This window comes from Caloenas nicobarica, chromosome 2, assembly GCF_036013445.1.
Source record: "Caloenas nicobarica isolate bCalNic1 chromosome 2, bCalNic1.hap1, whole genome shotgun sequence".
Lineage (NCBI taxonomy): Eukaryota > Metazoa > Chordata > Aves > Columbiformes > Columbidae > Caloenas > Caloenas nicobarica.
In genome coordinates, this window is record NC_088246.1 from 31,714,079 (window position 1) to 32,002,436 (window position 288,358).

At 38.8% G+C, this 288,358-nt stretch overlaps 5 protein-coding genes across 10 annotated transcripts in view; 2 read left to right on the plus strand and 3 right to left on the minus strand.

The window, feature by feature from the left end:
- Positions 1-14,632: 14,632 nt before the first annotated feature.
- On the minus strand, positions 14,633-138,458 carry CRPPA (CDP-L-ribitol pyrophosphorylase A). Of its 4 annotated transcripts, none has more exons than XM_065628542.1 (10): positions 138,037-138,458; positions 130,662-130,941; positions 113,704-113,853; positions 98,918-99,022; positions 93,492-93,537; positions 81,143-81,240; positions 76,386-76,475; positions 75,512-75,604; positions 70,932-71,060; positions 14,633-14,702 (listed from the first exon to the last, which is right to left on the minus strand). In XM_065628542.1, exons 1-10 carry the CDS (start codon positions 138,201-138,203, stop codon positions 14,667-14,669), a joined length of 1,194 nt encoding a protein of 397 aa, XP_065484614.1. In that variant the 5' UTR covers positions 138,204-138,458; the 3' UTR covers positions 14,633-14,666. The 4 variants fall into 4 exon arrangements, with proteins under 4 accessions (XP_065484614.1, XP_065484613.1, XP_065484616.1 ...); XM_065628541.1 differs by lacking the exon at positions 14,633-14,702 and adding an exon at positions 21,058-23,656; XM_065628544.1 differs by lacking the exons at positions 14,633-14,702; positions 138,037-138,458 and adding exons at positions 21,058-23,656; positions 137,829-137,955.
- A 13,704-nt stretch (positions 138,459-152,162) lies between these two features.
- Positions 152,163-155,318, minus strand: SOSTDC1 (sclerostin domain containing 1). Its single transcript, XM_065629775.1, has 2 exons — positions 155,054-155,318; positions 152,163-152,838 (listed from the first exon to the last, which is right to left on the minus strand). Exons 1-2 carry the CDS (start codon positions 155,256-155,258, stop codon positions 152,423-152,425), a joined length of 621 nt encoding a protein of 206 aa, XP_065485847.1. The 5' UTR covers positions 155,259-155,318; the 3' UTR covers positions 152,163-152,422.
- A 31,424-nt stretch (positions 155,319-186,742) lies between these two features.
- LRRC72 (leucine rich repeat containing 72) lies at positions 186,743-205,878 on the plus strand. 2 transcript variants are annotated; one of them, XM_065629703.1, is made up of 9 exons: positions 186,743-187,003; positions 188,932-189,005; positions 192,216-192,285; positions 194,340-194,421; positions 195,906-196,019; positions 200,284-200,373; positions 202,506-202,673; positions 203,976-204,003; positions 205,543-205,878. In XM_065629703.1, exons 1-9 carry the CDS (start codon positions 186,974-186,976, stop codon positions 205,706-205,708), a joined length of 822 nt encoding a protein of 273 aa, XP_065485775.1. In that variant the 5' UTR covers positions 186,743-186,973; the 3' UTR covers positions 205,709-205,878. The 2 variants fall into 2 exon arrangements, with proteins under 2 accessions (XP_065485775.1, XP_065485776.1); XM_065629704.1 differs by lacking the exon at positions 195,906-196,019.
- A 1,487-nt stretch (positions 205,879-207,365) lies between these two features.
- On the minus strand, positions 207,366-231,893 carry ANKMY2 (ankyrin repeat and MYND domain containing 2). 2 transcript variants are annotated; one of them, XR_010605777.1, is made up of 11 exons: positions 231,699-231,893; positions 228,586-228,650; positions 219,869-220,007; positions 218,038-218,136; positions 216,180-216,340; positions 214,719-214,933; positions 213,457-213,592; positions 211,643-211,771; positions 211,071-211,212; positions 209,740-210,123; positions 208,748-208,827 (listed from the first exon to the last, which is right to left on the minus strand). XR_010605777.1 is itself a non-coding variant. In XM_065628581.1 (10 exons), exons 1-10 carry the CDS (start codon positions 231,763-231,765, stop codon positions 208,604-208,606), a joined length of 1,377 nt encoding a protein of 458 aa, XP_065484653.1. In that variant the 5' UTR covers positions 231,766-231,893; the 3' UTR covers positions 207,366-208,603. The 2 variants fall into 2 exon arrangements, 1 of the variants encoding a protein (XP_065484653.1); XM_065628581.1 differs by lacking the exon at positions 209,740-210,123 and having other exon boundaries at positions 207,366-208,827.
- A 305-nt stretch (positions 231,894-232,198) lies between these two features.
- Positions 232,199-288,358, plus strand: part of BZW2 (basic leucine zipper and W2 domains 2) — a 57,173-nt gene continuing 1,013 nt past the window's right edge. Inside the window, exons 1-11 of the mRNA XM_065628409.1 lie at positions 232,199-232,318; positions 252,477-252,541; positions 258,582-258,758; positions 259,906-260,009; positions 262,700-262,765; positions 270,292-270,427; positions 273,908-274,017; positions 275,893-276,063; positions 276,534-276,680; positions 280,898-281,036; positions 287,161-287,283. Coding sequence (XP_065484481.1) covers positions 252,484-252,541; positions 258,582-258,758; positions 259,906-260,009; positions 262,700-262,765; positions 270,292-270,427; positions 273,908-274,017; positions 275,893-276,063; positions 276,534-276,680; positions 280,898-281,036; positions 287,161-287,283 — 1,231 coding nt within the window. The 5' untranslated portion in view covers positions 232,199-232,318; positions 252,477-252,483. The remainder of the gene's footprint in view (positions 232,319-252,476; positions 252,542-258,581; positions 258,759-259,905; positions 260,010-262,699; positions 262,766-270,291; positions 270,428-273,907; positions 274,018-275,892; positions 276,064-276,533; positions 276,681-280,897; positions 281,037-287,160; positions 287,284-288,358) is intronic.

A 288,358-nucleotide genomic window follows, 5' to 3' on the forward strand; every position in this document is an offset into this window, starting at 1 on the left:
TGAATTTAAAGACAGACATATTTTAAGAAAAGACCCAGGAATACTAAAGCCAGAGGTTGCGCTGGGAGAGACACATGTGCATACGAGCTCTGGTTTCCCACAGGAGCACCGTAGCACCCACCGTGCATCTCCTCGCGTCCCAGTAAGCAGCCAAGCCATACGGAACCGCTCCCGTTGGGCCAGGCCCCAGCTCACAGCTTCTTCCAGGTGTGAAATGTTTCGGTCATCACTGGGATAGCACACCCTCCTGGGCTTCAGAGGCTTTGGCCACAGAAAGAAAAGGAACCATTTGTCCGCTACCTTAAAATCTCATATTTTATGACTTAGTTCATGGCAAGTCACTTCCTATGACCATAAAGCAAAGCCTAAGTGGAACAAGGAGGAGGAGAAATAGAGGGATATTCTTATTCTAATGAAAAAATGAGTAGGCACATACGCGTAAAGTGACACATGGGAAGATGTCATAAGCATTTCTTTGCTCTGGCAAGCTGCTTTAGCAGTGAGAGCATCAGAGAAGAGGCTGTCGGTTGCTGAAAAGGAAAATCCTCAAAGTGGCCACAGCATTCAAGGACGTGTTCAGGCCTGAGTCAGCTGTTAATTAGGTAGCTTCAAATGGGAGAAGCCATTTATAGGAAGCCTTGATCCTGAAAAAAAAATCTCATGTACTCCATCTGGCATTATGACAGGTCAGTGAAGATTAGATAGAAGAGAGAAAAAGAAATGAGGCTAAACAGCGGCCAGGAAAAGTCTTTAACTCCTTATCACCTTCTCATTAACATCTGTCTTCTCCATCAGATTTCAGCTCATCTAGATACACTAGACTGGCTAGTGGGATGACTCAGTCATTGAGGTAAATAAACTCTTTCCAACAAAAAAACAGAAGCTGACAAAGTGTGGCCATGATAATCCTTCCCCCAGTGTTGCAGGGACAGGGCAGAGAATCAGATGCCATGATGGGCAGTTTTGTGGTGTTAATATCATTTGAAACAAAAGTAACCAGGGAGAACAATTCTGCAGCCTTCTGATTTCAAATTTAATGCTGCTGGTGTGATCTCGTCACTCCAAATTACTGGATTAGGTAAATAAACTTCCCTAAAAATACAGCTGCTTCAATGGGTGCTTGCATTCTGTTGGCTTGTATCTAATTTATTTTATTCCCATTCAATTTGTAGAACAGACTCTTGCAAGTATTTCCCAATAACTTTCAAATTTCTACAATTGCTGAGATAGTGTCTCAGACAAAGACCTATAGGGCTGAAATAAAAATAGTGAAGGGTTCAAGATGACATCATGTTTTATGAACACAAGACGTGACCACAAATAACCTACAATAACCTTTAAAATTAGTTTTTTCCTGACTTCATAAAACAATATTTTATTTGGCAGGCCTTTATTGGCAAGCACTTTGAACAGTTCTATTTGTTTTCTGTAACCAGGAAGACACAACCAGTGTTTTCACATAGGTTTCCTCAGTACTGTGGTTTTGCCATTTTCTGCCTCTTTATTACTGCCTGCTGCTGTTGAATATTTTTCTTTGGGATGTTTATTAAGAACAAGGATATGAATTAAAAAAAAATAAAACCCCTTTCTTTATAACAGCACTGGTGAGTTTCTCCCACTGTAATATTACTGTATCAAAAACACAGAAATAGATCATGGTATCTGGAATGATCTGGTTGCTTTAAGTTTAAAGTTATGTAATAACATACATCTGGCTACATGTATATTATGAGAAACTGAAGGAAATCAGCCCATATGTCCTTTGATGCATTAAGCAAGACCAAGGTTTAGAAATCCACCGTAACTTGTAACATCATACAAAATGGAGGAAGAGGCTTAGCCAGTTACTGAACTAAATAACAAAACAAAAGCTAAGTGTTCCAGTTAAAGTAAATTAGAAACTAATATCACAGAGTGCAAAAAATGCTCAAGGTTTCTTAGGGGATTTTACCTGGGATTAGTTGCTATTTTGTTTCAGCATCGCAATTTATCCTAGTTGTGAGAGCCACAACTTCAGAGGAGTGTTTTTCATAGTGCCGCCTGTAATTGAACGGGACTGCTCGCTGTATTTGACACTGCTCAGGCTTTTGTTGTTTTGGGTTGTGCTGCTGTGGAAAAATGTACCATTTTCCCACCACATCAGTAGGGGTAGTTACTCTACTCCCAGTGCCTTACATATGCAATTTTGGGGTTTGATTTTGGTTTTTTGTGTGGGTTTTTGTTGGTTGGTTGGTTGGTTTGGGGTTTTCTTTAATATTCTTTAAAATCATTTCTACAATATTCTTATTCAGTATATTTTACACTAAGAAAGAAATTTAGTCTGCAGTCCAAAATGCATCATTCAGCAAAGCCCATCGCTCCCAAGTATTTTGTATGTTTGAGCAGGGGCCATGCAACTCAGATGAGTTTTTCAGCTTCTGTACAGGGTTTGGACTTCCTAGTAATCCCTGTCTCTTCTCTACAGCATGAAGCTTGAGTGAATAAGGAAAGTTCCAATAATTAAACTTGCTCTATTGACCCAACCAAAATTAACTGGCTATGCAACAATGTAGCTGTCCATGTAAAAACAGGAAGTCAGATTTCCCCAAGTAACCCTTATTCACCATGAGAAAAACAGCTGGTGCTCTCCCTTTACATGCAAGTGTGTGGGGCATGGATAAAAGATGTATACTTCTGATATCCTCTCTTTTAAAAGGCTGTGTTTTTTTTTCCAGTGGAAGTTTTCCAGTACTCAGTTCCTGAGAGGTAGGGCCCCAAGATAGTCTGGTCAAAATAGTTAGAATCATATCTTTGTAAGGAGAAGTCTGTGAAAATGAACAAAGAAGCCACATTAGTATAACATGAATAATCCTCCCTGACCTCCAAAGAGAAAAATAATAAAGGATTTATTACGCTTTTTTTCCTCCCTAAGAAAGAGTAATAAGAAAAATCCTCCTTACAACAACAATAACCACTGTTTCAGAATCAGAGCTTTTGTGTCACTGTTTTTCAGTAGTTACGCTACATTTCTCCCAGTACACTGCTGGGATTTTTTATTTTTTATTTTGCTACGCATGCTTGCACATCTGCTCCACATGTGTGATCAGCAACTGGATTTTCTGAGCTGAACGTCCTGTTAAATGGACAGAGTGGGCAGATCATTCCTTGGAGAGCAGAGAATCTGCCTCTGGTGGATTGCCGCCAAATGCAATGGTGTAATAAAGAAAAGAAAACTGCTCATTCGGATTGCTCTGAAATGAACTGTGTCCTCTCCTAAAATACCATCTGGTTAGGATCCCCGGAGGTGCAGCCCAACACACCTAGGTCTGGCAGTCTGTGTGTTTGATGGCTGTAAATGTCTCTGCGTAGGTCGACTGGGGGAAGGCAGGATCATTAAGAATGAGAAGAGGTGAAACAATTGTACTCTCATTCCCTTTCCCCCACCCAGACAAAATAACACATGAGGGTTGTGGAGGTGATTGTACTTTCTGTTGCTGAAGCTGACAGCTAATCTTTAAAATAGCTGTCTTAGGTTTCGACTTTCTCTGTATTGTCTAAACGCTTTGTTTTCAGCTGGTGTAGACCAGCAGCAGTCTGGACTGATCATATCTCTTCAGATTTGGCCCTCAATGCATTAATCAAGGGTTTTATAGTAAACTGTATGAAGGAGATTGAAGTGAGCCTTATGGTGTGTGTGCAAGGAAATCCAGCTTCCAAAAATCAAATCACACCAGGGACTGATAACAGATGTACAAAGTAAGAGGAGAAATTAACAGATGCTTCCCAGTTTGGGCCATTATCACCAATGAAACCCAACTCATATGGTCTATAGGTCACATTAAAGAGCGCTGCAGATGAATTTGGTTCTTCCCTGATGCTGGCAAAATTAAGATTGTGACTGCACAGTGCTGGATCTATCCTGAATACAAGTTGATTTTCTGAAGCGCTATCAGTGCTGCTAAAAGTCCCCCTGTGACTTCAGCAGTTAGTTCTGCAACCCAATAAATAGCATCACACTGGTTTAATCTCTCTCCGTAATGGATGTCCCGTAAAGCAGGAAATGTGGCAGTTCCATTCTCAATTAAGCAAATACTTAATTTTAATTTTCTTCTCAGTCTCCATCTATTCTGGAGAATTAAACAGGGCCTGGAAACATTCTTGGGCACTGGATTGTGATCATTTACAGTGTTAAACAGCCAGGCAAGTCCCTGGCACCCTCAAGGCTGCTGCCAACTACCCTTCAAACTGCTCCCAGGCACAAATCCGAAGCAGGGGATTTCCAGAACCATTCCCAATAAGCAATTTGCAAGCAACCACCCACTTTTGAAGGCTAAAAGTGTTTACTAGAGCTGAGCTGGCTGCCCTGTGCTTGTTGGCCTCAGTTCCTGGGAACACTCTGGGAATGTCTCAGCCGCCCATCCATAGCCCTGGACAACTCTCACCAGTGAGACTTTATTTTAAGCGGGGGCAGAGTCTACCACTTTCTGAGGCAGAGGGTTTTTTCTGCCTGGGGAAACCATTTTCTTTGTAAACAAGCCCAAATTATAAAACTCTGGACTTATTTTCAGGGCTTCCCACTGCAGCTACCGCTTGACAGGATTTTGGCTCTGTGATTGCCCTGGAAGCTGTTTGGTGATCAAGCCCCTGCAGTAGTGTCATTGATGGGGTGGATCTCAGCCTCTAGCTAATCCAATCACTCTGCCCCATTGAAACCAAACTAAAAATGTTCTGGTTTGGTTTTCTTTTTTTTCCAGAGGTGTTTTAAAATAGCTAGCTATTGGTTATATTGTGAGTTCCTATTGTCCTTGTTTATCCATCTGCTTGTAATTGTGTTAGGTTCAGTTCAAAATGATTTTTAACTGATTTGAAATCATTAATTTGATTATTGCTTACCACCCAGCAAAGAAATGACCAAAAAGCAGGATTCTGCCTTTTCAGGACTTTTCAAGAACTTGGATTCAGCTCAAATACAAATGAATTATTATTGCTAGTTTTCAAATGTCTCTTGAGCCAGACATTATAAAAAATTGCATTAGAAACAATGACAGAGAGTGTATCATAAAGAAATTACTCCTTTGGCTAAAACTGTTATTTTAGCAACTAGGGAACTGAGAAAAACATCACTTTCACTAACAGCTGTGCTGGCTCAGTGGGTCTCAGACCAGGTATTCCAGGGAAAGTATCTTGTTTAACTGGTTCTTTCTGGGCTTCCTTGCCTGAAGCTGAAGCCTGGCAGGAATTTCTGAACCAACCAGCTTCCAGTCCCATGGAGGCCTTTGTCTGAGCCCAGCGCTTCCAGGCTCCAAATACCAGCCACAGGGACTATGGGTGCAAAGAGCAGGACTAAAGGCCAGGACTCAGAAGGCTTCCAGCCAGCTGGGAAGTAAGCCCTGGTGCACAATCCTGGGAAGCCAGCAGCTTTCAGCCTTGACTTTCTGCTGCTCAGGGTTTGGGAAATGCAAGGCCTTTGGTATCCAGCATTTTGGAGTCAGTGAACCAGCTTTATTCAATGGGCAGTTTCTGACAGACCATTCCATTAGCTAATTCCTGATAAAAATTAGTGGGACAGACATTGGGTAGAAAAGAAAGCAGTGAATGAAGCTGTTTATTAACTAATCACTATGATTAATTAGTGGTATATAAAAAAATTGAACTCCTAAACGCAGGTAAAGGTCTTTCAATTTGGCAGTTGGACATGGCTGGGGAGGGAGGTTAAATGTTTTCAGCCAGACTGGGTTCAGAATAAGGCAGGATGCATCTAAGGAAATAATACTTACAAAATAAGACTATTAAGTAATATAAAGAGCTCTCCCATTGTTTCAAATGCAGATCCTATCTTGATCATTGTGTACAAAAATACGATTTAGAAAATAGCTGGTTGAAATTAGACAGGAGCATTAAGACAAACGCTAAAAAAAAAAAGCTTTCATTCATTATCTAAATCGTGGTGACAGGGTAATAACTAACTAAGAAGTGAAGCCATTTTTGTGATGAACTAGATGACTCAGAGCCCACCATTTGAAATGAACCTGTTTTGAAGTCTGGTTAAGTTCATTTAGAGGTTTTCAGTATTTTCTGGTCTTCTTCCTGCCTTTCTGGGTCCCCACTGATACTCAGCATTCTCCTCTGTTCCCCATAAGCTCAAATATCCCAGGAATGCGGTTCCCTTCTCGGTGACCGCAGCATCATATGGCAGCGACGTGGCTCCTGCCGCAGCGAAGCCGGGCAGATCCACTCACACTGCCCGTGCCAGCAGGGATCTGCAAAACCTTCTGCAAACCAGGCTTGTGGAGCAGAATGGGTGCAAAAAATCACTTGGAAGTGTACATGAGAAATAGGGAGCTGGTTTGAACAGAAAGGGTTCCTTCTTTGAAACTTTATCAGCTGCGCAAGGCACTTTGTCCTCCATGACTGTACTTTTCCTCATTGTGAGACAGGAGAACTGAAAAGCAGTGATTGCCTACATAAAATCACTGAATTTGAGTCTAATCATCTCACCCACCTTGGGAACTGATCTGCTGCCCTTTGAAAAGGCTTCCTGCTGGCTCAGATAGGTTTTTTAATTTGGTCCCCATGTAAGTATAGTAGAAAGCCCTTAACCAGGCAAATAAAGCTTTGTGAAATCAAACTATTCCATCCTTTGTAGTTGTGTTATAATGCATTCAATAATTCAAATCTTAGCTATTTTAGGGGGTCACATAAATGGAAAAGGATATTGAGGAAGACACAGTGTGGGGCATAACATCCTGCATGATGAACAAGCTATTTTAGCACATATGGTGGCACAAAGGCAGAGCTCTTCAGACCCACGCAATAAGCCAGGGCACCTGTCTTCTACTCTGCCTGGCACATGGCTTTCTAGATCTCACAAAGCTTAAGAAAAGGACTCAGTAATAAAGTACTGTGCCATACCACACCACACACCTCCTCATTTCACAAACACCGTTATGGATCGGTGAGAGAAAAACAAACAAAAAAGGCAAAAAACACCTACTACTGGGGAAAAATGTTTGCTGATTTTGTCTGTTCGGTGTTGTCAATACGGTTTTTAGTTACCTCAGCAAGTTGTAGTTAGGTGAAAGATAACAGCCTGCCAAGTCTAGAGAGTAAACATTTTGTGTTGGTCCACCCACAAAGCATTCAAATTAGAAACTGGAGCTTGTTCAGCGTAACTCAGGTTTAACTATCTCATTGTCAAGATAGTTCACTCTTCATGGCCTTTCACATCCTGGTCTCTTCATGTTTGTTCTCAGCCTCCTGAACCTTCCAGCCTGCTTTTTTATGTTTGACATCTGGCTTAATCAGAGTTAGGTTATCATTATATTTGTGAACATGTCTGATAAAGGTGCCTTTTTTATTACTCACCTGCAGTCTGGTTTTAAACATTAACATCTTAAATGTTGATAGATTTTATTCTCATTCCCCAAACTGCATATTGTTTACACGTGTTTCTCCTAGGCATATAATATAGATACTAAATGCAAGCAAATATATATGTGCATAAATGTTGCATCCACACAACATACATTTTATATATAGATATATATATATGTGCATACTATAGATAATGTATGCAATCTTTGTGCATATTACTTTCGACTAGGACTTGGCTTAAAATTCAAATATTTCTTTAATTATAATAGCTCTTAGTGATGCATCTCTAAGTTTACTTAACAATCAGAATGGACTTGTGTTGACAGTAAAGCAGTCCAGAGGCTCAGGGCACCGTGTAATTGAGGGCTCTTTCCCCATGAGGTTGGTAAGTAAGTTGCACCGGGTGGACGAAGATAATACAAAAACAAGAAAAAGGAAAAAAAAAGAAAAAAGAAAGAAAGAGAAGGAGAAAGACAATGAGAGAAAAAGAAAGAAGAAAGAAGAAAGAAGAAAGAAGAAAGAAGAAAGAAGAAAGAAGAAAGAAGAAAGAAGAAAGAAGAAAAAAAATAAAAAGGAAAAGGAAAAGGAAAAAGAAAAAAAAGAAAAAAGAAAAAGAAAGAAAAGGAAAAGCTTACCCTTCACATTATAGAGCAGGAAAGGAAAAAAAATAAGGGTGTATTTTTCTAGGAAACAGAAGAAGGAGTTTCCAGAGGAGGCTTCTGTTCTCTTGTGGAAACTGAGGTCAATGAGATTTTTCAATTCAAAGAAGATCAGGAAAAAGTAATAACGGGAAAAAAAGTAATCAGGGAAAGAGTCCTTGCACAGGAAAGGTACACCTGAAGCTCATGAAAGTATGGGCCTGGAGAGGATGGATTTGAGGCTGACAACAGCTGCTTATGAAGGGAAAAGGAGCTCTGCAGCTGATGCGGCAGAAAGGAGTTAGGCCAGCGGGACACACAGCTGAGGCTGAGATACAATCTGGAAAGGGGCGCAGCTGACCAGGAGCATCAGAGGCTCTCACCGTTGTCAGAAGTGTGTGCGGTGCTGAGCTCTGGCAGTGGGTTTGCCGTTCTCTCCCTCCCTGATACATACCCCTGAAGCTACTTGTTTTATCACTTAACAGTGCACAGATCTCTAAAGTATGGAAATCCCTACAGTGTGGTGCGTCAACCAAAGTAACCCATTTGCCTTTATCTGAACACTTTTGTTCTTCCTACTGTAATCTGCTTGGAGATTACCCAAGTTTGTGCATGAGACTTCAATCCTGTTCCACCTCAGAAAGCAAGAGTGCAATGTTTTTATCAGCCACTGCTGAGCTATATAGTTTCTTGGTCTCCATCCCTCAGGAGAAATCTGATAATGTATCTTAGAATGTTTGTCAAAATTTCTGCTCTTGTTATCCTTTTGAACTTGAGACACTGGCCAAAATTCAAGAGGTTCGAAGTGTTCCAAAGAGGAGAAACTGGTACAAGAATCAATATTTCTCTCAAACAACTTTGTACATTTACAAGGACCTTCTTTTTTCTTAGGAGAAAAACCACAGTTATTCACCACATCAATGTCCTCCTAAGTTACCTCCCCATGAGGACTCTCTCCAGGCTTTTCAGCATTGTGCAACCAGCTGTTTGTTGGTTTCTGCTCCTTTTCCCTATATACTATGGAAAGGAAAACATTGCAGAGGGATCACAACAGAAGCCAGGCTAATAGAAGAATCAAATTAATACAGTTGTGTCAGATCTGTATTGCACTTAAGCTAATGAGATATGCTGAAGGTAGTGCTCGTAAGTGCAAACCCCGTACAACATGCAGGAAACTGATTTGTTTGGAGAATATTGTTTACCATCTCCACAAGACAACACCTGGGTTAGTATGGCTGGACCCCTGGGTTACTGTGGGGGATATCTAGGCAGGTCTTTTTTATTCCATTCCTTTCTCTCATATATGCAACTATTAATTTGAACGATACCCTTTCCAGCCCTCCAGCCAGAGAGCTGATATTCTTCAGTTGCTGTCAGTGTGTCTCTGTGTCAGTGTGGAGACCAGTGGCGCTCCGTGAACTGTTTACTTGACTCCAGGTGGTCAAACTGCCCACTTCAAGGGAGCTTCACTAGACTGTCAGTGATTGAAAGCACTGGAAGAAGCCACAACTTCAGCAGCTGTTTTTCTATGAATAGTATATACAAAGAGACAGGTATATCATGTGCTGCTTTACCAGTTCTATCTGGAGTAACCTTCTGATCTTTAATGTGGACACTGTGGATTTTAGTTTGAGTACCTGGGATCCAAACTTAGTAATGTGGGTTCGTTTTGTTGTTGTTTTGTTGTTGTTGTTGTTTTGGTTTTTAATGCAGCACCTTGCCAAATCCTTCAAACTGGTTAGACTGTCACAGTCCTGTATAGAAAATAGCCAATGAGCTATTATGGAGAGAGGGGTCACAGGAGCAAATTATTGTAAGAAAAGGTGGGGGCAGAGGCAGTAGCAATTCCTGGGTCTGTGCTTCTGTCCTGCAGAAGAGGTGTAATCACGTTATTTCGCTGTCGAGGCCGTGGGTAAATGGAGACTAAGAAATGATGTCTCTCAGTAAAGTGGGAACAGCTCTCCCTAGCTATTCCATGTTGCTTGCCGTCACCTTTAATGAATCTTTATAAAGTACTTGGGATCTTCCCATGCAAAGTGTTACAAAGGAGCCAGTGATAACTAAGTATTTTATTATGTACTTGTTTAAGCCAATGCTAACAGTAACTAGTGGAAAACTTAAATCTCCATGTCTAAAAAAGGTCAGAATAATAGGAAAAAGCTGACTGTCTGGGTAAAATGTGTGAAATCTGAAAAAAAGCCTGTGCGAAGAGTGTGATGTGTTCTCACAAATGGGTGGAGAAAGGGAGTCTTTTTTATTTGTCAGCACTAGTATTTAATCTAATGTGAGAGATTAAGACAGTGAGCGGATACAACCAGAATATTTTCTGTGCATGTTGCACTGATAGCAGTCAGGACTTAAACTGGATAATATATCCAAAAGGATCTGGTATCTATATGATGTTCAAACATACTACATGTAAGTGGTCATTAGACAGCTTCAGCAAAGGAGCACAATCAACTTATTAAGAGCTATGAATCTTCTCTGAACTGGGGCGAGACACTTGTTATCCACAGCTCTGAATACTAATGCTTAAAACAAGTAGATGCAACAAACAGTGCAAAAGAATTAAGAGGTTGGTGACAACTGAGAACGACACTGACTGGCCCTGGCTTAAACGCAGGACCTATAAATTAACACGTGTGCAGGTGCAATTCTGAACGTGCCTTTGTGCACGTGCACACAGGTTCGGTGCCTGCCAGACAGAGATCACAGGGAGCTGCTGCAGCTCCCTCAGCCCCTGCTTGGCCCTGGCAGCAGTTGAGGAGCTGGTGAGTGTTTCCCTAAGCTATGCACCAGGTGCAGCTCCCTTGGCTCCGGGCTGTCGTCCACAACCCTACACTGCACCCCTTTGGGCAGAGCCCACACCGTCTTACAAAAAGAAGACAAGTGAGAACCAGAGAGTAAGTACTTTAGTATTGAATGAATATTATATGTATCAGTTGCCCTTGCTGGCTCTATCCCTAGCCATTACTATGTGATTGTATTACTTTAAGATAATGTAAATTTTAAAATGTAACTGTAGGATTGGCTGAACTATATACTCCCTTGTTTCACCACACTTGCAAGCTTCGTGCACCTACCTGTGAGCCTGGGACTCACCAACTACATCAGCGGGCAGAGATTTTAGGCTCACGCTCCTCAGTCTGAACCACGCGTCCTGAACCTTGGCACCTGGCAGGAGACCTTACCCACCCACCCCCTCCCCGCCACGCACATTCACTTCATAATATCATTAGCTAAACCCATTAACTAACCTTTATAGTACACAGCACACATGTCATACCTAACAGGGTTAAGTTGCTAAACGGCTCGACAGATGAAAACGCGTGCTTGCCACAGGGCAGCACCCGCTGCGGGGTCACCGGCTGCCGAGCGCCCGCAGGCGCCCCCGCCGCTCCGCCCGCCATCGCTGGTGTTCGACTCCCCCTGCAGGCACCGGCCCGCCCGCCGCCCCTCGGCTTTCCGCCTTCTCCCGGGCACGTCCGCTCCCCGCCCCCTGCGGTCGCCTACCGTTCACCGGCGCGTTAATCGCGGGAGCGTTCCGCAGAAAGGGCTGTTAAGGAGCAACACCGCGTGTTGATCACAGGAAGAACCTTGATATTGTCATCACTCACTCTCCCTCCTCTCGCTCAGCGTTTTAGAGTTTCACACCCTTTTCTACAGATCTCGGGTGCTTCCAGGGATCCCGTTTTCTCCTTGAGGCAGAGCCCTCTCCTGCTCCTGTGCTGCTGCCCCCCAGCACAGGTCTCCGTCAGGCCCTCTCGCCACCGCTCTGTGGTGACGGGTGGGGGACACGGAGGGTCTTTTTCAGTCCCTCCATGAATTCTGACACTTGAATATTTTTCAATCCTAATCAAAGAGACATTTGCGCTTTTTTTTCCTCCCCCGCCTTGGTATGAATAGTGAGAGAAAAAGGGAAATTTTGAAACATCTCTTTGAGTACTTTCAATCAAAGTAAAACATAGTTCATCCTCTAAAAGCAGATGGTTTCAAATGCTTTGTACTAAACTGGTATTAGACTGCATTTCCCTATAAGAGCATACTGCCTCGTGGCAGGAATATTTGCCACGTCCTTCCTATGGAGTCCTCTCCCCAGCTGACTGTCTTTCACAAAGACTCCGGAGATGTGCGACTCCCACCCTCGCTCGCGGCTTGCTCAGAGGAAAGCCGTGGAGGATGGTGTCCCTCAGGGGCCTGGCCAGAGAACAGCAACAAGAACGGGCACGAGCGCCTGAGCCGCTCTCCTCTGAGACCTGCGTAGCGATAAAGAAATGCAAGGCAGTGGCTTTGGTGAATTACTTGAAGCCCATGTGTTTTAAGTCAGCTAAAAAAAAAAAAAAAAACCCTAAAGTATTCCAGTTTGGTTCCATGGATCGTTTCAACTTTGTACACACTGTGTTTTCTCCCCAAAAATTCACTCAGCTGGAAGATTTCCGAAGGTCTTCTCCTCACCCATCTTAACAAACATTGACCGGGGGTGGAAGGCAGGCAGCGGTGAAGAGGGGTGTGGGGACTGTTCCCTGCTGAGGGTCCCTCGGGGAAGGATGATCCTGAGCTCAGCTGCCACCCCAGGCAGCGGTCTGCTAGGCTGGGCCATTACACCTCCCCGCGGACGTGCCGAACCGCTGTCAGGACAGGACTGTGGATGTGATGTACATGCAGCATAGCCCATGTGAGGATCAAGGAGGCTCGGCCTGGAAATGGCTGCCAGGCAGAACAGGGAGGAGCCGGTCCTCCAGGCCTTTCCTCGGACAGGGAGTGAGTTGTCCTCCAGCAGGCCTGAGCCTCCATTTTGGGGGAGCCTGTTCTGAGCCTGGTGGGGTTACATACACCCTGACCAGCCCTGCTCCCCTCACACTGAACACACACGCTGGAAGTCTGGTTTCCTCTATTAAATGCTTTCAAGAAACCACAGTTCTTTACAGTGTAGTCATCAGTGTGAGTGACAATCCCGGGTCTGTCCAAGAGAGATATCAGCGCAATTCATGTTGCTGATGCGGAACATGATTAGGAATGAGCATTCATATATCTATTGCACAAAATGAAATCAGTCAAATGAGAAACATGGCTGGATAATTTTAATACACTGATAAATTCTGCAATCCAGGGTCCTTGCCTATATTTCAGGTACATGAGTAATACCACCTGTTATCTCTAGAGCCACTGAAAAATGAATGCAGCGAAAGAGAGATTTCCATGGTTCGACTGGTTAATCAAGAGTTCCCTGATACACAGAGTTGTTTTCAGCACTAAAGTATTGTCTCAGCAGTAATAAATTTTACAAGACAGCACTTTAAAGCTTTTACAGTTTTCAATTTATAAAAGACTTCATAAATATGAATACAATCACAGTAACAAACACTACCGTGAAATAGCCATTATTCATGCACCACAGAGAGAGAGAGACGCTAAAGCATAGAGATGTTTACTAACCTGATGGCGCTCGTCTTTCCCTGAGCAGGACTAAGGCCCAGCTCTCCTCACTCTCCAGTCTGTACTTTAAACCTGGGACCATGTGCACAATACATGCTTTGCTCTTTAATGGGGAGAAAACAGAGCAGTGAGATACAGTAGGGACCTGAGGGGTCTCTGCAACCTAGCACTGGCCTCACCATCCTGGTACCTTGTCTTTCGTGAAGTTACTGTTTTCCTGGCTTTTTCCAATGTTTTTCAGGTGCCTGTATCCAGCCTCACTCCTTGTGTTGTTTATTTAGGCTATGATTTCCTCAGAGCAGACACACCGTCTCAGCCGAGATCAGAAACCCCAAACAATGCATTCAATTTATAGTGATGTGTTAGTTACTTCAGAAGATACATTCATGAAAGCAGCATCTCACTTCAGGTGTTGTACTTACCAATGAACACACATGACAGTTACAGCCGTAGGCCCAGGGAGCTAACATGAGGTGTTATTGTTCCACTTACACGTATATATGCAGTGAACCTGAGGGCATAGGCAAGGAGTAACCTGTTTTAGTCCGTGCTGGAAGTACCTGCCAGAAATGGTAACCAGCAGTCGCTCTTCAAAATTATCATTGGTAGGCAAAATAACACATCTTTGATGTTTTCAACAGCAGATCACCCCCTCAGCACTGCTGACTTTTTTGCTTGCTCGAATTATTTTTACTATGATGATTATTATTACTGCTGGTGTTATTGTTATTAATTCTTTGGCTTAATTAGATCGTACTTGTTCTTTCCTTCCCAAGAACGCTTTTCTTTGGTACTTCAGAACTGATCTTTTTCTTCAGTACTTCAGGACTGACCTTCTCCAGCACTGTAGAAATAAGGAGGAACATATTTCTCAGACTGCCTTCCAATATAACTTTTATTTTCATGCACATGAGTCGTCTCCATCGATAATGAATATCACCCGCTTTTTTACATATATGCTAAAATGCTTTGCCAGAGTAGGATCTACAAGAAAGCTATTTACAGCCTTTATTTTCATTTGAGTGACTATTTTTTGTGTCATCCAATTAAATTTTTTATACACCCCTGCACCTTTATCTCCAAATGTAAACAGGACTATTATTCCCTATATAGAATTTTACATGTCCAAAAGTTAGACATCTATTTGAAATTAGCTGAATGGAATTGAGGTACAATCAACTGGAGTAAGACACATTTTCTCACCTGTCTTTGTAACTGTTTTGAGTAGGGTGAATCATTTCATATGTTTCTGCGCGTAAATGGGATAAGCATTCTCTGAAAGTGATGCAAAAAAAAGTTACCTGTAATTATGAAACTCACTGTTGTTTTAAAGTAGTTCATTGGGTCATCTGTACACAATTTCTACTTGATAGCAAAAAAATGCAAGAAAATCCAAACCTGCGTGGAGGTGTTTGCATGCACGTAGTGAAACCAAGTGCACATCAGCAAAGATCTCGTACAGGAGTGCTCCTCTGCTTCTTCTGGGCTCTCAACTCTTGCTATAAGCCGTACCGCAGTAAAAGCACAGGATCGTCTGATTTACCATAACGCTTGCTAGATGTGAGTAATAAAAGCCACAGCCTAGCCTACAGGCAACCCAAAAAAGCTTCCAACAGTATTTACTGCTCTACAGTTTTTCATTAACCTGAGGTACTACATTCCATAACCAGGAAAAACACAATTTGAGTGCACAGACACAAAACAACATTTTAACTGCAGAGGGCAGGAAAGAGCTACCGAACAGCACCGTGTTTTACTTCCAAGGCTCATTACTTGCAACATAATTTTCTACGAGTTTGATTTCTTCCACACTGACTATTTATAATATCACATTTTAGTTCTGAAGCATCCTCTGATGATCCATCTGATTGATTTCTTGGGGAAAAATACAAACCTAAAGAACATAAATTATCAGATTAATTCTAGAGGATATTTCTTAATTATAATAATGGACCAGAAATCATTCTGTCATCCTTGCTGAATGTAATGGATGTCACTTCTCACTGAGATTTTATTTCCCATTTTACTTTATACTGAAAATCACTTTGTTTTGGGGTTTTTTTTCGTACAAAACTGCTAATGTAGGATGAGCTGATGTTTACCTGTTACCCACTTAATGCCACTTCGAAAACCCCAGCCGTTCATTAATGCTCACTGGAGTCAATGACCACATCCAGAATAGTGCGATGCAGCTATTTTCTAACACTGTCCTCATGCTTACAAAGCTTTCACCAAATTGGGCTTCAGATTAAAAAAAAAAAAAAAAAGAGTTGATATTTTCACTGAAGTATAAATTATCATTGAAAAAAAAGCAGTTGAAGATTTGTAATTAGAGCACAGAATTTTCTGGAACTTGCCCATTTGGGCTGTATTTTAAGGTTTTCTGGAAATCTGAAACAGATCTTATTCAGGGTGTGTTTCCAGAGGAATGAGAAAGGTCTGCAGAAACCGCTACCAAGAATCCAGCCTGAGGCAGGTACGTGTTGGCAGGAGCAGTCCCAGCCAATAACATACGCTTTGCCATCCTCCACCCACACACCCTGATTAGCGTGAATCCCCATTTTTCCATTAACCCCCATGCTAAGCATCTTTCCCAGCCTCCTCTTTAAGATATTCTTATCTTCATTATTCACTTCGCAGTTGTCAGGGCTGATGCGGGGCTGTAGAACCCACCATGCTCAGTATATTTCAGCCCGTTTCAGTACCCCAGGTTGTCACTGCTGGGAATCAGTGAAGGTGGAGAGGAAAATACTGGCTATTCCTCTCCTATAGGCAGTGTTTGTCCTTAGTTAGGGAAGATTTTCGATAAAATATTGATGAACACCACCAGAGGGTGCATTGCTGCCACTGTAGTGCTGCTCTTACACTGTAAGCAACCATGCTCTGCTGTTGCAAAGCTTTGGACAAATACTGTAACTTTGATTTCTGTGGAACTGCCTACACAAAGGTGCATAATGGAAAGCTGGATTAAATACCCAAGTCAGTGAAGCCAATTGCTTTAAAAGAACTGAAAATGAAACCAAACCAAAAAAAACCCCAACCAACCACCACCACAACCAAGGAGAAGTAATATAGTAATACGCCTTTTGTGCTGTGCACTCCAGGCATTTTGCAGGTTTTCTTGAAATATCCATCATAAGAGTACTTCTTTGATCTGCTGCTAGCAGCCACTCCCAGAAGGGGTGAGAAACATCTCGTTTCCTTCCTTCCTTCCTTTCCTTATCCTGACCTACAGGTCTGGAATGCAGTTCACCTCTGAGCATTTTCAGGTGTATCATTTTCAGAGAGGTTTGCATGTCACAACACACAACCGGGGCTTACTTCACTGCTTACAAAGCCTGCACTTGACAGCCAAACAGAGGAGCCACATACTGTGTCTGACCCTCCCCTGCTTCACCTACGTACAGCAAATATTCACCTCACCCTCGACATAGGCAGGACCCAAGACTGCAAAGTTGAAAAACTAGCACCTCGAGGGTGCAGTTAAGCAGCAGTTTAGGCTGGTCTACGCCTGTATTGCTGCAGCCCTACATGCCCCCAGCACATCCCTTCGCAACAGGAATCATGACATACCTCCCCCCACAAAGTCATCCCACCTGGTGACTCTGGTGGAAGCCAATCACTTCTCACTGGTTTAGCTTCCAGCCTGATAACAGTTTGGTTTTCAGCTTCCCTGGCTGACTTGCTACGCAGCAGCACAACTCTCAGTAGTAGTGTACAGGAGAGAGCGACAAACACAGTGTCTAGAAGAGGCCAAGCTACTTAAACACTAGCTTAAACAAAGCACAAAATCATCCCTTTAGGCTTCCTGTGCTGTCACTGGATTCAGAATGAGTCTTCAAAGAGAGATTTTAGACTCTGAATTGCCCTTTAGAAATGCCCCTATCACCCCTCCATACAGTAGGACTGTGGATGCTTAAGCTGGAGAATTCCAGAATTCCAAAAACATACTTGGCATTAATTAAGACCATAATGTTCCCCCACCAAATGGCAAGGGAGTTGAGCACAGCATAAATACACACGTAAAACTGCAGCACAATAAAAATAATAATAATAAATTCCCAGCACAACCAGCATGGTTATGTGTGAGTTAGCTGAAGATGGCTGGAGGGAGGAGATGCCAAACATTCCTGAGTGCACTGCAAGGAACTTTCAGTCCCATTGATTTCAATGGGGTTTCAATCAGGCTGTGTCTCTGCTGTGGAGAGGAACTGCTTCACACAGCATCGTGGGGTTCCTCGGGTTTTGTCTCTGAGCAACTCCTGGCAAAGCCACTGGTTTGTAAGTGAAAACACACTTTTTCCAGTCACCAAGACTGCAAGCTGTACCTGGATTTGGCTTCTTTTCTTCTCTTCCACTTTTTGTTGCTGCTGAGACTCTGATAGATTTGCAACTCTGGCTCCTTGACTAGGTGTTGACTTTACAAACCCAAGTTTGGCTACTGAAGGGGGGACAGGGAGGTGACCTTGGAGCAGATTATTTCCCCTTCAGTGGGCCGGCTCCGCTTGCAGCTGGACTCCAGCTAACAGGCGGCATTCAGCGTCAGCCCAGCAGCTGCCATGCAGGAGGTCCCTCCCTTGGGCAGCTGCTGCTCGTTTGCCTGCAGCTGGCAGCGGAAGTGACATCTGTTCTCGGTCCCAGCTGTGAGCAGCGCCGAGGTGCCAAAGCCCAAACGCCTCAGTTCTCGATCCAGGAGTGAGGAAGGGCTTCTGATGCCAGACCATGGCCTGGCTTGAAGGGGAAGGGAGGGCTGGAGGGGGTGGGATTGTCTCCTTCAACGATGGTGGGCTGGGAGGAATGGAAAGAGAGGGACAAATAGGGAGAGAAAGAACAAGTAACAGAAGTAGGGGAAAGAATGGGAGAAGACAGGAATGGCTGAAACAGAAAGGAAACATGAAATTTCAAGTGACGGGGCAGTCTGAGGTGAGGAAACAAAGGGAAGGAGGCAGAGTAATGAAAGAGATGCAGTAGTAGCAACAAGTAACTATCTAAGGGAGGCAATTATCTAAAAAGGCCACTAAACAGGGAGGCGCCTTAATCAAGCTGCCATCTCAGGCACTACTGAGCCTGGAAGGCTTTCCTGCCTGCAGCCCTCAGCCCGTCGTGCCATTCGAGGGGTCTGCCCTGCAGATTTTGCTGTCTGCTGGAGCTCTGGTATAATCTCTCTTGCCTCCCTGCTTCTCTATCTTATTTAAATTCACATCACTTTTTGCTTGCCCAAGTCTCTGGCTCTCTCATTTATCTCTGTAACTGTGTTATAATTCAGTGTTGTGGCATCCTAACTGAATTATAACTTAAGTTTCTGAGACAGGAATATGTGCAGCATGAAGGACAAGATCCGTTTCAGTCTAAAGATTGAAAAGCAAACTTAAATTAACCTGGGAATAAATATATTAAGGAATGCCACTTTGATCCCCAGGTTGGTGTGTGCAAGCTGAGTATATATAAAGGTATTTTCACAGTTGGTACTGTTTGCTCAGCACAGGCACTGAAACTGTGTTTTTCAGATCTCAAAACTAACTGAGCACTCCTGGAAGAAATAACCAAGGAAAATGTATATCCCACAAGTGCTTTATAGCCCTGTCAATCAAAATCAACTCACACTGGGGAAAAATACGATGGCAGTGCCTGCTTCTTTCCCTTGGTGCTTGCCAGAAGCACAAGACAAACTGAATTGTGGCAAACAACCGGGCTGAGGAATGGGCTGAGGACAGACGTCATAAAAACTTACCAGTCTGACGTTGGAAGGGCGGGCACTGGGGGCACACAGATTTGAACCCCTTCTGATACTTTGCCTTGGTATGTTACTGGAGGCACCCAGAGCAGGGCAGTAGCCATCGAACTGGGTGCCATTACAAATTATTTGAAACCAGGTGCAAAAGATTGGATTGAGTTGGGAGGGAATAATGAAAGCAGTTTCTTAGTTTCTCAGAATTCAGCTCTTCAAGATTGGCTTTAAATAATGTAGTTATCATTGAACTTTTTATATCACAATTGTATATAAGATATAGATAAGATATATTTTTATATCTTAATATTTCATAACAGATTTTCCTAATGAGAGCCCTTAAAGATATTCTTTTTACAAGTCTCAGCAGCTCTCCCTGTTTCAGTGAGAATTAGTTGTGGTTTTAGTAAATGATCTTTGAAACAAACAAGAGGAAATTCTTCTGAATACTATTCTTTCACTACCTACACGAAGAGAAAAAAGTCTACCATCTAGTAAACTATGCATCTGGATTAACCAATCTAAATAACTAAATAATTTTTTTTCCAGGCAGATAGGAATAGGACTAGCGCATCTATCATACAGACCAGAGAGAATAATCAGAAATCTTAAATAACATAAGGTCAAGGCACTACTAATACTCCGAAGGGTGCAATTCATCCCATAATTCAGAGTTTTTACAGCTACCAGCCATTTATATGGCCCAGGCACACTCAGCCAGGTCAAAGGTAGCTCTCGCCCAGAATTCTGGCTCCTGTGTTAACATTTGTTAACGTGAGCCTGAACCCCAAAACCTTCCTCAAGAGGGACAAAAGGAAGGACACATCGTCTGCACGTCTTGGTGGATGCTTGATAAGATGAACTAGAATTTTTCAGATGAAAGTTACAGATGAGGAGGAAGGAGATATGAGATAAAAAAGCTTTTGCTTATCTGTAAGTAAATGTGCTTTTCTTCAGAAATAAAGCCTGAACACAAAGCAGTGAACAGCAGCCAAGTGTCTGAGACAGGGAGAACAGAGCAAACCAACTATGACTCTTCTCTGCTGGAGTGACCTACAGACAGGAGAAGTTGCTGTATTATCGGAAAGGGCTAAAGCAGTAACTGGGAACCTTACGTATCTGCTTGGCTGGCACCTAGAGCAGATTGTGGGGATGATGAGGCTCTGGTGTCACACAGAAACACAAATCTGAGTGCACCAAAAGCTTCAAGGCATCCAGACCCACCTTTTGTTCTGCTACCTACATTAGTTATCGACATGAGCAAAAAGCCTCATTGTGATATTTTAATGTCAAGTAGATTTGTGCCACTGATGACAACAGGGTCACATCTCACTTTGCTTCCCTTTGCTTTTTGGTTTGGTTTTGGGGTTTTTGTTTTTAATTCCATTGTCTTCTATCTTTTTAGAGGCCTTTTTTTAGAGGACCATCAAACCATCCTTTTCAAGCTAGGTAGCCTGGAAAGCTAAAGAAAAAAGGACTGTAACTAGCAATTCTGCCAACTGATCTAAGACGAATGAAGTAGTTTCATTTTCAGATTTTGCATGAATTGAGTTTTCAACATAGAAATCTAATTCACTCACACTTTGCAGTTATGAAAAGCCATATTCTGTATTCTCTCTTCTGATGAACACTACCCAAGGAATACTAATTAGAGTGCTTGAGGAGTAAGGTAAGCAAGGCTGGCAGAGTCTGAGCTTTTATTTACTCTGTTATCTCTGTCCAAATGTTCAAAGCAATATGGGTGGTGACTGATGCACTAGATAAATTCCTAACAGCATGTGTGTACAAAAGGCTGCCAAGTTTCTCATGTACATAGCTATTTGTGAGATGCTATGCATAGACAAAAAACAATCAACGAGTTTCTTAATTACATTTTATATCTTTATTCCCATTTTAAGTATTGACAGTCATCCAAAAGACCATTTAAATTTGGTTTGGATACACAATAGCATTAATCACAGTCCAGTTTATTTTTTTCTTTTTTCTTTTTTTTTTTTTTTACTGCAGTTCTACTATTTCATGATCTCTTTCAGTAGTACTGTTGTTGGTGTATTTTTCAGTGTTTATAGATTACTTAAAGAGAATGTTAATGGTAAAAAAATCCACAATGCAAAGATTAACAGTATATTAATAAAGCTTATTATATTCCATTTAAGATTAGTACCAAGTATGTCTGATGACCCAAAACTTACTTTTTTGTGCATTGTCTGTTCTCTTTTCAAAATAAGTTCATGAACAACCACAATACATTTTTTTCATTACACCAGTTCATTGCAGTAACATTTTAAAATGGATTTAAATCCTTTTAAGAGAATGAGGTGAATAAAACAACCCTAAAAAGTAAAAGGTTCTGTTTAAGCAAGTGACAATTAAACACAATCCAATGCTAAGGAAGTATCACAATGTATAAATTAGAGTGGATGTAGAACATAAAGGACTTTCTGAATTCACTTCCGTATTATCATGTAGGGAAAACACATCACAGATTGTATTTTAGTCTCCAAGCAAAGAAGAATCACAAAATACAGTGAAAGAGACATCTTTCATCACGTCTTTTAGAAGTCTGTGAGATGAATTCCTTCATCAAATTCATTAATGTAAAAGCAAATTCAGAAAACTTATTTGTGAAAGCTGTCTTGTTAAATTATGAATATCAATAAATTCTTTAGTTCCACATTTATTTGCATAGTCTACATATTAACAGGCATGAATATATATATTAATAAAATATGCCTATTGTATAGCCATACACAGAGCTAATATGAATGCTTGTGTTGTACAATGTCAGAAAAGGACAAATTATTAATCAAAGCAGAGAGGACAGAAAAGCAAAGAAGAAAGCAGATGATGCACGAGAACTTTGTTAGTTGTCTTAGGATGACTTCTTTGTGGAAGAAAATGTGCACTTTGGATATAGAACAGTCAGCTAACAACTCTCTATTTTATCATGTAAGGAAGGATGGTTGGGATCAACACCAGCTTCTTGCAGGGATTTAAAACAGAGATATAGATAGTCAGGTGAAGGGGAAGAGGAAGGGGAAGAGGAAGGGGAAGAGGCCGAGTGCGGATCACACTCTCCTAGGTTTTGTTTGAGCACCAGAGGGAGTGGGACATGGTGGAAGTAAGGGGAGGAACACTGGTTTCAGAGGGAAATGTGCTGAACTGACAGTGCTCTTGCTCAGGACAGACCAAGTATCGGGCTCACTGGACACTTCTGGTGGGGTTATTTCCCCAGGACACTGCTCCAACGGTGACAGGTATATAAGACATTAACCTACCCCCTTCTCAAATTGCAGGAAGGCTAGAATTCCTGAGTCTGATGCATAAGGAGGGACACACTTTTTCAGGGACCATCCTCTTCTTGTATTGCTCTTAGTGGTTGAGATACTCCACATAATAACCACTCACCATTTTACATTCCTGCCCCAACATTCCACACTTGAATATCAATGTAGCATCTATTTGAACTCATAACACTCAGTTCTCTTCACTGCTAATTAACACACATATATGCTAACCAGCAAGAGTCAAAAACTGTATGCTTGTAGATGAGCTAACAGAATCTTCCTACTTCTTCATTACCTACAGATTGGGTTACAAAACATTTTTTTCAGTCTTAACTCTTCCTTTAAGCATGCAAACGCAAATACATGCATATACGTACCCACAGAGGTGCACACACACAGAGTATGTGTGCCACAGGACTCAGAGGAGCAATTGGAGCTACTTGGGAATGCTGGCGCAGGGGCACTGGCACCAGTGCCGCACTGGGGCACCCCCCACAGCCTAAGCAGAAAATGGGGGTTTGGCACCTCATTGCCCCCAGGAACATCTTTGTTTCAAGGTCACCTTCATTACAGAGAGGACAGGGACCTGACCCTTCAAACACACCTTGCAGTGTGCATTTCTATTGATGTCAGGAAGGCTACGCTGTATCATGAACTCTATATTCTCTAATAGGTGTAACAGCCATTTTTAAATAATTTCATGTAAAGAACAAGAGCTGTGCTTCAGGATGATTTTACCTTAAATCAAATTTCATTCATGCAGTCCTAGAGTACAATACACATACATGGTTAAAGACAATTTTGTACAAAGACTGAATGCTTTAGTGTCCTCTGTGCACCTTTTCAAATGATCAGTACCTCACAATAATGTTTCAGTATCATTCCTCACAGTACGTACCCAGTATATCTCAGAATGAGTTGTATTTCATTTTACACTTTATACATAATATCATACCTGCATTTTAAGTATCAAAAATATGCTGTTAAAAGATCTTAATAGCAAATGTCATAAATCCAGAGTTTTCATCAAAGGGTAAAATGATTCAAGACCTTTGGTGAATGGATGATGAAAAAGAAACATTTCCAAAAGCTACACATGATTTATGGTCTTACGCTACCAACAGCTGCCCAATCAGCTCTGGGTTTCTGTCCTTTATTAATGCCAGGATAAGAGCAGCAGCAGAATTTACTGTGTCCTGAAGCAGCAAATGGTCCTGGGGGGTGGGGGCAGGGGAAAAAGGAGTGGGGGAAACATGTTAACAAAAGTTGAAAAAGTAAACATTTAAAATCAATTTTCAAGCATGCAAAATTACCATATGATTGTCGGAAAAAAAAAAAGAATATTTATTTGCACTTATTAGAAGAACAACTTGTAAAATATATTTTAAGGAAACACAGTTTCATAGTAATATACATTTTCTAATGTCTATGATGGTTTAAAAAGCAAAACTATTTTTCAAAAAGGAATCTATTTTAATTGCTAGAATTAATGCCATCTCTCCAGAGACCACCAAAACAGATGCTTGATTCTGTCACTTGCTTCCTAACTGATTTTTGAAATCTAAAAGGCAGTCAGAATTTGGGATTTGAAAACATTGGAACAAAACTGAGGATTTAATTGAGTAGCATAGTTAAAGACCTATAACTTTAAGCACCTACTGAATCCCACGTGTAGTCTACAAACTACTTAAACTCATGACAGCATTTAAGCACTGGGACTTCAGTAGTTTGGGTTGATCTTTGTATCAAATAACATTAAAAGTAGTCTGGTTTTGACAGGCAAATATAGAGACCAACACAGGATGAAGTAATAAAATGAGGCTTTGATTTTGTGCTTCTAACTGAGCACTCCAGCTCACATTTGAAAGAGCCCTTTGTCTAATTGCCAAGTTTTCTTAATTGTATTGACTATAAAGGTTGGCCTCCTGCTACCAGTAACATTTTCATTTGCGCACTGGGAAAATATCAATAGGTGCGGCCAGACACAGACACATCTCTGCAGAGAGAAATAGGCGGGAACAATTTCTGTGAAGCAACAGAGAAAAAGAAAGGTCTACAAAACTCTAGGGAGAATCTGGAAGAGTTTCAAATACAGAGAGGGAGCTACAAAGAGAAAGCAAGAGCTGTTCTCCATGTCCACAGTGGACAAAACTGGAAGCAATAGGCTTAAGGGAACTTAAACTGGGACACGAGAAGTTAGGAAAGTGTTTTAACATAAGGACTGGAATACAATGGAACAGATTATTGGGCAGATCACAGAAACTTCATCATGAGGATCCTGTGACATGAGACCTGCACACACGTAAATGGGGATGCAGGTCCACCTTCCCGCCTCAGGCAGGAGGATGGAGCAGTATCTTTTTACTACAACTTTCCTAAGACGCTGCATCAAGGAATAATTTGTAGATGACGTTTGAGACACTTGGATTAACAGAGAAAGAAGAAACGGTTTCAACAACTTATTTAAAACATGTTAATCACTGCTTTTTTAGGAATAAGGCTACTGCTAAGCGGACCTACCTGTTCAACTAGTACAGAGGGGAGCTGGAGACTTAGAAGTTTGGGCTGAAGGAAAAATTGTCAGGGGAAAAGTATCCCTGGAACATTCTAAAACATAGCATTATATTTTATAATGTTCTTATTAGCTTTGTGCTTTATATAAATGACAGGAAAATGCTAGAGAGGTAAATTGATAGAATTAGAAATATCTAGTTTATACCTGATTCTTTTATCATTCCTGGAAACTGATACTTGCATGTGACTAGATTTTTATCCTAAAAATGATCAAATAAGTAAGCTGTTTGTTACGATTTGTAAACTCCCAGAAGATGACAATTCTCACAAATTTATTTTATATGTTCCAATGTGTAGTAAAACTATTTATTAGTACTCTAAAAAATGTCTTAGAGTAAAAATGTTCAGCACAGCCGTGTCTTGCAGTTTACTGAGTGACACCTCCCATTCAGTGAAGCAAGGGTTGCACGAGTTGGCTCAGAGGTCCTGCTCCTCCAGTACCTTTTGTCATGGACTGAGGGTACAACAAGGAACTCGGAATCCACCACTCCAATTTGGGAGGGGTTTCACTCCCTCGTTTCCCACAGGTATAAATGGCTGTATAACGTACAAGGAGAGCAGAACTCGCGCACACACCCCTCAGACGGCAAACACTGCAATCCCTTTCAAGATCTAGCAATACATTTCTCGATATTCAGCAGTGCCAACCTCTTTGTGTCCCTCATCGCTTTTTGTTCCGCTTGTCTCGAGAAGCACTTCACAATTACAGACACTGTGTTTTCCAAACCGGCCTCCAGCCATGTCTAAAGTTGGCTGGAGGCGTATATTTTTTTTCTCCATTTCACAAGAAAAAAAAAAAGAAAAAAATACACCTGGCCAGGAATGCTCTTAATGTTTCTCCCAATAAATCTTTCCACATCCTCTGTTGGTTACTGGATTCAGTACACATTCCTTTGCAGTAATAAATTATTTCAGTTTTTGAAGATAAAAGGAAGTAAGAGAAAGAAATCTAACTTTCACAGGAGAGACTGAAAATGACACCACAAGATTCCTTTAGACTGAAAAAAGCTTTTTCTAAAGCTAAACCTAAGGCTTTAGTGCTAATTTCCATGTTCTGAAGACATGCAAAAAATTGTGAGTAGTATTTGCAACGTAGGCAATGTGGCACAGTAATGTGTAAAGAAACCTGCATGCAGAAGTGGTTTATAAACCACACTGAAATCACCGTGTGAATTGCAATTCACTCAAAAAGAGAAACACAAAAAGTAGGCAGCACAAATTGAAATGCATTTGCAAGTTTTACAGTTACTTCACTTCTAATTATCTGATTATTAATACTATTATTATAAAGGGATTGGTTCCCGTAAGTCATTATTTAGGAAATAACCAGAAGTGTATTCTTTAAGTGAATACACACTATCTTATTAAGATTACAAAGGTAATCTAAAATATATGCTTAATTTTATATGAGTTACAGTTGATGGTTAAGTGACACCATGAAGCACGTACTGAAGCTTTCAACAGCGCAGTCCTTTAAAGTATTTATCATGGGGGTTACTAATTTTTAGACTTAGAGATTCTGCTCCTTCCTGGTAACACTGTGCCAGTCTGATCTCAGGGTCACCTACCCATTGAACAGTGTCCAGCACCTGGGCCTGCGAGCCAGCCTCTGAGTGCAGGAGAAATCAGTGCCACAAAGGTCAAGTATGTGCCAATTTTAACTTGCTTTATTCTCACACCCACAGTCTTACTGGAAAGAGGCAATAAATAATGCAAAAAAAACCCTGGACTCTTCCAGGAATTTCAAAATCATTGTATATCCTGTATCATTCTGAGAGTCAAAACTCGCCCTTATAAGGCTAGAAATTATTGTACTATCTGATAGTCATAGCCTACGCATAATTTATAACTTTTGTTGATCATTTCTACTCTTTATTATCACAAAGAACAGAAAAAGAAATTTCAGCAACTGAAAGAGAAGACATTGTTCAAAGTGTAGGCATAATGCTGACTGACACAATAGTAGTCTTTCCTCTCCTCTGAATCCTGCTGTGAATTTCATTTTAGGCCATTACTGTGCACGTTAAGTGGATATTTTCAATGTGCCACAATGATACTTAGCTTTTCTCTAAGTAGCTATAGGTAATTTGGATGCAGCAGTGTTTATGAAAAATACTAAAAAGCATTTGAGTGACAGAATTCAACAACAACCCGGGAAAGAGAGAGACTCTTGTGGGTCTTTATTAAAGTTAAACAAATAAGTGAGCACTTCAAGTCCCCTGGCTATACCCTTAAAACACCCATGTTTCTGACTCTGCAGTGTTATTTCTGGCAACGGTGCTCATTCCAGCTGATAGTGCCTACAGGGAGGCTGCAACAAGGATGCCAGGACAAATTTAATCTACCACACCTAACTCCATTGCACACACAGGCCTCCGATCCTCTTTTATATTCAATGGCATAGCACTAAATCTTTCAAACATCTCATTATTAGTTGCAGGAAGTGAAATAATCAAGCAGAACCAGGTCTTCACACGTCTAATTGCCTGCCGTGTTTGCATATACTGTAACGACGATAAAAAACAGGATGTAAGAGCAGAACGATCAATACAAATGCTTGTGTAGCCCACAAGAGCTCTCCCACCCACTGCTCAGTGTTGCAAACCCTAAGCAGAGAACATACTCCAGCTCGCTACTCAGTTGAGTGTGTATCCCTGCACGTGCTGGAGGGATCAAACATGAATAGTTCTTTCCCTCATCAACGAAATCCTTAAAAAAGACCATGACCTTTAAATAAGACTCGGAGGCACTAATGACTGTAAATGGACTAATGACTGAAGTTCCACATGATCAACCGATGTGCCAGATCCCCCCTAAACCACTGTGATACTCACTGTCTATTCATTTCATCCAGTTGACTTAAATGAGTCTCTTGTAAAAAAGAAAACCCAAAAAACCCTAACATTTCTTGGCCATTAATAAATAGATTTTTTTATTGTTTGAACAGATTATTAACTGCATTTATAAGCTAAAACCAAAACTTTTACCACTTTATATTTATGTACTTTGGAAAATAAAGTACTCAGAAACACTGCCAGCCTTATAAACCATAAATCTACATAACAGCACTTTGATTCCAAAATAAAATATCCACTTTGTCTGTTATTAAATAGTAAAAATATTCCAACGTAACCATATTGTGTGATGGTCGTAACTCATATTCAGAATTTATTTGATGTAGAGTTACTGACTGCAGGGGTTTTCTGGTCCGCACAATAAGACTGGGAATGGATACAGGGACAGAGTTAAAGTTGTGCTTGGAATATGCAATCTGATACTTTACAAACGTGCATTTATTTAAGAAACTGTGAGGATATCTGAATATTTACTGACATTCCCCTAACAATTCATTTCCTTGCTTCGATCTTTTTTTTTTTTTTTTCTCCCCAGCTGGAGCTTCACATACATGCATTTCAATTTACATGTGTACTAGTTCAGTTTAAGCATAGCTTGAAAAACACATATGACCCTTTTTAGCTAAAAAAAAAAAAAAAAAAAAAAAAAAAAAAAAAAAAGCCTCTGCAGGTATTACCTCTGCCTTTTACTGTGTCCCTCCAAAAGAATAAAACAGCTGTGTTCCATTATTTGCACTCTGTTTTGCCATAATATTATTTGACTTTCCATTTAATACAGTTTTTAAAAATGAATAGAACTGTAATGTTAGCCCAGATTACAATATATAGGTGACGGGAAACCTGACAACACGATTTAAAGATGCTGCCAAACTTAGGGAACACGGACGCGAACAGGGTTCCGTTTGCAGCAGGGATGGACACCCCCTGCCCTTGCTGCACCATTGTCCGCTCCCCGGCACAGCTCCGGCTCCTGCCAGCCAACAGCTTCCCAGACAATGGCTGGGCAGGGTTCAGGGCACAGCACGGGCCAGGGACCGCTCCCAGGGGACAGTCTGAATGAGGCCACCCTCTTTTGGGAAAACAAGAACTTAGCCATATGGACACGAGGCATGCTGTGCTGTTTAGCCCTGGGGCAAGAGAACCATCCCCAGCCTGTGTTATTACCAGTATAGAAGTAGCGTAAGTGTCGCTGGGAAGTGACAGCTGTGGCTTTCTCTCCCTACCCAAACACATCAAGCATACATCGAACAACAATCAAATAATCCCTCCCAGAATTAGGCACAAATCCCACGTAGCTACCACATAAACAGTCATCATTTAAAAAAGGATTAAGTGCTCTACGGACACCTTTCCCACTGAAACCGAGCAGGAGAGAGGGAGGACCCACACCAGCAGACAGCACTCGTGCTGTATCTCAGCCTCCTGCCGCCTCACCGAGACAGGCTGGAGCCAGCAGGAGAACCGCGGGACGGAGCGTGTCCACTGCTCCCTTTCGCAGGGTGGGCCTGGGGGCACACCAGCCACACCACACGGCAGGAGTGGGAGAGCAAAGGGCTGAAATAGTCTGTGTTCTGGCAAACATACTGCAAAAGACTATGTTGGCAGTACAAGAGGAGCTGCTGCTAATTTAAAGCTCCATGGGATGCTGCAACTTATACTAAGGCTATGCCAGGTGTCTTCAAACATCACCCGATGTCACATACTGACAGTTTTATTTGCACTCAAAGAAAGTGAGTATAGAATCCAGCCTCAAAAACTACAATACTTCAAGTTTTAATCTTCAACTTTTCTTTTTTTTAATTTAAAAAGGTGATCTGAGGAGGAACTGAGTTTTTTCCACTACTAAAAATCAGTCATGTAACATGGTTTGGTGTAATTTGACCATGAGGAATTCTCTGGCAGATTCACGAAGAAGCATTTTTTCCTACTCAAGATATGTAGTGGCATGCAGCTACATATTAAAGCAACCTCCATTTCTGTAACAGTACAAATTAATCTGAAGTCTCCTTTCTTCTCAAAATGCTTCCACATCACATTTTTGAATCCATGTGCCAAAGGCTCTATTGATAAGTGACATCTCATACATAATATCAATCCAGCAATTTACCTCAATAAGAAGATAGCTACGCAGATAGTTCTAAAAGATAAGAAAACTATTTCTCTGAATATGTTTTCATTTACTTTCAAGTAATATATAAATAATTAAGGTAGCATTTGAGTTCAGTTAGGTAGCTGAGTTCAAAATTACTCCAGCAGGTTCATAATTGAACCTCTGTATACACAGCCTTGCTTCCTTTCTCAACTAAGAAAATGCAATCAATTCTTCTTTAGTGGATACTCCTCAAAACAGAAATAATATAGAAATTTAGATACTCAGAATGCAATGAGGGTTGAGAAAAGAGATGAGTAGCACTGGAAGAACCAAATTGTCACTGTGCTGATGAAGCCTAACAGAACTCTTAGTTAATGAACTCCAACAGATCCGAGTTAATTCCTTGCAGTTAAATAGTTGTACATCTGTGCTATGATCAACCCAAACCCAGACAAATTGTGCATAATATGTGATAGCGTACTGTATCTCTGTCTCCTGTACATTGATCAACCATGCCTCTTATAGTTCATCATAAGAAAATTGAGAGCCATCAACATTTAAAATGACTGTGTGGATACACTGAGATCAGACAAGTATTTTAAAACTCCTGGAGTCTGTAAGGATTACAACCCTAATGCTATTTCATGTACCTTTTCAACTAAGATTCACAGGTTCAAAACTGAAGGTAAACATAGCTCTTTTGTCAAAAAAAAAAAAAAAAAAAAAAAAAAAAAGACCCAACCACCACAAACAAACAAGCCACCCCATAAATTGGATTAATTGCTTTCTCTAGTATGAAGCAAATAGACACAGTTCCCCTAAATTGGCAGTTCTAAACCAGCTCCATTATCCACATGCTCTGCAGCATGTAGGTGACCAGGGTTCAGTTCTGTTCTTTCTGCAAGGTGCTTCACCTACTCCTCAACTCACGCTTTATTTGGATTGGCTTTAAAATTCCTGTGGAGGAATTCCCATTCTATGTGCAGTCGCTGTATCACAACAGGAAGATGACACGAATCCAGCCTAGACGCTAGTCCAGATGCCTGGGGAGCAAGTGAAAGCTCTGTTTTAACTTTTGCTCCAAAAGTTTGTTCATTTGATGCAAAATAGACAAATGGTGTTTGGAACAACCATGAGCTAGGTGCCAATGCCTCTGTCATCTGCAGAACTAGACTTTATATTTCCTTGTTCTTGTCCTCTCCAAGTCTTTTTTTTTTTTCCTGTAAGAAAAATTGTTAGCGTGATCATACTGAATAATCAATAAAAATTCCTGGACCAAAAAATTCTCTTAAGAGTTTGTTATAAAAAGCATTTTCAGCACATTCAATCATTGCAGCTTAAGCAAGAGTTTTCATTCAGCACTTACCGCTATCTGATCTAAGCTCTTGGCAAGAGTAAGTATGCCAGTGGTGATAGCATAACCGTCTGTCAACCATCTTTCCCTCTAAGTTGTTCAAAAAGCTACCTCATGCTTGAGCTAGCAGCCAATTCTGCCACCTGTTTGGGACTAGTATGAAAATACTGGCAGAAATAAGCCACTGAACAGATGTGGTTGTCTGCAAAAGTGTATTATGTGTTTGAGGTTTCTTAGAGGTGGTCTCTTAATACAGTGTGTTACCAAATAAGACTATAATACGAAATGTATTCATATTAATATATGTTACTGTATTACCTACAGGCCCTATGAAGTATCACTCTGGCACACTTGTAAAACGCACCATAAGGGTTTTTAGGGGGAAGGAAAAAAAGTTTCTTACTACCAGTACAGGAAAAGTGAGACGCTCCTGAGGAACAGGAGACTTGCCTTCTCCTCTGACAACCAGCACTGCAAGCTGCTGAAAATCTGAGATTGGGCTGAAGTCGAGTGAAGCTGCGGCAAGTCTTTCCTCTGGTTTCCAAAAGCTGTGGATCAATCTGAGAACACTGACAAATCCACGTGCGAGTGGGATTTAAGCCTCACATGCAGCAGCAGCACATTACAGCGTTTCCCTCAGCATGTATGTGTGGTGGATCCTCTGCTGCCTGTTCCACTGTGAGAGTCTATAAATCCTCTGATGGGCTGCAGCATTAAGTTTTGCAGGTGGCCAGGAACATGTAGCAGACCCACCACACACACACACCATACCAAAAAAAAAAACGGGTGAAACAGTGCTGGCCTCTTGCAAAACATAACACCTCAATCCTGCAAGTCATTTGGAGACTCGCAGTACACCAGGCACCAAGCGAAGACGGACCCGCTATGGATCATGTGTGAATGCATTTGACACATGGAGTTAGTAGCAGAGCAAAAGCAGTTTGGCACAGTTTAGCTGTTTTTTTTTCTACTATAAGCTGAGAAATACAGTGCTTTCAAGCTCAGTTTCACTCAGTGACTAGTGTTTTAGCCCTAGTCAGCAGTACTAGGAAGGTAAAAACGTGTATGCGGAGAAGATGGAGAGAAGTGTTGGGGGAACAAGCTAGGAGAAAGGAGAATAGAAGAAATGACAGAGGTAGAAGATTAAGTACACAACTATCTCAATTCTCAAAGTATAAAAAGACATACCTTTGCTAAAGACCAGGAGAGATTACTATCAATGCCAGAGGCTCTCACTGATAGGCAAACTGTGTCACACGGTGCAGGTAAAAAAAAAAAAAAATCTTCAAAGAACCAAGTAGGACATTTCTACCGAATGAGATCTGAAGTCATCAGCATAATTGTAAAATTCAAGCAGGGAAGTATCACATATCTGAATATTTGTCTTCGCTTTTAGAGCACTATGGCATCGGTACTTAGGATCTGACAAAACCTACCTAATGGGGACAGAGAAAACGACACAGCGTTTCTTCGTCTGAACTTCTAGCAAGAGCAAAAAAAGACATTTTATGGTAAATTTAACACAGAATATTATGGTATCACAGGTTTTCCCTTTCTGTGCCATCTTATGTTGACAATATAGACTGGTTGTTGCACTTTTCAAGAAAAACATCAACACAGTAGTTCACAAACATCTAAGCTGCTAATATGCAGTACAAGACGTGAAATGCTTCACTATCACAGGTTACAGAATTTTGCATACAAATGTGCAGGAGCGGTTTTATATAAATTGTGACATAAAATTTGTGATCATGGTTATCAGTGTTACATAGAAAGTCAGGGCAATGTTTAATAACAAAATGGGAAGGTCTTTGGAAACAATGAATAATGCATTTGAATTTCCTGACGGGATGCTGAAAATCAGTGCAGAGGAAATGTGAGCAGTTTTTTTCCATTTTCTCAGTCTAAAGCACACTTTTCTTCCTCCTATAGGTGCCAGCTTTGTATGGAATATTATGCATAACAGACATCCAGCTCTTCAAAATAAGAAGAAGCAAGCTTGCATCCATTTCAACATAAGCATTCCGTTCAGTCATTAAAATCTTCATTATACAACTCCTACAAACTGTGAATACTCTGAAATACAAGCACACGGCTGCAGTAAATAATTGATTGGAAACATTCCTCTTGATTACAGATCATTTATTTGAGATGGTTCAGAGGAAAAACTGTATCGCCTACTAAAAAACAAAATTAAAACTTCTCCTTTGGGGAAAGAAATAAACAAAAACCAAGAGATTCTGAGGGGCAAAGTATGTGTACACATGTGCTGGGCTATTGTTCACATCCCAGTCTTGTGGCTTCCAAATTTTTAGGATAATAATATCAGTTCAGTGGGGTAAAGGCCACATTCCAATCTTGGCTACAGAAATACAAACCAAAGTAACTACAGTATTACGAGACCAGTTGCTTTGCAGTTGCAGAGACTGGAATTCAACTTTAAACTCTACATTTTGCTACCGAAGACCTAGTACTTAACTGTTTTTAAGCTGTTCTCTCAAAATTTCAAAAGCAGCTTCAAAGTAACTCAAATGTCAGTGTTTTGAGCAGTGAGACACACTGAGAGGGAGTGGCTGTCCAGAAGCTCATTGTTAAACATTTGATATCATAGATTTCCCTAATTTGATACTCTTAATTGAATCTAGCTAGCTGCTTGCAAGTGGATTTCGAGTTGCACCATCTCATCGTTGTTTGAGGACGGAATGATTACAGAATAAATCATAAAACCTTCATGTTTAAGTTACCCACTGAAATTTGAAAACATCCTTTAATCAACTTGGACATTTTAAATTAAATATCCATCCTACATCTTTCATCTCATCACTCAAATTCTACTTCTCTGACCACTTGTGTGACATTTAGGCATAGTTTATTTCCTGTCTCTGACTTCTTTTCCTGTTTACAGCTGAGGGTCAACAGCCTACTGGAAGGCAAAAAATGTGAATTCCTTACAATTCAAGACTTTTATGTACGGCTAAGCTAGTCTGCTTTCTCCTAAAAAATAAAAATACCAGGCTGATGAGGAAGCATCCAGACATGAGACAAAAAGTTACAAGGACATGAGGTGACAACTCTCCTTGGAGAGTAAGAGGAGAGGAGTCACCAGGGAACAACCAGTTACAACACAAGTTATTAATAAAGATTCATTCCCTTTGTCTCGCACACCAATATGATGTTTTAACACATTAATTTTGTGGTAATTCTGATTGTTCTCAACATCCCTTTGCACGGAGCATGGACTTGTTCCCTACTTCAAAGCAGTCCTCATGCAGTAGATGTAAGAAGCTGGAAAGGGACTTGCATTTCTTGCAATCACAAATAATTCTACAGGCAAAGGAGCTCTAAACACACAGAAGTGCACTCAAATGTACTCAAATACACTCAAAGCTGCTGTGACTGGAGCAAGTGTGTTTGCCTCTGTGCATCATTTTCTTTCAGGGATGTTGTCTACACTATGTTTACTTAAACACTTACGACTGGACAGTTTGTCTGAGCAGCACCCGAGGCCCTGAACTGAATGAATCCCTATCCAGTACGCACAAGGAAATAATAATAATTTCTAAAGAGGCTGATCCAAACTCTCAATATCTCTATTCTCTATTTATTTGTCCTCCTTAGTTCATAGCCTAAAGCCAGTGAAAACAGAACATTTGCCCATGTTAAAATTTTCAGCTAAGCAATGGAGGGAGCATATACATTTTGAAAAATCAATCCTAAAGGAAAGATGGTCCTTGGAGTCTGGTGTGAGCAGAGGTGCTGGGTTTGGAAAGCAGCAGCAAACAGCCTGTGTCCAGTCTGCAGAGCAGAGGAGAAACGTAAAAACACACTAGGAAACCACTGTGGCCAAGTGGGGCTGAGAGGAACAGCCCTGGACACACCGAACCTTTTGTGGAAGCGTGGATGGTAGCTACAGATGGACAGGCCTCAGGGGCAGAAGTGCCATTTTTAGACACAATCAAAGCTTCCTCAAGCGAGCTAACTTGCTAGCAGTATGACTGGAGCAGCATAAAATTTCAACACAGACCGATCACACGTGCAGTTATTCACTTTCTCAGTTGGTTTTTGCAGCCCCTCGGTAGCTGGTGCTGTGATGGCTGTTCTGAGCCCGGGCCCCCACCTGAGTATTCCTCTGTAGCTTGAATCCCAAGGAAGAATCTCTCCTGTCACTAGCTACTGACTAAACCACCACACAGCTGGAGGGCAAATAGTCCATTTAAAAAAAAAAATCCCTTTGAGTAAAAGCCTAGTGATAGAAAGGCAGGAGAGGCCCCAAAATTGGCCTTGTAGCCAAAACACAGCAAACAGATAAAGCAGTTAGTACCACTCCTCAGGGTTCCCTGGTAAACACAAATGTATAATCCTTACAATTTTAAGGGGACAGATGTGCTTGCTTTTACATTCTAGTTTCCTTTCAGGCTATGAGAGTCCAGCTACACCACAATGACAGAGCTCACAGATGTTCTCTTACATAAAAATCAGGGTTTGCCAAGACAGGCGTCTCTTTCTTTCTGCCAGCTAATATCAGCCCAAACCACGTAACACAATAGCCTGTCCATATACAAATAAAGGCATTCAAAATAAAAATATATCCAAGTGATAAAACTATTGTAAAATAACAACAACAAAAAAAGTTTTGCTTTTTTTAAGAAAAATGGCTATTTTAAAACTTTAAAAAGAAATAGAAAAAAATTGAATAAAAAGCAAAAAGAAAAGGGATAAAGAAATAAAGGTATGAGTCTTGCTTTACCAGATGGATGAATTGTACTCCATAATTAGGACATTTTATTAAGAACTAAACAGACAAAATATTTTGTTAGCTATGAACACGTCTCTTGTTATGAGATTAGCATTCGATGTTAAGCTTATCCTTCAGGTATGTTGTATCTTGAGTTGCATAACAGAAGAGTCTGTGTTTCACAGCCTTTAACACTTTCAATTAAATTGTTACCAAAGTTTCCTTTCAAAAGATCCTAAAAGCATCTTGTGCCTACTTGCAACTTTAAATATGTCCGTGACTGTCTGTAAAGATAAGTTCAGTTCTCCCTCATACCTCCTCATAATAGGCATTTGATTAAGAAACTATTTATGACAGTTTCCAAGGGCATGACTAAACATGATGTGTGAGTTTACCACATCACTTACTCTTCAGTTTAAAATCTGGGTTATCCAAAGCTGATTGAAATCAATGGGCTGAGAACAAGTGACCAGTGCTGTTTTCATGGTGATGGGCACTGGTCTTTTTCATGGGAAAGGGGATTGATATTCTTCCAAGACAGTAAGGCAAAAGAGGTAACATTAGTGTCTTGCAGACTGCCTGCATGCGGAGTGATTTTGTTTTTCGGCTTTCCCTACAAAAGCTGAATATTCAGCTAAATATTTCTGTTGCAAATATTTAGAAGTGATGCAAGAATCATGATATGGGATATTAAGTAAATACCTGTATAAATCACTGGCATGATCTCTATTTTAAAATGTCAATTGGTAATAATATTTAAAATAAACTCAAGAATAATTGAGAGGGCTTAACAACATTATTGGATTATTTTTCACTGTCAAAAATAAAAGCAAGCAAAACACTGAAGTAGTTTTCAATCTGATAGTAATTTTGACAGCAGTTAATCATTACAGATCCTAGACATAAGACTACAGAGGAATTTTAAATTGATTTTAAAAAGTCATTACTTTTTTGTAAGAACCATATTGTAAAAACAACATTTATGTTTAAGGGAAACACCGCAGTTTAATTTTATTGGGTTCTGGTGTTGATCTCCACAGCTACTGAGGAAATAACTCCCACAAAATGGTGCAGCTACTCAAGGGGGAACACTGGATGGCATTGATGTGAATCTGAGCACCCGCGGCATGAGCCCAGCTATTACAGCCTGTAGAGCTGCTACGTCATACATTTGTTTGGTTAAAAAAGGAACAGAGCTGTTTAAACCTCATTCGGAATTAAAAACTAATTTAGCTGCTCAGGTGAGTTAGGTGTTAGTTAAGAATGAATCTCCTGGTGCTTCAACTTGAAAGCACAACTTTTTCTCTGACTTTTACTTGCCTTTTTTTTTTTTTTTCTCCCAGCTTCAATCCTTGCTTCCAAGTGCACAGCTGCATTTAGAACTGCATGCATCTTTTTACATGGACAATGATTTCATATTGTTCATCTCCTCAGCCTGTATTGATTAGATGAATGTGTGGTTTGGCTTTTCACGGACATGTTTTAAAAGTTTCCTCTGGACAAAAGAGTAATCTCAAACTCCATTTCCACTAATTCCTCTCTCGATTCAATATCTCTTTGTCTTCAACAAACTGTATTCCCTTGTGCCTGCTCTTGGCCACAGCTTTTACCCCATACGCTCTGCTTCCATAAATCTGCTGTCTGTTCAGTGAGCAGGACTCTATGTTTGCAGCACTGTGTACGTGCCACAGCCTCGTCTCTTAACACTCCGAGCTGCCTTCAGTCACAACGTCTCCCTCACACTGACTACTGAGATTAACTTTCTATTATTTTTTTGAAGCTTACCCGTTAGCAATTTTTGCAGTAACTTTAGCTGCTGAATCCCCTTTTATATGCACAAAGCGAGATTCCATTTTCAAACAAATCTGCTAAGAGAGCTACACATTCCCTTCGGGTCCATTGAGAAAACACGGGCTGTCTTGTACTTGGGGCTAAGTACTTGCTTCAGTCTAAAGATGGGACTTAGAAAGCCTCATGCTCTCAGTTACTGCTTTCTGATTATTTCCTACTGGTTTCCACATACCGTCTCCTTTAATCAGCTCTGACACTAGCAGAAAGGATTTCCCAAAATGTTTAGCCTAACCTTCACCTGAAAAAAATACTATTGTCTTCACGCCTTAGTTACTTTACTCCTCTTATAACGTTGATGTTGCAGCACAGATTTTTATATAAACTGTATAGCGTAATAGAAACAGGTATTAGAAAAAAACTTCCTGTCTTCCACTCCCCTGAAATTTTCAAAATACTTCTCAAATCTTTGCTCTCTTTACCAATATCCTGGACAACAATTTAAGCAACTAGTTCAGTTTTTCACTGAGAAAGCTGCCATGGACCCTACAATTTTCAAAGTCCTGGAGTTGGCCACTGTGATGTTACTTTCTGCTGTGACTTTAGTGTGTGTTCAAAGGAACCAATATTGTATTTACACAATAGATAATACATAAACTGTAATAAGTTATGACAGGCATTGTATTTCAAGACAATTATAATTTGCCTCCAGTAGCCTTATAAGGCATGAGACTAAATACCTATTGAGTTTTACCACCCAAGAAGTACTGTTTTGGACTGAAATGCCTGGATTATATTACTGATATAAAACAGAAAATTAACTTCAAAATAAGGAAAACAGGCTACATATTGATTTGTGAATGATCTCATTGCGCACCATCTCCACAACATTATTTTTGTCAAGAACCCTGAAGCTATTTATAACGGCAATTGCTATCAGTTCATTTTCAATTTCTTAACCTGTTAGGCAAAGAAAAACACAGTTCAGATGAAAAGAACTAGAAAATATTCTCATAAACAGTTAAACAGTTAAAAAGCAGAAATAGTGCATGATCGTGAGATTTTGCCAGCACACTCTGTTTATAAAGCATACATTAATTTCTTAACTTAGAACCTGAAAATAACATTTTAAAAATTTCAAATTCACAGAACAGTGCTAGTTCATGAGCAAAGGGTCAAAATTCAAGAAGCATATTCACCACGCATTCATTAAAAAGACAATCCATGAATCCTCGTATCTAAGTAAGGTAATTCGAACTGCTGTGTGGTTTGCAATGGCAGTTAAGGTTTGTTACTTGTGAAAACTCTTAAGTTTATTTTGGAATCGGTTCCTTCTCTTGCAAGAACTGTAAAAGCATAAAAAGCATCACTAGGCACCAATGTAGATTATTTAGTTACTGCGCACTTTGTCAGTCCAACCTTATGTAGAGACACACACCCGAGATTCAACATCAACAGAACATGAAAACTTTTGGATGAAACAAACTACCAGCAGAGAATGTTGGTAATAACAAACTCAATCATCCTCACAGGAGGCAGATATGTACTCTCTGAAGTCACACATATGAAGGTTGCACTCGTGCTTCAGGTGCAATAACTGAGGGTGGCTTCTGGCAAGTGCATTGCAAGGCTCTGAGGGCACCCCACAGACATCAACTTTCTTGCAAAAGTATAAATATTTCTGATATTAATTGCCCATTTGTTACAAACATGTCCATACTGTACTTAAGCTAGGACTCTACATCTCTCTTGGCTTTATTTAAGACACAAAGCATTACTAGCATTACTGATAAGTGTCTGTACCTAAAAAATATTTTAAATTAGTCTTGATAAAATATGTAAACTGCATACCTTTGTTTCTACTATAAACAATTTCTAATGCATCTTCAAATGTGAGATCATCGAAAGCAGACATGAGCATGAAAGATATCGTGTTCACCCAGAGAACATTCCGTTCGCCACTCCTGCTAGTTGTCTACTCTGCTCTCTCTCTTTTACAAAGTCTGTTTCTGCAACTACGGCTTGAGACATCACATGAAAAGTAGAGAATGAAAAACAGAAGGTAGAACACTACTATACAGCTTAAATGGGTGAACTGTATAATCTAATCACATAAATAAAAGTAGGAATCAGATTCCAAGGGCAACATAAAAAAGTGAGAAATCTGGCTTGTATGCCAGTCAGAGGTGCTTTTCATGTCTTATTTAACATGAAAGGAGTTGAAAGTAACAGTGCACTACAGCCTCCTGGGGTACAGGTATCAACAGTGGCTGAATGACAACAGAATTTACTGGTAAAGATAATATATCCATCCATGCATATATGCTTATACATAAAACAGGTGAATAGGCGAATTAATTTATAGTAAGAATAAAGGCAACTTTTGAATACAAGACTACCATTATTTCATAAGGATCCCTTTGTTAATATTTATTACATGTCCAAGATCAGAATTTTTTGTGATATTATTTGGGGAGAAGGTAAACAACTGGACAGTTACAGATAAAAGACTAACACTGAGTTGATATAACCTCACAGATAATCCATAACAAAGCCCATGTAATAATTTGATCTGACATATATGGAATAATGTTTTAAAATAAAGGTTTTTAAAATATCCTTCTGTGTAACATAAGGAGCTCTCAATGTCTATTGTGATGAAAGAGATATGTGGCTATAAATGTTTTATTTAAAAGCAGACAACCAGATTGACACAATCCACAAGAAATTCAGAATTACAAAACCAAGCAATGGGAGAACAGTTCTTAAAGTAGTTACTAAAATTACTCCTACATCAGATGACAGGATCCAAAACCATATCAGATTTAGACACAGATTCACAGAAGAGCTTTACGGCTTTCAGTAGATCTTGGACAGGAGAAGCATGCTCAAGTCCAGAAGTACAACTTTCAAAATCCAAGGACACTCGCAAGTGAAGTAGTTCACACATTTTGACACTATGCGCCTGAGATACTCTGGTTTAGAAGGACCAAACTGCTAAAAAGCATAATCACTAAACCTAAAATCTGCTAAATCTCTATATACTTTCTCTAAGTTGTCTGACTTACTGCACTACATTACATGCAGAAAAATGGATAACTAAATCAGGAAGCCTCCTTCCCCTAGGAGTAGGAGTAGTTACATTTATACAGTCCTAAATTACATTCGGCCCTTTGAAGGCAACCGGGAGGCTGATGTGGCCCCCGGTGAAAATGAGTTTGACACCCCTGCCCTAGACCCTCTTAGAGGTATAAATGAACCTCTCCTTCCCTATAAAGTGATTCAGATCAGGAACCTGATGCCTACGACTTGTTTAGATACTGTAGCTGGATGTCTTAATCAAGTGACTGTAATAAGGAAAAGAGTGATTTTTTAAATTTTTTTTTTCAGATTCCAAACAGAACTCCGCATTTGTTACAAAACCTTGTTTAGCTGAGAAAAAACCTTGTGTGGGTGAAGGGCATTATAAAAAAATCTATTCTAAAGGCACACAAAACCTGATATATATATATATATATGTATATGTATATTAGCAGCAAAACACTAAACCAAGTCCCACAGACTCTTATTTTTCATAAAAACTGCACTTAATCTTTCTGTGGTAACAAAAAGTAACTTAAGACATTATTACTTAAATAGTCACTGAAAAGAAAAGCAACATATTGCGATGTGTTGTTCCATTAGAAAACTATATGTAATTCTGTGTCTGCATTAGTTGTCTCTCATGCACAGAAAATTACAATAGAACTTGATAGATTTTAACTGCTGTAAATGATGCTGAAGAATTTTACTCCCAAGCACTCATAATAAAGTAAGTTTGTATTTTCTGCCTGCCTTTTTCTTGCAGGTTTGTTTTCAATTTCCCTTTTTACTTAGTGTCTGGGTAAAAGTGCTACAGGTTAAGCAACAGATATTTTCTTAAAGACCTGTGATGAATTATTTCTCTTCAATTTAACTTTTTTGTTTAAATGCTTTGCATACTGTACAAAGATAAGGAAATTTGAACTCCAGGCTACCTGGTTCCAAAGATATTTTGGTGTAGTAAATAAAGTTCTGCAACACACAGTGATAAATTCAAACATACAGCGGTTTCGTATATAAAAAAGGAGAATCATTAGAGGAAATGTAATATTTTTACAATTATATTATATTGTTTTATTTTGACAACTTCCATAGACTATCAATATGCAGGAAAAAATTTAATTGAAAACACAGAACTGAGTATTTCTATCTAGCAAGAATTAAGAAGAATTTTAAATACCCCACTAATAGGATGGAGATAAAACAAATTAAGAATCTTGAAACTGGGAAAGGTTTCCTTTCCATTCTTTCTTGTGGTGAGTAACAGGGGTGGCACTGCACATGAAAAGTGTCCAATCCCCCAAGATAAAGTAAAACAATTAAATATGAACATTTAAGAGTCCTAACAACTAATTAAGCACAACTGAGATGAAAAGAGAAGTTCCATAAACTTCAGCGATAGTCAACTTAATTAATCTAATTTGCATTTTTTAAACACCCAGATTTAATGAATGTAGGACAGAGCACATCAGAAAAATGAAACATGCCTGCCAGACACTGTTGCTTAATTCATTGGAAGGTAGACAGGGAAGCGAGAGATGAATGACGCATACTGTATGTGGTTCAGAGATACTACCAGTTCACTCAAAAGTTCCTTTTAACAAATGCACAAAAGTGCTCTAAAAATGTCAGCTGCATTATCTGTAACTGGATGAGTTTATTAAGTCTGTTCCCAAGTCACACCTATCCCACTCACTCACTTAAGCAAAGACAATTGTTAATGAAGAAATATTTTCTAGTTCGATCTACTCAACCCGTGCTACAAATCTGCATTCAACAGAGCACATCCAATTTGTCTGAAGTCACGTTTTCAAATTGCATGAATACACACTGGAGGAAAGAAACTCCGCTCTTCTTGTGCATATGCCTTGGTTCCCCGTACCTCAAAATTTGAATAATTTATCAGTAAAGCTTTTTGAGTACCACCACCTTCTATACTTCACTCTTAAATTGCTTTTTTTGAGCACTCATATCAGGCAGCTGCTGTTATATTATTTATATTTTTTTCCTAGAAATAGTATTTTCCCCAAAGGTCCAGAAAAATTTTTAAGCAAGCAAGTGCTACAAAGCCTACAAAGCCTACCATTCCTTACAGTATAGTATTGCTGGTACCATCTTGCCTTAAGTTGCATATGTGTGATTATTGAGACTACTGAACAATATCAGTATATAAAATATACTGTACCAGTATTTAAGACAAAACACATCTGTATACTGACTACAATGTGGAGTAAAGTCCAAGTATCAAATTCTTAATTTCTTGGATATAAAAACACATATGATGTTAATAGACACATTGGTTATAGTTTTGTAAATGCGCACATTTAAAAAAGGGATGCTTTAAGCAAATTTCTTGAACTAATAAACTTTTTTCTCTTTCATTGAAAAATCTTCTAGAGTGTAAGAGTAAAATTTGTATAGAATACTCCTCTCTGTTTTGTAGTATCTCTGCTTTTGTGCAATTCAAATATGGGGGTACATTTACCATAGAAAAAAATACATTTTTAGACACAAGTAACTATGTGAGGAAATCCATCACCCATCGCTTTCTCACCATCTCTTTCTTGGTAATAACTATGGAAAGAACCCATCTATTGATTTTGCTATGAATTCATATGCTGTTTCAAATTGTAAACCTGCATGCTCTATCACATGCAGGTGGTGGGATGAGAACAGATACATCTCTCTTTTACTGTACCCAAGAGTTTCTTGTGGGTTTTCACTCTTTAACTTTGATCGTGGAATTTATTTAGAAAGCACCTTTTAAAAATAAATCTCTATCCTAATTTCTACTCTCTTCCTATGTTTTGTTTAGAACACAGTGGGGTCTGGTTGTGCTGCCATTCAGAGGGACCTGGGACAGGGTGGAGAACCAGCCAAGAGGAATCTTACGAAGTTCACAAGAGGGGGAGATGCAAAGTCCCGCACCCAGGGAGGAACAACCCGCCATGGCAGTACGGGCTGGGGACTGAGCGGCTGGAAAGCAGCTTTGCAGAGAGGGACTTCAGAGTGCCCGTGGATGACAAGTGGGACAGGAGCCAGCAACACGCCCTCGCAGCAAAGAAGGACAACCAGCCCCCTCGGCTGGATTAGTCAGAGTGTCAGCAGCATGTCAAGGGAGGTGATCCTTCCCTGCTACTCGGCACTGGTGAGTCCACATCTGGAGTGCTGTGTCCAGTTCTGGGCTCCCCAGTACATCAAAGATACAGACTTATTGGAATGACTATATGGGCATACAAAGGTGATTAAGAGAATGGAGCATCTTTCATATGAGGAGAGGCTGCAAGAGCTTAGACTCATCAGCCTGAAGAAAAGAAAGCTCAGAGGCATCTTAGCATAGAAATAACTGATGGATGAGAATGAAGAAGTAGTCAGCAGTGACCACTGAAACCACAAGATACAATGGATGGGAATATTAACAAAAACCACCACCATCAAAAACAACAAAAACCACCACCACAATCTGAACACTGTGAAGGTGGCCAAACACTGCAATGGTCAGGCTGGAGGGTCTGTGAAATTTCTGTCCTTGGAGATATTCAAAACCTCACTGGACAAGGTCCTGTACAAGCCCACTGTAGCTGACTCCACTTTTACAGGGCAGTTGGACTAAAAGATCTCAAGAGGTCCCTTCCAGCCTGAACAATTCTATGATTCTGGGACTTGGAACCACAGGAGAATCTTTCCTGACAGTGCCATAACAGGCATCAACCTGTGGGTATGACTGTCAACATTTATCAGAATATGAAGCAGAACTGGTGGCAAACAGCCAGTACAAAAGCACAATGTACCTTATTAACATACTTTCTAAGCAGCATCACTCTCAGCTGTATCATACATCTCAATGTACTAGTAAAATCACTGCACATATATCCCCCCTGTTCTCTTAACGGACTTCTTGCAAATCTACCTCTCTTTTAATCTTTAGAGCACTATTTTGCATACAGGTGTTAACTCTGGCATTTCATATCAAACAGAGTCCTGCTTGTTTGAGTGTGTGTGTGTCAAAATTGTGGGTTTTGCAGTGCAAATGAGAGTATTGGTGGATATACTGTATGTCGCTGAACAATAAGTCTCAAGTTATTTCATCCTATATTACCCCAGAAAGATGTTAAAATTTTAGTTTTCCTGAAACTGGGGTTGGGTGGCGTGCTTAACCTGGGCACAGTTATATTTTGTAAGGTCACTGCAGCACTAACTTAAGATTCCAAAAGTAAATCTTGCTCTGTCTGGATTTAAAACCAGTATTATACCACTGTAACAGTTTTCAGTTGATCATATACTGCTGCAAGAAAGGAATCAAGCCCAAAGTCTCAAGTTAGTGCTACATCTTGATGTGTTTTAAAACTCTGAGCAGTACTCTCAAAATAACACATATGTCATGTTCACCTTCGATGGGAAAGTTAATGTAGATATAGACACACTTGTGTTACAGCCTCACCCCACCATCATGAGGTTTCAGCAAAACTTTCAAAATGGTAGAGAAAAACGAAGCTTAAAAGGCATTTAAGGAGAAGTTGTTTAAAAAATGCCTGACAGAACACATTATTCACAGATGAGGTTTATAAATGTTAATCAAACCAGAAAGATACCCATCACTTGCCCTATATACATTGTGAGATAGGTATTTAAACTCAAAAGAAAAGCACATTATGAAGTCTGAGCATTAGAACTGATGGACTCTATAGAACTGTACAAAATTGCTATGTTAATACCACTTGGCTTTAACTTTCAGTGCATACTGTGAAAAAATGCTTTTTTGCTAACTGTATTCCCATCACTTCCAATTTTGAAATATCTATTTAATAACCAAAATACTGCTTAGCAATAATACTACTTATTGTTTCCACATTCTTTTCATGCTTAGTCTATCAAAATAAATTGCCATGAGAAAAATAATCAGACAACGAAGCCTGTTCCAATCACAAGATCCTTATCTACACAAAATTTTTTAATGATGAATTGAACTTTGTAAAGCGTTTCCCATCACACTGGGCTTTGTACTCAATTTTAAACACACAGGACCTTTACTACCGGTGGTGCTGCCGTCCTTGTACCTGCACTAGTGAGCACAACCCCATATATCTGCAAGGCAACCTGGATCTGTGTAGGGTCCTCGTCTCACTTTTCGAGTATGTGAACAGCACTGAAACGGAGCCACCAGCCACATGTTCTCAGTGGAGAGGGCTGACTGCACTTCGAGATATGTCAGGAAGTATTTCTAATTATCTATATTTGAGCAACACTACCTGTTCGGGCCAGCCTGCTCAGGTTATTTTCTTTTGACGAGGGACATGAACAAAACAACATCTGGAGGACTTTTACAGCCCCATCCTCCTTTTTTAAAAAATGATTGTCTGACTTGATGATTCACTGTTGTAATTTTTCTAGTAACTGGCAACTTTATGTTGCCAATTATTTAAACATCAAAATAATATATTCGCCTGAAGCAATGAAAAACAATAAAAATAAGAGTTGGCATTTATTACATATATTATAAAAATCCTGATCCAAAGAGTTCATCCAATTAGTGAAAAGAATAAGTTAGTTAAAAGGTACATTATGCAAAATGTTTAATGCTGTTTTCATTTAGATTATATTTGTATTCAAGTCCAAAAACAAGTAGTGAGAGTGACAGGGCTCCATTTTGCGAATCCTGCCATCTGGCACAGGATCCCTTGGAAGAGTCACAGAACAACTGTTTAAGCACCAGCTGCTGTCGAGGGAAACAGATTTCTTCTGTGAGGGGCACGGAGGGGAAAAGAACAGCCAGATGGGGGGATCACTGAGACAGCTTCTCCCAAGCCCAGCCACTAGACTAGCAGCATCCGGGCTTTTTAGATTTCACTTAAGCAAACCACCCATTCTCAGCCGCCTCTGCTCGGTGCCAGCAGCCAGCAGCCTAAGAGCTGAGCAGAACTTCTGAGCAGGGGTAAGAAAGTAAGGGAAATGAAGATAATCTAGAGTAAACAACAAAGGTAACAGGTAATTCCGTTGCTGAATGGAGTAAGGGAAAGGGACTATTTGCTTACAAAAGGGATGCTGCTGCTGCTGCAGATGAAAGTAAGGAAAAGCTAATTACATGCACTGAAAAGACGGAAGGAGAGGGGGAGGTTGCCTGGCAATGAGGAGAGGCAGGCAGCTGCTGCTGGGAGAGGAGGGACCTGCCTGCTGCTTTCCAGTGCAGAAGGGACAGACAGCTGAAGCTCAGGTTCTGGAAGGCCTGGGTTAATATTTTAGCCCAAGGAGCCCAGGAAAAAATATAGGTCCTGAGATTTCCTAAATTCGGACTTCTTCACCAAGTAGGGCAGCATAAGAAGAGCAGATCAATAGAATGATGCAGTTGCTGCTGAGGACCTTACAATTACACAACACACATTTGAGGGATTCGATACACATTTTGGGGATTTTACTGCAGACTAGTTCAAATCTGAGCCCCAGATCAAGCGTTCCCACTTCAGCAGTTCAAAGGAAAGCTATCCCATAAATATTTAGTTTCCAGAGAGCAGATATTTCAGCTGGATACTCTGGGAACATTTGTCAACTATGCTAATGTACTACAACACTAATACCAGTTGGTTATTTCAGAATGACTCACCTGGGAGTCTACCCCCTATTCTGCTCAAATGTGGAAATCGCCTGAAAACATTTCTATTTTGCCAGCCTAAAGCAGCAATGAATAACTAAAAAGCTTGTCCAAGCCCCGTTCCAGTGTACCACAGTATAAACACAGAATTTTGCAGTAAATATGTCCAGGAAACATCATCTACGACTCTTAAGGGAGAAGTTTCTTATTCTTGCAAGTTGCAACCTTCGTATTTATATTAATGCATTTGGGGTTTAAAATTTTACTTTGTAATTTTAAAGAAGTAAATAGCCCTGCCATTCCTTTATTTCACCTTCACAATCTTGCACTAAAATGATGTTAATACGAATAATGAAGTCTCTGTTTTCTTCTAAATTAAAAATTTTACTTTGCTAATCTCAGTCTTTACAGCATAATCAACTAGTCTGCAAGCACAGCGAGTTTTCTCTTCTGAATAGGATATACCAGCATCATTGCAGAACTTGGTTAATTGACACTGAAATGATTTTTCCCTCAGCATATCAGATAATAATTGGGTCTCCACTGAACATCTTAATCAGTCATTGAGAAATGCTTTTTAACATGCATGTGCAGTGAAATATGATGAGTAGTCAAGCAAAATCATTTTCATAATTGAGTAGCTGTTAGGAATTCTATTTTCTTAAATAAAAGCATAAAACTGGAGGAAATCTGCACAGTCTCCAAACAGTCTCCAAAGCCCTGCTCCTGATCTGTCCACAAACAAGATTGCTGAAAAACTGGAATACCATTACTATGGCAACATGGACCACAACACTAACTAAATTCTGCTTCTCACAACCAGACATGCAGACAAACCCTCCATTCTCCTAGAAGGGCTCCCAGGTTCCAGGCTTCTATCCAGCCTACTTTAAATTCAGCTTTCTTGAATATAATTAACCAAAACCCACATTGTTTATATACACTCATACATAGTAGAATAAGGTACCAAAATAAGCTCTGAAATATTGCAGAATTAATTTGCATGCCACAAAGAGAAAATATTTTAAAATAACATTGTTTTCTTTAAAGACCATGATTGTGGAATATCAAAAGAATGGAATAAATCAAAATAATACAAGGTAGGGGGGAAAAGAAAAAGAAAAAAGAACCCCCCCCCCCCCCCCCCCAAAATACTATTCAGCCTAAAAGCTCAGCATGAAGTAGAACCTGTCCTCTATTCCAAGCTTAAGATGAAGAATTCCTCACCACTTTTTCTTTCTTTCAAATCTGATCCTGTGTGTTCACTCCTCCCAGAGAGACTAAGATTTGTAGCTCCAGATCTGGCCGGACACAGCATTCCCTAGAATATGTTCCCTCACATAGAGCACAGCATCAGTGGTCCTGTCATCAATCACAGATGCAGAGAAAGGAATACAAATATGCTTATTTCTAAACCCCATAGCTTGTTGATACTTGAAAAGAAAGAAATCACTCCACGAGTATCTCATAAATAGCATTCACTTACAATAAAAGCATTAATAATTCCAATAGTATATATAAAGAGCTATGCAGAAGGCTACTGATCTATCCCAGGGTATAAGAAGGAAAAGCTAATAGAATTAACAGTTCAAAAATTCTGAGAGGCAAAATAAACTTGAAAGCTATAAAACACTGTTGGAGAAAAATGTGGAATCACACTAAGATCTTGTGAACTAAAGCTGTGAATCCATACACATTCCCCTCCTTCAGAGATACTTGCCCTGGGCTACTACATTTCTGAAAGAGGGTGTCTGTGTAGAGATTTACAAATTAACTTCACTTGATTTTCAAAAACTGCTATTCATCATTGCATCATGTTTTCAATGAGGGCAGTCAAAGAAGCTGAAGTGCTTCAGCTGAAGCCACTAAATATTTGCTAACTTGATACTCATGTCAATTCCAGGGTGGAGAAAAGCCCAGAAATTAAGGATCATGTTAGGCCAATTTCACAAGAATTTTGAGGAGATCACTGTTTTCCTTCTGACTTTTAAAATTCCTTTCTGCTACTTGGATTTTTACTAGAGTTCCTTCTTCCTTTTTGCTTATACTAAAAATATTGCATCCTAGTTTCTTCTCTACTGAAAGATGTGAGTGGGAAAGATGGAATAACTAGGACATAACCTGCATCACTGGTACTTTTCTTTATATCTGACAGTTTGAGCAAAAAAGAACAGTTTTGCAGTTGCTCCCACTTTACCCTTCAATAGGCCATGACGAACAGCTAACAACAATAAAATATCTTATCCATCTAGGAAATAACTATAGTTTAGAAAGTGAGATGTTCAATCCATTTAAAAAATAATATGAACACACTCTTTCTTCGATATAGTGTGCACTTTTCGTGGCTGGTAGGCCTTGAGTGTTTTTGCACGCATGAGCATGCGTAGGAATGTCTTGTTTCAAAATAAACAGTAGAAGCCTGGGTAATAAATTCATCTGGATAAAATCAGATGCCTAAAATCCTATTGCCTCTGAGTATAATTAGAGTAATAAAAGTGTTGCTGACTGATGAAGAAATGTACTATTTATGCTGCAGGGATTGTAAATCAACACTTCTTTATACTCAGCCAGTTAAAAAATCCAGTCTGCATTATAAAACTTCATTGGTATATAAAATAATTCACCTCTGGACTGTAGTGATTAATCCTCCTGGCTTTCTCCTCCTGTATTATTTTTTCCCTATGATTTATATTCTTGTAATGATAATAAATTCATCAATTCAAGATAATACTTGGCCTTTACTGGATAAAACATGTTTATATAAAATGCACATTCATTGTCCTAAATCACATCTTTAAGATACCTTTCATATGTAGTAAAACATTGTCTCAGTAGATTAGAGCAAATATTTCCAAACATGTCTACAAAGCACAACCCTCAGAAACCTCCTATCTTATTTTAAAATCATATCTTTAATCTTATTTTGCTCACTATATCCCTGGAGTGAATATTAAAAAGAAGGCCTATTTTACAGTTGCCAAGTGGGGATACATCATCTGAACTGCAAATTTAAATTTAAATGCTTTAGATCTTCTAGAAAGATTAAAAATGTGAGTAGTGTTTTCATCTATATTTATGAAGTACTTATTGATAGTTCCCAAATTCTGTCAGTAGGGGCAGAAGAGCCTTCTCTCATCCAGAAATGGTGTGGATATTGCAATGCCTTTCCTGTTCTCCATGGAAGAATGGTGGGCAGTGGTCCACCTTCCATTGAGCCGTCTCATAATTAACTTTACATTAGATCACTTTTCGAGAAAATACAGACAAAATATACTGCTCACTAGATCCATTTTCTATTTTGGAATACAAAGATTCACTCAAAAGTCAGAACTCCAATAATGAAGGTTTCTCTGTACAGCCTATTTCAAGATACTTGTGCATAAGGCATTTTAATAGCATGTGATGACTGTCGTCTTCACCCCACAAGACACACTGGGAACAGCACTGAGAAGTGCTGCAGACTCCTAGGACTGGTAACATAATCGTGGACCCCATGATCTACTCCACCTGTGCCATAACAAGCCAAGTTCATTGCTGCTGCCCTGCTCCCCGCCTTTTTTCTTTCCATCTCCTGCCATGTTCACTCCCGTCTTGCCTTTTTTCTCCCCCTCTAACTAAAACGTCTGTTTACTCCTTCTCCTCTCTTCTTGACACCAGGTGCCCAAGCTGAGGAGGACTGTGAGCACAAGAAATTCATTCCACCCCATCTCAACTATTACACATCGTAAAATAGCACCAAATGGGTGCAATGAGCTGCAATGTATTCCCTGGAAAACAAAACAAAACAAAACAAAACAAAAAACAACCCCAAAACAAAGCCTGTGTGGGGTCTATTCAAAGGCTTTGTGGAAGTGACAGCCATAGTGAAATCTGGAACCTGGGAAAAATAAACCATGATGAGTACAGAGGAATGCCTGCACATTTCAGGGCTGTAGCTTTCACTGTCATCAACAGTGTATGTACAAGAAGGGTGTTTCTATAGCTGCATCACCTGGCTCAATCTGGATTAATGCTTACAGGAAAAGAGGAAAAGATATTCCTGATACTGTGTTGACTCTCCGTAGCAGGATGTAGCTTATCGAATATAAAAACAGGATTTTGCTCACTTTTTGCAAAACACAATGTTAGGACAGGCTACACATATTTGCTAAATAAGCGAACAAACCACACAGCTCAAACCACACTGCACACAGTAAATCTGCTTTCAGCTGCTAAGAGAACTATACAAATAAGAACATTCCTTTCTTAATTGGAGAACCATTTTTGTAATCTTACCCAACAAACACATCCTATGTTTAAGTCGGAAAGCTTTTGGTCAGTTTTACGTTAATCTTGTACTTACCTCAGTTACCAAATAAAGTCAAATCCTAGAGATAACACAACTTCAGACTAAACACAATGTGTAAGGATATCAGCTTGCTTACAGTGCTCAATAAAGCTTGCAGAAACAATAATCATGTTGCTACCAATGATAAAATCATAGCAAGATAAAGAGCCCATTGGACCAACACTATAGGAGTGTACTAGCCAAGGCTAATTAACACCAAAGTACCCACCGATAAAGCTCATGCTATAAATTAGCACACTCTAAGCTGTTCTACCCACGGTTCCCATCCCAAGTGCATCTGATCTTCCACATCCCTAATTATCCTGGCAAGTACGATCTGAAACATGGCTATACTGCCTCTAGAAAATGCTTCTTGCAGCTCCTGTATATTTACAGCATGTGGGTAACCACTCCCCACTGCCAGTTTGAGAAACACTCGTACAAGCATTCTGGATAATTCTTTGCACATTTTCCAGTATTTATATCAAATACGGAATATCAATAGAGAATCTCTGAAAAAAACACTTTGATAGTTTCACCAGTGTTACTGCTTTTTTAATAAAAACAACATTTAAAATACATTTCCTGTTATATTTTCTCTGTGAAGAAAAAGCTATCTTCAGTCTGCTCTGTTGTAGCAATTTAGTCTGTGATGGACTTTGATCTGAGACAAGAGTGGACATCATTTCCAACAGGCAACATGAAGAAAGACCTTGATTTACAAAATAAGATGTAACTGAACATTACCGTGATTTGGGCAGACAAATGGAGGTGAAAAAAGGTTGCTTTTCAATAATAACCCTGAACAGTTCTGTATGTCTGTGTGTTCGAAAGATATTGCTTATGTCCCACTTAACCAAGAATATGTAGGTGGTAATTAGGCACTGAGCCAGTGAGCCTCCAAGCAGTTTCTCTTAATGCTGTAATATTAATTAGTACAAAATATGTCCTTGCTGAATAGAAGGGGACAACGGCCTAATTCATAACAGAAAGAACTAGAAGAGGAAAAATATCTACAGTTAATTACATAACATCTTTTGCCAAGCAGTGAAAAACTGAACTAGATCGTTATACAAAACAAATCCACACTTCAGATAAGCTGTATCAAGTCACCTACACAAGATGGATAAGAGGTACCAAAACCAATACAGAAGGAAGGCAAAGACAATAATGTTCACTTAAAGGAATAATCTTGCATGTAGAGTGGAGGATGGATGCTGGATGATCTTTTTTTCTGTCTTTAATTTCTAACTTCCTCTGTATGAAGAAGAATAAACATTATTAGCCACTGATTTTGTTCAGCACTGAGCATTCAAATCCATCTCTTTTAGAAAAAGACCAGTTTCAAACTCCTACAGACAGAGTTGCAAGGAGCTGTTGGCACATTATATAATTATGAAATTATCCACACTCTTCCACTAGACATATGAGCCTTGTTAACAACAAAAACATCACTACAGTTGACAGAACCACCAGCTTGCGTGCCTTTGCTATTGCTGTGTCTGACACACAACCTGACCATGAAAAGCTCTATTAGAACCATCAGAAATTTTCAGCACCTACTTTCTTACATCACTGAATTTTACCTCCACTCTCATGCTTGGGATGAACTATTTCAGCAAGATTAATCTCTGATCGTTCACTCTTACGCACACAGAGGACGCCACAGTTTCTATCAGACCAAACCTTCCTGGCCAGAGATGAAATGTGGAATCTGAGAAGCGACCCACAGCCTTATGTGGGTCTCCCAAGATGACCGACCGAAAACCAAGCTCTGTTCAGAGTTTTGTTTACTGCACCCTCTCCTGTGGGATCAAACACCTGTATACTAATTTACTAGATCATACATGTAGTATTAATAGTCTGCCTTACCCACCTCTGTGTCCCTGAAAATGTGCATGTGATAAAGTACTGGCTGATACATTAAGCTTCTCCTGAAAATGCTTTTTTTGGACAGCATAACAAAATGAACAAGCAGTTTGGGAGAAAACATGTCACAAAATCCTTTCCTATCATAAAATATCTCCCCTCTTAAACCCCCATTCCCTAATGTGATTGTAATAACATTAAGATTTTTTTTTCTTTCCTGATGGATAACATAATGCTCAAATAATATTTTCAGTATAAAACATTTTCTCTACAACAAACATTGTATGCTCCATTTACATAATTTGACAATACTCTGTCTTAAAACTTTTCACTGGAAACAGTTTCCATTCAAATTTTCAGATAACTAGATCCTTCATACCAGCCACTATTGAACAGGTTCTGTAAAATCAAAATCAGCAAAGTTTAGTTGCAGTAACATGCATTTATTTGAACAACAATATTTCAATCTCTTTACAGGAATGTAACTATCTTAGGTTGTAATCATTTCAGTGTGTTAATTATTCGTCTGGAAGCAAAATAACAGTGATGTTCCTGTCTAACACAAGCATCTGGAGCATTTTATGGATGGTTTTAAAAATCCAAGAAATAAATGCAAACTCTGAAACATCAATACATTTGCTTCAGTATTTCTTCTGCCTAAACAGAAAGTACCAAGGGCAGACTCCTCAGCTATTGCCACTACTTGTAGAAACAGAATTCAGGACATTTCCTCTCTACTCTGGGTAACCGCATCAGGTTTTACTCAGTTGTCCCATACCATAACAAACACTTAAATCTCCAAAAGTTATGTCACTATGTAATACATGCATCTGGTAGAGGAGAAGGAAAAATGTTTTAACTAACATTTCTGATCAGCGGAATGAGGAAAAGGTGCACATGGCCAGAAGGCAGCACAAGAAAAGCTTCACCCCAACCAAGGCAGAGTGGTCCTTGAAAGAAGCAATTTACTTTTACAGAAGGAACCAACACCCCCTCTTCCTTCAACACCAGAATCAAAAGAGGGAGGAAGGTTACTGTCGACATCAAAGGAAAAGGCGCATGCTCTCCCTTTTGACAACATCAATGATTTTGGTTCACGAGCTCCATGAGCCTGTAACAGTAGTTATGCCATAATTACACAGACTAATCTTTGTGCCTTGAATTTCGCGAGCACAGAGCGTGTCTTGAGGACAAAAAAAATCAAAGCTGATCTACGAAACTGGTACCCGATCTAGTCAAAGGAGGGCTTTGGAGCCATTTTACCTCATTTTGGATAACAAAAGATCTCACAAGACAGGGAGAATCTTGTAAAATTGCAGAGCTCAGGCAGTGAGTGGACGGAACAGTTTGTGTGTAGTCAGGCTCACAAAGAGTACTTCGTTTTACTGCTTTCATTTAAGTAGAGATCATACTTTGTCTCTCAGATGTTCTGTTAAAAATTTTTGAGAGACACTTGAGCATGTATCCGCATAAGAATGGAAAAACTGAGTCAGGGAAAATGTTGAAGGCAGAGGCTCTGCCAAAAAGGAGCATTCACGCTGCTGCCAGTACCACACAGGTTGAATCAAACTCAAATGTAAACAATCCCATTTTAAAAAATATTCTGCTTGGTGGAAACTTCCGAGATCAAAACGGTTATAAATCAAGCAGATTTATTTAAGCACATTGCGAAGTAATGGGCTCTGCCTCTCAATAGAAAGTACGACTTTTCTGAGCTGGTGGGAAATTACACTGTAAGGCTTGGAATAGAGTTAAAATGTTATTTAGGAGCATGAATAAAAATTGGCTTAGGAAAACAACAGCTCAAAGAATGTTTTAAAAGCGAATATAATTAGTGCAGACTGCAAATGCTGGAAACTCTATAATGATGACATTTTCCTCCTTTTTTCAATCCAAGCATACAATAGGAAACTAACTTTCAGAAATTACTTCACAACAAAATTCAGACAAAAATCACTACCTATAGAGGTTTCCTATGACATACCTGTCCTCTGAGTGACAGTATTTTTTTAAATAAAATGTAAAAATACCTCATTCTACCTCTGCTAATCCTAAATTCATGCATTTTCATGTCTTAAGAGAATTTTCACTGTTGAGTTTAATCTAACTTCAAATGCTATGTATCTCATGCTGTCTTCAGATATGAACATATCTTCATACCCAGATGCTCCAAAACATATTTAGATGAAATGTTTAGAGACTTAACATTAGGGAGATGAAGCTGGCACAAGATTTGCTCCTGTTATCTCTTAAATGTTAAAAAGTAAATAGCTCTCAGCAACCAGAAGCAAGCAGAAGAACGCACTAAGAGATTCTTCTAGCCTTATCCTTGGTGAAGAGAAACAACACGTATTTATTGGCTCCAAGTGAATTTCTTTGCTTGCTTCTTGCTTGATGGTTGGTTTAGATGCTGCTTGTAGCAAGGTCTATGAGGTGCTTGGTGCAAATGTGGGTAAGGAACCCTGAAGGAGCAAAGGTACATTTGCACCTTTGAACACAGTAACTGAATAGATAACGTGAGGCAAGTGGCTAAATGAGAGACCATGGCTGACAAGGGCACAAGAGCAAGCTAGGAACGGTTCACAGACATCTGGGGAGCTTGCACGAGAATGTACCTTCATTTCTCTATATAGATATGCAGGAGCTGAAAACAATACTCACATAGCAAAAAGAATCACACACTGAACCTGAAAGACAGTGTGCACGAAATATGTTGTGCTAGAAATCTCGAAGGCAAGATTTACCTAGGACTTGAGGTCACAGCTGAAGAAAGCAGAAAACAGTCTGTCCAGATAGGACAAGATTTGCCAACATTTGCTGAATAACAAACCCAGGGTGATGAGCCACAATAGGAGCAGGAAGATCCATAGAGGCATAGGGCAACAGAGACAAAGCAGAAAGAAAAAAGATAACGAGAGAAACAGAATTGAAGGATAAGTTTCCTGTCCCAGTAAACAGAAAAGAAACAGGTCAAAATATAAGAAATCTTGCAACAAGAATCAGATTGTGCAGCTAGATCTACAAGCGTGAAGATTCTGGTTTCTGAAAGAGTCAGGACCAAAAGCCAAGAAAGAGGAGGTCACCATCACAGACTGAGGGAGAAAACAAGACAGAACAAATTGCAGATGTTGGGGAAGAGAGAGGAAAGAAATCAAACCGACACAAGAACAATGTTTCATATGACATTTTGAATTTAGAATGCAGACATGTCACAGAATGGGTCAAAGCTAAGGGGAAGAGCCTGGATTACATATACTAAACATAAAATGACAATGGGACAGAAATGAAAACTACATACTGAAAAATTGAGGAAACTTGTTGAAAATAAGGTAAATGAGTAACTAAGATAATAAAATCCTCACAGGAAATACGGATGCTCCTAAGGATGACCACATTGAAAGCACAAGGCCAATGGATGCTGCCTGGGGAGAAGGCTCAAGGCAGGGCAGAAAGAGGGTGGTATGGTAAAACAGCAGGGTAAGAAAGGTTGGAAGAACAACAAGGCATCCTTCAAAAATATGGAGGCATGCCCAGATAGAAAAACTAGAGAGAATCATAATTTTTGGCATAGTAAATATGAAAACACAGTAAGACAAATAAAAACAAACCAAAAAAATTCGAGAACAACTAGCAAAAATAATCAAAACCAAAAATAAATCTTTCCTCACAGACATCAGATAGAGGAAGCCTGCCAGAGAGTCTGTAGAGCCACCTGATGGTCAGTGTGTACAGTGAGCACCCAGGAAAGACACCACTATTGAAGGGAAACTAAATTAATTCTCAAAGTGGTGTGGGGAAATTCACGTGCTGGATCTCCTCTTTGTTAACAGCCAAATAACCTGTAAAACTGCAGTTAACTGTAGAAGAGGTATGTAAGAAATGAAAGAGAGGAATGGAACGAATCCTTAGGACTAGATGGCATTCACTCAACAGTTCTGATGTTCAGCTCCTAACATTGATGCATAATCGCTAGTTTGAAAATTGCCTTAGTAGGCACAACTGGGTGGTAGTAGTTGCCAATTTAAGACAAGAACAATATGGAAAGATACAGATAACTGTAGGATAGAAAGTCTTAAGCCTGTGCCAGGCAATTTAACAAGAAATGAAACACCAGATATTAATAGTGGACAGCGAGTTAAAGATGATGGTAGAGTTAATGTGTTTTTCTTTTGAAGTTTTACTTTGCAATCTTACTGGATTTCTTCAAAAGAGTTGGTGACAGTTGATTGACTTTACTGGTATTTCCATGACCTTCAACAAAAGGTTTTAAGAAAACTAAGGTGCCATGATGCAAGACAGAAGTCCTGACGTGGATCCATACTTGCTCAAAAGACAGAACTTGCTCTCAGAACAGAACCTGCATAGTTCAGGTGGGATTTGATATAGGATCTATGTTGTTTAACACGTTCATAAACAAACTAGACAAATGACTAAGCAATAATACAAGTTTGCTTATGATAAAAAGTTCATTAGGGTAGGGCTGACTGAAATTAAGTGCAGAAAGACCATTATAAACTGAGTAAATAGGCAATAAAATGGTAAATGAAACTTAATACAGATGATTATAAAAGAATGCATATGTATTTTGCATTTTAAATTATGAGATCTCACCAGACCATTATTACTTCAGAAGTAAGACCTTGCAATTAGGACACTACTTTGTGAAGACCCATCTCTCTCTCTGTTTTCCAGCCTATGTAGTTGTTCATTAGGGCATGCAGGGGATGCTAAAAGTTTACATGGACCTCAGGGGACTAGACAAGAGCTTGAAAGAGAAATCTGTTCAAGTCTAATACTTCCATAGAAAATAGCTCTATCTCAGGAAATACTTAACAATAAATGAGTATAGGAAGAGAATTAGGGGACATCATATATGCTTGCCCTGATGTGGTTCTCTCCTAGGCATTTCCTTACAGCTACTGTTGGACACAAGAAAAATGGCCTGGACAGGCTTCTGATCTGATCCATTATGGCCATCTTTGATGGTAATAAATGATAGCATAATAAACCCCAAACCTGGGATGTATCAGGACAGGTACTTCCATATGAGATGGGTAAGCGACACAGTTCACACAAATCTCAAGAAGGTTCAAGTGCACCAAGGAGCTACTAAGATACACAGGTATCACACAAAGGGAGGATGGAAGAGCTTGCACTCTATATTCTATAAAAATAATTCTGAGAAGGATATGACTGCACTGTGAATGCAGAAAGAGATAAAATACAACCGGTCTTCCCATAAAAATGAGAGACGCAGAAAAATCCAGCTCATTTTGGAAGAGCACTTGGCTGGTTACTGAAAATAATGCAAGACTAGGAAGCAGGGGTTTCAACTCAGTGTCAGACACGCTCTTCAAGTTCTATTTTCTTGATGCTGTAGCTTTGCCAATTTTTTAACTGCATTTTTGAATGTAACAAAGGTTATATGAGTGTTGTTAGTTGTATTAAAAGAAACATTCTTAAGTAGCTGCAGAAGTAATGTATGAAAAGGAAAGCTCTCACTCATCCTATGTGAAGATGCATCTTTCGTTCAAAGAAAAATTCTATTGCAGTCAAGAAACTCAGCTTTAGCATAACAAAATAAAGTAAATAGGGGCTAGATTAATTCACATTTCTTCAAACCCAGAATCAAAAAGAGAAGAAGTCTCATTTGAGGACAATAGAAAATACATGTTGGGAAAGATCTAGAGTAGCAAAAGCAGGTTTATAATTTCCTACTGTTTCTATCACAGTTACACTGAGAAAATGGTCTTTATTTCAAATAAACTATAAAAGTTATGGCTTTTCTGATATTTTCAATCCAAAATGTCCATGATGTTTTATTTCTGTCTTCTCAAATAATTCTTAAGAGTTCACTAGGACTTAAAGGCTGTGCACAGGCTGGGGAGCGAAGGATATTTTTCATTCTTGACATTATAGGGCTTTTGCCATAACGTGTAATATCATATATTATTTTTATATATTTCAGCACTGGGTTTGTTCCATAATGGATGACTTTCATATGAACAATCTGAGATAAGCAACGAATAAGTTTTAGGGCTTAGTATCTCAAATCCCTACAGAAACATCAAGCCCTGCTTCCAGTCCCTGTAAAGAAATCCCCAAGAATCAGCATGGAGTTGGATTACTTGATTCCTGCTTGTAAACAGCAGAAGGAGGTACAAGTGGAAATTAATATTTCCAAAATAGAGTCGATGGCTGTTGCCTCTGCTACACAAATTTTAGGAGCTACCATACCTTGAGGACGGCAGCAAAAGCCACAGAATGGTTTCAGTTACTAACAATGTACAGCTCGATAGGGATTTCTTCTTGCGCTTAAATGGCTGAAGAACTTCTTAAGTTTTCCTGGTCAAATACAGTGATGAAAATGTGCTACAAACTGAGGAAGTTATATGGTTGAAGGGAGAAGTTACATGGCACGGCAAAAAAAATATTAAAGCACAACTGTTATCTTTATCATTGGATACAAGTAAATTAATGGAGCAGAAATTACTGATCTTTGCCTGTAGAAACCTAAATTCCACAGGAATGTTACAGATCTTTGTCATATGATTAAATACAAAACCCATTAGGCAACAGAGAACACTTCTTTTCAGAGAAGACAACTCTACTGTAAAATATTGATCAACATCTATATTACCGGCCAAGCTAGCACTGACTGGATAAAATCCTATTTTCAGAGTTGTTTAATACTTCAGCTATAAAACCAAACTTTGCTTTGAAACTGGAAAAAGTTATGTGAAAAATTTCAGCCATATTTTTTTGCTAAAAATGCGCATCGAAAATACAGTATATCATTAGGAAACTAACACAACAGAGAGCTGGTAGCATTTTCAAAATGCCTCTTAAGCACGCATGACAATTTTAATAAGCTTCCTTTTCATTGTTGTTTTACATATGTGGAGCTAAGCCAGAAAAAACAGATGTGCTCATCTCTATAGGTGAGTATTTTGGTTACCTGCTAAATGAGACCGCTAGGAGATAGTATGGAAGCAAGGTGAGAAGACTAATTTTTGATGGCCAGTTTAAATAGTAAAAGAGTACAAGGAGTACCAGCACTGCTTTAAGCCAAGAATTGCAGCACTAACAATTCAAAAGTGCAACTGTCCATAAACAGATACAATAGACTTCACAGGTTTCTGTTAGGCAAGCTAGCAATGGAAAAAAAGAAGTTAAAAGCAGTTTGTTTGCAAACAAAATTTTGTGTCAATATCCTTTCATCTTAAATGTTTATATGTTTCCATTGAGAGATAGCAGGTCAACATCAAAGCTTCCATAAGATGGAAAAAAATTCAGAATAACTCATACTAACAGATCTGAAGATAAAACTCGGATTTGATGCTTATGGTATTTGTTTTTGAAAATGGTTCCAATTCAATGTTTATTTTCTATCACATTAAAGTATCTAGCATAATTAATACATACATACTTTTCTAAGTTGCTGTATTGTATATTACATTTTCCTTTCCTCTAGAGAACTTGGCATTTCACCTTTCCAATCCATTTGTTCCCAAAAATTCCACTCCATGCTATTAAGCTATTCTAGAGTAATATATTTTATACAATTAAAATATCCACAAAAGAAAAAATTGGCAACTTTTACCGACTACCGTTGCCAGAATGGCTGAACTGGGCTATAAAAGCAAGGAAGTTTAAAGACCATTTTATGAAGATATGACTTTTAAGATAAGTATACATCCCCTAATATTTTGGCTGACAAGGTGATGGGAGAACTCTGATTTCTCCAATTATAACTTCAATAGCTGAAATAAGTCTAAAAAGGTCATGTGTAAAAGGAATAAAACATTAATCTCGTCATTTTCCATGCAGGTCGTTAAACTCCTAGAAGGTGTAACAGCAGAGACAAATTGAACAACTTTCCGACCTTTCTCTGATAGAAGCGTATACAGTTATTTCATGAAAACCCAAAAGGTTACCAATTATTTTTCTAAAAAGCTCGTATTCATCAAACTGGGAATTTGGTACTACACTGTGAAGTTAGTTTGTGAAAATGCTTCATCTGAGTGCCTTTAGTAAAGTTGCACAGTTTTAATAAATCCACTAATTTATTACCTGTTTTGGCTAGGAGAGGAGGAAAAGGAAACCAGGAAAGGCAAGGGAGAGAGAAAAACAGAGAAAAAGACAGTGAGAGAAAATGAGCAAGCAAATATAAGAGCACATATGCATGCATTTAAGGTAGACACAGTAAAACCCTGGAAAAAAGAATAATGGTAACCATTTTTTGATCGATGTGATCCAGTCTCAGGCTTGAGGATGCCTGCTAAAATCAGCGGCAGTAGAGGCAAGCAGCAGTGGTTCCCACAACAGCACACACCAGAGTGTTACAAGCAAAAGTGACTTTTCCAGGTTTTGCATTAAATAATTTAACACTCAGCTGTTTATGATCTTTCCTGACTCAAAGCCCAAAGCTTAACCAACATTTTGGTAAACTTTGAATTAATAGATTTCTTAATTGACTAATGTTCCAGAGACGTGACCTTTTTAAGTTTCTTGACATGCTTTGAATGGTGCAAATCAGATGCAGAAGGCTGGTTTGGTCAAACAGATTTCAGTTCAAAATAAAGAGCCACATAGCCAGTTTATTATTTCTGTATGTATTACATAGCAGAAAAAATATTCACACATAGAAGTATTTCTTTAGAATTACTGAGCTTTGTAGCTTTCAAACATTAAATTTATAACAGATTTTCTGTAGTTAAGTAATATAAATATTTCATTGACAGAAAACTTAAGAGAACTCTCCAACAATCTTGATACTAAAATGTAAAAATATAGAAACACGTTGTGCTAACAGGCAGTTGTTCCAAACAGTATGACTAAATCTCTATTTAAAAACTGTGCTATTTTCAGAAGTTCCTGTAAATGTGCTTTCATGTGAGCAAGTCTGACAGACAAAAAATTCTGATGATCAAATCAACCAGATGGACCAATGTTTTTGATCGCACAGTTTTGAGCAAAGCCTGTTAAGATTTCCACATATTTACAGGGTAAAATACATGAATGAATGATGAGCTGTTGGAGATTTCAAAACAAAATCAAAGACAAAACTATCAAGATGGGTCATAATGTCATCACAGAATCATAGAATGGTTTGGGTTGGAAGGGACCTTAAAGATTACCTTGTTCCAATCTCCCTGCCAGGGGCAGAGACACCTTCCACTAGACCAGGTTGCTCAAAGCCCCATCCAACCTGGCCTTGAACAATTCCAGGGAGATGGGGCATCCACGAGTTCTCTGGGCAACCTGTTGCAGTGCCTCACCACACTCATGGTGAAGAATTTCCTCCTTATATCTAATCTAAATCTACCCTCTTTCAGTTTAAAGCCATTACGCCTTGTCCTATCAATACATGCCCTTGTAAAACATCCCTCTCCAGTTTCTTGTTGGCCCCTTTTAAGTACTGAAAGGTGACAATAAGGTCTCCTCAGAGCCCTCCCTTCTCCACACTGAACAACCCCAGCTCTCTCAGCCTGTCTTCATAGGAGAGGCATTCCAGCCCTCTGATCACCTTCATGACCCTTCTCTGGACTTGCTCCAACAGGTCCATGTCCTTCTTATGTTGGGGTCCCCAGAGCTGAACACAGTACTCAAGGCAGGGTCTCACCAGAGTGGAGTAGAGGGGGAGAATCACCTCCCTCGGCCTGCTGGTTACACTTTTCATGCAGGCCAGGATATTGTTGGCTTTCTGGGCTGCAAGTGCACATTGCTGGCTCATATTGAGCTTCCCATCAACCAACACTCCCAAGTCATTCTCCTCAGGGCTGCTGTCAATGAATTCTCCACCCAGCCTGTAGTTGTGTTTGGGATTGTCCTGACCCACGTGCAGGACCTTGCACTTGGCCTTGTTGAACTTCATGAGGTTCACCTCAGCCCACTTCTCAAGCCTGTCGGGGTCCCTCTGGATGGCATCTGGCATCCCTTCCCTCAAGCATGTCGACTGCACCACACAGCTTGGTGTCGTCGGCAAACTTGATGAAGGTGCACTCAGTCCCGCTGTCCATGTCGCTGACAAATACGTTAAACAGCGCTAGATGCGATACTGACCCCTGCAGAACATCATTCATCACTGGTCTGCACTTGGACATGAAGCCATTGGTGACAACTCTTTGAGTGCAACCATCCAGCCAGTTCCTTATCCACCAAGTGGCCCATTTGTTGAATCCATGGTTCTTCAATTTAGAGACAAGAACGTTGTGCACGACACTGTCAAATGCTTTGCACAAGTCCCAGTAGATGATGTCACTTGCTCTTCCCTTATCTACCAATGCTGTAACCCTGTCGTAGGAGGCCACCAAATTTGTCAGGCAGAAGTTGCCCTTAGTGACGCCATGTTGGCTGTCAGCAACCACCTCCTTATTTTCCATGTGCCTTAGCATAGTTTCCAGGAGATCCACTCCATGATCTTGCTAGGCACAGAGGTGGAACTGACTGGCTTGTAGTTCCCTGGGTCTTCCTCTTTTCCCTTTTTAAAAATGAAGGTTGTGTTTCCCCTTTTCCAGTCAGTGGGAACTACACCGGACTGCCACGACTTCCCAAATATGATGGACAGTGGCTTCGCAACTTCATCCGCAAGTTCCTTTAGGACCCACAGAAGCATCTCATCAGGTCCCATGGACATGTAGACCTTCAGGTTCCTTAGATGGTCTTGATCCTGATGGTTCTTCATTTCTCCAGTCCCTGCCTTTGCCTTCTGTGGCTTGGGCAGTGTGGCTAGAGCACGTGCTGTTGAAGACTGAGGCAAAAAAGTCATTGAGAACCTCAGCCTCCACATCCTGGGTAACCACGTATCCCATTTCCTTTTGAAGAGAGCCCACATTTTCCCTAGTGCCTACCACTATCACCTGTTGCTTTTTCTTGGTTATGCTGGTTGTTACACAGGGAGCATATCAGACTGCCTTACTTCAGCGTATCTGCTGATGTGACGGGTCTTTCCTCTTCAGTCTGCAGAGCGGTGAAGTGGTTCTGCAGGGGCACCTCAGGCTTCATGGGAAGTCTCTTCCTCCTGCTGGTCCTTGCCATTACAAGCTCCCATTTTCCTGCATGACTGGCCCCTGTCCCTTCTGTCTGTGCTGGAGGGGGAGTTTTTGGCTGTTTGTCCATTGCAGGCTGTGCCTGGAACCAGCCATCTAACTCCTTCTCAGCCTCCCTGATGTTCCACAGCTTCCTCATACCTCCTGCAGCTCAGCCACCTGCTGCAGTGTGTACACCTGTCCGTAATTGTTCGTGTGTGTGAAAATACTGATGGAGCACAATGATTCTTCCCTGTGAAAGTATATTCTTTTTGCAAATGAAACTGCTTCAAGTAATCTCCACCCAACTGCAAAATTCAAATATGAAGATAAACTAAATATTACTGAAATTACTTAAGACCTGAAAATTGATGTATGCAAAAATATCACCTATAAATATTTTATTCCATAAATTTTACTACCATCTTTTGGGGGCATTAAAAGGTGATATGGCCCATTCAGAATATTGTTCTTTATGAGCAATCTTACAATTTTTGTGTGAGCCATTCCCAAGGGAAAGGGATAGTTTTATGCTTGATTTCCTGAGTATCAAGTTATGAGTCCCCAGTTCTGTATCTTTTATTCACTGAAAATTCTATCAAGAGTTACTTGTAGCTTTATTTTAGAAGTCAGTGTTGTAAACCTTTTTCATCATAACAGTACTATCCATTGCAAAATATGCAGCCATGACTGATTGCAGACAGTGGTAATAATTAAGGATAAAACAGTGTCCAGCCTCCTTAAGTATAAATCACTGGGTTTTTTTGGTGAATGACTTGCTAGGTGTTTGTATTAATAAGTTTACAGATGCTGATTTGTATGAGGTTACTCATATAGAAAGTTTCAAAACAGATTTGGTTTCCCTCTCTTGTCCCACACTCTGTGCAAGCGAGATCACTCTGGCTCATCAGTCAATTGCCCAATTTTCCTTGATGAAAGAGTGAATAGTCCATAAGATCATACTACTTAAAAGCTGAGTTTCTGGCTCTTGAAAATACCAAACAGTAATTACTTGGCCTTAAGGACTTCTATTAATAGATGTATGTTTTCAGATTCATTACAGTCTATTATGTCATTGCAGCTGAAATTAAAAAAGTGTCATCTTGAGAGGAGAGAGGTCTCCAGACAGCATCCCAATCATTCTAATCAGACTGCAATCATTTGACCAATTCTGTGCTGATTATTAAACGAATTAAGCAGCATGCAGGGGTCATGTAGGGCATGGCTCATTTATTTTCAACAAGTTATCAAAGTTTTAGTTTGTGATTTTAGTTCATTTGCCCTTCAGTCTCATCATCTCACTACTGGTTGCCAAACCACGTTCTGCTTTGCCACTTGGATGATCCCATTTGGGGCTGTGATCCCTATTTTGAGAACCACTGCCTTAATGTCTGCACATAATACTATTTTTAAGGGATCTTTCAAGAAAAAGAAACCATAAACATTCACCTTTTTGATTTACCAAACCAGACAGAAAACACTTCTAGCACTCTAAGTATTTCTTAAGCCATCAAGCATGCTGTAGATGGGCCTCTTATCTTCAAAAATTCTTAAAGACTACAATAAATATCCAGTGTCTTTATATAAGAAATCATCCACACTTCAGTTTCCTTTTAGTTTCAAGCAGCTCCATAACAATTATTCTATTGCGTCATTTGTCCTTTTTTGTGTATGGGTTGTGACTCTTCTGGTTTTCAGTGTAGTTTCTTTGTCTCAATCAAATAGCCATTTCAGATGCAAAAGTACTTGGGGCCACCTTACCCCACAGCAAGCCTGGGCACACACTTGTGTTGGGACCTGACATTCTGTCACTGCTTCTCTGAAGTGGGATTAGTTGAAATTAACATAGTTCTATAATCAAATATATCAGCATTACTTTCATATCTTAAAGCTTTCTGTGGCTTCCTGTGTCCATCCATGCATGCATAATTTTGCATGATAACTGTTCTTTTTTATTCTCTGTGAAAAGTAGCAAAGTTATTACCGAAACTTCTAGACCGAGATTTTATTATTGCAACCTTTACAAGCTTCTGAATTTGCTCCCGTATTAGAAAACGCTGCTTATATTTTCTTTTTATGTCTGTTGACTATTTTTTGTTTTTAATTCAGCCATATGACATTATTATTTTAAAAGGGATAACAGTAGTAAATAGACAAATTAGTATTTAATAAAAACACTACTGTCATATTAAAGTATAAAACCATTAACTACCTAGGATATGTTTAAAGAGAATAATATGTGTTTGTGAGATCAAGGCAAAGTTCAGTATTGTTCCATTCCTTAGAACACTGATCGACAAATAACTACTGCATGCAACTGAGGTTCCCTCCCAAATCGTGTAGTTTGAATGACATAAACTAATGCTTTCGAGCTTAATTTATTTCCAGCCCTGTTTGGATGCAGGGCCTTGACGTTACCTTTTGTATTTTTTGGCTTCCTAGCAATTATTAATATCTCTTGTAAGTAAAACTTACTTTCTTTAAGGATACCTTGGCTTCTTTTTATAGCTTTTCCCCCAATATTCAGAATGGGCTGTTTTGCACTGCACTCTACTAGACTAACTACTATTAAAAAATTTTCTTTTTGTAATATATAATAATACCACACCAGTCATTTCTATTTTCAAGGTAAAGTACTCATTAAATCAAAACGGCTGGAATTTTACTAACATTGTCATCAACATATGCCAGTTACATCTCCCATTAAAAAAACTGATTTTTCTCCCTATTTTTAATTCACCTTGCTTATCAACTATTTCCTTCAAATCATCTGAAAAACCCTCAAAAGTTAACTCCAAGGTTCAGACACTGGAACTTACTGAATACTGTTTTACGCTCTTTGTTTGGAATATATAAACCATTTCTAACATGTGGAACTGTTTTAGAAAAGAACTGTCTTTAAAAATATTTTGATAAATGAAACTCAAATCGACAATCTTTTCAGGATGCAAACTAGAGCTGTTATGAAGTGGATCCAATCTTTGTATCAATATCAGTAATTTGGTATCCCATGCATGATGTTTGTAAGAGAAATAGCTGTGTACAAGCTGTGACCATGAACCCATTTCGAGCAAATGGAAGGTACCAAGCAGGTCATTTATAAAGAATACCAAAGACTTTTCCTCTAATTTCCCTGATTAACTTCTTGGAGTATCAAATATTTATAGAAGTACTTATATCTTTTTCCTAAATACCAAATAAACACTGCATTTATAAATTGAAAATGAAGATATATTTTTTTTATGCCTTCATACATCCTCCAGTACTGTCAAAAATGTACTCCAAGGTTCCAAAAACATTTCACTTCCATTTCCAAAACATTAAAAAGTTATATCTCTCTATATGGGAATTTGTGCAAGAATGGCGAGGAGGTTAAATGTAAATATGCTCAAGCGACTTGCAGCTGTGGTGTAGAAAAAACACATACATCACACTAATTGTTTTACCGACCTTGTGTGCTTGACAAGTAGAACTTCTGTGTTAGATAATATAGGCCTGTGAGAAACTCTAAGGCACCTTATCATTGTGCCTGAGATTCCTGCTTTGTTGTGAGAAAGTGCGAGAGGCTGCGCCTGCCTGAAGCCTTGAAATACAGGCGAGCTCAGCAGGCCCAGTGATCTTCAGCAGGGCTGAACTTACAAACACCTGCGTCCCCGCTTGTGTCACCTCTGCCTGGGAGATTAGATGCTCTTTCAGAGATCCCCCAGTAGAGAGGTAACTAAAATAAAACTTGCTCTTTGCAAATGCATTTGTGGCCTCTGGCTCTTCTTGTGACGTGCCTGCATTGGTTCATGCACTCTCAAAAAATATTTCAACAGATGTACTTTTCTAATACAGAATGTTAAAGAGTCCCCTTATGTTCTTTTATATCAACGTATCATCACACCTACTTAATCGTATTACCCTTATAGACATAATTTCACCTCAGTATTATCATGGTCATGTGTCTCAACGTATTCTTCATCCCTTACATTTCATCCCTGTTTTTGAATTAGTAAAATTGTGTATATCAACTGTTCATGTCTGGTAGTGATGATACAATCTGTCAGATAGAGGAAAGTTCTGTGAAGTAATCTGTCATCACTTTTCCTGAAATAAACTATAGCTTTCAGGGACTTCTGGAAACTCACTACTGACAGACATTATTGCGGTAACAGGCTGAGTATCCTAAATTACAGCAGCAGGTGCTTTTTGTGTTTCCACTTCCTCTGGACCCCCCATCATGCCTGTATGAGATTCACCTTTCCATCCTCAAGCGTGGAATTCACCTACGGATCCTTCTACTAGCTAATGGGTTGTGCTAAAAGTAAAATACCTTGGTGACTCTCAAATCATGCTTTGGAATTCAAAAATAAATAAATAAATAAATGCAAAGTTTTAAAGATGTCTTTTCACTTAACAAATTGCTTTTGTTCACAGTGCCCCCTCTCACTCTCCCCAGACCAGCAATAAAGTTTGGGTTTTGTCATTTCTAGATTCATACGTCAAGTCTTTCCATAGGTTCTCACCTAGAAACAATTACGTTCTTTGTAGATTTGCAATAAAAAGAAAACTTGATACATATATCACATATATACACACGCGATCTGTATAACCTATTTGGCAGTCATCTATCAAAACACTGACAATTAGGAACTCAGGACTATACCCCCATCTTTGTGAGCAGGACTTGTTTTAAAGCCATTTTAAAAGAAGAGAGCTAGAAGTCATTTACTCATTTTGCAAAGTGTTTTACTCTATATAATACTTTTTCCATGCTAATAAATGATGACTTTCTGTCTGCAGTGACCCTCCATAAGCATTCGAGCTTTTCATTTTCAAAAAATGAAGGCAATGTTCTGCTGCAATTCTCTTAACACCAAGGATCAAGAATTTCCATTCAGATCTCATATTGTTGTTTTACATGTCTGTTAGTGACAAAATGTTTTGGTGCCATGTTCACAAAACTCCTCTGCAGATTATAAAAGCGTTTCCTTTTTTCCAGACATGTTTATTAACTATTGTTATCAACATATGTATATTGGATCCACTGTCGTATAAAAATTGTAAAAAACAACCAATGAAGTTTACAAGGAAAAAGATTACTTATACCAAAGCAATATTTGCAATGTTAATTTTTACCATGATAACATGCTAGTGTGACCTCTTCAACTTATGTTTCAAGAGCAATTCAAATTATTTTTACCAAAGAAAGCCAGAATTCACCCTGGAAAAGTGGGGTTTGATAGTACCAGAAAAAAAGACTGTAAACAGTTGTATACCACCATGCATAATGGTTACTTGGGAAGACAAACCCCATAACTCCCTTCCTTCTTCTTCCCTCAGCTTATATACTGAGCATGATGTCATATGGTATGGTATGGAATATCTCTTTGGCCAGTCTTGGTCAGCTGTCCTGGCTGTGCCCTCTCTCAGCTTCTTGTGCATCTCCTGCCTCCTGGCTCAAAAGTTCGTGACTTGGTATAAACATTGCTTAGGAACGAACCAAACACTGGTGTGTTATCAACATTCTTCTCATTCTAAGTCCAAAAACGCAGCACTATAACAGCTAGTAGGAATAAAATTAACTCTATCCCAGCCCAAAGCAGGACAATATCTAACTTACTTCTTCCTCCGCTGTTGACTAAGAAAGTTCTGGAGCTGCAAAACCTCTGTCTGCAATGAAGGCAAGGCAGCCCACATTTCTGGTTGGCAGAGCATGTTTCCCATGCATAGATTTTGCGAGTACAAAGGATGCTGGAGTGCTAACTCTTTTTGTCTCCAGCTGAGGCAATTTTCTGCTATTGCAGACATGGACGCTGTTTGTTTCATCGCCTATATGCCATGCTCTTTCTGTAACCTGAATACCAAACACTGTTTTGATGGGGAACGTAAAATTCACTGATCAAATGTACTATTTTTTACTTTTTTAATGCTGCAAAAAGCAAGTTTCAAAGCAGAAAAAAAAGGGGGGGGCAAGGGGCCCTGACATTTTCACATGCTTCTAAAAAATCTTTACCATTTATTCCTCTCTAATCAAAATGCTTGCATTTTTGCCTATAACTAGAGGCTCTTTTGAATTTTGAACACGAACAGGCAAGAATCTTCCCAGTAAATCTTTTTCATGTAATATTTCCCTTTGATTTTGTTTTAAATGAAGATTCTATCATGAATCACATAAATCACAAAAGTAGATCATTTGCGTATAGAATTACATACCTTATATTGGATAAGGAGACCATAAACCAAAATATTTTCATTTTTTGCTTCCCTTGCAAATTTCTTGATCCTAGTTAGTTCTTCCATCCCAATGCTGAAAGAAATATTTTCTGAAATATCCAAATGCACCTGTAAAGGAACAAATATGGAAAAAAAACCCCAAAACAACACTTTTTCAAAGTGTGTTATTTTAGACTGCCAGTTTTTAATATCTCATTTTTATGTGTTAAGAACATGTAAAACTACAGGCTAACAAAGGTTTTTCATGTTTAGCTTCTGTTACTATTGAATTACACCACTTATGTATTTAATGACACAAAAATTATTTCTATTCAAAGCACAGTGAAACCAGTATGCCAGAACACATCAGAACATGATGTTCTAACTGCATATTACAGATATTTAATTAAATCAGGAAAAAGACAACATTCTTTTCTAAGATCTAATCTAGCTTTCACAGATTTTTTTTTTTTGGTTACTATCAGGACACTAGAGAAATAGAAGTATTTTCTTAAGCATCTTAAAGGTTTTCAAACTGGAACTGCATTCTTTAAAGATTTATTTTGAATCTACTACCTTTTCAGTATCGCATATCAGTTGCCTAAATTGGATTAAATTCAAGATAACATGACATGTTCAAAAAGCAGAAACTAGTTCAACAGAAGGTAGGGGATCTGAATGTCCTGCGCTCTTGGGCATGGAAAGGCAGGTCTCCTACCCAGCAGGGATGCTGCACAAACATGGTGGGTCTTACAGGACCTGAGCTGGTATCTCCAGGGAGGTATCAACCAGCTCGCGGCTCCCTGAACCCTTTCTCAAGGCTTACATGTACCCACGGTTCAATTAGTTTACTTCACAAAGTTTCTATTAACTGTAGAAATCAAAATTAAGAATGATGCTTTGTATGTATAAAGTTTAAGCATCCATTAATAGCAGAAATACCTTTTCTCTTAGAAGAAACAGAAAATATTTTTCTGGCTGAATGATTCCATCTACATAAGACTTATCTATAAGTACTACAGAGAGACAGGAGTATAGAGGTAGCCCTAGAGATCTTTGCTTGAGAAAATTATTTCAAGCTCCCTTTGTTCCTTATGCTTAATTTATCCTGACAGATAATAGGCTTTTACTCATTTTCCCCTGCAACACTTTTTAAAAAGCTCTTTACATTCTAAGTGCATATTCACGAGGAACAAAGCTGTTGTCTCCTACTGCACAGAGATTAATTTTCAAACACTCATTATTTTGTTATTTTTTACTGAAAACAAGGCTAAGTACTGCTTATTTACTGCTATTTACAATAAATTTTAAAGTCTGTTATTTCAAGAGAGCGTGACCTAGCAGCTGTTTGCCATTATCCTGTTGCACAGCATTAAAAAGAGATTTTCCTCAAACTTACTTTTTACCAAAATGCAAATATTGGCAACTAGAGTTGAAGTATGAGTATTTCTTTCTTAACAACCCTAAGTAATAACAAAATAAAAATCACACCTTTTTTTTTAGACACTTGCGTCTATAAATGTGAACACATATTACTCAGAAAAGTAATGTCACCTTAAGAATATGATTCTTCTGGTTCTAGCAGAGTTGGAAGGGATACTGGTTTGATGCAGACAAAAAATGGCATGACGTTTCTCCTGTACCATTGATCTTCCCTCTTCTGCTATGCCCAAATACAGTAGTTGTTGCTTCAGCTTACAGATGCCACAAAAAAAATCCAGTCAGGCACCAGGATAAACGATAGACTTTGAAATTTGGGCAATTTATAGGAGGGAATATGGACAGAAGTCATCATGTCCAGGGCAAGCTCACCCTTTTACTGGGATAATTCCTCCCAGGCTCATTAAATAAACAAACTGGCACAATAATAACACCTGTCATTTTTACAACCAAAGAAGCTGAACATTAGAAGGAAAAATAAAACTGCTTCTCTAAATTATCAGATTGTTATGAAAACGTTACACGTGTCCTGAAATTGCAGAATAGACAAGAACTTTCCAATTACACAAAAGTCTACATAGGACTGTTCCTTATTATGAGGTTAGAATGGAACCAGCTGCTTTCCTCATCCTTTCAGTTCTTCACTACCAGGAAGAAATTCACTTTAAGAGTAGAAAAGAATTCTTCCTGTACCGCTAGTACCTAAAATATATGCATTTAAATGTCATCATATTGCTCAAAATTCTTAGTCACGTTTGCCTGAGAAATGTCAATGTGGCCTTTTATATCAAAACAGAAGTGTCTTACAGGACTTGTCACTAACAATGCATTCAAGTTCTACGTTAAATGAAGTAGATAACAAAGAATAAAGCTGAGGAGAATCCCACTCATAAGCCTTAGTGAAGAGGATACCCAACATTGAGTTTAATTAAAGACTGCTGAAGGAAATCTCTATCCCCCAGCCATACCATCTGTGATGAGTTTTGGGGATCAGAAGTTTAAAGGACTTAAATAGTTCCCAGTCATTAATATGAGACAATGATTTGTTTAGTTAATTCATCATTTAAAACATACTTTCCAGTCTTTCTATTTTTTCCTTCTTGTGTTTCTAAAAGACAGTGTGGTAACTCCATAAAATTTGAATGTGTAGCACAAAATGCCTTTTTATACTTAAGGTACTCCATTTTTTTTAAGATACTTTTAACAAATATACATGTGTTGGTGTTTTAGATGTCAGCAACTTCTTCCACCTAGTTATAAGACTTTTCTCCCACTGTTTAGTTTTGGGGAATTTCAAGTAGTCGTCAGGAACAACTGATGGATCTGGAATATAGTGAAGTGATTAAATGCTATTATTTTCTCCTGAGGCTATTTTAAAAGGTGTTCACCTAAATAATTTGCTCATACACCAGGCTGCTCAAGCAAGTACACTTCCATTAAAAATGGTGCTGGATTCCACAATGACTTCAAGATCTAGTAACTTAGTGGCAAAACCTGAGTTTCAGAGTGAGCTTGTGTATGCATTATCTGCATTCATACCTACCTTTCAGGAAATATTAAGTCCATAATATTTATAGCTACAGTTATTAAAACAAAGCTCTCACATGCCATGTGTCACACCAAAAAAAGCACGAAATTCAAACTCCAAGGTAAAAATTAGCTATGAATCAGGCACAAAATAAGAATGCTTTTAATACTCTAGTATTACCTAGTTGATTAACAATTCTAACTTTATTTGCGCACACCCAAAATTTAACAGAAAGAAATGGGTTTTTTATATTCCTTATAAAGGGCTAATGAAAACATTCCGAGTCCGGAAAAGAGCATTCTGCATATCTAGTAGCTTTGTAAACAGGCAACAGAATTAGAGGTGTATCATTACTGTTATTATCAAAGGCTGAAATAATTTATCAGTAAAATTAAAGGTCCACCCTGAACTTCTTCAGAAATAGGGTCAAGAAAAAAAGATGGCCTAGAAATAAAGTGCTATATATTGATGTTCACAGAATCACAGTAGCTCACTCCAAGACAACAGCAAACAATAGGTAAGGATATAACTTTTTTCATTTTGCAAAGTAATTGATCTTCACGATATCTCATTTATTTGTTAGATCAGTAATGAAATTTCATTACTTACATTTCAGATTAACCCTAAAATTGAGAAATAGATGCTCAGTTTTACCTCCAGATCACTAGACTACGCTCTTCAGAAACTTTTCAAGCCCCATATAAAATATATATCTACCCCTTTTTCAGGAGCTTCCTATATGGTATTATATTTTAAAATCACAACATATTATCTTGCATTATTGCTGGAGGGTATAATGAACATAGTCCAGGGGCACACTGCTTGCTGACATGTGGCATTAATGACACTCATTTCACCCAATGCTTCTGATCCTACCTATTGAGCCAGAAAACATGACAGAATTAATTTGGTCTGGTTACACTGCGCAGAGACTTTCCAATCTACTCATATTTTCTCCTTTTCAACAGTCTGAGTAAAATAAAAGTCATGTACACCTTCAGCTGTTGCCCACATGAATTGTTGCATTAGTCTGGCAGCAATATTCAAATAATGAGAATTTCATCCAAAAATACACTTTAAAACTTTGGCCACATGCCAGAATAGATTTTTCAGTCTTACAACATCTCAATAAGTAAATACGTATTTAAAGTTATATTGTAAAGTACTTCAAAGTTAGTTTTTAATACTTGGACCAGAAAAGCAAACAATGATTTTAAAACTTTGAATAAACCACACAGCATAGAAAAAAAATAAAGCCACTTAATTCTGCTTCAAGTGAGCATTCAAGCAGAGTACATCATTTGCAGCATCCCCAGCAGAGATGGAGCACAACAGCAAAGCAGGAGTTAACAGTTCAACATGACTGCCCACAATGAGTCTTTTACAGAAATATACAACTAATAAATTGTCATTTGGTAGTGTTGGTTTATTCCCTGACAGCATGCAGTGCATTTGCTGAAGTGCAAATGATGCTCTTTACAGCCCAATTTACAGTTCAAATTTACAATTTTATTCAGAGCTATCAGCATCTCTTGAAATAGTTTAAAACTCATCTACCATTTAAAAATATCTCACTAGATGCTTTTTACTGTAACTTACAGGAGTTACCTACCGAAATGAGGACAACTGGATATAAGAGAGGAATATTTGATTTTTCCAACATATCCACTACTTGCTGGGTTTCTTGAATGGCACGCTTTTTATCCTAAATGAAAATAAATCTTTATAATTACTGAAAACATCAATGATTTCATAAAATCTGATATTTACCAGAAAAAGATACACCACTTTTTTTGTTTGGGGGGTTTTTATTTGGTTGGTTGGTTTTAAAATATTTGTAATGCTTTTGTCTGGTAAAGTTATAGCTGTTTGAAAAAAATAATGAGATTAATTATATTACACTTAAGAAAGATAGATGATAGATAGATAGACAGACAGACAGACAGATAGATAGATAGAAAGAAAGAAAGAAAGAAAGAAAGAAAGAACGAACGAACAAACGAACGAACATTCTTAGGGTCTTGACTGGTCTCAGATATGATTTATCTCAAACCTTTTTGTTCCCATCCAGGGACTCAAATACAGAAATACAGACTGGCATGTATGTATCCAAAATGGGAAACACTAATTTAGACCATGGTAGAAATTCACAGTTAGATGACTACACATATGACATCCTTCTTCTTGAGACAATTCACTTCAATACAATATCTATGAAAGGACATTTTAAACTATTTTCAGTTGCATCCCTCTTGTTCAAGAACTCATGGCTGGTTTAACAACATACTGACGGAAGCACAGAACCAGGAGAGAAAGAATGAAACAGTATCGCAAAGGTCTAGTTTGGTGCACATCAGAAACACCAAACATCAGAATGGATACACCAAGAGGATAGAAATAATCTTATTACTTAAATATGTAATTATTATTTACCATTACTAAGAAGTTTAAGTGCAAAACTAGAAGCATGCATCCTCAGTACTTACATTTACGCAAACAAAATTGTAGCACTGTCCTGAAATGACGTTTTGCAGATGGCTATTGTTTTTGCTTAGAGATACTGATATAGCTTCAATCTGATCAGAAAAAAAAAGAACAACATTACTATGTCACGAATTTGACTTCACCCTTAGCTACCTGCTAAATTTTCCACCATTATGGCAGTTTGGTCATTCAAATGATTTAAAACTGGCAGTTGTTACTTCCACTATGAGAATGAAAAATTGCACAATTTTTCAGGTGACAACAGTGAAACACAGAGTCCAACACCCTGCAGTTTTCTGCAAGTTTTTGCTGAACCGTACTGGCACGAAAAGCCACTCCAGAAACCACCCTGGAACTAGCGGACACCAGCGCTGCTCCCAGGGCAGGATGTTCAGCTGTTACAGAGATGAAAACACTGTTCATAGGATCAAGACAATCTCATGATTTTAGGCCTCTAATTCTGAGAAAATCTCTATAATGTTCCTATACACATTTACATTGTCTCCATGCAACTAACAAAATCAATGGAGTATGTATGATGGACCAGGTGCACAGGTATTCTCTAAGATTCTGCATATGACAAGACTCATTTAGAATGTCTCCTGAAAAGCATTTCCTCAATGAATACTTTAAAATACTGTCTTAAGCACAGACATACTTATTTTGCAAACTTTAACTGTAACACCAGCTAAGAAATGATCTTATACTAATTAAAATTAAAAGTAGATTCTGCTACATTATCCTCTTCAGGATTGCCTTAAGTAAAACACCAAACCAGACAGTGGAGAGGGAATTTGTTCCCTAAGAGAAGATAACAATTTGAAATAAAGTAAAAAAGCCGAAAATAAGTTCAAAAAAAAAATCTTCATGTTGCTTCTATTAAACCAGCAAACCTCACTGTTCCATTGCTCAAATGAGCTTTATTTCTGCCCAGGAGACATTATACATAGCAGCAAACAACAGAACCAGTACACTGCTGTGTTCCCCTGAAATGTCACTTAACCCACAACCCAACAAAAGGACCAAATACAACATTTTAAAAGGCTTTGTGCTGTTATCTAAAGCTGTATTTCTTTATTTCTGTAATACTCATGGAGCTAACTTGTTGGCAAAGGAAGGTGGTTTGAAACCCAGAGGTTGATATTTATGCATTAAAGACTTTAGAAACATTTTGGGCTGAAGATTTGATAATGCAGCCTCAAATAGTCGACAAAACTTTTAAGAGATTAACAAAAAACCAAAACCAAACAAACAACCAGAAAAAAAAAGTGCAATACTCCTGGGCTCTTCTGTTTGAACTTCTGCAGAAGTAAAATCAGAAATCCTCGGTACCTTCACAACCTTGCACATACATAGATGAACAGGAGCATATCACACGCCAGAGTCTTTTCAGAAGGTAAATGGAACATGATTCAAGGGAGAAGGCCTACTTTCCTACTTTTTTTTTTTGAGATATTACAATACATGATGCTTAAGTATTCCTTAACATTTAAAAATTAATTTCATGCATCAGAGTTTCGATTTAACTTGAACAATTTGATAAAGCAGTACATTGAGCCTTTGTTTTACAGCTATATTATCCAGCAAAAATTAAATCAGATTTCTCCCTTGGAAAAGTAAGCACAGCTGCCCAACGAGAAGTGTCAATACATTATCAATTAACTAAAATTAATTCTTATTCTAGTTTGCATGTTATTATCCCATGCAAAAGTATTTTAAATTAAAATTAATATTAATCAAAGTGGTCATCTAATTGGGATAGCAAAAATTACCTAAAAACACCACCTTAGTACAAAGCATTTGTCACATGATCTTGCAGTGTTTAAATAGAAAAAAAGTATATGGACTTTTTAAATAACTTCTGGTCATTGTAGCAATTGATATTCAGGTAGTGTAAAGAGGCAGAGATGGTAAGTTTTTAAGAACATAAAGATAGGAATAATAAATATGTTTTCTTCAATGTTTTTCTACTTATCAGATGTCCTATGCTGAAGTTTCAACTTTATTCAACATGTGCTTTAATAAAATCAAACAATAATACCTGGACACCGGGAAACTGTACAAGCTGGTTGAATTCTATCAACATTGAAAAGTCACAATTAATACCAATCCAGCAGAGAGACACTGCAACGATTAAGAAATTAGTGAATTTCTACTAGTGAAACACTAGTTCATTTCCTAATCAAAAACAACCAAATACTTTTATATACTGCTTGTGGATATTTATCCAGTCACAAAAAGAACACACGACTTCATCCAGATCTTTCCATTTCATTTGACAGGAGCCCCTGGTCACTGAATAAGCAGAAGTACATAATTTCCAGTCACCTTCAACCCCCACTTAGTTTGCTTGCTTCAAAAGAAAAGGCTAAATAAGAAAGACTCAACTGATGTCCTTCACAGTAAGATACCTTCTGTAAAACACTTATTTATTAGTTATATAGCTTACGTTATCACTGGTTAAAATACCTACTCTGAAAGTACTTTGCAAGTAATAACTTTTGCCTTGTTTTTTTCTTTGTTTTGTTGTTTGGTTAGTTTTGGGGTTTTGGTTTTGGAAAAGCTTTAATTTTTATTTTCTTTATCTCAGTTTAATTTTTAGGTCTGTTTTCCCATTATTGGCATTATCACGTTATTGGAGTCTCTCTTGGAAATCCCCCTAACAAAATTTCTTTTGAATTCTTCTGTAAGGATTAAGGACACACCTAGAAGTTAACAAATATCTTAAAAGTAAGTATGGCTGCTACTAAGAACTAGAGTGTCAAAACTATCTAAAATTGTAAAATATTAACCATAATTAGTTTAAATTTCAGATAATATGTACTCTACAGAATGATCCCCAATTAGTGTCTTATTTACATCAAGTACCCTCCAATTAGCCCTTTGAAAAGGCCCAGCTTCCAGTATGGTACATTTAACATGCTTAAAATAATTATCACATGTTGTACACAAAGTTACTGTGCTTCACTTGAGAATGCCAGATAGATTTTTTCTAAGGTGCTTCAAATTTATAAGCTCTGTATATTAGTAAGCTTAAAAATTAACTCTTGGAGATTTTACTGTTTAGAAACAAGATACTGAATACATATATATTACTTTTTATAGATTTTCAATCTAAGGGTTCATAAAATGAATGACTAGGGATTCTTCAAGGAAGATGGGGATCTTGATGGAGTTCTTTGGCAGGTGTCACTTTGGAGGAATGTTTTGAAAGTGTTGAATTGAAATGTAACAATCAACATCATTATGAGGAAGGACAACATGGATCAAAAAAGAGAAGAATGGTGCTAGAAATCACCAACTATATAAACTGATTTAATAGAACCATCAAAAAATTCAGTCACCTATCAGTAGGAATCCCTTCATTTTATGGCCTCATTACACATTGTTTTATTCTAATACACCATAGGTTTAAGTGCCTGACCAACCCAACAGTTAACTGGTTACACAATGTAAATTTGGCCATATGTTGAAAATTTTAAAGTTTTGGTGCCAGTCTGATTTGAGGTTACTAAGTTTGGAGTCACAGTGTTGGCTGATGGAACACCATGCATTCTTTGACTTTTCTTACTGGCTTGGAAGAGTTTCTCATGGTATAATTAAAGTGATCACATAATATCTAGATAAGCTAATGCTTAAAGAAGTACTTGTTTTTCTAATATGGGTAAGAGATGTCTTCCTAGTAATTGCAGAAAAGTTTAAATGGAGAGAAAGAAGGAAAACTAACAATGGATCTTGTATCAGTGAAACAGAAACACACTTCTGCTCCATTGTACAAGCCACTCAGACAAGAAAAGATCTTATTCAATTCTGCTAATGTTTTGCACTTTTAAATGCAGATATGTAATACATATAAAGCATGATTTTCCACACTAAAGACAATTCTTTCCAAACAAAGTCTATAAGTATAATGTCAAATGACATTTCTAGATATAAAATAGCAATAGTTTGCTACAGAAGAACATTCTAATATTAACCAAGCACACAATGCAGAAGACCGGCAGACATCAATAAAACCTTATCAGAAGTAACATCATGGGAATCAGGAAACCTTTATTTTTGAACAGCTATTCCCCATCTGTTTCTCCGGGGAGCAGAAAGAAATTATATCATCACATAAGATATAATTAAGACCAGTCAAGATTTAAGCAATTGCCAAATGTTAATCACCTTTGGGAAAATGAAAATATGTGATAGTTCTATTAGTAGGAATAATGAAAAAGGAAAAGAGAGTTAAATGCTAGTAGAAAATTTCATCAATATCCTACAGCAAAGGCTTCAATGAGCATTCACTATGAGTGAAATGCACCTCTATCTCTGCAAAAAGGCTGATAAATTTGACTTTGCATTTGCAGCTCTGCAGAAATACAACATACTCTTTAATTGGTTCAGACTTAAACTCAGACTTCAAAGTAACAAAAGCATTTCCTCTGTAACATATTTGTAACATTTTAGGCTTACTGAATTCGTAAAATCTAAAGAAAATGGCCTCTCTGTTGTCTGGATCCAATTTCTCCTCTAATCTAATATATACATTTTAAGAGAATCTGTAAAATCCCCCCCCACCAGCATAATTGGGCAGAAGATGTTCCTCTCTTGGTAAGTTCCACACCTGGTGTTAATTCCTTGTAATAAATACTGCGGTGACACAGGAGGTCTCAGTTTCTGTACTCACATTATTTAGACCATTCCTTCCAGGTTGTGACAACGAGAAACATTACATTAATCATACAGTTTACAGCCATTGAGTTGTACTTACTTTTGTTTGGCTTTTCAGAGATTCCTGAAGGAGAAAACCTACTTGGGCAGCAGCTTCCTTCACATCAGTAATAACACAAACTTGTTGTGATAGGTTGTCTGTGATCAAGAAACAAACCCTTAGTATTTCATACAAATATAAATCAATCAAAATTACTAATCTGAGAAACATTACCTTCAATTCACATACTGCTGTCTCCTGGCAGAATCTTTTCAACAGCTGTAAATTTAATTCTAAGACGACTTATTTCAAGGCACAGTTAATATAACTACATAATTTATATAATTTATATCTCAAATATAAAATTAATACTATATTTTATATTCTTTTGTACAATGTGAAAACATCACATAAGGCTTAGACCTTGAAGCCTACTTAAATAAGGCTGAGAAGGTATTCGTTCGGGTCTACATTACTGACACTAGACAACAGCCAAAGAAATAACTTTTTGAAAACTTCACACCACTTACCACTTCAACAGATCACTAAATGCAAGGTCAGCAATATTGAGAAAAGCAAAAAAACCAAAGAGAGAGCATAAATCCTCTTCCCAACAATTTATACTACATAATAGCAAAAAAAAAAAAAAAGTAAAAGATACTGTTCAGGGAGACGGCAGCTAGAACTGTTCACCTCAATATCAAAAAGTTGCAGAGTCAGAGACAAAGACTTTGGCATGGGGAACTTCTTAGGTCTTTTGTTGGTATGGGAAAAAAATATATAATATTTTGTTGATACCAAGAACAATAGTTTCAAGTTATTGCCTGATCTGCTCCATAAAGCAAATATTTTTGAAAATTAAGATTTTTCTCTTGCTGTTGATTACAGTTTCAAGATATAGTGAGCATTTTCCTTTCTTTAAGCAAACAAATAAAAATAATCAAAGTCTAGAACTCCCACTTCTAATTCAGGATTTTATCTGTTAGATGTTGAATCAATATGCAGACCAAAACATAAGATTTCCAATGTCTTTGGGGCAGTTATTCCACAAGCAGCTAGAAATTTCATATATGTAAAGTCTAACTATATTTAAAGCAGACTTCAATGAAACTTCAGGGACAAAAATATACCAAACACCACCACAAAATAAATGAGTAGTGAAAGACATAAAAGAAATTATAAAAATATGGCATAAATGCTCTTCAAACAAGTCTGAATATAAAGATACATATTTGTTGCATGTGGAAAGTTGATTTTTTTTAATTACATAGCACAGAATAAGTTTAATCAGATGCATTACTTAAGTAAACATCTCACTTGCTATTGTAAATTCAAAGACTTCTTTACAAAGATAGACATATAGACTCAAAAATTAATTTTAAAGCTGCCACAGAGTTCATATCATTGGAAAGTGACTCGTGAAATTTAAACAGTATTTTGTGAACAGGAAAAAGTGAATTAACCTTTGAAGATCTCAGAAGATAACTACAATGATTTTATGAATCACGGGCATTTATTATGTCAATATTTATAATGCGACAATGAAAACAGTGGTAACAACTGGCTTTGTATTAAGTTAGCAAGAATGGGGATGGGGGAGGAAAGAGAGAGAACAATAAACGTCTGCTTATAAACCATCACCACCAGATGAAAGTGAGGATTAAAAAAATTCATGGCCAGTTCTCACCCGACTGGAAATCACAGGATACCACAACTGTGGGAGAAATTATCTTCCCATAGATTCACCGGGCAAAAAAAGATACTGAACAAGCATCAAAGTTGGCTTCTACTTAATACAGACTAACTTTACAGTGTAAAAAATGGGTCAATGGGAAACCATATTGATTTAATTTCTTGCCAGCAGAAAGAAACCCGTGGGTAGATTGAAATCAGAGAACAAGAGTCACTTGAATTTAGTACTATACATGGAATGCAGATACAAGATAGTCATACAAAATAAATAAGACCGGCATATCAGATTTCAAGAACCCAGATTCTATGGAACTAAGTAATTTAACAAAGAAAGTCAAATTGGAGCTGTTACAAAAATCCACATGTGGAAGAAGGCTGTGGAATCCAAAAAGGCACCATAACTTATGCTCAGACAGTTCTTTTTAAAAATATGTCAGTTATCAACAGCAAGTGTCTGAAGTAACCTCACAGGAGGCTGCCCAGAGACTGCAACTATAAAAGCTCATCTCATTCTTCTCCCCAGCCCCCTTAAACCTCTAACTTCTTGTAACTTCATTGAGAAAGGAGAGAAGATCACCAAAAAAGTGACTAAGATTTGCAGGTTAAATTTAATAGAGAAGAAAGCAAAAACTGAATGAAGTGTGAAAAAGATGTATTTTTCATCTGGAGGAGGAACGTAATGTTATAGGTGGAAAGTCTATTAATAAAGTATGAAAAACTAAATTAATGATAATACACACATTGAAAAGATGCTGCATGATTTTAAATGATCAGAATAAAGTCTGGGAAATCATAATTTATAAAATAATCATAACAAAGCAACAGTGCTGTTCTAGCAGTTTAGGCCTGGTGCCATGCTAGTTTGCTATATGACTTCCAGTCAGCTCCAAGTTAAGACAGAGCAAGCTCACATCTCCTTGTGAAAGACCACGTAGCCATTACTTCAGATAAATACAAAAACGTAACATAGGAGCTCTAAGTCTTCAGGTTTGCAGACATACAGTAGTTAGAGATGTTCTTGCCCTTGCAAGTAAACATGTTAAGCTCTGCCTCGTCGGTGGGTTACATTCGTTCCTGGTTCACCCACTGGACCCAACAGGTTGTTGAGGAAAATCCATAGAAAAGAGAGAACCCAATTTCAATTATGATCCCAACTGTTTAAGTGGCCAAAAAGATCTATATGTTAATTTAGACAGTCTGCACCCTTGCTTTCCTGTGGGAAGGCAGGCTGAGCAGAGCCTTTGACCCCGCCACTGCCCGTGTCCCGCTTCCCACAAGCTGATGGATCTCTGTCACTCAGCGTGATGATGCTGAACCCTGTGAGCGCAGCTGGAGCCCTGGCTTGTGACCCCCAAGGATCTCACGGGTTCTTGCTGACCACCAGTAAAGCTAACTGCCTGCAGCATTTCATTCCTGGTTTTCAGAAGTCTGCTAGGTGAATCCAACGGTCATTCTGCAAAACCATGTCATAGTCATGTCACAAAGAAGTTTAATAGTCAGCTAATAATTTTTTTTTTTTTTCATCAGAGTGCTGGATAATGCAGGCTGGAACAGACCTCAGGAAGTCTCTAGTCCAAACTCCTGCTCAAAGCAGGATCACCCATGCGGTCTGGCCTGGTTGCTCAGCCACTTAATCCCTTGGCTCTTGAAAATCTTTGAGGATGGAGACTCCACAACCTCTCCAGGCAACCTGTTCACTGCTTGGTTGTCCTCATGGTGAAAGAGTTTTTCCTTTTATTGGGTGGTAACTTCCTTTGGTTCAGTTTTTGCCTATTACCTCTTGTCCTCCCACCATGCATCACTGTTCCACTTTTCTTCCCTACTTCTATGCCATACCTTCCTCTTCATCTGCCCAAGCTTTTCTTTTTCTCTTTTTTCCCTCACTATAATATTACCTATCAAAATTTGTCTCTTGCTTTGGCTTCCCCTTCCTCTACTTAAACTTATTATTTCCCTTAAAACTTCTTCTTCCCAATACACATCTCCCCTTTACTCTCAGCTTCTTTCCAGCTGTACCTGATTATAGTGTAACTCTCCCCATACTGTATCACATTTAATATCCACTCAGGACATATTTTTTGCATAAAATTAAAAATAGTTAAAACTTTATACCACAAAATTCTGTTCAGTTAAACATTAAATTTCTCTATCAGGAAAGAGGTAAGAATTTTCTTCATTAAAGGTAAATTTAATACAGGATTTCAGAATTTGTTCCATTAAAACTCCTTCTTTCTCCAGCAGAAAACTTCATTTTCAATTCTGCTGTGCCCTTCTTTGATATCCTGAAAGCCTGAGATCACATTATTATTCAGTAACACCTGTTACAGTCTTTATCCTAGGATCTCACCAAAAATTATAAATTAAAATGTGTGCATGTTTATGGAACTACCTCAGTAAAATAATGTATTAAGTGTACTCTAACAAATTACTTAAAAGCACGCCACAAACAAGCAGCAATCAAAATAATACGCTTGAATAAAGATCATAAATATCATATCCTAGGGAATTAACACCATAAGAATAGAAAGGCATCTGAATGGCAAATAGATTTTAGCCTAAAGATGTACATTTTCTCTCTTAATTCCACATATCTGTCTATACATACACTTGTTTTTGTAAATATATGTTCATACTATGCCATTCTTGGTCTGTCATTACAATTCCTACTATTTTGGACTCGCATTCAAAATACTTCTGAAGTTCGTATTGGATTCAAAATGGTAAATTAATTTATCAGAATTTAATTTTCAGTTTCTACACAGCAACGGCTTGACTGCTCTGGAAACTTAGTATGGTTCTCCTTGACATTTTTACTACCTCACTAGAGATGTTTCTACCACTGTAAACACAAGAATAATGAAATAAGTACTGCCAAGCATTTAATTCATTCATGCTCAACAGAATGAGCCAAAATTGTTATTCTTATAACATAGGTAACCGAAAATACCTACCAATTTTTTGTTTATTCATTCCACACTTCTCTGTAGCCACAAAAACCAAAAGTCAAATTTGACACTGCCCCTACCAATATTAGCATGTAAGAAAGAGAGGAAGATTTTGTGGTAGAAGCCAAGGAAGAGGGTTGTTTTCATCTGAGAGTAGCTATTCCGAGGAGAACCTCCCCACCAGCCAGTCTATGTCTTTGCCTCAGAGCAGAGAACAGCCACTGGTTAATGAGTGTGCCCATGAAAATGCAGCCCACCTTACAACCATTTTATTTTCTTTTTTTTTTTTTTAATAAACATGGATCCTTCATATAACACAAAAATATAGAACGTAACTCCCAAGAGCCATTAACAGTTTGAAGGCATTATGATATTTTTCTTGGCATTTGCAAAACATGATTGTATCTACATCAGTTGATACTCATTTAGCCAAATGCGAAGGCTAAATATCCAACCTGCAAGTGCATGCACTTGTGAAAAAGTCGCTGCAGAAAAAAGGCCCTAAGAAAAGAAAACAGGGGAGGTGAGAGAGTCAAACTCTAAGCTACAATCTTCTACTGAGAAGCACCACTTAAAGTCTGCATGTTGGAACTAGAGTTCAAAGATACCTACCCCGAGGGCAGGAGTCCTAATGGAAATTTTTTAGGATGTTTTGGATTAGCCTGATCTTAACAACATTTCTAGATGAGTCACCCTCATTGTAAAATGATGTTTTCTTACTTCAAGACTATTAAAAATAGCGTGTGCCACCTTGTCTGCATACTCTACAAGTTCATACCTGCTAAAGAAAAGCATTAAATTTACTGTTTATAAAACAAATTATATTAGGACTCAGACTTTCAAAATACAGGTGTAAAAGAGACTTGAGGAAGTAAGCAAATTAATAAGACATGTTTTAAGAAAACAGTCTCAAAGACAAATAACTCATTAGCCTATTTACATTAGTGAAGTGTTTCTTTTTATTGCCTTGAATATGAATGCTACATATAAATATAAATATCTACAGTACAAAAATGTATGCATGCATGTATGTTTTTCTTACTTCCACCTGAGTCAAGTTTAGCAAGCTGAAATTTGTCAGTTATTATGTCTCATTAGGCCAGCAGGTAAAAATCTAGCTGTGCTTCTGTGAAACACTTGGGACTTGTTACATAGGTAGAATTACCTTTGTAATACAGCAGACTATAGAAATAGTCTCATAATTAGAATCTAATTATGAATTGTACTTTTTCAGACATAATTTAATTGCCAAACATATATTACCATAATGTTTTTTCTTATATTTAATTTGATTAGTTACAGAATTATTAGTTAAGACATGGACAATAGACAGAAATTTAAGAGTACCTCAAAAATAAACAGGACAGCAAAATAACATGTCAGACTGAACCACAAGGGACATGTTCCTTGGCAGAACTGTCTATAGGCACAAATGTATCCTTAATATTCTAGCATCGACATTTAAGTATTTAAAAATCTGTTGAAGTTCATAATTCAAAACAAAAAACCTGCTATTTGAAACCAGAAAGCAAAAAGTTGGCTGAATAATTCTCATCAAAACAAATATTTTTGATACAGCTTCTATTGATTTTCTAAATAGAACAAACAGGTGAACAGAAAAGATAACTGTCTTTCTCTGAGGCTGAAGGAAACCAAGCTTCAGTCGCCAATAAATAGAACTGTAGATGACATGAAATTTGGAACTGTAGTCACAAAATTAAGTATGTATACTCAAATGTGCTTCACCACTTCTGAATTCATCCAGTGATAAAATGTGCATCCCGCAGAGTACATTGGATCACTTAATAATAAAGAAATCAGTTGTGAAGACTTGAACAGTACTGAGGAGCCGGTGTGAGGCCAGTGTCCTTGGTACCCTACACCCTCCCAGCCCACACATTTAGCTCCTGGGACATCTCCAGAGGGCCTTGGCAGCATGCAAGGCGGCACGCCAAGAGCTGGGACCTTGCAACCCAGCCTCACAGTGTCATGCGGGACTTCTCCTCCAGGCACCTACGTGGCCTGAATCTGAAGTGTGAATCCACCCAAGTGTGTGATACGGGACTGTACTATCTAGTGCGTAATGCTGTGTCTCAGTCCTGCGTCCTCTTCAACAATTTGACTCAAAGAAGAACCATTGTGTAGACCACCATTTATACTTAAAAGTGATATGTAGTGTCAGGAAGAACACCCTCTTCTCCATATAGGTAGGAAAGATTGCTGCCTGCTGTGCTCAGCAACGCTACAGACACCCCAGCAGCCAGTGCCAAGCAAAAGTAAAAGCAGTTTTAACAAGGCAAAACATAGTAAATTCCACATGGGAAGGCAGGTATTCCTGCCATAAACCTGCCTTTCTGGAGTTCCTGGCATCTCATTATTAACCTAAAGAAGGAAAAAGAAAAGGGATGGAAAAAGTGGAGGTAGATATCCAGAAAACCTGTCCCTGACGACACCTCTATGGGGGAACAGTATGTGAAAATCTACAAGCACGTGGGTCTCGTGCGAGCCATGAATAGCATACTGGCACAGTGGGGACTTCTGCTAGCCAGGTTTGTATGGCCAGACCAATCAGCATCAGCAGAAGGTCCTTCTTCTCTCCAGAGACCGTCACTGAAACCATCACAAGAAACATCGTATGGAAACTGCCACTTTCTTGCAGGGGTTGCTTCTCCTTCGGTCTCTGTGACATGCTTCCATGACACCAGCCGGCCCCTAACACAGAAGCTCATAAAGAGCAGTGAGCAGCTACCACACAGCAAAGAGCTACCTAAGTTGTGGGAGAAAACACAGAAGAGTAATGACAGGTAGGAGCACTTCATATAGCACCATGTAGCAGGCTCTGAATTCTCGAGAAAAGCAGACGCTGTGATCCAGTCAATTATTCGGCTCGCAGGAAAGGCCTAACTGAGCCTGCCTTGGCTTGTATGATGGTTGCCATTCTGGAAGATGATCTGCACTTGAAGGTTTCCCACAGGCACATCACCACAGTGGAATATTGCTATTAAGACTACTTTTGTAAAACTAGCAACCATGAGACTCAATGGTGCAACAAGGGGGTACAACTGATGCTCAGTACGTCAAAAAAATACACTCCCCTTAAATATACTTTCCTTTAAGTGTGGCACAAACTGTGACTGAAATACTTACCTAATATTAATTCACATAGCTGAATGGTCCACTAAAAAATAAGTCATATCAATGCGAGGATCTGGCATTGGAAGCCTTTTGAAAGGCACAGAATAGATAAGGCACAACTCTCAAACCACAGACTTGGAGTGCTAACAGCGTCTATTCAAAACCTCATTAAAGATAACTAATTACGTAAGATAAATCTTTTATGAGGTGTCCCAAATTGCTATGGAGGGCTCTTATTACACTGCTTGCATAAAGAGTGGAGAATATGTAAGGCTTTCCCTTCCTGAAATTATGCAATGCAACAAAAAGCAAATCTAAACTTCAAGGCATAATGTATGTACAGACCAGGCATAATAAAAGACTATTGCGGTTACTGAAGCAGGTATTTTGCATGCTGCCATAGTAACAGAATATTAGATAAAGATCAAGTAAGGCCTGATTTATGACCATGCAAGTCTTCATTTTTACTTCAAGCTGCATAATTTTTTATCATAACCAACAGCTGGAAAAGATTGTACTTGGTTTAGTGAAAACAAAAAATGTGATAACATGGTGAAATACACATGTAAAAGATGTATCTATGAATGGTACGAAGAGAATGACTAATACAGCGTTTTTGTTCCAGTTATAAGAAGAAACTTAGTGAATGTTCCCTCCATTTGAATAAGTGGCATCCCCATTTTCTACTCAATCAGTTTTAGAAAAAAATGCTTGGAATGGATTTTATTTTTTAAATAAATTATAAGTAATCATCTGTAATGATTTAGGGGATTAATGAAACCCTCATACACACAGGAACATGGAAATTAATTTGCATGAAAGCTGCAGTATTGTTTCAGGTTTATAATTTTTTGCATGAAATAGTGTGTATGTGTTACATAAAATTAGTATAAACTGCTATAAATTTTTTTTAAGCAGAGCAGAACATTTCAAACTACTACTTGTTTTTCTTTCAAATAAACTCTGAAGAAGAAAGGATAGCACTGATTAAAATAATAAAAGGAGTCACCTTTATAAGGATGAGAGGGCAGCAGGAGAGAAACCATTTTTTCACATTGTATTCGTTTCTGATTTCCCCACAAAAAGTGTGATGACTCAGTTCCCAGAGCTGCCCTGTAATAATGGGGATATGTGGGGAAGGAGCATAAGCAAACTAGACAGCTGAGTGACAGGAGCAGGGTGCTGTCTCCTTCTCTAGCTACATGAAGCAACATATTTCACATAAGTTGTCCATCTGGCTTTCTCCTTGCCCACTACAGAAGAACGCCTCTAGTAAAGGATGAAATAAACTGCAAGATGAAGAAGGACTTTTGATTTTTCTTTAAAGTTTACACATCCTCATTACATCCCGAAGGCACTCTGAACTAAATAACTCTTAAACATTTGAGTAATACTGAATGATACAGTTCAATAAATTGGCCTTTGTATTCAAAAAATAAGTACAGTCTGCAGTTAAGTTCAAGGAAAATCGAAATTAAAATGGATCTACTTGAAACAGTAATGACTGAAAAATTGCCATTAAATATTAAGAACATACGTGGTAAATAAATATGAAAAATACACAGGAAAAAGGAAAATAAGATCAAAGTTTACACAGAACTACAAGTTTGCTGAGACTTTTTCGAGGTTGAATATTGAACCTTTTCTCAAGATTTGACCAACATAGTCCATTCATTGAGCTGATTCATGGCATTTACATCATTTTATGCTTTCATTACTGGCTTCGGCAAGCTTGACTGACAGAAATGCAACAATTCTTGTTACAGCAAATATTTACAAACACTGTAACAAACCAGCACATCCCAGCCACTGAATCTGACTTTGACATTTCCTTCTTAATGTTACTATCAGAGGGAATTTTTCTTCTACAGTCTCTGCTATATAGATAATACTTAAAAGTACAGATAATTTTCTGTCCTGTAAAAACATGCATACACTCTGTTAGAATTAGGAATTCAGCAAGAACAGTGTAATGGGATCTATATTTAGATTGGAAAAAAAAAAGAACTTCATTTTTTTATAGTTTTGCACTTCTCAAAGGTTGGAAGCTTCCTTTTTTCATTGATCTATCATTCAAGGTAAAGTATTAGTTCCAATTCCTATTCATCAAGGAAATAAAATCATTCCTTAATGTTACATTATAGTGTACCATGAAATCCATCTTATGCATACTGATTCATTCAATTAACTATTTTTGTCTTATGACTCATTTTGCTCATATGACAACCATAATAGCAATATTTGAGCTTTTAAAATTTATATTCAAACTGAATTGTTTTATCCAAGGAAAGATCACTTAAAATTAAATGAAAACTACTAGTTTTTTTTCCAAGAGCAGAAGAATATAAAAAAATAGAGAAAAAATGCTTCGATAATCAGTAGGCAAATAAAAAACTTATCTAGATTTTATTTCTGAAAATCTCTTAATGGCAGAAAGAATTCTGTTTGGATTAAGTTTGTAAATATCCAACAGCTATCAAAAACTAAGTGGACAAAATGGAGAAACCGCAAATTTTGAAAATGTTTTTCCAGTTTAAGTCAGATCACAACCCCATTTTCAAAGCTTCCCTGTAGCTTAAATAAGCTAAAAATACTGGTTTGAAAATATTAACCAAAGTAATTTCTGAGATGAAATATTATTTTCAGTAACCCCAAAAAGCTGATGAAAAATGGCATTTATAAGCCAAGAGATGCTCATGTTGTCAATCGCAGCTGAATGAATCATTTCTAGGAAATCAAGGACAGACAGTCTCCCTTCCAACCTCACAGCTTTGTAATAAAAAATCTGAGAATCTTAAGAATTCCCAGGCTTTCCAGATGTATAAATGGAATGTTCTGTATTTTGGTTTGTGCCTACTGCCTGTTCTCTTTTGCTGAACATCACTGAGGAAGAGTCTGGCTCCATCTTCTTCAGTCTGCTCCATCTGGCATTTATACATATTGCTAAGATCTCCCTGAGCCTTCTCCAGGAATAACAGTCCAAGTTCCACAGCAACTCTTCATATGACAGATGCTCCACTACCTTAATCATCATCATGGCCCTTCACTTCAGTCTCTCCAGTATGACCATATCTATGCTGTACAGGGGAGCCCAGAACTGGACCCAACACTCCAAATGTGACCTCCCCAGTGCTGAGCATCTCCCTCAACCTACTGGCAATGTTTTGCCTACCATAGCCCAGTTCTCAATCCATCTCACTGTCCACCATTCCATTCTGTACTTCATCAGTTTGTTGAGGAGAATGTCATGGGAGATAGTGTCAAAAGCCTTGCTGAAGTCAAGGCAAACCATATCCACTGCTCTCCCCTCATCCACCAAGCCAGCCATTTCACTGAAGATGGTTATCAGGTTGGCCAGACACAATTTCCCCTTTGTAAATTCATGCCGCCTACTCCAAGCCACCTTCTTGTCTTTAATATGTTTGGAAATCCTAAGCCTGAAAGCTAGAGGAGTGTGGAACCTTTAAGAATCCTATTCAAAACAAGATTTTCAAAAATTCCAGGCCTCCAGCCATGGAGATGAGAGCTCATTCCCTGTCAAAACCAGAACTTTCAAGGCTTCCCAGCCCTATCTCCTCCATACATGCCTGAAAAATCCAGTCAGGTGGTTCTTGCAGTGCATTTAATATGCAATATTTGCCCACTGTAAGAACCAGGAACTTCAAACTTGCTGCGCTCCTGGAGATCTAAAGAAGCAGCATACAGAATGCCACAGTGATATCTGAGTTCTGTTCAAGCTTTCTAGCTTGTCTGTGGCGACAGACCTGATCTCTGCACAGCCTAATGTACCCAAACCAGAAGCTAAACCAATACTGGATACTGCAACAACACATCAGCCACCAAAGTGAACAACCAGTCAGTCACTCACCATGCCCTAACAGGACATGGGGTTTGCTCTGTTTTTCTTAAATAAGAACCACACTGTTTTCTCTGGAAAGACATTTTTAATCTAAAGGGAAGTCCCTTTCTCTTCATCAGTTTCTGGGCTTTTATCTCTCAGTTCTCAGTGCCTATCAGTTTACCATAACTATCAGTGTGCTCATAATATAGTACTTAAGAATTCTTCCTTTGTACATTTTTTTTTAGAATGAGTCAATCTAGATAAAGAGTAAATCTAGGTTTTATGTTAAACTGCTGCAAAAACACTGTTCCCAGTACAGAAGAAGGTTAAAAATCAGTCTAATATAGTATTTATAAATTAACAGAATACCTCAATATCATATAATTGCTGTATCAATTTAGGTAAAAAAGTTTATGTTTGTAAAAGAGTAAAGAGCTCTAAAGAGTTAATATTTAATTTTCAGTCTCCTACTTAGATTAGAAAGATGGAACACATTCAGAATTGAGCTGGAAATGAAAGAAAAAAATTGTTTATTCCTTATAAAGCCATTCAAAATTAATCTCTGTTTGACTCTGTAATATACACAGCTTTTTATAAGGTTCTCTATTCTAAGAGAAGTAAATAAAGGTAAATAATGCATAATTTAAGTATTTCAGTGAACAAGCTAAAACAACTTACCTAAGCACATTTTATTCTTCATAAAACTTTTCTTAAAGACATTTAAAACTACAGCACACAAGATTCTTAATCAGACTCAGGAATATGCAAAGTGACAGCCACAAGGACAAACACATACCCTTAATAATCGATTCGGCTGCATACAGATCCCGCTTGTAGGTCACCTAAAGGACAAACAAGCCTCATTAGATTTAACACAGCAGGAGGGAATGTAAAACCAATAAAACAATGCCCTGAAGGCAATTCTTTACATTTGAAATACCATAAACAAATGACATTGTCAATTTCTTAATTCTGGTAAAATATCCCTGGCAAGTCATGAGAACAGAAGTTGCAGAAATTACTGGGGACTCAAGAGAAACCTTTCTTTAAATACTTAGATCTGCTTAGAACTCATTTGAAATCTAAAACTATTTTTAACCCCTTGAACAATCATTAAAACATGATATTGCATCTATTTTCACATATCCATTTTCATGATTCCTTAAAAAACTGTATTTCTACTCTATAATTTTATTGTGAAATAGATTGATTTTTATAGGACTTGTGATCATAAAACTGACAGCCAGGGAGAAGCCTCATTATTTCTTTTGCTAATATAGGTGTAATTTTGCAGTAGTGCAAGTCTATTACTGTTAATGAGAGTTTAATCCATCAGTAGGAGTCAGTGAGACTATAGTAGGCTTTCTATGAGATTTCGGAGAATTAAACACCATCAAGATCTTCTTGAAGACATTAATCAGATCAAGTTAGATTAATCAGATCAAGTTAGATGGACAATAAGATGCTGAATATTTACCTGGTACTTGCAAAAAACACCTTTCATATCTGCCTTTGTAGCCTCATGGCAGTTGACAAACACAGTATTAGGCTTTGTAAATAAAATAACAGAAAACTAAAGACAGCAGCTACCCAAGATACTAAAAGTCTTTGCTAGCAATGTCTTTGCAATGACATGCAGTGACATGAACTGATACAAGAATAACTCCTAAATACTTGTTGTTTTTACTGTAACTTCCTTTTATGTTAAATAAAATAATACTGGCTTTTCTGCATTTGTTTCTCTAGAGCCTGAATAACCTTTTTCTTTATTTTTGAAATGCACTGAATAGGATTCCAAAAGCTTTAGTGCTGCAAAGTAAATCTTACAGTAGAACCATACCATTGTAGGTATCAGCATTTTAGTCTCCAAGTAACCAATTATTTGATTTTAACATAAGGATTCTTGTAAACACTTTCCTTTCCATCTCATAAACTAAGCTGTGTATTGTAGCCAGAAACAGATGAATGATATTACCTTTCTCATTACTCATAATTTCTCCAAGGAATTACATTATTTTAAAATTCAAAAATAACTTGCTTCCCCACAGCTCATCCTGCAGGAGAAGCAACCAGAGAATGAACTTAGTCTGAGAAATCGTAGGTATCTGAGTTTACATACTGTTGGGAAGAATCAATGCCTTGAATTGTGGAGTGAGCAATTTTGTTGTGAGGTTTCTTTGTAATTACCTGTTTCTAGAGGGCTTTTATACTGAACTTTCACTAAACCTGTAACAGATTATCATCTAAAAGCCTTTCCAGAAACAAGACTACCTAAGCTCTGTCAAAAGTGGTCTCACATACAGAATCACAGTTGAACACAGAATCACACAGGTGATACTCTAAGGTTCACAATATCTCTGAGGTGCAAAACTATTTTTAAACAGTCTGTTTTTAAAAAATAAGTTACTTTATAAAGTAGGCCCGGTCTTCAAGAAAACAGCACAGAAAAATAAAACATTAAGAATGGAGCTTTAAAATTACTTCTGAAATTCTGAGCCAGACAACAGCAAGCAATTCTTTGGGTGGTGAGGATTTTTTGCAGTATCAGCATTAAGTCTTTAAATGCACACCAATCTTTTTAAAATGTTCTTACAATGCAGTTTTCACTTGCATTATACACATGTGTATATATTACACTCCAACAATTATATTGTTACACTATTTTATGCTTTATTTAAGAGGCTATTGCCCCAGGACATTTAATGTCATTTTGTTTAAAAGGCATCAAGCACAGACCAACTGAAAAAGTGGTGTTGATAGTGTCATTCTGTTTCCTTTCTTGCAATCCTGATCCTAAATAGCTTATAAATAGTTATATTAAAAGTACATTTATAATAGAACTTATACATATTTATAACACTAAAGTAATTTGAATATTCCTGTCTGGTTATTGTCACTACAAAGAATGATTTTAATTTTGTAATTTGTTACCAGAAAGTAAACAAGCTCTCTCTTGCTTTAGTTCCAATGGTAAGTGACTTTGAAATGTTACTTTTTCTAATGCACTCTAACTAGACAGTGCTTAGGTAGGATAATTAAGAGTTAATTCAATAAAACAATATACATGCACACACAAGTAACCTTTTTGCACAGCTTTGAGTCATTTATTGTTACAGAGCTTATGCACCTAATATATAAACCAAATTCTTACAAATATCAGATCTGCTCTTTAAAGGTTCGGGTCCATATAGGATAAAAGTGGTTTGTAATACTTGGACTTCAGAAACTGTTCCCCACCTGTTAATTGGCTGCAGTTTTTCTGTTCCACACCCTCTGAAACCTCAGCTGAACAACGATTATTTATTTCAGTTCTCATTTATCTGCATGGAATATCTTTTTGCATCTTGTTGCAAAACAAACAAACAAAGAAACAACAAACTGAGGCCATTGGGAGCACTTCAGTTCTTGGCATATGAAATCTAATTTATCTCAGCACTGAAAAGCCTTACACAAAAACAAACAACCCCCCTCACATATTAGAAATTACATTATGACAGCTAAGGAAAGACAATTCTGCTTCTGAAAGGTAATTAGTAACAAACAGAAATAGGTCCTAACCATTTTGTAGGCAAGTACCACAAGAAAACTGGCAGACTTCTGCACTTCATCAAACTGCACAGACTGAGCACAAATGTTCTTTAATGTTACTGCTCCAAGTCACCCGCCAAACAGCCCGGTACGGTGTGACCAACACCACGGTGCTATCCAGGCAGGACAGAGCCAGCTTCCTCTGTAGTCTCTAATCTGAGTATTTGCTGCAGAAACGATTTACTGTTTTACAGACCTCATCATTTTTATGCCTTTGACTTTGAACGTCTTCATAAGCCACAGAAGACACCAATGACTTTCAGCTATAAAATAAGACAGGGAATACGATGTGGAAGTGATAGGTACTTTAATGATATGGCACCAGCAACTTTGTGTATACTATATATGGCATATTCACTGCTCTGCACCGCCTGCAGCACAGTATGCACTATAAATGGGTGCTGTTGCTATTGTCATGTGTTACGCAATATTGTCAACACTGAGACTCTGTGGTGGGTTGACCTTGGCTCTGTCTCTCCCCTCCTCAGCTGGACAGAGGAGAGAAAATGTAATGAAAGGCTTGTGGGTCGAGGTGAGGCCAGGGAGATCACTCACCAATTACTGTCACAGGCAAAACAAACTCAACTTGGGGAACTTAGTTTAATTTATTGCCAATCAAAATCAGAGTAGGGTAATGAGAAATAAAACCAAATCTTAAAACATCTTCCCTCCACCCCTCCCCTTCCCTTCTTCCTGGGCCCAACTTCATTCCCAATTTCTCTACCTCCTTCCCTCCAGTGCAGTGGGACAGGGAATGGAGCTTGCGGTCAGTTCATCCCATGTTGTCTCTGCTGCTCCTTCCTCCTCAGGGCAGGACTCCTCACACTCTTCCTCTGCTCCTGCGTGGGGTCCCTCCCACAACGTTTCTCCACAAACTTCTCCAGCGTGGGTCCCTCCCATGTGGTGCAGCCCTTCGGGAGCAGACTGTGCTTCAGTGTGCGTCCCCCACGGGCTCACAGGTCCTGCCAGCAAACCTGCTCCAGCGCGGGCTCCTCTCTCCATGGGGCCACAGGTGCTGCCAGGAGCCTGCTCCAGCGTGGGCTGCCCGTGGGGTCACAGCCTGCATTGGGCATCCACCTGCTCCAGCGTGGGGTCCTCCCCGGGCTGCAGGTGGATCTCTGCTCCACCACGGACCTCCATGGCTGCAGGGGACAGCTCAGCTGGCCTCACCATGGTCTGCACCACGGGCTGCAGGGGAATCTCCGCTCCCGTGCCTGGAGCACCTCCTGTTCTCCTTCTTCACTGATCTTGGTGTCTGCAGAGCTGTTTCTCTCACATATTCCCACTCCTCTCTTGTGGCTGCAGTTGTGTAGTTTTTTTCTCCTTCTTAACTCTGAAATCTCCATTCTTGGGGATATTGAAAATTCAACTGGCCAAGGCCCTGCACAGCCTAATCCAACTAACCTGGCCCCACTTTCAGCAAGGGTGTTGGACCAGATGACATGTAGATATTTCCTTCAGACTTAATTATTCCATCATTCTAGGTCAATAGACTACATTTCATCTGCTGGGCATCAGTAGTATCTACAGATAGTAAAGAACTAAATAAACATTATAAAGAAGTAAATGAACCTTATGAGTATATTTTGTCACCCTTCATGTAAGTACCATGCTTTGCAATAAGAACAATGAAATCATCCAAGAAGTGATGTAATGCAAGTCTGCATGACATAATCTGTCCCATAGACGACTGAATAGGAAAACAGACAGTATAGTGTCTCAGAAAGACTATGTCCCCGGAAAGGTATTGAAAGAATTTGCTATATGCAACCAACGCATAAGTAAATTCTGCTGCTAAATTGCACAGGAAATTTGCACTGCAGATTCAGGAAATTACCTTTCTGCATAAGATTTACTGTCGTATTATTAGAAATTATGTCCTGTTGGAGGAAATTTACTGTCAAAGACAGATGGAGAGATTTGAGCTGCTCCCAGGTCCTTCCATGTGGAAATGAATAAAATAAAAAAAAAAGGAAACACTTAAAAATTGCATGACACAACAGCTACTGAGAAAGAACGATGTCCCACTATCCTAAACAATGAAATGGGATGCTTTTAAGTAGCAAGACGTATCCTTTGGCACCTGTATACACACCTGCTTTGTCAGTCATCAGGAACCTGCAGACAAAGTGAATGATGTTTAAAAAATTTAAGAGACTGTTTGAAGGGGTCTTAAATGCTACAGTGTTACTAAATGGAATGAACTGCTCCAAAAATCAAACTATTGTTAGCCAAGTATTTGGCATCAAACGGATGTCCTCATAGCAAAAGCAGAGGAACATACACAAAAGATATAGGAATGGCAGGAGAAAGCTCATCTTATAAAAGAATGTTCTTAGTTTTAGAGATTATGGATTTACAGTTGTACAGATTCTCAAGTTATTCAAGTACCTAGTTGGTTTTCCTACCTTCAGATAAACACTGACTTAATTGATAATCTCAGGTAACATCTGCCCAAGTCTGCCTGCAACAATGAGCTCTAAAAAACCTCATGATAATCCAAAACAATTCTGAAATTTGGAAGAGAAAAGCCTAAATATTACAATTGAAAATATATCTGAGTTTTTTATGGCAATACATGAATTTTAATAATTTTATAAGATATATTAAAATATATATTATTATTGTCTTTACCTTCCAGAGGTCAGCTGTTCCTTCAACAAGTTTGGCATTTGTTTTACAGTATTTCAGAGCCAGATGCAAACATTCAGTTCCATAATCCAGGTCATAGTCTGTACACTGTAGAAATTAAAAAAGAATAAATATTCTTAATTAGTCTTAAAGAAATCATACTTCTAAGCAATAATGGATTTTCTTTCATTTATTAAAACTTACATCTCAAAAGTCCTTTCCAGAATAATACATGCTGTATTAGGTAGGCGGGTTCAGGAGGGATCAGAAGTAAAATCCTTTCAAGAAGCTTATGCCAAATTCTAGCTATCCAGCAAAGTGTTACAGAAGTAAATAAACACTTTACAACCACAAATTAAGTCAATGTAGTGCTGCAATATCTTGCTACACCTTTATGTTGTTAACTCAATCAATGTATTTTGTTGAGGCCTCTCCAAAAGAAATCATCAACCTTCTAATGACAAAGTTGATAAATTGTAGAAGCATGACTCTTCAAATGCCTTGTCTTTTTGTTTTTGCAGTGTCAAAAAAAGGATGATGGTAACAAAATCTCTGGTTTCCATGCATGTTTCTTTCTGTATTTTTCTCCAGTTATCTGCACACAAAATAGCAAAGTTTAACACTGCTCCATGAGCCTTCCAGATAAAAAAAAAAATAAATAAAATCAACAAAAACCCTAAAAAGTTTGTCTGCTTTTTAGTCATCTAGAAGAGGCATTCTTCTCTCAGCAGCCCAAGCAGTTAGGCTTCCTACAGTTAGTGATTATAAGAATCCTGTTAATGGAAAACTGAGTATGGAGCAGAATCTCTCGAGTCACAACAGAGATAGCTACAAAAGCAGAAACTGGGAGCTTATCAGACAGGACTACCTCAAGATGAATTGGCCCGATTAAGATAAAAAAATTCTAGTCTATTTTCATATTGCTAAATTACCAGTCCACCCTGAAACATGAATTACATCTAACAAAGAAGGATAATTTCAGATAGAGTCTTTCATAAAAACGGATGTATTTGATTAGACCACAGGCTGGCTAGCTCCAAAATCAGTCGCTAGGAGAGACTGACAGTGGATAGTCAAGGATAAGTAAATAAGAGCAAGGCAATCACATTGTCATCCTTTCCCAGAATACACCCTTGGCCTCACATAAAGCTATTATCCTGGCTTAGGAAACCCCTAACTTAAAAAGTCCCTGAGGGACACATTGAACCAGAAGCAACTGCCTTAACCGTCCTCAGTGAATTACAGGAGCCCTGAATTCCCCCAATTACTGTTTGAATAGCAGTATTTTTGTTAGCACTGGCACCAGGAAGCATCTGATTCATCACTCTTTTCATCACATGCTCTGTCGTTCTGACAGAAAAGGAATGCAAAACCACCTTTTCAGCTCTTCGAAACACTCCACCACATCTAATGTCTTTCCATGGGTAAAGAGATCAACATCTACTCAGTCATTTCACGTATGGAGGGTACTTCAAAACTTTGATCAACCCTTTTGCCCTCCTTTACATTTATTTATACTTACCTACCAATTTTATCATAACATCCTTCTACAAACCTTCTTAGTTAGCCCTTATCTCTATCACCCAGGAAAAATGGGTATCTCCACCTCCTGTTTCAAATTATTTATGAACAAAATGAACTGCACAGGGCCAAGCACAGATCTTCACAAAACTCCACTGGTAATTTACTGCTCTAAAAACTGGACATGTACTTTACCTTGTTATGTTCTAACAAGTAATCTCTCTGGTGAGCCCTTGTTCTTATCCCAAATGTGCTCAGCTCTCTTAAAGAGCCTTTGGTACAAGCTTCAGTGAAACATCGTATTAGGCAAGTAGGCTGTTATCAGCTTCAGTAACCTCACACATGATGCTGGTTAACTCCTCAAAGAACAACAATTAGCTCTGCAATGCATAAGCTTTCCTCTAAAAAGCTGAAATAACCCTTCCACTCTGACAAATTTAACCATGTGTCTACAAATTCGTGTTTTGAATAAAATGTGACAGGTCAGGTACTGTGCTCAGTAATTCAGAGTCTCCTCCAGGATACAAGAATTCAAAATTGTCAAGAATGCAAAAGTCTAAGTGGGTTAAAGAAGATCCAAATGAGAGTGCTACAATACAACTTGTCTTTTTTTTTAAAAATTTCCTTAAGAAGTTTAATTAAAAAGATGAAGAAAAATTTTAGATTCTAATCTTGTTTTATAATGCATCAGTGAAATTCAAGGAATTCATCAGCATTATACATCTGAATGTATTACTAATACACACAGATGTCTTAGAAAAATCATAATTATCACTTTTATATTATTTAAATCAGTAATTTTTGTGATTTCAGTTTGTCATAACTGCAATCAAACATAAGATCCTTTTACACAGTCCACTTAAAAAGAAAAGTAATTTAGGTGTTATACCTATCGACCGAAGCTTTGAAGCACTTTGAGTAACAAAATAAAACAGACACAAGAAGACAGAGTAACTTAAAAAGAAAAACTTATTTCGAAATACTAAACAAAATAGGGTTTTCAAAAAGACACTTTGGAATATTTTAAAATTAAGTAGAAAATATTTCTATTCTTTGTTTTGTTCTAAAGGAAAATTTTCTGGTAGAACATAAACTATTTTCTACTAATATAATATATGGGTAATGAATGATACCAGGACAAGACTAAGCAATTCCAACTTTTTAGCAAGGTATTAATTACAGATAATTAGTAGGGAGTGGAGAAGTTCCATAAATGGGCTAAAGCATCTTGAGGGTACTGCTGGCTTCAAGGGATGAAATATGACACAAAGCAAAGTAATAATTAAAAACATATTTCACTAACACTTGTACATCATGACATTTACCACTCTAATTACATGTAATTGTTTAAACCTAAACATATTGTCACAGTGTACTCTTCTGCAAGTCTGATACACTGATGTCAGAGGAGAACAATGAAATGGAATTATCAGCTCAAGACCAGCTGTTTTCTATATTATCCATATGCTGAACAGCTCCACAAGTGAAATTTTAAATTCATATTTAAGGTGAAGAATTTGAAAGCTTCTGTATTGCACTAAGAAATTCAGATAACAAACTAAGCATTATCAGGGAGTGCTTATAATAAAAAGTTGTAGAATACCTGTGAGGAAAATTCTTGCTGATCCAGGCATGGAAACAAGCTCATCCTAAGTCTTCCATATGTATTTCATTGTACAACCAGAGCCCCTTTACATTACAGCAATCTGTTTAAAACTCTTACTATTTCTAAAGTCTCTTCTTGACTGAAAGGCTTTTTAACATAAAATTTGACAGGGTACAGTTAACTGAACTTGACATGCACGCACAGCTTTGTGGGACAATAGACATAGTTTAAGTTTTAGACCACAGATTGGAAATGGTGGAAACAGCTGGAAATATTGGCTCAAAACATCCACAAAAGACAGAAAACAGATTAGTTTAGCTCTTTAAATGACACAGAAGGAAATACGTTATTTAAAAATGCTTTTGAACTGTCGAATATTCAAAGGCATTCTAACAGGTAGTTTTGGGGACTGACTTTTTTGTGGGTGTTTTTTGTTTTCCAAGAGTGGATGTTTGAATAACGTGCTATGAGTAAAGTGAGATACATATTTTAGCATTACACCAATTCTTCTTTCCCTGCTCCCCAGATTAGTTTGAAAATATTTTGATAAATAATATTACTTCCTAAAAAGCAAGCTACTCTGTTGTTGCTTAGCTGTACATGTGGAACAAGGGGTTAGAGAAAAGCGCAGCTATGCAGCCTGGATCTCCCTGGTACTTACTAGAAGTCCATAAGCTGACTTGTTTCCAATATAATACTTTGAACAAGTAAAATGCTAAAGCAGCAGTATTTAACATTAACAACTGCTTTTACTGTTAACATGCACTATTTTACTGTATCTTTATACTGATAAAAGATTTTGAATGGACATATGGGAACTAATAATCATACAACAGAACACAGATGCAAGAAAAATTTTCATGACGGCATTATCATTTGCTTATTTTTTCATAATTCCTTAGTTATAAAACAAGAAAAGAAAAATCAATATCTCCACATTGAGGCTGACAATTACTGTTCACTGTACGTATCTTGCTGCTGGGCAGGAGGAGTCTCATGGGGAAGAACGCGGAGCACAAACATACAGTGACACAACATGAACTTTGCTTTCCCTCTCACTGTTTAAAGTCATAGCTACCAGCCAAGGTTGGGGATAATTCTACTCTTTTTCTTTTTTCTTTAAATTCAAATTTGCTCAACAAACACACTGCCGCAATACGTAAAAGCAGAATCTTGGTGGGATTCAGAAATGCCTATGAATGCAGAGAACAAATACCTATATCAGACAAAGTTTGGACTTCTGAGCACAAATTAAACAAAATCATTGTGTTAGGTCTAGGAATAAAAATTTAATGTGGATATTTCTGTCGATTTTCGATAGGTTCCTTCAACTTTCTTACAAGCAACAAATCACACATGAATCTGTGACCAAAAGATAGGACCTAGAACTAAAGAGCTAGATCGAGAAACTCTTGTTTTCAGTGCACCATTCTATCAAAACTGCTAAGAAAAAATGACATTTACCTTTATTTAGAGTCATCAGGGAATCTTTACAACAAAACCAATGCAATAAGGTAACTAGACAGTTAGAAAATATATCCTTTTTATTGACTGTCATTTTCTATCTCTGACCTCAAAAGGAAGCAGAAGCTTAAGTATAATCACAAGACTAGATCCTAGCACAAGGCTGTGACAGCCCCAGCCGCCTCAAGTGGGACTCTGTATAAAAGAAACAGAAAAATCAAATTTTAAAATTCTTTTGAGAAAGCATAAGAGCTATCTTTTCTGTTCTTAAATTCATGCCTTAAGATACTTGCAGATATCCTACAGGATTATTATGATAGTGTTTGTGTCATTAAAGCCTACTCTTTAAGTCAGTATTTTTCTGGCTCTGCTTGTGTATGTGCAAAAGGTGAGGTCCGAACAAACCAGTCATCCTGTGAAAGAAGTACATGAGCTCAACATTACACCAAAATCATAAAAACACCATTATCACTTTGAAAAACCCTAGTTCTGTTTGAAAATTAGATGGAGAGCCCTATCACCTACATACCCAGAGAACGAGGTCTGTGATGTTCTAAACAAATCATGATTGACCTGTAGAGAGAGTGGGAAAAGTGCAGCTTTGCTATTAAGGAGGAAAAGGGTCCTTTTCTTTGCATTTTGATACACTAAGCTGTCAGTAGCTAAGAGATGAAAAGCTGTAGCATTACTACCTCATATTTTTCTCAGCTCTCTCAGAACAAGCAGCAGATGACAATTTAGATGGGTGGTCTCCCATCGGCTGGATACCATGATTCTCTCTCAGTATTCAGCATTTTTTGAGTCTGTGCCAAACGGGTGATTCTTGTGGATACACTACAGTTATCAGGGTACATCCAGTAACACTTTAAACAATACTTGCATAATTCAGTCTAACTTCCAAGTTGAATAATCTCAGTATGTCTCCGTAACACAGACCCTCCGAACTGTATCTGAAGACAAAATGCCTTTTCACTGCTACAGAGACGCCAGATTTCACCCGGGGTGTGGCAGCTTTGCACCACTGCACCCAACAGTTCCAAGAGCTAATATGTGAATTCGCGAAGTGCTTTGAGATCCTACAGGATGAGGAGCACCATAAAATGGAAGTAATTATCCCATTAGCAAAAAAAACTTTTTTCTTTTTTTTTCTTATGCAAGGCATTAGAATTTCTCCAAACATTCTTGTGGCAGAAAGATTAATTAGGGCAAGGTGGGGATTCATACAATATCCTGGCTCTACCATTGCGCCAAGGAACTAATCAAGTACAGAGCTATCTAAGCTAGCATCATTTTCTCAACAGACCACCAATCTAGCTTCAAGTTTTGAATAAATGAAAGCATTACGGACAAAATTCATTTAGTATATTTCTCCTGAAAAGAATTTTGTAGAAGTGGGTAGGTTTTAAGGATGGGGCGGTGGGGGAGGTGGGGGGAATTCCTCTAAATCTCAGGACAAAGCTGCTAGGGTAAAAAGATGCCAGACAAAGTAACTGTAAAATCTCTTTGGGAAACACGTCAGAACTACAACTTGAAGAGTGTACAAATTAGGATATCCATTTAGGTGAGGCTGACGACCCTGTATTTAAACAACAGCCTGTGTGCATCAGCCTGAAAATGAATAGAGAAAGGCAAATCCAAATCCTCTGTAAAACTGCATTATTAAAAAATTAGCTCCATTACAATTTTGCATCAAAACAAAAAAAACACCAATTTTCAGCAGGAATGAAATGGAATAGAACTCAGGTTCTCCTGAAGTTTCAAATAAATAATTTTTTAAATGGGATTAAAGCCAGAGATAAAATCCAAGCCAAAATGCACCACAACAATGAAAGAGTGCTGCTAATAAAGTAAAAACTTCTCATGTAAGGAGAAATGAGATACTTAGTTTTCTTTCAACATTTGGGAGCTACACAGATCTCCTTGTCAAACAATCAGATCTAAAATTCTAATGACCCATGGACAAATCAGGAGAAAGACTTCCTTTATTAGTTTTTTTAAGATGCTTAGATTGCACATTGAAAAACTCACAGATATTTCCCATCATGATACTATTATCCAGCTAATTAAAATCTATATTATTATACCATCAAAGGAACTGGAGTAGAAATTTAAACAAACTGAAATAATCCATGCTACTTTATTATTCAGCTAAGTAAGTTGACTTCGACCAACCAAGTAGGTAGTTCCACTAAAACTGTAACTATCTATTGCATTTCATAGCCAGATGGAAGTGTGCTGCCTTTGGGACTCCATACAAAGGAAAGCATCGGCTTCTAGTACTGACTTCATACAAATCATACAAGCAGCAGATAACTATTATTTTAGCTAACTCTTGCCTAATTCCTGAATCACTTCTTGATTCAGTATTTCAGAACACAGTTGATGAGAAGGAAGAAAGCCTATAGACACAAACTGGAATGCATAATTAGGAAAAACACAACAATGTTGTTACATGGCACATATTTAGGAGACGTGAATGTGTAACTACAAAATACAAAAGCAAAGTGGGTGAACAAAGCTGGGGATGGTGGAGAAGGAAGTGGATCTCCATACAAAGACAGAGCATATAGAAATCACAAAACACATTTGAAGAAGAATGAGGTAAACTGATCATCCTTACAAGCTAATACACTTAATAAAATATGTCTGATGCTTTTTTAAAAAGATGAAGGCCAAGAAACAACCCATTACAGCTTACGATAAAATCTACATATCTTACCTACTGTTAGCCATATGTTAAAAACAATGGTGATCTTTTTTTTCAGTGTTTTACACTACAAAACCAAACAGCTCTGACCTATATCACTAATTCATGATTGAATACATTAGGCAATTTTTTTTTCCCCAAGTGAATGTTTACATATTACGCTGTTCCGTCTTGCCACAACTTAGATGCCTTGGCATACACAGAGTTTCATATTTGGTGAATGTTAAAAAAAAAAAAAAGTTGAAGTGCCCTGAAGATTCAGATATCTTTAGTCTTAGGAGGGAGATGAGCAGTGTTTTTTTCTCAGGATCCCAGCATTAGACTTAAATGCCCAAATTCTGCCTCACATGTTGACGCTTCAGTCCTTTTTCTGAGTCTGACCCTTGCCCTGAAAGTTGCCAAGGTTTTAGTCAACAATTTGTCCACTACTGTTCATTTAATCATCTGTTGCCTCTGGCAATGTTAATTTGACAGACATTGATTTCTTTAACAAAGAATGAACCCACAGGAAAATCTCCAAATCAGTCTAGACAGGAATTGCTTGACCTGTGCCAAAATATTACTAAACTGCTACAGCTGACTCCACTTCCCCACTACAGAGGATACTGAAATGCTTCACGCGTGTTTGAAGAAGAATCCCAGTAATGTTGTGCCCTTTCAAAAAGCACTTAGAAGTTCACAAAATCCACATGGAATACAGTCCCTATTATTTACATACAGAAAAGACAATACTTTGAGCAAATATTTCTACAATGGGCCTAACAAAAGCCAACTTCCTTTCTTACTCTGGCAAAATCTGCCTTGAACATTCTCAGGCCTTTGTTAGACGAGAACAATTTTGGGATTTCCTTTTCTTCTACTGAGGACCAGGTTGGACAGTTTGCAGAATATCCCTTCTCCCCATCTCAACCCCATCTGGTGACATCTTGTAATGATTTTTTGGGGAGTGGAAGAACATCTGCCTCCCAGAATTTAGCATCAAAGTATTTGCATGATTCTCCCTGACACACTATTATTTCGTATCTTGTCATTACTATGCTTATATATAGCAGCTCTCCTATGCAGGCAGATGCTGTAACCTCTTATAAGTAAATGTGATTGCTTATTATCCAAAAACTGGGTAATGTTGGCTATGAACAGATGTACAAATTCAGTGTAGTCCCAAAAAGTGCTAATGTCTACATAGTTTCTACACAGATTAGAATCCCTAAAGTCAATCTGTTCCGAGTGGATATCTGAAAGGAGGTTATAGACGTGCATCAGAGAAACATCTCTAAACATCTTGAAGCTCATCCTCCTCCAATGAATATTCCTGCTTCCTGTTCCTATTATTTTTTTTATTTCAGCTTCATTGTTCTGATTAGCTAAATATAAACTTCCGTAATCTACAAAAGGTCTACTATCAACAGATGTTTAAACTACCTGTGCAATACAAACACCCCCAAAATATGGTGCAGCTTTTGTGGTAATTTTTTCCAGGTACAGAAGATCTTGAGACTACATGTAAAACAATATATAAAAGATTATCAGAAAAAAAATTGTGTATCAAAGTTATTTTTAAAAATTAAGATTGTTATAAACCTGTCACTCTATCTTCAAATAGTGATCAGTTTGCCGTGCCATCAACATGTCAAGGATTCCTGCAGAATGGCCTTCTAATATGTCCCACCCTTTCTTCCGTGTTGTGTAGCTTGACTTCACCAGACTTGTCATATTGGTAAGCAATTCTATTTGATCCCCAGCATTCATGCTGACAATTCTCTAACCATCATATCACAGAATCATAAAATCATTTAGGTTGGAAAAGACCGTTAAGATCATCGAGTCCAACCATTAACCTAGCACTGCCAAGTCTACCACTAAACCATGCCTCTAGGCAGCCCACCTACATGTCTTTTAAACACCTCCAGGGATGGTGACTCCATCACTTCACTGGGCAGCCTGTTCCAATGCCTGACAACTCTTTCTGTGAAGAATTTTTTCTTAATATCCAATCTAAACCTCCTCTAGTGCAACTTGAGGCCATTTCCTCTCAACTTGCTACTTGGGAGAAGAGACCAACATCCTCCATGCTACGACCTCCTTTCAGGTAGTTGTAGACAGCAATCAGGTCTCCCCTCAGCCTCCTTTTCTCCAGGCTGAACAGCCCCAACTCCCTGAACCGCTCCTCATCAGACTTGTGCTCCAGACCCCTCACCAGTTTCCTTGCCCTTCTCTGAACTCTCTCCAGCACCTCAATGTCTTTCTTGCAGTGAGGGGCCCAAAACTGAACACAGGATGCAAGGTGGGGCCTCATTAGCATCGAGTGCAGGTGGACGGTCACTTCTCCAGTCCTACTGGCCACACTATTTCTGATACAAGCCAGGATGCTGTATCTTGGCCACCTGGGCACACTGCTGATTCATATTCAGCTGCCTGTTGACCAACACCCCCGGGTACTTTTCTGCTGGGAAACTTTCCAGCCACTCTTCCCCAAGCCTGTAGCACTGCATGGGGTTGTTGTGACCTGAATGCAGGACCTGGCACTTGGCCTTGTTGAATCTCACAATCAGCCTTGGCCCATTGATCCAGCTGGTCCAGATCCCTCTGTAGAGCCTTTCTACCCCCAGCAGATCAACACTCCCACCCAACTTGGTGTTGTCTGCAAACTTACTGAGAGTGCACTCGACCCCCTCATCCAGATTGTTGATAAAGAGATTAAATTCTTCCCTAAGCTTTTTGTTTACACCTCTGACATAGAAGTTAGTCAGGATCTTCTACGTACCACTCCTCTTCTGTTTCCATTTTCAGTTGTTTCTCTGCCAGATCAAGAAAGGCAGAGCTTTTTAATTGTTCTTGCTACCTTCCTTACTTTGGCAGATACATTGCAAATACAGAATGCTTTGTTAAGTTTGGGTATTTCAGCCCTTGTATATTGTGGCTGTGTCACTTTGTACACTAATGTGACATGACACAACAAGATGCTTTGTGTTGAATACAAAAGATCTCTGAGATCTCTGTGCATTTCACGGCATGTCAGAAACAGGTATTACAGAAATCAGTCTTGGCCTACTCTGATTAAAGGAAAAAGGCAGTCTACCTGGCTTCCTGATACTCTGACTCCTCAAAAGACACTGCTCCAGGGGAACACTTCACTTCTAGTAAGTGAAGTCTTCCCCCCACCCTCTTCTTCCCAGGCTTACAGGATCATACTTTGCATTTGCTTCTTTTTAATTTAAAAAGCTGAATAGAAACTCGAAACCACCTTAAGCAAAAATGAACAAGTCTGGTCTAAGGAATTTATCCTTTATTTGCTATCTTTGGAAAGGGTGGATTTTCAATTAACGCTTAAACTTTTCTGATTTCCCTTAGGGCTGATAAGAATCAAAGAGAAACATGAATTTCCAAAGATCAGGAATTTAATTCTTATTAACTTAAAAAAACAGGAAAAAAAAACCAAAACACAAAAACAAACAAACAACAACAAAAACTGGCTGGTTTTGTCCAAAGTAGGTTAGAATTGAAGTAAATCATGGATTCTGCAATTTTACACCTCTTCCATGGGTTTTACTAGTTACTAGATATTTGCATTTTTTTATTTTAAAAATATTTACTGAAGGTTAGTGGTGTGGTCCATTACCTTGTGCAGGAAACAAGAACTCTCAAATTAGAACATATCAGAACTAGGAGCACTGATACAACATTATGCTTTTCCCTTAACACACTTACACGGCCTTTTACCAAACATTCCAAGGAAACTCCTGGCTAAAGTCAAGTCTCCTGCCTGCGAGTTACTATACACATTATAAATAGAATTCTTTCTCCCGTTGTGGTTGTTTCCACCTGTCACTTGTCTACCTTGTGTCAAGCATGCATCATACAAATAACAGCTATAACTTTTATAAATTTATAACTTCTTGTCCTTGGCTACCTTACAACAGCAGAGCAGAAAGATGAAATAATTTCCCCATAAGAATCAAGAAATATGGAATTGTGAGAGGAGGACTGTTCCAAAGAACCAAAGATTTCAAGTTAATACATCTTGCAAAAGGAGAAGTGACTAGTGGTAACAATGAATCCTTTTAAAAACAATATAATGCATACCTTCTCACAGAACTTAATTTTCTCACATAACACAAGCAAAAATTAGAAACACAATGGAAATTATTTCATAGCATACTTCAGAGATAATGGATGGAATACGTAAGCCCATTGCTGGGTAACTGACCATACAGACTCTAATTTGATGTCACTTCCAGACCACATTTTTTTCTTTTTTTTGACGAAGTAGTTGTAATAAGGAAACCCAAAGCCAGAAAAATCACATTAAACAAATAAAAGTAATGGATTTTAACCTCTGAAAAGTGCTATTAAAGCAGGCTTAAATATCAGATATGCAAATGATGAAGAATGTTTGTTTTAATGAGTTCTCAAAGTCATTACAAAGAAAATGGAGTGCATGCAATTTTTGAGCAACAAAATTTTAAAGGTTTCAACAGTACTACTTTAAAGCTGAGAAGTTAACAGTTATGATGTCAGAAATCTTGGCATCATCACAGTTAAATCAGAAAGCAACATGTATCTGAACAAAGAAGATCTGTTTGGAATATGTATGTTCTAGGCGACAGAGAAGAGGTAAGAGTGAAAACTAAATTGAGATCCAGCACACAAAAAGAGGTGCCTCACAATCAAATGCATGCAAACAACCTCGCTGAATGTCCTCAAAATCTGTGCTGGATTTTTGGCACCACACATAAAGGAAATTCACTGTAGCATACATAAATTTTAAGATGATATTGTAAACCAGTCTTTGGCATTTCTTATTTCTCCTTCAATTCATTTTATATACAAGGCATCTTTTTGTCCCCAAATCATTGCTATCATTTTTTTAATCAATCAAGAAATGGAAAAAGTTTTCTAAGGAAATGACTTCTAATTTGATAAAGATGATACAGGAGTATTTTTACATATTTTAATAGTGTAACTAGCTTATTCCTTCCTAGTTCTAAATATATTCAAAACAGCAATAAAAGGAGAAGGAGCGCTAGTCTGCTCTGCCCAGATTGGTACCAGACAAGAAGAGCAAAAAAGACTATAGATGGCAAACCTGTAAGGATCAAGGAACTGACCTTCAACTGAATGTTGCAACGTAGTGGTTAAGATACTCGGAGATCTTACATTTGTGAAAAAGAACACATCTGGAAGTAAACTCTCTAAATCTACCGATGATGCATTTAAATAGAGACAAAGTTTAAAAGTGGTATTCCACATTACCCACAATGTAACTGAAAGGCCTATGTTATTCGAAGCAATAATTCAAATGGACAGTTTCTTTCTAAGGAATGCATGTTTGACTGTTGTTTCTTTCCCCACACGGCTGTTGCATAAAGGTCACAACTGTGTAAAATACACAGGAATGGGATCGTGATCCCATGCTGAGTCAGCCAAAATGAATTCCATTCCCAGCTTTGTGAATGACTTGCAACATGAACAACAAAATTATGTTTTTAGTTTTTGTTCATCTGTACAATAATACCTACCTACTTTACCAGGTTGTTGTAGGAACTAGTGATGGGTATATTAATATTTAGGGAGCATCACAAGTTGCATCCATTCCTGCAAAAATCTGTCCTACAGTAGCTTGACTAAGTTTTTCAGGGCAACAATTATCTATCCTTTTTTTATTCATTTGTACACTTCCCAGAACAATAGGGTCTTAATCCTTGACTTGGACAGCTAGGCACCATTGAAACATAAATAATTAGCAAACAATATGAGTTGAGAGGTTTAGCGAAGTGTTATCCTTCGCAGAGCTCCAAGGCACAGAGCATTGAAATGACCAGAATTTAGCCAATGTACAGGGAACTGGGAACAAGGAACCGTAGCCTTGGTTGCCTGCTAACAACTTTGGTGGCTTGTTCTTGAAAGAGCAGTGACATAAAAAAAGTCGACTGATGGAATGCATATGTGAGAAGACAACACTATTCAGAGAAGCACAGGGACTGCAAATATAGTTGCCTTTTGAGCAAGGCATTTAGAGCAAAAGCTTTTTATGTATTTGCCAGCTCTACTGTATCTGCAAACTAACAGCAAACAGAGTAGGAAAAAATAGGGGTTTGTTTTGGGGTTTCTTTTTGAGAAAAAACATATAAACATGCAATTTGTCAAAAGAGACACACATCAGCAAGAAAGAAACAGCCGTATAATCAACAGTAGTTGTTGTCTCTTGAGACGTGTTCTACACACATATATATATGCTCCTTTTATCACAAGTATACCCACTACATTCAAGCAAGAGTTTCACTTAAAGCATCAACTGTCTGTTATCATACACACCAAGAACATCCCCCTGCTTCCCATCAGAAGTAAGAAGGTTGGAGCTAGTCCAATCTCTTGAGTAACTCTTCATCTTGGACAGCCCTCCATTTTCAGCATCTACAAATAGCTTCAACTAACAAGCATAAAGAGTACAACAAGGAATTTGTGCCAACATTTTTAAGTGAAACAATTACTGAACAATTAAGCAGCTGTTTCTTCTTCATTGCATGTCCACACGTTTGTTCTGTTGTTGGTGACTTCTAAGCTATGCACTCTCTGAAGGTGGATATCAGTAATTTGGGCTTGTTTAGAAATGAAAGACTGATGGGAAGCATGACTGTCAGCATTACTGGAGTGAAAAATAATTCCTTCCAAGTGACAAATGAAGAAATGCTCTACTTCCAGTCAGTCTAGAAGATACCTGGAGGACAGGCAATTTCCACAAGGTGATGAACGAAAAGGAAGTAGAATGCTGAGATGAAAGCCTGGAGTGTTTCCAGTAAACTGTGAATGCAGGCTGGGGCAAGAAAAAAGCAGCCTCCAAGAGGGATAAAGGCAAAAGAGTCATGGTTTAATACACTATCCACAATTTTTATTTTCTTAAACAAAGATGATGTTTAAGCAATATATTAGGGAAAAAATGGAGGATTACAAAAGATACTAATGAAGTATTATTTTTAGCCACTAATCAAAGTATGTACAGTACACATGCAACATGAAACAAATTATAAACTTATTTACCTACATGTATCAATTTAATATTATCCCAGTATTTTAGAACAGCCTATATCCCATCATATTATTACATGTCATTATTACACTGTTTATGCAAAACTCTTTGATACTCTCAGTCAACAATACATACTTAATACATATGTAACTGTAAACATATGTAACCACTCATTTAAGTAATCTATTTAATGGGCAATACAAACTAAAGCAAATCTGTCTTTCCAATAACTTAGACCCCTCATCTCCTCTTGCATATGGCAGTTTGATAACTGAAAAACTTGAACAGATTAGAATGATAAAGCATTTTTGTCAAAAGACTACAGAGAAGTAATACACATACAGTTGGATGTGATCTGAAATAGATGCTGAGTCTCTGTTTTTGAAAGAAGAGCAATAAAGTTTTGTTTTTCTTTTTTAACTAAAGTAAATGGAAAACAGTCTTAGAAAGTCACAGAGTCTTACCTGTTGGTATGCTTCATAGATTATATCAAATAAGAAAGCCTGAGGCATTTCACTCGCCCTGTACTTGGCACGTTCCAACGAGTGGTCTAAACAGCCATCTGCAGCAGAGGCAATAACCGTAGAAACTAGAGGACGAATTGCTCCTGCTGCCTGCAGAACAAAACACAAAGAGAGGCCTAAATGTTATTAATATTAATGTATGTCAGAGAGCTGCAGTCCAATAAAAGTAAGAGCTTTAAAATGCATTTTCTACTTATTTATCTTTTATATATCTCATAATGGACAAGTCATACTACTTAGCCTGTATAAAACTTTTAACATGAACATAGCAACAGAAGACTGCATAAGTACACGCCGCAGGTCAATTTACAAAAAAAAAAAAAAATCCAAAGTCCTTCATAAACATCTACTACAAATACACGTACAAAGCTGAAACCTTTGTTTTTCACACTTTCTTCTACATACATATTAGGTTGTTTCTGTGAGGACAGTTCTAGGCCCATTCAGATATCAAACAGCAGGAGACATACCTGAGAAGTCTTGACAATCCACAACACCTATTGCTTTAGTAGATTTCAATTTGGCTAAACAGCTCACAAATAAGCAAAAAGTTTCAGAAAATTGAGCTTGTTCCTCTATGTTGAATTCACCCTGTGAAATACTGAGCACACACACTTACCAGTGAAATCACTGGCAATACAGTATATACATCAGAAAGTATTCAATATCTAGCAGGACTGTGCCCCAGAACAGCTATTTAAATGCTTATATTTCAGTTTTGGTTTTGCTTAGATTTTAAACCAATTAAACGTACATCTTTGATCTTTTCATCAATATATAATATTAAATATCTATGGCATCTCTGAAACAGAATCATTTTACTCATTTTGACACCAGAAAGCTACTCACACTTCATCAGTCACTTATCAGATGTTCACATGAACTTTATATGAAGCTAAAGGCAATTGGGACAAAAGTTGTCCATACAATAATGAAGAAAAGGATGCAATGGAAGAACACTGCTTATCAAGTCACAGGGCAAAAAGCACACCCTTTAACAATGCCAACCACTGAGAACAGCATCCTTACCCTATACTGTTTATTACCTATTTTTAAGAATAATAAAAAATAATAATTGATGCTGTTCCAAAACATTTGGAATTATCCAACATCTTAAATCAGTATACCTAAAAAACCACTCCCAATAGTGGATTTTGACATTTTTCACTGCAGCCACAGATCATCATCAGAAGTCCAATGAAGGTTGACATAGAAAACAGGTCTCTTATCACATAAAATAAAAGCACTGTTATTGTTGATTTTATCTACCCTCTGTTGGCAAATCCTGCCCTCATATATGTGAGTCTTGTCTATTCTTACAAGATTTCTAACCTCAGATAAGCATAAGGTGACAGAATAACACACTAAAAGTGAGCCCAAAGTTTTTTTTCCTCTCGGAACAGAAAGAATTAGTTGTCTTCCCTCCCCCTTTCACACTACTGAACAATAAAACAAAGAGGAATGCAGTGAGCCTGTTGAGTACTTTGTGAGCTCTAAAATACAGCTTCTTAGTTCATTCTTTTACAGAATCAGGACAGAGATGTGAACCAATTTCTCATGCCCAAAGAGGACTGATATGGATGAGCTACTGGGGCAGGGAGAAGGGAGAGAAAATATTCAAAAGATTCATATGACGGAGAAATAGCTGAACCACTTTCTCAAAATCTGAAAAGCACTTTTTCTTTCTAATATATGGGAAGAGATATCTCTATAAAACACTACATGGAGCAAAACATTATCATCCAAAGGCAAAACATGGTACAGAAAGAGCAGCGAGAACTATGACATCATAGAACTGTCCGTAAGGGATCTTGAGAGGTCACCTAGTCCAAGTCTCTGTTTTAGGCAGGATCAATGTTACTCTTGTCACAGAAAAGAAAAACCGACAAAACTAAATATCACTGTAATTTTAGTAATAGGTCAGTGTATTAAATGAGGAGTAAATTTAACAGACATACTTTGAGGAACAACTGTGCACAAGCAGAAGCTGAGAGACTACATTATCTGCAACTTGTCCCCTCTCTAGTTCCGATGATTCCAGGACATGGATTATTACCTCTATATCCCAGCTGCTGGGCATTTGGACTATGTTATTTTGCTCTGCCGTCATATTTTAATTGGTCACACATACACATAAAAAAAAAAAAATGAGAAGGTCATGGGAAAAAAAGACAGAGCAGCATGCTAGCCACAGCTTTTCTGTAATTAGTTAAGTCCTTTTTATTTTTTTTTTCCTGAACCAGTTACCATTCCAGAAAACGAGTTAGCAAAAGAGGGTTTCTCAGGCTGATCCAATATTTTATTATGGTTTTTAACAATCGTGTCATGTCACATTCTAAGCATAAAACAGGCCAAGAGAATACAATGTGACTTGCATAACCAAATCTCATAAGTGAAACACGCACTCTGAGGAACAAAAAACCAAACTGCAATTCTAAATAAAATTGAAGTACTCAAAATTATATTCTTAAAAGAGCTCTGAAACACATTGTTTTCTTGACATCTGGTTTATTGCACAATAAAAAATCATGAATGTCTGTATCTGTGTCTTTGTGACAATACTGAACCACATCTCCTGCTCTGCTGAGGCCCAGCTCTTCCAGAAGATTCAGGAAGACATCATTTCTAATAAATCCTAACGTATCATGTTTTAAAACTGACAGTTAATGCCTCAGGTAATTGGAAGCTTCATGGCACCTAAAACCTAACAAATCATATTCTTCAAACAACTACAGCATTGCTTTACGTTATCTCAGAATTGAGTCCAGTGCAGCAGGCTGCGAGTTTCTCACCTGTCTTCCATCCGTTCCAATGAGAAATAGCAAGTTGGGCACAATGAGAGGTCTTCTGCAGCAAATCCACTCAAACTATAGCTGACACTGACTGAAAAAGTGACATTTAATACGAAGAATAAGAATTATGGCTCACTTCAGATCATGTGAGGGGAATTCTAACTATGAGTGCAGTAACAGCATAACTAGCAGTCATGGGATTAAAAAAAAAAAAAATGAGCTTTTATTCCAACAAAAGGACAACTCAGTCCACTTCCTAAAGCCAGGAAGTTTCTACTGCACAGAAAACTTTCATATGATGAACAGATGTGGTCCAAAAGCCATGAATCCATGAGCTAGAGCAGGGGTGTCAAACTCATTTTTGCCAGGGGCCATATGAGCCTCGCAGTTGCCTTCAAAGGGCCAAATAATTGACTGTGTAAATGTAGGAGTAGTTACATTTATACAGTCCTAAAATTACATTCAGCGCTTTGAAGGCAACTGCGAGGCTGATGTGGCTGCCGGCAAAAATAAGTTTGACAGCCCTGAGCTACAGCATACTTGCTAAGGTTCAGTATTGAGTTGAAACCTTAAAGTCCTGACAGAAGATACAGAAACTGGTTGGTTGTTTTGCTCAGTACCAGCTCACCCTTCTGCAGGACCTTTCTCTGTCTCCCTCAATCAGATGACACGACACAACACGGGGCTGAGTTTACCACCTCAGTGACACAAGAACCACATCAGCTCGTAAGGTGACGTTCAGCGTGGGTGAAAATGGGATCAGTCAAAGGAAAATATTGGCGTGTGTATGCCCCGTATTATTTTCATACAGGACAAGAAAGCCGAGTCCCTTGCACAGGAACCTTGCATCTGCAGCACAAGGTGTCTCAAAAAGATGGACCCAATTTCAAAGCCCTTTTGCTTTGAAATGGCATCCCTCTTTCTGAAACATCCTGTACTTGTAGTGGCATTCTCTAGCTGGCATATGCCAACACAGCTGCCAAACCCAAGCCAGCTTACACAGACCTCACCACCTGTTTCTGTGTCCAAAATTGGCTCATTGATGGTGTAAACATAATATTTGGCATGTAAGAACAGAAGAACTGAGCTGTGAATTTTGTTTTCATATACAGGCAAAAGAGCAGCACAGTTTAAGATGTATGGCTTGTTCTGGGTGTTTCCTTCTGGTTAGCACAAGCATCTACTCTACTCAGCACAAAGGCTTTTCTGAACTCCACTCCTAACAGTCTTGCAACGAACTGAACAGGGAAATTAGGTACTTAAGGCAATGCTACAGACTACATTTTTTAGTTCAGAAACTTAAACATTAGGGCACAGTATGGCAAATAATACAATAAGGTAGTACTGTATCTAAAGGGGCTTTTGTCCCTGGCAACTGTGAGGTCTGACTGAGGAACACAATCATCCAGCTAGTCTGCGTCTATTCAGTTACAACACCAAATATTTCACTCTTTGCACGGAATTTCCTTGTTGTTTTTCTGGTTATAAATCGGTAACAAAGAACTATTTCCATATTAGTAAAGAGAATATATACTGAGTCTCAGGTATTTGAATTTTATTTGTTCTAATTTGGGAAGCTTTGACTTGCTTTTTATGTCAATGTACCAGTATTTGGCCCAGCTCTCAGGCAAGAGGTTCAGACACAAATTTAAAAAAATGAATAAAACAAAGGAAATCTGTCCTCTTTTAAAGTTATAAGCACTTGTTAATGTCACTATAGTTTCACAGATCTTTTTTACACTTGGAATTAGCCTACACAAAATACAAATCCTGTGAGCCTAAACCAAGTGTCTGGGTCTTATACTAACATTTCCCTACCCAGAGTACTCATCTTCCAATTTCTAATCATTTTGAGCCAGATCTCGAGTAGATTTGCCTTCAAAATCATACACAAAATGCATCATACACCCTTCCTGAATGTGAAGTGGATAGTTAATAGATACTTAAACTGAATTTCTTTAAATGTCGACTTTACAGCTATCAAGCCACTCCACTTCAAAGACAGTCAAGCACTAGCTTTGGTGAACCTGGAATGTCCAGAAAATACATACACTTCTTTCTCCTGTTTTTTCATACTTTGTTAAATAAATTAGTTAAAGTATCAAAAGATCTGCGGGCAAGCTCTTATTCTTTCATAGCATACCAGACACTGAAACAAACACTGCTAACTGGTTACTTTTCATTTTGCAGACAAAATATTGGAACAAAACCCATCTTTTTACTCTATCATTTTCTTCAAACAATCCTAAAATGTCCTGAGAATTCAGAATTCCAACAATTTCAGTGGAAGTGACAAACTGGTATGACTCTGAAGCAAGCTCATCCATCCATCTGCTGAAAACTGAACCAGTCTCTCGATGCTTTCAGAAACAACAGGTGTCTTTTATAACCCATTTTAAACAGCACAAATAAAAAATGTTTACTAACGTGGTTTTTTAACAATCATGTCATGTCACGTACACATTCAAGATTTAAAGATTCAATAGCAACTGAAAAAAGGGTAGAGAATGAAGTGCACCATGCATGTCAGTGTAACAGGTTATTGTAAGTATTTACAACAGATTCAAGATGTACTTATCCACCTTTCCACTAAACAGTAACACTGTACCATACATTCATTCTGACAAGAAATTGTTTAGATGTATGTGTTGAGTGAACACATAACCAGGATGTGTCTTAAGATCAGACAACACAGCCAGTTCAAGCAGTATTGATGACGCCTTTTATTACAAAAGGAAGTGTGAATGTTTAGGCCACAGAAGCCTACACACAATATAGTAACCTGGCTAACATAATGCAGTACAGCTTATTTTACTGGAAGTTCATAAAAACTGAAAATCCTTGTTTTATTAAAAAACAAACAAACAAAAACGAAAAAAACCCCACACACAGAACCCACTAAAATTTCATAAAGGATTGGGGGTAGGGGGCAGATGGAGCTTCTGTCACAAGCAAGAAATTATCTGGGTTAAAAATACCCTTAACACTCCACATCTAAAATACAACTTATCAAGAACAAGTTACCAAAGAGCCAGAAGCTCCGAAAGAGCATGAAAACCAACACACCCACATCTCTGATCAAGTCATTTTTGGTAGCTGGAGTTGAAATAGAACAAAGCTAAATAGCTGCAAAGCTCAACAAGTTGAATGATATGAACTAGAAAGAGAATTAAAAAATGCAATGGCACAAAACCCTTACAAAAAATTCCACAACTACAACTCCTTTTGTTTTACAACAGTGTGGTAAGAACCTCAGACAACCACAGATCCTGCAGGCTGGCATACTGAAGGGAAAAAAAAAAAAAAAAGTATTCTACGTCTTTGGCATGTCCCTGTCCCCAGCAGGCCCCAAGTACTAATGCGGAACCACAAAGTTCACTTACATAGCCAATTTGCAACCCTGAACTTCTAGTGGGAATCACAGCCTAAAATTTTACAGAGTCTAGTCCTAAATAAGCAGACTCTCCCATGCCTCTGGCATGACTCCCTTCTACTTGCTTATTATACTAGCAATACCTTTCTTCTCCATTTAGAGCCTCTAGCTCTCCTGAAATTCATTTTCCGTATGCCTTCTATCTTCCCAGCCGTCTAGTAGCATAAAGTAAAAGTATGTTTTTTATTTCAGTCATCCTAATTGCATTAGACTCAATGTTTTAAAATTACTTAGGAACAGACCCGATACTAAATACATACAAGCACAACTTATGAGTGCTATCTTTAAAAGCATGTGCCTATTCTCATGTTTTTTTCATATTTTCTCAATATTTGTATTCATTAATTTTAATTCTTTAATCAGAGTTGTTTTCAACTCTAAGAAGCAAAATAGTACTGAACCAAGACTCCCAAATGATTTAGTCATCCTGTCTTAGAAAAAATAAACTTGTCTTGCATATATACACTGAAAAGAGAAATATATTAGAAATACACTTTCATCCCTTCAAAGCAGCTGACTTCTTTGAAACTGTATGCTGGAGATTGTGGGGCTAGTCACACTTAGTAGGACAAACATATCCATCTTGGAATTCCATTAAAGTCAATTTTGTAAAGGTGAATTTGGTAAATATACAAACAATTTTATCTTGCTTTTTCATGAAGACAAGGATTGCTTTAGGATACTGTTCAACTACATAACAATAACAATCGATGTTAATTTAGATAAGCTAGGTATCTAACAGTTTACAAATATGTCCCCGAATGTTTTCTATTAGGTTATTATTCATATGTTATGAAACACTACCATCTCCTAAGGATTTCGGTCTAAGTTAGGTCTAGCTATGAACCAGCAAAAGAAGCTCAGAATAACTATAATTAATTTCTTCTCATTTTATTCCATCAAACTGTTTCCACATGTTACTACAGGGAAAGTATTCTTTCACACAGATCAAACTACTTGCCAGGAAGGGCATTCACAGCCATCTACAGTGTGAAAAAATACAGAAATAAACACAGTATCTGGGATGCATGAAACAGGTAGAAACATGTATTTCTATTCAGACATCTGCACTCAAGCTAATTCCATCTATAGTAATCAACATGCTTCAGCCACCCGCAGTAATTACCATTTAAGTTAGAAGGAACTGTCTCTCCTGAAAGATTTCTTATTTCAAATTTATCAAACAAGCTTCAAAGCAAAATTTAAAAACTCAATTATAAGATTAAAATACTTTATGTATTTAAGAGGATACTCTTTTCAAATCTTTTACATTGTAAATCTGAAGGGGAGAATATCTAATAAAACAAAGTCATGTAACTAACTTCGTAAAACCAAGCAATTAGAGAATTTCTTCCTATGCACATTCAAGGTATCACATTGAAATATCATATCTTTTTTTACATATTTCTTTTTTCCTTTTCTGCATTTTGTACCCAGCTGTTGTCTAGGGCTACATTTTATCTTCTCTATAATCAAAAGTTGTAATCTATTAGAAGTTTTATGATTCTCTTGCAGAGATGGATGACTTGAAGTATTTCCTCCTCCAACCTACAGAAATCCGGGCAAAACAATTCTATTTGGATGCAAAAGATTTGCACATAGACAAAGTAAAGACACAAGCTACAAGCTACCACTCCTGTACAGAAGTACAGCTGATAACTACAATTTGGCTAAAAGTGCAAAGTTTTCTGAACTTAGGTGTGAAGACATGTCCAAGCCCAAACTAGCTAGACTTCCAAACTGAACTGATTCAAGCCTGCACATAGTCCACGGTGTTCCTAACCTCATTCTGTGGCCTGAACCCACCTCCTTGCTGTGCAGCAATGCAAGGCAGCAGTCTGGACGCATGGGTTCAACTCAATCTTGTCATCACCTGCCCCCATAACTCCTTCTGTTAACACCGTGTCCAAAAGACCCTCCAAATCAACACCTCAGCTGCACACTTCTCTAAAGAGCAGATATGGCACACAGTCAGGACTACAGGACAATCAGGATGACTCAGTACTCTCATTACCATGCAGTAACAAAAATCTGAGTCCAGAGCGTATCACACTTTCACCCACACTCACACCCAGACTCTACCATGTAGCACAGACACCCTTTGTGTGGCAGTGCCGTGGTGGGGACAGGATTCCTCCTACCTGTTTCCTCTACCAACAAACAAATACAATCTGCAACCTGGACTGTGTATCCATTCAAGATTAAGGGTGAATAAAAAAAGGTTACCTGCTTTCTGCCAGGTATTTTCCCTTAAAAAAAAAATAATAATAATAATTCTTAAATTACCTTATTTTTAATTTTGTTGAGGAAAAAAAAATCAAAATTCATAGTCATTATGGGCACACCATCTTTGGTTCTCATCAGAGAGGCATCCACCAAAATTTCTCCTATGTAGGCAGTATCACCAACCAGTCCAATTCCAGCTATCTTGACATATTCGTACTGGCAGCTTTTAATTGCCTAAGGACAGCACTGGTTGAAATGTTAAACAAGCCTGGCTTAACACAGATATTAAACCTAATCATCAGCCAGACAAAAAGAAGGTTAATTAGAACAGATGCAAGGAGTTTTAAACACTAAAAAAAAAGGCTTGTATGCTGAACTTCACCTAATTTCCTTAAAGTCTGTTTACCCAGCTGGCTAGGAGCAAGTCGAACCCACTAAAATTGGGCACGTGTTAATCTTAAACCAACACCAGGAAGGAAGAAGTTATAATTGTGTTTATTCCTAGCTGCAAAAGAGGGGATGTTTAATCAGAAATTTAATATACGCTTTGATCCAATGTTAATGAGCTGACACTATGTTGTACATTGAACTGACTTCAAAGACACACTATGCCTTAAACAAATGTAATGTATATTTATGACACTGTTTAAGAAAAAGAAAACATTTCTTCTAATGAGGTCACCTTTATCAGAACATACTATCTGAGTAATTGGGGATAGTATGTGTACATCAAGACATGTCAGAGCCCCAATTAGCTATAGCAAACTAAAGAAGATTACTGATAACAGGAACTGGTGCTCAAAAATTAAGACTGCACGTGTTCTTTTTTACTTTACATAATTTCAGTTCTTTTGTATTTAAAGCATTTACCTCCAGAGTGTCAGTAAATAGCACGTTGATCTAACTGACAGCATGCAAAATTCTAAATGTTATTCTATAGAAATAGTAAGATTTCTCAAAGAAAAATCAAAAAGATTCCCCTCAAAAAGACAGGACAATAAGAATATGCAACTGAAAACACATATATGAGGTGGAGGATGAAAGCAGAACTAGGCATATCACGGGCTGTGGTTTTTCAACACACAGCACTGAAAACAAGCTCAATAACATACTGAAAGTGGAAAAGCAGCAAAACCAAGAACATATACATGCACTTACAAAAAGCAGAGCGCGGTACTGCAAACTACAATACAATTAATTTATGTGAACATTTAATATTAAAACTGGGGGTTTTTTAAAAAAAGCAGATTAAAAATAAGTCTTAGGAATATGTCATTTATGCTGCTATAATATTAATACTGCCATGTATTAGATGAACTATTTTTAATACAATAAGGAATAAAATTGCAAAAGTTAGCAGGATTAAACCAATAAATACATTTTTAATGGTGTCATACAAGTTATATAGCATTTCTTCTAGTGCATTCCTTACCTGTGCATTCCATGTGGGAAATTCAAGAATGGTCACAGAAGTTCATGTTTTCCATAAATACAATAGTACTGGATATTCAGTAAAATACATTTTATCATATCATTAGCAAAATAAAGTCTCATTACCTCAGTCAACATATTCAGCTAATTTTTGTCACAGTGTGATAACTGGTAACATTTAACAACGTGTTCTCATTTATTAAGGTTTTGTTTTCTTCTTGATGGATTTTTTTAAAGTACTTGAAAGTTCGTACAAAGTCTACATAATGCTACCAAAGATCCATACCAAGTACTTGATTCAGACCACACATAGCATCCCCCACCTAAAAAGGAGCACATGCTGGTATAGCACTTCAAGACTTACTTTCAGGTGTCAGCAATAGTTGTATACTATACACAATTATGATGGATTCCATAACATGTAAAATCCAATCTAAGCAATTTATACATTCCAAAGGAAAACATGTGGCCAGTATGCTACCAATAGTTCTCAATAATTTTAGAAATATTTTAAAGTTTACTTACAACTTTAAATTTTGGCATTCATTCAACATAAGATGACAATAAGATGAGCTACCAGCACTTTCTTTTTTAACTTGTGCTATACTGAAAACCTAGATGGCAAAAATTATACACAATATTTTCTATAAAAATTAATCACAAAACCAATAATTTTTGCCTCTAAAATTAAAAATAATATTTATTTTACTCTGCATAGTATTATCTTGCATTAACAAGTAACAAAGCACATCTTAGAGTCAGCAAGCCATCTTTCAGACCCTAATTACTGATTTAGATTGCAACAAGCTGTCAGTCAGTAGTGCACTGTGCCACAAAGGATTTTGCATATTACAGTGAGTCAATATAGAGAGTTAACATCTGCACTCAGTGGAGAAGAAATCTTGAAGCTACAGCCGTAAGAGTTACAATTACAGTTAAGAAATTATATTTTCCCTCCAGAAAGTCTACGTCATTACAAAATCAGCAATCCCATCATGTGACAGCTACTGATCTACTGCACATCACTGAACACATGGTTTGCATCATATTATGAAGACAGAAGAAAAAAAATCTTGAGGTGTTGTAGGAGGACTCTTGCACAATTTGATCAACCAAATGCAAAACTGCAATGTTTAATTAATAACTCTTTCCCACACACACAGTCCTGAGCAACCAAAACCACAGGCGCTATCATTTGTGGTCACGCAGTTCCCACAGCAACTCTCTGCCTGCTTATCAAATGTCTTTCCCTTCTGAATTTGCTCTTCTGCTTCTCTCTGAACTGCTTGTGTCCTCTCCTTGCACCCGAGCTTCTTTCTCTTACAGCCCATTAAATTCAAAATTTCAAGTCACCTCTTTATAGGAGTTTCAATTTAAGACCCTCTCTCTTATCAAGGGCCTTGTAAAATGGATCATTATACCTTAGTATGCGAGTTAGGCTCAAGTAGTGACTCTAATACACGTATGTATGTATGAATTTGATATCTCATGAATTCTCTTCTACATGCTCCAATGCTCCTCAAGGCAGTTTTAGTTCTGTCTGTTCCACAACCCACTTAGCTCCTTGGAAGCAGGACGATAAGCACAGAACCAGTCCAGCAAACTATTACAGCACATGAAACAGGCCAGGTTGGCTTTCAGAAGCTTCACCCAACTTGCAGGGCTGGTGTCATCCTTGCCACAACCACCCAGATCACAAACTCAGCCAAAACACAGCTGGGGGCATTTCTGGATGAAATCTCAGATTTCTTTTCAGCGCAATATTTTCTGAAAAAGGGAAAAACTCGGGGAGGTGTGCATGCCGAATCCTTATCCAGAGAGATATGGCTAAGAATCTCTTACAGATCTTGCCATGTAGAAGTGGCTAGAATGATCCAAGGCCCTTATTCAGCCCCTCACACATGCTGGACAAGCTGAGATTTCCCTTATTTTAAGGAACTACTCTGTACTCCTTTGATCTACTGCAGGAAGAAGCAATCTAAGTGATTAAATAGACACGATTTGCTAAAGGCTGCTTCATTTTCGAAAGTCAAACTGTTTTCACAGACGAAGATTTTAATTAGACTCAAATCAACAGCAGTGTCATGTGCAGTTTTGCTAAATTTAAAGGAGATACACTTTATAGACATTACATAAAAATTACCTCAGCAACTACTTAAGCATAAGAAGCTGTGCTCAAAACTTATTTCCAGGATAACCTCATCCTACCTAAAAAAAAAAAAAAAAAAGTAAAAATTACGGTATGTGTAGACTTCCAGAAGCTAAAAAATGTGGGTTAAGTCACCTTTTTAAAAAGGATTAAATACTAGTTGTACTAGGCACAGCTGGCTGTTCGTACAACACACAAATGCTGCAAAGAAGAAAGGGACGTTATAATTTACGTTGCTGTCCATGAATGCAATGAATCATCTGAATCACTTAAATTGAGACTGGGATATCACAGAGTTGTTTCTCCCCTTACCAGTGCTTGCCCACCAAAGACTACATCTTGTTAGGACAAAGACTTCAAGTATTTGCTGACAATACATTAGTACTCCATTCAACACAGAAAACAATTAGCAACTTAGCTGAGAAGGTTATAACTTTCTATGGGGCCAATAATGCCATAAGCTATGGAAACATCAGTATATTTCCTGTAACTATCCATTACTACAGAGCTGAAAAAGGAATAATGCATTGTATAACTATTTTCCATGCAGCAGCAAAACCACACTTGATTTCTTCACACATCCAGAAGAGTTTCAGGGCTACTGAACAGATTCTGATCTTCACAATAATTTAGGTCTTCAGATGTTGTTTTCTTCTAAAATTGCTATACAACACCCCTACAATTAATTAATATGTATTTTTACATTGACATAAGTCAGAGTCTCCTAAACTACAGAACTCATTCCATCAGCGGAATAAAAATCATGTCAAGGTGGTAACATGTCATCAGTTCTTGATTCTGCTTTTGCACAAGCATCTGACAGGAAAACAGGAGCCCCTTGAAGTATCAAGCATACAATGAAAGCAGAAACCCTGAGAACACAGACACAGGACAACTTCAGATGACCCAGTGTATAAACATGAATAAAAATGGTCTGTTACTGATGCAACCTTTACTGTTGGTTAAAATGAGTCTTTAACTGTAACAAAGAGGACAAAGATCATGTGTAAAATATCCATATATGGCAAAAACAGAGGAGATAATAAGAGAACATAAAAAGACAATTGCTTCTAAGAGAAAAAGAACAAAGGGTGGACAGAGTGATCAGAACTGCTCCAGCATGGCCATCCCCAACCAGTTGTACCACACCGGATCAACCTATTTATCCACCCAAGTCCTCCTTCACCTTCAGCAGAGAAAAAGAGGCAAGTTTTGGTTTGCCACCAACCATATTTTTCTAATGCAACTCAACAATCATAATACATTAAGCATTTTATTTTGCTGTCTAACTTGGTGAAAGAACAACATGTGTATGGGTTCATGTTTTCTGCACGCAGTAAGAGCGATAATTGCAGCACTGAGTCAGAGTAAACTCAGCGTCAAGAACCGACTGAGCATAATATACAGTTTTTGCTGTGCATGGGTATTACTTTGACTGATTCAGGCTACAAAGATGATGAGGGGCCTAGAGCACCTTTCTTATGAAGAGAGACTGAGAGAGCCGGGTCTGTTCAGCCTAGAGAAGCGAAGGCTGAGAGGGGATCTCATCAATGTTTGTAAATATCTCAAGGGTGGATGTCAAGAGGATGGGACCAGACTCTTTTCAGTGGTGCCCAATGATAGGATGACAGGCAACGGACACAGACTGAAAGCAAGAAAAAACTTTTTTACTTTAAGGGTGCCAGAGCACTGGAACAGGCTGCCCAGAGAGGCTGTGGAGTCTTCTCTCTGGAGACATTCAAGACCCACCTGGACACATTCCTGTGTAATCTGCTCTGGGAGAACCTGCTTTAGCAGGTGGGTTGGACTAGATGACGTCCAGAGGTCTCTTCCAACCCCAGCCATTCTGTGATTCATGTGAGTAAGAGTCCCTAAGACTGAGTAGCACTGTACATCTGTATTGCCATGTGTGCTTTATTCAGACCCTTGCTAAAGCTGAGAATAAAGTAATGATGTTAGAAAACTTCCAGAAACCAGCTTTTACAAATGCCATTTTGATTATGTCTTTTCAAAGAAATAAACTATACTTTCAAATCTAGTTTATGTTAACTACCAAAAAAGAGTCTTTGCTGTACATGCCTTTTTTTTTTTTTTTTTTTTTTTTTTTAAACTCTCAGTAGCAGAACTCACAAGTTCCCTCCCCCGCCTTCCTGATTTCTTTTCTTGTAAGCATTTTTCTTTTTGGTTATGTTCTTTAAAATGTAATGTTGGCAATGAGATATTGCTAGAGGCTCTGGACTGTTGCCTCCTGAAGCCTCTACTTTTCCCAACTTTTACTAGCAATAAAGAATTTGTTTCTAGAAACATGTAATTTTAAATACAAAATTACCCCAAAAACATACATGGAAGTTAATTGGTTACAAAGTAATATTTTCACATAATCAAGGGATTGTTTGGCAGATTTAAGGCATAATTTATTAGTTCTGGATAAGGTGCGCATTTTGATTCCTACAGGCAAATAACAAACTGATTAGTAAGTATAATAAAGCAGTTTATTTGTCTGACAATTGGCAGATAGAATTGCAATCACTTATTTGATCAATTGCCATTTTAAAGAACATTAAAGCTTCTCATAATTATGCTATCTATATGGTATGCAGATGAACAACAGTACAGCATTATCCCTATTACACTAGTGATTTAATATGATGTTTCTGCCAAGTTTTGTACCTTTCTACATAATGCAAAAGGAAGTAATTACTTTCTTTACTGAAAGATTGAAGAATTTACTCCCTTTTAGATATGCAAAGAATTTGACTATAGAAGCTATCATCTTTAGTTCTTCCTCTCAATCGATTTTTTTCTGATATTCAAAACCACGCACGTCAGTCTTGAGAAAGAGTCTTAGCTTTCCAGTTGTTCAGTTCTTCAGAATTCTGTACTTGTCAAGTGAAAACAGCCACCTCTCTCTGGCAGGAAGTTTTTCCAATTTGTTACATAAAATGAAGCTCTTCTCATGTTCCCTTAATCCAAATACTTCGTCAGGTAACGTCAATAGCTAACAGCTTTCAGAGTCCACTTCTCTGATGGCCCAGCCTCACTGAATTCAGTTCATCTAAGCCAGCACACGAAGCCAACAGATACCACACACATTACAGACAGATATTATACAATGGAAAAGACTATGACAAATGTATAAGATTACCTTTTTGAGATCAAGTGATACTTCAGTGATTTAGGTAAGGAAATATTTATCAGTCAGAAGTTCAGATGAACTAAAGTATACTGCCTTGAGAAGGTCAATGGAGACTGTCTTGATTCACTACTGTTTTACTGAAAATGTCTTACACCAAATTAAAAAGAAAACCAGGAAAAAATATTCTATTAAAAAAAAAAAAAATCACACAAGTTTCAAGAAAAAGTGAACATGTTAAAAAACTTAAAGACAAATGAGGTATGATAGATCATAACATGCAAAGACACCTAAACACAAACACATTCAGAAAACAGTTATTCTTATTTCAACTCAACAGCAGTACAATTAAACCCAATCTTCTACTATTCTCAAATAGTCTCATTTAAAACAGATTTACAAAGGGGATCTATTCTAAAGTCTTTGGCAGAGAATCAATTCTGGAAAGCTATTTTGTGCTATATGAGAAAGGCCAAAAACCTTGTTAAAATTCTAATGGAATGTAAGCGTTAATTACTGGAAACTATGTTCTGTATCACTGAAAACAATAGAGCACAGTTTCTATTTTACTGTCCTTTCTCATTAAGCCAATCTACAAAAGTACAGGCCTACTAGTAAAGAAACCAAATATATATTTAGATTTTTAACATAATTTTCTGAGACCTTACATCATTTAATTTTCACAATAAATATTTTAACAAGTCGACATCGTGAGATTTAAAGTAAAGGTGGAGGACCACTAAGGAAATACCACAATTCATGCTTTGGACTCTTTATTCCACTGTCAAAGTTGCAAATCATCTGTCACTTAGCTTATCTTTTACCTCAATTCCTGAAAAACACGATCAGTGGTAGATTTTCCTAGCTTTCTAATACCCAAATAATCTGCTGGCGCTAATGACTTCTACCTCAATTCATCTCCTTGAAGAAGAGAAGCTTTCTACTGCCTTATTAATGGAGAACTGAAGTACAAGGTAAAGACAGCAAATTGTACAGACAAGCCTGCAACTAAGTGGTGATTTCTTACATCTCTCAGCCACTTTTTTCACCAGTTCCTCTTGCTGCTAGTGCATGCCATAAATAACTCTTAATAATTGTACTTGCATAACACTTCTTCCAACTCTTCCCCTTCGCAGATCACTCACTTTCTCAGAAATCTGTCCAGTTTTTAGCAATATTCCCAGTCCTCAGATGGAGAGATGACCAAGGAGAATCTCTAACCTGTGGTTGGAGGCTTCCTACTTCCCCTTTTTCCCAGCAGTTTGCTATGCTTACAGATTCTAGAAAAATTTACCATTAATACAGATAGCTCTCTTGCCATTTATTCAGGATTTGCGTAAAAGTTTGAGATGAAAACACATGAAGTTTGCAAGTCAACCAATGCAGTAGTCTCTTAAGCTACTACTAGTAATCACTAACTGAATTACTCTAGCATTAGGTTAGAATTCTGCATGGAAAAAAAGGTAAACTATCTTTATGTAATTTAGCTTTCAACTAACAAATTGCTGGTTAATTCAATCTGTTACCGATAGTCTCTATGGCGATAATTATTCCCCACAGCAAATAATGCCTATGACACTTAAAAATGTCTCCCTCCCCCATCTGACCTCTCTGCATAACAGGGATTCTGAATCTGTTCTGCTTACAAATCAGCATAATACAATTGCTATAAAAATCCTTATTTATCAGTCATATAAAGAACACTGCAGAGTTCCACTGCTATATAGTACATACCCCATGTTCTTTAGCAGCCACAACAACTTTTGAAAGAATATCTTCTTCAACAAATGGCCTCACAGCATCATGGATAATCACTACTTCTGGCTTCCGGAGCAAATGGTTGGAAAATTCATCCTCTGTAAATACTTTCAATCCATTGAAAATTGACCGGTGACGAGTTATTCCACCTTTTACTATCGTAACTCTTTTGTGGCCATATTTTTCAATGATAGACTTCATTGTTTCAATCTTTTCAGGAGACACCACCACAATAATGTCAGATATCCAACTTATCCTAGAAGAAATAGTACAAAACCAGAGAAAGTAGACATGAGTGACTAAATAAAAGTACAGATCTCCATGAAACAAAGAAATTCATATCAAAAGAAATCCAAGATGGCTAAACAAAGCCTATCTCAAAATACTCAAGCCCATTTTTGTGTGTGTATTAGCACTCCACTCCTAAAGGAAGAGCTACATTAGAGGATCTCTACCAATACATGGATGTCAACCAAAGCAACTGGAATTCCAGGAAGAGTCTTGTTTCCAACAACCAGTTTGTAAAGAGAAGAGGTTAAAAGAAAAAAAAAAAGCAGCACACCTTCTGATAACCCCTCAAAACATTGCTTACTCCAGTCTCATTCCTAGCTTTAAACATAACTTCTAAATCAATCAGCTACAGTTTGTTATTTTTAGCTGTCTCTAAACTCAGTCTCCAATAAATTGGTAAATCCTGAGACCTGGAGTACTCCATGTTCTACTATGCAGGTACACTGTGTCCAAGTGAATAAGAGGATCACACAAAAACTCTGAAACAAAGATCACTATCAAGACAGGCACGAGTAGTAATTGACAGATTGCTAATGAATCAAAATTGTGATACTTGAATATTGACAGAAAACATTACACAGGTAGTTTGGAAAAAAAAAAACCCACAAAAACACAACACACAAAGGTTTCTGCTCTAGGAAGCTAGCAAAATGTAAAAACATAGCTATGCTAGGCAAAATTACGGTAATATGAAAAGAATATTTTTAGAGAACTCCAAGCTTGGATTGTTGGTATCAGCCTAGCTCTATATCACGGGTGGTGTGGGGGGAGAACGACACACAACTCATAAGATTAAAACCAGCCATAACGGAAGTTAAGCTGAGGTCACACTTGTGTCAAAGGGCCTAGGAATACAAATTATAGTCACATGTGGCATATTGTACTTGAAAATAACAGAAATGCTATAATTCAAATCCAGCTATTTCAGTGTCTTATGTCCTAAATGCTACGTAGAGTGCATTAAAAAGGATTTTTAATCATTTTATTTCCTTTCTCTGTCTGCACAAGATGATAGGAGGGTTTTTTAGTATAACAGACAAGAAACTCATCAGATGAGGAATGATTACAAAAACAATTTACTATTTACTACAGTAAAATTACTGGTGTAGCCTACAGATCCAACTATGAAGGGAAACTAACACTGTATGTATACTCTTCCTAACTAAAACTAGTAAAGCTATTGAAACTAGTTTTGCAGACACAAGACAAAGGTACTAAATACTTCCAGCTAGAAAATTTACAGTTCAGAAAAACACAGGCTCAAGCTATTGGTTTCTGCAGTAACACATGAGAAGGCATTGCCTAGGATTCCTTACTCCAAAAGGGAAGTTATCTGCGATACAAACCACTCCGCTAGAACTATGTGAAACAACAGAGCATCTTCCACCTTCTATATGTTTTTTGGTAATTAATACAACTCCATGGTAAATTATTTCAATGCATGTTAAAATGACTATTAAAAATAAATGGAAGTGCTATTAGAATTCTTCAAAAGAAAAATATTTGTCCTTATGTTCATTTTATTATTAACAAAGGCAGAAAATAGAGCCAAACCAACATATTCTCAGCATTTTTTAAGTATTGAAGTTGTTTAAATGTAAAATCTGAAGTCATATGGTTTCAAGTTTCATTTCATCTTGTCACTTACCACATATTCAACAAAAGGTTTTCAAATCTCTCCAGTGAGTCCTGGCATAGTCTTATGTTTAGACACCAAGCTTAGCACCTCTGCAGGACTTTTAACTCTGAACTAGGGCAAACTAATTGGATTCATCTCAGTTCTTTTGAATATTGAGAGTCTGTGGCTTAAAAAGCAAAGTTCAAAAAGAGCTATTTCACACTAAACAAGAACTATGCACTTCTGTTTGCAGATAGGCTATAGCCTTGCACAGTTTCCAGTAACAGTGGACAGTCTGCACATCCACCAGTGACTGTGTAAGAACACCGACATTTTCCATTCTGGAGGCAAATGAAACAGATTATGAGGCAACTGGGTAGTACACAGCATCTTCTGAGAAGAAGGGAAGAGAAGTACTGGCCAGGCTATGATAAAACTCTGCATGGGGCAGGGGTGGAATGGCTCAAGGCTTCCAGTGGTACTGAAAAGTGACAGGATGCGGTCACAGCTCCACCCTGTGTCTGGATAAACACATTTATAAACTTGAGTATGTCCTCCTTAAACTCATTCTGGACTAATGTTCTATAATTAGCACTGGGATTTAGAGATGCAACCTGTTCATATAAGAGTATAAAGACTGATAAGATACAAGAACAGCTTAGGCTTTGAAGCCTAACATGTCCCATCAAAACTGATTTATAAAACTCATGATAAGTACTAATTTTCTAAACTATACTACAAATTCTCATGAATGAGAACTGTGCAGCACACAGGTGCTTACTCTTTTAAAGATCAGCTTATGGAAATGTTGCAAAGTGTTCTAATGAAGCAGAAAGATATTGGTATACACTCAATCTGGCAGTAAATGGAACATTTTTTTTCCTCTTTCAATTTGTCACAGCCTTTTCTTCAGAAAGATTTCATAATAAAATAATAAGCAGCTCAGGATCTGCTCAAATGCAGTTTAAAAATAGAAAACACCTTTTCCATTTTATAACTGTAATACTAGATCAAGAAAATGCAAGCTTCAGAAAGAATCAGCACAAGGCATGAAAAACACCGGAATACTGTCCGCCGATGTGCTTTAACAAGCACTAAATACAGAACTCCAGTGCTTCCATACAACATCTGCTGCGGTTCTAAATCAGGTCTGATCAAATGAAACTGAAGCAACAACTCCAGTTACAATCCCTTAACTTGGGAAGGCCTCACTAGAAGGAAAACGATGCAGCAGAAAAGGACTATGTTTTTTTTTTCCCCTGTGACTGTCCTTCTGGTCATCACCTACAGAGAGACAGACCAACCAGCTGCCTAGCGGAAAATAGTATTGTTTCATTCAATTTCAAACAAAAGTACATAGATTTATATTAGCTAAGCTAGAACTCAAAGTACAGGAGCTCATTAACTCAGCAACAGATTAAGCTACCACATGACATCACAGACTGCAGAGGAAATTAACCAGTGAGTTAAACTCTAAGACTCCATCACCTAAATGGCTTGTTCAGGTACAAATTTAACTGAGGTTTAACCTTCTGTTAGTTCGCTCACATATGAACCAGTGCTGAGCCTTCAATGTCACACATTGCCTTCTTGCAACTCTTACCCAGACCAGTAACAACCCATCTAACATGTAAGCTACTGGAATCGACAGTTTTATCAGCAAAACGAGGCCAGAACCAGGCAGGCACTGCTGAGACAGCTTTAGCAGTGTAAGATATGGCCTTTCACTGCCACAGAAACTCTTTAGAGGTACAAGGTAAATCTTTATGTTACTCTTGCTGATCATGTTATTCAAGTGCCAAATGAGAAAAAGAACTGTCAAGAACAAAATGCATTTGCAGAACGCAAGTTTCCTTTTGCTCCCTAACAGCTTTATGACTATTGGGGTAAGAAAAAAAATATATGACTACATATGTATCTTTTGCAGTACAAAAATTTAAGTCTGAATAGTTTCACAGGTGTATTAAGGAAGTTTTGAGCATCTCATGTACCGAAGCCATCTCTTTTTTTCCTGAAAGAAAATGTGCCCTATCAGTCAGGCAAGATAACAAAGATATCTTAACAAAGTTAAAACAATCGGATTGTTTGCTATTATTATTATTAGCTCATAAGCAATTTTAAGAATAAGCTAGAGATAACTGGACAAAAAGAACTATCACAATGGATATATTTAACGTAACTGTAGTTGTGTGACCTGTAGAGCAAGTGAACGTGCACCGGCCAACAGGGACAAATACCTCGCAAATAAACTACACAAAACACTTCTGAAGAGGCAATTTTTGGAAGCTTCCCCCAGGTGACTTTTTTTTTTAAAATATATCAAGTCGCCTGTTTTAAGAGATTATATTAAACAAAGTAAAGAAAGCTGTCTGAAACCTTTATGGAAAATTTTTATTCTGCAAGTAAACATATTAACTCTGCTTTTCTCTTTCCTCTTTCATAACTTCTCAACAACTGGTGAAATATGAGCACAGCAAGAATAGCAGCAGCTTATTTGTCCCACAATTTTAATATCAACATTTATCCTAGTCTGTTTTCCTCACTACTGCTTTATTAAAATATATGTCTGAATGTGTACACAGACCTGAGATTCCACCCTGTCTCAGAAAGGGAATTGGAAAGGTTCTATTCTAAACAAACACAGAGCTCAAAAAAAAAAAAAAAAAGAGAGGCAAAAAAACCCCCAAAACCCTACTAGTCCATACAGAAGCAAAAAGGAAGAATGCCATTCTAGTCCTGTTGAACTTGGTGCAAAAGCCTTGCATAGTTCAACAAAAGTAAAAACAAATCCAATGGGAAAAACAGACATTTAACTTCTCTAATACACTTTAATTTTATCCCCAAGGTAGGACCTGACCTTCCTATCAGCACCACTGTACTGGCAATAAAAAACGATCATTTCTCCCACCTCATTGCTTTTTCACCTTCTCTTCCTAAGGGCATAATCTTTGATTATTATCGGCAGGCCAACATTCCACATGCTGTCATCCCATGCAGCAGGATGCACTGCTTATTCATTCATGTCTGCTCTTGTCTGCCAGTTTTTCCACATTAATATTTAAGATTCTCGCTACTTTCAGCTAAATAGTGTCAAAACCTTTTTCTGCTGATTTTTTTAAAAAGCACATGCAAACCAGCTGCAAATTCTCGATTTGCTTATGTATTTCCATCTATATGTTGCTGCATTTTTTCCAGATTGAAAAAGGCATAAAATTACAGGCTAATGAGTCAATGATTCATTCAATTACAGCAGGTAAACAATATACTTTAGAAGACAGTATCAAACTAAACACAGAAAATCTGCCACTTCTAGGTGATAGAAAATGTGACAAACTGCATTTCCTCAATACTACATTTTTGTGCATACATTGGCACAAAGTAAGAACAAGGTACCTCCTTTACAGTTTCAGAGACCAAAGTAAAAGTGTGGAGATGAAAATTAAAGCCATTCCAAGCTTTAGAGCACATCTGTTCCCAACTCCCCATACACATAGACACTCCACTACAGAGATGGCAGAAATCTCTGCCTGTGACAACACTGGCACCAGTTATTACACTCCTAAAGTCAAGCAGAAGCACTAGGTTGTTACTTGCACAATCAACTTGGGATCACGTGGCTGGCTGGCCTGTACAATTAGAATTCAACCTTCTAACTTTTTGCAGCTTTAGGACATAAATATAATATTATCGCCTAAAGAACTGTCATTTTCCTGGAGCTTACTGGCAGCAAAAACTAAAGAGGGTTTTATTTAACGAATAATGTTTTATTTTCCTATGAATATCATTTCCTTCCCAAATCTCACTCTGTTCTCTTTTCCAGGTCTCCAATACACTGAGGTTATTATTCTTTGCTGTAGATTCCCATGACATTTTGGCAGAAGCTACAGCTGTGACAAGCTTTGGACTGAAGGTTTTACTTACTGATGTGTTTAGCTTTATGACTGACTGCTGTTGAAAATTAAATAAAGAAAACAAGCAATATTTCTTTCATAAAGTAACAAGTGACCCGAGGGAAGCCTCTCTGGGTGGGAATGGAAAAAGAGCCCCAATTTTGATGTTCTACAAGTTTCCATGAGTTAAGAACTTTGGGAGATGTTGGCAGTTCCATTTCTTTTCACCACCTTCCACTCATCCCCATTTGTTCTCTCTAAAATCTAAAGGCTTGCTTCTCTACAAGTTACTGCAAAACATCCAGAGTGCAGCTGACGCTCCACTCCTACCTGCAGTGTTTCAAGTGACACTAGATACAAGACTTACATTATGTTAACATTTGACAATAATATATTAACTGTCAGTCACATGCCTAGAACTCAACAGCCTTATGAAAAGAAAAAGCCTGACTGCTAAGATATCCCATTACTTAAATTCTTTGCTGCAGTGTAAACAAAGGAAAGTCACGCATACAGCCTCATGCTATGTAAGCTATCAGCTTCTGGCCCAGCAACCATGTCTTAAATCAAGCCAAGGGGCATTTGAGCTTCATGCAGAGACCAGGAGTTCCACCACCACTGTATGGCAAAGGCATAACAGCGATGTGGACTACTGAGGTTGTCTCACTGTAAAGAGTGGATCCTCTTTCTAGGCCTCTAGGCAACATTAAGACCATCTCCAATGGCTATGAGAGAACAGATCTTCTTTTCAAGGCCTCTGGACTGTATCAAGACCCTCTCCAATGGCTACAGCAGGCATCTAGCTCACCAAACCAGCCGATGCTACAGAAATCCTTGAGCTTCAAGGCTGAGGGTCTTGAACAGATCTCCAGTAGCAATGGAAAGCGACACAGCTCCAAGGCACCGGCCGCGCTGGGGAGCAAGAAGACCCCGTGGGTGGCGGTGCCAGAGCCAGGCTGGGGCTGGGGGGAGAGCCCAGCCCTGCCCCTCTCACAGAATGTTAGGGATTGGAAGGAACCTCGAAAGATCATCTAGTCCAATCCCCCACCGGAGCAGGAACACCCAGATGAGGTTACACAGGAAGGTGTCTAGGTGGGTTTTGAATGTCTCCAGAGAAGGAGACTCCACAACCTCCCTGGGCAGCCTGTTCCAGTGTCTGTCACCCTCACTGTGAGGAAGTTTCTTCTCATATTTAAGTGGAACCTCCTCTATTCCGGTTTGCACCCATTGCCCCTTGTCTTATTGGCTGTCACTGAGAAGAGCCCGGCTCCATCCCCATGACCCTCTCCCCGAGGGAGGCTGTCCGGCCGCAGCTCAGCGCACTCCCGCCCTGTCACTGCTCACACATGTGCACTGGGCGGGGAGAGCAGCTGCCACTGACACGCAAAACCAAACGCTCCGAGGGGCGGCGGCGCCGGGGACGCCCAGGGCCTGAGCCAAGGGCGGCGGGCGGCCGCCAGCGGCTTCCTACGGCCGGCAAGAGCCGGCGGCCGGGGCGGAGCAAAAGGCCCGCAGGGCGCGGACGGGTGCCGAGCGGCGCCTGCCTCGTTACCTCTCCATCGCCTGCACCGTGTAGCTGACGAGCGGCCTCCCTTGCACGGCGCAGAACTGCTTGGGGGTGGCGCCACCCAGGCGCTCCCCGCTCCCGCCCGCCGGCAGCACAACGGCCACCGGCGTGACGGCGGGCCTGGCGCCGCCGGTCCCGCTGCTGGGCTCCATCTGCGCGGGGCGCTGCTCCGCTCCTCGCCCTCCCAGCGCCCCCAGCAACAGCAACGCAGCCGGGACAGCGCTACCGCCCGCCCGCGTTGTTTTATTCGCCCGCGACGTCCGCAATCCAAAGAATCCAGCGCCCGCCCGCTCGCCTGCCCCCAGCGGGAACCGGGCCCTGCTCCTCGCCCACCCCGCGCTACTCAAGGCCCCGCAGAGGCGTGCGGGCCCAGCCGCGGCCGGGCAGCCCCGCGGCACACGCCTTGACCTCGGAGGGGGCGGGAGAGGAGGGAACGCGCCCCCCCCCACCGCCTGCGGCTCCCCGGCGGGGAAACAGAAGGCGCGCAGTGCCACAAGTGGGGTACGGCGGTCATTGGCCCTTTAAGTGCCCGGCGCCTGGGTGGTTCTCCACAGCGCATGCGCGCTGGGACGGGGCTGCTCCCCCCGCGGCGAGCCGGGGCGGGGCTGCCGGCCGCGGGGCGGGAGTGAGGCGCCGTGTCCGCCCCGGGCGCGGCGGGACGCCCGCTCTCAGTGAGGAAATAAAACACCTTGTATCTGGAGCTGAGGGGAAGGCGGGCCGAGAAACGCGGCTCTGCGTCTGCGTGCGAGCCGCGGCTGTCAGGGGCCTGCTTCTCCACAGCCTGGCTGGGGACGCGAGCCAAAATCTGATGTGTGTCCTCCTTGTTCCTGGAAGGCAGAGGTTGAAATAACAGCAGTCGATTCACAGGGAGGAGCTGGGATGTTCCTGCTCATCTTAGGGAGCTGCTGTAGGCCGTGGCTGGGACAGGTTGACCAGAAAAGTCGCAGGGTTGATACCCCTTAGATGGCAGAGGAGGCCCAGTCTGGAGAGGAGGGAACTTGCTAAGCGGGACACCAGGCCACACATTTGTAATCATCAAAATAGGTCACAGGTTGATATGTCTGGTTCCGCTGCATCTTCAGCTGTAACTTGAGTGTATTTAAATACTACTCCTACATGATCTTCACCTGAGGGCCAGCACTCCGAAAGGGAAGGAGAGGCTCGAGCAGAGCGCAGTATCAAGGCAGGCGAGAACAGTAGCCTCACCAACAGGGAGCCAGGATGCTAAGCATGAGTCAGGGTCAGGATTGGACCCTCAGGGTCAGACTTAGTCCAATGATCACCTGGCAAGGTCTCAGTGCAGCAACAGGTCCCCAGGGCAAGCCAGGAAGCCAAGCCAGTGGGTGCAGGTGTAGGGGGCCAATAGTAAAGACTGCTTAAAAGTAGCTTCCAAAGGAAAAGCAGGAACAGAGTCAGGCCCTTGCTTCTAGCCTTCTTCATAGCAGCTTTTACTAGTGGAAGACCTGCCTTTGGACTTGGCAAGCTAAGCTCCTAAACTCAGCCAACTCAACTTCTTAAAAGTGGGTGAACTCAGGACCCTAACATTGTCCTCTTTGACATGATTTTTAGGAAAAAACTCAGTCTTGTATGCAGGCTGTCGTAAAATGACCAGAGACTTTATAGTCTGCATAATTTTTTAATCTATTCTTTGTATCTTTGAGAAGCTAACTTATTTACAGTTTTTCAGGTTTCTCTTAGTTGTGTTAGACTAGACTATTTCAGTTGGAAGGGACCTGCAGCAATCATCTAGTTCAACTGCCTGACCGATTCAGAGCTGACCAAAAGTTAAAAGCATGTTGTTAGGAACATTTCAGAGGATCTCAGTCTCCCAAAGCCTCTGCCATCATGTCCGAACAGAGGACAAACTGGCAGGAGATCTCCACTCTTTTCCTACATGAACTGTGCACACAAGTGACCACAGCACAGAAACCATCTGCACTGCTCCCCAAACCTGCAGCCACCCTCTCTGTGTAAAGAGGAACTGAAGTGGAACACTTATGAAGGCTTTTCTGAGGAGTAGGTCTGATCCAAAAAGCAGCAACGCAGGAAGTTTTTTCTGTCCTAGCTGGGCTGCTTTGCCAGTAAAATGATCATATGGGATCGCAGAGGTGTCGTGTGTAGGAGTCATACAATAGGAGTGAAGTGATCCGTGCTAGCAAAGGCAGAGTTCACAGATATCCTTGGTACCTGCAATAGCAAGAAAGTCCTGGAAAAACGGTCAGTACAGTGGAGAACACAGGCACTTCACATGCAGAGGTGTCTCGACAGTTAAGACAATGAACAGAAATCACATCAACTCATACCATGCAGTGAAACGTGAGAGGGACTGATGCCAACCAAAGGAAAACATTTTGAATTAAAACATACAGATGTGCCTTCTAGACAACGATGTCTCCAAAAGTTTCTGTAAGGAAAAAATACATTATCACGGGCATTGAAGGAAACAGGCATGTAAAAAAGAGGAAAGAATATGAGTTGTACAGATGGCTGAAAAACTTCTGGAACGGAAACCCTTTTCACCACTGAAAGCATTAGCTGGAAGTTGAACTGCCTTCTGACAAGTGTTAGTCTCATTGTCTTCAGGACTGTTTATCACATGGGATTATTTTTAGAAAATCCATTGGCTCAGAAACTGTCTTTACCAACAGTAAAGACTTTTCCTTTTCAATAGGTCTTATATTTTCTTTTCTTAGAAAGTATTTCTTTCACCTAATTCCTGACAGGTGACATACATTTGTCTGTTGTCTCTTTTCAGGACATCCGAGTCTGCCCTGACTCTTCACCTCTGTGCAGGTTGCCTTCCATTCAGCATCACCTCTTTGTTATCAGATGCCTAACATGAATTTTTCTTCTTAAGGTAGGCACCTCCAGCGTCCACAATCATCTTGAATTTCATAGGTTACATTATTCTGACTTTTTCTTGCAGCAGTTCTACACAAACATGTTGACAGCAGGTTGTTCTGCAACATTCCCGCTTTTTTTTTTTTCCCCAATGTAACATGCTTCCATTCATAAAGAATACAGACGTTAACCTGTAGCTGATTTTCCAGACATTTTTTCTTGTTTGCATCATTATAAGGAGCAAAACAAGGTGGTTTTAGTTCCCATGGCTCCTCCCACACAGTACATTGGTTCTGAGGGGTAGGTAAGTAGGATGTTGCCAAACAAAAACACAACCATCAGAACTATTTTCCCCTTCCTTCTTGGCAATGTGGTTTAGCACTCCCCCTGCTGCAATGGTCTGTTCTGCCTAGTACCTTCTCTCCTGCCCAGCCAGTGTTTCTCCACTTCATTTATTTCATGCATATTAGTTTCTTCCGTGAAGGATAAAAAGGCAAGAGAGATTGAGGAAAGAGGATCACATGCCAGAACTGGTTGCGTTCTTGTTCTGAAGCCCATTTTCCCTGTTATGCTAGGTGGGCAAGATTTGATCTGTCCAGAAAAAATTATATTGGATAATAACTATGATGGATGCAGGCTTCAGTGTCATCAAATATGTTGTATCTTTATGGTGAGATTTGATGATCCGGCCAAACGGCACTTTGAAGCTGCTTTTGGCTGCACTTGAACATCAGGTGCTTCAGAAGTTTTCATGCTTTCCGCAGTCCCTGTGGAGTAAAAAGATCCTTGTGTTGATAGCGCTTGTTAGTTCTTCAAGAAGTGCCTCAGTATAGATTTTTGGGGTTTTGGTTAGACTGAGCTTGTTACTGCTATTTCTCCTTTTATTTTCTGTTTTCTTAGAAAATGTGCAGAAGGAAGAGCATATTTACATCATTATCAATTTATGTCATGTCTTAGGATGAATTTAAAAAGCTGGGATTTTCAGTTTTACATCTCTTTAATATCCATTTGATAGTAACGGGCAATGAAACAGTGGCATTTTGTGAATACATATTTTGCTTCAGTTCCATTCCATTTTGCATTTTTTTATTGAATCAATCTAATAATTTGGTACCTTGTGCATGCTCATATATAAACATTTTAAGTGGCGTAAAAAGTAACTTCACACATATTGGGAGAACGATTTTACACATTTTTAAATTGGATAAAGAGAGATGGAGGCAACATTTTTGCCTCAAAGCAAGTAAAGAGCAGGCTAATCTGTCTTTTCTGTGCAGAGGTATAACATTTGAAACCACAGTAGTTGTTTGCAGTTATGCAGTAAATATGCCAATCATATATTTGAAAAGACTTTTTTCTTTTTTATTGAAAGAAGATATGTACAAATTGGAATTAAATTACAGAAGTCAAATTCACCCGAAAATTTAACTGCAGGGGGAAATAAAATCATCTGTTTCTATGGCTGAAGATCATAATAGTGTTTCCAGAGAACATTAAGTTATTGGAGTGGTAGAAATCATATTAAAGGGTTTTTTTAAAAAAATAGTAAAAGTGTAAAATGTCTCAACTAAAAATTGCACTTGAGTCTTCTGCAGATGTGGTATAAATTAACTGAGAAATTTTCTGTCCCTTTTTCAAAGTTATTTCTAAGCTCTTAAAGCATTTTTGTTTTTAATGCAGGCAAAATAAGATTAATTTACCTTTTCTTGACCAGCAGCAAAGTTCACTATTGTGTATTTGAAAGGGAAATGCATGCACTCAAGAAATATTTGGCAAAATAAAGCCGATTGCAAGATCTAGAAGAGACAACATAAAGCTAAAAATATTTAAAATCTGAGAGCCGTTATTGCAGCTAACATGGTATCTGCAGCATTCTGAACAGTGATGCAGGCTTTTAGCCAGAACCTCATGTTTACAGGACTGTATTACAGTAATTTTATCCAGGGATAGAAGTTATTACTTCACTGGTGGTAAGCCTTAAAACGAACATCCAGAGCTGTACGTAAGCAAGTGGAATTTCAGTTCTCTTTAGAGCGTTTTTCTGTTCAAGTAGGATAGCAGTCTTGACTTTCTTTAAGTCACCAATAACTGTCTGTAATTGTTGAAGTCACTGTTTACAGAGACAGACACAGGTTCTTTACATATCTAAAGAGATTAGAAAGTCCCCAAAAAGGCAGTATTTCAGGTTTTGTCTTGCATGGCTGTTGCTATTTATAGCAGTTTACACGAGATCTCAAAGTCTTAGGCTTCATCACCATTTCTACATCTAAGTATGAAAAAAAAAATAGAGAAAGCATAGTCTGGCTAGGCATTTTATTTTCAGATATTCTATTTCAGTTCTGATTGATCACTAGAAAAAATAATCGTGTGTCGGTTTTCTTTTATGCTCTTCACAATCTTTTACTTGTTGCCTGTGACTGAGACCTAATCAACCCTCCACATAGTCCTTTTGGACTGACTTACATCTTCACCATTTCAGTCTTTGTTGCACAGCAGCTCCCTCAGAGTATTTGCTCTGTGGTGACAGTGGTTCCCAACTCACTGTCATGTCACAGGGAACATATACCTTGAGGTGGTATAATAGTAGAATGTTGAAAAAAGCAAAAATATTTTCCCTCAAAATCATAATTAACAACTTTGTTAAAATCTTATCTGATTTCATATTAGCATATTTTATGTTTGTATTGTTACAAATATGATTGAAAAGGGTTCTTTCTTGCTCTGAGATTCTTTGATGAAAGATGCTATAGATGTGTAGAATACTTATATAAAGTGTTATGCTATTGATGTGCTCCTATTGCTATGTGGAACTGAGATCAAAACAGCATGTATTCAGCAAGGGAGTTATGCACATGCATAACTTAAATGATGTAAATAGTTGACTATCAAATATCAAAGAGTGCTTACATGCCTAATATACAATGTGCATAGAATCACCTATAGATGACATCCCTAAGGGCAATTCTAGGTGCTATTGCCTTCATATGCAGTTCTGCAAAATATTTTTCATGTATGTTTTTCATTTTTGACAAAATGGTGTAAAGAGCTTTACATTTTAATTAATGAGGTAGAAGTGTTCCATAATTTTTAGTTTGTTAATAGTTGAAGCATAAATAGAGAATATGGAGGCTACAAATGTAAAGTAAATGTGGTCTCTGAATACAACAGAGTGTTTTCAGACTTGCACGTCGTTGTAGTGAAGTGTTGAAAAACATATGTCGAGTTTCACCTGTTGCATCATGCGTGTTTTATGTCACAGCTTTGGCATTGTTTTACATGGTTCTAGTAGATAAATTTCTTCTAGAGTCTATTAATACTTGATACACAGAGGAAGCATCTTGCTTCTGTTCTGTGCAAGTGCTAGAGAAAAATTTAACAGAGATTTCAGCTGATGTTTGGCACACATTTTAAAGCTTCACCCTAAAATGTTATATTCTCCCTGGAGTGTTTATCTGTACTGTACTTGATAATCCTTTAGGCTGTTTCTCTGGGGTATAGAAGGTCAGTTCAAGAGCTAATGAGTATTTTGTGTACACAAAATAAAATACTTTCAAGATAAGAGAATTACTGCATAGTATCTAATCCAATAATTCATGAGAGTGAGAGTCCCTGGCTGGAGGAGGTCTTGTGAAATTCGGAAAGGTTAAAGACTTGAAGAAAGTCTTCTACTGCTTTGGGGAGTGCTTTGGCAAGTAGGTGAGGAAGTAGAGGCCTCATGTAATTTTTCATTAGAAATGGCTGATAAGTCTTAAACACTTGGCTCTGGAAGGGTCTTTATAGGTTCTAGGTACATTGGTCAGATGTTAAGTAATGCCAAGGTTGGGTAGGCCTGTCTGGTCAGCTTTAACATCACCATTTATTGTGCTACTTTATAGGAATTGTGGTTTGGGGTGTTCAACTGTCAAGAGTTCATTGTATGGTGATCCTAACAAAGATTAAGATACGGAAGTTGAGAGACAGAAATCCCAGAGGCTTTTTTCCACTGCCACTGTGACTTAACAGCAGATGCCAGCCATTAGGGTAGTGCCCTATCACCTCAATATAAAAATAAATGTTTAATTTATTCTTTTTTTGACACACATTCAATTTTGACTGGAGAAACAGTTACCTCTGAGGAAACACTAACAGTAGTTTCCTTTTCCCAAAACAATTCAAAGGAGAGATAGTCTATGAACTGGCTAAATATGTGGTGTTAAGTGACAGATGCCAGTGGTACAGAATGATGTAACTACTACTACATGTATACAGTCCTAAAATTACATTTGGCCCTTTGAAGGCAACTGCGAGGCTGATGTGGCCCCCAGTGAAAATGAGTTTGACACCGCTAATGTAGTGAAACATCAGAGAATACTTAAGAGCTAAAGTTATATTTGGAATAGAGTTGGGATTTTCATTGCCCTAAATCTTTGTTTTAATTTTGGCATGTGAGTATTATCATGCCATGTTTTATTGCTTTATCGTGTTCTGTGTTATCTCCGCGAAACATTTTTGAAGGAAGTGAAACAACATGATGGAGAGAATCAAATGACACCAACGAAAATTTGCAGATTTGGTATGAATATGAGTATACAAGCTTTCCTATTTATTGCTACACTGGAAATATTGCTTCTGCATCTCCTGTCATGTTAATCATGGTCCTTACACTTAGAGTGCCAGGAATGTTATTCATTAATCTCATGTCTGAAGAACATAAATGAACTCAGTTTGTCAGAGTTCATATAGGAGGGATACCATCCATGTAAGTTTTTACTTAACAAATGAAGACTTGTCCTAGCTATATGATCAGGGACTAAAATTGCAGCAGGTGTGACAAGATACTATCCAACACAAAAATTTGCCTTTTGACTTCATCGTGGATTTGTATGGTACACATCAGACAAAACAATCACATGGAGCTAGTTCATTTTTCTCCTCTTCTTTTGAATTTTTAGTGTTACGTTCTAACCTTTTTCACAGTTTCTAAGGGAGTACCTTAAAATGCAGCCAGCCTTGTGCAAAGATTTGTGAATCTTTTTTCTCTTTCTAAATATTTGCTTTATAGTGAGCAAAACCTGCAGGATGATAGTCCCTAAAAGCAGTAGTCCTGTCCTAATCTTTGCCCCATCCTTTGCTGGCTTGTCCAGTACTAGCATGAAAATGTCAGATTGGAAAGAGTGAGTCCTTTGATCCCATTCAGTTTTTAGAAAGATAAAGGTTACAGACTTTTCCCAGCTGCAGCGATGTGGCTACCTGTCATCCAGTGGTTATATAGGGAATCACGCTGTTTAACCTAACTAACTACTGGAAAGAAAATAGTTTGGTCATTGAGACACCATGGGAAAGAAGATTTAGATGTTGCCAAAGCCAGAAGTTTCAAAGTGAAGGGCAGAAGCAGGCAGGTTTGGAAGGCGCTGCAGTATTTGAGTAGATAAAGAGTACCACAAAGTACTACATTCTTAAGTTAAGATTCAAATAGTGGCTTGAATGGTCTGTCTAATGAGGGCTTTTATGGAAGAAGTATGCAAAAAAGTATTTAATTAAACAAATAAAAATGGAAATCCATCTTAATATTTACTTTCTTCTTGGCAAAGGATGTTGCAAACATTTTCTTCTGGCGGAAGTGTCAAGATTCATAGGTGATTACTAAAGGTTCAAAAGAAAATGTGGGGATAATAGTTGCAGAGCACCTGAAAGGTTTTACGGATAACTCACTGCCTGCATGGTAGTTAATGGTCTTGTTCACACCATCGGATTGCTGTAATTTTATAAGGATATCACTGAGAATCTGCTGTTACATTTTATGTAGCTTATAAACAGGATTTTGAGCCAAATTGTTCAACAAGGAAGTCCCAGGTGTGTGGTAAACTGGTAATTTTCTAAGAAACCTGTATGTGAGTCTTTTCAGCTTTGGCAGTATTCTTTCTCCTCAGAAAGAGGAAGCTGTGTTGACTACCAGAAGATACGACCAATGCAGTGAAACATGAGTTTCTGTGAAGATGTCAGATTCTGAAGTCTCCCTGACTTACCCTCATTCAGTATGGAATATGTGGACAGGACAGACACAATGTGCTGTGCGTTCTTCCCTTTGCATGAGAAGAGAAGACAAAGAGACAGTCAGAAATGGTTATTTACCATGTGAATTTAGACTTGGCAGTCCATTAAATCCCAAGGGTAGCATGTGCATTGGCTAATGTTTGGCTTAGCAATCTGTGGACAGAGCAAGTCTTTTGAAGTCTCATGAAAAGTTGTGATGATCAGAAGAAACTGCAGGACATGCAGTACATGCTGTCCTCCACATGTCATTTTGTTCCATTTTTTGATCCATTTTCTCTTCTTTCTCCTCTTTTAGACACACCCAGATTCAGACAGTTCAATAACTGAAAACAAAAGATGCACTGCAGCGATCCAACCTGTTCTCCACTTCTATAAGCTGTTTTGGCTACCATCCTGAAAATTGCAGTAATGATGCACAAAAGCAAAAAATTCAGCATGCTCTCCAGTGGAATAAAAAAGCAAGTGATCCTTGCTAACAGCAACATTTTTGCAGCTTTGCATTTTAGAAACGCTCAGACCTCTGTTCTCCATCCCAGCTTAATGGCCATAGGGAATCTAAGAGAGCTTTCTTCAACCCATCCCAAAAATAAATGAATAAATAAATAAGTAAATAAATAAAATAATAATCTAACAAGCAACAGATGTTTAAACTTGCTTCAGCTGCAATTAAAACAAAGTCTTTGTGCTACAGAGTCTGTTTTAAAGCTCTGCATAGTTCTTCCTTTTCTCAGTGGCTGTTCTTGTGGTAGGGCCAGACAAGTGCTTCTCACCTTAGGCCTTCTCCCTCAACTCTCCACTGTTTCATATAAAGGAACTTCAGTGAATGTGCCTTCTTTAGCTCACCAAAGCATTGGGCTTCACAGACTGGTTTATGCTTTTACTGTTTTCTCTGCAATTTCCTCACTAAGTCACTTCTCACTGGGCCTAACAAAACAAATCAAATGTGGAACTCCTAGGTCAAGTCAGAGCATGACTTTTCTTCTCAGTAGTCGAAACTTAAAAATGATGCATCCAGTCATTCTAAAAAGAGATTTAAAATATTTCTGTATCAAAAAGCAAGCGAGCTGTAGTAAGTATAGTTCAGAACAGCTAAAGGTTTAAACAATGAGACAATAATATACTATTGTACAACTACTAAAATAGGGCGGGGGGCAAGAAAAAGACAAAGTGTTCAACAAAACATTTTTAGGTGATATAACGTTTTTTACTTAAGTAGATGGTAACGAAGGTCACTTGTTGACAGCACTTGTCTTTGAGGTTTAGAAAACAGAACTATATTATTGTTCCAGTGTATTCCAATTTAGGCCTCGTTTCCAGGGAGCTGAATTTTAAAATTTTCTTTTACATTCATGAAATATATTCCACAAAGAGTCCTATAAAGCCAGTGGTTCTGATTTTCATTTATGTTAAGACATCCCCTATATTTCTTTGTGGTTGTATAGAGGCATTAAGAAGGCCTGAACTCCAGCTAGGTAATGTAACACTACCTCATTCACTATAATATGTTGTCAAACCAAAGTGAGTTAAGAAAAAAAAATAGAGTTACCATCCAGTGTTTGTAGAGGTTTTTCTCATCAATTAGTAGCGACAAGTTATTTTCATGGCATGCAGTTTGATGAGTGTTAATTAAGAATGAAGAGTATTTTCTTGTCATTGAAGTACTGAGGAAGGTAGGTGTTTGAATATTAACTTGGTGGTAGGCAGTATCATTTGTAAATCACACTTTCCTAGTGTGACAGTCCACATAACTCATACGATGAGTGAGCTGAGAGGCTGGATGTCTTTCAGAAAGATGCATGGGCAGACTTTGTGTTGTGGGGATGACTTTCAGGCAAAATTATCAAATTCGGTGACAGAATATCTTCTTAACTCATAAATCTCTAGGGAATTTTCAGTTTTAGCCTGGAGCGATGTTTGTATGTATGTCAATGAACTTAAAATCAAAGCCCTTTGCCTGGCCTGCAGGTAAGGAAATGCATCATGAGAATAGGATACCTTCCAACACTAAGGATTCCTTATAATTTTCCACTGAACACCTCAAGGTTAATACCGTAGCAACAAGACTCTCACAGGGGAATGTGTTGAACAGACCTTTCTTGATTAATGCTGTACTTCTTCAGGAAGGATATAAAGGTCAAGGTTAGGAGGACTACAGTGATTTACTGGCAGAAATCTGTTAGGTACTTTGAAGGGTGTTATTCAAATAACTGCTTTATTTCCAAACATGGCTGAACTTGGATTGGGTGTTTTTGATTCCAAGGCTGCTGGAAAGGAGAGAGCAACAGAATTGTTACTGTTACAAAAAAAACCAGATAAATAAACTTCTCAAAGGGCCATTCTAGTCTAGTTGGCAAGTGTCAGGCCCTTCTGACTTCTGCAGTTCATGATGTCCTAATGATACATGGTATCCCACCACTGGCTCTCAACAGTGTGCCCCGGAGTACTACCATGCTGTCGAACAAATTGCATCTGTGTAAGTTTATTTCTAGTGATATCTAAGGAAAACTGATTTCCATTCTTTGTAAAACAATTTACCCCTTAGCTGGAGGCATTTTTCATCAACTCAAAAGTAAAGAAATAATGATGGTAGATTAACAGATTATTTCTAATTTATTCACTTGTAGTTTTCTAAAGGAGCAAGTATAAGAACTTCAAAAAAATTATTAGGTTATTTTTAAGGTGTTTGAAATGGTTTTTAACAAGCCCCTGGATTTAGTGATCTGCCCATACGATAGGATATTATTGAGAAAGTCAGTTTCAGTTTCTATATATTCTTAGTGTAATAAATCTGGACATGTAGTGGTCTAACATATAAAAACTTATCTGATCTGCTTCTACATCATTCTTTTTCAAAACATTTACATGCTTCTTGTATCTATTTGGCTTAATATTTCAGGTGAAAACTAAGAAAATTCTAGTGTGTTTGGGGTTTTTTTTAACTCTAAAAAAAAATTAGAAGTTGTATCATATTTTAAATTATTTCAGTTTAAGCAGTAATTTCCATGGTCTTTCTATGGCATGTCCAGCAAAACTTCATGAAGCCATCTTAACAGAAGTGTGTCAGATTATTCCCCTTCAGGTAGTTTTGCGTGAAAAGACAAAGTAGGAGTTATGATCTCTATTGCTAAATGCAAACTCTTATTAAATGTGCATATTGTTCCTATGGTCAAACTTCACTGACTGTAGAAGAATCATGAGGAAGAGGTGTGGTTTTTTTCACCATTCTTACTTCTAGGAGTCAAACACAGAATGGGCAGGGCAGCTTTACTGATATATAGTGACTTGGCTTTGAAAATTATTTTAGTTAAATTTTGGTCCATTATCTCAGTCTTTTGTGCTTTATCATCTTGAAGAAGTAGCTGGAGAACAATTTAAAAATGAACATATATTTGGCATTTGGGAATAATCTTTCCCTCATAAAATGGATTGATGGAGACTATAATGTCTGTTAAAATAATAACCTAGGGTATCTATAGGTCTACTGGACCAATATGCTTAGGAGCAATGTCATGTCACGTCTCTCCCTGCTAATGCCTTTATTCGTCGTCTGTCCTCTTAGGCTTAAAAGAAGCACCTTTAAGATCAGAGAATTTAAGTATAAATGGTCTCTGATCTCATGTTCTCATCATTCTGATATTTTCACAATCACAGAACTAAACTGGAAACAACTAGGTCCTTAATGCAATGTTTCTTAACTCTACCACCATGTAGATCACTTAAAATAGAAAATATATATATATCTATCTGTCTTACATAGAGCAGATTTTAAAGATAATTCTTGAAAGCATCTTTGAGGAAAAATCTTAAAATTTAGTCAGTAAAATTTAGGATTCACTACATCAAGCAGTAGCAATGGTTTTCAAACAGTTCTACATTAGCGACCAAGGAAGATCTCTGCCAAGAACTTCATGATGAATCTTTTGGAATTAAGATGCAAAATGGAACGAGATAAAGAGAAGGTCAACGAGAGCTTGGTGAGACCTTATCAGGCAAGACTTTTCACTACTCTCTCCTTGTGTCATCTTTTCTGTGGGTGAAAAAGGGTTGTAAAAGTTAATGATTTAAGAACAGCAAAATCCTGTGCTGAAATCTTGCCTGTAGTATTTCAGTTTAGTTTGAAAGATTAAGAACAGATGATTCTTGAACTATGTATTGAAAGGTGGATTGGTTACTATGTATTTCCAGATACATTCTATAAGAATTTGTGAATAACGTGCAAGACTCTATTGGCTCTATGGGAAAGATGAAATTGCATGTTATTTTTACCATTAGTCTTTGACTTGATCATCACGAGTGAAAAGAAGAAAATGTGGTGTCATACTAGCTTGTAAAACTTCCCAAATGTACACTTCTTCTGCAATGTACAACTTGAGAATTGTTAAATAAGGACCTGACTTGGACTGTTAATAAGTACCATCTGTTAAATGGCCATATAAGATTTTTACATCCAAAAAGAATGCACAGAAAGATTATTTTAATGTTAAATATCATGGATAGATTTTTTTTAACCAAATAATGTTCTCCAATGTTTTAAGATTAAATGTTGTGACTGATTAAAATATGTGCATTTTCATACATAGAGCCAGACAACAGTTTTTTAGCAGTGTTTATTTTTGTAAAAAAAAAAGCCAGTGAATTTCAAAGGAAGTCATCATATCTGTCTTTTGATTGCACACTTTTAAACAAAAATAATACAGAGTGGAAAATGAAAAAAAAACCAAAATTTATGTTGCTACTTCAAAATAACACCTAAATCTATGAACACTCAAAATGAAAATATATATATCGAGAACGCTAAAATGTCTATTGTACATTATCTACAAAATATATGTTCTAATCCAGCCACAAATCATCAGAAAATACTTTGATACATGAGAAAAGCTATAAACATAAGAATGTTTTGGAGGGAAATAACACACATAAAAGCTCATTAAATAATTACAACAACAAATAAATAGTTTGTTCAGCTTTACTTTTTGATTGCTGCCATGCATATTTTAATTTTTGGTATACTGGGATAAGAGAAAGGTCAGCATGCAAGGCATGTTTTTTAGAATGAATCTGAAAGCAGGTGCTAGGTGGTGTATTTTTAAGCTGTTGCCAGAAGTTCATAGAACATTATATAGAAGGCAATAGATGTGATAACTGTTCTCATGAAAACACACTGTGAAACATCTTTTTACAAAATAGACTTCAGTGAATGTTCATGGCAAATTTTCTTTGCTTCCACGGCTGGAGAAAATGTAAAAGTTTATAGGGTGAGTTTAGAAGGCTTGTGTTGTGCACCATCGTGAGCATTTGGAAAATCACTCAAAAGGTCCATATGCTGAGAATGCCCCTTTTGATTTTGGTCAAAGCAATAAGCATGTGTCAACTGAGAGCAGAGCAATGGCAGACTTGTCTTTAGCAGTCAGAACGGTAAAGCAAATGGATTACAGGTGAGTTCAATTTTGGCAGGAGGAGAGGGAGATGAGAGAGAGGATAGAATGTCTGACTTCTAACTTGTACTATGTTTGCTGGATTTACTGGCTCTTTTCCTCTCTTTGTGGTGCTGGATAGGTTTTGCTTGAGAGGTTCCCTCAAAGTTGTGGCTGGACTCATTGTGCTGCCTGGTGTATCGCTTGCACTTGCAGGCCGTGACCACAGTTATTTTGTAGGTTCTTATACTTCCATCCTGACACTGAAGCTGGATCCTCTGGGTGCGAGTTTTGTCATTGACACATCTCCACTCCTGCGAGCTCCGCCTGCTCCAGTACTTGGTTCCGTAACCTCCTCCAATCCAGTTGGGAAGCAGTGGCAAAGGGAGGCATTCACCAGCACACACCAGCTCCTTCAGTGGATTGATGCTGGTGCACTGCCCATCTGAAATGTACTTGGTGGATCTCAGTTCCCGACAGCCAACTTGAACACGATCTGCAGAATGCACACAATAATAAACACTAAGATTCAGAATGGAGAGGTTTCCTTAATCAGTCATTTTGACATCAACAAGCTATGTTTTGCAGAAATTAAAGCAGGCTGTAATCTTTACAGAACATCTCTTTACTGTTGTGCCCCCCAAGGGCCTCAAGCGCTGATGGTATCTCTGGGTATTACCACAGCATAAAGAAATCGTAATGATATGCACTTCAGCAGTTGTGGCAGAAGAGGCAATTTTATTCTCTAGCCTTCTTCTCAGGGACATACCTTTTAGAAGAGAAAAAATGCCCCAAGGGAAGAAATGTTTCCTGCTTGTTCTCAGTCTCAGGACTCTGCTCTGTGATGTTTAGAACAATTATGTTGGATCATTAGCAAGGGGAAAAATAGTGCTTTGGAAACTGTTTATGTGCTTTTAAATGAATTTCAAATAGTGTTTCTTCTCATTCCACAGCTACAGTGGACTGAGTCTCCCATGAACGCTGCTGCTGCTCTGAACACAGATACTGCAGAAGTGATAACAGCTGAAGTTGCCAGGGAATGGTGTTCTGCATGCAAAGTTTGAATTATTAGCAGTAATGATTTCAGAGTGGTCGTTTTGCCCTCAGGGTAACACCATCTTTGTATCTGTTGTAGTCTTTATATTATATGTAACATAGAGGATCCTGCAAATTCTCCCAGGCAACTGACATAGAATCAACATGCAGAGCTTCTCATACAGGCATGTTTGCACCCGTCCGTATGTGCAGCTCTGCACCCTGCAATAAACACAACTGTTTATTTCAGTAATTACACTTTGAAATAAACGCCCACAGTGCGCTTAATTTTAATAAGCAATCTTTACTGGCTATACTCTCCCTCTTTCTGAAGGACAATTACGGCGCAGATTCTACACACAATGCAATTAACTAACGCCTTTAAAATAGAAGTAATTACTAGAAACATTTTAGAATGAATCATAGAAGGCTTTGAAGGTACATCTACATATCACAGCTAGAGGCTGCTTCTGTTTCTACTTGGATTTTTGGAAGCAAGTTCTGAACGGAGACACTGAGTTAAGATCACTTCACCCTGTCGCCTCTGTCTCAGGATGGGCAATCAAAAGGGACTGTAAATCTGCAGGCTGATCCGAGGGGCTGTTTCCAGGACTGCTTTCCTGCCTGCCTTAAGGAAAGATTCAAGGTTGCCTTCCTGCAGCTGCACTCAGGAATGTACCTCGAAGCAGCTGGTCACAGATTTCAGTTTGTCTGTCCTTCTGTTTTTATGTCTTGCCTGGCTCAGCTTTTCTCCAGTGACAGTTCATTGACAGTGAATACCTACGGGCTGCTCCAGTAATCTCATAATGATGAGATGCTTCCTGTGCACTTAAACCCTTAGCATTCATAGAAGCTGACACACCTGGCTTAGCTGAAAGGTATCGGTGTCACTTTTAGCCTTCACTTTCCAGGGATGACGCTATTTTTATCGAATCCTTGTGGGTGGGTTGGTGTGTGGATGTTTGTGTGTGTCTCTATTCAGATTTCTTTCATTTTAAGGAGGCGGGCAGGGGAGGGAACAGATAAAGTCAGCAGAAGGTTTCCAAGTCCACATGTATCTGACATAATATAACTCAGCAGGAAAAGACTAGATATAAAAAGGCAAGTTAGAGCAGAGATCATAGGTAAATTATGAGCTGATTTGTTTACTTTTGCTGGAGGTGTTTAGCAGGTAAATGCTACAGCAGGAAGCAAAACTAAACAGCGGGAACAAAATTCAGAGTTTTTTATTGCATTTGAAAAGTAGCCCAGACACCTCCCCTGCCCACAGTGGGAGGGTGAGTTAAGAAAGCGAGGGCTTTGGAAATGCCTCTCACTCCTTTTCCTTGATCTTGCTTCCCCGCCGGATAACCCACAAAACCCGGCGTTCCTGGATGAACCTCCCGCAGGAAGTAACCTGCCCGAGAGAGCCGGTCCTACAGGACTCGCACGGGGGAGGGAGGCTTTGCTGGGGGCCGCCCGGCCGGGCGCATCCCAGCCGGTTCCCAGCAGCAGCATCTTCCCTTCCCCCGGCTTCCCCGGGACGCCGGTTCCCGGTAGCGCCGCGCTCGGTGGGGGCAAAGCGCGCTGCAGCGCGGCCGCGGCCAGGGGGCTCCGCTCCCGGGGCCGGGTTGGGAGGAGCCGCCGCCGCCGGAGGGCGCGGGACGCGCTGGAAGTGCCACCGGTAGGATACTCACTGTTACGATCGGATCCAGTGCTGGTGTAGTGCCTGCCTCCATTCCTGGCTTGATTTAACGTGCTGTTGCTGCTTGGGCTCGCTGCAGCAGGTTTAACAACGTGGGAATAAAGTATCTCTGTGGCATCGTTCTTGAAAGCCAAGTAGCTTTTCGTGAAGATGCAAGCTAGGAGAAAGCCGTAGAAGTGGATGGCAGGGAGAAGCATGGCTGGTTCAGTCTCTGTCTGACAGAGCTGGATGAAATCTCTTTCTTCTGCTTCTTCTGGGTAACTCTGAAATTGCTCTTGAAGGTTTCCTTTATATATTCAGAGAGGCTTGGCATTCATTCAGGTGTAAAGTTGTGGATAGCTTCAGAATGAAAACCCACAAAAGGGGTGGGATCCCTACATGAGCCTGTGAAGACTTTCACCAATAGGAGAGAAGACTGCAGTAAAGGAGGAGTTAGATGTGGTAATTGCAGGATTCCTATTTGGGGCTTTGGAGGGTATCGGAAAACTCTGAGGCACCACACAGCAGCATTCGGGCTGAGAAGTAGAGGCTGCCGGCTCTGCCCTGCGATTCCGTATGGCCCTGCATGCCTGGGGTTTTTATGTGATGGGACTAACACGGTGTCAGTCTCTCTTGCTCCTGTTATGCAAAGTTACGTCTCCTCTTCTCGCATGTGACTTTCAGAACACTTGCCAGCTCTGTAAGGATGCAAAAGTTTATAAAACTTACAGAAGACTTCTAGTTACACAAATGATGTCTGCTGTATTCCAAGAGCGCTTAAAAAATATATTGTGAATAATTTAAAGCTGCCTCTAGATGCTTTAAATTATGCAGCTTTGATCAACAAGGAGCACTGCTAGAGAAACTACTTGTTTTAGAGGAATATGCTCTCCCTGGTGTGCAAAGTTACAAGGAAGTATTTCTGTATCACCACGCATAAAAAGCATCTCCTCTAGGCTCCTTAGTACAAACATATCCATATTCATAGCCTCTCACTATACTCATTCACCAAACAAGTCTTTTTTAGTTTCGTACATTGCCTAGAGCATTCTTCTATTTTTAATGTATTATTTCATGTGATAAGGAAAACAAAGTGGAAAGAATAGTCCTTATTTTGGCATGCCATTTTACTGTGACACAGATTTATTTGATTTTACAGAAAATTACATGGCCCAAATCCAAACGCTAGTGTAAATTGAGATGTTGTCAGTAGGCCAATGCTTGTCTGCATCATGGTGAACACTCTGTAGATTTTCATTATAAATTAAATAACGGCGATCAACACTGAAAGCTCTAGTGTTCTAATTAAAAGGAAACACTTTTCTGGGAAAAAGCACGACCGTGTAGGAGACCACTTTATGTAAAGGCTAGATTCTAATTGCACTTACAATCTTTGTAACCGAGTTGATATCTATAGAGTCATCCTGGATTTTATTTGCTGTAGTGAAAGCAAAACTGGAACACAGGTCAGTTACCCCTACTGTCAGGGTCAAAATCTCATTCAGAAAAGAAAACTTTGTTTCATTGTAGTCACAAGTGGAAGCATAGCGTATCAGCAACATTTTCCACTTGCATCACTAAGAAAGTTACCCTGGATTTCAGCAGGAGTATGTACAGATCCACAGTCAGTGCCAAATGGATAGCCTTCACTTAAAAGACACAGGAAAAACAGGAGTGTTGCAAGGTGAAGTGAGTTTTACTGGCAGGGCTGTGTGTGGGGAAGTGAAGTTGATTGCCTGCATCTATTATGACTAGCCCAACCCAGTTCTGGAATAACAAGAATGTTGCAAGGCAGAGTGAGATCTTTCAGCGGAGTGATGTATGGAGGAGTGGGATCACTGCTAACCCCTGACAAAGCTCCAAGTTCCATTCTCATGAAACATCTTATTTAGCCACAAAAGCAAAGATGTGCATTCTACTTTCTCTTTAAAAAAGCAGGAAGATATGTACATTACAGACTGTTACTATTTGAGTATTATTTTTCTTCAACAGCAGCTAACCAAACGTCTACTTCGTCTGTGTTCAAGTCCTACTGATTTTTTCTCATATTCAAAGACCATACAGATCTTCACACGTCTCAGCTTCCCTACAAGATAGTCTCTGTGCTGACCCAGGCCAATGTAATTAAAAACATGGAACCCATTTTCCAGTTATCCACAATACCTGTGGATATCAGTCAGGGGACCTGTCCATAGTAGAAATATTTTCCCACATTGGACAAGATTTAGAAAAGTCAGAAGTTTCCCTGAGAACTGTTTTCTTTGAAATAAGGCATGTAATCTTCTCACAGGAAAAATGAATGGGACCTTGCAGTGGCTGTAGGACTAGGTCGGCAAGGAGCTTGCTAAGCCTGAACCTTTTCAGCTTTCAATGAAAGACTAAAAATCACCCTTTCAAATTTGGGCTATATGAAAGCATTAGGTTTGTCACATACTTGTCTTGGTCTTGTCACTTAGAGAAGGAAGACCTCAAGACAAGCCTCTTACAGCGTTTGTAAAGGGAAAGTTTGGCTCCAAATTTGCCATAGGAAAAATAATACAGATTATTTTATTTTCCTGTGCACTAGACACACAGTAGACAATTTAATTTGTATTTTCCATTTGTTACAAATATTGCATGAAAATTTCGTTATTTCAGTTCCTTGGTCAGTACTGTCAGCCCCCCTGCTTTGAAAGGTAAGCAACCTTCTGAGGAGTTTTTCAGTTAATTTTATTTATACTTTATTTTGTCAAACCTGGAGCTTGCAGTGTTTCACTTTTTCTGAGTCTTCCCGAGAGAGATTAGAAGTCGCATGAAGGGAAGGGATGCTGATCAGTCAAATTTGGTTATTCTTCCTGAGTGAACTTCACAATTGAAAGCTGTTTCTTAATGATTGGCTTACAACGGGTTCTTAGACTTAAATTATTTTTTGTGATCATTAATTAGATGATTGTGATAAGTTTTCAAAAGCAAGGGGTATAAGTTACCTTTGTAGCCTCCAAAATAGTCTTATGCAATGCATAGTCTGTCCTTATTCTACTCAGATTCGATGGCTTGTGTAGAACATTGCTCTGTGCTTAATCTCTAATATTGGCCATAAGGAATATATTACACATGGTCTTTGAAGTCTGTACTGGCTTCCTTTTTGCCTCTGGGCATAACTCAGGATGTTCTTATTGATCTATAAAACCCTATATGCTTTGAGTCCTAGGCAATAAATTCTGTCTCCTTTATCTTCCATTATGACGCTTCAGATCAGCCGGGGCAGCGTGACTCTACCTGAGTGTCTGGAGAGGTTGAACGCTCAGCATGAAGGGCCCAGGAGACTGGATTTCATTGCTCCTAAGGATCCCTGAGAGATCCATTCTGCTGCTTGCCATGGTGTAAAGGCCACTGGTTGGTCAGATCCTTGAAAAGTGATGGTGGGGAAGGTGCAGGAAAGAAACCCCTTAGCCAGATAAATTTAAATGTTTGTACATGTACCTGGATAAAGTGCTACATTTAACCACATGCTTTTTTCAACTTAACAGCCTTGCTTCTTAATGAACTTAAACAGAATGGTAAAGCCATTCATCACTCTTCCGAGAGAATGGTATCCAGAGTTATTCAACCCTTAAGTCTTGCGTTCTCCATTTTCTGTAACAGAAAAAAAACACATTTATCTCAATGGATGCAGAATAATACAAGGCATATGTTCTGTAAAGATCTCAAAAGAGAATTCCCTTCCTCATGGTCATTTATAAGTCTGTCAGGATCCCATTCTCCATGTTTCTTAGACACTATAATGATGTCCAAAGGGCAAAGTTTTGTGTGGAGTGCACACACCTGTCTAGCAGCACAAAACAGCCACAGGGAATAGAAGGGTATGCACTGACAAGTACAAATGACTGCCGGAGAGCCTTCTCGTTGCAACCCACACGATCACTGAATACGCACAAATAAGAAGGAATTCCCAGTTTTTCATAAAACTTTGGCCTGCCCAGTTTTAATAATGACTGGAAAATGCCGTAGTTAGAATGAAGACTGCAAAGAAAGGTTCAAAATTCATTTTTATATTTTTATTGTTAGTCCCAAAGAGAAGACCATTAGGGCACTGCATTGCTGACTTGTTTCCAAAGGCAGATACTTTGAGAATAAGTACAGGCTCAGATAAATGACTGCAAAAAAGAAACTGACATTTATTACTTTGCACCTTAAAACAGAAATGACTGTCAGGCTATTTTCTGTTAAGCAATAAGCATATTAGTAATGTACTTCAAAGCAGCATAAAATGTGATTTGGAACATGATAAGAGAACTTGTCTGAAAGTGAGGTAAAATTATAATAAATGCAACTGTTGAGAACTTGTAAGCTGTTGTGCAACAAGTTAGCATAGTTTTAAAAGCTCATATAGAAAACATGTTAGAGAACCAAGATACCCCCCCATAAATTCTCAAACCAAAGATTTTTTAAATACTGAGGTTTTTCTATGCTAAGTGGTATTTTTTAATTTTCTCAGCAAATTACATTTGAGACACTCAATGGAAAACATAACATATATTCTCATTAATGAGAACGACTAATTAGTTCTGATTTATGTGTTCTTCATCTCCCTAAGATTTTGTATTACAATTTTATTTCTTTCTACTTGCTCTTATACATAATGTAGACAGAATAATTTAGGTCAGGCTGTGGCTTCAAAGGAGGCAATTTATCACTTTTATTGAAAAAGACATTAAATACAGACTGAAAAGGGAAAAATATTTAAGTTTATTTTGAAATTTTAGGAAAAATTACAGTAAAGAACTGTCTGCACTAATTTTAATTGCCACCTCTTCTTGAGCATTTGCAATATGATTTTAAGACCAGATTGAAGACAATGTGGCTGCTTACAATCCAAAATATATTTTATGATTTTCTGCATATGTTGAAGAAGAAAGAAAAGCAAAACAGGGTTTTACAATTAAAAAAAAAAAAAAAGTATTAGAATAACAGCTTTTTTTATTTGGGGTAACTTTTTTGGAAACTCTTTGGTGACACTGAAATGTAACACATATTTTAAAGAGATTTAGGGGAATAAAGTGGGATTTTTTAATATACTTCGGTGTCTACTGAAGTCAACTGGACTTCGTTGTCTACATACTTTCTAAAATGTTGCCCTGAGGAGTGAAAGTCTATTGATTTTCAGTGAGCCAGTCACTTAAATGCTTTTGAAAATTTTACCCTCAGGTTAAAATTCTGAAACTCCTACTCAGAGTTAAGCAGGCAAAGTCCCATCAACACGCCCCAGTTGCAAATAAAATAGAAACTGAGTAAAGGTTTTGAAGTCTGTCTTGTTTCTTTACATATAATTAACTGAACTCTTAATATATCACTATGTTTCAGTAAACTGCTTTGTGTTTCTAATTACGTGGTCTGAAATGATTACAGTGTATTTAAAAAATGCACACTCTACAACAAACCAGCTAAGGAAATCTGGCATAGTTTCAGGATTTCCTAGGCAAACACTTGCCAAACCTGTTGTTAGATCCAAAGTCATAATTTAAAAACAAGCCCACAAGGTATCTGGAAGAAGATCCCTCTTTCCTTCCTTCTGCTCCATCTCCCACTCTCTTACAAGGAGAATGCTTCACCTTATCAAAACAGAACAGTTACTGACATTTGTTTCCTGTAAGAAACCTATTCCTGCTACATTCAGATTTTAGATTTGGCTAGTGCATATTCTTATTGGGAAAAAAAAAAAAAGTTATCTTCACCAAGAACGTTAGCGTCCAAATTCTTCAATCAGATAAACATGCACAACTCCCTACTGAAATTAAGGAAGTACCTGAGGGCAAAACCTGGCCCCAAATTAGAATTTTAATAATTGTAATACTGTGTAATCCTTTCCCTGCCAAAAGGCAGAAATGGCCCATCCTGCACAACAAATTCAGACTTACCATGCACTCGGTATCAGGGTTTCACTTGTAACCCATGTGCCAGAATATAATTGAATGAAGCGTATGCAATTTATTTTATTAAAATTAATCCACACAATGTTACAGTGCATTTGTACAGTATTGAAAATCTCTTACTTGCACATGTAGGATCAGCTATAATAGAGCAAATATTTCCACATTTTCACTCCAAACACAGTTTTAAATACTGGGAACCTTACTTAAAATGGAGATCTATCACTCTCTCAAAGGATGTAAAACAATATAATTTCATGGGTTGGTTTTTACTCTCAGCTGCTGATATTTCCTTGCTACCTGAAGCTAGTTTCAGACACCTAGTTCTTTTTTAAGTCCCAAACTGTTTCCTGCAATCAATGAATTAGGCTGAATGAAATTAAGACACAGAACCAAGTATCACCTGCCCACGCAGACACTACAGCCCAGCCAGACTTCCTTTCCAGCAATTCCAACTACCTGGAATTCACAAGTAAAAGAAAATGTAACACAGAGAGATGACAGATCCCTGCTAATTGAAGATCTCTTCACTGGAATGCTCCAGGATCTCTTTCAAAACAATAAAATTACATTTTTACTAAACTAAGGTTTTGTAAGACTTTACTATGACTACAGTACAGCCCTAACAAACAAGGCAGCAAAATGCACACTGAGAGTCAAGTCTCCAAAATTCTAGGGCTAAGTACTTTACAGTTTTTTAGGCTTTACAGCGGGAACATTTTGGTTTTGCTGTTGACTCACGTACTCAAAGATAATGTATAGAAACACATGCACATTCAGTTTGGCTAAGAGTGTGAAAAATGCTGTTGCTATAAAGTTGAGAGGTGGGAATGAATTTTCAGTACATTCCACTCATTCTCCAGGTTGTACGTAAAATTTAATATCAAAACACTTCAGGGAAGAACAAAGAACGGAAACGCTCTGCAGCCGTAGATGTCAAGATTTCAAAATATTTTCTTCAAAGTCAGAAAAAAATCCTCACATTCTGAGACTCCTTACAGAAGAAATTTCAGAGAAAAAAAAGAAAATCTAACCAGAATTTACTTCTCAGTATTGATTTTTTCTTTGATTAGTCCTGACTTTTAATAATGGCAGTTCAACAGTAGCAGGATAATCCCTGCCTTTAGCATGACATTAGGTTTTAAATGATTATTTATCTTACCTAAGCTTAGACATCTCTTAATATACCTTTACGGTAATAGACAATTATTAGCTGTACTTGCTTAATCACAGAGTTTTAAACAAAACCATCCTCTAGCCTGAAGTTCAGTGGGATTTCTATCTACAGCTAATGCTCCATATGTGATCACAATTGATTAGCACTTAGAATTAAAATGTAGTTAAAGTAACATGGTTAAAAAGCAACTTAACAATGAGGCCGCTGTCAGCAGAGATAATGAGCAATGATGAATTTAAAATGACTACTTCTCCAAAGGTTAAACTTTGTCCGCACTGTTCATAACTGACCGGAACTGTAGTTCTTGTCACTACTGCACCTGACATCAGTGTCCAGAAGCTGAACAGGCACCAAAACAAACGTGTGTTACCCCATAATCAAAACCTTGTCACTGTTCATGTCTGTAAACTTCAGGCAACGAAGACACTCTTTTTCCAATGCAAAACATGGCTGTTGTGATAGAGATTCATTTTGGGACTTCAGTCTTAAAGTCCGTTTGGAATTACAGACCGATTTAGATGTCATATAAACAGTATTCAAGAAAGCAAATGTCAGAACGTCCCATTTGTTTACTCGGTTTTTCTGAAATTCTTCAAAGTTTTCAGACAATTGCTTTTCTAAAATGTATGCTAACAGGGAAACGTTATACAAATAAAGTTTTCATAACTGTCAACATCTGAATTTGTTTTTCAGCAGGAATATTTCCAATACATTTTCACTCTGAGGAGAAACAATAGTGTCCTCCCTTCTGGTAGTTTTCCTCTAAAATGTAGCTCTCATCTCACACCTTCATGCCTGCCTGAATAGAACAACATAATGATTTTTACCGTAAATGGAAGACCCTGCAGGTGAAAATCTCTGGTGCGATTCTTCCCTGATGGTAACCAGATTGGGCTCCTGTAAGTCCAGGAGATGCAGGTTTCCTTTTTAAGGTTAGATGTAACAAGCCACCTTCGCATCGACATCCAGTAAGAGATGGTGTTTTACTGTGTGCGCCTGACCTGCATAATTTTTTTTCCTAGTTAGTTGCTACCTCTTGGGAGGGTAGCACCATCAAATCTTGCCTTCCAGCTTCCCTTCAGAGTTTTGCATCACAGTTGCTCATTTCCACCCAGCTGATGTGTAGCCACATGGAGTTAGGATCCCATACTGACTCCTTCCTTTACTTTTTCCGTGGCAAACTCAGGCAAGCTGTTGGAGCTTGAGGGGTGTGATAATAGCTGCCTGGCATTTCTGTATCTGCCCCCCTGGTTCCTCTGTACGGGAAGCTCCTTTAGCAACCAAGAGACGAAACAGAAGGAATCTCTCCAGAGATTATTTTGCACAGCTGAAGCTTCAAGAGAGGAAAAGTATTTGAAATACTTATTAAGGCTGCATACTTGATAACGTCATAAAGAGCTAGTAGATCGGGCAGGTCCAGGAGGCAATTTGAGGACAAATTTTATAAGATAGATATTCTGAGGAGACTTTGTTAACTACTAGGTGGCAATGCATTTCTCACCCATTTGTGTAAAAAAGGAGTGGAAAAGAATTTTAGTCGTTTCTATGGCAGATGAAAGTACTTGTTGCTGTAGAGCTCCTTCCATAGTAAAGAACCATATCTGTGAGGCTTTTTTTTCCTTTAAATAAATTACTTAAAGGAAAATTACTTTGAAATTACTTCTACTTCTATATGTGCAAGAAGTTATAGCATAATTTCTGTTTTATAATTGTAGACAATGTCAGTAAATGCTGTTATTTCTCAAAGGCCTACATGAACTTCTAGGTTGTGCCCACTCTTGCCTATATCCAGGTTTACATCTTTTTCTTAGATAACTGTACCGCATGTACACATGTAGCATGTTATAAATTGTGCATAGAATAGCTACTTTGTGCTCCTTCTAAAAAATAAGATGGAGAACATAAAAGAAGGATATCTTAGTCAGAATAAAATATTTTGTTCTGGACAACCCAATACATAATTATTGTCAACACTCAGTAGCATTATAAGGTTTGTTAAAAAAGCACTAAAACTGAACTACTGGAACTAATTTACCAATAAGACTTTGATGACTTTCTCTGTTCTTAAGTGATGTGAGGAAAGTGGTTATTTTATTGCTATTAATTTAGTTGACAAGTATAAACAAAAATGAATGGATATGATCATTACTAAGGACAGAGGCGTATGTGGCCATGAAATACTTTATTTTACATTATAGAAAACCCTTGCTGTCAAGAATAAACTGTTTAAGATACATGATTTCTTTTATAAATGCTTTTATATAATGCTTTTACTGCAGCATTAACTTTCTCTAAGGGTCCACTTCAAACCTTGTTGAAGTCAATAGAAATCCTTCAATTGTCTTAAAGGGAGTTGGGTTTAGAGCATCCACGCAGTAAAACAATCCCCAAGAGATTAGCTGGTAGTGTTCTGATAATCTGTGTTCGTAGCGTGCACATTAAAAGAACTTAAAACATCCGTCCAGTAGGTGGCATATGAGATCTCATAGTCTAAAACATAAATAAAGCAATGGCCTGTCACCATCAACGCAGGAAAATGGTATTTCACCAGTTAGGTCTAAAAGGCCAATATGAACTATAACTGTCTATATGCAGCAACCAATGTTGTCTTTTTATTAGCTTTTATTTAATTAGCATGATTAGATTCACATTTCCATGTTATTAATAAAAAACCTCATCGTGTTTATGAATAGCATGGTTATAAAATATTTGATTCATCCAGCTTGTTAAAAATAGTTTACATTTTTCAGTTTTTCCATTACTTAATGTTTATTACTTACGTCAGCACACTTGTGCTTGTAATGTGGTGGCAGTCCTTCCCAAGTCCTCGTTCCAGACATCTGAGGGACAACTTAGTTTCTCATTCTTCCTGACAGAACTTTACTTTGCTTAGAGGTCAGTAGTGAATGCATCATTCCCTAGAAGCGCCTTCTCCTCCTCTATGCATTACTTCCTATGGACATTCTGTGCTGAGGCTCCAATTCCATCCTCATGCCACATGCAGTAATGCCACTGTAAGAAATCTGGGATTGTCCTTGAAAGGAAGGCTTGGGAATTCTCCATTCCCATTCGAGTCCTCTTTGTATCACTAACTGTTCTTTATTTTGATACAATAGGTAAAGTAGCAGTGACTTAATACCGCATCACCACATCAGACTAAACCCTACTTTGTAAAACTACAATTCCTGAAAGAACTTGAAAATATCTTTATTTTCCCACACACAAAGATTAAAGGAAGGAAGACAGTCCCAGGAATATGGAGGCTGCTTAATGTAATCATACTCCAGGATTACTCTTGGTTATTAAGGTCCTTTTTGGCTAGGGATGTTGCAGGGGATTGAAGTCGCTCCTGGTTTGCCTTATTACCTTCAGCAAAACATCTGAGGAGCAGGAACACTGAGTTTGCTCTCCAAACCTAGCCTTCAGCTTTGTGGCGCACATAATCTCTGCATGGTAAAAGTTCAGGCTGTATCCTGAACCCTAATTGGTTTGGGCTCCAGCATCAAAAGTTGGCGGTGTACTTGAAAATATCTCATTAATCTAATCTCGTGATTTTGGGGCCATTACCATGTTTTTTATGTCTAGGATTTGCATGTGTGGATCTCAGAATATTCTCAAGACCTAACTCTCCCATAATTCACACCACAAACCCTGAAACTAATACCAAGGCGTTATTTTAGCATGAGTGCCAGGATGTGGAAAAACTCTCACTATACTCAGAAACCCAGATTATACCCAGTAGCTTTGTGTGGGCCAAGCTTTTGTTCAGGCAGGCTGCCTGGCCTGCACCCAGGCAAAATCAATCATAGTAATGGTTCATCAGCTAGTACTGGGAGGTTGTTTCTCTTTACAGCAGTGTAGATTATTTAAAACCAAGCTGCGAGTGGGCCACGTACGAAAGTATTGATGGAAAATTTGTGGGGCATGTGGCTTAGTGTGCGTATGTGTGCAGTCAAACCCTCTTTTCAGTTTGTAGTCTAGACATGGCCTTATGGCTTGGATTTGGAAATACTGAACCTCACAGAGATGAAAGTAGGGTTTTATACCCTAAGGCAGATGGGTTGGAATGTGGAGAAAACCTAATAATGCAGGTTGCTTTAAAGTCTGCAGTATGACTGTGGTCAATCCCGCTCTTTTAAATGGGGAGGGGGAAATTTCATCTCATCAAAGTTTGGCAGGTACAATTCAAGATAAATAGTCTCAATCTCTAGTGACTGTGGTTTGGAAACAAAATTAAGCTTCTAATAAATTTCTGTAAATTTTCTTTCCAAACATTCTGCGAAACACAACTTCTCTCTTGGAGGCAGCTGTAATAATACAATCTTTTACATTTATAAAGTGCTTCTTATCCTGAAAATTCCCGACAGACTTTGCAGACTGCTTTTGTTCAAAATCACCTAAATGTGACTAAACTGCATGGGCAGCAACAACCAGACATGGAGGCACAACGCATATCTTGGACCATGGAAGTTTTGGCCAAAAACACTGAACTAAAATTCTATCGCTATTGAAAGAATAATACTTTTTTTTAATCCATGTGCAATGGCCAGGACCCTGGATTTTCAAAATACTCAGTTGACTGTAAATTTTACCAGTCCACTACGTACCTGGGAAGGTAGAAGAAGTGAAATGGTTTGGTTGGGACTGGACTAGTAAGAGCCAGGGTGTCTTAAAACTAATGCTTAGAGTGTTAGGCTTTCCTTGCCAGATATATCTGGATATTAGTTCCAGCTCTCTCTGTTTTGCATGCAGATGAGACAGTTGTCAGGTACAAAGCCTTTAAGGAGGCTGCAGACAGGCAAAAGCACTTTCCTACAACAAAGCGATGAATTTGGTGTTACTAGCAATCATTTGCCAGACTGGTATGCTCTGTTAAAAATAGAAAATATTAAATAGAGCAGTAATTTAGAAAGAAAAGGAGTACTGCATGCAAGCAAGTAATGCAAATAATAGTATTGAGTGAAGGTATATGTTAACATCATGAGCTCTTTTGTTACAGTGGAAATAAAATGGAGAATATAGTGAGTTCTCATTTTGTTAGCTTGCAAAACTGTCATATAGCATTATATTTTGGCATAAAGCATGTTGAAAGATCCAAAAATGCTCGATACAAGTTAGCACTCAAATGTCTACTTCTTGAGAAGAAAGAGCTCGCATGGAGTTCACCTAAATTGTGCATAAGTGAGGCAGGATGCAGCTTGCTGAAGAGTGGCTGCACCATTCACTGAGGTGCTGTTAAGACTGGAAAAGTAATGGATTTAGTAGTGTGGCATTAGAAATATAAAATCAAATTGAAACTGCATTTTTGTGCATTAAAACAAAAGTCTCAATAAAATAAGAATGTATTTCAGCAGAAGGAACATTACACTGGTTCTTGTTTTCTGCCTCACTCCTGCCAAAGGACTAGTCATTATCCAAGCATTTTAAGTAAATTATCAATAGAACACTTATGGACAAAGCACAATTCATATGGTATAGATAACAAACATGTATAGAAAACATTTTAAAATGTACATTTTCTTTTTCCCTTTCTAATTGTGAACTATAATAGACATAATTCTCCTCCCTTCCCCCCCCATTTTTTAATGAGTTTTTGGAAGAACTCTCTTAAAATTGGACCATTTTAATTTTAAAAGAAAGTAAAGATAACAATTGATGTTGTTTCTTGGGACCTATTGTTCATGAAAATTGTTGGGTTTTTTTCTTTTCCATACAGGGTCTACTGGCCAAGTTGTGTGTTGTTCTGTGCCACAGGCTGTGAGGTTGTTTATACAGTATTTATTTGTTTCAAGGATAACTGTTTAGAAAAACAGAAGGAAAATATTCTATTTCTTTTTAAGTTTATGGAATGCAAATTTTTTCTTGTTTCTGAGATTGTATTTGCAGGAGAAACATATGAAAAAGGAAAACTGATTTTGGCCAAAGTCTTTAAATGAGCCAAAGAAAATCAGCTGTCCACTTTGGTTGCTTCATGAGGATGGTTTAGTTTCTATCAGCTTTACATTCGTTTGAAAAAGTCACTAAAGCAAGGCGCTATTTTTCATTAGAGCCTAAGAACCTGAGATTATGGAAGCCACAAAAAATTACGCAAATTATTTATTTTAGAAGCTACAGATATGGCAAAGTATTTGACGCACACATGAAAAGTATTTAAATGTTGTTTGTTACTCTTTTTTTAATGAAAGAGTAGACATAGCATGGACCCAATTTTATTGCATTTCCCAATGCATTTTTAATATCACAAGGCCAGAGAAGATTGCTAGATGACTGTATACAATATATCCAGGTACTTTTGTACCAACCTTCGTAACCTGTATTTGATTAAAGAATGTGTTTCAGAAAGACACTGAGATGTGAAGGAAGACTTCAGCAGATGCAGAATCCGCCTCTTCTGCTAATTCAGATGTTCACCCTTGCCATTAAGAATGTGTGTCTTATCTGTAGTCTGAAGGTTTGGACTTCCATTTTTTTGGCCGCAAAAAGATTTCTCATCTGTAATACCACCCGGTACTGTCTCTTGTAAAGGTACAGGCACATCAGGTTTCAGTAATCTCTAAGTATTCTTTTATTTCTCTCTCATTTGGTGCTGTTCAGTCTCTCAAACAGCTACCAAGCTACTTAGCTGAACACAAATGAGTTCTTTTTGCTTCTAAGGCTATGGCATGAGGCCTACTATAAAGAGAGTACAAAACATCAAGGCATTCATGACAAAAATCTATTTTAAGAATGGTGCTGTCAAATTCTCAGCAGTATCAAAGTGAATAATTCCTTAATAAAAACAGTTCTATGTGTCTCCACCTTTTACAAGCTTTGCTTCACCACGCAAATAGATACTGCTGGAAAATTAAGTGGCTGAGGCAGGCCCCCCCTTGCCCCTGTTTTTTGATGTGTAAAGATTATATAGCAAAAATTGTGCCCATTTGAGGCTGGTTGATGATTTTTCATTGGATGCTGGGCATTTTTTCCTCTGCACAGTCCAATTATGCATCCTCTCTAGAACACCTTACACTAAGAATTCCGGAATCATTAGACTGATTTCATTGAAATGTATTGGTTTATGAATTAGTAATACAGACGTCGTCTTTGAATCTAAAGCTAGACACAAATCAAGAGGTTGGTGCTTTCATAGACATGAAACTAAAACCTTCCTAGAACTTGTGGGATGAAGGTTGGTGTCATTTGATGTGAACCGGGGGCAAGGTTACATGTTCAGGCGAGTACTGTGGTTTCAGACCAAAATCTCCATCCCCTAGAGGTATATTTTGTCTGTATTTCATGAGGGCAAACTCCTGAATCTGCAGAAGGCTTTAGCAATCTCACTGATGCCCCACACACCAGCAGTCCAGGTGCACATCAAGAAATAAAGGCAGTGAATGCTGACATTTTAAACCACTTACGGGTACATATAGTTGCTCCTCCTGTTTCATAAGTGCTGTAGGAGTTACTGAGAAGTAAAAAAATAACTTTTACTGATAAACAAGTATTAAATACAAAGATTGGAAACTAATTAGAAAATTGGAGATGGAATATAGTGAATAAAAAGATGGAATATACTATAAAATAGAGTTCCAAATAGCTGTACATCATTAGTAATCACTTTTATATTAGATTATGAGCTCTAACTCAACCGTTTCATAGAAATCTATGACTTAAAGCCTAAAGAAGCCCAAGTTCTTGGGTTTGTTTCTTTGTTTGTTTTGTTGTGGTGTTGGGGTGTGTGTGTGTTGGTTTTATTTGTTTATTTTTCTTCTGTTTGTGTAACTGTTATTTGTCATTCTGGGCCAGTTCTCCCCACGGGAGGTCACTCCCCACGAATCACGCTGCTTGAGAAGTGGCTAAAAGACGGATGAAGCCAAAGCGCAGAGCTGTGCTGAGGGAACGTCTGCTGGGGGAAGGGCTGATCTACACAGGGCAGGAGCAGAGGGAGGCCATGGAGCAGTAAAGCCACCTCCTGAACCGTGGTAGCTCCAGAACCTTCGTCCTCATCCGAAGTAGATGCTGCAAAGAACACCAGGAAAAGAAACATTGACACTCTTTCGAGTTAACTGAATCAGTCACACTGAGAGTGCGGGATCTGCATAGTAATAGGTCAACCTTTCTTTACCCATGATTATGTATCTTTTTGTCCAACAGAGAAATTGCCTGTTGGCAGCAGTTCTCATACTGCAGAGTAAAGAGGAAACAGCAGGGAACAATATCATGGTGAGAGCAGAGGCAAAGGTGAGAAGAAAAGTTTGCAAACCTATGTATTAAAATATTGAGCACTGTAGTTCCTACTGACTGAGAAGATATGGTTGGGCACTTGGTAAACTCAGAATCAGAACATTGATTTAAGAAAGAGCTTTAGACTCCTAATTTTGAAAAAGTATTGGCTTAAATATTGAGAATTTATGAGGCATTTTGTACAGATGGTAATATAGCCTATTGCCATGAGCTCTTTCAGTTTAGTTGACAGATACATAATGAGTGACATGCTACGGGAACCACAGATTCTATTTTTATTTTCTACTTGTTTTTTCCTGCCTTACTTTTCTGCTAGTAGAGAATTTAAAGTGATATTGTATACTTTTGTAAACACAGAACCAAATTCTACTCAGAGACATACCTGTCGCCCTATTCACTAAAAACAAATTCTCATCCTCTGGTTTTATGTGAAGCTTTTTTTTTTTTTTTTTTTTTTGTAGTCTGTCATGTTTCCTTTCCCTGTTGTTACTACAGACCCTGTGGGGTACCTAAAATGAAGATTCACCAGAATTCTCCAATGTGAGATCTTTTTTTGTTGGCTTTTGTCCTGGCAGGAGATAAACCATCTCCTTCACTTTGTCTGGGACACAGATGAGTATGGGCAACATTCTTCCACTATTGAGTCATTAATCAAAAGGATCTGTTTTTCCACTTTTTAGTGGCCTCCCTTTTTCCAAATTTTGTCATTGAGGAGACTGTTGAATATTTTCTATTTATATAAGCCCAATTTTTTCCTAAACCAGCTTGAATTGATTAGTTTAGTGTCAATATTCTCTAAACCATGCAGTTTTTCTACACTTTCAATAAAATATGGACACTTCAGAGCTTCCTGCTTCTATGGCTCATTTTAAGGTGAAGATGGCAAAATGTAGTTCAGCAATAAAGAGCACCATTTACAATTGTTTTTTCCAGACATGGAATTTTGATAAAATTTAAAATTTGTCCATGAGTATTCAAATATTGAAAAACATTTGTGAGTTTCAAAAATCCAGCGTTGGTATCTGTGAAATAGATGGAGAACCTCATTCCTTCAGGCAGCTCCTAAAGGATATGCTGTGGGACACCATCTGGTGGATAAATGTAGTTAAAGCAAATAGTTATATTTGCAAAAAAGTTCAGTTTTTTGTTCTATGAAGTTCAAATTTGCTCAGATACCTGACAGTTTCCTTAGCCTTATCTAGTCTCACACTAATGGAAGATTAGAAGTACTATTCTAACGCAAATCCTTCACAAGCATGGCCTCGAAGTAACCCAGACCATGAAAGACCTTTGTGATTAAAGTACTGAAATGGAACTAATTTTGAATGTTGATGCTACCCGTGACTACATTTCACCATTAGCATTTTAGCATGTGCTTCTGGAGGATTTATCTTGCTTTTATTCACATCATGAAGCAATCTCAAAGCATAGGAACTAGGTCACTTTTGGATGAGATCAAACTAGAAGGCATGCTCCAAAAGCACACCTAATGCTCTTCAGCCACAGGATCAGGCTACAAATACCCCTAAGCAAACTTTCCTGAAATGTGTGGTGTGGATGTTAAGCTCTCAGCACTAACTCTTCCGTGCCACAAATCCTTTCCTGTTAGCCTGCGCTACTCACTAATGCAGACATCATCCATGTGGCCCACCTGAATCTACATGCAGAGAAGAGGCTTACCTAGATGGGCTTTGTGAATCTGACTGGAAACTTCAGTCCATCCAGCAAAGTGAACTTCAAAATGGAAACACAGATGGGACAAGCTCCTGTGCGCCTAAATATTTGTTACACCGATCTAAGGTATGTCATGTAGCCACTAAGTAAAAAGCCCTGGACCAAAACTTTTCTCCTTAGTCAAGCAGAGTTCAGAACAATTAATTTTCAGAATGTTTTGCTTTTCTGTTGTTGTTGTTCGGGTGTTTTTTTGTTGTTTTTTTTTTTTTTTCTTTTTTCTTGATGTGATAGGATGATTTTTTGAGACATTTCCTTGAAGTAGTCTACTGAATTTCTTATCGTTTTGAAGACAGCATTACTGATATGAATTTTGTCTGCTACTTTTATATTTCTCATGAAGCAAACAAATAGAGAGATAGGGTGTCCTTTTTAATTTTTTTTTTTTAAACTGGAGACAGAGAATCACATCTGTGTATAATTATAGACAATGTGCTGAAAATTTACAGATCTTTTGTGAGCCCATCCTTAACAAAACCTCACACAATCATCCCCTTTTTATGCCAACAGAGTGAGTTTTGTAACCTGGACTTTTCTACATCACAAATGTAAAAATAAAACCAGTGTCTTGGGAAATATTACTGGCACCACTATATTTCTAATGAGCTATAATACATTGCTGCATGCTGGTTTAAGGTTAAGCCTGGCTGTAAATTTGTAAGCACATACCCCCATGTAGTAGTTTCACTTTATATGATACAATATAGAATCTCAAAATATACAAGCTGTATATTTAAAATAAAGTAATCACAAATTCTTACAATTCAAAAAGCAGCAGTATTCCTGTGAAGAAAATACACCATTTACTGAAATTCTTTTTACTAGGCACAACCAATTTTGACTTTTATAAGTCCAAGATAAGTAACACTGGTTTCTTAAGTGATTTTAACAACAAACGTTAACTATTCAAGCCTCACATGCACTTTTAGGGTTAGTAATGCCTACCAGATTGATGCTTGCATTTAAGTAGAGCTCTTAATTTTATTTTAAGAATGTAAGAAAGGCTTTACCGGGTCAGACCAATGGTCTATCCAGCCCAGTTTTCTGTCTTCAGCAGTGGCAATAGGAGAGGCTGTTCATAGAGAATAACAAGCCCAGCTGTTTTCAGACATCCGCTCCTCTTTCACTTCCCACGATACACCATCGCTGTGTTAGGGATGCCAGAGGTACATCCCCACCCTATGGCGATATCGTCCATCTATTGGTCTAACCCCTTTCTGAACCTGTTGACACAGTTTGCCTCTACCATCTCATGTGATAGCAAGTGCCAGAAGTCCACTGGCTTTGTTTTATCTGTTTTAAGCTGGTGTTCTACTATTTTTATTAAGTTCTTTTATTACAGCACAGAATGAACAGAAGTTCTGCCTTCGCCTTATCCACTATATTCATGATTTCATAACGCTTCATCACGTTTCTCCCTAGCCTTCTCCTTTCACTGCTGAAGACTCCCAACCCTTTTAGTCCGTCCTCATAAGGTAGCTGCTCAATCCCTTATTCATTTCAGTTGTCCTTAGAGCCACAGGATGTAACACAGAATGCCAAGACATTTTTAAAGGATTTGAGAGCTTCTCAGCAAATTCTGGGATCCAATTGCCTTATTGGTGAAAAGAAAACTGAAGGTTTTCATATTATCAATCTGACAGCTGCTTTTCTAGTTAAACAGGTTACTTTTCCTTATTGCTTATTCCTAAGGGTTAAAAAAATAATTCTGGAGAATACAGTTTGATCTTCCTCCTTACAAATTTCAACCTACTATTTTATCCATAATGCTCTTCATTAATTTCGAAATAAAAATTTTGAGGAGTACCTTATTTTTGCTATAGCAGGCTAATATATTTAGCTGTGCTTCAGTAATACTTACACTTTCCTCTAATGTGATATTTGGTTATTCCTTTAATGAATTTATCTATCTACAGCTCTTTTAATTATGTTAGGCTCTTCTGGAATGTCTTTAAAGTTTTCCTCAAAGACTCTGAATCATATATATTCATTGCATTCTCCGACACTCAGTATTTCTCTTGCTCTAGCAACCTAGGCTGAACACGGGTTTTGAAAACTTTTTGCTTTCATTTGAGGGTGTTTTTTTCCACCTCGTATGTTAGAGGTTTCATTTTGCATTAGTAACAAGTATTATGTACAAGTACAGAAGCTTATGGTCACAGGTAGCTATCTTCTTTTCTCCCAGGAGAAAAAAAACAAGCCATGTGCTGACTGTTACGGATTTACAGAACACAAAGGCCTCATTCATTCTCATTTCAAGGTCATCGCTATGTGATCTTCTTGACAAGTTTGAACAACTCGCAGATAAGCATCAAGAAGTCCTCATGAATAACAATGACTAAACTGTCAAGACAGTAATAGTATGATTGAAGAGAGCATCCTCTAAATGCAACATATACTAAGGAATGTGGAGAAAACTTGCATGTGTTACAGTTGTGATAAGATATGCCATTTTTAATGTAATGGTGAACTGGATTACTGATTGGAATGAAGTCTTAAATGAATGGCTTATTTAGCCAAGAAGAGAGAGGTTTTGGCATTTTGAATAAAGCAGAGTGATGTGCAGGAAGCTCAGAGAATATAATATCTTTCTCTGGCTCCTTTGTTGCTCTGTGGGAGGCCACTGTAGAGCAGTCAAGGAAATTCCTTGATGCTGCTGAGTTTCATATGAGCAGATTGACAGGATGCACAGTTCAGCACAACTGTCTATTTCTGATCAGGATTACAAATAGCAGAGGTGGCAAAGATCCAAACTGACCTATACTGGCAGAATAATTTGAGTAATTGTTCAGGGAACCATACTGGAAACACATTTAGTCCTTTACTTTCACGTGGAGTTCAAAATGCTGCAAAAATCTCACAGTACATCGCACAACTGTGTGTTCCAGGCTGCACACGTTGATTAATAACATGGTGAGGTATCACACAAGACCGAGACAAGAAGATACATACAACAAGGTTCTAAAGAGTGATAAACTGGGTTTGTTTAATTCCTAGATAATTTTAATACAAGTAGTACACATATGTGAAAATCGGATGGTGAAGATTCCCATGCCCAGTACAACTAGGAATGTCATGTATACTAATTAAGCAAATAGAAACAAGAAAATAGTGTGTATGTATTTTTGAGGTGCATACAATTCACAATAGACCAGGTTTCCAGTCTCAGAGCCAGATAAGCCTAGCCAAAAAGGATAATTGATTGGCTTCATGCACCATTGCACACTGTCTAAAGGCATTCATAAGCTATGGTTGATTACATTTTGAATATTGCCAAAATGAATACAATCCCCTCACTGTTGAACGAGATCATAATATTTATATCGACAATTGAGAACTTTGAATAATGCATAGTCTCATCATGTCTTTTCTATAAAATTAAGAGTCCTTTATGTATGAAATCAAAACCAGATTGCACAGTCCAAATAGTTAGGATTTTGTCAGCATTTTTCAATTAAAATTGCTTATTTGTATAAGTTGTGTCTTCATCATATAAATACGAAAATACATTCTCACAGTATGGACTTGGATTCAATTCAAATTCCAGTTTTTCTTGTATGTTCTTACAGTCTATATCTGCCCTCTCAAAATGAGATATAAAGGAAGTTCTTAGTTTGTGAGGGTGAGAAAATAAAACAATGTTCCCACTTTAAAATTGTTTGTCTCAAAAAGTTACTATTAAATATGGAGACTTTTTCAGGAAAAGTGACCAGATTCACTTTGACAAAGCACAGGCTGAAGGAGAGTATGTTCTCTGCCTGAAAAAATCCCACTTTTCATCCAAAATTTGGAATTAAAAGTTATTTCAAAATTTCTGATGGAACATGGAAACAATCGCTATATTCTGTGCATGTCCCAGTCATGCAAGAATGTAGGATCACTGTTAACACACCAATTTTCAGGCACTTCAAAAAACTCTTCTCAGACTCAAACTTCGCTGTGTGTATTTAAGTATTTTTAAAGTTTTTAAAACTATTTTATTGGAATATCTTTAAATCCACTTCCTTTTTTTTCCTTTATTTTTTATAATTGCCCTGCTATTTGCGCATAGATTTGATAGTCAGAAGATCTTAATTATTTCCATCACTGCCATTTTGTGCTTTTAGAATTCTGTGCATTGAATTCTCCATGATCAAAACATGGATGAAAATAATTTCCTTGATATAAAGCTTCAGGATTTATTGATGAAAGTATCTCTTCACACAAACCTATGAGATTAATTTTGGTTGCTGGGCTTTAGACAAAAGCCATAAGGTATCTAGATAACCTAGAACAATTTTGAGACTTTAAATGTTTGATCTTTCTTTAAGAGAACAGGGCAAATAGACTGTCCCAGGCCAAGGCAAAGACAGCACCAGCCACATTTGTCTTTTCTTAAGGGAAGTTTTTGTTGTCAACAAACCTTAAGCAAAACAAACAAACAGTATATCAATGGACATCAGTTACACTTTGCTCATGGAAGGCTTAGATTTGTAATAAATTCCTGCTGCAAATCTGGCAGAGGAGTAATTTGAGGCCCTCTGTACTCATTGGATCTGGGGCATAGAAGACCTCAGAAGAAAGTGCATAGAGAAAGACTGATGCAACTGGCATGTCATGCTCAACAGTCTTTGGGACAAGGGGAGTCCCTTTGGGTACAATGCCTCTGCCCAAAAATTACCTCTGAATGTTCTCTTCATTCCTTACAGGCAGAAGAAGAGGGTACTGGGCTGCTGTGAGCACCTAACTCCCGCAGAATTCACAGCTGCAAATTGCATTTTCTGTTGTCTAGCTCAGATTACAATCTGTCCTGCAAACTGATTTCAATTAATCCCCTTCTAGACATCTAATTTTTCCAGGGCATTGAGCATGGCAAATTCACTCAAAATTCTGAATTTCTCTAAGTGAGAGGGTTTCCACGAATCAGACACAGCAATACTAAGTTTTATATCTCATGTATCTCCCTTTTAAATCTAGATAAAGGTCTTCTGCTTTTGAGTGTCAGATAAAAAGGAGATAATCTTTCCTGTGTGAAGAATGCCACTGAAGGGAGCCATTGTTCTCCCCTAATTTTCACCGTTACATTTCATAATGGGATTGTTAAGATAGGGACACTTATTTCTGTTTTTTGGGTTGGGTTTGTTTTCATCTTAACTTTATGTCTGTATGATTCCACAACTTCTTAAATTTTTTCTTTCTCCTTCTCTGCTGTTCCTTCACTATCCTTTTGACACAAAATGGCATAAGTGACACCAGACCACTGATGGAAATGCATCTGCTGAGAGTCAGAGCATAATGAGAAGCTACACAATTAAGAATTTTAAAGACCAACAGTGAAGTCCAGAGCATTGAGGACAGAGGTGTCGCACTGTATGGTTGTCAGGAGGGCTGCAAAGGCCACACTGGTGGTCCTGCCAGGGCCGTGAGCTCTGACTGCCTTGCCGAGGTGACTGAGGATACTTTGAGGTCACGGAGCACCGTTATGGAATTTCACTGTGGGATGTTGCAGGTACCAGTTCCAAATATTCATTTGTGTCATTTTTGAAGTTCTGTGAGAATTCCACAGAACTGCTTTCTACCTTTGTTGAAGCTATTTCTGCAACATTAATTGGGACTTCTTTGGTTCTTTTAGGCAGTATGGGAGAAGATCGGTGAAAACTGTACAGGATGTGCTGTGTAATTTTAGCACACACATTGGATGCCAAAGCTGTTTATATATGCAGTTAGCACAGCAATGCGGGGGGGCAGGGGGAAGCAAAACAAACCAACCAACCAACCAAAAAACCAAACAGAAACCCAGTTGCAATGAATGGCAGTTTAGCTTGTTCTTATTTGTGGTGGGTTTTTTTTGCTAGTGATAATTTGGGAAAAAACAGTATTTAACTACAATTCCATCTACCCAGGAGTTAAATATTCAGCATTGCTGACCAGTGACCTAGCATTAGCATTAAAAAACATAAGATTTACTGGCAGTTATTTATGTTCTAATAGTATGTGTTTTAGACACATACTGAGAGTTAAGATAGTACTGCATAAAAAGCTTGCAGATAAAAATCCAACTCGAGTAAATTCCCAACAATGCACTGTCAGACACAGCAAATTTTGTAGAAAACTATCCCACTGCAGACTAGACAATATTTTATTCCTGGCCCTACAGAATATTTCAACCAAGGCATTTACATGTACACATAAAGTGCACGCAGTTTCAGAAAATGTGCACATTTTTTGTTGTCTTTCAAGGTGAAACCAAGGACTAGGTTTAAAAGCTATTCAGATGTCCAGAGTTACAAGCAACTGTCTAATGTCACCTTCCAAAATGCCTAGCATAAATCAGTTTTCTTAGTCAATCAGATTGCTAAATATTATTTTTTAGGATTTTTTAAAAACTTACTAGAACTGCCCTTTGTCCTAGAGCACCAAAGGGAAGCTGCAATACTAGAGAATTATTTGAGAGATCCCTGATCCTTAGTTTTGTCCCAAGCTACTGTATTTTTGTCTTGCAGATGTCAGTTACTAAGGTTGAAGAATTAATAGAATTTGTTGAAGCTGGATTAACACTTGCAGCTTAGAAATTTGACTCTTTCTTTCATCCCACTTGGGTATGTTTGCAGTTCAGATAGAGGAGTCTGGAACAGGGTGTAAAAGCTAAATTCTTGTGCATAAAGAATGAATTAAAGTAACAAGGACTAGACAGTTTTCAAAGGATGGATATTTGTTGCTTTCTGAAAATCTGAAAAATTAAAGTGCATCAAATTGGGAACCAAAACTGTGTAAATATAGTGATAGATAGTGTGGCATGAATTTCATGAAATATATGTTCTTTGCTTAGATTTAAAAAATTGGAGAAAGCGAGGATTAAAGTTATCCTTCTAGATACACTATTTTCTCCTTGATTACGTGGACTATTTAGCCAGGGTGGTTTTTATGTATCTTACACAGTTACACTGAATCAATACTAAGTAGTACATCATTACGCCTTACATTTAATCTATTATTTTTTTGTTGTAACCAGTGAAAAGAATTTTGAGATAGAGTAATTTGAAGGCAAATAAACCTCAGCTCTATTCTGAACTGTCTGACAAAATGGTGATGGTCCTGGAAAACAGAATGACAATAAGCAAGATAAAACTTATGTCACTACTAATAGTAAGGAAACAAAGAAATAACTAGAAGGCATCCACTCCATTTTTCAAAAGCATTTCAAAATTCTGAACTATGGCCTTGTTAAATGGAATATTTTAAACATTTATATGAAATGCTTTGTTTCAAAGTCCTTCTTTTTAAATCAAAAAGTTCAGCTCTTACAATTCTCCTTTCCATTCTGAAGCTACATGATTTTCCTGGATCACTAGAACTTCCTAAAAATCTTTGGCTTTAACAAAACAGTATATTTGAGTAATATTTTTTACATTAAAATCTTCTCATCACCTTGAATGAGCTAAAATAACATAAGCCAATGCTACAGATGTATGTGTGTGTGTGACTAGAATTATTTTATCTCACCAGACATACATTTTTTAATCACAAGTTATTCCTGCTCATCAATAAGCAGACACAGAAAACAGGGAGCTTCCTTGTATCCATAACCTTTAACTAACAGCATATCTTCTGTTTCCTCAAGGCAAACAATCAGGTAGCTCTGACACCTGCAGCTACTGGAAACATTTGTCTGAGAAGGAATCAAACTAGTGGGAGCCTGGGGAAATACAAATACAGGAAATGTATTGAAAATACATCAGCTGCCGCTTAGAAATTTTACAGTCATGAAGTACTACGCTTCGCTAATAAAAAAGCAAAAGTTAGCTTACTGTGGTGTTGGAGCAATTACCAAATATACTTAGGAGAAAGCTGTATTATGGATTAAAGCAGTTTATACACCAAACTATATGAAGCTTTCTAAGGTGACAACTGCTTTAAAGGTCTGCTGGTACACTTTACAGAACACACCTATCACTTTATTTTAAAAACACAGATATTTCTGTAAAAGTGGAAGTGGGCTTTACCCGTATGTGATTTTACAAATGTACACGTCTTTCTAAAAACAAATCAGAAACTTAGCCTGACAGGCGTAAAAGCCAAATTCTGAGTGGTACCAACGTACCTAGAAGTACAAGTAGTGATCTAAAAGCTCTTCATAATTCACATAGTTTGAGTAATTGCTTTGCATTTGACAGTTCCAAAAAGTCTATACTGGATTCAAATTGTGCTCTGCTACAATGACTGTCACTTGTTTGAGTTCCCCACCACTTTTACAAACGTACTCTCAAGTATTTTTCTCCCCAGTACAGTTTTGCAAAGTTGAACACATCTCTTTGTTAGTCATGGGCCTAAACAATGCCAATACATATCGGTCTACATACCATGCCTCTACATATCTTTGCAAGATAATAATATGAAAAATGAGAGCATGGGCATAAGAAAACTTTAATCTGAAATTATTAAACTCTTCTTACATGTCAGTGAGATCATCATGCCCACCAGCTGTAGAAAAACCTCAAAAGTCAATCACAACAATGTAGTTTGTGAGAATCTTGCAGTTCATTAAGATGCTCTTCAAGCATATTCTCCACCTCTTCATCATTCAACATTACCTGCTCCCTTTTTCTCAAGCAAGAAGGCAAGAAAGAAGAGACAGAATCAGAAACATTTGTGAAACATAATTATGCTATTTTCATTCTGCTGCTAATTGGCAACAACGTAAAAAAACGTGAATGTGATTATATGAACGTAAGAGGAAAATAGTGGACTTGATCTAGAAGGTCTGTTCCAGGCCTAGATCCTATTTTCTGTGCAGGACAGCATTATACCTGTGGCTTTCACCATGTACACAGATTCAAGAGACAACTGAGAATTTATCCATTAATTGCGTTTGATACACTGCTACAGTGTCCAGATGTCATTTGATCCTAACTCTTTTAATAGCTTTAGCTACTTTTTAGTAACTTTAGCTTAGGTACAGTACTGAGTATATGGCAATTATTAGAGAATAAGAATAGAAGTAGTAATGTAGTGTGTAAGTAATTCATTCACACGGCGTACATCAGTACAGCTTTGACAGACTAAACACAAGTTACAGTATCCCAAAATATCAAATCTGAGGCAAATGAGTCAGGGTTTTCCCCAGGGCAGAAGGCATGAAGAACCAGTTTCTGTGCCAGGTAGCCAATAAACATAATTTATCCCACATTTAGTTTAAGATACATGATCAGTATTATATAAATGAAAATTTTTTGTAATATTAAGATAATAATTTCAAGAGTTCTGGTATTGCGATTGCACTCCTTTTTCCTTGAATCAATGTATGTGCAAGTTCTTACATGTATAAACTCAAACTCTTCTTCAGACTTAAGATCTTTTTGTTGCATTTGCATATAATCATTTGCATGTATTTCACATTACAGTATGAATTCACCACAGGACATACATTTGCCATGTTATATCTTCATGACATTAACTGAACAATTAAGTTCTTACACTTTTGTGGCTGTCGTTACTGAGAATGCCTACGTGCTCTGAACACGTTCTCTGAACCCTCGTGGTTCCACAGATAGTGCTGAGGGGCCAGTAATGGGCACAGAACTTCCAACGCCCCAGGCAATTCACTCAGAGCTGCTTGGGCGCATCTCTGCATGACACAGTCCTGCACCACATACACTTAGCCTCATTTGCCAACATATTAAAAAGACAGAGTACCAGACGTTTACATCTGAAAATTACTTTGGCAGCTATCACAATGAAAAAATGAGTTGAAAATGAAAAGGGCTTTTTTTCAATATATGTAGGTTATGAAACCAGATCAGTGACAAAGAATTCTCTGAGTTAAAAGGCATGCTGCCATCAGACATCAGTAAGAACAGTACTGACTTCTACATATAGAGAGCTCTGCAGACATTATCCTTTTAGAAACAGTTATTACTTAAAGGCTAAGGTGGTCAGTTTTGTTAGGAAGCAGTATTAGAAGTTTTAAACATACATAATATGTCTTTATGAAAAATACTAACATAGTTAGTTGATTGATTTCAAGTACTGAATACGGAAGTTTTACTTACGTGACTAATAGTGACACTTTTATAATAACTTCTCTATTAAAATATCTTCCTATGAAGGCTCAGGCATTCCAAGCTTGCACATTATAGGAGAGCAACATTTCCAGTTACTGTGTTCTGGAAAGCATATGTGATCATAGCAGTGGAGATTTATCTGTATGTGTGTATATATGTTAGTAAAGATAAAAAACATTATGGAAATGCACATACAACATTTTGAAACACTAGGATGTAAATTTCTGATACAAGAGTGATAAGATCATTGGACATAATATTGTTTACATACCCATAAAAGAGTTGCAGCAGACAAGAGTTTCGCTTCCGAATGTCGATCAGACTTGAAAGCTGAACTGCGGGAACACTCCAGCACGCAGAATAGCCAGAGAACAAAGGTAAGAGTTGGTTATGTTGAAATGAATCATATATCCAAATTGTCCTGATTAATAGAAGAATAAGACTGAGTCTTCATGTATCTGTTGGAACACTTCTCCATCAGGCCTGTCACATTTGTGGTGGTGGTGTTCTTTATTCTCCAGGGTTGTATTCACATGTCAAGTCAGACTGAAGCTGGATTTGAATGAGGTAGTTCACCCATATGATGCAGTCTGCTGGGACAATTTCACCACAGGCTGCACATAGACTATTTTGCCCTCTTCCCTTACATTTACCATTGTGTAACATATATTAATTTATATTACACATAATAGTAGAAAAAACTAAAGAATCCAAATCTCCTGTTTCTCAGGCAGTGTTCTAGCCATTCAAATTAATCACTAGCTTCAAATTGAAAATAGTCTGAACTGTTCAAATACGGGGTCAAGCTTGCATTATTTATTAGGGAAAAACAACAAAAAATTCTCCCCAAATTCTGCTCCTGAACTTGTTAGGGTCACTGTGATGTTGTCAGAGTCCTCAGCAAGATTAATAGTATGAGGGAGAGAAGTCATTCAAATGCCTCAGTGCTTTACACAGTGTGGAGTATTTGAAACATCTGCACAGGGCTTGCAGCTACTGGACCGAGGGGAGACCTGCACTCCTGCGGAGCAGTAGCTGGAATGCAGGTGGGATATCCTGTGGATATTTCCTCAGGCTTCTGGGTTTCACCTGATAAACACTGATAAAATATTTCCGGTAACAAGAAGAAAAAAAAGGTAATATGCATTCATCTACAGTATTTCACATTTACTTCACACTTTTCCAAGTGATACTTATTTACAAGGTCAAAAGCAAGTTAATTGTACTAGTTTCTATGTAGCATTATTATAACATGGGCGATATTAAATTTGTCCCAGATAATTCCCTTATTTTTTGATGGATGTTCTGTAGGTACGCAGAACCGTACAAACATGTGAGATGGAAAATAATTCTGTAGTAGGATCTGCTTTCTTTGGAGGGTCAGACTAGATGACCTCCAGAGATCCCTTCCAACATAAATAAAATGAAGATGCAGTTTTTAAAAACTCCTTTTGTGAAAAAGCCATACAGCACAGTACCTTTGATAAGTACTTCATTATAGAAGACAGTAAAGAACCGTGCAAGAACCATACTGTAATGGTGTGCATTGTATCAATTTATTCAAAAAAGTGGTTAGTGCAATCTTGCTATTTTATTTTTCATTGTTAAATATTTTTCTTTTTACACTAAATAAATGTGCTGTAAGAATGCAGGCCTTGTCAGGGAGATGCGCTGAAACACAACATTCAATCAGGGGTCAATAAGGCTACAAAGGTGAGACTAATATGCAAGTAGTTTAAATTATCTGTATGAAAATGAAAATACATTTTACTTAAAATATTTGGGACATTGCATGAAACAAAAATCTTACTGGTATAATATACAAAGAAATAGACATTCAAAACTGTAATTTTTAGAAATTATACAGGACTTGAAAAACATAAATCAAATATAGACCCTGAAAAATAAAAAACTTAATTATAATATTGTAGGCAAAGAACAACTGAATTTTGAAGATTATAAACTTTGGTGATTAAAAATACCACATATTAGACATGGGTTTTACCATGTTGCATCTTTCACAGCTATTGAACAATAGGTTGAGTTACAGAGAGCCATTGTACTACCAAATTTTCAGTAAAGCCCTATCAAAATCATTGCAGAGTCAAAAAACAAGATAAAAAATGGCAGAATGATTTAGCTCATCACATAATCATTGTCCAAGTGTCACTTGCTAGACTGCAATAAAACTCTTCCCACTATATTTCCCCAGAGAGGACAGAGAACGTGAGAGACAGGACTAGAGAGCAGCCAAGCCCATACACAGGGGCTCAGCAGTGTGGACAGAGCCAGGTTACGTTTTAACCCAGGCTTAATCTGAACTTTGTTATCCCGAGTGAACCTCTGTTTCTATAATGCAGTCTCTGCAGTGATGCAGCAACAAATCCCCTCGACCGGTGGTGTGGAGTTGAAGCACGGACACACTCAAATGCACCAGGAGGCACTGGAGCGTGTCCAAAGAAGAGCAATGAGGCTGGTGAGGGGTCTGGAGCACAAGTCTGATGAGGAGCAGCTGAGGGAACTGGGGCTGTTTAGCCTGGAGAAAAGGAGGCTGAGGGGAGACCTTATCGCTGTCTACAACTACCTGAAAGGAGGTTGGAGCATGGAGGGTGTTGGTCTCTTCTCCCAGGTAGCAAGGGATAGGACAAGGAGAAATGGCCTCAAGTTGTGCCAGGGGAGGTTTAGATTGGATATTAGGCAACATTTTTTCACTGAAAGGGTTGTCAATATTGGAACAGTGGTTGAGTCCCCATCCCTGAGATATTTAAAAGACACATAGATGAGGTTCTTAGGGACATGGTTTAGAGGTGGACTTGGCAACATTAGGTCAACAGCTGGACTTGATCTTAAAGGTATTTTCCAACCAGAACAACTCTATGATTCTGTGATTGTATGAAATACTTTAGGGAACAAAGGTGTTAATCTGGGTCAGATGAACTCCTCTGGGCCTCTCCAGTCTTGGTTGTTTACAAAATGAATCATCTTCTGTCCTGCCACCTTTGTCAGTAAAAACAGAAATTCTGTGCTTTCCCATATTTTCATGTTCTATTATCACTATAAGATCACATTGTCTTGTTCTATGTATCCATGTATATGCAAATTAAGTATTTTTGGCACAGATATATAATAAGAACTTTTTTGAAAAACACGTATAGCAAAACGTATATATTCTGAATATCCCAAGGGACAAGTTACCGTATATTCATTTATGCACAGCAGTCCAGGAATAGGGTTAAACAGGGGATAGGTTACGTATTTTGGAAAAGGACAACACCTAGTCAGTATAAAATGTGGTGATAGTTCAGTCTGAATAAAAAAATATCCATTTTCTGCCCAGGTTCCTTTACACTTAGTGGGGATTTTAAGTGTGAGCTCACACATGCAGAAAGAAAAAGAGATTAACCTTATTTAATTTTTAATAGTCTCTGTTTAGGTACCCAGGCTAAGTCTGTACCTACCAGTTATCAATAGAGACAAGCACCTTGAAAAACAAAAACATATCAAAACAAACCTCAACCCATGTGTGTCACCTCTGTGCTGGAATACAACAAATTATCTTCTGAAGGTTCCCTCTCCATACTTTAGATTACTGAATTTGCTTGTCATATCGTGTTAATTTGACTACTTGGTAAGAAAATTTCTTTATTAAAGTTGACTTTTTCTTTAATAACTGTGCCACTGTTCACAATTCTAAAGTGTTGGCTTAAAACACAGAACTCAAATGTAAAATGAAAAAAATATGGATCTGTGTACCAGTTTCTTCTTCTCTGGTACATATCATCTTTTTATGTTCTTTAATACCCTAGGAATATTTTTAGAAGCTAAAATAAGTGAATAAAGACATTTCTGTTGTCAGTTTTATTAAGATGCCTATTCCTTCTTATTTTTCTATTTCTTTAAAGCTACCTAGCTGAAATGGAAGCCACCCACACAATTTTTCTATGAAAATTAGATATTGGCGATGTAATACTTGTACTTTAGTTCCATGCCTCCATCACACACACTCTGTCTAGTGTCAGTGGTCTGAACAAGCAAAGGCATGCACATAACTTATTCCATGAGGGACAGTGTATTCATATATTTGCACACACAACTCTTTGTGTATCAGTTTCACACAATTTACAATGACTGTTTCTGCTAACTTGAGTACTCTGTGTGAATTAAATTCTAAATAAAGCTCCAAGTTTTCAGACGTATCGTTGTTGTAGCTTGCTCGAGTATTTCCTGTTGGCCTACGCGCACATAAGCGCTCACACACACACACACACACACATACTCTCTGGAAACAGCTTTTTGTATTCTTCGGCTTGTGCTATGCAGTAAAACGGTTATAAAAACAACAACGTGGCAAGCATTGCTGGCACACGGGGCTGTCACACACACGCTGTGGTACTTCGCGCCAGGCTCCGGCGCGGGCACCGAGGCCGTGTGCAAGTCACACACCACCAACACGTACGGTGGACATTCGTTACAGAGAAAACACCTGTGACTTTGATTTGCGAGTGACATATATACATATATACACGCACACAGGATTTGTGCTTTAGAACAACCGGCAAACCCGCACAGGAATGTAGCTTTAAAAGCAAAACGGGGCAGCGCGATCTTCCGGGATTGTGAGCGAGCAGGCCCCGGAGGTAAGGCGGCTGTGTCCCACCGCCCTCAGCCGGCCCGGCTCTCCCGCAGGACGAAGCGCTGTGCGGATTAACGCCCAGGGCCGCGCTGCCCAGCGGAGGCTCGGGCTCCGTTTCGGTGTTGGAGGGAGCGCTGGCCCGGGCCGGCCCCGCCACCGCCGCCCCTGTCACCCCCGCGGCTCGCGCTCCTTCCGCGGCCGCCGAGAAACGGGCTCTAAAATGGCGGCGGCCGCCAGGGCCGGCGCGCAGGTGAGCGCAGCAGCGGCCTCTCCCCGCACCTCACCCCGCCAGGGCCCGCGCCGCTCCCCCGCCTCCCGCCCTGCGCTGCGGCCGCCCCTGGCGCGGCCCCTCGCAGCCCGCCCGCCCCCGCAGCGCCCCCGGCCCGGCTCCGCATGCGGGCGGCGCCGGCCTCGCCCCCTCGCTCTGCCGTGGCGGGGGCGCGGAGGCGCGGCGTGAGCTCGCTGCTGCAAGCCGAGCCGGGGCCTGCTCGGGCCCTCCCGCGGCGGCGGGAGGCGCTTACCTCCCCCGCCCGGCCTCGGCACGCCCCGCCCGGCCTGGGGCGGCAGCGGGCGGCTCGGCTCCCCCGAGGCAGCCTGCCCTCCGCGGGAAGGATTTGGCCGGGAGCAGCCGCGGCCCTGCCGGGGCCGCAGGGCGGTGTGGGGGGAGCCGGGGCTGGCTGGGAAGGAGGCCCCCGGGGCGGCGGGGATGAGGCGATCTCAGATGATGGGGTTTGACAAGTGCAGCTCTCCGCCTCAGGTGTGACTGTCGGGCGCAGCGTCTGGGGTCCCTGCTCCTGCGGCGGGTGTGTTCCCATGGGCACGGCTGGCTGCAGCACACCTTATAGAATCATAGAAACATTTCCGTTGCAAGAGGCCCTCAGGCTCGTTGACTCCAACCATAACCTAACTCTAGCACTAAACCACGTCCCTAAGAACCTCGTCTAAACACCTTTTAAACACCTCCAGGGATGGTGACTCCACCACTTCCCTGGGCAGCCTGTTCCAATGCCCAATAACCCTTTCCGTGAAGAATTTTTTCCTAATATCCAATCTAAACCTCCCCTGGCACAACTTGAGGCCACCTTCTGCAGGCCTGGGGACACACACCGACCCGCCAGGGCTGTGGCACAGTTGCTGTTCTCCAGACAGCACCTCTGGTTCCGTCTGCAGGTTTTGTCTGTGTAGAAAGAAAAATAACGGCTATTTGTCACAGATTTTGTTCCCTGCCTGACAGCTGCCGCCAGGCTGCTGGCCGCACCAAGTTCCTGGGCAAGTGGCCCCTGTCCCAACATCAGCTTGTGGAGTAAGTGGCTGGTGCAAGTGCCCCCAGCTCCTTCCTGCTTCTGTTCAGAAAGTGCCGCAGGTCCAGCACATCTGCAAGTGCACCCACGGTTATTTTATGTATATTCAATACATCCAGAACACGCTGGAGTTATTGTGCAGCCAATAGAGACCATTCTACACGTGCCCGCCAGTGCTTCCAAGCCATTTTGTATTTGCAAAATTGTACCAATTTTGTGTTTCAAACAATAGTGATCTTAATGATGTTTGAACATGATAACTTGTGTAGTAAAACCTTTTTTTTATATTTCCTGGCAGACATTTTACTTTTTATGAATCACTAGTAACCAAGATCCATAATCCTTATGTTACTAGGATTCATTGCTTTTACAAATTATAGGACATCAGTAATATACTCTGAAAATCAACATTCTGTCTACATTTTTCAACATTGAATGTACAAGCAGAGTTTTCTGGATGCATAATTTTAAAACGTTGCGTGCATAAAGTTGCATAAAATAAAGTTGCAACTGTATTGTGAGGTTAGCAGTTCTCTTGTTGATCACCTGTACTGAGTTGGCTGACCTGAGTGAGCAGCTCATTCTCCAGTCAACAGGCATTACTTTTTTACTTCATTTCTATGAACTATGGTTCTCCACAGGAAAAGAAAATTAATGCAAGTGTAACATAATTGTTGGGGTATTTTTATCAGTTTAAAATAAAGACTGCTAATTTAATATCTCTTTATCTCTCTTAGACTACATTATCATTTGCAAGATGCTGTGATGCATGTATTAATTTTGGTGGGCATATTAATTTAGACACAATATGCATATGTTGTAATGAATCTATGATTATGCAGTATGTTATACTGACAAATGTACTGTATGCTGTCAGGCAGTAGAAAAACAGCTGAAGATCTGTGGCATTAAGAGGAACGTGGATGTCTCAATATTGTATCTGGCTGGACAGTAAGTAAAATATGTTTTTCTGTTTGGCTTTTACTAAAAGTAGAGCACACAGTTAATGCTAGCCCGTCATAGTGCTTTCTGTATCAGATGCTCTCTGGACATCATTTATATGTGAAACATCAGTAAATCATATGTATGCCTAGTCCATATATGTTGTATAGGAAGAAATGGTGAAGATACACTGACATACAGAGCAGAGCTACACTCACAGTGAAGTATTAATAGTTAACTGCCTCAGCCCTAGACACACAAACTTTCTCCAGCAACCCAGGATTGCTCGAGGGTCTGTAAGTTCAGAGAGTTGTGCATGAGCTTCTACCACAGGGAGCAGAGGAGTGAGGCTTAATGGGCTGATCTCTGCCTGTTGTAACTGGCTCCTAAGGCTGGATGGAAAAGAGTCTCAAGAACGCAAATGAAAAAACACAGTACCTGCCCAGTCTTAAGAACTACCAAATTTCTGACCTCCCTGAAGAAATCTGTTATTGCAACAGTAAAACTCATTGGTAGCACCTTTGAAATTACCTGCATCTCTACTATTAAGAATTGAAGGGAGGGCAGGGCAACATGAAGTGAGCACAGGAACACTCGTTTGGGGCTGGTAGTACTGATCAGAGACCTGATCTCCTCTTAGAGCTTTATGAAACAGCCTAAGATGTAGGGCAGATGAGGAGAAGAAACAATGGTAAGTGAAGGAAGGCAAAGCTTTCATGAGCCTGTGGGTGATCTAGGTTGATAGGGGTGTAAGCTGGAGAACGAACATGCTGAGAGGCTACCATAGAAAGATGGAGACATGACAGGGCATACTTCAAAGTTTTTGAAAAGCATACTTTGAATTTCTGGCCAGGGCATAATTCCAAGTGTTGCATACCTGTCTGCAGCCTCACAACTGCATCTCGTGTTTGTACGGTTGATATCATATATAAAGAACTAATGTAGTCTGATAATTCGGGGACAAGGTTTTCAAGGTCTCTAGGTCTTATGAGAGCAAAAAAAAGAGGTGTTAAAGGATTTCAGTGATTGTCTAGCCTGTGTTTAATATTACAGAAATCAAGTCATCTTGAAAGTCTAAGTGCGCCCACTGGTATCTTTAATTTCCATCCATATCTCCTGATTTACACTCAAAGTATTTGATGCTTTGTGAAAAGAAAATGTAAAACAGAGTTACTGTCAAAATTATTAAAATATGCATTTTAGAAAGAAGAAAACACATACAATCTAAGGGTGAAGTTTAAATAATGAGAAAGCTACAAGATGCATATATATATTTTCTAAACAATACAAGAAAATTATTGTAATGCATATGTGTAAAAGAATTAAGACTGTGTATGCAGTCTTAATATGCGTATGTTCTGATTTTAAATACTTAAGTGTACTCACTGGCTTTGACTTTTTTTTTTGGTATGGAATAAAAAGAGATGTTCAGATGGCAGATAGAGAAGTGATCTGTCTTCCCATGAAACCATTTGAGAAGAATGACGCAAGCTGGCTTCTTTGATGATTGCAGAGAAGTGAATTCCTTTTATTCTATACCAGTGTATATAAGCCTTGAACCTCAGCCAATCTCACTATCAGATCATGCCTCCTTAACTGTTGGTTTGACATAATTTTCTGCCGGCTAAAATAAGAAAATGAAAAAATAATAAGTCAATCAAATTAGAGGGAATGAGATTCTATTTTTAAACTACTACTATTAAATGGACATGAAAATATATAGTTCTGGACACTGAGAGTTGTCATCCTAGGAAAACTGATTAACTTAGCAGTAGGTAGGAAAAGAGCACTGCAGGCCAGAAAAGATCAATTTGTAAGAGACACACAAAGTCTGGAAGGCATGCAGAAAGGGACAGGCTCTTTTAAAATGTTAGAGGAATTAAGCTCTACCTGAGGCAAATTAAATGCCTTAATACCAGGGAAAAACAAACCAACACACAAACAAAAACAGCACACACCACAACAGATCAAGGCTTGGAAATCTTGGAGATAGTCAAGATGAGGCTGTTACTAGAGAGGGAGTAAAGCCAATTAAAATGTAAACCTGTAAACTAGGTGTAGAATGGCAGTGACAAAGAATATGAGGAAATTTTGCTGCCTGAAAAATAGTTCAGGGGTGTACAGGTAGAACTATACAGAAGAATTAGATGGTAGCTCTTTTATGTCCTCTCAGCCCTCATCTGCTTGGCTTTACTACTTGCAGTAATGTATATTCTGGTTACTTGTGGCAATAAACACATATGTATGTATTTGCAGGGTTCATTTTTATGGATTATTTGAGGAAGCCAAATAAACAGTTCAAAAACATGGGAATCTAGAGACTAGGCTTCACAGTTGGAAAACAAGCAGATCATTTTAGGCTCATGATGTGAGGTTAATTTTTATCAATCATGTTAATTCTTTCTGAAACACTGGCCCTAGTCTTGCAACATGTTAAAATCCACAAGGAAAGTTTTATTAAGTCAATTAAAATTCATCATGTAAAGGTCATCTATAATTATTCTAGAGGAAATCAAGAACATTTCTTTAAAGCAATGAAAAATAAGGAGGACCAATTAGTGAAAATTACTTGGCAGCTCACTAATATTCTCTGGGTAGTAGGTAATTTTTTATTTATAGTGCACCAGCAAGCTCCAAGTGCTAGATACGCAATTAAACAAAAACCCTTACCAGCACACAGGAGGTAGTTCCGGCCTCAGTGGATGTGCAGTTTGACTTAAAACAAGACTGTTAATGAATATGAGTACATAACCAAGTTTATGTCAGGACAGGAGAGAAGAGGGGTGAAAATAGAGCAAGAGATTTCACAATATGCACTGCTATGAAAATAACAAGAAATGTACATTGCTGTGCAGTTTTCCTTTTAGATTTATATCCCCGGGATACCAAACCTCTCCTGCGTTCTGAGCAGTTTCTACAAACTGAAAAATACACGGGACTCATACTCCATGGGAAAATAAATGCTGTTATGGAAACAAAAATAATGTATCACTTTGTTTGTTCCCATTTCTTTACCACCTGCTGCTTTGTTATGCTTTCAGGTGCGTAGAATGCTTACACTGTCTTTGCCATCTTCTTCTTTGTGTCTTTCTCTGCTATGATTTCTACAGAAGTGTGGCTTTTTAGTGTTTGGGTAATATTATTTATAAAAAGTTCAACTGTGTATAAAGTGATTAAGCACCATTAATGTTAAGAAATTTGTTGTTTTTCTTCCACCAGAGGACTAAGAAGTATCCCAAGTCTTTCACGCTTTCATAGGTTAAGGTATTTGTGGATTAACAACAATAAGGTAATAAGGTATTCCTTTAAAGAGTAGAACAATTAATCTGTACTCCCTGACTATTATTTAATGATTTTTCTAACAGAAAATATTATATAATTGTCAAGCTAATAAATTATTTTAAATTTCCAGGCAAATTCAACTGATTTAAATATGACAGTTTCGAAGAAACAGTATTTTGTTTTACATTACAGAGGATAAGCTGATATATTTTCCTTTGGATTCACATCATATTTGTAAATTTTGTGTATTTAAGAAGCTGAGGTGTTGTGCTAACACCTTAGCCATTAAAGAAAGATTGAGTATATTTAAAACTAAGTAACTGGCAAAATTGCCTGATCGCATACCAATACCTGGGGTCTGGGACAGCAGTTTCCAGTGTAACTCGTAGCAAGAATACCCTGCCCAGGAGTGGGCAGCTCTTGGAGCAGACTGAGGGGTGATACGGCTGTGGGGTGTTCTTATAACAACTTCTGGGCTTCCTGGTTTTCCAGGAAAGGAGTGGACCCCAGAAAATGCGTAGCTCTTTTTTTATGCCCTTGCAGACGTGCATAGATTTATTTCCCGGCAGGCTGGTGGATGAGGTGAGGCTCTTTTTTGCCCTCATGCACACAAGAGTGACATGTAACTCCTTCAAATGTGCTTCTCCCTGTGCACAAGAAGAGTCACTGCCATGCTGGGGTTGTTGGCGTGTCTTCTGTCAATGCAGACTGTTGTGTCACCTAAACGTGTTCGACTTCAGAGAGATTTACAGGCGAGTGATTAGACTATGACATTGGGCCATGTTAATTTCTCTTGCTTCCAATGCACTGTGTGGTCCTAAATCAGTCACACAAACCATGTGCCTTACTTTCTGTATTTGTGCAAAACCAGATTATTGTAGTTATTCTATGCTGTAGGACTTTTAAGACAGTGCTCTGTCAAAATCTCCAAACACTACAGCTTCTAGCCAAGTCTAAGCACATTATACCTTACATAAAATTATCTTCTTGACAGTAGAATTAGCTGATTTGCAAATCTCCAAATACAGAGCCAACAGTTATTAAATGGTTGAACTGAATCGAAACCTTCACCATGAGCCACTGGTAGTTAAAATGCAAGAAAAGTTAAAATAACCACGAATTTATAACCTGCTTTTAATTATCTTACTGTACACTAATTTACACGACTTTCACAGTGGGCTCAAGTTCTTAAAACACCGGAATTGCTTGTAAATAAGTAGCTCTGTGAGCAACAGAAAAAAATAAATTTACATTCCATGTCACTTAGGAGTGTGTGTATATCTGCTGCCCCAGGCTAACATCAATTATAGAGCATCTTATGTTGACTTCTTTGAAAGTCCTGTGGTTGTCCAACTATTTAAAAAAAAAAAAGGCAAAAATATGGATACATTAAAAGGTTGAACTAAAATCACAGGTATAATAAGGCTTTCCCTATTATTTCTAAAGGACACTAAAAAATAAGAGGAAATGGCATAATGACTAAGCAGAACTAATCTTGCTGACCATAAAAGATAAATAAATCTGATTTTTGCACAGATCTTACCTTCCTACCTAAGCAGTAACAAAGAGTATTCTTCTGTTGGTCTATATAACTTGTGTGGAAATGTCATTTTCTATATAACTTGTGTGAACAAGCCGCTCAGTGGCTTTTCTTAGGAGATATCTTAGCTAAATGCTCTAATAGGGGGAGCATATTTTTCTGAACTCAGAAGAGCTGAGATCTTTTTTTCGTTCCTTAAAAATGCATCATAATAATTCTATCACAAAAAATAAATTTCAGAATATCCTAAAAAACTCCAAACATGTCACAGATAGAGAAACACCACTATACACAGTAGGTGTGGGGAGGCTTTACAGTACACAAGATAAAATAATCATTGTGAAGAACAGGATTTTTGAATATGTAGAATGTTTAGCTGTCAAGAGAATCCTTAAACCAAGAGTCTTAAACAGAAATGTAAGAAACTACCTATAGTTGAACAGTTTTCAAGAGACCGTGTTTATATTCTCCAAGGTTAAATTTATACTGGCATATAACAGTTTTCCTAACTCTAATTTCAGATCCAAGATTTAACTTTCTTGATCAAAAACTACTGCTTGACTGAACTCTATCTCAACCATAATGAACTGACAGATATATCAGGTACCAGCTTTCCTTTTTTAGACTGTTGAGCAGAGGCCTGTACTGTCTTTTCTGTGTATTGGCGTTCAAATTTATAAAAGTGGATGACAGCAAGTAATTTAATGGTCGAAAGCTCCTATGTATGTGTAACAATACATGTTAATTATTTTCTTAGATATTTAATTGTTCCGGCATGCTTGAGTGGCAATAAAGTGATATGTTTATCCTGGTCTAAGGGATGAAATGTCATTCACTTTAATGTCAAGCAATTGTAAAATATTTTTGATCTTACATGACTATATTTTGTATTGAAAATGAACATACAGAGCCCTTTTTACATAATGATTTGTAGTTCTCTTGCTGACCAGGTACTCCGTAAGCTGATAGAAGTACCTTTTGATAGCCATTTATGTTCATATGATGAAAAACTGATAGCAGTGCTGACAGACCTAACATGAAAATAAAAGGCTAATAGATTAATAAGTTGTCCCACTTGTAAGGTAGTCACTAAGGTTCTGCAGTTTCTTCAAGATATAGTTATTTTTATAATCAGAAGTATTTTGCAAAGTTACTCAAAACTTTTGTTGTAAAATTACATTTGTCTTACACTTCCATTTCAGTTTTGCTTGCTCTTTTGTATTAAAGTGGCTGCACCAGACTAGTGAATTCGTGAATGAAGAAGCCAAAGCATAATAAATTTGTATATATTCTAAACATTTTAAATGTTAATATTTTACTTTTCTCTGTCCCTGTAAAATGTTGGGATGAGAAATGGTGTTGATTAGTTCCTGTCAGATTTTGAGAAAAAAGAATGTTTGAAAGAAACAAACACATGGGCACAAGTGATAATACCAAAGATAACAAGATCTGGGCAACCAGAAGGGCCAAGTATCATTAGTAGAGAAATGTAGATGAGAAATACTGCACAGAATTTGGAAAATGAGATATCTATGCCTGGTGTGGTGTGAGGATGTGAACACGTAATCTGGGTCAGCCGCAACAATATTTTGTAATAACTTTTTAATATATTAATAATTATTTGAACTGGAACTATTTTCTAAGGAAATCACTATTTATTGCTTGTGAGGCAAAGGTGGTATTAGGGATACACTATTGTTTGTGAGACAAAGGTAATATTAGGCAAGGGTAAAAGGAAGTGAAGATGAATTTATCAAAATTTACTGGGATATAGGAAGAAGGAAGGGAGGAAGAAGAGAGGATATAGTTGATGTTGATTTGTTGAAGCAAGGGCGATGGGGACAAATGGAAGGAACTGGAATGAAAAATGTTAGGCATATGTTCAAAGGACGTGACTAGAAAGACAAAAGGCATATTGCAATCTCTGATAATTTCTTTTTGTTTTACTAGTCTCATGCAAGGTGTTACCAAAAGGCAGAGATGGATAACTAGAATATCAAATTCAGTGTGCAGCATAACAAAATAATTATCCAATAGAGGTAGTCAGGGATGCTGAGAATAATTAATTGTTTTTCATTTTATTTCAGGTGCTCTGAAACATTTATGTGCGTTACAGATTCTGTTTCTTCACAACAACCAGTTACAAAAACTTGTCGAAACAGTGAAGGAACTGAAAGGAAAGATAAGCTTGCATACCCTAAGTAATACCTTATTTTATTTTGCAGAACAGTGAGCGGTAGTTTTTTAGTGTTTCTTATCAGGATGTTTCTTGTCTGTTTCCACATCATTTGCCCATAGCTTTTGAAACTAAATATCAGTTTCAACCAAATTTGACAGAAGAAAGAGATCTCTAACTCATGAAAATTCCATAGAGAGTACCTCAGCTAAGAAAAAACTGCCGAATGCCTTCAGAAGTTCACTCTTTTTGGCTGCTGACTGGCCTGTCTCTTGGAGGAGCAGCTTGGAGGCACTCAAAGCAGTTTACTGCTGCATTTTTGGAAGGGAACATGGGAGCAGAGCAAGATTATCACAGAGGTGAAGGGAGCTGAGAAATGGGTGTTATTGCTGTTGAGAGTGTGAGTGGTAGGTTATAGAACCTAAAGTCCTGCCTCATTAATTCCGCTGTTCATACAACTTTCTGCACCTTTTTGGCAGACTGTATGGATTTCTAGAGCCTAAGAATAAATATACTTTAGATATTAAATATAACAATATCTGTTAAGTAGCATGCTTTCTGATATACTGCCTGGAAATGAAAGTAGCTTAGACTCTGAAATTTCAAGTGAAGTTATACAAGACAGTGTTGGCGCCACTAAGTTACATTGTAAGAATTAGCCTCCAGGGAAAGTAGGATTATATGCTATTAACCTACTGAAAGTGTCTTTTTCCATGGTTCCTCAAAGAATATCACCATAGGTCATGCCAAACGCTCAGTACTTTGAGAAAACAGGAAACAAGTTTTGCGTCTTAGTGACACAATCTGTGGAGGTGAATGTCATCCAGCCATTACCTCCTTATGCAATCAAAAAATGGAATGTCTGATTGCAGGAAAGGAAAATACGGCTTAAAAAGTACACTTTTAATTGAACTTGACACTGGGACAAAAATTAAAAAACAAATCAAGTGTTTAGGAAGAGAACATGCAGCCAAATTATTGTAATTTTTTTTCATTATATGCAAGATTGAAAAAAATAGTCCACTTAAGAATGCAGTTGTTGGAAGTGATTAGACAAAGTCTGGACAGACATCCTGTGTATGAATGGTGCAGTCACTTGAGTCTAATGTTATAGCCCTACCAATTAATAGGGGACTTCAACAGGCAGCGGGAGTTTGTTGTGCGTGTTGCAACCATCTGTGGGAAATAAAGACAAACTGCAGATAGTTGAAGTGCTGCTGGGTTATTATGAATGGCAGTCACAAAGACATAGTGAAAACTGAGTGCATACTAGACTAGCCACCACCATAGAAACACAAGTGTTTAAGAGAACTATCAAACAATATGTGGATCTACTAATCTACTCTAATTAAAAAAAAAAGTTCTTTACTTCAAAGATGTGAAAGTAAATGCTATTCAGTGGGAGAAACTTAATAACCTTAACTTCATAGGAATTCTTTTTTGACCTTTGCAGTCATGAAAAAATTGTTGATGTGTTTGTTTCAAAGAGATTTCATAATAATGAGTTTTAAATTAACAGGACTCTATTTGTTCAATAAAAGGCATTGTCATATTTGAACTAAATGACAACAATAAGTGAACAAAACAAAATTTCAAAGTCATATCCTATATATCATATCATATTACTATATAATTTATTTGCCTACTTGCAATATTTAGAAATGGGAAATGGGTGCAGAATTTGCATCCTGTAGCTTTGAAAAGGGCTGTGCTCATAATTAACCTTTGTCAAATAAAAACTGGTTTGGGAATGGGAGAGTTCTCAGTGTTGTGACGCAGATCTTTTTTATTGCTGGACAATCCAATTTAAAAAAATGCACTTGCTAGCTTTCAACAGAACTTCTGGATGCATAATAACATTTTATTATTTTGTAGCTCTTGAGGACATTAGAACTATTGAAATGGAGCAGTCTAATACACTATTATTGTTCACTTCAGAAGTAGCATCCAGCTGCCAAAACATTGCACTTCTCTTCCTTAAGGCTCTCTTGTGATATTTAGCCACTGCCCTGCACTGGATTTGTAGCACACCACCATTCTTCAGCAGGCGTCTAAGGAAGACACTCAGCTTCTCAAGATTTACTGAGCGGGTTGCTCACAACTGCTGCCTTTTGGGAGATATGGAGGGTGCCTTTGTGGGCTCACCTTGTGCTCACATCTTCTTTTTGGAATCCAAGATTTTTGTTATGTACTCTGCAAATTGCCTCAACTGATTTATTATCCACAGCTGATAACATCTTGCCACTAGACCTCAGAAAACTGCTTTTGTTCTTCAATATGTTTCTACCACATTAGCTCCTTTCTGTCCCACGTGGGTTAGGCACACTGTTTTCCTGCACTCCAAATAGAGAAAACAGACAAAGCTGTGGAGGAAGAAAGCATTATCCCTAATTTGTAGATGTAAAATTGCATGATATTGACAAGAAAGTAGATAGCAGAGCCAAGAATTGGTCCCAGATGTTTTGTGAAATAAGGCCCCCTTGATCCATACAGTGGTTGGATTTATTGTAAGAATGAGCAGTAGAAAAAAAAAAACATATACTCTAAAATAAACCTACAAATCAGTGTTGATGAGGGGGGACATGCTCCAAGTAGCATCCAAAATCAAAAGTATTTAGTATCGACCCTGGTGTGTACCTTGGAAAAATCTCTCTTCAATCTTCATTCCATTCCACTACCAAATGTACCTGCTTTTAGAGATCTTTCCAAAATGTTTTTCTCTCTGGAATGCTATCACATATTTTCTTGACTCAAGAACTGACTTACCAAATATATACGTAATATTCTTTCTGATCAACACTTTCGAGAAAAAATAGCTATAGAGTACGTTGTTTGGTAAAAATTGAACTTTCTTTTGCTGCCACCATGTGGGTCTCTTGCTACTTTTGAAGTACAGTGATTTTTAATTTTTTTTTTAAGAATTAAAATATTTTAAGTTCTCCTCTGAATACGTGAACAGGCTTTTTCTGTGTAGGAGATACTAAATGCCCATTCCAGCCTTACTGCATCCTCAAAATAATTGCTAAATGGCATCAAGCACTGAGCCCTCTTTGGCAGTCATACTTATCCCGAAAAACATGAAATGGCATCTTGTAGTTTACTAGTCTGTGTGGAGTATTTCCAGACTTTTTTCTTCATCTAGTATCTCTTTCTTGCTTCTGTAATACCATCTTTTCCTTCCCTAAACTGCTAAAATTACATATAACAGGCTTTTTTACCCTAGAGTGAATATTAGCCACAGCCTCCCCTCAAAAAGAGAAAAACAGACCAGTTTAGACCTTGGTAGAAGTTGTCAAAATTATTAATTTAAGATTTCTTTTTCTCTTCTCTGATCTCAAGGTAGCAGCCTCCTCATTATTTTTACTGTCTCAGAAGAACAGCATTTGTATAAGGAGAAAAATAGCATTATTATGTTTTCATTTAGGAAAACAAACAAACCAAAACACAACAATGCCCAACAACATTTGTTTGTTAACTGATCTGGGAATGGGCCCGTTTCCATTTTAATCAACCTCAGATATCGCTCTCATGAAAAACACTGATGTGGCACGTCAGCTAGGCAGATGTTCCACATCTGGCCAAGCAGCAACACAGCATTGATACCTGTCTCTGTGGTGCAAAGGTTTGGTTATTCAGGTCATGTGAACCTGAATGGAAGTATTTTAGACAAGTTGCTAATGGGCTTTTGGATCTTAGTACCTCATGTCTCAATATAAGTTAGTAGGACCCAGGTACTCAGGAACATAGGTCCTTTTAAACATTTTACTTTTTATGTTTCTTGAGTTTTCAAACTCATCATCTGTCAAAACATCAGAAAATGAGGTATTTGCATTTTATATTGTGTCTACAGGATAAAAACTTCATATCAGCTGTGATAACGCCTTAGGTGTCCTAAAGCTCATCTGGTTTTAATAACTCGCTCTCCCTACAAAGTTTGTGTCTTTAAGCTGTCACACCTGAAAGACTGCTATTATTTAAAATAAGCATCATCTAACAATACATAAGAAAACTAACAGCAAACACTTAGTGGTTTTGTCTGTATATCATAAAAAATAGAAAAAACCTTCAAAGGTTTGGAGCACACGATGGCACCTTAACTCAGTTCTTGCCTGTGGTGTTTTGCATACTCTGCAAGAAGCCAATTCTCGCAGTTGGTGTTTAGTTGGGTAATTTTGCATGTGTAAAGAGCCTGTGCTTGGTTTACCCAGCATAAGAACAACTTGAGTTTGATAATTCAAGGTTTGTTTTTTGTGATGTTGTTTGTTTCTTTTTCTGTATACATTTTGCAGACCTATTCCATAACCCTCTGGCACAAGACCCAGACTACCGGCTGTATGTGATACATGCCCTCCCTTCAGTGCAGCTCCTTGACAGGAAGGGTAAGGATTGCTTTCCTCTTCTCACAAGGCATTGACAGTTGCTTTTGATTTTAATCAGTTTGGAAAAATAGGGGATTTAATCTTGCTTGTTCTTTTATATGCATTTGTTGATATAGCAAAAGGTCTAATGAACAGATATGCATTTTTTGCAAGATTTGTCAAGCAAATAGAGTTTGCATGGCATAAACAGTTTACTTTGTCAAATGCTTTTGATTTCTGTCTTTTTCTATTTAAATTGTGCATGTTTATCTTGTATCTTGGTCTATATACTTATGGGTAAGACAGCTAAAAGCCTGTCCTTAGAAACATGTACCTACATTTGTGCATTCAAACTGGTATATTCACACAGGTGAGCATCTTTATTTAGATATGGATAATATCCTCAGCTGTCTACGTTTCTGTACAGTTTAAATAGGTGTGTGCACATTTCTTGATGAGGTACATGCTGACAAAACTTTCAAATATAAATCTTTGTAAATCATCAAGAGATCTTTCACAGCTTATCTACTATAAATTCTGCAGGGAAAAAAAAAGTCTTAAGAATAGCCAGATGATAAACCAGTCAATCCATAAATATGCCACAGTGGACCCAGAAAATCAACTTAATGATTTTTGTCTCTGGTGTTTGGAGAGCTATGTGATTGGCAGGAAGACTGAAAATTACTGGAGAGCACTGAGGAAGGTGTTGATTCCTACCCCACCTTTACCTCATAAGAAAGTAGCAAGGAGAAATAATGGAATATTGAAAACTCACTCTCGAGGAGAATGAGGATGCAGGACCTGAGCGAGGCGGCCGCAGGACAGCTGCAGGGGTGGGCAAACCCTGTGGCTCCATCATGCAGGAAAGCTGGTGGATGGGCCACCGCACATGTCAGGGGTTGGTGAGAAGCTGCTGGATCTGACCGCACGGCCCTTGGCTTACACATTCATTTTGCACTGGTACCTCCAGTCTCCTGGATATTTGATCTCGTGTTACATGTGCTTAGCACGTCTGTCAGGCTATTTTACTAATGATAGTTTTTGACTAGGGAGCTGTGACTCAGGCTTAATGTGCTGGAAAATACGTGTTGCATTTACAGCTCTAGAAACACTTCCATAAAACTTCCTAGTCTTAAATCTCCTAAATACAGTTATACTGTAATCAGTCCTGGATTAAGACTTGAGGCATTAACTTGTTATCAAGCTGTACTCTAGTTAGTGAACTGTTTCTCTAACATTACAAAGCTTCTTCACCATCTGTGGGACATTACCACAGCATAGTCCTGGCTGTCGCCTTTACACAAGACATGTGCCCGCACTCCTGTTACCTCCAGGCATGACGACTGCAGTTCCTTCCTAATTGGCCCCCTAGACACCATGACTTTAAAACTTCCTTGAATTCAAAATGCTTCTGCCAGAGTTAGTTACGTGTTCTAAACCTTTAGCTCACTTCTGTTCCACTGCTGAAGTACTACACTAGTATGCAGTTCATGTCATTGAAGTTAAAATCTCCTATTTGATAGGTTAATCATGTTTAATAGTTTATTTGTTTTGCTGATAATTATCAAAGTAGGTGTACAATTGTCTTTACCATGCAGTCATTAACATATGTAGACAGTGGCGTAATTTTTCCTTATTTTTCCCCTTGAGACTTAATATTCTCAAATTCTTCCTTTAAAATTTGAAGTTATTTTTGATTTGAAGTGCAAAACAGGAAAATTTGAAGCTTTTCTTTCAATTGCACTCCTACAGTTTTCACTGTAATTGAGCAATGGGAGTTGAACTGGCCTGGAACCGGGACGTGTTTTTTGCTATTCGTAAAGCAACTTCCCAATCTTTACTGACTTGTGCAGTAGATCCCATTTAAGGGGCATGACAAGTCTTGCTTTCTGATTTCTTGGTTTGAAACTTCTGATCCTACAGCACTCAAAAGAAGAAAACTATTTTATTGGACAGGGCTTCACCCTAAAGCCTTAGAAAGTATCACTCCATGTTCCCATTTTGAATAGTTGTGAAATTACGCAGATTTACACTGCTATCATTACGAAACTGCACCAAAAAAACCAAAGTGAATCACCTTCTGCATGTGGATAGATAATAGCCGACCTTTAAGTTGGTAGAAAAAAACCATGTTTTTATATTCCTTTTAACAGCAGTTACACAAAGAGAAAGGGAGTCAGCGCTTCATCTTTATAACCGCGAAAGGTCTTGTGTGGTGCAGCCAATAGCTTTTGGAAAGAGAGTGAGTACAGTCCTGGGGCCTCCGTTGGGATCCAGCAGAGCCAGGGCTCAACCAGACAGGAGACTGACAGTGCCCTCAGGTATTTATAATAATGTAAGGAAAAGCATACATTTTTACATTATTTGAATTAGGAAAAGTTATTTTCATCCATCTGATAAAAAGTTATTGGTTCTAGTGATAAAGTACAAATGCATCGGGAACTCAACAAAGTTGCTTCATAAAGTAAGGAGTAGTGGCAGCAACAGGCAATGAGTCCTTCTACTAAGGGGTGGCAAGTAAGTTCCAGTCACTCACTGTAGTTACAGAATTGTCTGTAAAGATAGTTGGACAAAAAGAAATTCATTTTTTTTCAATATGTGTCTTGTGAGTGTTTAGTTTTACTTTAATTAAAAGCCTCTCAATACACTTCCAGGCTGAGTCTCACACAGTGATCAGCATGATAGAGTTTTGATGCCCTCTAGTGCTTTTATAAAATAATTCATCGAAGAAAGTATTTTCTTCTAAAAAATGTTTTAAATTTCACATATCTTGCCTAGTTTTGGAAGCAGTTTCTTTTTTATGCTTTCCCAGCTGAGAATATTTTAATGATGCCTTATAATAGCATATAAAGTAATTTTTAAAGAGTTCTTAGACTCAGATCTGGAAGACAGCATGATCCTGGCACAAGAAAGACAGCAAATACCACCTGGAACCTTGTGCCTTGTAGCACAATCCAGAACAAACCTTGAAATCCCACACAATCTTGTCTGCTTTTTTTATGTTTTAAACATAAGAAAAGCAATACTGTGCATAGATTACTGTAATGGTAGCATTTTAAACAGTAGTGTAGATGATGTTTAGAACAGCAATAAAGTACCTGAATTTGGTTTTTTATGTATATATCACAACAGTAAACCTGAAAGTTTTATTTAACAATTTATTTAACAAATTTATTTAACAAATTATTTAACAATAATTTTGAAAAGTTTGGGGAAAAAAGGATAGTTTAATCATATTTAATAACATTTGGTTTGCTGATGACTATCAAAGTAGGCATATAATTGTCTTTATATCTACCGCGCAGTCATTCACATATATAGACAGTGGCATCATTTTTCTGTTAAAGAAAAAAATGCATGGAAATGTATGCCTGCAGGAAATAAAACACAAGAACTGCATAAACTTAAAGAAAAAAACCAAACCAAACCAAACCAAAAACCACCAAAAGCCCCCCCAAAAACAACAAATACTCGTTTCCCCAGTGATTTAATAAAAGATGATCTTGAACATTTCAAATCATCTGCTAGTTTTCAGTTCATTCGAACAAGTAATTTAGGATCAGGATCAGCTCATCAAAAGGCTGTACAGCCATTAATATCTTAATCTGAACTTTTTGTTATAGGTTGGAAATCTGGAAATCACAGCAAAAAGTAAGTAATTTAAAATTTTTTTTTCTTTTGCATCTCTGAAGTATTTACTTAATGTCCTCTTTTTGTGCCTAAAATGTCCAGTAAAAATGAGCTTTTGAAAAAATTTCTGGTCTTTCTATTTAAAATAGTTGCAACTCTGTATGATTCTGATGAGACAACCTATCCGCTGCTGTCTGAAATTTAGTATTGAAAGGGATTCCACATTTGGAAATGGGTATATAAAAATGCTATTTATTTATAAGATCAAATACTGATTCCTAGAAAAAACATGCTTTAAGTATTAGGGCATCAGAATAGCTGTTCCTTATTATGCCCCAGAAAACTTTCTTCTGACTGGCTCTTCAGAAATACATAGTCTGGAAAATATTATGACTTGTAGAATGAAACTTTTTTAGTCTGCACTTGTTGTTACTTTTATTCTGTTTGGTTTCAAAATCATAGAAATAGATGTAAAACTTCTCTCTGTTATCTCTGTGTCTGGACTGAGACAGTATAAAGGTTGCATTTTAAAGTGATGACATTTTTAGATGCTGTCTTTATAAGGGTAAATTTACAAACTTTAGATATCAGGCTTCATTTTAGTTTCTAGCTTTTCATGTGAAAATATTTGAAAAATTTATTAAAGGAAATAATAAAAGCCTATATATGATGATATCCTTTAACAGTCTGATTTTATACAGCTACTCACTTTGAGTACAGCTCTTTACAATCAAGCTAATTTATGCTTAAAAATGAATTTTTAGCTGCTTTCAGTGAAGTCTGCTATTCTTATTGATAAGGTTCCTCCGGCTTATGTAGATGCTGAGGCTTTGCAAGGTACCTTGTCATGACACAGTGGGTTATACTCAGTGGAAACATTAGGTTTACATTAGGTGTGTGTTGCTACAAATACATCTTTATAAGTTCTTATAAGATCAGATTTTAATATTGTATCAGAGCGAAAAGGTTTTGGTTTAACATGAAGTCCTTGTCAATTATTTGGATGTTGTGCATCTGCCACTTTTTTCTCCCAGACTGCCGCTGGGGCAGGACACATGAACAACTCAAGTTCATAGTGGTCTGGATTCAGAGCTTGGAGAAGGGCTATTTGCATGGTGGCTTGTTAAAATAAAATATTGAAATATATTGAAATAAATGTGCATTTGTATTGATGGGTATCATGCCACTATGAAATCATAAAATTAGCTTTATGATTTCCATTGCATCAGAGTATTAAAAGTATACAACAATTATAATTTTTGTGGGGAAAAAAAGCAGTGAAAACAAAGTAACATTTTGAAGTCTACTATAAATGTATTTTAAATAATTTATAGCCTTTTTTTTTGTTAGAATCCTGTGATTCTGACCTTTTCTCATTTTGTTTCGCTTTCTTAAATTGGTTAACAGAAAGAAGTCTTCCAATTATTTAAGGTTTTCAAATCCTCTCTCTTAGTGTCATTATGACTTCTAACCACTTTCTACACAGAGTGGGTCTAGTGAATTACCTCCAAAGTGGTTTGGAAACATCTGATAATGCGGATTGGTTTGTTCTTTTTGCAGAGTACCATTTGAGAACCCCGAAGATGCTGTTTTAGTACGGGCAATGACAAGATCTGTGATGGAATTTTCCTGTGTTGACTGGAACAAAGTAGCCACCTGTCAAGAAAGACGGCTTGAAAACAAAGTGGAAGAACCTCTTGAGAAGCTGACAATCCAATTCAGATGAGCACTTTCTTCCGTAAGAAAAAAAATATTCTTCTCTCTAGTGTGAAGGCAAGCCTCTTGGAAGTTAATATCTCTATAAAACCAGTACACGAAAACATGCATCTAATTAAATGAACTTCCAGCAAAAAAGAAGTAGTAGTGTAACATTCCTTTTATCGTCAGATATGTCATATGGAGAGTGAATAAATTAAGAAAACAAATGATAAATAGGGGCAATATCACAATAAAAGTTGATTGGAATGCAATTATTACCATACTTCTGTTATCACAAATTATTAAAGGTAAACAGCAAGCTAATTTTTAAGAAACTAAGGATAAATAATTTCATTCCATATAGTTTCTACTGGAGAATGAGACTGAGTGTGTTAACTAGCAGTAATTTGTCTTCATTCCTCAAAACAAAGATATGAGAAAGCAACCATTAAGCTTTTCTCATTTCTGAGAGGGATTCAAGTTTCAATGTGCTGATTTGTGTGCTGCATGAATGCACTGAGAACTCTCAGTTTTATGTGGATACCCATTTGGTCTCACTACAGTGGAAGCGTGAGTTTTTCTGCCTGCTGACAGCTAGCTCTCAGCTGTGGCTGCTGCTGTTCTCCCATGACACAGGCTGCTGCTTACTGGTCCTTTTGGAGAGCCAGGACTTGCCATACACTGTGCACCAGCCCAAGGCTGCTGACTGGTTTTAACACACTCTCTTCTAGAACCATATGGGTCATGCAGTGCTGTGGCTCCACACCCTACGTTGTTGGCTTCTACAGCCTGTTACCATATGGCAGCTGGTGGGAGATGTGCACATAGAAAATAGTATAGTTCCTCACGTCTTTCTGTCGCCATTCTGCCAAAGGCCTAAAGTCAATGCTATCTGACATATCAAAAGCCCTTATTTAGCCTCTGACTTGTCTTCCGAGTAGCATGTCACATGAGCTGTTTCTTCCAATTCATGATTATGCAAGAGCAGTCATTCCCCCAGGTTCGTGCAGGATCTATCAACCATGACCTTCCAACAGAAGAGCCGTTGCCAGCTCAAGCTGAGGAAGGCAGAGGTAGCTCTGGAGTGTCAGTGCGCACTGGGACCCAAACTTGGATTGCAATTGCTCTCCTCAGACTTGCTGTGCAGCCTCTGCTCATAGTGACTTTGAGGCCCTTTCAAGTTAGAATGGGAAAAAACACAACTGCAGAATCTGCATCAACAATCCCATGCTTCACATGTACTGCCATTGTTCATATTTGCTCCTATTGCTTGGGCTTTTCTTCCTCATCAAGAAGCGTTGGCTGGCAGAATAAAAGCAAGACTTACACTGTGGATTTTAACACAGTTCTAAAATCCTGAAACATCTGTGCTAAAGGGTTTGCATTTTCAGAGAAACCTTGAAGAGCAACATGCCCCCATGAGCCCCGAATGCTACATGTAGAACAGGGAACCAGCAGCACTTCTGCATTCCCAGATCCAAGAGTGGCTGGTGACCACATCATGACTCCATATCTCAGTTCCAGGCGGACATCTCTTGCTTGCCAATTGTCATGAAATTAAACTCGTACACCCGAGCTAGAGGAGGCCCACACATGTCAAATGAGAATGTCACTGTATGTCCCAACAGGCGTTACAGATGCAGTAAAGAAAATTGCCACGCAGCTCCTTCTTTTAAAAAACTTCCCTTTATTCTTTACAATTTACTAATACTTGAAATTAAAACACGGGTACATTCCCTGCACAGGTGCATTTATGTATCCTCACTCTTACAGTTTTCAAAATATTAAACAAAAAACTTTCAATATATTAAATAGTAAAAAATTAATAGTATTTTGCCTCTCTTTCCTCTGAGGATGGTCCTTATTCCTCTAAGTTGAAGGATATTGCCATGTTCAAAACATCCAACAGTTACATATCTCAATTTTTGCCATCCTTATGCAGCAAGTGATATTTTCAGTTGTGGCGTTCCCATTGATTTCGTGAGACACAGCAGTAAATCTGAGTGAAAACAGCACAGTTAAGGGCAACTATTTTCTAGATACAGTACTCAGTTGAAAGCCTAAGCAAAATCGCAGTTGTGTCAATGCACACATGAATTTTCCCATTTAATTCACTGCGACCAGTAACATCCATCCCAGTGTGCTCCAAGACACCTTTACCTGAAAGCTAAGATTTAGAAACCATTATTATTGTCAGTCAAAATATTTTAAATCATTCTGGTCTTCCCTTCATTAGAGTTTGAAAAACTTGGAATATTTTTGACCAGACCAATAGTGAAATAATTCTGTTGCAACATACATTTCACAGTCAGCTTGAGACATCTGAAACAGCAGTATCATTTAATAAAATTGCCACAAAATAGACACTATTGTTGTGCACTCACTAGTCAAAAATATTTACAGTACAGATGAGCATCTTCAGAAACTTAACTGATATTGAATTCTTTCAGATAAAGCTTCATAAAATGGTGTCAAAAAAGCAGTTTAACAGTTGGCTTCCAAACACCTTTAACTACAGTTCTGTGTACTTGCAAAAAAAAAAAAAAAACAATTGAAATAGATTTTAGGTTCTGAAAACATGAATAATCCAAATCAAATGCTTTTTATTTTTCACCAAGTGGCTGATTAACCACAGATAGTAATAGATCTTTACTATGCTTACTGGTGGTATACATGCAGATGGATCTATGCCACTCTAGTTTTTATCAGATAATAAATATCTGTGTTGACAATCTACAACAGAACCTTAAATATTTATAGACAAATGAGCCAGTATTGCATCTCAAGATAAGCAGAGACATGCTGTCTTTCAGCGGGAGTCTTGCAGAAGCCATGCCAGAAGAACTCGGACATGGTCAGCATAAAAAGTTCTTTAGGACGCTTGAGGTACAGGGACGTAGCCAGAACACTTAATTCCCTCCTCTTACTCCTCAGAATCTTGAATTTTTTGAAGAGCAATGTCAGATAAGCCAGTCTCACTTTCCAGTGGACTGTCAGCCTGCAGGGCTTGTGCCTCCATCTCTTTGGTAAATTCAGGTTCTTCTGTTCCCTCAGTAGCATGATTTGGATTCACTTCTTTGGTAGCATCTGGACCAGGATCCGACTGTTCTTCACTTGTAGAACTACCCTCTACCAGTTGCATGTCATCTAAGCAATAGAGAAATCGCACCATTAGTAAACAATGAACCCATCTGCAAACAAACATTTTTTTTGTTGAAGAGTAATAAACACTAGGAGACTTTGCATCAATTACAAAAATGATTAACTTAAGCAAGCTTCATCAAAAAACCCCTAAGGCACTACAGCTCTGCTTAAGTTGGTGTAATATTACTCTGAAACAACCCCACACAAAGCTCTCACTACTTTATTTTCGCCATACTTCTTTCTAATACTAAGAAGAGCAGAGTAGGACACTGCAGTTATTTTAGCTTTCAATTCAAACTTGCTTTATTGACACTATTCTTACAGTTAGCTTCACAAAGAATGGCTGCAGGCTGGTTAAACATAGAGTACAGGTTAGTTTTTTATGTGTCGGGGTGTTTTTTGGTCGTTTAGTTGGGTTTTGTTGGTTGGTTTGTTGTTGTTGTTGGCTTTTTTTTTAAGAAAAAAAAAGGCATGCACATGATTATGTAGGAAGCATTTTTGCATGTTACAGACTGATGAAATTAATTGCTAATGAACAGTTGACCACAATGAACTTTGAGGCGCGTCATCCTAAAATTTATAAGCTTACTGCATGGAACAGAATCACCACTGCACCTTTACTTTCGAAGCAATGTCTTCAAAGAAAAAAAAAAAGTCAAATAACTTTTTGCCTTGATTTTGCTAAGTAGGGATTGTCTGCTAGCAATTCTGAGAAGAGGGGAAAGCCTAGTTGGGGGCCCTGGCACCTTCAGAAGGAGTCTATCTTGGTTTCTTTTTCTCTGTTATGATTGACAGCCAGCTGAAAACCCTGTCACATCCAGCCACAACACTGCCAGAGCCCTGCCAAGGTCTCACTTGGCTCTGGAGCCAACTGCCTTAGGCACAAGCTGAAACACACACTGACTTAACACTCACCCTTGCACGGCAGAAACTCTTAAACTTTTGGTTGCAGTTGCTGGGTTTTTTTTACTTCCCACTCCCAATGTATAGGATTTGTAGGGGGTATTATTAGCTAAAAATTGCTGTTGGTAAGAAGACTGTTGATGCAGCACCATTCAGAAGGTGACTTCAAGCTAAGAGCAATTCACTGTCTTGCTAACAACACATAATCTGATAAGGTCTCTAGTGTGTTGGCCACGTAGCTGAAGAAGTTAGTGAAGATTAACATGTAGGTAATGCAGTCATAACATGTCAAAAAATGTCAGCTTCCCTTTTTAAGGACAGGAGGGAGAAGAGCCATCCTCTAAGATCTGTCTCTGCCTCAGCGCCCGGCCACTGACTCGTTCAGTTAACGTGAACCTGCAAGTGCATTTGTCACCAGTGTGAGGTACCACACTGCTCACAGCTCTTCGCGTTTTGCTGTGTGGGATTTCTAGTATCCTTGTCCCCAACTTCCACAGTCGTCTTGATGCCATGCAACAGCAACTCTTGTAACAGGATCATCACATGGAGCTGTTGACGACTTCAGTAAGTAACTTATTACTAATTTATTTCTTGCTATAGTTTTCACAGTCCAGCTGAAGTGAAGGGCACTGCCACTATAAGAAAAGTGTGAGTTGTCCAGTGCATTTCTATGATCCTTAAAACAAGGAAAAGGGAATCTAATAAGTTGTAAAAGAGAAAAAGTGATTTCACCTCCAATTTTTGTATTATTTCACTTACAGAAACATGGTATCAGAATAAGTTAAGGGAGTGTGTGTGTAAAACAGTGTTTTTTCTGTCATTATGTATTAATCATTTGCTTTGTGAAGGGAGAAAAACGCCCTTAACAGTTTAGAGTAACATTTGCTTTCTTCACATTCAAAGTACACAACACAACTTGATACTCTGATCATGAAGAAAGTATTACAGGATAATTAACCGCTGCATTAACCTTTGCAACTGGAAGGAACAGGCTGCTTTGTTGTTACCTAACTTGTCCTAATGCCTCCAACGAAAGGCAGAGTAGCATGAAATTTCAGCATGATTTTGGTTAAAGATTTGGCTTTTGAAACAGTGCAGTGTACTTCAGAATGCTTTAGTTGCAGAAATCCGTGTAATGCTAGCATTAAAAATCAGATTTTAGAAAGCACACAGCACTTGTAATTTGAAAGACCAGAATTCCACAAATGCAGGTATGCTGCTATGCTACAACAAAGGTTTTTCTTTCAACTTTGGCTGTTACAGATTTTAAGATCTCTTACTGTTGCTCCTTGTGGTGCAGTTAATGCAGCATTAGTTCCGGCAAGCAAACTACAGATCCTAACCTTTTTTTTCCTTTTTTTCTTGTTTCCTTTTTTCTTTGGCAGCTTCTAGTTCTTGTTTCTCATGAATTTCCTTCAGGGTCTTGCAGACTTTTTTGTGGGTAAACCAGTGCATTTTCTGGCAGTTCTGGTCACAGTACATCACCTGAAAGTTACCAGAGCTATCAATTCATCTTTACATACTAAAAAAATACAATATTCTTGTATTTCTTAACGTGCCAAATTAAATCTCTCTATGTATATTACTTAATGGTATTTTAAAGCAGTTTTTAAGGTCATATGGAGTGATTCTAAGCTATATGAAACTCTATAAAGAATAGTTTACTTTGTTAACTCTTAACATACAGAAATTTTACTCCTTCTTAATTCTTAAACACACACACTTGGAAATGCAAGTGCTCTTACTTGTGAATTTCAGGCACCTCTCCCAGAAGTAGCTGGCTTGCACATTTTCATTGTAGGCATACGTGCCACTCCTCGTAAATCTACACAGTAAATAGTCAAGCATTCAAAATCCTCAGCACCTCGGTGGCGCTATTTGTTGTGATTCATTCTAACTACTCATGGATTCTTACCATTTTACACACTGAACATCTTTTGTCCGCTCCTTTTCCCCCACAAGTTGTACAGAATTCGGCATCCACAAAACCCACTTGGCCAGTAATAGCTTGTGTAAGTACAGAAAAAGCTGTAGGATCAGAACCCTGAAAGGTAAGACAAGAGGTGGCCAGGAGGTGAAAAACCAGCACTCCCATGAAGAGGGACACACAAGGAAAAAACAAAACAAGGAATGCGAGTTTCCAAGCAACCGGCTGCAGTCTCACTCGAGATGCCACAGCAGAAAGAACATAAAACAAAATCGCAGAACTTCAACAAACATGCACAACACAACATTTCTACAGTTAGCTACATTTTTGTATATAAACTTAACTCAGTCCTTAGCTTCTGTAGAAAGGAGGATAAAAACTATATTTTTTTACTCTGTAAATCATTAATAATACTACTAAGGAATTCTGTTCTTTACACGCTGTTATCCACTTGTAGCAGGTTTTTGCAGATTAGTCTCTGTGCTGACACACACAAAGATATTTTGCTTGTCATTGATATACTATTGTGCTCAGTGCACTCAGATACTACAGACCAAATGGTCAGAAATCAGAATCTTCAAAACAATTATTTGCATATTATTATTCCGATATTATTTGCAGTATCTTTCCCATGCAATACAAGCAGTAAGATTTACTATATTTTACTGGTAACCATAAGTTACGACTACTCTTTCAGGCAATGACGTAAACACTAGAGGAAAAAAACTACCAAGTTGCCCCATCTCTCAGTAAATCCTTGAACTGTTGGGCTACCATGGAATATGCACGATCATAATGACTACGACAGTGCTGAGATGCCCAGACTGAATCCAAAGTAATTGTGCAAGCCAAAAGTCAAGGCCTTCCAGACAATTAAAAATGCATAGCATCTCCTCCTTCTCAGTTCTGCAAATGGACAGAAATCCAATGCAATAAACCATATTTCTTTAAAGGGAGAAGGCAGAAAAGGCTACAAGCTCTTGTAAGAAAAAAGGGACAGGAAGGAAAATGTTTACTCTAGAGCAAGTCTTAATGCACCATGATGGCTTATGTTTTCACACGGTGTTTATTTTTCTGGCCTAGACAAACAGTAGGGATTGCATTAAGCCTCAGGACATTTCAGTAGACTGGAGCCACTTAAGAGGGAGGCTATTTTTAATTCACTCAGCATAATCCAAACACGTCACAAAATTGTTCCACTTCCCCAGTGTTGGTGCATAGAACATGTAGCTGTCGGAGGCCAGAGAGAGCATTTTTAAAAAGAATAACAACTCTTGTGTAGGATTTATTATGCACTAATTAATAGTACTGTGATGAAGTGTGTCAGCCACGGTGCATGAGGAAAACTGAAGTTAGATTTTTTTAATGTGTAACTTTGATTTCCTAATTTAGGTATACATTTTACTCTATATTGTATAATCTTGCCTCTCCCTGTTACAAAAGGAGCTTCACAGAACATTTTCTCTGTTTCTACCATCACGTATTGCTAACTTTACGTGTACACTAGAAATGCATTAAATCTAGAAAATTATTTGATCTTACATTGAATTTAGACATTGTGAAAAAAGATTGCAAAACCTACAATTTATAAAAGCGAATTGGCAGAGAAAAATTGACTAGACATCTCACAGTAGGAAAAGAAAGCTCCAACACAGACACAGTTATAATTTTCTTTAAAAGCTGAATTTTTTAAGCATTCATTATAGACACAGGAAAAGATGGAAACAGAAAGATGGCTTAGTTTAAACTGAATTTACTATGCAAGTTGCTTGGAAAGTATTTTCTTGATAGGCAAAACTTACTATTTCAACAGGAGCAATACTTCTCACAAGCTGCTGGAGCAACGTAGCTTCACAGTAAGGAAACTTTCGGATACTTTCTCGAATTAGCTTCTCTTGATATACAGGGAAACCATCTTTATCTCTCCCTTTCAAGAGACTAAATTTTTAAAAACCAAAGTCAAATAAGAAATCACATAGTAAACGTTCAAGAACAAATACCCAGCATGCTGTGCTCTGTCCTCCTGACTCTGTCCTCTTTCAGAGAAGAACTATAATTCAAAATAACTTGACAACTTCAAACGTAACAGTGTTTAAAATGCAAATGAAATTATTTTTATTCTAATGGATAATCATTATGAAATATAAAATAACTAAATGTATGCTCTGAAACTACTACTTACTAATTCAGCCACACAGAGAAACACAATAATCTACCAGGAGACTAGTATCTACTTCAGACGGAAGCAGCAAAATGCCTTGTTGTGTTTAAAAATGAGCATTGTAAAAATAAACATTGAAGAATACATACTACTTTAAAATACAAATTCTGCTTTACCTGATGTTTAATAGTGTGTTACAGTCCTAGTGCTTCTATATTTATCTGGTTGGCTCCTACTTTTTTATATGGACCACCGATGAACTATTTGATTTCAGTATGTGAAAGCTGACTTCATAATTTATTTTCAGCATCACACAGAAATCCACAGAGGTCTATGGGGAATGTGACCCTTCCAAAAGCCAGGACATTTACTTTGATACTTAAGAACATGCAGCTGGTTTTGTGACTCTGAGTATGTTCTGAAGATCCATGTAAGTGATTTAAGTCTCATCCCGAGCCAGTGAGATTTTCACTTCTTGGTTGCTTAAGTATTTTTGAAAAGACTCTCATCCTGTATGGCTTCTGGAGAGCAAGAGAAATGGTCCCAGATGATCCATGTCAGACACTGAGAAATTCTTTTTTCAAGCCTGTCACTCCCCTTTGCCTCCACCCCATGTCGCTCTCTGCTGTTTCCTGGTGTGTGCGATTGCCAGGCTCTGACCAGTTCCAGCAGGGAACTGAAGCACTGGGAGTGATGCCTTTGTACCCCAGAAAATACGTCACTTCAGACAGAAAAAAGGGAGTCAATGCTACCCTGAAGTGAGCGTAACCAGGATTATTTCAAAATGTACGTGGCATAGCCTTTATCCAAGACAATCCGATCTATTATTACAGTTGTCATTGTCACTTATCTGTAAAGCTGGTTCATGCACAAGCCTTCAGACCTCTCTGTAGAAATACGTACCTTTTGATAAGTCCATCTAGTTTGTCCTCTCGCTCTTTTAAGAACGTAAGACATTTCTGGAAGATGCAACTGATGTAGTGCATTTTCATAGCAAGTACCTCATTCATATCTTTCTGCTTCATACATTTCTCACAAATTAGATCCAGAACCCTGTAACATTTCTGCAGTGCTTCTACTTCGGCCAACAGAGGGTTCTCTTTTACCAGCAACACGATCTATGAGAAAGATTGAGGAAAATGTAATCCCATTAGGAACGAATGTTTTTGAACTTGTGCATTAGCATTAAAGGTTATACAGCTCATCATAGCTAAATTTCAGTGGAGTTTCTAATATTCCTCTAATTCCATCTTATGCAGTCTTCCTCTTCTTTTTTCAGTCATTATTTGGTATTACTATTTAGTACACTGTAATTCACAGTTCCCATAAAAGTAGTATTCAAAATTAAGTCTGGTATTAAAAATAATAAGGATTTTCCCAGAATAAGAACCTGAAAAGTAAAAACTATTTAAAGAGTTACAGAAACTACTGGACACTGTTGTAAAATCTCCTTCCTTTTAAACACCTAAGGCAGGGCTGTCCAACTCATTTTCACCTGGGGCCACATCAGCCTTATGGTTGCCTTAAAAGGGCTGAATGTAATTTTAGGACTGTGTAAATGTAACTACTCCTACAAATGAGTTTGACACCCCTGACCTAAAGTAAACTGGACTTGTATGATTTAAGCAGTTTCACAGAAGACATGAACCTCACAAAATCTTGGAGTACTTCAGCTGGACTAGGAAAGCACTGAACTCACCATTTTAAGAGGAAACTCTTTACTTGCTAAATTAGCTGCCACGGGTGCATTACTGTTTATATGTGCTGCAGATACCTGCTTGGCAACTGTTGACAAATTCCTGATTTTGAACGGCAAGCCCAAGGACCTTGTCTTTGAATTTAGGTGTATTAATTTCTCTGAACTACACTGGAGGAGTAAACATTATTTTCAGCAAATATACTGGGAAGTAAAAATAAACATCTCTTGCCCATACTTTCAAAAACAACAGCAGCAGATGTTACTACGGTGAACCAGTGATGAAGGTAGGAAGATACATGCTGAGACAAGCATTGAGAGAACAATGAGATTTTGTTAAGACAGGAAATTGTTTTATGTTGCCACTTCAAGTGGGTCTAATAAAAAAAGCAAGCCAAAAAGAAAGCTATTAATGGCTATTGATGTAAAAACCATGAATCTCTCCACTTGAAGATCTTAGTTTGAGATTATGGTGTATGTAGATGCTGAAATAGCTTCATTTTTTAATCATGTCTAAATGTTGAGCCCAATTCTTTCTCCTTTTCAGAAGCATCTGAATTAGTGGATAATGCTTTTGATCTCAACTGGACTCTGAAGAGCTGAATGCTTTCTGACGTAAAGAAACAGTCCCATGCCAACAAACACATAGAATTTGCGTATTACTCCACCTTAACAGGATGCATATTAGTAGTAGTAATAATTTTATGTAGAGGCCCAGCTAATTTTACTGGCAGTTTCGGTTCTTTATCTAAGCCTTGTGGTTTAGTATAGTAGTCCAGCCTTTCACGTGGGAAGAAGTTGTTGATGACAGTCACACAGTCATGTTGACCTAAAGGCACACAAGAAAAAAAATCACCAGTGAAATGAAAAAACCAAAAAAAAGACCTAAACCCATATCTAATATAAGCGACGCAGGTGAGAATTACCCACAAAGGAGCTTGGCGGTATACGCTATACGCTTTGCAGTGGTAACAGGCATTTGATAAGCGCAACTTTTCTGCTCAGTAAGTGTAACCTACTGACTCCCAGCAGGGAATGACTTCATGAAAATTCATTTTGAGAACTCTGTCCCGTTCCTGCACCCTCCCTCCCTGGTAAGCCAAAACCAAGACAACAGGTATTTCTCCACAAAGTTATACTATACTAATAGTGAAATGCTGGTGTTAAAATTTTCCAAGAGAGGTTCTCTCCACTTTGCACTTTCAAAAATTAATGACATTTGCATCGAGACTTGTAAGTTTTCAGACCTGAAACAGACAGTAGTGCATTAACCTAAAGTGGGAGAAACTATAAAAACAGAACACGCTTAAAATTTACCAAAAAAAAGGGACCGTGATGGAAGTAACACGATGAGAGAAGTTACACCCCCTTCTTGTTTTCTACATCTGACAACATGATGGATTACTTGGCTAAAGGGAAAGTAAAATTTAGCTTCTCTAGTTCAGGATCACATTCTTTAAATTGATTTATCTTGGCACTAATCCTATTAATCAGTAGAAGATGACATAGCCAAGCAAATTCCAGCATTTAAAACTCTCCACTGTTTTAGAAGGGACTGTTCTAAGCTAACAGAGCACAGTGTAAGACAAATGACAGGGTAAGAAGTATCCTCACTTCCCACACACAGACAGATGAATTAATGTTGATTGGACAGAGAATAAAAAAGAACAGGAATGGATTCCAACGCTCAGACTTCTGCAGAGCAGCATATCTCAGTATGCCTCAAAATATTTTATCTTGGTGACGTGATGAGATTTTAAACAAGAATTCTCCAAAATTATGTTGGAGACAACATTCCCCATTCGCTAATAACTCAATTCAGCATCACACTGGAAAAGACTCTCCAAATCCAAAGCATAATTAATAGGAGTGGACTTCTCTGACATATTAAGTGAATAGTTAAGGCTTTGCTGCTTGAACATCAAGTGAGTAATGTCGATCTTTTCCTCTTTAAAAGACAAAAATGAGATATCATTGAAATTGAAACTGCACTAACTCACTATTCGAGGAAGTAGCTCTAAAAGGCAAGGGAGGTTCTTGAACCCAGAACACCTAACAGACTTGCAAGAGAGTTCTCAGACACTTAAACAAGACGGTTGTGTTGAAGTGAAAATACAGGTCTCATTTTTGGTTGTTGGGAAGGTCATTTGGACAGCAATAGCTGAATTATTAAAACGGTGCCACTTTTTCTAGTAATATTTTATCACACATCCTTGCTAGAAATACAGAAAAAGTTGTATATTTGGGAACGTTAATCCAAGAATCTCCCAGCACTGTCAAGATGGGTAAAAAAGTAAAAAGGGTTTAGAAAAAATGAGACAAGAAAAAGAAACATAACAATGGAAAAAAGCCTGTTTCCATGTTTTGCCCAGGATGACACATCATACTGGAATCGCAAATCTTTTCTCTTGTTCTTGTCAAGTTCAGGTCCGTAAGTACTGACTACCTTAGAACAGGGCCTGAGACTTCTATCTACCATTTTACTTCTTTAGGAGTTTAGGAAATCATAACAAACTTTCACCTTACCCACAAAAGCAGCCATCTGAGCTGCTGTCCTTCCCACGGAGTTGACAACATCAGTTTCTGCTCCAGCCTCTAACATCATCCAGGTGATTTCTTTGTTTCCTGAATCCAGAAGGAAGATACAGGGAATGAGAGAGAGAGGGGAAAAAAAAAAAAAGAACTTATAGAAAAACATGGGGTGAATTTCTTGAAGAGCAGGAGTAACACTGAGGGAAATAAGTGTTCTTAATGTCATTATTTGAAGCTTATAGGAGTCTTATGCATACACTAGAGCTTGGTCCCTCTGGATAGCAGTATAGAAGCAAGTTCTAGTAATCTAGTTTGACAGTTCAACTACAACATTTGCTATTCTAAGAAGAAAAACAAATCCGGTACTATTATGTAGCAGGAACATAGAGAAGAGAACAGATTGTTCCTTTCTCTGCAGCAGGAACTGGGTGTTCAGACTGGGCTAAATACCAAGTAAAATGAAGCTAAAATTTGATGGGAAGATTAGATGACTTAATCGCTGCCCTTCGGAGACTAATAAGGACACTTGTCACCACTCATGCTGGTTCTGCTTTCACGGGTGTTCTTACGGTATCAGGTTTTGTGCACATGCTAAGTACAGAAAAGTGAACTTAAAAAAAGAAGGGGGTTGTGGACAGAAAAGAGTATTTCTGATTTTAAAACAAAGGCTATGCATCAGTAGTGCTCATGTACCTTTTGCACTCACAGATAACAGACCTTAAAGTCAACATTCAGAAGCATTCAAACCCAGGATGACAGGTTAAAAGCTCAGCTGTGAGAAAATGGTAAAAATCCACCATTTTCCATAAAGCTGCAGCCATTTAACAACCTCTGAGAGTTTGTTCCCATCTATCTGCTGCAGCTCTGATGTTGCTCAATGCCACAGAACACTGACATTTCCCAAATCTTTTTACCAAAGTTTTAGCAGAAAAGCAATCTGATGATCCAGTTAAAGTTCATATACACACACGCCCTTCTTTTTTTATACTTAAGATGAAAGAAGGCAGAGTTTAAACTCTGCCTGCTAAGAAATCTTACTCCTCTAGAATCTCCTTTTTGGGAAGACGTAAGTGGCCTAGTAAAGAAGATACTTAAGATAACCTAATATTCCCAAATCTAATCTTTTCTCCAGAAGGAACTATGGTTTTTTATGTAATGTCTTTTTCTTACTTGAGGAAATAATTGTTCCTTCCATCAGGGAAAAAGAATAGCAAGTGGAAACCTGCAAACCACCACTTGAGACAGGAGAAAATACATACAGCTATAAGCACTCTCAAGAAAAAATATAAGAGAGTGAATATTAATGTGAGAAAACATTTTTTTTAAAAACTTACTAAATACATTTTAAAAGCCCGCAAGATAATTGCAAAAATAACATAGGAAAAAGGCAAAATTTGAAAAATACTAGATTGTTCTGACAAGCCTCAAATATTAGTAAAGGCTACTGATTCGTAATCCTAAAAAAAGCAGTTTGGTGCAGCATCTTTTCCCAGTGTAACACACTATAATTAAACAGAATGTATCCTACTTCAGATGAAAACAGTCACAGGAGACTGAATTTTGAGATCTGATATACAAGACAAAATAGAGTATATGTCTCAAAATTCTGAACAAAGTCAATTTTTATGAAACAAGCCTGAACAGTAGCTATCTCATTCCACTGTCTTGATGATTCTACTGGTCCTGACATATATGCCTGGTTCATATAAGTAACAGTAAACCTGAATAACCGAAAGGTGCCATTTTCCTTTAAATAATTAATTTACGGTAAATTGTACCCATCAATGTCATAAAAATTAGTGAGCTAAGTTCAGTAAGAAGTTACCTGAAAGCCCAGCAAACATCAAGGCAGTGTATCCATGCTCGTGTTCGTTGCAGTTAACATCAGCCCCATGTCGCAACAGCAACCTGCACATGTCTACTTTCCCTTTGTACGCTGCATGCATTAGAGGGGTCATGCCATGCTAACAACACAAAAAAGAAGTAGCATAAAAAAAATAATTAGTTTTATCTCTTCATCTCTATACCATCGATAATTTTTACTCATACATACATATAGAGTGTATCTGCCCAAGCCTCACATAATATTTAAGTTAGCAACAACAAAAAAGCTCACAAAACCTTGACGAAAAAATGTTTACTAACATATAGTAAGTTTGCCATTTCCATGTCACTCTTCTGATTATGCTTTGCTATATATTTGAAAACAGACCAGCACTGATAAAAGAAAACCCTTTACCACCGATTTGTCATTGGCATTTTGTATAAGACATTAGTGCTGAAGACAACTAATGTTTCTGTTAGTGGCAAAAGCTTGTTTTAGAAGATTTGTTAGGTTCCTAAGTTATTTCTTTTCTCCCCCACACGATATGATGAGCAACAAGAAAATTAGGAATAGGCTCTTGTTGCTTTTGTCATTACGAAGACTTGCAGTTCCTGAAACCCAGCTTGCTCATTTTCAGTTGTGATTACTGGTAATTGTGCTATCCTCCTCTCCCCCATTTTTGCACTTTTTTGGTATTGTGTCTGTGCTCTTCCATCAGCCGGTGCTCTGAAAGCCCTTGCTCAGACACACAGCCCTAACTAGACTTTAACAACCGCACCGTCTCACACCTCACCTTTTGATACACTGCGCTAGCAGGAAAAGGATCAGCTTCAGCAAGGGAGGCACTGAGTTTTTATTAGAGTTGCACTGGTGTAGTTATAAATGCAAACCTGGGCAAATCCTAGGGGAAGTTTACAGAATTAAGGTGAATTGACAGTGCAGGCACTCTCCCTCTCAAAGGGCAGGGAGGAGCACATTTCTGCTTGAGAAAATTGCGTGACATTCTGTTTTTAGAATTCGATGTGCTTTTTCCAATATGCTGTTTATTTTTACTTAACAGCAAGTCAGGATTCGTGTTATCAGCCGAGATGTAGTAATTGCTCAAGAACATTCTCCCACACTGAATAAAAAGGAGTGTGCTTTAGTCTGTCCCTGAAGGAAATCAAAATGGGATTTTCTTCCTTTTTTTGCAGGTTAAGGCTGTACGTGTGAATACACTCACGTACACCATTACTGCGGCTCTGTAAAAGCATGGTAATGTGATACTCTGAAATAAACTGTCAGTTTGAGCCTTAATGTATTTCTTGGTTCAACTTATGATAGAATAAAACCCAATTGAGTTAAATTTGTCAGTATAATTTTCAAAGAATTCCTAAAGGTGAGGGAAATTGGGAAAGTTAAAATTATAATAACAATTTTAAAGCATTGTATTTTCTTTATTCTCCATTCTAACTGAAAACAATAACAAATGATTACTTGACGCATTACATTTTAGTAACCCAAAATATTTTGGTAAACTGCAATATACACTGTTGTTAAAAAAACAAAAGATGTGAAGATGTCACTTCACAAGCATGAAACAAATTTGTGATTGTTTCTGTCAGGTTTCAGTTGTGGCCCTATAAAGGCTTTCTATCCTAATATATAAGTATGTTGTGTTATGTGTTATGCTATGTTGACAGCAATTTTTATGGGCTAATCCCAGTCTGGAGTCCTAGTATGGATTCACCTCTTTTAGCAGCACAGAAAAGTACTGCTGTAAGGGTATGAACACAATAAGGTTTTTGACTGGAGAAGGAACTTTAAGAAAACAATTTTAAGTTTGGTTATATCTTGAATGTCAATTGCTTCAATTAAAAAAAAAATCTGTTTGATTATAGGAGAAAAGAAAGGGTTGGTTTGTGTGTGGTTTGAGTTTTTTTGTTTGTTTGCTTTTTGTTGTTTTGGGTTTTGGTGGTGGGTTTTTTTTGGTCACTCACTCTTCCTGGGAAACTTTTTTAAAAGCCTTTGATTAAATTTTCAAAGTGTCAGGCTGTGGTGTGGATCAGAAAAACATAGCAAGCAGAAAACGTGTACGGTTGTTAGAAACTGGATTTAAAGTCACACAAATATCGGCCTTTCATATTCACAGCAAACAAAAAAGTTACAGGCTAGACACAAGCTCGGTATTCTGTATTATGCCCGTATGCAGAAACTGAGATGACTGCAAATATTCTTGTCAGGCTGAATCACAAAGACAGGTCCAGCAACAGCGTGTTTTCTGACAGATGACATTTGGATTGTCAATACAACGTACTTAAAAGACTAATCTAGCAGACAGTTTATTAAGCACAGAGATGACTTTATTGTTCCAGCATGCAACAAAGGATGAAGAATCCATTTTCTAGCAGCTACTATGTAATGTTCTTCTGACCAAAAATCCAGTCTTTAACCCTCATTGCCTAGGACAAAAATTAATCTCTCCCAGTTTCTTGTTTACTTTGCAGGAATGTTACACAGTTTACAGGGAGCAAAATTAACATCTCCCATCTTGGTGGTGAACAGGAGGTGACCAGGGAACAAGACCACACCTCATCCCAGTCACCTGTGCATATATGGCAGAAAAACTGACCACGTTGTGAGCATTTAAACACTCATACTGACTGCGTAAGAACACAGACATGATACATGTATATTTTTAAAAGCCATTGTTTTGTGGAGAACCTGTTGATGATGCACTACTGAAGTAGCCACATAGACCTGTGTTATTCAAGAGAAAAAGAGGAATCCTGGCAGTCCCCAGATTCCCAGTGTTTTATACTTCTCATCCTCACTTCATCCTTCTTCTCAACCATGGAAACATAGCCAAAATATGGCACACATGGGCTGAATCACACTGGAGCAGCTCCCTCGGCAGGTATTGGCGTACACTGTGACACTGAATGTGTACATACCAGCTGCTTAACTGCAGTTTAACTCAGAGGTTATTTGGGTAAATGGAACCAGAAAATAAAATTTTAAAAAGAGACTGTAAAAACTCCAGCTGAGAAACTGTTGTAGACACTTCTATGCTGATGTGTATGTTATAGCATCCACCTTCTCCTTTCCCAGCTCATTTTGCAATGAGGAGCCCAGCCCCACATTAACATGGAAAAAGTGCCTTATTTTATTCTTTTGATTCAGGAAACTATAACAGTTCTATTCATTCAGAAAATTACAAATTAAACATGTAGACTGGAGGTTTGGCTTTCATTTGACACAATATTTGGAAAGTTACTAAAAAGAAAACAAATGATTCAAAAGGAGCCAGTGTCAATAAGAACACAGAAATACTAGCTGAGTAATGTATTAAAAATCAACTTTTCTAAATAAAAATGAAGAGCACTACTGAAATCAGACCGAGTAATTAAGACTAATGCAAGTAGGTATTTGGAACTGGATTGTAATAATGTCTCTGATTTTTAACAGAAATGGTACTGAATGCTGCTATTCTAAAAATACTTTACTTGAATTTTCATTGCATGAAAGCCTTTAGAAATTTCATCTTTAAAGCTTTTGCATAAGATTGCCCTTACCTATCTCAAACTTGCTACAAGCTATTTTTGGAGGTTAGTCAATAGATACATGCCTGAAAATTTTAGCTATAGCCAAGTATGAGCTAATTAGAATATGAAATATTGTTCAGTGAGTGTAGATATGTCAATCATAGCTATAGTTCTCCTTTTTAGTGACCCTGCTGAGCTGTTGGTTTCACATACGTAACACATTAGATTTTTCTGATGATATTTCTGTTCATCTGCAGTGATGAAAAATTAAAGTCTACATCAGTCAGTGACCTGAATTGAAAACAGACAGTTCTTAGTAGCAGTCAAATTTTCTTCCGTTTGTGTATTTTGAAATACTATTTAAAAAACATCAAAAGACACAACTCTTTCTCCTCAATAAAGGCCAAGGATCTGGGTATTTTCTGCTACCATAGGAAGTTCATACTGGAATAGCAAGACAGATTAACTGAAGAGCTCTCCACTGAACATTATCAGTATGAGCAAAGCTACACGTCTCATACACTAATAATCCGGCTGCTGCTGTGATTCCCAGGAAGTATTCAGTTCTGTAATTAGCATCTAGAAGTGGACTGTTTCCAGAAAGATGTATTCTATTACAGAAGAGAACAGCTGAATTACCAAACTAGAGGGAAAAAGTAATGCTGCTAATGCCAAATGATAGTTTTATATATAAGAAGATTATGAATGACCTAAAAATTATTTATATACACAAAACTGTGAAGCCTTTTTAGGTCAAGTCTCTCCACTTGATCTGCAGAAGCTATGGAATTGTGGTACTACAGTGTTCCCTCGCAGCCTGAACTGCCAATGTGATGGGGGGGAACTTCCACGGCTAGAAATGCCATGCGCTTCCTCTAGACTTCCTTTCCGTAATAATCTGAAAGGTCTTAGCCGCACCCTGCAAATGGAGTTAAAGTCAGCAAACTGCCAACATGAAGCGTCAACGCTATTTACAAGCTCTGTACTCCCAGGGGAAAGAAAAAAACAGAACACCTTCTTCCACACACTGTTTCCAAATTAGCGACCACTCCGTATAAAATAGGACAAAAAATGACTAAGCAGTGTGCATTAAATGAAATGTATTTGTGTTTATTTTGCATCCATTTCCATTGCTCATCTATTTGTCCTAATATTTTGGGATATTTGAGCTTAAATGCCTCTGAAGTTTTAAAGCTGCCAGAGTCAAACTTTTAAAGACAAGTTCTGTGGAAAAGCTATCTATTTCTTTGTTTTCATAAAGAGCCAAAATACCTTTCCTTTCTTTGACAAACAACAACAAAAAAATTATTTGGTCTGAAAAGATGTTAGGAAAAACAGGACTGTATCTGCTGGACATCTACAACCTTCTGGAAGGTGGGCATGTGTGAAACTAAGTTGAATAAAGGGGTTTTACTCTGCTTTCAAGTGACCTGCTGCTCCCAGTAGAGCACTGCAGATTGGAGGAGGTGCAGGGTGAGTCTTGGCACATGGGCAGGAAAGGCAAATTCATGTAGAGATTTTTTATTATTATTTTTTTAAATACGTGTAACAACAGCAGCAGCAATGCTGAAACACTGTGTCCAGCTCATGCCTCCATTTTTGAAGGAAGCAGCTGAAATAACTGGAAAGGATTCAGAAAAGAGCCATGATTACAACTCAGTTACTGAAGAAACATAACTTTAGTAAAGACACTTTAAAAGCCAATGCATTTGGAAGATGTTTGAGATGTGACTTGGTCCTTGTCTAAAAGTACATAGAGAAAAGACTGCGTGTTTCAGTAGTTTGTAAATCTAGAAAAAAGCAGACCTAAGCAGTTAGAATATATGGCCAAAACAAAAATTAAAGGGACATCTTACATGTTTATTTTTTTAAATCAGGAATTGCAATATTTAACAGCCTGCTTCTGGATTCTCCAGCCTGTGGAAATTATTAAATTGTGACTGCATGCTTGCTGTAGCACAGAGGAGAGGATTACATTAAACTTGTGCTCATTTTGTGGATTCTCTTATGTAAAAAGGGCTTTAGGGAAGGAAATGAGTTCTCAGTTCCCAACTGAATTGTGCTCCCATTTCAATATCTAAGCATTTTCAGGGCTGTTTCCTCATTTCTTAACATAAATAATATAAGTAACAGTAGTAATATAATAATAATGTGAATTTCAGGATAAACAGCTAAGGCAGCAGCAGAAGAAAATAAGTACTGATGCATTCAAAGCAGACTCCAGTTATAGCAATGCTGAATAACAGATGAAGCCAGTGTTTAACTAGGGTTTCATACACTCTATTTATGTATAGATATTAGAATAACACATTAGAGGGAAAATGGTTTATAACAGAAAAACTCTAAAAGTTGATGTGAGATAACTGATTGAGAATCCTAAACAAATCTGAACCCTTTCCTATTCAATATGCATCATCACACACCACTCTTGGGGATAAAAAAGAGACTGCAAGAAGTCCATTGCATGAACTTTTTAAGCCTTATGTGCCTTGGGTGTATTTAGTCAGATGTGAGCATTAGGCGAGTATTGTTAATACTATTTCTTTAACAATAGCCTGAGGCATAAGGCTGATTTCCGTTAATAAACCATATCCTCTCAAGAGTAATCCTGCATGTTGCTCTAATAGTGCATCAAGGGTGCAGTCATTCAGCACTAGCTCAGCAATTACATTCAAGAAAAGCTTTTAAAGTACGAACAATAACAGACATTTGCAAACATACTTATGTTGTATCTTGTGTTCCTGAAGTTTACTGTAAAGGTTGGAGTAGTTTGTCAGAAGCTTGTTGAAATTCATACATTAGAAATTAAGGTTTAAATATTAATTGTATTTAAGAACAATCAGAAAATTGATCTGTTGGCAGCACAAAAAAAAAGCTAACAATGCTCCAGGAAGATAACCAGTAGATGAAGTGATAGTTTTCCTGCATTCATGAGACCACAGCTACAATACCCTGTCCAATGTTGGGCCTTTCAGTACAACAAAGACATGGATAAACTGCAGTGAGTTCAGTGGGGTACCATCAAGACATGGTGGGAACTTGAGTACTTGTGCAGTGAAGAGAGGCTGCAGGAACTGGGCTTGTTTAGCCTGAAGAAGAGATGGCTTTGGCTGCATCTCATGGAGTTCCTCAACGGTCAGTACTGGGACTAGTACTATTCAATATATTCATCAACAACTTGGATGAAGGACTAGAGTGCACTGTCAGCAAGTTTGCTGACGACACAAAACTGGGAGGAGTGGCTGACACGCCAGAAGGCTGTGCTGCCATCCAGCGAGACCTGGACAGGCTGGAGAGTTGGGCAGGGAAAAATTCAATGAAATATAACGAGGGCAAGTGTAGAGTCTTGCATCTGAGTATGAACAACCCCAGGTTCCAGTATAAGTTGGGGAATGCCCTATTAGAGAGCAGTGGGAGGGAAAGGGACCTGGGGGTCCTGGTGGACAGCAGGATGACCATGAGCCAGCACTGTGCCCTTGCGGCCAAGAAGGCCAATGGCATCCTGGGGTGTATTAGAAGGGGGGTGGCTAGTAGGTCGAGAGAGGTTCTCCTTCCCCTCTACTCTGCCCTGGTGAGACCTCATCTGGAATATTGTGTCCAGTTCTGGGCCCCTCAGTTCAAGAAGGACAGGGAACTGCTGGAGAGAGTCCAGTGCAGGGCAACAAAGATGATGAAGGGAGTGGAGCATCTCCCTTGTGAGGAAAGGCTGAAGAAGCTTGGTCTCTTTAGCTTGGAGGAGACTGAGGGGTGACCTCATTAATGTTTAGAAATATATAAAGGGTGAGTGTCATGAGGATGGAACCAGGCTCTTCTTGATGACAACCAATAATAAGACATGGGGCAATGGGTACAAACTGGAACACAGGAGGTTCCACTTAAATATGAGAAGAAATTTCTTCACAGTGAGGGTGACAGACACTGGAACAGGCTGTCCAGGGAGGTTGTGGAGTCTCTTTCTCTGGAGACATTCAAAACCCGCCTGGACACATTCTTGTGTAACCTCATCTGGGTGTTCCTGCTCCAGCAGGGGGATTGGACTAGATGATCTTTCAAGGTCCCTTCCAATCCTTAACATTCTGTGAACCCAACAGCAGCCAGCCAGTGCCTACAGGAAGATCATTGAGAAGACAGGGCCAAACTCTTCAGTTAAGATGGCAGGAGGGCAAGAGACAATGAGCCTAAGTTGAAATAGATGTTCAGACATAAGGGAAAAACATTTTCACCATAAGCACAGTAAGGCAGTGGAACAAGTTGCCCAGAAATATTGTTGCAGTCTCCATCCTTGAAGGTTTACAAGGCCAGACAGGATAAAGCTCAGAGCAACCTCATCTGACACCGGAGCTGAAGCTACTCTGAGTGGGAGGCTGAACCTTCTGAAGGTCCTGACCTGAGGGTTCTGACCTTCTGAGGTCTCTGCTAGCCTGAACTTCCTAGTGATCCTATGAAATTATCAAGTTAGGAAAAGCACAAATTGACATTTAAATTTATAAACTGCACACTGATCTAACATGCAAGCTGGGTGATTACAGTTTTTCTTCCATGTTACACTCCATATTAATGTCCTCCGCTTTAGAAAAACATTGTAAGAAGAAAAAAAGGAGGAAAGAGATACAGACATCATATAAGGTTCCTTTCTCCACAAACTTCCTCCCAGATTTAGGCAGCACTTAAGAATTTTACCTTCTACATGTCTATCACATCTGCCTCTGCAAAATACAGTGTTTTCTACTTCTGACCTAGTTACTCACTGCGTATGTTTATGGCTCTGCAAAGATAAGGCATTAGGTGATGAGATGCAAGCGTGAGATGGGGACAGGTATTCCCTACCCACACAGTCTGCTGATATCTAAGCAGAGGGACTACAGTTTGGTGGAGGTGACAAGAAGCCAGGGAGCATCCCCATGTGTCTTGCCGCAGTGTTCATTTTACCTTACAGACACCCAAGTTCACGCTGGAATGTGAGAGAAAATACAAACAGTGTAGCACTTTAAGTAACATTAATCTTTAAATTTTCTTAAAAAAAAAAAAAGCAAGCTCTTCAAAGTTTCATTATTCAGCTACAGGCTAGAAATATCTTCAGAATAACTGATTTCCAGGAGTCTGTATAGCAATGCTATTTAACAACAAAAAGGTCTTCAGACTTAGCATTTTCCTTGCTAAACCCAGTATTATGCTTGTACGGTTTCACTGTACCTCATCCAAGCAATTGACACGGACATTCTTGCTGCCCAGTAGCCTTCCAGCCTCCTCGGTGTTTCCTTTAATTGGAGAGGAGAAAAAAAAAAAAAAAGATAAAAGAGAGAAATGGGGGTGAGAAGAGGAATAAACTGCGAATCAAGAGGAAAAAATACCAGTTCCCTTCCTGATTAGAATCAAAATCTTTGTAGATTAACCACTTGGGACATAGATTAACCACCAATAAAGCAATTGCACTTAATGAAAAGGTTTAGGAATAACCAGTGTTCTGTTCTAGAAGCTAAAAGCCAAGAAAGAAGTCATAACATCGAAGAGTAGTCTGCAAGCATGCACTAGATGTAAACATCCATTTTTTGTGTAGTAACTGATCTACACACACACAAGAATAGGGTGCTAATATGTCTCTTCGTAAACTGCATCAGAACAATTCTGAATGAGTAAATAATACTGAGCATTTTAACACATTCTGTACTTTCACCTCTTTTGGAGCACCTTATGTCTAAAAGAGCTAAATTCTCTAAAAAGGGAATTATCCTACTCAAAGACTTTTCTGGTCAGAATGGAACATGCTTTATAATTTATTCAAATCTCCTTTCCTGTTTAGATTTGAAATCTGCGACATTCCACCTCCCAGGTCCACAAAAGTGGAAGGAATTTGCTTTTGGTAACAGACAATAGAGGTGGAAACGACAAGGACTGAGATAACTTGATCAATGACATTTCTAAAAATTGCCAAATGCGTAAGTAGACTGAACTCTGAAAAAAAAAATGTACGAGGAAAAGTAGGTCTTAACTTTGTATTTTTATATTTATATTATTATTACAGTATTTATATTTGCTAAGAGAATCCTCTCAGTTAAGCCACAGATTAAGAATGTGATTTAAAGCCCTTGGAAGGCCTATTCAGTAATGTCAATGCAACTTCAACAGACATTCCAACAAATAGAAATGAAAGAACATTCAAAGAGTCTAAATTTGTGGAATTAAATTTATTGCAAATTAACAACAATTTCTGATCACTGATTCAATCACAAGCAAAGCTCTTTCAGCAGTTATGTGCTTAATAAAAATAAGCATTACATTCCTTATTTTAATGACAGACTTCATGTTTATCTTCATTATATCACAAGGAGGGGCTCTTCCAGCAAATTTTCAGCAAAGCAGCTCTTGCAAATTCAGCTGTGTCTCATTTTCTTTCAAAAATAAATTACAAATAGTAGAAATAATTTATTTTCATAAAGGTTATGGTTTCTTTACCATTTTTTCTAAAAAATAATTATTTTAGGCAAAAAAGCCAGTCACCTGAATCATCTCACACACTTGATAAAGACCCAGTAAAACATACTGACTGACAAGGCACTGCCAACTACTGTATTCCCCCAAGTATATATACAGATAGATAGATAGAAAACATGTGAAACTTCTTAGGACCTGGAGTAGTTTTCAGAGGAACATCAGAAACAGCAAGTCTTCAAGGGGTGATCTTCCAAGTAAATTTTAATGCAAGCAAAGCAAAGTTGCATTTACAAGTCCAGGTTCCATATGACAAAACATTGAAGGATTTCCAAACAAGACACTAAGTTGACAGAAATCAAACTTCTAGAATTAGCTAGAACTTAAAGTTGGAGCAAGGCTGTTCATAGAGGTGCATGGCAGGAAACCAAGAGACAAGAGGCAGAAGTTTAAAGAAAAAGAAGCTTCAGACTGGATATAAGGAGAAACATTTTCACTACAAGCCCAGTAAGGCAGCAGAACAGCTTGCCCAGGGACACTGTGCAGCCTCCATCCTCAGAGGTTTTCAAGGCCAGACTGGATAAAGCCCTGAGCAATCTCATCTGACCTCACAGCTGACCTGTTTTGAGCAAGAGGTTGGCCTAGAGACCTCCTCAGGTCCCTTCCAACCTGAGCTATCCCATGACCCTAATCAGCTAAGTTACACAGAAGTGTCTACAAGCTGAAGACCTAAAACTCTGATTAAAGTGAGTCAATCAAACTGACTCTCATCTACAATAAATTAATTAATGGCTGTCTTATGCTTGTGTCTCTGACACACAGCAACATTTTAATATAATTGAGTGTGAAGTCTCAAAACTATAAAGTAATTTCTTATGGGTTCAAATCGCCTCAAAACTACATGCGGAAATGCATGTAGTGCAATACATGTTTTTCATTTACCTCCAGCTAACAAACATTGCTCATAACTTTCAAGATACCATTTAGAGTATAACTATTTAGACAGGGCTGTGAAATTCACATTGCTGGACCATGAAATCCAACTGTTACAGCAAGAGGGACAGAAAGCCCCCAAGCAATAAGCATAAGTGCCACATAAAATGGTGAAGCTGTAACAGTTACATGAAATGCAAACTAAAACAGTTCAAGAGATAAGAGGTGCACAATACCGTGGACAAGCTCAAATTGTGTTAAATTAAGAACATCCTGTCTGCAAGGACATCCTGCTCTGGCAACAGCACATAGGGAAAACTGTAACAGGCTGAAGAACTGGATTATCCCCAAGAAAACGTTACTTTGCACATTAACACAAGTCACTAGATAAATGTCAACGTACTTTACAAGTATGAATACACATAAGAAAGATGTAAGCTTTCCTTGGCAGAGTCAGAGCGTCACAGCTGGGCTTGCCCGGGCTGTGCTGCACATCCACACACACCGCCTCCACGCCTGGCAAGCTGCCCCCTTGGCATTCCCTGGACGGCACAGGCCTGCCCGACGCTCAGCCAGCGCTCTCCCACTTCCAGGGGAACAGCCATTTTCCCCGTTTAGGGGCAGGACAGGGCCCCCAGGCGGGGCTGGAAGGCCGGCAGGCCCGTGTCACGGCCCCCGGGAGCCCCGTGGTGCCGGCGGCCCAGGGCCGAGGAGAGCCCACGGCCCGCGCGAGGCGGCCGCGCGGCCGGTAACGGCTGCAGCGCCCCCGCCGCGGCCCGGCCCTCCGCGGGCCTCAAAGCCAACCCTCCTCGGGCACAACCGGCGCGGCGCAGAAGGGGCGCCGGCCTTGCCAGCCCGCGGCGAGGTGAAGCGCCGGAGCCGGGCCGGCCGGGGCAGCGCCAGCGCCCGCCGCCGCGGAGGGGTGAGAGCCGGGCCGGGCTCACCTGTGGCGATCACTCCCAGCAAGTCCTTCTCCTCGGGGCTCAGGTCCCCTCTCCTGGGGGGAGCCATCGCGCCCCCCTAGCTCCCGCAAACGGTAAGGCGGACTCGAGACGGCGCCGCCCGGCAAGGTGAACTCAGCCCGGCGAGGTGAACTCGGCCCGGGCCCGGCAGCGCCCCCAGCCACCCCCGCCCTGCGGCGAACCCGGCAGCGCCCGCCCCGCTCCTCATGGCGACTTCCTCCCACAGCCCCGCCCCGCCAGGGGCCGGCCGCGGGGTAAACCATTCCCGTCACGGCGTGGGGGAGATTGGGTGCCGGCTGTCCCCTTCCACCGCCTTCCCATCTCGGCGCTACCGGAGGGAAGGAGACCGTTCCTCTCTTGTTCGTCATTTTAAAGTTCAGAAACGAGTTTTGCTTTTCTTTTGCCCCCCACCTTCTGGCTGCCTTCTGGCTCCTCCGCCGTTCCCCCCCGGAGAGGTGCAGTGAGTGGTGCGGCCGGGCGGAGGGGGCGGCCGCAGAGGCGCCCGTGTATCAATGTGTCTGCCCTTCGCTCCTCCATTGTCTGCCGCCGCCGTCGCCTGCGCGCCTGCCCTCTCCTCCCCGGACCGCGCAACCACCCGACAGGTGCGGCGGGCGGGAGGGCGCCCCCCACGGGTGGGCCGCCCCGCGGCGATCGCGGCCGCGCAGCCCCGCGGCTGTGCTGCCCGGGCGGGCGGGCGGCGGGGCAGCGCCGGGCGGGCGAGGCGCGGGGCCTGTGCGCGGCGGCCATCGCGGGTCCGGGCGGGCGCCGCGGCGGGACGAGCGGGGGCCCGCGGAGGAAACGCGCGCGGGTTTTGCGCGGCCCGGGCGCTGCTGCGGGGCCGGGGAACCCGCTGGAAGCGCCGGGGGCCCGGAACGGGCGGCGCTGGGTCCGCTGGCGGCGGTGCGGGCTGGCACCTGCGGCTGGGCAGCCCCGGTGCCCGGCTTTCCTGCCTCTCTGTGGCATCGGTTTGTGCGGTGGTTTTTTTTTCCTAGGCGGGAAACGCTGTTTATTCGGCTAAAGCGGCCGAATAAAGCCCTGGTTGTGTCGCGACATCGTGTCTCCTAAAGGAAGCGGACTCTGATGAATTGGGAAGGGAAATAACGCGTTTGGGGTTGTTTAGAGCGGTGCCTTTGTTAGCGCCTTTCTAAAATTAAACCGTCGGTGGAAAAAAGATCTTTGTTACGGATCCAACTTTCCACTCCTCCAGCTGCAGCTCGGGAGGCGCAGGGATCATCTGCAGATCCCCAGCAAGGCTCGGGGGCTGAGATTTAACATCCTCGATTTTTGCGTGTGTTTGTACGAGAGAGAAAAGCAGAACCCCGGTACTTGGTGGCACTTCGTACCCTCCTTTGTCTTATTCTTCAGTGTGTAATTTTTGTATCCTTTCTTTTAAGGAATCCGTTTTTTCCTGTAGCTAATTTTTTGAAGGCATAGCTTTATCAGCAAACTGTTTTTTTTTTTCTTTCCTTAATACTCGCAGGTCATCTCATGGCTGTTTATTTATTGGAATCTTTTGAATACGAATCCTATTGTCGATTTTTACGTTTGTTAATTGCTTAACTGACTTTCAGAAGTGTTGAAGTCCTGTTGTTTGCTTCATGGTTCATAGAAAAGCACGCTCTCTGAGTTTAGTGTATCTTTGTAACTATTTGGGTAGAAGACCAAAATGTGATGCGACTTTATTTTAACAAAACAGTCATTCTGTAATGTTTCCCTGATTTTAGAAATCACGGAAATACAGGGATGTACCACCATCTAGTTTTACTTGAATCAACAAGTGTAAAAAAGAAAGATTGCTTTGGACTTCAGATTCTAACAGATTCCTTTGACTTTTTTTGTGGGAAACTGAAAATACCTTGAAGGAAATTCCCTCAAGACAAAAGTGCTTTGTGTATTCTGGTCCAGAAAGATATCTCCATGTTGTGTCTGTCACCGGCTCAACCATGAAGGCTGAAATCAGGGTCTAAGTGGGTTCACTGGAGGGTGTGGATTTTACCCACTGTGAACAAATTTTGTGATGTTATAGTATGCTGATAATCTCTGTGGCATTATTAAATAACAAGAGCCTACAAGCTTCCTTTTATATATTTAAAAAAAAAAACCTGTCAGGCATTCAGTGTACAAAAGTATGCATAATTACATTCCTTTTTTAAATGTGAGAATGGCAGTACTGTCACTGCACCCTAGTTCACAGAGTACACGGACACACGCAGTTTTTCCTTGGCAGCCTCAATAGAGCTCACTTGGTGACTTAAGGTTGCAGGAGCGCTCCATCTGTAAGAGTGATAAGACTTTAACACAAGTTAAAAATGTTTCTTGTTCTTACCTATGGAAGGCTTCTGTATGACCTTCAGTCTGGTAGTTCGCAGACATTTCACAATCTTCGGTTTATTGTTGCGAGATTGTGATGAGGTAATGAAGTGGCGCTGCCTCCATTTTATGTGTTGAATTTGAAGCATGGAGGCAGCAAATGATTTTTCCAAGGTGAAGTAGGGAGTCTGTGTCAGGGTGTGGAACTGGAACCTGAAAATGTAGGTTCTCTACTTTTGTGCCTTGCCCTTTAATGTATTTTATCTATTGTATCTGGTTGTTACACCTATTTTAGTTATGGGTATTACTGTGTGGTAATTAATAATTACTTTGTGGGTATTGCAGAGGGAAAAAGATGCGTTAACTTCACTGCGACTCAGTATTGTTTAGGTTTCAAAAGATAAGTATTACATATAAAATATTCCTTATTTCCTCATCAGATTATACCTCTGATACTTTTGATTTGTGAAGCAAATTTTGGGGTGACATTTTTTCCTCTCCTGTTTGCTGTTTCTACTGTGTGCAGTTCCTGCTGTAATCCATGTGTAGGTGATCCTAAACACCTGATGTTTTCTGCAGCTGTCGAGAGCAAGGTCCATGCAAGAAAATAACAAGGATTTCTTTCATTGAGCATTAGTAACAGAATATACAACACAATAAATGCCTTTTCTTGTGCCCAGCTAGGGGAGAAAGAGCTGCCTTATTCCTTGGAGACTGCACCGTGAAACTCTCAGTCTTTGGATGTGGAAGAGACGCAAAGGAGATGCTGAGCTGGTTTCACTGGTTTCAGGCTGTTTTCTGTCAAATGACTAAGCTTCGCCTGCGTCTTGGAGGCTGCTTGAGTTACAGCCCTGTACTCTGCTGCTCTGCTCATGGTAGCGGGGGTCAAAGATCCTGTAGCCTCTTTCTATGCCAGGGCTTAGCATGATCAGAAACTTGGTCTGACCCACTACATTTTATCTAGGGAAAAATAACAGATCAAACAAGTACTGATATTCCTATTACTTGTTCTCCTAGCTCCCATCCCACTGGTTCACAGCTGAGGACTTCCCTTTGTATTGGATTGCCTGCAGTGGATTTTTTGAATTTAGGTAAACTCTGCAGCATCCTGTGGTTATAACTGCCACAGCTGCTTGAAAAAACCTCTTTTTGGTTTTGAACGTACTACTTCACAGTCTCATTTGATTCCCCACCCTCAGCCCCCAGTTTATGTTTTGGGAGATGATGAAGAATTGTTCCCTGTTCACCCCTGACACGCAATCATGGCTTGCCAGACCTGTATTATCCCCCACCACTGCCTTTTTGCCAAGCTGAAGTCTTAAGTCTGTTTAGTAGTTTCTGTATGAAAGCCATTTCAGGTGGCTCTCAAGTGCGTTTTTGTAAAGTGGTTCTGTGATCCGCATGGCCTGGGCTGTGGGAATCTCCTTCACGTGGAGCTGAGCCTTTAATAAAGACCTCCACTGGGTTTTGGTCCTGCTCTCTCCAGTCCTGATAGTTATATCCTGGCCAAAGTGAGGAGTGTCTAATAGGATTATTCATTTAGATCAATTCAAGTTCATGCAAGTTCAAGGCTTTTATTGCTAGAAACATCCTCTGTTTTTTCCTCTCAGATCTCACAGATACTAATCTGTGGATAGATTACTTTCCCCTCTACCTAATTAATTTGCGTTGTATAACTCTTTGACTTCCTTAAGCACTTTTATGTTATTGTGTTTGGGGCTTTTTTTTAAGTTTCATCTTGGATCTCAGGACAACCACTGGATCTGTGATAAGATCTGTCAACGTCGCTATGTCTTGTTTTATACCCAAAGGTAGATTATAAAAAGACTGCAAAAGAAAAACTGAAGGCAGACAGAGGCTGGTGAACACGATACGTGTTTGAACACAATAGGTGTTTTTTTGAATGCCAGAGTATTCCTATAGTCAGGGTGCTTATATGAGACATGGATAGAGATCTACGTCTGCTACCATTTCCCTGTTGACCTTGCACCAAGTTAGGCTTTCTCTACACTTTCAAATTTAGGAGCAAATCCCAACACTTGACTCCAGCCATACCCAAAGTCTGGCAAAGTGAGACTTGTACTCGCTTCGTCTTTTCTTGAACACTGACTTGAAGGATTCTCAAGCTTATGGGACAGAAGGACACCAAGGCATCTTCCAAAAGATTGTTGGGTCTGGACTCTTGGGTGAGCAGAGTAGAGGTGAGCAATGTTCTCCAGCAGGAACTACAGTGCGAAAGTACCAGTTTGGGGCTTGAAGGTTCAGATAATGATATAGTCCTCCTGACAGGGTTTATTAGTCTGATTTAGCACAAGTGTTGGTGGTTTGCTCCTAGACCTGATCTGTCTGAGCAGAGCAAGCTTTCGTTTTTTTACACCCAGAATATCACCAGCATAGCAACCATCTCTGTAGATGTTTCTGTAGAGAAAACTGCTCACAAGTTTATTTGTATAGGCTGCAAAGTAAATTTTTGAGTGTACACTTTTTTTTTCGCTATATCTTCAACTGCTAATCATGCAAGGGCAACCCACATAATCATCCTACAAATGGTGAGGGTTAACAGTGCAAAGAAGGAATTTTCAGGTGCTCAGGTATTGTGATGATGAGAGCAATGTGAGTGCCTTAGATAAATGTGCATTTGTTCTACCTGATTAAAAACTAAATTTTAAAAAGTCAGCTTTACTTTCATAACAAAACCAGAAATGTGTAAACCTTGCTCCATTTATATACTCAACATTGGATCTGTAATTTAGGAAAAAAAATTGCTCTTTTCCAGGTTGATTTAATATTCTCTTAATGGTTTGTTGTAGATGGTCCTGATATGAACCACTTGCTCAGACAACACATCTACTTTGTTTTTCATACGAGACTTTAAATCATTTTGATTCTTTTTGATTAAGAAAAATACAAGCTTTAAACAAATTGTTTCACACAGATGAATTCCATGTAGGGAGGTACTTTAATTTTTTTTGTAACAGAACAAGCAACTTTTTGCCGATGAAAGACTGAGATGTGTTTAGTGACTGCAGAGCGATATATATCAGAGGCCCAGCTGAGCACCTTTGCAAAAAACTAAGTTCTTTCCCATTTAAGCTTTGCCAGTGGTGGCAATAACCCAATCATGCATTAGCACGGCTTCCGCAAGAGTTGATGTGCAGTGGCTTTTCAGAGGAGTGTTGCTAAAATAAATTAAAAACTTCAGAGATGTAAATAAAATTACATAAAGCTGTAAAGGAAATACATCTTAATGTAGAAGGATGTTGAAAAACTTAACAGCACATACAGACCCCACTCTACCTTCTGGGAATCGTGAGTGTGACTGGGAAAAATGGAGTCTGGGAGCGTGTGTCAGCAGTTAGTTGCAATCAAACCTTTTATTTGGTGAAGAATGGTGGAGGCAGCTGGGTTAAACATACCTAATTAGATCTAATCCATGAGTAATTTTTCAGTGTAAGATAAGATTATTTAAATGCTGCTTACATAATACAGTCATCTACAGATCTATGTATCTGTTTGCGGGCCTAAGGGAATTTTTCAGGACAGAGGAATAAGAGTATGTGTTGAATGGATATGTGCTATTAAGTTCAGATCAGTTTAAGAGACGTTGTTTTTTACTTAGCTTATTTTCTGTCCTTATTCCTCCTGTTCAAATTAAAGAATCCTTATGTCTGTGTTGCACGTGAGGCAATAGGCTGTCACCTATCTCACTGCCTGAACCTGCAGGAAAAGTAATTCCATTCTGATACGTCACATGCAATAAATTTCACTTGTGCACTGCCATGGCTGTCCTGTGGATCTGATTTCTTTTTCCATCTGATCCGCTGTTGATTAAGTATGAGTGCTCCTCTCAACTGCAGCAGTACTTACTTGTTAATTTAAAAGAGTAATTATCCATTCAAAGATAACTAGAATATTCAGGGATCACTCAGAGGTAATGCTGGTGTGTGAGAGGAAAATCGACAAATGAAAAAAAAATCTATTGCTTCTCCCTAGAGAGAGAAGTCTGTAGAGTGCAATAATATTCTGCCACACCTGAAAACCCTTTTCAACTTGCCATACCATACTTCTTAAATCTAGCTGTAGATCTTGTAAGAAACTGCAAAAGTCAAAACAAAAGCAAAGTCGAGAGAGTCCAGTGACCAAAGGGAGGGTACAGTGCTGCGATGGCCTTATTTACAGCAGCATAGTGCTCCTCGAGGTTCTCACATGCTATAAAGCTGAAACCAGAACGAAACGCTTGCGTTTCAGGGTTTAACAGCTTTGGTCTTCTGGAGAGTGAGGTTGCGTAGTGCAAGCACCATAAAGGGAAATAGTGTATTTGTAACACATTGCTGGTAAACCTTCCATCTTGGCTCACAGTTTTGCAGTTGGGTTGGGTCAGTGCAAGTGGCAGCTTGTGTAGGTCAGACTGGAAGACTAAGACATGCCTGGTGCATACTTCCTAGGCAAAGTATTATATTTAACAGGCAAGCCGGTCATGAGTCAGTACAGAAGATGAAACCTGGGTAATGGCTGTTAACATGACTGGAGTTTTTTTTCCTATCGTTCAGTCTTGTTCCCACTCCATCTTTAGATATGCCTTTATCACCAAGTATGTTTTAATATAGTAAGAAAACTTCCTTACATGTGCCATATAAAACAAATAATCTTTTGTCAAGTTATGTATTTTGATTTTTAAATTCCCAGAAGTCATGAAAATACTTCCAGGAAGTAAATCAGTAGTAATTCCTACCATAATAGGCACTTTGTCTAAAAGAGCTGTTTGTTGCTATGCATCTAAGAGCTTTTGAAATTAGAAATGTGGTTTTGCAGTAGAATTTGCATAGAGTTTTTTATAGGAATTTTAAAATCTGTTGAGTACTTCATATATAGCCATGTTTTGGAGTCCTGTATAACAATTTGCTCTGCAAAATCTGAGTTATTCTTAGGTCAGATGGAGAAGCTTTGTATAGAAGTTGCTTGCAGTTATTGCAGACTCATAGTAGTGGACAAAGATTATTGCTTTTAGTCAGCCTGTAAAAAGGATGAATTACTTCTGGTGAGAACTAGAATTGAGGACAGACAGGTCAGGCAAGGAAAATGCTAGACACAGTCTGGGACTGAGAGGTCGGTCAGGGACACAAGAAGGAAGCACCTCCTGTGATGTCTTGAATCCCAACGAGTTACACCCATCTACAGCTCCTTCAGCTACTTCAGGAAGAACAATTAAATATGCCTTTGGGGTTGTACTTCATTGTAAGAACCACTGTTTGATGTGTTTTCCTTAAAAGTGTTTTCTTGCAGAAAAAGAAGTCTAAGCAGCTCGACAGTTTGTAATTTGCAAGCGTAAGTGATCCTTTCATTTTAGGTTGTTTCCTTAAATAAAATCCCCTACTTGTCTAGATTTTTTTTTTTTTTAAAGAGGGAGTATTCATTTGGTGCATTCAAGTTATACATTAGTCATTTTTCTTCTGATAATGCACAGGAGGTGAAATCTTAGGAATGTGTTACTGAGCATTAGCAGATACAGGGCTAGTCATTTATTTTCGCTACCATTCATGCCTAAAGTAATACGAAATTAGGAAAACAAAATATGTTATTTGTTTCATAATATTACTCAATAATAATACCCAATAATAAACCCTCAATGACAAGGCAACCCTTCGAAAAGAAGAGTGGATAGCAAGTTTCTTCTCAATCTGCAACCTTCTGTGTATGAGCCAGTATTGATGAGCTTGATTAGAGTCTTGTTGCTGGTTTTGTCCCATGTCTCTGCACCTCTCTGAGATTGCTCCTGATACCTGGGCTGGTAGTCTCCCTTCTGTTTAGGTCTGCTTTGACTATATTATCTTAATGCATAGTTTCTTGTGACTGAGACCTAAGGATCCCCAAACCATCAGCCAGCGCTTTTGATGCCCCATGTTGTGCTGTTGAATCCCATATTCTGTCCAAGATGGTATTTTGGTTTTTTTTTCCCCTACATTTTGCGCCAAAAAAAGAGGCCCCAGTCAGCACGTCCCCAGGGCTGCCTGAATCCTTGGCTCTGCCCTTGAAATTTATTATCCTGCGCATCAGTCTCGGGTCACTTCCCAGCACGGGAAAAATCTGCTTCGCCTCTGCTCAAACACCTGGATGAGGTCTTTTGCCGGGTTTTGAGTTGGGCTATTTTGTTTTGCGTAACTCTATTACAAGATTTTTCCTTGGATTAGAGGAAGGAAAAAATACTCGTAATCTACTTTTTCGAAGGAGGCAAAGGAAGGGCTTTATATTTTCAATTGTTTTATTCCTGTTAAAGTCTTTATTGGTCTATGCTGAGAAGTGCCTCCTTCCCAGTGTGCCCTGTCATCAGTATGTCACTTTATTTGCATTGCTGTTGTGCCTCCAAGATCCTTTGTTATGACAGCAGACTGGTTGTTTAGTTACCTACATTGCTAAATCATTGAGGCATCAGACTATCAGGTCTCTCCTGTGGTGAAGTTGTGGGATTCTTTAACTGTCACCTGCAGGCAGTGGTCCATGGGTCTCTGAAGCCAAATGCATCAAGCCAAAGCATTTCACAGGTAGCCTGTTTGATGCTGGAGTTAGTTTAGTAGCTTCGTGCTCTCCCTGATTTGCCTTTGTTCCCTGGTACGGGAAGGCCCGATTCTTTCCCCGTTTCCCTTTGTCTTGTCAGTTTAAACAGTTGTTGACCTTTTCAGTCTGGCCTGGTAGGTATCAGTGGTGCAAAAGCAGTGTTACGGTATGAGGAGACAACAAAAAAAATCATTTGAGGCTGAGGGAGAGCAAGATGTTGGTGATGGGGAAAATGGCACTGTCTTCCTAGTGCAAAGCAAGATGTTCCCCATTTGTTCTTTTTAACATCCTTTTAACTTTTTTTTTTTTGTAATGAATTACTCAGTTCCTGTTAATAACTAGGTTATTAGATTACTGAATAGCTACCAAAATTAGTGTTCTCAAGAATTGGTTAATAAAGGTTCATATCAACATACTCTTAATCTGAAATGTTTTTGCAGCATTGTCAAGATTAAAGGAAAATTACCACCTGTTGCAAAGCCCCTGACTGAGAGTCAGGTTAAACATCTGCTTTGTTTCATTTTAGAGTTTTAAAAAATAAATTTAGCTTGGCACTTCTACCTTTACATTTTATCTTCCATTAGCAGAGAACATATGCTAGGTTTTCTAGTTTTTTAATGCCACAGAGTGTATCAAACATTGGATGTGGGATGCAGATGCGTTGGTCTGAATGGGTTTTAACAGTCAGTTCATTGACTTTGGCAGTTTGACTGTATCCATGACAGAACAGATCGACATGTTGAGATTTAGCATCAGTTCACTTCTTAAAATTAGAAATAATTTTTTTGTTGTTTTATTTTCCTAATCGTACAATAGATGCAGTAGCTGTTAACATTATTTTGGCTTTTGAAAGGCTTGTTTCTTTCAAAAGGACAGGAGGTATATTAGTGAAAGGTATTTGCCCTTTTTTTCACTGAAAGTTAATGTATTTTGTAGAATCCTTTTGTACATCCACATTAAAGAGCCCTAGGTTAACTGGCATATCTTTCTGAAGTCCTCAGAGAAACCAGCCAAGCCTTTCATTGTGTTTTTTCAGTCCAGAAAAAAAATCTTTAGCTGTCTTGTTGATAAACCTTTTAAATTACTCATCTCTTGCATCCTTGTTGGAGATGAGCTGTAGAAATCTAACATAGCTTTTATTGGTATTCTTACTCTCTTACATGTACTTTTGTATGCGTACACCTACAGACAGACATCCCCTGGAACCTTTATTAGGTTATCTGCAAAAGTAGGTTGCTGACATCGGTCTTTCCAGTGCATGAACAATAACGCTGTGAACAGGAAAATAGGTTTCCCTACTAATAGTATCAAATATCATTGTGCGGAGCTGACATTGATCCAGCCCAAACAGCCACAAAAAGTGGCTGTGTGCTTTTTCTGCTGAAGGAAGCCAGGCTGGCTGGCATAGCGATATTTTACGCCCATTAAAAAAGATCTTAAACCTATTCTGGTTAGAAATCCGTAACTCCCGCAGTAATACTTGGCTTCAGAAACTGGGCTGGGCACAGGTGGGTGGCTGTGGTCTGATGCTGAGCCTGTTCTATCAGCATATTTGTGGTACGCTGGATTGTGAAACTTCTTGGCCAACAATGGAAGCTCTGTGAATCACCTCAGAAAGATAAGCAAGCAGGTCTACTGAATTAACTATAGAACTGAACAATATGCCACTAGTAATCATTCTGTTGTTAATTTTGGCTGCATAATTAAACTCCTTTTAGGTGTCACTGAGCTATAGACTCTCACACAGATTGCCAATCTGCAGGTGTGAATTTCTGTTTGTAGTGTTGTAGAAACTGATGGAGGAAGTTTTGATCTGGTTCAAATATCTAAAAAGTGCCTGAAGCTGAAGCTGTGACACTGTTCACAAGAGACTCCCTTAAGATCTCACCCTAAGATGGGCAAGCAGAATATTTTAGATAAGCTGTTTTCTGGAAATGTTTACTTTTCTCCATTGATTGTGAAAAGAGGCAAAAATTGCAGGAGCAGATTTAGGTGTCATCATTCACGTCTAAAGTGAAACGCGCCCCATTTTTGGGTTCTGACAGTTGGCTGTTCGGTCAGGAGAAGTGGATGTGGGTTTTGGCTTTGCTAATTGCCTCCTAAAAAGACGGACAATGAAATAGGCAGTGGGCCTTACAACTAATAGCATCCATTAAATTGCCGTTTTTTTGTGCTGAGCTGACTGACAGCTGTCCGTGCGTCCATTCCCAGTGTGTGGGCACAAAGCGCTTCAGGAACTGCTGCAGTGTAAAAGGTACTGACCACGGGTAGTGACCACAGGTGGGATTTGCTGCACCTCCAGTGGAGTGGGGTAAAATATGATATACCTGCTCTGGGCTACATCTGGGTGAGGCAGATGTCTCTCACTCAACAACTCCTACTAGCTTTTTGTAATGTGATTATGCTGTTAGCACATGACGCTAATACTGGAAAATTAATACAAATTTGTGAAGCAACAGGCTAATTACTGTGTTTTCTTCTAGCTCAGGTGATTTATATTGCTACTTTATTTGACTTCCTTTCATGGTAATGTTTCTTAATTCTGACATTCTGGTCAACTGTGTATTTAAATGTATATGTGTATATATATATATGTATACACTGAAAACAACTAGTTTGAATGTCTTCTGTCGTCTCAAAAAGAAGCAATTTGAAGTCTTCCTACAAAATCAGTAACACAATATGCTGACCCAGGTCAGCCCTCTTGGAATTTTTGCTTACTTTTCTTCCTCACCTGGCTGTACCGAATTCCCACCCAGCTCTCAGTGCTGTTGTCATATACTCCACAGTGGAGCGTGTTCTTGTGGGTGAATAATGCCCGTCTGGTGTGTTTGTGGACTTAAGAGGCTTTCTCGAAGTACGGAGTGAGAAGGAGCTGTGTGGGATACATGATGCCTCTAAGTTACCTGATCTCAGACCAAAGCTTGACTTACTGGGAGAAGTTGGCCTTTGGTCCAGAGCCTGGTCTCTCAAAGTGGCCTGTAGAGTTGGATAGCTGTAAAAAAGTGTGTGGGGGAAGGATGTGGTGTTATAAAAATATAGGTAGATGGGAGTGCACTCATTTCTTTCCTTCATGCTCTTGTGATACTTACCGCAATTTTCATCTCAGAAGGTTATATCATCCCTGTGTTTAATAGCCCTTGATACACTCTTGTTCCATGAATCCATCTAAGAACTTTCAGGCTTCCATGCGGGTCAGTTATGGACTCTTTCTGGCCAAGTGAATGCTGCTAACAGCATAATCGGCATTAGCTGGTGTGTTTGGAATACTTGACATGGTGCAAAGCGTTGTGCGTTTCCACTGCTGGCTCTTTGTGCCATCTCTTTTCAGCCAGAAATATCAAAATCCAAGTATCTGGAAGCTGATTCACTATCCTGCAGGTAAAAAGCCATGTGTTAACTCAGTGAACTCCTTGCTCTTGTACATGCTTTGAAGAAATAATTAAGGAATTCTGAGTTAAAACTTGCTTGTCTGTTTACGGCAGTTGTCATTTTATTAAAGCCACGGCCTTCACTGCTTGCAAGTGTGTAAGAGGTGCTGGCTATTAATACATCCCTCCTCTGATTACTGTATTTAGTTCATGTAATAATAAACTGTTAGCAACTGGGAGGCATTACTTTCTGGAGAATGCACACTTAGGGTTTTGTTTTTATTTTTTTTTTTCATTTTTAAGCTTAGCCCGTGTAATTTTGAAGACAATTTATGGGTTTTCAAACGCTGCAGTGCTGTATCCTGGAGACACTGGTGATCTCCTGTGCTTTTGCTGCTCAGAGCTTTGAGGCAGCAAGAAAAATGGCAGCAACACACCTCTAATTTTGTTGTTGTGATATTTGAATTGTATGACTAGGCTCGATACTGTAAAAATACAACTTGCAGTGGGCTGGTACGTTAACAAAAGAGAAGGGGGTGGACTTCAGCAGAGAGAGGAGTGGTAACCTGCATGAAAAACTGCTCTTCTTGCCACTGGCCGTCATTACCGAGCTGTTCCTGTGTTGTCTTGTGTCTGACAGACTTCATTGCCTGGAATGAAGCTTTTCTGGTACTTTTTTTTTTAACATGCTTTCTTCCAAATACTTGCTTTTTTTTTTTTTTGGTTTATTGCAGACCTGTCTCAGGGGACCCCTGTAAAGTACCTCCATTAATGATTTCTTGCTAGTGTACTGTGAACGGCGTCTGGTACTACTCTCTCTGCCAAACATTAGTGAAGAATTTAGCTAAACTGCAGCAGTACCTTTATAATCATGTTTTTGCAGGATTTCAGCTGCACTGTTTTTCCTTTAGGAGCACCATCTCTTATAGTAATTGCTGAGATAGTTATATTTTTTCAGGATAAACAGCACATCCAGTGTTCCTCCGGATTCACTAATCCTGTTCTAACATCTGCACAGTCCATTGAAAGTGGTATCTTGCATAAGGAAAAAAAAACCCAACCTTGTTAGCCTTGGAAGAGTAACGTCTTCTGCTTGTTTTTCAAGTTAACCTGACCTTGATCTCTGCCGATCCTTTTTATCCCCTTCTTTTTCTAAGAGGTTTTCCTGCTGGCAGGGCATGCAAGCTTGGAATTAGATGACTAGCCATCACCTTAAAATGACTGTTAATTGAGTATGAACTATCTGTAGCAATACACCATCTCCATTATCTCAGGTACTTCAGGGAGGAGCACAGCAGCCTGAGAGCTCTCAGCAGTCTGAGAAAAGCTCCTACTAATACCTTGCCCTTGAAGAACTATACCTAATTCCTCCTCTTAGTTGTGGAAAGAAACCTTGTTACTGAAAGATAAGATTTTGTGTGTGTCAACCCCAGGTATGATTTCATTTTCTTGATTTGTATTTTTATCTGTCAATTATTTAGTTGGTTTTTAGTTGTGTGTTTGGTTTTTTTTTTCCCCACTGACTGTGACTTGACTCATGCATATTTCATATGGTTGCTGATTACGGGACACAGAAATCATTGCCTCCGTTGTTCAATTTACAATTCTCTTGACCTTGTGAAGTGCATCTGGAGTGCTTTGATCATGGGAGGTTTCTGTCTTGTTTTTTACCTTGTTATTCAGCTGAGGCACTTCTTAGGTCACTCACCAAGAATTTCTACAGAAATACCCACTGTCCTGAAATACATGTAGCGGGCTGGATCTCTGATGCAGTGTGTGATTGTACTTTAATTGGTGGCAGTGTTGGGGTTTGTTTGTGTTTTTCTGAGTTTTTTCCAAGAAACATTTTCCTGTGCATCTCAGCAGTTAGGTGACAAGATTTATGGTACAAATTTCAGTGTGTTTGTCTTCTCATTTTTAGTTGGGTTTACTTATTTCTCAGCTGGGTAACTACTCACAGGTTACACAATTCTCAGATGGAGAATCTTGCATGAGCACAATTTTTTATTTAATGTGTGGTAAGTTTCTTTCTCTTTTGGTATTTGTTTGTACTTGCTGCAGAATTAAACCAATTCTGCTTGTTTAATCTTTTTGTTTTCTTTCGTCCACAAGGCATGCTAATAAAGGACAATTACTTTTATTAGAGTGGACAATTACTCTTTACTGTGGAAAAGCACTGTCCTGTGATTTTTAAAAATAAAGAAATAAATACAAGGTGCCTTAAGAACTTCTGGAAGGTTCTTTTGGGAAAGACAGGGCATTTGGTGTGTGCTGAAAACCTGCTCCAACACTATCTTAGGATACTACACATGATAGCCACGGGTACTAGGGCGTGCTTCCAAGTATGAAATCAAAGGTCGATATCTAGTTGCTTTGTGTACTATAATGTCATAAGCAAAATTAACCCCTAACAGAAGATGTATTTTTCAGCAATAAACCTGTGGATTAGCAGTATCCTTTTTTTTTTTCCATGTAAATATTAAAAACATGAGGTTGATTGTATTTACCCTGCGCATCATTATGTGGCTGCTTAGTCCGTGCATGTTGCCATTGAGGTTGTTTGTGCAATAAAATCAGTGAGGGGATTTTAATGTGGTAAGAGCCTGGCTCTGGCTTTACTGTTTGTAATGAGTGAAACCTTTGGGGTAAAGGTTTCATAAACATTTAACTCTGCTGGTGGCCTCTGTGGGCAAAATGGCAAGATAAACCTTCTGGCTGCCAGCACTGCCCTTCCTGCTGATTTGTACCACGGCTGAAGTTACAGACCTCCGGATTATTAGTAATTTCTTAAAAAAACCCCTGTGTTTTAGGAACAGAGGGTTATAGTTGGAAAATGGTGATGAAATAGCACAAGTCAGCCTGCATAAAGAAAACCCGGTGAGTCTCAGTAAGTGTAGGGGCTTGGTCTTGCTGGCTCCCCAGATGTACAGAGAAGGAGAGAGGTGGCTTCTTAGTGCTGCTCTGGTCTCGTCCTCAGCACTTGGGACCCTGCGAAGCAGCGAGCAGAGCTTTTTATTGCCTTATTTTTCAGCAGTGTCAAAGTGAGCTTTAGCAGAACGTAGGGAGTGTTGCTACCGCTCTTCACGTTGTGGGCTAGCCAGCGCGCTGCCTTGGGTGTGTAAATAAAGTGCTTTTCCTTCACGCTGACTGGACCTGGGAAATGTCGGCAGCTGGGGTGGATTCCGTAGCTTTACGAGGGCATTAAAACTGTGTAAAAGCAGAAGATGCTTCACAGCTGTTGTGGTTGTGAGCGCTGCAGGAGCCACGCAGGCTGGTGACCGATGTGCGTTGCGATCGCTCGCTCTCCCCACAGCTGGGCCTGGGGAAGTGCCTGCGCACACGCAGGAGCTGCCAGAGTCCCCACTGGGGACCTGTGTCCTGGTGGAAAGCGGGAAGCCTGGCGAGGACTGGGTGAGAACTGGTGGCTGTATTGCGTCTGCCCTGGCCCATCATCCCCTTACATCACTCTGTTCCTCTCTACCGGTAATGATATCTGAGTTTTCCACCTAAAGGTTTTGTTAGCTCGTAGTCTAGCTGCCTGCTGACTTCTGGGGAGCAAAGTGCTGCTGGCTGTGTGCTGACATGTTTCCTCTCCAGCAGAAGCTCAAGGGCAGCTCTTCCTCCATGCTGTTCAAATCCGGTAATATGCTTTTAACGTGACTCTTTGGCTTGTTGCTGAAAGAAGAGGAAAACCCTCTTTAGGTTTTCATCCTAAGCCTGGAACTGTAACAGTGAGAGGATGAAAATGCCTAGTAACATTGCTGAATGAAAAAGACCTGATAAAGCCTTTTCATGTCCTGGATATCCCACTTCTTCGGGGAAAAAAGATTGACCTTATATGTGGGTTGGGATTTTTCCTTCAAAGAAAGTCTCCCCATCATGCTTTATTGTATTTGACTTTGTGATGAGTGTTCCTGTCTTGCATGATGTCTGAGCAAGGGAAGGAGATGGAAATAAATCCTGCCAAGCATCTGTTCCTGTGAAAGCTGGTGGTGCTGTGTTGGTGGTGCTCTGGCAGCTCTCTCCAGCACCTTGTCAATCAAATGCCATCAGCGAGTCCCAGCAGCAGCAGCATCCCGTGGAGCAGTGATGCAGGAGCCCACCGGTGGGCTGCACACAGGGTCTCCGCCTGCCCATTCTTACAGTGCCCTGTGAACAGACAGCCATAACATCTTGGTAGAGAGTTGTATTAAACAGTTGTTCTTTTTTTTTTTTTTTAATGTTGTCTGGCATTGATTTCCCTCTCTCCATAACTAGGGCAGTAAGGTTTCACTGCTGTGAAACAACTGTTCTTGAATTCTTGAATGTGTTAATGTTTGAAGAATCTTAGATGATTCTGAGGTTTCAGTTAAAAGAAGCGTAAACTGATGCTTAGAAAAATCGTATTGGTTTGGATAAAGGTTTTTGTGTTGTTTTGTTTTGTTTCAATTTGAGCAATACATTTCCAAGAACAAATGATTCCAGTATTTTAGCTTGCTAGAAACTTCAGCCTTATCAAGGCTTTCAATAATTTAGGAGTTGATCATTTTAAGAACTTCCCTGTGGTATAGATAAAAGACTGCGTTTTTCTAACTTGTTAAGCAAGCTCAAGCTTGGCGAAGCTCTGAAGTAACTGTTACTTCATCTGTTGCTGGTTTTGTAAATTAATTTCATTAATTAATGCTGTTACCATTTTAATTAGTTGTGCGAGAAGTATTGGTCAGTTATAGAAACTGCTATATCATGCATGTCTGGATCTAACCTACAACTGTAGAAGACCCTCAGTTTTATTTTAACTGTTTAGGGTCTTTAGCATGTAAATGAGAAGCAACTGTAGAGAAAACTGAACTTGTGGACTTCAAGCAGTTTCAGGAGAATGTACCAAATCAACAGCTTCATATTTTTTAAGTATGAATCTGTTTTGTAGAAGCCTGTTGACAAGAGTGGGAGTGGAATTTGTGAAACTGTTTTGTCATGCATTTTTTAATTTTTCTGGTGAATTTTGTAGATACAAGTTTGTTATCGTCAGGCTTAGACATTTTCAGGTTCCTATGGAAAATGAGCCTGTTCTAGAGTGTGATGCCTGGTTCTGTACTGCTGTCTCACATCTCCCACTTGGGTCACCCAGCTCAGCTCCTGACTTACCTGCTTATAAAATAACAGGTATTCAGGTACGGAATTTGAACACATGAGTTTTTTACAAGAGGTTTTCTGGATCCTAAAGGAGACTCCAGAGTGAAGTATCTATCGCTGAGCCTCTCCCATCTTCCGTAGAAGAATGGAATCTGTGAAAGGAGTGTGCTAAGGAGCTATCATTTCCATGCCTCTTGCTCTCTTTCCTGCTCTGGCTATTCCTATAAATCCTGGAGGATGTTGGTCTGCAAGATATAAGTTTGACTGGTGGTTTAGCTTTTCTTTTTGAGGCTATTTCCTTCTTACCTATCCTTAGGATGTTTACGTCTCTGAAACCAGTATTACTTCTCTAGCCAGCATTTCAAAATTTGGCTTTGACCTACCCAGATCCTGTACCTTTCAAAATGGAGAATATATGTAATAGTTCAAGGTCTTTTATGATTTCAAGGCTTTCTGGCTACATGACACCTGAGAGACAGGCTGCACAGCAATGCAATCAAATGTACTGTGCAAGTTTATATGCTGCCACCCTAAATTTACAATTTTCAGCCATCACTTCTGTGCTGTTGTTGGTGTGTTCTTGATTTAAAAAAAAAAAAGCTTTTTTCATTGCGTTCACTTTTGTAGATTTTAAACTACAGGCACCTGTTGTGGTGGCAACAGCACTTCAAAATCTGATTTACAGTACCTGGTGTCATTTGCAGTATAGGTACATCCTGGGCTGTTGTACAGGTCACTGGTTGGTTTTGCTCAGGGTCGTGTTGTGGTTTCTTGAGGAAAGTGCAGGTGCTCTCCCTGGGCCAGTGCTTGAGGGAGCGCCTTATAAAGCCTGACTCTCTCTCCAGCAGATTAGAGCACAGTGCATTTAAAGTTAAATATAGAAGGCGGCAGATCCTGTGTTCCCAGTAATTAACTATTCAAAAGTCTCTTCTGTTTTCCTGAACCTGTGTAGTCATTAAATCTGCCAGAAGTGGTGAGTTTTACTGTAACTGCTTGCTTTTTATTTTTTTTTAATCTTGTTCCCAGCTGTTGTAGAGGGCATATTCACAGGGAACAGTTTTAAAATCTGATAGTCAAGCTTCATGTGTGTGCAACTCTTCTTGCAGTTTAAGAAGACACTGCATCAAAGGAGAGTAGAAGTCTAGCACTAGAAATCTAGCATATGCATTTATATCTTTCATAGCAACTAGGAAACTGTACCAGTATGACTGGGTTGAGTGTCAGGTGTCATTCATTTCGTTGTCCCCAAGGAATCCATGAGGGAGGTGGGCAGTGTTGATCCCAGCCCGATGGCATGTTTGTGCTCCGAAAGAGCTGTGACAAGAGGGTTAATTCACACCTGCTGTGTGTCTTGCTTGACACTTTCTTTTGAACCTTAGGGGCTCCTTCTGCAATCTATTGAAACTAACGTTTTTTATACCTGGAACAAGGAGTAAGTAAGGTATCAGCACCAGGCATAAACACAATCAGAAACACTTGGGCGAATGTTATATTTTATAGATGAGTCTCTTACAAATAACTGAAGGTCAGAAAGACAAACCAGATAAATATGTCAAATCTAGCTGGTCACCACTGGCTAGAGGCTGGGCTGTTGCTTATCCCTGTTGACTGCTAAATTATCTGCCTAATTAGTTTCAAAAGCACCTCCTTGTTCCTCTGCTACTGAGACAGCTCATTGGGGGAAAGCGGCTTTTGAGCTCTGCTGTGAAGGGAAGCTTGGATCCTGCAGCGCTTGGCTTGCCATTTTTAACTCTGTTTGCAGATGGACGAATCATTTTTCCAGAAGGCTATTTAGTGTTGCGGGTTTTTTTAAATGCTCCTTGGTCTGTTAAAACCATAGCTTTAAATCTCAGTGATGAACGTGAACCTCTCTGTTTAACTGCTTGTTGCATCTTTCTATTTTTTATGACTTGCAGGAAGCAAAACCAGTCTTGACTCTGAACTTTAGTGGCTATTTCCAGTGCATGTGGGCAGTTTCTGACTGCAGATAAATAGTAGACCTAGACTAGAAAGCAGTGGTTTGCCAAGTTAAACATTTGAAATGCTGCAAAAGTGGCTGGATAGTGATGCTGCAGCTAGAAGAGGTATTCTGCTGGATGGGAACATACTGGGTAGCTGGAGCATTGTTAACAGAGTTGTTAAATGAGCTTGCAGGGCTAGAGAAAGCATTAACTTGGATAGTCATGTGTGATCGGTGTCTTTGTAGCCACAGAGCTTGAGTTTCTCTTTCCTTATGCTAGGAAGAAGTGTTGGCAAATGTGTGTACTTTTAAATTAGACCTTCCGAGTCTGCAGTGAAGAAATACGAATAATACACATTTTTGCAAAACTAAAGTTATTAGAAGAACGTGCCCAAAGGACAAGGCTTCTTGCATGGTAAGACTTTATTCTGGATGAGCAAATTGTATGTAACAGTGACCTCAAGACCTTCAGGTTGTGAAATAGGTGGCCTGTAAGTCCCAGCACTGGCACTTGCTGTTGGCAGGACAGGGGGATGACCCGTGATGATTCCCACGTGCTGCAAAGCTTGTTGTATTTGCTGCTGTTTGCATTCGGCTGTTTGCTTGGCTGCTCATTGCACAAGCTGTGTCTCGTGTGATTAAACTAATTAAATACAAAGCTGAAAACTAGTTTTGTTTTCTTTAGATAAAATGGCATTAATATATGATAACTTCTCAAATTTTTTAATGTTGCATGTTGAGATTCACTGTTAAGGTCCGAAGTAATATAAGCCTGAAGTCTGAAGTAATATAGTTTTGTTACATGATGTGCTGTGTACGTCCTCAACTATGTATTTATCCACAAAATCGATGTGGGGAGATTTGGTTATCTTTTCTTATTTTTACAACACCTATGTGTTTTTAAGAACTAGAAGTTGTTATGATATAGTAATGCTTGGAAGAAACATTTGATTGGGATTTGATGGTGGCAGCATTGCGATTAGACCGTAGTAATGTCTTCAGCAGGATGGCCTGTATCCCTGGGGGTCTGTCTGGTGATGGTGAGACCCGTGCTGTGCCCAGCCCCGCCAGGATGGTTCCAGTCCCATGTCCTGGGGGCTTCTGTGCCCCCGAGCGTCCCCACGAGATGCTGCTGCATCGCTGCTGTACCCCTGCCCAGCAGAAGGGACAGAGGCGCCTTCGCTTTTCTGTTCCAGTCTGAGCCTTCAGGGTTTTGTACAGGGATGCCAAGAGCCAGGTTTCGAGAGAAGCACACCCCGTCACAGTTATTCTTGGATCACAGTGCTCTTCGTCTTGTAAGATAATGTGATTTATTCTTTGGGTATACATCAAGAACTTTCATGTGTTGGGGTTTTGCTACACTGAATGTTTATTTTGCCTTTAAGTTAAACTGTTGTCTCTAAATGCCGTAGTAAAAATATCCTTTTCTCTTTTTTTTTTTTTTTTTCTCTCCAGAAATTTTATGAATAAGAATCAGAAGCCGGTGCTAACAGGCCAGCGGTTCAAAACTAGGAAGAGGGGTAGGTTATGTTACATTTTTACTTTATTTTCTTCTTTGTTGAAAGTACTAGCAACAGGGCAGGTGGAATAACAGAAACTTCGATAGGGTTAAGGTTTGTCTCCTCTTCAGCCATATTAAGAGTACAGATGATAATTTTAACTAAGCTATGAATTCTATTATTTTTTCTATGTATCTTAGGAGTTTTTGTAAAATTTGGGTTTATTAGTTATTAAGTCTCGTAGAAACCTCAGTTAAAAATCAGATTCTGAGTTTATAGTATATCTACACATGAGGAAGAAAACTTTTAAGATGTTTGTTTCAGGTGTTTTATAAAATGTTCCTTTCAACTAAAAAAAGCAAAATAGGAACTTTTATTTAAAGGTTGCATAAAGAAAATTATCTGGCTTTCTTTTTTTAAAATGTTTGTTTTTATTACTTTGACGCAAATCTATGCCATATCTATAAATGAACTTTTCACATGTAAGAAGGAATGCTCTCACCTTCTGTCTCCATGAGATAGTCAGATCATCTCACTGGCCCTGCTTTCTGTAACACTAGAGGTCAGAAAACTTCTTTTTCATAAATATCATTTCCGCTGTGTTAGTGTAGGTTTTTTTCTTTGTTGTTAAAATAGAACAATTACCATTGCGTAAGTCAAATTTTATTCATTGCAATATTGATTCTTCTGTAAACGTGGCCAGCACTCTCTTTATGTACAATATTGCGTCCATTTTTAAAGCAAGCAAAGTAGTGCTAATTATATCAGTCATCCAGGTATTCTGTGCAGTGAGTGTCATCCTCAGATGCTTGCCCATACTGTACACAGAGTTCATTTGTCATGGTTTAGGTGTCCGAGACAAATCCCCAGCACTTTTGAGCAGAGAGCAAAAAATATGTGTAATAAATAATTGTCTGGTTTGTGGAAAGAAGGCTTAGATATTTTGCTGTTTCAACAGCAGATTATTAGAGCACATATAGATGGGGTTTCTGTCTGTCATGTAACAAACTTTTTCCATCTTGACTTTCTGATGAAAATCTAACACTGGCCTTAACTTCTTGTAAAAGAAATTTGGGCATTTTCTCAGTGTGGATGAAACAAAAAGACTTCACAACCTTTCCCAGAAAATTATGAATTCTGTCATGAGTCTGAAGAGCTGAGTGCATGTCTTGAAATCTAGAATGGTCACGAAGCTTGGATGAGAATTGCAAAATAGTTTTTCAGTCATAATAAAAACCGGTGCCAGCTTTCTTCTGTCTTTCCTCCCTTGCACACATTGCTTCCTCTGTTTGACTGGTGTGGTCTCTTGAATTGAAAATGTCCTTTCCATGATGCGTGTACAACATTTGCAGGTATAACTAATTAAAAAAAAAACCTATATTGTTTGTAATTAAATGTCACGATGCTCCAGTAATTAGTGGGATTAACTTTGTGTTGACATGGTCCAGAACATTGTGCAGGTAGGAGCTGTATGCTGCGTTAACTATCAACAGCACAGATGTAACTAGAGTAGAATTAACGATCCCTAAAGAAAACCCTCTGTCAGATCAACCAGTAAAAGCAATCGGATATACATCCTGCTGGATTGATGGAATGTGTTATTCAATCTAGGTCGGTCAGTTATGGTACATACTATTTGCTAAAATTGTCGTAGAAAATACTCTGTCATAAAGACTTCCTTTTCAGACCATGTTCTGCAATGTATTTGGCATAATGGGTCATAATACTGATTTGATCTCTGGCTCCCTATTTAATAAAAGTAATAGAATAAATAAAGAGCTTGTATTTTTAATTCTGTGCCTGTCTCTTGAATTTCTGTTACAGTGATTGGAAGTGACACTAGATACTCTTTGACTACATGGAAAAAGGAAAAGACTCAGTGGGGTGGATTTTTCTTTTTTTTGAGAGATTACTTCAATGGGGTTGAGGATATTAAATGGCTTTAGTATAGAAATTTTAACATGAAGGCTCTTCTTTATGTGCTTAAAGCATAAAATCTCTTCTTCAAAAATGACGAAATTCTGATTGCCTTAACATTTGAGGGTCCTGCTTAGAAATATTGTAGATACCTGTTATCTTTCTAGAAGCAGAGGGCTTGAGGAAGAGAAATGGCTTCCTAGAATGTTCGTTCCCTTCTGTGTGTATATGTATTTTCTTTTTGTATCATAGCAGTGTCACGGATTTAGACTAGAAGATACTGCTAGTTTTCGTACATCAGGGGGTCATGAAACATCATGCAGGTAGAAGAGAGAGCAGTGGCTGTGATCTGGCTGTGACATTTCAGTCCTCAGAGACGGTTCTGTTTTATGTACCAGGCAGAGAGCAGCATCTGAAATGTGCAAATCAGGGGGGAGTCTAATAAAAATAATTGTCTATATGAACTCTGTCACTGGTCAGCTAGCTGCAACTAATCTCTGGATGCGAACAACTTTTCAGCTTTCAGAGAGCAAAAAAAGGAAATAGACAATTTGTTTCTTTGAAGTTTGACAGTGTATTTAGTGTCTAAAATATTTTTGGAGAGAACTATGAAGGCAGAGCTTGTAATTCCCACCCTTTCCAGCTGTATTAATTGACCTAATAAAAGGCACAAACCTTGCCTCCAGCATATATAGCATCAGGCATTAAAATGTCTTTAAGAAGATTTGAAGGAAGAAAAATGATCTTGTAAAGGGAAGCACCTTCCAAGGGAAGGAGACATCTCACAGTTCCATGTCAAATTTTTAGCGATCTGGACAAAGAAAATAGTTTGGTTCATTCGTAGTATAATCTCTGTCGCTGTTAAATAGTACGTTTTGGTGAGGTTGAGCAGTAGTTTGCGTCTGGCTGGGATTTGTGCTTATGGTGCAGATACATGGAATGTGGATTGTATTGACTGTGCTGTACTTGCATGCATGCAAATTGATGTCCTTGTGTCTTCTGAAATGGAGTTGCAGAAATGCCAGTAGATAATAAGGAAAATGTATGTATCCAGACAGTTGACAAATACCTGCAGGGCAAAAAGCTTCCAAAAGCATTAACAGGAACAAAAAGTGCATATTGTTTAAAGTAAGCTGACAGGCAACACCCAAGACCCAAGTTTGTTCCCATGGTACAGATAACATACAGTTAATATCTGCTAAAAAAAACTGGTGCAGAAAAGTAAATGGCAGTTTAAAAAGAAGCTAAGCAAAATTATGCATGTTACTTTCAGGAAGAAAATTATCTAGTAAAAAGTCAATATTAACATCTCTACATTAACTTGAAGTAAGAAGAGGGGCCAAAAAGGGTATCTCATTTTTTTTTCCACAGAAATATGGTTGTGGGCCTCCTGCTGAGGAGTTAATGTTTATTTGTAAGGAGGGGTCTGTAAATGTACTTTGTGATTTCCTTAGAAGCAAAAGAAAGGAAATAAAGATCCGGGAACATGATGAAAATGGAAAGCTGTGTATAGCAGTGCTGCACTGGATATTGTTTGAGTCGCATCTGCAAGGTACACCTGCCCCCGCTAGCCCGTGATTCAAACTGTGCTTGTTCAGTAATTATGTACTTGACAGCTCAACATACTGTCACCATTTCTGATGATGGCTTCTTACTCACCCTGTTGTGCTACATCAGCATATTCCTCTTCAGTACATTAGCTTGGTAGGAAAATGTTCCAGTGAAATTATAAATAATTTTTCATGCAATGAGTTTACCTCCTTTTCCTGTGTAAATTTTTAGATTGTGATAGGCAAGAAAATAGTAGGGTACTCCAGATGAGAGGAGAATTTCTGGGGCGTGAGGAGAAGCTGTTTAAAATAGCTAAGAAATATTAATCATGGTGTTTGTATTGAGCACTGTGTACCCATGATACAAAGCATATGACACTTTTCAGTTTAGATGTGAACGTTGTACATTTTTAGACAAAGTATAGTTGAAAAAGTACAATAGGATTAGTTTTTTAAACACATCTCTTAAGACAGAACTCTATCTTCTTATTAGTTAATGAGTCATCAGGCATTTTTTTTTTATCCTGCAAATAATACATACTTATTTGGTAACCCAAAAGAGAATAATTACACTCAGATACTTGTTTATGGGTGGAGCTGTGTTTCTGGTTTGCAAATAAAACTGCCTGAAGTGCACATACTGAAGTATTTACACTTCAGTAAAAGGCTTGTTTTTCTGGAGGTTGGTTGGTTTGTTGCTTGTTTCAGGTTGTCCTAGTGAGCTGAGAGAGGAGCTGAGCGTGACAGGGGAGAAGCTGGGTTGGCACCATGATGGTGTGCATCACTTTGGGACGAGCTGGGGTTGGGAGCCGGTGCTTTCCTCAGTGTGTACGTGGGTACCCACGTTGTTGAGTAATCCTCAGCTTTGGTCCGAGCAGGTCAGCTTCAGGGGATGGGTCAGCAAGCTGCTTGGAGGTGGGTAATAGAGTCAACAAGCCACTAACAACTAGGCATAGCAGGGAGTTTCCGGACAATAAGGTGATGCCTCATTTTTCCAGTACCTCTGAGTTCTTGGCAGCCCTGGAGCTGCTGTTGGCTCCTTGGAATCACCAGTTAACTAGTCCATTGAGTGGCCTGGACACTGAGTGAGGAGGCACTGCTTGTGCTTTCCAGATAAAGTTGTTGTGGGGTAAGGGGATGTGTTGGAAGAGGGAGAGAATGGGCAAGTGATGCCCTGAAGAAGGTAGAATGAGTGCACTCCAGTTACACGCAAGAACAACAAGAGAGAAATGTGTCTGTATTAGAAATAATAAAGCTGATAAAATTTGGCATTGTGTGTAAAATAATTGTTTGATTGCCTTAAGGCTATTGTGACAGGAGAAAAGGGATTGGGGGAAGAAAGGCTAGCAGAAAATAAAGTCTTTTAGGGGTTGCTTTTGGTTAATGTTTGGGATAAAAAGCTGCCCCGTGAGTTGCAGGAAAAGGAAACCTGCAGCCAGACGATGTGTAATGTCCAGAACGTCTTCTCCCAAAAAGCCTGGGGCAGCTGGCACGTTTCAGACTGCATTAGCACGTGTTTAGACAGGAATTTTACCAATCCTCATTCGTCTTACTAACTCAAAATCTCTGCATTTGTCTTCTGGATGTAGTATGTGCAGGTTTTTAAGAATTTGTGTCAACATTTGTGTTAGCAGGTGATGACAAACTAGTTTGGGTTTTTGAGTGTCACAGAACAACTCACAGTTCTGTTTCTGAAATTCAAAGTTATTTTGATGGTAACAAGCATTTCATATGTGTCCTTATATAAAGCCAGGACTTGTTAAGAAACTTCAAGTGGCTGTGGTAAGTTGTTAACAGCCTGCAAAGAGCAGCGGCAGGAGGTGCAGGTAAATCTGCCCAGCTTTATCTGGGGGTTGCAGTAGTTATACATCTGTTGTGGCTAAAGGCCTTGACATAGGGATGTTGTCTGGAGGTCAGACTGTACCTTGATTGAGTTCAACCAGGGACAGCTGTAGAAAATGCAATGTGAGCGCTGCATTTGTGTTCTTTGTGCTGCTTAGGTCCGTGAATATGAAAGATAAATTCTTGGTTACACTATCTTGCCTGGTCCTAAATGTTTATGCAAAAACTATTTTTCTGGCTACCTTGATCTCATCTTCTCTGGAAGTCTTGCCTTTTTGAAAACATTTTAGATATATGAACACAGTCGTTTAAAGAAAAATATCAAGAAATGAAAAATGGAGTGTTCCTACAGTGAGATTATGTGCACATAATTGACATTCCCTTTATTCTGCTATCAGATTTAGCAATGCATGATGATACACACATTCAATAATACCTTTAACAAGACAAGTAAGAGTATGAAATTTGGAAACGATTTCAATAGTCGCTTTTCCTCTCTTTTATTTATTCCCATATGTTTGTGTGTGTTTTGGTATTGGGGGGTGGTGAGGAGGAGAGGAAGCGAGGGTAAACACTGCAAAATTGCCACGGGCAATACAAGCCAAACAAACAAACTTTGGGTGTGCTGACCAGAATGGTAAGAATATGTTAGTGTGCCATGGTTATTTCAGTTGCTGGCTGGTACAGGATTTTAACAGGAAGTTTAAAAATTGACTCTCTCTCCTTTTCCTTCTCCTTTATCTCTGTTCCAGATGAAAAGGAGAAATTTGAACCCACGGTCTTCAGGGATACGATTGTCCAAGGCCTCAATGAAGCTGGGAGTGACCTGGAGGCTATAGCCAAGTTTCTGGATGCAACAGGCTCCCGGCTTGATTATCGCCGCTATGCCGACACACTCTTTGATATTTTGGTAGCTGGCAGCATGCTAGGTAACCTGCAGTGTACCTGGTCCAGAATTTTGATGATCAGCCTTGCTTCTTTTTAGATGCTGTCTTCCTTTAGAAAGTGGACATTCTAAACTGAATCACAATTTCACTTACCTAGATGCTTCTTGCATCTTGTATCATTGTGTTATTTATTGTTTGTAGTGCAGTAATACCTAGGGACTTGGTTGTGTGAGGTGTTTTGCAAATATCACAAAAAATGGATACTGCTCTGAGAAGCCTTCAGTCTGAGCTGAAATAACATATAAATGCAACAGCAAAGAAAATGAGAGACATACTAACTAGGGGAAACAGGAATTTGTTAGCATAAAAAGGTGTAATATAGCTCTCCAGATTATTAGCTGTTGCAAAGCTTTCTTTCTATATGTTGCAACAAAGGTTAGCTAGACAGAAGTGAAGGATAACGAGGAGTGCTTTGTGTATGTTCATGGGGCATTTCTTCCAGGTATTGGTGGCAGCTTGGGCAAAAACATACCTTTCACATCCTTCTGTGTTTTGAATAAGTTGGCTTTTTTTAGTGGTCACATTGGTTTGATTCCTGCTTCCTGCTCTTTAGTATGTAAGAAGAAAATATGTTTTTGTAAGACTTGAGGTAATGCAGGAAACAGAAGCCAGTGGAAATATCTAGGAAAAAAGTTCTCAACAAAATAAGCCAAGAGAGAACTTTTGCAGCAGTGTTCTGAATGTTTGTATGGGCCTGGTAAGCATTAGAGGAGAAGTCCTCAAATTAGTAAGAGAGTGCTAATACTTTTCTCTTTGGAAAGAATTTATATTATTGTGGTGTTTAAAGCAGTAGTTAAAATATGTGTAAGGGTTATGCTTCAACCCATACTTACTTGATCACACTCAGTGCTCTCAAAACCAGCTGAGATTCAAAATCTCTGTCCTGTGAGGTCTCTGTGATCTAAGGAGCAGCATATCGACCAGCCTGTCCCTTCTGTCAGGCACCGCCACAGCCTCGCACAGCTCGGTCTCTCTGTTCCCCCCTCTCCCCTGCTAGCTCTTACCTTCTTACCTTCTGCATCAGTGATACTAACATAAGATTTATTAAATCTTATAGAACACATTCTAAACTGAGAAATCGTTTCTTGCCTTTTTTATTGTTTGGTGTTTTTTTTTTTCTTTCTTTTAGCTCCTGGAGGCACACGTATTGATGACAATGACAAGACCAAGATGACCAACCACTGTGTATTTTTTGCAGATGAAGATCATGATGCCATCCGAAATTATGCTCAGGTCAGTAAAGGCATGGTTGATTACTGTTTTCCATTTATGTATCGAAAAGGACTACAGTGGAACATCTGCAGTCTGTCTCCGCAGCAGTAGGATGGTTACAGGGCAATTGAAAATCCAGTTAACCAGTAATCTGCCCTAACTTCTAAATTTTAGGTAAGAAAATGGGATGTCTAAGAAAATCTGATCACAGCTAGCAAAGCTTTATTTTACAGAAAGCATTCTTATTTATTTCAGTCTGCTGTTGGTTCGGTATATTTTTAGACATCATCCTATTATTTTTGTTGACCTTTTCTGTATGCAGCCTGAAGGATTTGTGTGAACGTATTTTTAGAAACACGTGAAGTGTATGAATGACAAAAAATATAAAATTCACGCCTCTGACCTTCAGTTGTATAACTAGTTAGGAATTGGGCATATATTCCAAGAGCTTTCATTTCTCTTACGTATGTGATATATAATTTCTTTTTGCGGGAATAAGGCACAAATAGACCTATGTGAAGTTAACACAAAAAAGCAATGAAACCTAAAACATTATTGAAGAGAAGCTAACATGGCATAACTCTTTAATGGAAGATAATCATTAAATGAGAAAATACAGTAAGAATTCTATTGAAAGTTCAAAGCCACCAGGCAATTCTGGATACAAGTAGGGTTGCATAAAAATGCAATACTACTGAGACTCCCATATGTCAAAAGTTTATTGTTAATTAGGTAGCATATTTATCTTTTTAAATAACTAGCTATTATTGGGGTGCTGGGGACAGTAATTGAAAACGTAAAAGCCACTGTCCCTTTAAAGGTGTTGAGGGTGGTAAGTTGCTGAAAAGGTGTCTGGTTGATTTAAAAGGAGCTGGGATCAGAATCTGCATTGGTAACGAATTTTTGCTAAGCAGCAGCAAGCTCCTTTAAAAACATATATTTGATAATCTCAAGAAGTGAATTATACTTTTTTTTCTGGAAGGGGAATCAATTCATCTTGTTTATCAGCTTTATAATCTCTTAAAACAAGGTATTCTACTGTAGGAAAATTTCTGTTATTAGTAAAAGCATTGATTTTTGTCTTCCAGAATGTTAATATTTTAATGGTTTGATAGTAAAAAATTGGCAGTACCAGTCCTCCAAGGAGAAAACTAACTTTAAAATAAAAGATTGTGTGTTGGAAAATGGAAAAGAAGGCTTCAGGATTTGAAGCAGTGGAATTTTCAGTGTATTCTCTGCATTTCAAACCAAAAGCCACCAAATAAGTGAACATTTTGTAGTTAATGCCTGAATGATGTGTCCTTTTATTGACCTCTCTAGGTTTTTTAATGCATAATGGGAAATAGAGTTCTTATTGTATTATGAAAAAGTGAAGTTAGGCTAAAATAGCATTTGGAGCTTCTTTATCTTCTAGGTAGTTTCTTACTTTGAGTCTCAAATGAACTGGTAATGTGGCTACTTTTTGTGGTTTTAGTCATGGAAACAATTCAAAGAGTGAAAAGTCTTCAAGAAAAATGACTAAAGCTAGCGTTGATATTTTAGCAAATGATTTGTCTATGAACTGTAGTTCTGTCATTTGCAGGGACTTAAAAATATGCAATTTTCTCTTTGGAAATATGAACAAGGTGCTAGCTTACATTTTCATCTTCCCTCTATTTTATGCCTTATTTTATTAAAATTCTGTGTTGCTCTGCCTCTCAGCATGGGCACAAGTCAATTTTTCTCTTGTTCTGAGCCAAAATACTACCATTTAGGATGTCTGGATGTATTTTACATTCTCTGAAAAGTGAATTGAAACTTTCTAAACTTAATTTCTCCCTCCTCCCGCCCGCGCCCCATCCAGCCTGACAATAGTGTCATTTGTTCCCTGTATAAGCCTTTTTACCTGTGACAGTGAGTCATATGTTTTGTGCCCTTTGTACAGTAGTGAGAGCAGTGATTTTTGTTTATTTAATTTCTTTTTCCATCTGAACGCAGCCTGCACCTGCGCTGCTTCTGCTTTCACAATCTGTAGTCGCATGATGGGAAACAAATGGTGAAAACTGGAGAACAAGTGTTTCCAGGAACATACTTTTTGTAAAAAGCTTTGTCAAATGTTTTTCCTCTTTCCCTGGCAGTAGCATGTTTTGTTGTAAGTGTTCGTGTTGGTGGATTTGACAAAGATCCTGCATCTCCTGAAGATGCCCAGCAGTGTTATGTGACGGCCTCACTCTGAGTTACACCTGAGAGCTGCATTGCCAGGGGAAGGGTGCAGAGTTAACCTCCTCCTCCTTTCCCCTGCTTTCGGTCCACGGACAGGGTGAAAAGTAGAGTAGGAATAACATTTTGAGAAGTACAGGAGAAGAAAACTCTCAAACTGCAGTCAATTCTCTGTTTCAAACATTGCTCTATAAAGCAAGAATTGCTACACTTGTATTTTTCCACTTGTGAATAAATTAATAGAGGAGGATGTTTCATGGTCTGTCCTGAGATAGACAACACAACAGATGACTGCAGAAATATCATACTGCTAGCCGCTTATTTCCTAGAAACATTGTCTAAAACCACAGTGTGAGAAGCCATCAGTGCTTCCTATTTTTTTATTTTCTGCTGTGGAGATAATAAAAAAAAGAAATTGTCTTATCATGGATTAATCAAAGATGTTCTTTACAGATGCAGTAGTGGCAGTCATGTTTCCCTTTGTCTTTTTTTTAATCTGTGTTTATCTTTAGGTCTTCAATAAACTCATCAGGAGATACAAATATCTGGAGAAAGCATTTGAAGATGAAATCAAAAAGGTAAAATTGGTGGCAGTCTCCTTTTAGGCAATAATAGTTTTTATCCTGTGTCTAATATAATTGCATATGTACAAATGCTGCACTTTTATGTATTTTATTTAGCTCTGCTGGAAAAGATTGTGGAATCTACAGGTGGCAGCTGTAGTCTGCAAATTTAGCTCTGTGGGAATACTGCTGGCAGCACTTGATGTAGAGTAATTCTGAATTAATGCTTTTTTTTGATGGCTTTGACCAAACTCACCTTCCTATCCTAGGCTTTTCTGTGCAGAACTTCAATGTGCTTTGGGGGGATATAGTTCTTAATGAGGGGAGATGTTACTGTCGTGATATGGAACCGCTTGCTGTGGGTTTTTTCCACAGAATAAGTGCAAATCTGCTCTGCAGAGTGTCACTCAGTGTATGAATATTAAACTGCTCCTGCATTGTGGAATGATTTCTAGCCACAAGTTTTTGTATTTGAGGCCATAGATATATGCAAGAAAAAGTCATCACCACTGGCAGAGTGCTCAGGATTTGCCAGTTAGACTGTAGTGGATATTTGTGGATACTGTTTTGTTTTGTGATACTGACTTCTAAGGAGACAGGAGAAACATGGGTAGAAATTTTTGAAAAACAAAACACAGACTTATTTTGTCTATTTTGAGCCCCTAGTAACAGATGTAAATATATTTTTCTAATGGTCTGAGTACATAATAAACACCGCTGCGCTCTAAGTTAACAGGCATGCTGATAATGGCAAAACCTGTCCTATGACTAAAATGCCATGTTTGTTAAAAGAATAAATGTGTATTTCTATATTATTTATATGTTTGAAAGATTGCTGCAAGGGTCAAGTGAGGATAAGTCTGGAGTGTGATGCCTCACCACCACCTCTAGTGGCTGAGTAAATTTGGCTCCGATTTATACATTCTTGCTCATATAGGAAATTATTTTTGTGCTTGTGGCCAGCATGCCTATTAACTGGTGCTGATTGCTCCATACATCATTCTAAAGACCTAAATTTACCTCTGTCGCCCCCCTAAATCTAGTGTTCTTGCTGCTAATTACTATAATCATTGACATGAGAAACACTGACTCAGAGAATTCAAGTTGCAGAGAGTGTTCAGCATATTAAGCAAATACCGTGTCAATTCAAGCCGCCTCTTCTCTCTTTAACTTGCTTGGTTTGAATGCTCTAAGTTTCTAAGAATTCACTTGGCACACTCAGTGACAAGATGAGACTATGGTTAATGTATAATAATTTGACTCTTCAGCTGGGGAACAAGTGCCTCTGATGTGAAGATTAACTATATGGTACCTTGCGAGGAAGCAATAGTTTGAGGTACAGCGTGGCTGGAGTCATGCTACTCACGTAAAGCCATTGGAAGCATCCTAGCCCTGGCAGCATGAGGCCAGAGAGGGCTCGTTCACCCTGCAGACTGCAAATCTCAATTTTATGTACAGGCTTTTTGTGTAGTCTTCAGTGTCAGGTAACATCTTGTATGAGAAATCACAAGATGAGGTTTGCACCGTGGTCCTAGGCTGGGGGGTAACTTTTCCATCTGCCCTTCCATTGTCACCCTTAGCGCTGGTGCCAATCTTGGCCTGGCTCCTGGGGACCTGGACTTGCGGTGTGGGTGCCGGATGCACTCTATTCCTTGGTTAATGCAGTTTATTTGAAAATTTAGAAGTTAGGAAGGTGGTTGTGAAAGTTTGGGCCTGTGTGTTGCACCTGTGCTGTCATCGCGTCATAAACCTTTGAGGACTGCTGGTAGTCGCCTTCTGCTTAAGGCTGAGGGAGCTGGGTCTCTTTAGCTTGGAGAAGAGGAGACTGAGGGGTGACTCCATTAATGTTTATAAATATGTAAAGGGTGAGTGTCACGAGGATGGAGCCAGACTCTTCTTGGTGACAACCAATGATAGGACAAGGGGCAATGGGTGCAAACTGGAACACAGGAGATTCCACTTAAACATGAGAAGAAACTTCTTCACAGTGAGGGTGTCAGACACTGGAACAGGCTGCCCAGGGAGGTTGTGGAGTCTCCTTCTCTGGAGACATTCAAACCCTGCCTGGACACATTCCTGTGTAACCTCATCTGGGTGTTCCTGCTCCGGTGGGGGGCTTGGACTAGATGATCTTCTGAGATCCTTTCCAATCCCTAACATTCTGTGATTCTGTGATCCTGCCTCCCTGTGTGTGTGTGAACCCGTACTTCAGGTGGCTTTCATCTCGCTGATGAGGCTGCTGGGTTTTTACCTATTTAATACTTTAATCACTGTGTGCGGTAATGCGTATGAGAGCAGCTGCCCATGAGAAGCGTCACAACATAGATACATTAATATTTCTAGAGGGTGCTTCTGCACAATTTAGTAGTTTAAAGACTACTGCAGTTAGGCGATGGTTAGAAAAGCCAGAGAGCAACTCCTGGATGTTGTTTCATGGGTCATTGTCCCAGCAATCATGGTTTTTCTGGTAGATTCATTAGGCAGCTAGAGCACTCAGGGGAAAATTAATTTATCTTGTGGAAAGTCACACTAAAAAAAAACAAGGCCATACCAGCATTTTCATTCTAAAGAACCAGATGGTGTCAGTGGGGCTTCTCTTTAAAGAAAGACTGTCTTAGATGGCAGTATTTGCACAAGTATTTGCTTTATGGCTTCTAGTTCATAATTTTGTCGTTTTGTCATTATTATATTTTGTTGTTCTTATTTCCCAGAATCTCTCCCTTTCATGTGTGCTTCCAGCTTTCAAATGCTTTATTTCTTAATTCTCTCCCCACGAGATTGCAAATTGTTCTTCTAGTGACATAAGCAAACCTTACATCTAAATTTTTATATCTAAGTTGTTTCGTGCAAGCGATTTCAATAGAAGACAAGGATTTTTAAGTGCATTACTCACCTACCGGTTTTTAATATACGCAGCTTACGTTTGTGTGAGTGCTGCCCAGTTGTCACGGTTTAACCCGAGCTAGCAATACAACCACGATAGCTGCTCGCTTACCCACCTACACCCCAAATAGAGGAGCAAATTGAAAGAGAAGGGAGAAACTTGGGTTGAGATAAACACAGTTTAATGAAATAACAAAATACTAATACACTACTAGTAAATATATATCTTTATATATAAAAATAGAAATAGGATATAAAATAAAAGATACTCAATGCGTTTCCTCACAAACTCCATCCGCACCGAGCAGCCAGTCCCAGGAAGCAGAACCTGGTCTCAACAACTGATCCCGGAGAGAGAAAAGAGGAAAAAAGACAGAAAGGCCCAGAGGCCTCTGCAAAACGTCAGGATGGCAAAAAGGCCAAACTAAACGTCCTGAACAGAACTCTCCCAAACTGTCCTGGCTCTGACAAAAGAGACCGAAGAAGGCAAAGAAACGAGAGAGCAACTCAAAAGATCCCAACTCTCCTTAAATGTGAAGCATGACGCTAGTGGGATGGAATCCTCTTACTGATCAGTCTGGCTGTCAGTCAAGCTCTGCCCCATCCATGCCCCCCTTCCTCGATGCCTCACACCTGTGGGCAGAGTGCTCAGAGTGTCCTTGGCTCTCAGACCAGAGCAATTAAAAACATTAACTCTGCACTGGGGTGTTACCTCTTGTTCTCAAACTAAGTCCAAATAATGACCGTGCTAGCTATGAAAAAGAAAGGTTTCTAACTGCATGAAGAAAATTAACTCATTTTCAGTCAAACCAGCACACCGGTGTGCCTGCATAGACCTATGACAACATTTTGCAATAATTTGAGTAAAATTGTCAATTCCAAATTTGTGTTCATCTTTCTTACATATCTATTTCTGCCCAGGTCAGTGGGTGAACCATGCAGCACTATTTGTCTGTGTACTATTTTTGTGAGCCTAAGGAGCATTCTGTATAGGTTTTTTTATTAAAAAAATTAGGATAAAGTACAGATAAGTATATTTTTGGTCTTAACAGTAATAAATATTACTGAGTCATATGAGGGCATGTGAAGTACTGGGAGATGTCATGAGGTCCTTTGTTCATATTCCTGTTTTCCTAATGAAAGAACTCTAAAGCTGAGAATTACAAAATAAGAGGAGCCTAACATCCTGAGATCAAATGGGGGGTGAACAGAGATGCTTTAAGTCAGCTAAATGAAAGGCAAGAATCAGTCAGCAGGTATCTGTTATTTCTACTGCCTTCTCCACTGCTGACAGTTCAGTGCTGTCTACAGATGTGACAGACTGTCAGATGCTAAAGCAACAGACCACTTCAGATAATGAAGATACAAAAAGGCACCACACTCCCTGTGTAGATAAAATTCCTTAATTTTCACTATTAAGGCTTCCAGATTGCAAGAGAGAGAGCAGAAACACTTGTTTTTCTAGTATGCTTTTTAATGTTGCGTGCATGTCTTTACTTGTGCCTGTCTTTTATGCCCAGAATTTGTGCCTGAAAGACTTTTCCTTTAAAGACGAAAATAGCATGGAACAGCACATTAAGTCTGGTCTTGTGCTTATTAGGCATTCTGAACTCCCACTTAAATACTTGGGAGTTCTTATAGCTATGATAGAAATACAAAATTGTGAGCCAGAACTGTGCATTTTATGCCTAGAATCAGCTTGTATCTGTAACAAAAGCAGTAATGGCAGCGCTTGGCTCACAGCAGGGAAGCATCGGCTGGGAGAACTTTCTGTGGGTGGTTTGGTACTATTCTGAAGTGACTTGAACATTTTGTTACTTCCCTGCTGAGGTTTGTAATTGTGATGGTGAAAGAAGAGCTCTTAAAGTAATCGGCAATAAAAATCTGAAACGACAGCTTTGAACTGAACATTTTGTTCTTTTTGATGGTTTCTAAGTGGGTTTATTAGAGGTTTTGTCTTTTTCCTATCATTCAGTCTCCCCCTGAATTAGCCGATGTTTCACAGTTGCTTGAAATATAGAATAATATCCTTTAAGAGCAGAAAATGATATATGTAAGTTTGTTGGAGAGGCTTTTCAAAAATATTAGTAAAACAAAAATTATGCAGTAACACTAGCAGTACTTTAAGCACTAGGAGATGTGTAGAAGACCAGATTCTTGCTCAAAACATACTGCAGTGGGGCACTGTTCAAGAACACCCTAAATCAGATTCATTCCAAGAGGCTTGCAAGAAGCACATTTCAAAGGAAAGGGAAGAGGTCAAGACTGCGAACTTCATAGACACATCATTTCAGACCATGCAAAACGTTTGGACGAATACAGATTTCTCGAAACAAGTGTCAATAAATGTTTGGATGTTCTCTTAGAATCCTTCTCTGCCTTGAACTGCATTGCCGTGTTCTTGCAGCTGCATTTACTGCTGTTGTTGCTTTCGTGACTGGAGTCTGACATAAATGGGTATAACTGTTCATGATTTACTCATTACTGACAAAACCCAAGGGAGGTTACAGCTCAGAAGCATGCCAGAAACCTGGTTTGTCATGTTACAGTAGTCAGTGGGACCACTTTCTAATCAAAATGCTCATCTGTTGCTTATATGGGAGCAGAAGGAAAAAGAGTCAAGGAGGCTACACAGAAATCTAAAGCTGTTTCCTCTTTGTTAACAGTCTCAGTAGATTACAGTAAAGAGCAAAAGGTCTAATTCCTGTTTTTTCTTGTGCAGATCTCATTTTGGTACAGTGTTGTTGATAAGGCTTGTATAAAGAAAGCTTTAATTCCCCAGGCCTCCATTTTATGTTAGGCTTATACTGAAATACTGTAAAAATGTTTTCAGTCTTGCCATTACATGTGGCCCTGGAGTTCCTTTACTTGCACCATTACATATACCAGTTAATTGCTGCATTTGGAAGTACAGCACGCCACTTGTTTCTCAGCCATGTGTTTAGAAATAATAATTCCATTCATCTGCATCCCAAATTTCCTTTTTTGGTTGTGAGTCACAGTTTGTTGAAATAAAATTACACCTGGAGATTTTACTTTTTTTTATTATTTATTTTAAGCTAAAACTGCATGTTGCAATCATTTGGCTGAAGCTCACTTAAAAAAACACTAAATGATTTGACTGTGGTTGAATCATTCAGGCCTGTATAAGCTGTAATTTAAAGCTGATGTTATTATGTAAGTACTACCATATGAATGAGGGTTTTTTTTCAGTTCTGTTCACTGATGCAGAGCAGAGCTATTCATAAAACACTGCATGAGTTTTAATGATTTACTTCATTAGTTATCCGGATTTTAAAAATATCACTGCATTCAGAAAGCTTTACAGTTAATGATAAGCTGCTTAGTTATCTTGGAGAAGAGCTCTCACTGTCTGCGGTAACGAACAAGCACAGGGCCATGTCTGATATTCTGTCCCTTTCTACGAGTAGGTTTTGGTAATTAAAAAATATCCTTAATTTGGAAACGGGGTGGGAATTTTCCATCAGCATGGGCTGCTCTGCTTCCATTGCATCTATTGCTCATTTGGAGAAGGAAAAAGGGTGTAATGACAGCAGAAGGTAGCTGAATAAAGTGCTGGTAGCTGAAGGAAATGAGAATTCCTTTTTAACTCAGAAATGGATGTCTGCAGTCTTCTTTTTTTTTTTTCCCTGTCCTGATGGTCAATTTGTAAGCTAGCTTCTGATGCAGTCAGCAGCTTTTTGCAATGGATGAAGCTGCCCTTTGCTCTGTAACCTCCTTTTTCCTATCAGCCATATTGTGATTGCTAACAACAGGTTAAGAAAATGGTACTGTTAACAGTAACACTATCAACAAAATCTCATTTGTGGAACTTCTTTCCTGATGTAAAGGAAAAGAGATGTAATGTACTGCATCAATACACTTTCAAGTCATGCATTTTATTTTAACATGAAATTAAGATACATAAATAGACTCAGTTGCTGGTTTTAGACTTGAAGAGGTAAATGTGTAGTTCAGATCTTCTAGTGCTTAGGATGGTGAGGTTTGTAATTTTTTTCTCAAGCTGGTTGTTTCCTCTTGTAGTGGGAACGGCAAGGTCTTAAAGCAGCTTTTGTTCCTGTCTGTCCTTTGCCAGCTGTATCAAGAATGTCTGAACTTGAAATATATTTCTTATTTTAGCCAATAGAAAATCTGTTGTAATTGTGCTCTGTTCCCTTCCCCAAAAGGAAAACAGGAAACTTTCTTATCCTTTTATTGTTCACGTGAGTAATAGTTTTTGTAAGCTAGAAAAGGAACTGTGACTGTGTGGGGCTTAGTCTGGTCTGAAAATGTACAAGCGCCTGTCAGCCTGTTGAAATCAGCAAGTCTGTGATCCTGTAATTTCTGTGGGTCTCAAGCCTTTAACGAGCACTTTTATTTTTACACATGTATCTGTATATTTGGAGAAGAGAGGCCTTGTCTCCCTGAGTAAGGCTGTATTGCACATGTTTGCATCCTTATGCAAAGTGAAATTTTAAGTGATCAGTGAAATGGCACTGCCATGCTTCAGGACAGATTTCGATGTGATTGCTATTAATTATAGTGGGACTTCTTGAGAAATAAGAAATTAAACTGTCTGCTAATATTCTTCTCTACCTGTTATTATTGCCTATGGCTCAAATATATATATATTTTTTTCCTTCTTGTCTGATCCACAGCTTCTGCTGTTTCTTAAAGCCTTCACTGAGACAGAACAGACAAAGCTGGCAATGCTTTCTGGCATCCTGTTAGCCAACGGGACTCTTCCTGCTACAATTTTAACAAGCCTCTTCACTGACAATATAGTCAAAGAAGGTAATTTTCTACACAATCTTTTTTTTTTTTCTTACATTATCTTTAATCAGGGATGTATTTTATTGCAACATATTTTATACATTGGAAGCCTTCAACTGTGCAACAGAAATCAGTATTTTAAAGCAGAAGCCTATACAGACAGCAACAACCAACATACTTTGTGAAATCTAATAAGAGGGCAGTCCAACCTAGGAAAAAAGCAACAAAACCAAAAGTAAACCCTAAAGGATTTATGTTTTCTGGAAGTTATACACGTGTGCGAAATTGTAGAATATATGCATTATTGTGGTACTACAAAAGTGTGAACTGTGAAATCTATTCCTGATATATGGCTTCTAGCGTTTTTTCAAGTGTTGCAAATATCTTGCGCATGTGAGTGTGAAGTGGGACAGAGAGCACATGCAGGCCAGCTGGGTATTGCAGAAGGTAAAAAAGAATTCAAGCCCTCGTTTTGCCTTCACACTAGTAGTGATCAGTGTTTGATACACTTTCCCATGGATTTGTATTTACCATATAATGAGTAACTGTTCTTTCAGTCTTAGGATATAATGCCTTTTTGAGATGATTTCTTTTTTTGGAGGGTTTTTATTTAGTTAGTTATAGCTGCCTTGGAGTCCTGATTTTTCCATTGTCTTTCTCCACTAGTTACTGACTACCTGGAATAATCGCAAATGCACTGTCAGTGTTGAACAGGTTTTCATGAAATCTTTTTGATTTTGTTAAAGAGCTATATATTAGCTAAAATATATTCTAACTTTCATTTAAAAAAAAAGTGTTCTAACTTCATGTCATCATTTGCAGCCTGCTAACCATTACATTTGTTTTCTAAATGCTGCGGAAAGAAAAGCCACAGCTGCAGCTTTGCTCTGTCATCACCCACAGCTTTCAGAATCAGAACTGAACTGGGAGAAAATTCAAACAAAAGCACTAATCCATGTCTTAGGGTGATGGCCTGCAATGTTTTTAAATCAGAGTCTTTTCCTAGTTATGGGAAGACAAGAGGCATCTGTTAACTCAAATTCTTAAAACTCACATAATTTGTTATATTTTAAATTTAACATTTTAAGAATATAATTGTTATATACTGATCCTAGAACAAATTGTATTTGCATTATACACTTATGTTTCTAGGCGCTCTAAACTTTTGTCAGGAGCTTACATATAGTGTTGGTTCTTGGTTTATCTATAGTAAAATGTACCTGTGTCACATTTGAGGAAGTTCAATCAGTGTTCTGGAATAGATCTTTTATGGAAGAATAATTAAAGATGCAAAGATAAATGAAAAACGGGAAAAAGATTAAGGCTTAAAACAGGTAGATCATATAAAAATAAGCATTATACTTTGATTTACAAAAATCAATACTGCAGGCAAGTGAGGTTAAAATACACAAGGAAAAAATTATCTGAGGGAGCTGTTGATCAGCGTGGCAATTGTAACGTTGGCAAAGAATTGGTTGAAAGGGAGAGAGGACAGATAGTGCTAATAAGAGATCCATCAAGTTTAGGGACAAATACCTAATTTATTTTAGGATTACCCTTTTTCAGTGTTGTCATTACTTTTATTGTGATGTACAGACGGGAAAAAAATGTCTTTTGGGGATAGCTGACTTATTTCTAGCAGGGACAGAGAAAGGTCTAGGCAGTGGTGAAACCTCAGCAGGGTTATGTGTGCCCTTATTGTCACCCATGCCGAAAAAACAGTGCAAATGCAAAGAGCAGCTAATGGGGTTAATCAATGAAATGAATGGCTGAAGCAGCTTTCTGCAAATAGGGGGAAAAGGAAAAAAAAAAAAAAGAAAAACAAAAAAAGAAAAACAAAAACAAATGGAAAAAGAGAAGAGCTGCTTAAAGGAAAAGGCAGTGGCAGCACATGAATAGAGCATAAGAAGTGGCTGATGATAAATTTGGACTGTAAATTAGAAGTAAGTTTGACAACATGAGGTTAGGGAAGCTGTAGAACAACCTCCCTCTGACATTTGCACTGGCGTAAAATTTGTTTTGTTTTAAACTAAAACTTGAAAAAGGGTTTAGGACTTGGTTACTGGGGACAGTGCTTGGTGACTGAGACCAGAGTGTTCCACTCAGTGTTGGTATCAAACTTATGAGCACATTGGATATGCTGACCTGTGCTTGCAGGTTCAGCAGTTACAGGTGGGCATTACACCTAGGTCTGCTGTTGGTAGACCAGGCTTTGTCAGTCTTGACTAGTCAGCTGACAGTACTTGGCATCCTGCTGGTTGCACTTGGAACCTGCTGCACAACATGTGAAAAAAGCCCAAAGTAATATTTGTAGACCTCTCTTGCATGGCATTGTGCACCTATAGTTCCATATGGTACTTCTGTAAGAGTTGTGCCTTATGACTAAGCTCTTGCAATAAGGTTGCTAAAACTGTCATAACAGTCAAGATCTGTAACGAATGTTAATGAAGCTTACACTGCTCTGGGAATAGTCTTTTCTGTTCTTGTTTGATGACTCATTTAGCCAATGTATCCTAGAAATAAGAAGAATGGATATCTATCTATAAAGTGGCTAAGAATGACGGAGCTGCTTCCTACCAGTTGGTCCCATCTACCTCTTGCAGCTTCAGGAATGTTTGGGAGGGAAGCAGAAAATTATGATGACTGGCCGTAGCATAGTATAGTATAGCGGTATCATTATCCCCACCCTCAGTGGCACTGAGTGGCACGGAGAAGTGTAACTGGCCTAGAGGCAACCTTCCTCAAGGATGAGCTGGGTCTCCCAGACCTTGCAGGTTCCTCCAGCTCCCCACAGTTGCCACTTGCAGCTGAGATGCCAGAGCAGAGCTCCAGGAACCAGTGCTGCTCCAGGAACACGAGCCGGGGGGAAGCAGGAGGTGTGGGGCTAATGGCGTGTTAGCTCCCCTGGGAAAGCTACAACTAAGGGAAGTAGAGTTCTTTTGATTTAATGCAGAAAATATTAAGTTGTGCCTTGAGGAAGGAATTTTCAATTTAAAATAGCATTTGTGCCTGGTTCTGCCAGCTACTAGGAGGACGGGGTACAATCGGTTACCTTGAAGTTGCAAAGTTATTTAACCTTATTCCAGGGCTTCCTAAATGCCGTTTGAATATATTTTTTTTTCAGTTCTTATTTCTGATTATTCTTTGTTATTTTGTGCCTTCATTTCCTGATTTAACACAATTTTTCCTTTTGCATTGGACTTAATCTGTAAATTAGGGAGGGTAGGAAAAACAACTGCAAAGAGAATCTTTGAACAATTGAATGGTGATGGGCAATACAGAATGAAAAGATTTTTCAAACAATCTAGCATACTTCAGAAAAATAATACTGCATTAAAGAAAAAAAAATAGCATTTCATCTCTACATGTTTGGTCCTGTTGTCATAAATGTATTTTCATTCTATGTTCTTGTAACCATTTTGTAACCTTGTAATTCTTATAACCATCTCTAATTCATGTTGAAAAGTGCTGAAGCATGGTTTTGTGTTTTTTCTCAAATAGGGATTGCAGCCTCTTTCGCTGTAAAGCTTTTTAAAGCATGGATGGCAGAGAAAGATGCCAATTCTGTTACCTCTGCTTTAAGAAAAGCCAACCTCGATAAGAGATTGCTAGTAAGTACAACATATTTTCAACAATCCTTATCTCTTTGGGAAAGAAGAGGAAATAAAATGCAGATGGTACTCTGCTGTAAGCCTGTTAACTCCCCATCAGACTGACTTAACATTTTAAAAATATTTTGAATCACAGCAGTATTGTTATGGCTGTAGCATTGATACAGGTTCAGGAATATTAAATACCACATGTTTTTACATTCTGTCTCTATTTTTTCTATAGTTAAATGCCTTCTGAAAGACTACATATATAGGGATTGGGAATTAATTAATTAAGATTTTTTTCTAACCACTGCTAACAAAACACACACCACCTGCAACTGTGCATGAGGACTTGTGGTTTTTTTGAAACATGTTTACTTTTGTAAATAATAGATAAAGTATAAAGGGTTATGATTAGAATACAGGTTCCAAAGCGACAGTGTTTAAATAGGATAACAAAAGCCCATTTTCTGCAGCAACAGCCATCTGGGCAGCATAACTGGTCCTCCAGTGGTGCCAGCAGACCTGGTAGCAGCAATGCAGGAAGGCTTTCAGCCCTTGGACTCGAAACCTGCGTTCTGGGTTTGTAGCAATGGCCCGAGGTATTTAAAGGATATATGAATATGCAGCAATGTTGTGTGCCGTTCTCTCCAAGTGTCTTTCTGAAGATCAATAGGGCTTTTTTTTTTTTTTTTTTTAATCCTCAAAAAGATTGCTGCTGTGATAATCCAATCAAATGCGCTACATCCTGTGTAGCGCTGCCTGGAGAATTTCAGCAGCATTTCCTGTTTCTACCTCAATAATTTATGATTCCACGAGAATCTTTCAAAAGTGAAGCAACCCCCCCACTCCTTCATCTCTTCAATTTGTATTTGATTTGAAGAGTCCAAGTCATAAGTAATTTGCGATAAAGCTGTGAAATGGGCTAATTACACTGTTTATTAGAGAGGAGGAAGAAAAGCAAACTGCATCTTATTTCTGTTTCAAACTTGACTGACTTAAACTTTCAGCTGTTGGGTCTCATTATGCTGCTATATTAAACAACTATAATGTATCAGATGATGTTGCCTAGCACAGCTGTCTTCATGAAAGTTTCTTCTTAATCTCATTTTCAGTAAGTAAACAGATTTTGAGGGTCTCTAGCTTCTTTGTAAAAAAAAAAAAAAAAAAAAAAAAAAAAGTGGTATCTATCCCACAAATCATTGCTAGACAGCAAAAAAATGGATTGTAGGCAAATGCCGTGGATTCGTTGCCAAGATGGGGCATTTGCTGTAGCAATTTTTAAGAATCATTTTAACTTTTCTAAGTAGCTGGACGATGGTGTCTTTGAGTCAGAAATGCCTACAGGAGTTAATGTTAACAATACATAGGGGCTTTTGTGATGTTTGTTGAATGGCGCATTAGTGGTAATGATTGCTCAGCAGAGTAGCGACATCGGGCCGGGGTGCCGGGGCCATGTGTGTAGTGCTAAGTGTCTTTTTCTTAAGAGGTAAATGTGTGGACGCACTGGGAGGGCTTGGTAAGTGTGCTTTGCGTATAATGGCTTTACCATCTATTCCTTTGTACTTTCCCTACAAGACTCTTGGAATCTGGAAAAGGCGTATTTTCTCTGTTTTGAGCAACAGCTTAGGGTCACAGCTCTTCATAAGTACGTGCATTTCACGTGGAGAGGGTGTTAGGCTTTTTGTGTAACTGACCGTCGTTTTTCCTTCCACTTTAATGAAACAACATTATGAACAAAGGGTTGACTTTTCCAGTGTTAGCACAAGCGTTGACTTTTTTAAGTGCGGTAGCAGGTGATTCCCATTGTTCATTCTTAAAAAATGTTCCTTCCATTCTGTCAAGAGTCACAGTTGGTTATTTATTTAACAGTGAGCATCTCTGTCTTTTTAGGAACTATTTCCAGCCAACCGGCAGAATGTGGACCATTTTGCCAAGTATTTTACTGAAGCAGGTCTAAAAGAGCTCTCAGATTTCCTTAGAGTTCAGCAGTCACTGGGGACTCGTAAAGAACTTCAAAAAGAGCTACAAGAACGTCTCTCTCAGGAATGCCCAATTAAAGAGGTAAAGAGTGGGTTTTTTTACAACTTCTGTTTATACAATCATAGTGAAAGACTTGAATCAACAGTAGGTACAGAGGAACAGATATAAGCACCTCATAGTTTTCCTGCTTTTCTTTATATTGTTTTAATTTATTCATCGGTTCACCCTGCGCTTAAGACTAAAGCAACAAAACATCCTCTGGATTTACAAGTGCAGATGACTGTGGGGTTTTTTGATTGTTCTTGTTTTGTTTGCTTTGTTCAGTTATGCTTCATGAGAATGTATTTCATTTAACTGTATTAACTGTTAGGTTGGAGAGGAGAGACAAAACTTGTAGTCAAGTAGTAGTAATGTTGCAAATGCTAAATGCTTCCTTTTTGTTATTCTTGTTCTAATTTTGTTTCTTATTACTTCTGTGCTGTGGTGTTATTTGTAAATGACTGCAAGTATTTGGTAAGGCAGCACCATTCCTGGTTTATTTCCTGCTGCAGGTAGTGCTTTACGTAAAAGAGGAAATGAAGAGAAATGAGCTGCCAGAGCCAGCAGTAATCGGTCTCCTGTGGACCTGCGTCATGAATGCTGTGGAATGGAACAAGAAGGAAGAGCTGGTTGCAGAGCAAGCCCTCAAACACCTAAAGGTGCGTGTGTGGGTGAAGAGGGGAAGGGCTGCAGTGAACTAAGAGAATAACAGCTGTCAAGTTTTTGCCTGCTTAAATCCAGATTTAGAGTCTTGAGGGCTGACGCTGAGCACACTAAGCATTGGAATGTCTTGTGTCTAGTCCCTTCTCCTGTAGTCAAATTAATGCAAAATTGAGGTAGTTCAGAATATCGAATGCCCTGAGGCACAGTGCAGAGAACCAGAGCAAACTGAGGTGGTCACAGCCTGAGCACCTCTGCGTTGCGCTTTCTCGGTGTGCCAGATCCCAAGAGGCTCCCTGCCTTGGGGACAACACTGAGCAAGTGCTGAGGCTCAGCTGTGCTCCGACCTGACTGGGAAGCCTGCAGGAACTGCCTTTGGTATGTCTTTGCCAGAAGCAAAGAAGTTTTGGGAGCACGGTGAGGTGGCACCTGTGCTGGCTTTGCACAGAGCTTGGTTAGATCCAGGAAGGGCTGCTGAGCTCAGAATCTGTGAAATGGTTTTACCAATGTTGACTGTGGGAGCTGGATACTCAGTGACTTGTCAACTAATAAGCCAGGAGCTGGCTTGAGAGCATGTGCACTGTGTATGGTGGTTACTCTCTGATCCAGGTACTGTCCTTATGGCTAAGAGAACTGAATGCATAGAGAGACTGGCTGTAGTTTGCTAAGTGATGACAGATCGCAGTGTCACAGTTTTATGTTGGTAGAAAAACTCTTCTGACCCTGGAGCGGAAGAAAAACTCAAAACCTGAAAACAATGCAGAGGCATTGGAGTCATTGCAGTGGTTGGTGTTCCTCATCTAAGTCTGAAGGAACGGTGTGGTGCAAGACACTTGAACTGAGAACAGAGGCAAAAAGGCTTTTCAGCAGAATTAGTCCTTTTAAGCTAGTAAATCTTGAGCAAGAGAATACTCCCTCATAGCCAAGGCCGCAAAGATTTGCCCTAGGCTAGAAGCAATCTGTACTTTATGGTAAAATGGATCTTAAGCTTGATCTGAATTCCTTTCTTCTTCATATTGGATGCCTCTATTGGAGTTCCCACATTGGTTTAGTTCCTACTACTGCTGTCCTTTCATCCGAATTTGGTTTCCCAAGAGCAACATAAGCCATCCTAGAAATGCAGTTGCTTGCGATCTTTTGTAGTCTTTGATGGTAAAATTGAGTGCCTTGAAGTCTTCTCAAGTGACCCAAACAGCAGTAGAAAGACGAGATAGTTTCCAGAAGGAGAGACATTGTTTTGCTTGTTCTTTTGATGTAAAAATTGATCATATCTCTTTGAGTTGTAACAGATTATTCATTGAGATTTACTGTCTAGTACTGCAGGGCAAATTAACAAACATTTTTTGGAGTATTTGAACATTGGGAAAATAGAAACATAGCTGGCTTTGTACAAATATTGTTGACTGGATGCTTAGTCCTATGAATCTCGCTGTCCCGAGCGATCAACTATGTATGTAACCGCACTAAATTAGGTAAGACATCTTGCCTACATGAGACAGGCATCTTTCTAGTTAGCACTGTCTGAAAACACAGGGACAAATTTGTATGGAGTATTTACTATTTGCAGTTATAGGTATGATTTTAACAGAAACAGTAGTAATAGAAATTCAGACTGTGCTAGCTGATTCTTTACATTTCATTTTTCAAAAATGAACAGCATTTGTTTCACATCCTCTGTCTATAGATAGGTAGAGACAGATCTTGGATTCCTCTCTTTGGGTTCTCGGCTGACCCAATGTGTCAGCCTCCTCCAGAAATCAGATTAACGCTGTTAGTGTGACACAGAGCCTGGTTCTGTGCCCTGCTGTGTGTCAGTGTGCCCTGAAACAATCACACCACCAGGGCAAAACAACTGTGTGAGTCAGGATGTGTATAAATACGTACTTGACGTGGGACATGCCAGGTGGTGCGATTTATTCTTGTATGGCTGTACCTGACAGGTAACTTTCACAAAGCACAGTTCCCAAAGCTTGGACATATGGGTACCAGTCTCTTGAATTTATTAGATTTCTTTTAGTAAACTGTATGCGAGGGACCCCTGAAAAGACATATCAAGGCACAGAATATTAACCTAGTTTACAGTTCTTAACAAGCTGTACTTGGATGGGTGGCTTCCTAGTGGAGGTGGTGGGCAGCCATGAAGCAGTGAATGCCACGTGTGCCATGCATGCAGCAGGAGCTGAACTCAGGAGGAGATGGGGCAAGCTGTTAAACCCAGAATCTTACAGGATAAGCTCTTCATCGCCCCAGTAACCTCACCATGACACTGGGGCTTAGGCCCTAGGCCACCTCCAGTGCAGAGAAGAGACATTCCCCATGGATGGGGAAAATCCTCCAGACAATTTGCGCTGCCAGCAAGGCCGTGGTGTGAGATTTGTGACACTGCAGCTGCTGGCCCGCTGCTACCTAACCCGAGGCAAATAGAAACTAACGCCACGTAACTCAGCCAGCAATGAGAGAACACTAATTTTATGGGTCCTTAGTCAGTTAGACACTTGTGAAACTTATAATTTTAAGTCTGTGCCAGTTGAGGAGCGAGAGGAAAGCAAAGGGAATTGGTCAGATGTGGCAAAATGAAGGTATCTTACTTCTAAAGGTAGGGTTTTTGTTATAAATTGCTTAACACTTAGAGGCAGCAGCACTTCAGAAACCTGTGGATGGGAGCGGGTTCTGCTGGTGCATTTAGTTTATTTAACAGCAGTATATATTGCCCTGCCTCCCCGCAACTTGCCTAGATACGAGCTGGATGCTTCCAGGACCAAAAGGGGAAAAAGAGCTAGTCTTGCTACCTAAAGCCTGCACAAGTTTTGCAATGCTTTTACCAAAACAGTGGCATTGTTTCTAGAGGTGTGGCTATACCTGCCAGAAGTGGAAATACTCAGCGTCTGGTGTTGGGTACATTTAGTAACTTCTCATAGTTACTTTGTAAGGGATTTTCTTCCAAAAGTAATAATACTGTCTGCTTGCCTAGCTGGTCTTGTTACAGTTGCACTGTGATTTTTTTGCTCTCTCTTTCTTTAAAGTAGTAGCTGATAATTATTTTGCAAAAGACATTCTGGACCTTTCAAACTTCAGGTGATTTTCATGCATTTCAATTTTTTTTTTTCATGGATCATGTTGAGTAAAACCCCCAGGATTTAGCCTCTTGTAAAGAAGTCCTGAAGTGTATGTTCTTCTGAACGTGCCCATCAGTGCTGCTGGTGACAGGTGGTTTGGTACCTGACCATGTCCATCGGCAGCCCTGCTCGCACAGACCAGAACTCTGCTGCATTAGGCCATTGCAAATCCAGCTGAAAATGCCAAACTGAGTGTGTTACTGAAAATGATGAAGAAAGGCTCAGCTGAGCAGTGCAAAAACAATTTAAATGGTAAACTTAACATATATTTGGCTTGGGGCTCTGAAGATAAAGGGTAATTTGTCTTCCCTTCAGCTCTGAAAAATGCTTTTAATATTACCTTTCATTTAAGATTGCAGTCTTACCTGGACTTGTCACAGGCAAAGAGGAGAGGAGGCTGGAGGGATGGATATAAACGCTGCATGTTTTAAGGAAAGAGTGAACAGGATATGGTCCTTTAACATAATTTTTAATTTTAAAATCTGAAATAAGAGGGAAAAAAATGCATAACAAAAAAGTTTTTACTGCTACTGTCTTGTCCGAATAACACTAGCAGTTAATTCTGTGATTTGAAAACAATGATGTTTACCAAAGCAAAGGTTGTCATGATACTCTGATGGTGATAATGAGAAAAAATAATGACACTTGATCACAGTTATCTCGAATAACTTAAATTAGTTCAATTTTCTGAGACTTCTGAAACCCCTGTGCAACTAGAGTTTTGTATTTTCACGCACTTCATCCTTGGATGACGTTACGAGCATCAATAAAGCATCATCACTCCTGAATCGGCATCACCCTGCCTTGTGAAGTGTACGAACAGCAGTACTCTGAGATGTGGACTTTATAAATTCATTTTACAAAATTCAGTATCTAAAACTGGTACTGAATTTTAGCTCGCAGCGTGCGGCAAATCTTACAAAAGCTCATGGATATTTATGTGTATGTGTTTAAGTAAATGCAATTGGCAAGTAAATCTAAAGTTTCAGTGAAACAGATTTTCAAGGATGAAATTCATGATACAGACATCAAAAGTGTTTATTTATTTTTATTCCAGTATACTGACATGCATTTTGTTTCTTACCCTCTCTTCATTTCAGCAATATGCCCCCCTGCTTGCTGTGTTCAGCACACAAGGCCAGTCAGAGCTGATTCTTCTCCAGAAGGTGCAGGAGTACTGTTATGACAACATCCACTTCATGAAAGCCTTTCAGAAGATAGTGGTACTCTTTTATAAAGGTAAAAGTCTATATCCACTCTTGTATACTGTGCATGGATTCTCTGTGCCAGCCACTCACATGTGATGCAGTAGGAATCAGATGTTCTTCAGGTATTGCATATGAGAAGGTTGAACTCTGGAGTAACTTATGCTTTGATAGTTCAAAGGAGCGTGCGGCAGCAGGAAAAGCTGAAACAAGCTTTTCTGTCTTTGTTGCATTTATCCTGTAGTCAGGAAGCATGTGCATGATCCAAGCACCATCCACAGTCTGGTCAAGTGTAGTTTAATCCTTCTATAAAACCAGTTCTAGGAAGACATTTCTACAAATTCCTGGCAGGTTTAAAAAGGTAAATTAGAGCTTAGTTTTAAGAAACCTTTAAAGTGCAAACCCTTTTGGCAGGAAGATTTTGTTACTTCTTCCCTGCCAGAGGAGCTTTCCTGATTCTTCTTTCCCTTTTGCTTTCCCCACTGGTTCTTGCAGGTGCCATAGTTTGAGGGATTTAATTTTTATTTGAAGTTGACTTCTTTGCAAGTTAATTCAGATCGAGTTGTCATAGAGACTAATGGTCTTGCACAGCGTGTGATAGGTGGGTGCCAGTTTGTTCTGACTTTTTTGCTATAAATGGTTTAAGGAGAAAAATCAGCAGGAGCAGAAACCCAGTATTGACCTTTGGTCACCCTGTTGTGTCCAGGTACATGTTCAAGGCAAACAAGTTCAGACTGTTAAAATAATGGCATCAGAAGGCAGAAGTGAATCAGATGGATTTATTTCCATACTTGTGTCAATATAGCATGGCCTCAGTGATCAAATAAAAAAACGATGCACCTTGTTCCTCTGCCTTCAAATTCTACAACTTGTAAAGACTGTTAATGACTGAGAACAAACTTCAAACTGCAACCTGCAGCAAACACTTTTTTCATTTTTCTTTGAAAAAGAAAATTCACTTCGGACACGGTCAGTGATTGCTCTAACTGCTGTGCGCTCAGATGGTTAAAGCAGAAACAGTTCTGTGTAGGACTTCCTTCAAAATTTTTGTAAATTCATGACTCTATTAGCCTGCAAGAGCAACCTCATGGCCTGTCAGTGGAAGCCAGAAGTTCAGCATGTCCAGCATGTGCGATACTGTTTTAGTGCCGGGAACACGTGGGGTAGGCGTGCTGGAGCCCCGGCCTCTCTGCCGTCTGCGGCCGTGCCACGGCACAGCTGCCGGCCCTTCCCGGCCCCGGGCAGGCTGAAGTTTGATCTGCCCCGTTTGGCAGACTGACTGCTGCCTGCTGGCAAACGCTGGCCCGACTGTATGGCCACGAGCCGTAGGGCCCTTCCAAGCGCTGGGCACAGTAAGGAAGTCTATGTAAAGCAGCTTTGGAGTCAAACAGTGTGCATTAGGTGAGGACATGCTACGGCATTAACCAAGGAAAGTTCTGGGAGCGCTAGTCTTCCCGTTCCTGTTTCTCCCGTGTGATGTTATCGTGCTTTAATGGCCCGTGGCTCTGGCTTGCGCAGAGCTGTGAGGAAGATGCCGGCCTAAAGTGGGACCGAGTGCTGCCTGCTGCCTGCCTCTGCTTCATTTCCATGCTGGTGGATCTCACTCTCTTCCTCTTCCCAGCTCATCCATATCCACTGGAAACAAGCCATCAAGTCTTTATTTAGAGACATATACTTTATTGTAGATAAGTTGCTGATAACAGCATATCTTCTCTTTCCTAATCAAGGAGAACAGCCCCCAAAACTGATTACTGGCTATGCTGGTGGTGAGGGAGCAGCAGATGCCTGTGTTCCCTTTTCTGTTGTGCTTCAATTGGAACCTGCACAGGAACCGGAGAGGTTTCAGGGGCCCTAATGAACTTTTTCTAGTGACAAATGTAGACATCTGAAGTATCTGCGGATGTGCAGAGAGAAATTCAGCTGAATGTGGACAGCTTATTTGCTTGTTACTCATTATGAGGGAGTGCTTCCTGGGCACGAAGATAGTCATCAGTGATGACAGGCACCAAATGCCACCCATGCTTTGACACATTTAGTTGTATGACTACTCCTGTCAGCATGTCCAACATCTTGCATTTAAATATTTCCCATGTTTCCATCATAAAATAGCCCTTGGATTACTTTTCTGGGAGTTATATGGAAATACCAAACATGATGGGAATGGTTGGGCTCGTTAGCGTCTAGAAGGCCTGAAAGCCTGTGGTGTTTGTTTTTTGTTGTTTTTTTTTTTTTAATTCTGTCTCTAACAAGGAGGAATATGCACTTTTCCCCCAGTGAAAGCCCAAGCCCTGTTTTTCCTTATGTGGTAGCAGCTTTTTACCAGCTTGTAGGTATAATCTGCAAAAGCAGTTCTATAGTCAGTTAAAGCTTGTTGACATTATTGTTATTATTATATCTTTGTGTTCCTGGTACACTATAGAGGAAAACAAGCTGTCCAGTTCTGTGCTGATCCCTGGCTATGATGTTGCTTCTCTCGTCATTACTTAAAACCAGTGCAATTACAAACCTGCCTTCTGCATTTTGACCAAAAGCCAGTTGCAGAATAAGAATTACTGAATTCTCCTGAGTGACATCTGCTAAGTTTGCCAGCCTTCTTGCTAGTTATGCATGTACTGTAAGATGTATGTTGCTTTTTAGTCCATTCCATGTTTTAGTGTGTCCCTTAATTGTGGGTAAAATAAGCATCGAATTACACACTATAAATGGTATTCAGTTGCAGAGTCTCTTTTAGTTTGTGTCCAACCTGGAAATTTCAAATGCGATGTACCGATGCTATTGAAATTAATAACCATTCCTTTCATGAGGAATTTCACCCTTTGAACCGCAAACACCCTTAGCAGGCACAAAGTGTCTGTGTACTCTTGCATTAGAATTCAAGACAATGTTTACAAAATATGGAGGGGGAACAAAACACAAGTACATGTGTAGTAGCACTCGGGTTTGCATCGTTTGCATCGTTGTCGTTAGGCCTCAGAGATACTCTTCTGCAGCATGGAAATCTTGTAACCAAAAGATGCAGACTGGCTTCTCAAATGCTGCAGGAATCCTGTGCTTACAAGAACTGAATCTTCAAGTTCCACTCGATACACGGGTTTTGTTTTTCAATGGGACACAATTATCTTTAAATATCTTCATTATTCAAGTATTTCCTTTTGGTACTGGATGCAAAATTTTCCCAGCAAAAGAAAATATACCATAAAGACCCTGACTGTACTGTGAGAGACATTCCTGGCATCGAAAGAGCCCTTGCCTTAAGGCTTTGTCCTCCCAACTGAGTTAGCTGCAATAGAGTTGAATTTTGGAGATTGATTGACCTACGTTGGCAGCTGACAGGGTTTGCTTTTCCCTTTATCGCCAACGGCTATGCAGTTTGAGTTGAAAGCAGAAATTCATTTGAACTGGGTGATTCAGTACAAAGCTGAGACCTGAACTTCAAGCAACTTTCCAGTTAACCCCGCAGTAAAGACACTGGGTTCCTCAGTCTCTGCTCTGCAGCTCCTGCCTTCCATGAGGATTGTCCCTGGAGGCTCTGGCCGTGGGTGGTTTGGGTTGTACCTGCAGGAAAACCAGCTCTCTGGGGCTGACATCACCTGGGACTGCAGTGAAAATGATGTGCACACCCCCACAAACCACAGTGTTCAGCCTCAGCCATTAAAATATATCTATAATCAACTTTAATGAGGAATAACTATATATATATATATCTCTCTCAAATGAATCATTCTCTTCCTCCTCCTATATCCCCCAGTGTTCCCATTGCTTCAAAGCAACCTCGATGTATGATTAACTACAGCCTGTCCTGCATGATTGTTTAATTGAGCATCTCTGTGCTGACAGGAGAATATCATCTCTTAGGAGCACTGGAGGCATGAATGTATTACAAATAATATTTCTCAGAAATGAAAGGAGAGTTGCCGTTGTCTTTTTTGTAGTTCAATGCATTTTGTTCTTCCCTATTAGTGTAGGAGGCTTATTGCTATGGAGTTATATACAGGCAAATTTTCCATCTACCTGACTTGAGCATGTTTTAATCTTCCAGGCACACAGTGAGATTACATGCTGCTATTATCAAGTTTCAGGTTTTAGGGAGGGGGGGGGAGAAGTTCCCCCAATCCTCTTTGGCAACAAACGCACCAAGCCGACAGTCTGCCAATAAAAAAAATAAACTTAAATCCTATTACTCCTGGACTGAGATACACGCCTACCTGGAGGCATGTCCTTATACAGTATTGTAATATGGACTGTAACGCAGCAATGGGCTTCTGCAGCTTCTTCTATACAGCAACTTCATGTTTTTAAATGTCCACAACACCCAAGAGCTCTCTAGCTTGAGCCCTGGGAGGGGGTTGTTCTACTTTTTTTTTTTTTTTCCTTTCCTGAAATCTCCCCTGATTTTCTTTGCCTCTCCCTAAGGATCATAATATGTGTCACACCTTGAGTAATTCTGCATATGTAGTTGTGTGAACTGTAGGACTCTGTGGTGTACATAAGCTTTTACATGCAGTTTCATGGGAGTCCATGTGAAATATTTTCAGATTTGCTAAATTAAAATCCTGATTTGTTAAATGCTGTACTGTCTTTGAGCTGCTGCTAAAGACTAGTGGCAGGTATTTAATGCAACATGCTTGAAACCTCTTTCTTAGCTCCAGTGTTTCTCTTGCATTGGAGAAAAAATTCATTGTGGTGGGTTGTGATTTCAGGAAGATGTGGCTTTATAAGCCACTTGTAGGGTTCACTAAACGCAACTTTGTATGTACTGGGAAAAGCCCAGAGCCAGCGCCCTCCCCTTTTCCCCCTGTTTTCAGCTTACTGTCAGTTGCAGCAAACTGCAGAATAGATTTTATTTTGGAAAGTGTCTGAGACAAGGTAACTTCTAGTCACATGCACCCACAAAATTCCAAATTTTCAGAGAGACTTCATATTCAGTTACCGTTGGATGTCTTGGGATAGTCTTGATTAAGTTCAAATGTATCTCCGGTTGCTTCCATCTGTTTATTATTCAACAGCATATGTGAAATGTGTCTTCTCTGTCTCGTTTTATCAAATGCCTTGGGGTTTTGGTGTCATTTATCTGAATTTGCCTTCTTCCCTTCCCTGCCACATCTGCTATAACCTTTAGGCAGAAGGTGATGGTCAGGGTCGGTGCTTTCGCAGCCAAATATCCAGTGAGTGGGACGGCACCAAGGAGCTCAAGGAAGCCATGAAGAACTTCGCTGAAATGTGTTGGTTTTGCAGAGCAAGGGAGGGTTGTTTGTTCAAAGAAAAAAAGAATGGAAATTGTAATGAGATGCAGAAAGCTGTCTTGGGTCTTTTTATAGAACGAGTACAGTTGGGTATTTTTTTGTTTGTTTGTTCTTGCCTCTTGCATTACCTAACTGCCAAAATGCCATTCTGGATCCCAGATTTTGCCTCCACAGCCATCAATTACTGAGATATTTGGCTTGGCTGGATTGTGGGAGCTTTTTTCCTGGGGCTAGAGGTCTGTCGCTAGCCCTATGTTTGCATCTGTTGGAAACAATAAGTGTCGTTGCTGTTTATTAGGATTTCTTTATTCTGAATCTCACTCAGCCTCGCATTCCCTCACCAACAGCTATTTTGTTCTCGATGCTTGACAGAAAAATGTTAGCTGGGCTATCTGATTTGGTCCCTTAAAATGGGTGGTCTGAATAGTGGCCTTAAAACTTATCAGCTAAAACCAATATAAAGCCTTTAGGGGGCAATGATTGCAAAAAATCCCTCCTGGCTGTCTTTTTACTGTTCAATCAGGAGGTGTCTGTCACTTCAGATTTCTAGAACCATGCACAGTTCTGTGATTCGACAGCAAGAAAAAGCATGGTATTTCTTCTAAGATGTGCAGACTGAATTTTTTCTTAATCCAACCGTCTTACATAGTGTATTTAAAGCAGATGAATAGACAACTGTCCTTCACAGAAGCGCAATATTTGGTACTTTATTTTAAGCCCTAATACATTACACGTTTTGTTGCATCTGGAATCTCTTATATGCATCAAATATTCTGTAGTCGTAACCTAAAATAGTTCATGCAAAGCTTGTTCCACAATGATTATATTAACTTATTTTAGGCTGCCTTTTTAAAGAAAAAAAAAATCTCTCTACACAGATGTTCAAAATCTTCTAACCTCTGATCTGTATTTCAGCTGATGTTCTGAGTGAAGAAGCTATCCTCAAGTGGTATAAAGAAGCACACGTTGCTAAAGGCAAAAGTGTTTTTCTTGACCAGATGAAGAAATTTGTGGAGTGGCTGCAAAACGCTGAAGAAGGTACAGATTAATTTAAAGAAATATGGTAGTCTCTTGGCAAATCCAATTTCTTTTTTCAGATTTTAGTTGCACAGCATATGAAGTACACAGACTTAGAAGACAGCAGGCGTGACTGCTCCATGTTGTTTCCAGTCATGCCTGAGCCCAAAAACACTTGCTGCTTTTTAATGTTTATGGTGTCCTTGTGAAGTCCTGAAGTCGTCAGGTACCACTTCTCTGGAGGTAAATTCTTTAAGCTCCTGCAGGAGGAACACAGCACTGATGATGACATGATGTACCTTGGTGTTAGCATGGCAGCCCAACATTTTCTGTATCGGTGCCTTTTCTGCTATTACCATCTGCACTGGCAACATGAACACAGCGTAATCCTGCCTGTGCCACTGCAGCTGAAATTGCTGTGAGCTGAATGGGCAGGCTGAGATACGTGGTCCATGTTTGCTGCTTTAAAATGGTTATTGCGGAGGAGAACTAGTTTCTTTAGTCCCTAACTTTTTTTTTTTTTTTTTCATGTTCTGCATAGGAAAACACTTCAGTTTGTCCTGAATAATTAAGTTACATTTTTTGCATGGAAAAGGAATTCCACATCATTTGAGAAGATCAATCCATGTGTAATAGACAGGGATATAATTATTAGTGCTCATTTGCATCCACTTAATTTAATTAGTTTTAGAAACCTGGAGGGAATACATACTAATGCCAAGATAAGACTTTCCAGCAATTCACATGTGCAGGTAGCAGTATAAAGTGGTAGCTCCTTTCACACTTAATACTTCGGACTAGCAATCTTGGTCTAATTAAGCATTTTTTCACCTTTTAATCTTCTGCTTGTATGCCTTTCTGCTGCTCTGTATTTTTATCCTTTCCTGCATCTCCCCTCTGCCAGATGTCCTTGATTACAAAGTCCAGTACAAATGGAGACCAAATGTTGCTGTAAGAACATGCAGACCATGTTTGCTCTGAGAAAGCTGATCTAATGTGTAATATTTGTTGGCAGCAAGCCCTTTCCTGTCAGGTGAACACACACAAATACAGCGTGATGCAAAGTAGCTTTACGTGATAAAAGGCACTGTGTATG

Excerpts from the sequence above, each read along its gene's own strand:
- LRRC72 (XM_065629703.1), top strand. The coding sequence starts at position 186,974 with ATGGCGGCGGCCGCCAGGGCCGGCGCGCAG. Across the intron at positions 189,006-192,215 it reads ATATTGTATCTGGCTGGACA|AGGACTAAGAAGTATCCCAA; the intron begins GTAAGTAAAATA and ends TTCTTCCACCAG. Across the intron at positions 194,422-195,905 it reads TGAACTGACAGATATATCAG|GTGCTCTGAAACATTTATGT; the intron begins GTACCAGCTTTC and ends ATTTTATTTCAG.
- CRPPA (XM_065628541.1), bottom strand. The coding sequence starts at position 138,203 with ATGGAGCCCAGCAGCGGGACCGGCGGCGCCAGGCCCGCCGTCACGCCG. Across the intron at positions 93,538-98,917 it reads GAACAGCTGACCTCTGGAAG|GTGACCTACAAGCGGGATCT; the intron begins GTAAAGACAATA and ends TTTGTCCTTTAG. Across the intron at positions 81,241-93,491 it reads AGCCGAATCGATTATTAAGG|ACAACCTATCACAACAAGTT; the intron begins GTATGTGTTTGT and ends TCTTGATCACAG.
- SOSTDC1 (XM_065629775.1), bottom strand. The coding sequence starts at position 155,258 with ATGCTTCTCCCTGCCATCCACTTCTACGGCTTTCTCCTAGCTTGCATC. Across the intron at positions 152,839-155,053 it reads CACTGGATCCGATCGTAACA|ATCGTGTTCAAGTTGGCTGT; the intron begins GTGAGTATCCTA and ends TGCATTCTGCAG.
- ANKMY2 (XM_065628581.1), bottom strand. The coding sequence starts at position 231,765 with ATGGCTCCCCCCAGGAGAGGGGACCTGAGCCCCGAGGAGAAGGACTTG. Across the intron at positions 218,137-219,868 it reads GATGTTTGCTGGGCTTTCAG|GAAACAAAGAAATCACCTGG; the intron begins GTAACTTCTTAC and ends TTCTGGATTCAG. Across the intron at positions 208,828-211,070 it reads AGAAAAAAAGGAAAAAAAAG|ATGACATGCAACTGGTAGAG; the intron begins GTTAGGATCTGT and ends TCTATTGCTTAG.